Source organism: Carcharodon carcharias, chromosome 1, assembly GCF_017639515.1.
Source record: "Carcharodon carcharias isolate sCarCar2 chromosome 1, sCarCar2.pri, whole genome shotgun sequence".
NCBI lineage: Eukaryota > Metazoa > Chordata > Chondrichthyes > Lamniformes > Lamnidae > Carcharodon > Carcharodon carcharias.
Window position 1 is genome coordinate 218,165,669 of NC_054467.1, and position 288,358 is coordinate 218,454,026.

Sequence of the window (288,358 nt, forward strand, 5' to 3'; positions counted from 1 at the left end):
GGGCCTCAAATTTTTACAATTTATATAAATGAGTTGGATGAAGGGACCAAAGGAATGGTTGCTAAATTTGCTGACGACACGAAGATAGGTAGGCAAGTAAATTCTGAAGAGGACGTAAGGAGACCACAAAGTGACATAGAGTGTTCAAATGAGTGGGCAAAGACAAGCCCCATTACCTATGCTTGACTGAGAGCCCAGACATCCATTACTTTTATTGAAACAGCTGTGCCCCAGAGTAAACATTTTTTGATTGACAGCTCTTGTTCTCTGATCTCTGCAGTCAATTTCACAATGTTTATTTTCACAAGATTATGTGGTTTCAATGGTTTGTTGTTTCTGTTATTGATACTTTAAAGAGTCTGGATGATTGACACTTTTATTGCCTTGTAGTGAAATGATTTTTTTACATAGTGGAAAGTTACTAATGAATGAATGTTTTTTTTTACATATCCTACAGTCACTATATGGTGCATTGATTCCATGTAGTGTATATTGGATCGATGGGCATGACAGTGCCATAGCTTGCCATAGGGGGTATGAGGAGCCATGGGGGTGGTGGAGGGACATAGCTTAGCATTGTGGGCATGAGGGGCAATGGGCAGTGAGTGGGCAACTTATCTTGGCAGGGGGTCATGAGGGGGACCTTTGGAACTCATCTTTTAAATGGTCCCCTCATGCAGATTAGGGTTCACAAATCCTCTGAAGTCCTGTGAACCACCACTCTTTAAAATGGCTCGACTCCATGAAAATTGTAGAAGAGTTGGGCACACCTATCTCTGTAATGGAGCTGGCCATGTTGGGAATATCGGTTGTGGGCTTTTGACAGGAACCAGCTTGCACCCTTTAAAAGCACCCCCTAAGACAGTGCTGGAATGGGTCGGGAATCCTGGAACCAGGACCCGCCTGCAACTTTTAAAGGGCTCCCAAGTCATCCTGATGCAATGAAAATTCAGGCTAATAAATCTCAATGGGTGTCTGTCATTAATGATACAGAAATATTATATAGGACAGTAGCAATGCTGACCTGTTGGAGTGAACTTCTTCAATAAATTTCCTCCACTCATCCTAGCTAATGCAATTCAGTCTGACAGAATATAATCATTTTGGGAAAATGGGAGGGGGTGGGGGCGGGGCGTGAATGGATATTTTAAATAATGTTAATACACATGTCACACAAAACAAACATGAGATTTGAAGGCCATGTCTATAGTGTAAAATATATAAATTATTTCACTCATTATTTACATTCTTCTTAAACACAGAAACATTAATTGAAAACATTTCCTCTCAAACATTCCCTCTGCATCTTTAATTCGAATAGCTACACCATACCCCATTACATCCTCAGGCCTAACAGCTAGGTCTGCTTTAATATTTGTTGAAGAGGTTGGCAGCTGCTAGGAGGGGCAGGCAACAACTCATTGACAGAAACTGCAGTGCAGAAATCAAATTATGAACAAACTGATCTGTGATGTGAATCTACTCGGTCTGCATCAGTGGGATAATTCATGCGGAAATTTTATTTAACACTATTAATGTAGCGACACACTGCCAAAAGAAACTGAGCTAAAAATTCAGAAAGTGCAAATCTTTGGGTGCGGTGAGTCAAAATTCCTAAACTTGGTGCTCTCTTGTTATCATGATTGTAGAGTAGGGCCAGGCGGGTTCCTCACTGATGGTTTCTTCTTCATGCTGCCAGTTGCCCCTGCGCTCAGCAGGGGGCCAAGCAACATTGTGTTGAGAGTACGTGGTGCAGCTAGCCTGGTCTTCCTAAAGATTGTCTGTCCCTCTTAAAAGAAGTTGCACTGAATAATGTTACCGAAATTTAAAACATGGGAAATAGAACAGCAGGGCAGAGAGAGTGGGTTCCAGGCTGACAGATGTGACATTTGGAAGCAGTAGTGGTGGAGGTTGGTAGGAAGACATGTATCCATTATTCTGCAAGGGACGAGGTGGCCCTCAAGGATCATCCTGAGAAGGGATTGGGAGCAGGTGACCAGACAGGTCAACTTCCAGAGTCTGACGCTGAGAACCTTGCAGCAGTATCACAAGATAACTCTATTGGACAATTATGTGAAAAGATTTCTAGGACTTTGTGGAAAAGACAAGGAAGTGGCACTAGCTGAGTTGTTCTCATAGGGAGTCAGCATAGACATAATAGGCCAAACGGCTTTCTTCTGTATTGTAAGTCTAATGACCTTGTGCAGGTGGTTAAGGTCAGTATAAGTACATCCTCACATGAAATCTCCTATCCATCGCATCACCAACCTCCCGCACTGCTCCATGAACTATATCCCCAGTACTCCTCTTGGGTGCCGACACTTGGGATTCACTCCTACCACCTGGATACTCCACCTCACCCTCACACATCCACCAATGCCGCCAGCCTCACATCCACCTCTCACTTCTTCCACCTGCCTCCAGCTATACAGCTTTGGCCTGTGCCTTACCCTAACATAGTTCAACAAAACTATTAACATTCTGCCCTCTCTCTTGCAAAACAAAGTAGCACACAATAGATGGGAGCAAAGCAGAACAGGCAGGAGACAAAGACATCTAAGCATTATAGAGGAGATGGCTTGTAGCATAATAGGTATTTCAATGGAGTCCATCTCTGCGAACATCAAGGGTGGCAGTGTGCTCCTGCCTTGTGCACCTTTGTAACTCCCAGCACACACTCATTCTACCATCTGGCACGATGAGCAAGCTGTTGATAATGTAACCATGGACCTCTTGCTTCCCACCCCCACCCCTCTTCCCTCAGATCAACCCTTCCCATCTGAGTCCCTGCTTTCAGACACCCAAGTCTTGTCATATGCCCAGCCTCAAGAAGGGAGAGGGAGAGCAAGAAGCACAGTACTGATGAAGAGGACCCACCACTTGATCTGACACTCATAGCTACCAAATCAGATACTGTCACTCCACATACCTTGGAGATCAATATAGAGTTGGAATCTAAACATGGTGAGTTATCTTGGCACAAATGGGCTGCAGCCAAACCAGGAGTAAAGGGTAGTTTGTTTGCTAGCTCATTAGAGGGGCAGGGGGGAGTTTGCAGATGAATTCTGTTGCAGAAGACCAATGAGAACCTTAACGGGGCATCTTATAGAAGATGCTGATGACGATACATACCGAGATACTGGGCCTAGTGGGGGACCTGCCATGCAGCCTCCTGTCACTGCCGAGGAGCATGAAGAAGTTAGGCTCCACGCCGGCAGAGGGTATCATGCAGAAGTTGCAGTCTCTGCAGCTTTTGCTCCATCTTCCTGTTGCCCTGCAGACCCAGGGGCGCTGCAACTGCAGTCACCATACCTGTTGCAGCCTTTGTGTGGAGACATTATCTATCTCTCCCTGTGAAAATGCTGCAACACTTTCTGGCAAATTTAGGAACTCACAACAACACCTCCAAATACACTCCACAGTACTTCCAAACACGTTGCAATGTTTTGAAAGTTGGGTGCTTGGTCCTTTAAATGACCTTCATGCTGGACAGCTCTTGCAAGTCAGCACTTATTATTTTCAGTGTGATGCCTGAGTTAGTGGACTGGACCTACGTGGTCCAAATTAGATATCCTGGTGCAGTAACAGCCAGTTGGGCTGTGTGCTGCCAGGATAGCACTCCTTCAGAGGTGCTTGATGCACACTGGGAATGCCCATGGCTGCCCTTCTCAAGAGGGCACATCATACAGGCTATCCCAGAAGCATCTGACAGTGCAGTATGCCCCAGCAAAATGGTGCTTGGGTTTCATAGTGTGGCTGAGATGAAATTAGTGCCCAGTATGTTTACCTGTAATGCCCCTTTAATACACGGCACCCACATTATGTCACATGGCAAAACCAGTGTGTTGGGCAATGATAAATCTGTGGGTTAGTACTGTATGAGTACAGGAAAAATTTAGTAGGCATATAACGTAAGTAATATTTATGGCCTGTTTTCTGTGCTGTAGTGTTCTATGGTTCACTATTGACTGTGAAGCAATGTGCATGAGTGAGCTGAAGAAATCAATATGTCACAGGATGAGCCACATGCTTTGCTTAGACCCGCAACGGTGTAGATAAAAAGAAAAAACCTTAATTGCAGTTATGTTTCACTGGTGAGAAGATATCAGTAGTTTGTGCATATCACATAATACAAGATGATCACTGTACAGGTATCATTCCTCATTTGTGCAAAATATATTCAAATATGATTTCACATACATGGCACCTACTGAACTACTCTCTATACCATGGTGCGAGAGCACAAGGTTACAAACAGGGTAAATTCCAAATCTGAGGCATTACTACCAGTTACTAATGCTTATAAGCGGAGTTGGTGCTACAGAGTATTGAAACCCATCTCTGGCCCAAACTCTCTGTATGTCGATCCCCACTGGGAGTATTAAATTTAGTCTCAGATATCAATTGAAAAAGTTGCACTCAGCCATTCCATACACAGTGAAATCCTTTCAAAAGCATTTATCCTTTTTCTTAATAGGTTTGCACTGGACCCACCAAAAGATTCCAAACATTTTGATTCAAATCAACATGTTACAAATATCACCTAATTCAATATTATCAAGAGAACCACAACTGGTAACAGTTTGCTTGGTTATAGAGGCCAATTTGTCAGGGCTTTTAAAAAGGAACTCAAGCAGTGATAAAAAATGGTTACGGGAATTAAGATTAAATTCAGTTTAGTTCTATTCATCCTTCTGAATATTGGATTTAATAATGAATACAAAAAATATTATTAGAAAGAAAACTGAGTCGAAGGCGATATTAAGCCCTGCAGCATAAGAAACTTGAATATGTGCAAAGATGCAGCCTTTGGCACAGGATGCTTAAGATATGACACCATTCCAATGAGTGTATATACATTCATTCAGCCTTCTCACATTGTTGCTTTCAGCAACTCACAAGTTAGTTCCCCAAATGCATAAAGATCAAAAGGGAAGACAGAAACAAAAATGACATCAAAATTTAAAGCTAACTTGAGAGTTTCTGTTTCAAAAGACTAATGAGGAACAGAACTGACAAAATACTTGCTTTCCAGATCGTTCTCTTGTCATCTGCCCTACAGCCTATTTATGTGATTCATTTACCTGTCCTGGCTATTCATTCAACTGTACACAGAGATACATGGGACTCATAGGAGCTGTCAGAATTATGAAAGGAGTGCTGCTGTCAAAAAAAACTAACATATCCAGTTTTCTCTGCTTGACAGGGAAATGCCACCTTTCAGAAAAGCTCAGCAGCACCTGTGTTTTCAGGCTGCTACATCCACAGGAATGGAGGGGAACCCTGGGAAGGCTGCTCCCCCTATCCCCCACCACCATCTGGTTTCAGTCTTGCCAGGAGGTCCTATTGAGGGATCTGAGGGGCTGCAGTGAGGTGACCAAGGACAGAAGGAAGAGTACAACCTCTCCAGCCAAGCTGACGTGGACAGAAGTTGCTGAGGAAATCAGCAGTAATCCAGTCTCCAACCTTGAGATGGTGCACCAAGAGGATTCAGGACCTCATGAGGGAATGACAGGTGAGTGGCATAAACACTTTCAGTGCCGAGCCCTACACTCTGACCTGCCAGCATTCTCCTGCACAGCATGCCTCAGGTCAACATATCTTGTAGCTCCATTCATTCCTCTTCCTGCAGGTGCCTCCTCACATTGCTATCTGAACAGCTAACACTCATACTTGCATTCAGCTTATTCCCGTCTTGCGCCCATGCCTCACAGTGACCTTCCACAAATGGTGTTCTTCCCTCCTCTGTACACAATCCATTATGAACACTCACACTTCTCTGCTTTCTCTCTTTCCAGAAGAGAGAACACAACTCGGTGAGAGTCAGAATCACAGGGTGGGTGGGGGAGGGGGTCTCCAGTGACAGACACCTTATTGGCCAAATACAATGCATGCACACCTGGTCTACTGGGAGGGAGGTCTTGCCCCACAAAGATGCTAATTCAGCAGTGACCTGCCCTGAGAGGCTGAGTCACTGGTGCTCACACATGTCGAGAAAGCTGACCTGTAGACTTGTAGACCCTGTGTGGGGGAGGGTGTCTCACCTCCTTCCAGCTGGATCTATATGTCCATCCCATCTACCCTGTGGAGGAATGTACTGCAGAGGAGAAGTCACCTGGTGCTACTGCTAGTATTGGTCCCGCTGCTGCTGGTACTGTTGAGGTGGAAGGTGCAGCAGCAGCATAAGCTGCTCCCAGTCCATGATGAAAGCTGGAAGCAGGGAAGTGCAACTGAAGGTGAATGAAGTGCTAGATAGGTGACGTGCCTTCCAACAAGTTGGCAATCATCTGTCAAGCAGTTATAGTGCTTTCTGAGAGAGGAGTGCTTTGAACAGCTGTCTCCCACGTGGCCACATCTGTTGCTCCAGTGAACTGAGCAAGGCCTTCTCAATTTCTCAGGTTCACTGAGGAAGTCCTTCCCATCGTGCTCTCACCTTGTCCAAACTGTTAGATGGCGACACAGCATGGCACTGCTCAGCCACTGGGAAAGAGGGAATCCATGTGCCAAATTGTTCCTAATTGCCTTCTTAAGTACTTCAGTTGGCTTCCCTCCTCAGCCACTGGGATTCCCCACTGCACCTCCAATCCGCACTTGGGAATGCCAGAATGGGACTGGATCACATCAGTGCCCTGACCTGACACCACTTTCCACAATTTCACTCCCCCAAAACCACAATGCCATCCCCCATTCTCCCTCACCCCACCATCTTCACCAGCTTTAGAAAATTCCACCCATTATTTCTAATGAGTTCTACCCAATTTGGGTGCCAGTCCTACTCCTGCTCCTGTGTTTCTATGTTTCCACAGTACAGTTTACTTTCAGAAGATGAAAATTACGTTTTACTTTTAAAAACATGGCTGCTTTTGATTTTTAACGTGTTGTAAATACTCTACACAGACAAGCAGCCAGCACATGCGGTTGAGGGTTCAAAGCCTATCACAGTGTGAAACTCAATATTAACTATGCTTTGTGTACAATGGTTGTCACACAGCGCTCTTTGAACAGGATGTCTCACAGTTGCAGCAAATTAACACCACGTTGAATAGTAACACTTTGAAATCATTTTTTGTTGCATTATTAATACTTGCTCTCATTACATAGACAATATAAACCAGGCTGCAATCAATTTTACCACTTTCTCGACTCTGGGGGAACGGGTGGAAGCTGAAGCTTTTTGTCAGCAAAAGTTTGGGGGGGGGGGAAACAAAAAAAACTAAGATGATACTTCAAAAGAAAGTACTACATCAAAGAAAGGATAGATCTCTTCAGAGAGAGCCAAACATTCAATTAAGGCTGCCAATGTTCTTCTGTGGACACTTTCTCAAATGCTTCATTTAAGTAAATGTTGCTTTCATCTTTGTAATGGATGACCTACTTTTCTATGAGAGAAATCAAATTTCTTTTACTTTTCATGTAGCCATTCGGCAGCATCAGTATTTGGCTGGAAGCAGCTGAGTGCTGTTAATTTGGCTGCGGCAAATAGGCCACTGTACTGAGGTATACATCCACAAGTCAAATTTTCCAACTGGGATATATCATCTTGGAGACACTTTCTGCACTACCCAAGCAGTCCCTTCTACAACAATACCCTGCAGTTACTACTAAAGATGGCTGAGAGAAAATTCAAACAAAAAAAAAGTGAGATAGGAAAATAAACTTTTGGAGAAACCATTTACACATGCAAAAATTCTTCAGCTGTCGTGAAGGTATTTTCTAGCAGGCACACTTCTTCTCATTTGGGTTGGCAGCTTCAAGTTTTTGGGCAGATCCACCATTGATTGAATCAGGTATTTGACTCTTGTCGACACACTGCTCCATGCGTTTCATTATTAAGTCCAGCAATGCAATTATAGCTTCATCAATGCCCTCTCCGGTGGCGGCACTTGATTCAAAGTATGGAATCCTGGGGGGAGGGAAAGAACAGGAGGTATTGTTCCATTTTCTGTGAAAGTAAACTGAGTGCTTACAAGGGTTCAATGTAAACATTTATTTTTTCCCCAGTAGCATCTATCTTCTAAAGATTGAATGGGGAGCCGTGGTGCAGATCAGAATGATGATTGTATTAGTGCCCATTGTTAAAAATCACGTAGAAGCAATGTTCCCACTAAGCTGCACAGGTATGTGGTTGTGCAGTGACCTAAATGGTAGCGTGCAAACATTGCTCTGTGATAAATAATGCGTGTGTGCAGCTGCACAAAAATATATTCTGGATAAAAGAGACGGAGCAGACCAACTAAATTTTAAGGGGAACATTGTATGCAACACATTATGATTTTCTTTTTTTTTTAATTTAGTTTAGCCCCTTGTTCACTCTTCTAATATGCCCACTCACTACCCTATCCCCTCTCCCTCCCAACCAGCTGCACACCTTCTGATTTTGAAGCCAAGTGTTCTGCTTTTAAGCCTCTGAACAGATCACAAAATACTTCTCGTTTAGAAATTGTTGGAGAAACCTCCGGGTTAATAACAGGGGTTAAGAGGATCAGGGCCAACAAAGGACCAAACAGGTATGTTTTTAATGCCCTCCTTATAGGGCAAGGAGGAGCAGAAGTGCTCCACAATGAAAGTTTAGAACTTCTCTGTCGCTGATTCCATCCATGACCACCACTTTCCAGTCCATAAGCCCCTCAACAGAAAGCTCTGGGAGCCAATCTAGCCACCTAGTTCATCGTGTCGGCAATTACACAGCATGTGATTTTTTTTTACAGCTTCCCACCCTCCAGAACAAATGGGAAGTCTGCCAGCAAGATTTAAATGTGGCCCCGTAGTGAAACTAGCTCAAGCCTGTTTCTGCAACAACTGTTGAGTTTCTAACTCACGCTGCTATCCTAAAATCTGCCCAGAGTTAAAGTCATGGCCTATCTTAATTTGCCAATTTTCAAAAGCTACTCTGACTGGTCAGTTATAGAAGACAGATATTTATTTATTTGTGAGTAAGTAGACATAATTCTGAAACAAAAACAGAAAATGCTGGAAAAACTCAGCAGGTCTGACAGCATCTGTGGAGAGAAAGACAGAGTTAATGTTTTGAGTCCATATCACTCTTCTTCAGAGCTAAAGAGAAGTAAAAATCTGATGGAGTTTATACTATTTAAGGGGGGGTGGAGCAGGTGAAACTGGATAGAAGGCCAGCAATAGGTGGGGGCTGAGGAGAGATTGACAAAGATATCATGAACAAGAGGATAAAGGAGTGTTAATGGTAGTGGTACTGGCTAAAGGAGGTGTTGATGGTGGCATTATGGCACACATAATTCTATTTTATTGATGGAAGTGATATAAGTTACATAAGTAAGCATTTACCCATATTTGTCTGCCAATTCCTTGGCTTGATTCTCCTGTACCTCCCTCTGATCAACCAAATCCGCTTTGTTTCCAATTAAAACCACATCAGGATTTTCACAATATGCATTTGCTTGAAGCTGGCCTGAATGAAACAAATAGTAAACAAACATTTAGTACCTCAAACAGACTGGAGGTGGCAGCCAAGAGTCCAATATACTGCAAACCAAGGAATTCAAACTAACAAGGAAATCAAATCTACGGCCAGAATTTTACAGCCCTGTCGCAGCGGGAAGGGGACCGTAAAATGCGGCGAGCCATCCCAAACTCCATTGACTTCTGCAGGACCCATAAAATCCAGCTTGTCATAAAATTCCACCCTATGAAGCAAACCTGGACACAGAGAAGTCATGCGCCAGTGAGGGATGCTTTGTGTGTGGGGATTGAACTAAATTCAGACAATGAGGAATTACTGCACCAAAATGTAGGTCATCAAACTTTCATCTTCATCATTTATACCTCCACTAATAAATGAACCAAATGATACGGTGACCAATTGTCCTTCTGGGGACAGTCCCCAAATGAGGTACTGTGTCCCCAGGGAAACAATGCTCCAGAGGAGACCTCGTCCTGGTTCATGAAACTCATTCCTGAATACCCTAACTTTTAACTTCTCCTGTTGGAATTTGTTTCATGTATAAGTGAAGTACAGCACTATAAAGTGTAAAGCTGCCTTTAATAATGATGTCTGCTAAACATCTAAATAATGATTAATGCATTAGCGAGAAACAGCCAGAACATTTCTAATAATGTTATGATTACGATTAATGATAACATAGATAGTACAGCACTGTTGCTGTTGCCATAGCTACAACACTGATTGAATAGCACATGATGTAGAACATACACAAGATTTGAGATTTGATTAAAAGGGAGTTGTCAAAAAATGTAATTGCTGCCTTAATTTCTGACTTCTAAAGGATTTTCCATGTTTATGACCAACCAGAAAGGAAACTTCGGTGCGATGTTCAATATCAGCATCCTGGGGGTTACCATTGATGAGAAACTAAACTGGACCAGCCATATAAATACTGTGGCTACAAGAGTAGGTCAGAGGCTAGGAATTACAAATGTACAAACATATGAAAGAGGAGCAGAAGTAGGCCATTCGGCCCCTCGAGGCTACTCTGCCATTTAATAAGATCATGGCTGATCTGTTTGTGTTTTAAGTTCCACATTCCCATCTACCCCCGATAACCTTTGATTCCCTTGCCTAACAAGGATCTATCAACCTCTGCAGCAATTAACTCACCTCCTGACTCCCCAAAGCCTGTCCACTATCTACAAGGCATAAGTCAGGAGTGTGATGGAATACTCTACCCTTGCCTGGATGAGTGCTGCACCAACAACACTCAAGAAACTCAACACCATTCTGGACAAAGCAGCCCCCTTGATTGGAACCCCATCCATCAACTTAAACATTCACTCCCTCCACCACCAACGCACAGTAGCAGTACTGTGCACCATCTACAAGATGCGCTGCAGCAACTCACCAAGACTCCTTTGGCAGCATCTTCCAAACCTGTGACCTCTACAACCTAGAAGGACAAGACAGATGGGAACCATGTGCAAGTTTTCTTCCAAGCCACACATCCTGACTTGGAAATATATCACTGTTCCTTCACTGTCTCTAGATCAAAATCCTGGAACTCCCTTCCTAACAGCACTGTGGGTGTACCTGCACCACATGAACTGCAATGGTTCTAAGGCAGCTCACCGCCACCTTCTCAAGGGCAATTAGGGATGGGCAACAAATGCTGGCCCAGCCAGCGACCCTTTTCCCATGAACAAAAAAAAATCAGTCAACATTTTCTATCTCGAGTAGAAGCAGGGCATCTACGAGAAAGTACGAAATTAGCACTAAACATAAAGCTGCCCTTACAGCAGTTGAAGATCAGTTACAAATGTTTTTCTTGCAAAATTGAGTCAGCCCAGATTAGCAGGCCATATAGACAATGAGTACAAAAAAACTGACATTCCTGAATAGTTATAGAGTCATAAAGGTCTACAGCACAGAAAAAGGTCCTTCGGCCCATCCAGTCTGCGCCAGTCAAACAAGTACCTAACTATTCTAATCCCATTTTCCAGTACTAGGCCCATAGCCTTGTATGTCATGGCATCACAAGTGCACATCCAAATACTTCTGAAATGTTATGAGGGTTTCTGCCTCTACCACCCTTGTGGGCAGTGAGTTCCAGATTCCCACCACCCTCTGGGTGAAAAAATTCTTCCTCACATCCCCTCTAAACCTCCTGCCCCTTACCTTCAATCTATGCCCCCAGGTTATTGATCCCTCCACCAAGTGGAAAAGTTCCTTCCTGTCTACCCTATCTATGCCCCTCATAATTCTATACACCTCAATCATGTCCCCCCTCAATCTCCTATGCTCCAGTCTATCCGATCTCTCCTCAAAACTAAAACACCCCAGGCCAGGCAACATCCTGGTAGGAACTCAAGTTCTGTCGAAGGGTCATGAGGACTCGAAACTCTTTTCTTCTCCGCCAATGCTGCCAGACCTGCTGAGTTTTTCCAGGTAATTCTGTTTTTGTTTTGAACATCCTGGTAAATCTCCTCTGCACCCTCTCTAGTGCAATCACACCCTTCCTACAATGTGGATTCCAGAACTGCACGCAATACTCCAGCTGTGGCCTAACCTGGGTTTTATACAGTTCCAGTATAACCTCCCTGCTCTTATATTCTATGCCTCAGCTAATAAAGACAAGTATCCCATATGCCTTCTTAACCACCTTATCTACCTGTCCTGCTAACTTAAGGGACCGGTGGACATGTACACCAAGGTCCCTCTGATCCTTGGTACTTCCCAGGGTCCTACCATTCATCTTGTATTCCCATGCCTTGTTTGTCCTGCCCCAGTGCATCACCTTACACTTATCCGGATTAAATTCCATTTGCCACTGATCAGCCCATCTGACCAGCACATCTATATCCTCCTGTAATCTAAGGCTATCCTCCTCACTATTTACCACCCCAATTTTTGTGTAATCTGCGAACTTACTGATAATTCAATTCCTATATTCAAGTCTAAATTGTTTATATAAAAATATATATATACAAAGAGCAAGGGACCCAACACCAATCTCTGTGGAACCCCACTGGACACAGTCACAAAAACACCCATCGACCATCACCCTCTGCTTCCTGACAATTCAGCCAATTCTGGATCCAATTTGCCAAATTACCTTCCATCCCATGGGATCTTACCTTAGGAAATTTACAAATAGATATGGACAGGTTAGGTGAATGGGCCAAAATTTGGCAGATGGAGTTTAAGGTGGATAAATTTGAGGTTATCCATTTTGGTCGGAAGAATAAAAAGGCGACTTATTATTTAAACGGAGAGAAACTTCAGGATGCTTCAGTACAGAGGGATCTGGGTGTCCTCGTGCATGAATTGCTGAAAGCTAGTATACAGGTACAGCAGGAAATAAGGAAGGCCAATGGAGTTTTGACATTTGTTGCTAAAGGAATAGAGTATAAAAATAGGGAAGTGTTGTTGCAACTATACAAGGCATTGGTGAGACCACACCTGGAATATTATGCACAGTTTTGGTCCCCTTACTTGAGGATGGATGTAGTTGCATTGGAGGCGGTTTAGAGGAGGTTCACTAGGTTGATTCCAGAGATGCGGGGCTTGTCTAATGAGGAGAGATTGAATAGTTTAGGCCTATACTCGCCAGAGTTTAAAAGGATGAGAGGAGATCTAATTGAGGTATATGAGATGCTAAAGGGGATAGACAAATTAGACATGGAGCGGGTATTTCCCCTTGTGGGGCTTTCTAGAATGAGAGGCCATAGTTTTAGATTAAGGGGTGGTAGATTTAAATCAGAGATGAGGAGGAATTACTTTTCTCAAAAGGTCGTGAATCTGTGGAATTCACTACCTCAGAGTGCAGTGGATGCCGGGATGCTGAATAAATTTAAGGAGGAGATAGATTTTTAATTAGTAACGGATGAAAGGTTATGGGGAGAGGGCAGGAAATTGGAGTCGGGACCGAAATGAGATCAGTCATGATCGTAATGAATGGCCGGGCAGGCTCGAGGGGCTGAATTGCCTATTCCTGCTCCTAGTTCTTATATTCTTATGTTCTACGTTATCAGTACTATATTGTTCTAAATAAACAGTCTCTGAATTTGCTTCAATAGTGTGATGTTACACCTGCAGTCATTGTATGAATACTTGTTTGCATTTGTACTGTATATGTGAAATTGTTAAAATATAAACTGCTAAAAATTTTGCCTTACTACATAGCGCAACCTACATTTTCCAACCTGGCAACTTTTCTGTGTCTCCAGCTTCAGTTTAGAAAATATGGTCACTCAATCAAAGCAGCACAAAAAAGGCAATTTTCAACCCTTAAAAGTGTACAATTTTCATAAGAAAAGCAATTGATGAATAACCCCTCACATTTAGACAGTCACATAATTGCTGAAGTGCACCATTATATTCCCTACCGATTGAAGTTATTTTGGTGAAATGATACAATTGCTTCCTCCAAAAAAAACCCATTTCCAAAACACTTTTTACGAGCAGTAGTGCCAAATTGCTCATTATATGGAAATGGCACAATAATTCTGTGTGGAGGATTACAAATCACAGCTGGCTGCTCACTTGCTGCATCAAAAGTCCTCTTTCTTTATGGATCCATGTACGGCTTTGAACAGATGGAATCGACTGTCATTTTCCTAACAATTCTCTACCAGCCTGGAAGTAGAGGCCTTGAAATTAGTGGGGGAAAATTTCCCTTCAAATGGATTTGGAGATTGGGGGTGGGATGGACGTGGAAGGGAAATTTTAAAACAATATGTCAAGTTGGCTTTCTGATGTTTTCCCGCATAAAAACGCTTTTCCCAGAGGTGAGCTGATAGCTCAAATGGTAACCCACCCGGCAGCAGGAAGCAAATAAGGCCATTGTAGCATTGGCATTTTCCTAGGGTAATGGCAATTTACTGGAGGGGCATAGGGCACAGGAGACAAGAGCACATCAGGGGATCAGAGTGCCATGAGATGAATATGCTGAGTTAGCTTTAAGTGGGCATTTAGGATTCATTCAGCACATCTGCAGTCAAGTGCTTTCAAGTGGAAGCATTTCCCTGCAGACAGATCCACTTGATAGTTCTAGGTGTTAGGGTTTGTCTGTCCTTCCAGCATTAGCATTTGATAAGGCGCTACGTCAAAGTTTATTGCAGAAAATAAAAGCTCACAGTGTAGGGGTAACATGGATAGGCATGGATAGCATGGAAGGCATGGATAGAAGATTGGCTGGCTGGCAGAAAACAGAAAGTATGCATAGATGGGTCTTTTTTTCTGATTGGCAGGATATGATGAGTGGAGTCCCACAGGGATCTGTGCTGGGGTCTCAACTTTTTACAATTTATATCAATGACTTCGATGAGAGGAGTGAAGGCATGGTAGCTAAATTTGCAGATGGCACAAAGATAGTTAGGAACGTATGTTGCAAAGAGGATCTAAGGAGGTTGCAGGTGGACATATGATTGGGCAAAATCTGACAGATGGAGAATAATGTAGGAACACGTGAAGTTGTTCACCTTGGCAGGAAGAATAAAAAAGCAGAGTATTACTTTTTTTATTTGTGAGATGTGGGCATCACTAACTAGGCCATCATTTACAGCCTAATCCCTAATTGCCCTTGTTCAGATGCATTTTTTTTAAACAGTCAGCCACGTTATTGTGGGTCTGGAGTCACACAAATGCCAGACCAGGTAAGAATGGCAGATTCCTTCCCTAAAGGACATTAGTGAAACAGATGGGTTTTTATAGATAATCAGCAATGGTTTTGTGGTCATCATCAGACTTTTAATTCCAGATTTAACTGGATTCAAATTTCTGCTATGGTGGGATTCAAACTGGGATCAAGGATTATGCTGGGTCCCTGGTCCAGTGAAAATACCACTATGCCACCAGCTCCCCTTAAATGGTGAGCGACTGCAGGATTCTGAGGTGCAGAGGGATCTAGCTGTTCTTGTGCATGAATCACAAAAAACTTAGTAAACAAGTACAGCAAGTAATTAAGAAGGCTAATGGGATGCTATCCTTTATTATGAGAGGAATTGAACATAAAAGTAAGGATAAAAGCAGAATTACCTGGAAAAACTCAGCAGGTCTGGCAGCATCGGCGGAGAAGAAAAGAGTTGACGTTTCGAGTCCTCATGACCCTTCAACAGAACTAGGTGAATCCAAGGAAGGGGTGAAACTACATCATTATTTCACCCCTTCCTTGAATTCACCTAGTTCTGTTGAAGGGTCATGAGGACTCGAAACGTCAACTCTTTTCTTCTCCGCCGATGCTGCCAGATCATCTGAGTTTTTCCAGGTAGTTCTGTTTTTGTTTTGGATTTCCAGAATCCGCAGTTTTTTGTTTTTATAAAAGTAAGGATGTTATGCTTCAGTCATACAGGGCATTGGAGAGTCCGCACCTCGAATACTGTGTGCAGCTTTGGTCTTCTTATTCAAGGATGGATGTAAATACATTGGAAGCAGTTCAGAGGAGGTTTACTAGATGATACTTGGAATGAGCGGGTTGTCTTATGAGGAAAGGTTAGACAGACTAGGCTTGTTTCCACTGCAGTTTAGAAGAGTGAGGGGTGACTTGATTGAAGTATATAAGTTCCTGAATGACATTGACAAGGTGGACGTGGAAAGGATGTTTCCTCTTGTGGGTGAGTCCAGAACTAGGGGGCACTATTTTAAAATTAGGAGTTGCCCTTTTAGGGCAGAGATGAGAAGAAATTTTTTTCTCTCAGAGGGTTGAGCGACTTTGGAACTCTCTGCCTCAGCAGGTGATGGAGGTGGGATCATTGAATATTTTTAAGGCAGAGGTAGATAGATTCTTGTTCGGCAAGGGAATCACAGGATATCGGGGTAGATGGGAATGTGGAATTCAAAACACAAACAGGTCAGACAGGATCTTATTGAATAGCAGAGCAGGCTCGAGGGGCCAAAAGGCCTACTTCTGCTCCTATTTCATTTGCTTGTATGTAGTTGCATGCCTCGATCTTAAGGCACCTTCTCCTTCTCCATTCACTTCAATAGTGCATGCCATACTTAGCGGGGCTGCTGGTCCTCCCTTCCCTTTGCCTGCTCTGATTGGCCCTCCCACATGTACTGCCTATATGCTGTCCCTAATTGGACGGCAAATGCGGAGATTGCCTGCTAACTGGCTGTTTCTGTAAAATTACACCAGATGCCGCACCTCAGACATGACTCAGAAACGGTCCCAACACGCAGGACTTTTTTAAGTGGAGAAAACTCTGGCTAATGTTTCTATCAAATGCTTCAATTCACATAGCAGGCAAAGGAGTTTTATACATCCAAGGTAAACATTCATATGCCATAGGCATACTAATTTAAAGCCATGGGGAAATGCAGTCCCTAACCCAATAATCTACAAGACATTTCCTGACATGAGGTTCTCTTATTCCACATAAAAAAGCAGCATAAGGGAAACGCATTAGAACTGAGTTTCCAATATCCTTCTAATTCAGTGCCACCATAACTTCAGGAGATAAATTGAGTCCCAGAGATTCTGGGTTGGCATGTTGGGACTTGAGCCTTTGCTTGTTCCAATAAAGACCATTGGTAGAGAGAAAGAGGGCATGGATTTCATACAGCAAGAGTTCCTGAGTCTTCAGGAGTCAGTGGGACCCAGAGGAGATATGTCAAGGTGATCCTAGATGTGACAAATCACTAATAGATAGAAGCTGGTCCCAACTGCTCACCTCAGTAGTTTTTCTTAGGGCAGAATCTTCTGTTCGGTGTGCAGGGACCCACCCCCACATGTAAAGTGATGCGCAGTGATGTTGGGCGTGCATTCAGACATCATCACATGTCATTCTGATCTTTAGTTCGGTGGGCACACACCGGAGACGGCTGCGCGCCCGCTGAACTATCAAAGGCCTGCTAAGACCATTAATAAACTAATTAAAGTAAGTATCAGGGCTGCCTGTCCAACCTTAAGGTTGATGGGCAGGCAAAGAGTCCAGGCGGCCTTCGCATTTCTCATGAAACCCCGTGGATGAGGCTCCATGAAGGTTTTATTAATTCAGTAAAAATTTTCATGAAAATTCATAAACATGTCACATGTGGGGACATGTCTGAATAATTTTATTTTTTCTTTTGTTCAATGTTTTATTATGAAATTAATCTCCATGAGGTAGTTCCGTGCCTCAGGGAGATTTCTGCGCTCTTTAGCGTGCATGTGCGAAAATAGCACAGGCCCCGACTCTCCTTCCTCTCCCCTGCCTGCACAGGTAGCGCTGAGCGCTTCTGGGTGCGCCTCACGCTGGGTGGGCCTTAATTGGACCACCCACGTAAAATGGCAACGTGCAGCTGATCGCGGGCGGTGATCAGCTGCGCGCCCGCCCACGCCCTCTCCCATCCAGCCTGCCCAGTGGGGAGAAAATTCTCCCCTTAAAATATTTAAGTGAGGGGATACTCAACTAAGAGTTGATTCCGCATTTAAATACTGCCTTCCCATATCTTTCAGGACTGTCTTCACATATACTGATTCTCATTTACAGTCTGTCATTACTTGGGTAAATGTAACAGTATGTTAGGCCATGGAAAGACCCCACAAATGCTAGTGAGATGAGAATGACGAGTCAATGTGGGTCCCACGGTGTTGGTTGAGGGATAAATGTTAGTGAGGACATCAAGGGGACATTCTTCTCTTCTTTGACTAGTTCCATGGGATCTTTAAGACCCACCAGAACTGGTCAGGGTCTCAGTTAGACATGCCATTCAAAGCTTGGCAACTGTATAGGGAGAGAGCAGGAGTATGGCGTTGAGGTTGAGGACCAGCCAGGATCATACTGAATGGCGGAGCAGGTCCAAAGGGCCGTATGTACTGCTGCAGCATATTTTCTATGTTTCCACATTCCATCAGCAGTGAATGTCAACTTAAAGTCCTGTACTGAGTTTCTAAAATTAGGCTTGAATCTACAACTTTCTAAGTCAAAGGCAAAAATAGTTCAAATAGAGGGAGAGAGAGAGAGATGTGGGTCATTTTAATGTCACCAGTGTGGCTGGAAACTGATGGGATGGGGCTGACACTTGGACTACATTTCATCTGATTCACTTTCGACTAATTTCAATGGAAAGTAAAATGAGCTGTGTGTAAAATGGACAGCCAATCCAATCTCATCTATTTCCTACCAGTTGGGTTTGTTTAAAATAGCCCCCGTTCAGACTGTGACACACAAATATAAATACACATAGAGAGAAATACATTGCTGGCAGAACAAATGTGTCTTTACTCAGTACACAGCCAGGCACAAGCCCACGGATATGTCAACAGGTGAAGAACCAGTCAATTGAGGAACAATTCATACCTAACTACAGGAATGCAGCTATAAATGGGTGAAAAGCATGAGACCCTCCTAACTCAGCTATTTGAAGATAGGTTGAGCTGTAATTTTTACAAAGGTATAATTATACTGATCTCATTTCAGTGGGCGTTGGATCCATTCCCAATGACGGTACAGTACCTTGTTCATACTACATGGCTCTGATTCAAACAACCAATTAAGAAAAATCTCTGCACATAGGGCAGGAATTTCCACTTAGCATCAGGAATTCGACTTTGGCGTCATTTCCAGGTCCTTACCCTGCATCATGTTGGCAACAGTTAACCGACACAATCTTGTAAGGATTGGCTAATTAATAGCCAGAGCCAATTAAGGACAACGGTGGGCCCTTGAAGCTGGAGGACTAATAGGAAGCCCTAAAGCACTGAAGGAGCTGCAGCCTGAAGCTCAGATAAGCAAGAGAGGCACCCTCTCCGCAACTTTTACAAAACGGAAAAGACATGGACTGGGATTTTCTGGTCCCGTTGGCAGTGGGAATCGTCTCGGGTGGGATGGAAAATTTGACCAAAGGTCTGTTGACTTCGGGCGGGAATTTCTGGTTCGGTGGCGGGTGGGACCGGAAAATCCAAGCCATGGTCAACAGCTGCCAGACCACCATTGTGGAGGGGCTCCCCCACCACAGGTAGGAGCTGGATAGGCACGGCTACTGCAGTGACATCTTAAAGTGATCCTGAAGGGCCAGCCCCACTGGCCTGCTGCCAGGTGGTCACCTACAGGCATCGGTCCTGCTCCCAATGCCACAGAGGCCTGCAGGCTGATTGGAAAATTACAGTGGGCCCCGTTCAATGGCTTTCTCACAAAGGCAGCATTTGACCGTGTGGCACCAAAGGGTCCTACTGAAACTGAAGTCACTGGACATCGGGGAGAAAATTTCCACTGGCTCAAGTTGGACCTAGTCAAAACGAAGATTGTCATGATTGGTGGAGTCCAATCATTTCAGTCCAAAGGTATCACCGTAGAAGTTCCTTAGGAACTTTCATAACTTTGATAAGGTGCCGCATCAAAGATTATTATGGAAAATAAAAGCGCATGGTGTAGTGGCATATTAGCATGGATAGAAGATTGGCTGGCTGGCGGAAAGCAGAGAGTATGCATAAGTGGGTCTTTTTATGATTGGCAGGATGTGGCAAGTGGAGTCCCACAGGGGTCTGTACTGGACACTCAACTTTTTATGATTTACGTTAATGACTTAGATGAGGGGAGTGAAGACATGGTAGCTAAATTTGCATATGACACAAAGATAGGTAGGAAAGTATGTTGTGAAGAGGACACGAGGTGGTTGCAGATGGATATAGATAAGTTGAGTGACTGAGTAAAGCTCTGGCAAATGGAGTTTAATGTGGGAAAATGTGAAGTTGTTCACTTTGGCAGGAAGAACAAAAAAGCAGAGTATTACTTAAATGGAGAACGACTTCAGGATTTAAATAAATTCCAGACAGTAGTCATCTTCAACAAGATGGAGCCCCAGCCCTCCCCCTTGATGTTCAATGGTATTGCCATCACTGAATCCCCCGCCATCAACATCCTAAGGTCGCCTTTGATTTTAACCTCAACTGGTGGCAATAGTATGATGGAGTACTTGCTCCCTTGCTGGGTTGTGTGCAACCGCAATAATACTCAACAAGCTTGGTAATATCCAGGGCAAACAGTTAACTTGATCAGCACCCTGGCCATCAGTTTAAAGATTGATCTCCTTTCATCACCAGTGCATAGTGGCAGCAATTTTTACAAGATGCACTACAGCAACTCACCAAGGCTTCTTCAGCAGCACCCCAAAACCTGTGACCTCCATCATCTAGAAGGACAAGGGCAGTAGGTGCACAGGGTCACCATCGCCACCAAATCACAGACAATTCTGATGTAAACATATATTGGCATTCCTTTATCATTACTGGGTCAAAATCCTGGAACTCCCTATCCAACAGCATTGTTCTTCATGACATGGCTACAGTGTTTAAAGACCAACCATCACCTTCTCTCCTTCAGCTCTGAAGAAGTCAAATGGACTTGAAATGTTAACTCTGCTTGTCTCCACAGATGCTGCCACACCTGCTGAGCTTTTCCAGAACTTTCTGTCTTTATTCTTTTAAAGGTTGTATTGGTTTCTAATCTCCTTCAGGAAGTGAGCTGTCCCAATTATCTGGTCTGACTTAGACTCCTGTTCTATGCTGGTTGACTCAATACCCTCAGGGAAACTAGGGATTGCAATAACTACTGCCTTATTAGTGTTACATTCTAAAGAAAAAATAACAGCTATTTTAATTATTTCTGTGTCTTTCTCCGGAGAACAGAAAGAAAGAGAACTCTATAGGGTGGGTGTGTGCCCAAACTGAACGAGTGTAAAATGACGCACAGCGACGTCAGGCAAGCATCCCGACGTCATTGCACACTTGTGCAATATTTCAGTCAGTGGGCATGTGCGGGAATCCGCAGTGTGCCCACTGACAGTTAAGCAGCCTATTAAGGCTCTTAATAAAGGATTTGATTCAAATTTTTTGCTGCCCGTCCAGCCGTTCGGCGAAAAGACCAAGGGGCCTTTGCATTTTTGGCGAAACCTCATCCACGGGTGGGATGAGGTTTCGACCAGTGATTTAAAAAAGTAAAACCTTTTTGCACTCACCTCTAACATGTCCCTGCTCATCTGACAGAGTCACATGTTTTTTTAACATTTTTAATATCTTTATTTTGAATTTGGAAAACCTTCAGCTCCCTGAGGCAGCTCTGTGCCTCAGGGAGCTTTTACTGTGCGCACCCTGCAAACTTCAGCACTTGCACTCCTCATGCCCCCACCCCCCGGAAGCGCTGAGTGCTGCAGCGTGTGTTTCACGCTGGCTGGCCGTTAATTGGCTCATAATGTTAACATAAAACAAGGTTGGTGTTGACCAACTGACGGATGGAATAGGTACGTTGCCAGTGAATCTGAGACATGATGAAGTGAAGCTACTTATTATATCTCCTGTCTGTTATGGGCATTGACATATTTGATATCGCATTGCACTGGTGGCACAAAACCAAGAATCATTTTCAAATTTGGGTTCTATAACTTCATAACAGTCGATGAGAAAAATATCTTTGCCATTTCAAATTGCACAAATTTAATTTCATGATTCAATATGTTGATGTGCAGGAATAAGTGGCATTAGTATGCAGAGTTAAATTGGAAACAACTTTACTGCATCTCCATGCACCTGGATGGTAAAAAGATGTATTAGCCATTACTGTGTAGTTGCATTACTTGTTAGATGGCTAATTGCGGGCAGCGGTCGGCTTCCCGACTGCTCCCAGGCCCGGCCTCCAAGCCTGCCCCACCACTGGAAAATCCTGGCCTATGTATTTAAAATCACCACAGCATTCACAGTAGCAATGAAAGCCATTTTTGAAAGTAAGGAGTCAAGAAAATGCTGACAATGAGTGAGAAATAAGGTGTGAGTTTCAGTCTGAGGGCAGGGCATTTGGCAGGCCCCAGCCTTGAGACTAACCAATTTCTTGGTCAGTCATTTTGTTAACTGGAACATTGGCAGCTTTATTCAGATGACCGCTTAGTGTCAAGTCCACTTTCCTATAAAAATCATTGTTCAGGGGCCAAACATTAGGAATCAGTGAACCAAGGTGGGTAATAGTATTCTGATTATATTTAATTAAAGTTAGGTTAATATTTTGCAATACTAATGTCATTAATTTTCTAGGATTTGAAGAAGAGTCTATTACACAAATAGATCCATTAGTCACAGGTAGGAAGGGACTGTTAAAATAAGAATATAAGAAAATCTAGAGTCAGAAAGGTCATTGAGCTCATCAAATCCACTCCAGTCACATGCATGTATGATCATTCCATCCTTCATTGATCCTTACTTTAGGAACATTGGCCTCCCTACTGTAACCTCCCTTGTCAAAATCTCTTTAACATTCTATCATGCTATCCAACAGCTGTCAGTCCAGTTCCTTTTGAAACATGCAATTTGACCCTTTAATGACTACTTTCTCTGCAAATTTGTTTCACATATCTACTGTTCTGTGGACAGAAAATTTTTTTATTCCATCCTTAACCTTGCTTAAGGCTTCTGAATTTTGAACTTGTGTCCTCTAGTCCTATGTGTGTTATTCAAATTAACTAGCTTGGCAACTTGTCCTTCAATTTTGAAGACATGCACCCTGTCTCTCCTCAGTCTCTTTTCCAGTGAAAATTAGTTTATTTGAGATTTTCTTTATGACTTAGTTCTCTAAGGCCTAGAAGTATCCAAGTCAGTAAATCCTTTTTCACATACCTACCATATATTCTTTCGGAGGTTGGGTAAAGTATTTAAATTAGACCATTATTAATTTGTGTGATTTGAAATGGCAAATATATTTTTCTCATCTACTATTATGAAGTTATAGAACGCAAATTTGAAAACAATTCTCGGTTTTGTGCCACCAATGCAATATGAGATATCAAGTATGTGAATGCTCATAGCAGACAGAGATATAATAAGTAGCTTCACTTCATCATGTCTCAGATTCACTGGCAACGTACTTATCCCATCCGTATGTTGGTCATCACCAACCTTGTATCTCTGGTTTTATATTACCATTATGAGCCGGTAATATTTTAAGCATCATTTTGAAAGGTAGGTTGGGTGTGCATGAGGTTGTTAATGGTGAATTTACATCACACATCACAGTGCTCTCTATTTAGATTTCTATTTATAGCACACACATGTGTGATGCAATCATTAAATAATTTAATTTCAAGATTCAATATTTTGATGCGCAGGACCCCATTGAGTGGCATTAGTATACAGAGTTAAATTGGAAGCGACTTGACTGCATCGTCATGCACCTGGAAGTTAACAAGATGTATTAGTTATTGCTTTGTAGTTGCATTACTTGGTGGATGGCTTTATGGAAATAATTTAAAATGCAGTGCCTGTGGGTGACTTCTACATAATCTTTTACTTACATGTCTGCCAATCAAAAACTGTATTGTAAATTCCATCAGTAATTGCATGTATGTTTAATGTTTCTTTAACTAAAAGTCAAAAATCTCTCACTTCTGCTGTTGTAACTCTCATGCATTATCATATTCACAGCACACATATTTAACTTTCCAACAAGTTTGATAAATCAAATTTGCCTCTGACAAAATCATGTCTAGTTTCTAACGGCACATGGGACTGTGAACATGGATTAATTGATGCCAAGTTCAGACAAGCGAATTTATAAGCCTTCCAACAGATAAAATGTCACAAATTTCAGATGACCTAAAAGCCTTGTGTAAACAGAACACTGTTGAGTACACATACATTTTTTTATAGAAACTTTCCAATGTAGAAAAACAGTTTCATTCATGTTCATGGTAAGTTCTCAATTAAAGCTCCACCTCAAAAGAATGCTTTAAGTAGAACTGAATTACTATCATACTTACTTATCCAGTTTCTCACATTCAGAAAACTCTGTTGACTCGTTAGATCAAAGATCAATAAAAATCCCATAGCATCTCTGAAAAAGGCCGTGGTGAGGCTCCGAAACCTACAGAAATAAAATGAATGTAATGCTATGATCCATTTTAACAATGCATAAATCTAGTAGCCAGTCTCCTATCAATTTTCATTATGCCCTGCCACAGTGGAATGTCTCCCCAGGAAAATCTGTTTTGCAAGACAATAATTTAATTTCATACACTGTAATATAATATTTTGGGCATCATCTTGACATTCAGTACATGAAATTATTTTCTTTGACAATAAAGAGTTTTTGCTGTTTGTGAAGTAATTTATTTCCCCCATTTGAGGGTGACACTCAAAGCTTTTTCTTCCCTTTGCAATTTTTGAGGCTCCCTAATTCAAACACTTTCAGTGGGCCAAGAGGACTAGCAACACATTTCCAAGCTTATTCTACTCTAAGTACCCAGAAAGGCATGAGTGCAGATGGTTGGGTGACCCTTTCTTTCCTGTGGGCAAATGCCTGTGTACACAGGGTAAGAACATAGAAGGAAAGGACGGGAGATAGTACTAGATGAATAGTTCATTTAGAAAAACTAGCAAGAGTTGAATGTTCTTCTCTTGTACTAATAAATTCTATGAAACCTTTGTGGGGAATCACAGACATATATCTGGGCCCTCCTTTGCCATTATCCTGCCTCCATAACTATCAAAACATATGTATACCTACAATGCTAAGCTTTGCTTTTTTATAAAGGCAGAGTAAGCAGCTCAGTATAATGATCATGCATCATGCATGGTACTGAGCCTTACAGTCATAGTTTCAATTCCAGGAATGCACAACATTAGCTGATCTCAGCAGTGTGGTAGTAAGGACAAATCAAGTAACATTCTTGCCACACAAGTGCCAGGCAATGACCATCTCCAACAAGAGAGAATCTAACTAAAGCCCCTTGATGTTCAATGGCATTACCATAACTGAATCCCCCACTATCAACATCCAGGGGTTACCACTGACAAGAAACTGAACTGGTCTAGCCATATAAATACTGTGGACAGGTCAGAGGCTGGGAATCCTGTGGCAAGGAACTCACCTTCTGACACCCCAAAGCCTGTCCACCATCTACAATGCACAAGTCAGGAGTGTGATGGAATATTCTCCACTTGCCTGGGGGAGTGCAGCTCCAACAATACTCAAGAAGTTCAACACCATCCAGTGCAAAGCAGCCCACTTGATTGGCACCCCATCCACAAACATTCACTCCCTCCACCATCAACGCACAGTGGCAGCAGTGTACACCATCTACAAGATGTATTGCTGGAATTCAGCAAGGCTCCTTAGGCAGCACCTTCCAAACCCACTACCACTATCTTTTAGAAGGACAAGGGCAGCAGATACATGGGAACACCACCACCTGCAAGTACCCTACCAAGCCTCTCACTATCCTGACGTGGCAAATATTGCCGCTCCTTCACTGTCGCTGGATCAAAATCCTGGAACGTTTTGGGGGCGGGGGGGGGATATTGAGAATGTGGGGCGGGGGGACATGCTAGATTAGAAGTCATGCTCACCATCCCCAGAAAGAGTGCGAAGGCTGCTGGAAGCGATCTGGGTAGGAGGACTGCCTCTGTGGTGAAGTAATTTTAAAAATGAACAAATCAAAAGCCTGCCAACCCTCACCACCCAAACAGTACGCTAGCCCCATCCATACCAGCCCATTACACCTCATTCCCCCAACCACCCCCATGGCTCCCTATATCTCCATGCCACCCTATACCCCTCTACCCATTTCCCATGGACCATCATACATCCTATGCCAACCCATGCCCCTCATACATCCCCATGGCCCTTTATAGCCCCTGTGCCAACTCATGCCAACCCACTCACTATCGTTTGCTCTTACCTACTCCATGCCAACTGACCAAACATCCACCATGGACAAACCTCAGGAGCCATGCTGACATAAAATAACTTGACATGTCTATGGATGGGATCATTTAAAAATAAACTCCCATTGATAAAAAAACAATATATTGAAGTTCCTTCAAATAATCTCTTTTAAACAAACTTTTCTATTCTATAACCACTTGGAGCTGTAACTCAAACTGCTCACTTAACAGTCATCCCACTGCGATAATGTTTGGTTGTAAAATCAGTTATGCAGCACAATTCTTATAATATGACAGACCTCAGGCTTATGTCAACAGACAGAGTGAAATATCAAGCACTAATTTTTTTTAAATTCCATTGTTTTTAAATTTAAAACCCAGCAGAGTTAAATCCCTTGACAGCTTCAACAGTTACAATGAGTTTTGACAGTTTCTTGACAGCTTGGTCAGTTCTTTGACAGTGGACTGAATGGCCTCCTTCTGCATTGTAACAATTCTATGATTCTGTAATTCTGTGACAGCTTGGACAGTTCTAATGAATGTGTGCACTTTTTATGCACAATCATGTCTACTCTTAATAATCCCAAAGGGCACTTGACCTTTCTCAAAGGGTGCTTTACCGCGTCTCTGCCCCCAAAAGTGTCCAGGGACCATATCAAAAGGGATATCTTACCTTTCCAAAAGGGCACCCTGGCTATCCGAACAAATCCACAAGGTCCAGACCTGCTCTTACTTGGTCTAATCTGCACATTTCAGGTTTCAGACACCTACCTCACCAACACACCTACATCACACATGAGTGGGGGCAATTGCTGATCCATATGGACAGCTGCCTCCAGGAATCACGGGTGGGCAATTTAGAACCCATCCCCATTCTCCACTAAGCCCTCCCCCCACCACAATCAAAATAGTGAAGGTTGGGTTCAAGGGGGAACTCCAAGATTTGGGCCTCTGCCAGCATTTTTGCAACTAGTAAGAGCCTCTCCATCTGTGGGAAAATTCAGGCCAATGTTTTTGCACTTATAGCTATCTTCCTCTGGGTGATGAATGCCTTCCAGAAGTCAGGACTAGGGGTCCTCCAGGAGAATGTCAATATCTGGGCAGAGGACTTATCTCACACAAAAAGAAGACTTGAAGGAGGGAAACCAGAAGTTTGCAAATTAAAATGAATGATAAAGCATCGAAGCAAAATAAATATATGTTTAGATCTCACTTAAAATAAATGAATTATTTAAATCTGATGGATATTTTGAATATGTTTTTGTAATGAGAGCAACGACTTTACAGGATCTGATTGGCAGCACTGAAAGCATTGGCTCAAGCATTTATAATGCTTTGAAGCAGTCCTTGGCACATTTGCACATAGATGATTTAAAAGCACACAGAAGAAGAGCGGATGGGAACATCATGCTAAATGTTTATTAACAGTTACAAACCAATAAAACATATTTGAAATCTAGCCATATTCACTTAACGAACAGACTAAATATGTACAAAAGCAAAATATGAAAATCTGAAACGGAAAGAGAAAACACTAAAAGTACAGGCAATATGTGGAGCGAAAAATAATTAACGTTTCAGGTCAATGACCTTTCATCAGGCCTGCTGAGCACTTCCAGACTAACTACGTGTTTTTATAAATCATGTTACTGATCTAGACCTTGCAATCAAGGGAACCATTTAAAATCTTCTGACGACACTAAATGTAGGGGTTAAATTCGCTACGGCCACACACTGCCCTAGAGAGGCAGGAATCAAATTGAAATCAGAAATTCCATCAAGATCCCTCTGGCAGTTAAAATCTTTCTCTTAAAACAGAATCTGTTTCCCCTCCCTCCAAATAAAAACATCACTTGCTGAATAATTTATTTCAAAAAGCCAGTGTTTTTTTAAGTAGAATATAATGAGACCAACAGGGGAAAATTAAGTCAATCATTGTTTAATATACAAAAAAACCCTGCATTAACTATCATTGACTGTTAATTAACAGTATATATATATATTTATTACCTTTCCTGCCCAGCTGTATCCCATAGTTGGAGATGAATTTTAAAAGGATTTTTACCATTTGCGCCTCCAACATGATGCACCTAAAAAATAAATAAAATCAGGTTAGCAATCTTGCCTGTCAAAGATGGCTTGCTGCAGGAAAGTAGGCATTCATGCCTTTGGCTCAAATAATATTAGTAGGTTTATTAGATCCATTAATTACACATAGCAGAACTCAGGTTTTGCAGTAGGAGTCAGTAGCACCAGGGGGTGGATTTCCTATAGCTACTTGCTCCATTTACACTGGAAAACAGGGCTATTAACACCATAGGTGCAGAAAAATATTCTGGACCGCTGCGGGTTCCAATACGCACCACCAGCCCCCAGCCCATAGTCTTGAGATTGTCCCTCCCCGCACACCAGGTTGGCCAATTTGGCTCATTTCCTGCCCTTCCCCACCAGCAAACCGTTTCAGGGTGCCCCTTTAGCATAGGCAGCCTACGGGTGCATTCTAATAAGATATGACAAACTGGGATGGTTCAGGTTTCTAGCTACAGTGATGGGGTTCATGACAGGATCATAACAACGCCCAACAGATTACAGCAACAAAACAAAATCAGTACCCATTAGATTCTAATCCATGAGGCAACATTTTATTTAGAGATTTGTAAAACCTTCTGCCCCTCTTCCAGATATTTCTGCTCTAACAGGCTGAAAAACAGATCATAAAATTATATTCTTCTTTCATTTTTCAAATGGCTCAACGCCATCCAGGATAAAATAGTCTGTTTGATTGGCATCCCATCCACCAACTTAAACATTGACTCCCTCCATCCCCAATGCACAGTGGCAGCAGTGTGTACCAACTACAAGATGCACTGCAGGAATTCACCAAAGTTACTTCGCCAGCACCTTCCAAACCTGCAAACTCTACCACCTAGAAGAATAAGGGCAGCAGATAGATAGGAACACCGCCACCTGCAAGTTCCCCTCCAAGCCACTCACCATCCTGACTTGGAAATATATCACCATTCCTTCACTGTCATTGGGTCAAAATCCTGGAACTCCCTCCCTAACAGCACCGTGGGTGTACCTACGCCACAGGGACTGCGGCGGTTCAAGAAGGCAGCTCACCACCACCTTCCCAAGGGCAACTGGGGATGGGCAATAAATGTTGACCTAGCCAATGACACCACATCCCGTGAATAAATTAGAAAAAAAATTGCAAGAAAGCAGGTTTATCATTGGGAAAATCATGGCAACCTTTGACTGTATCTTCAGTACCAAGAGACAAGAGGGGAAAATACTTTCATAACAAAATATACTTCACTCTCCTCTTTATTTCATGTTAAATAGTACTTTATAAAATGTAATATTTTACCAGGGATATCCTCAGGTTTCTTTATGGTAACATGGAGACCTGTTATTATTGTCTATCCACTGGTGAGTTGATGGAGCAATGGCGAACTGTCACATGCAAAATATTAGACATGGGCACTCTGCACTGGCAGCAATGTTGATCAGGAATCACACAAGCCACAGAAAGTTGTGTTGATATGTGTATATTTTTATATTTGTGTTTATGTACATATTCTGTGTAGGTAAGGGTAAAGCTGTGTCTATGTGCGTCCAGGGTTAGTCAAAGGCAAGGTTGTTGGAGCCAGATTGTCTGTAGAAAGTAAGAGGTAAGAGATTAAAGGTGTTATCTTACATTTGTAATGTTGCCTTATGGTGGGTTTTAACTTACAAGTAAACATGGTAGATTTGAAATGAGCATTTGTGGATAAATGCGGCCAGCCCAAATGAGCATCAAATGATGCACGTGCTTTGGTCAGCAGGTGTGCCCGGGAGTTGGCAGCGCACCCGTTGACAATTAACAGGCCTAATAAGGCCAAAAATGTACCAACTGAATTAAATTTTTCGCTCATCCCACAGGCAGGATGAGGTTTCCAACATTAAAAATTAAATAAAGCTTTTAACATTTCATTAATAACATGTCTCTGCTCATGTGGCAGAGTCATATGAGGGGGCATTTTTTTTAACATTTTAAAATTCTTTATTTTTAATTTTTAAAATCTTCATCTTCCTGAGGCAGCTCTGTGCCTCAAGGAGCTTTTCCTGCGCACACTCGCATGCATGCGCCAAGTTCCCTGCTCGCCCTCCTCCACCCCCCACCACCCACACCAGCAACACCACCCCCCCCCCCCCCCAACCCCATGCACACGGGCAGCGCTGCAGCACGCATTTCATGCTGGGCAGGCCTCAATTGGCCTGATTGCAGGTGGCGACCACTCCCGCTTGCCCCTGCTGACCCTGTCCGATGAAGGCAAAGTTCTGTCCTTGCATTCTAAAGGAGATATGTGAGTAAACAGGAACGGGCATTTTAAACTTAATTGAACCAAAACAGAGAGGAAATAGGAACGTGAAAGGTTTAATATTTGGGAAACACAGTTTTCAAAGAGATATTTGAAGACAATAGAAGACTAAGATGAAAGGGATGGAAAGGGTATTTATGACAACAGGGTTTCAGCTGTAGTGAGTTGCTATGGGGAATGTCCCACTGAAAGCCAATTCCTGTGTGTCTGGAATGTGCTGGAAAAGCTGTGAAAGTCTTTTAATTGAAGAAATGCAGCTCAACTTTTGGGCCAGCAGAATATTTGTCCTGAGGAACAGTTTGTTTCAAATTTCCCTGTGGAAAAACCACATCAGTGTGGAGTTATTCTGGGAAGTCATGGATTGCACTTCTGTTTAAAAAATGAAAGCAATTCCTCGGTTTGGGTAATATTTCCTAGATTTTATGGTTAAGGATCTATAAGAGCTGTTGCCAAAAAGATAGTTTTATTGTGTACCTTTGATAATGCTTTTTGGGGTGTGTTTTGTAAGATTTTTCTAAGTTCTTATCTTTTATCTCGTGTGCTTAAGTTTTTTTCTCTTTTAATAAACATTTTAATTCTTCAAATTTTAAAAACGTTATCACTGGAGTCCTGTGCTTTTGAGTTCAGTAGCTTTCCCTCTTCGTTTCTACAATACAAAAAAAAATTACGATCGGATGAGACAGATTTGGACCTGATATCTGGTTTGTTCAGCACTACCATCAGCTACGGTCAAAACAAAGTCAATGGCAGCTGGATGTTTGCCAGTTTAGGAATTCCAACATCCACTAGACTTAGTTCAAGTTGCTGATACAGAGGATTCCCCAGGAAGTTGCTTCCTTGTAGATCCAGAACGGATCTCAGTTTAACAACTCTCTGGCAGAGAGGAAACTCAAGGCTGGAGGATCTTCACTGATCCAAAAATGTCAAAATGAAATCATCTCCCACCAGGTGACAGAGTTTTGTTTAAACTCTGAACATTATATTAATTGGGCAGAAAGAGAAGAGGCACTTTCTATTGGAAACACTGCCCTAGTTATCCTTCCTTAATTTCCTTCGCGAGAAGAAAAAGTTTTACTTAAATGCTTGATTAATGTTCATTGCTGGGTTAAACTAGGCATACTAAGGCACCATCTGCAGCACGGGGGGATTTGTCGTGGGCAGTATCAATATGTTACTCATCGCACATCAAGATTAGGATAGAATTAAATACATCATGGCCATGATTTTCCAGTCGGCGAGCGGGGGGGACAGAGCCCGCTCGCCGACGCGTTAAATGACGCGGGATGACGTCAGGCGAAACTCCCAACGTCACTCCACCTCATTTCAATTTTCAGATTGGCAGGGGCGCAGCCAAATCAGCTGTGCACCCGTCGACCTGTCAACTGCCTATTGAGGTCATTGACAAAGTAATTAAAGTAATTTATGGACCTGCCCATCCAACCTTAAGGTTGGCGGGCAGGCCGGGAGCCCTAGCGGGCATTGGAAAAAGCAAGAAACCTCATCCACGGGTGGCGTCAGGTTTCATGTAGGTTTTTTAAAATTTAATAAAAATGTAACTAAAAGTGATGGACATGTCCCAACTCATGTGACAATGTCACATGAGGGGACATGTCAGGGAATTTTTTTTGTTTTTAAGATTTTTTCATTGTGGAGCCAATGTCCCTGAGCAGCACTTAGTCTCAGGGAGATGAGTGCGTTCCTTTGTGCGCATGCGCGAAAGAGTGCACTCTCGGCTCAGGGAATCCCCCCCTCCCACAGGGAGCGCTTAGCGTTTCCTTGCGGACGTCACCCTGGGCGGGCATTAATTGGCCTGCTCATGTAAAATGGTGGCATGCCCCCGATTGGGGGCGCCGATCAGAGGTGCGCCCGCTCCTGAACTTCTCCCCGACAGAGGGAAAGTTCTGCCCCATGACACTGTCTTTTAGGGAGTTCTGGGACTGAAAAGCATCCCACTTTGCATCAGTTTTTTTTATTCTTTCATGGGATGTGGGTGTCGTAGGCAAATACAACATTTGTTACCCATCCCTAATTGCCCTTGTGAAAGGGATGATACCAGCCGGCGGAGAGTTTTCCCCCTGATTCCCATTAATTCCAGCTTTGCTAGGGCTCCTTGATGCCACACTCAGTCAAATGTGGCCTTGATGTCAAGGGCAGCCACTCCCACCTCCCCTCTTGAGTTCAGCTCTTTTGTCCATGTTTGGACCAAGGCCAATATTTTAAAATAACAGCAATGAAAATTTTAGGCTACCCTGTCAAAAGAGTCATTGAATGGTTCAGCACAGAAGGTGGCCAATCTGCCCATTGTGTCTATGCTGGTTCTCTGCAAGAGCAACCCAGATAGCCCCACTCCTCCAGGGGATAATCATCTTAGTCAATGCTTAGTCAACAAAATAGATCAGGACAAAGTGTGGTCACTGGTGGAGGGCCGGTAACCATAGTAAAATGATTTAAAATTACTGGCATAAGAACCAGAGGGGAAATGAGAATTATTTTTCTGCAATAAGACTTTGTGATCTTGAAGGGTGGGGAAGCAGATTCAATAGACACTTTCAAAGGGAATTGGATAAATACTTGAAAATAAAATAAAATTGTAGGACTATGGGAGAAGAGCAGGGGAAGAGACTTATTCAAAGAGCCAGCACAGGCACAATGGATTTTTTCAAAATCAAAATCAATCGATGCCAGGGGGCATCGTTGGCTGGACCAGCACTTATTGCCCATCCCTAATTACTCTTGAGAAGGTGGTGGTGAGCTGCCTTCTTGAATAACTGCAGTCCATGTGGTGCAGGTACACGCACAGTGCTGTTAGGGCTTCATGGCCTCCTTTTGTGCTGCATGAATCTATGATTTTCGGTACATATGTAGATTGAGATTTCCTCTCAGTTCAGTAGTTCGTGATCTCCTCTCAACAGAATCACAGAATTGTTACAGTGGAAAAAGAAGACATTCAACCCTTTGTATCTGCACCAGCTCTCTGACTGAGCAATTCACTTGGTGCCATTCTCCCATCTTCTCCCCATTACCCTGCAAATTCTTCCTTTTCCGACAACAGTCTAATTCACTCTTGACTGCCTCGATTGAACCTGCCTCCACTACACTATCAGACAGAGCATTCCAGACATTACCAGCTCACTGCGTGAATTTTTTTTTCTCATGTCGCTTTTGCTTCTTTTAAATCTGTTTCCTCTTGTTCTCAATCCTTTCATGAGTGGGAACAGTTTCTCCCTATCTAATCTGTCCAGGCCCCTCATGATTTTGAATACCTCTATCAAATCTCCTCTCAGCTTTCTTTTCTCAAAGGAAAACAGCCCCAACTTCCCCAGTCTAGCATCACTGAACTTCCTCATCTCTGGAACCATTCTCGTGAATCCTTTCTGCGCTCTCTCTAATGCCTTCACATCTTTCCTAAAGTGTAATGCCCAGAATTGGACACAATACTCCAGCTGAGGCCAAACTAGTGTCCTATACAAGTTCAACATAGCCTCCTTACTCTTTTGTTCTATGCTCTTATTAATAAGGCCTAGGAGACTGTATGCTTTATTAACCGCATTCTCAACCTGTCCTGCAACCTTCATGACTTATGCACATATACACCCATGTCCCTCTGCACCTGCAGCCCTTGTAGAATTGTATCCTTTATTTTATATTGTCTCTCCACGTTCTTCCTGCCAAAATGAATCATTTCACATTTCTCTGCATTGAACTTCACCTGTCTGCTCATTCCACCAACTTGTCTATGTCCTTTTGAAGTTCTACATTATCTTCCTCAGAGGTCACAATGCTTCCAAGTTTCATATCATCTGCAAATTTTGAATTTGTGCCCTGTACACCAAGGTCTAGGTCATTAATGTATATCAGGAAGAGCAAGGGTCCCAACACTGATCCCTGGGGAACTCCATTACAAACTTTCCTCCAGCTCGAAAAACATCCATTCACCACTACTGATATAAAAACAAAAAACTGCGGATGCTGGAAATCCAAAACAAAAACAGAATTACCTGGAAAAACTCAGCAGGTCTGGCAGCATCGGCGGAGAAGAAAAGAGTTGACGTTTCGAGTCCTCATGACCCTTCGACAGAACTCTAAGTTCTGTCGAAGGGTCATGAGGACTCGAAACGTCAACTCTTTTCTTCTCCGCCGATGCTGCCAGACCTGCTGAGTTTTTCCAGGTAATTCTGTTTTTGTTCATTCACCACTACTCTCTGTTTCCTGTCACTCGGCCAGTTTATTATTCATGTTGCTACTGCCCCTTTTATTCCATTAGCTATAACTTTGCTCACAAGTCTGTTGTGCAGCACTGTGTAGAAAGTCTTTTGGAATTCCATAGACACCACATCAAGAACATTTCCCTAAAAAACCCTCTCTGTTAACTTTTCAAAAAACCAAAAATAGTTTCCTCCCAGAAACATGCAGTGGGAAGAATGCAAGGCATTAAGCTACTTAATACACTCTATAATCTCACTCTTCAGAGCATCAATATGCTGCTTTGACTATTACAAACTCACTTTTCGGACTAAATTAGTTGAATTCATCAAGATTCAACTCACAAGAGATTCCCCTAACCCAGAATGGACATTGCAGGAAGAAGAAGTGAAGGACATCTTAAGATAAATAACTGCTGTTGAAAACCCAGACTTTTCCCGACAGCATATCCAAATAATTGACAAATGATGGTCTTTACAAGTAAAATTAAAATAAAATTTTAAAAACTAGTTTAATTCCTTTTGCAGTATTTTACCTCTTTAGTCCATGTTTGTAAATTATTAGACCGCAGCTCAAATGGTTAAAACAGCAGGCAAACACTCACCAGTCTCTTTTCTCGAAAGTCAATTCCCACTGTGGTGACAAACTTGGGGTTGAACTTATTCTCTGTGTATCTGTACAGAAACGTGGTCTTACCGACTCCCGAGTCTCCAAGAGCCAGGAGCTTGATCAGATAATCATAGTCCCCATCAGTCATAGTGCTATTCACGCTGGCGCTGTAAAAAGCAGGTCAGAAAGAGCAGGGCATGAGAACCAAAATCTCACAGTACAAAGTGTAACCATCACTCATGAGATCCTATCCTTATGGCTATTGATAAACAAACATGAAGATTTCAAATGGCCCCAAAGATACACAGCCACTGAATGCTCCTCACCCAGGCAGCTCAAGAGTTTTCATAAAAAAAATATTGATATACATGTGAATCTCAAAATAGATATCAACAGAAAGTGTCTTGTGACCCTTTAGTATTCTTAATCCTTTTGAAGTAGAAGTGCAATTTAATTTAAGCACAAAGCTGGCTTTTAGCTACTGTATAACCTATTACAGCTACCAATGCTGAAACACTTCCTCTCAACTTTTTCCATTATAAATTCTTGTGCTCACATAACTACCTGGTAAATCTCTAATCTCTCACGCTTGGAGGGGGGCTCGGGGGGCGGGGGGGGGGGTTGGTGTGGTGCTGGGGTGGGGGTGTTGGTTTACGGAGCCCACAAGAGTGGGAAATGTGGCATGCAGAATGACTTAATTAGATGGGAAGCAAAATGTTGATTTGCTGACAGAGGATTGAGATGCAGAGATAAAGTCCGTGACATGTTGAGCATTACACTGGCCTGTGGCAGATTTGTACTTGATATTTGCATATAATAAATATTCATTACTGTAAAACAGCTTTAATAATGTCCTATCCTTAGGTAAAGTCAACAACACACAAGAATCTCATGGCACCCGGTTTATGATTGTTTGAAAGTGGCATGCACCACTGTTTGAAGATGGCTTTGTGCAGTTGTGTGTAAGGTCAGCAGTTTTCCTTGTTTAACTCTACGGCACAAGGGAGGGGAGCAGGAGAATGGACTCTTGCATAGAGGCTCGGGACCAGAAAGAGTGAGTCAGTGTTGAGGGGGTTTGTGCAATGGAGCCAGGGACATGGTAGAGTGGAAGAAGTATCCAGGGGAGGACAAAGGATGGAGTTGGGGAATTTGGAGTGAAGTGGGAAGGGCCTAAAACCTTGGGTGTGGTGGGGGGAGGGGTGGTGGGGACAGTCAATCAAGGTAAGAAAATAAGGACCTTAAAGGGCAGTGTCACTACTGTCCAAATGTATGTCCATCTCAGGATGTTGGATGGCAGAGTCCTTACAGGGCTTTGAGTTCACCTGCGACCTTTCAATTACCCCCACTGAGAATGATTTCGGACAATGTCCTTTACAATGCATAGAAGGGAGGGCCAGCTAAGCCTGCAAGTTCAGTCATGTCCCACAGAATGGTAAGTATAACACTGGACACTAACATGAGCATTCAATAAAGATTGAACAAAAATCACAAAATTGTTTCTTTCGCTTTAAAGGAAAAACCCCTAACTCCCCCGTAATTATCAATGTATACCAACCGTGAGGCGTACCAGTACATTTAGCTCTCTGACTAATAAGCCTGTCTCAAAAAATAACAATGGTGCACACATGAATAAAGTAGAACCAATGTAATGTAAAATATTTTCTGTAGTATAAGGGGTTAATTCTAACTGTATGAAATGCTAAGAGACACAGTGTATATTATCACAGGAAGTGATACAATGTCAGATGGTCCTGCTCTCTCTTGTTGACCTCATGGTAAGATGAAGCCACAGTAAGATGTTGCTTACCTCAGCAGACTCCGTGAATGTTTTGTGTCACCACACCAAGGCCCAGAATGTTACATTTTCAAGTGAAATTTAATTTGATAAACATGCCAACATTGTGCTCTGAAGTGTTAGGTTAATAGCCATGTAGTTGACTAGGAGATACTTTTATAGCCCACCCGTATCTGCTGCATTGGCAGCTGATGGTGGATTTCACCAATCAAAAGCTTCCCACTGCTAAGTCACATGTGTTTTCCATACATGCCACTGGCACTTAGAATTTTAATTATAATCACTTGGGAAATGGCAAAAAAGGGAGAAAGTGCAAGTGGCATGCAGTTCCGGTTACAATGTCATGTTACGATCCTAGCTGATGCTAATACCGGACAAGTCAGGTCTCAAAGTGAAACCTGGTTCATAGATCCTAATCTTCCTTTTTTTGGAAGTTGTGGAGCCAAGTTACTAAACAGATTCACAGAAGTCTGCTGATCAACTTTTAACACAAAGAATAAAATATTTATTAAGCAAGAAAAATAAACTATATTACACCAGACAAAAAGGTTGGAAAGATCTCAATACAAGCACAAGAAAATGATTAAAATATTCACAATTCCTCCATCCCAGCTATATTTTTACAGGTGTATACAGATTTGGAAAGACAAAACAATTTACCATATCTGTCTTATATTCTAATATTCTGGGTAAATATGCAGTACATGTGAGCAAACTGGTGAACTGTGGTCAGACATACTACACTCCAAAGTAAATGACGGATGCAACCAAAGTAGATTCAATGGATTTCTCAACAACCCTGGTGGGCCAACCGGTCTCACTGAAACTCTATCTTTCTCATGAGGGTTTCCATCTCCATTCTTGAAGATGTCACCTTGGAGTTCTCTCCAAATTCACTCCCACTTGGATGGCTTCAACAAGAATCCACTTCCAGGGTTTCAACCTCGCCTTCCAAGATTCCTTTCCCCTGGATCTCTGAGTACATTGACACTTCAGCTTCCAAGCACACTTTCAGATCTTTGGTCATGCCAAGCAGAATATCACTGCTCCACAAGGGTACTTTTGCCCTTACGGCCTGCAGCACAGAGTCACCAACCTTTGGCTGTCCTCATGGATTTGCTGGGCTTCTCTCAAGTACACCTTTCTTCAAGTCTGCACCCTGCAGTTCTTTCTTTAACTTGGAGCCTTTTTCCCTGCTCCTGTCATTTATCTTGACTCAATGGATCTATCCCTGATCCCTGTTTTTGTCCCTGCCTGGAACTTTGTTCTGGGACCTCTTTCTTTCCCATTCCCTGGTTTGGGACCTTCTTTTTGATTTGGCACCTTCTCCATGACCTCCTCCCCTTGGGACACACACTCTGGAATGGCCCTCTGGTTCCAGGTCACCTGACCTGCTTTTCATGCCATTTACTCCTCGTTTCTCTTGCACAGACACGCAGGGCCGGTTCCCGGCATAAGCATGTAAAAAGACTAGATGCATGTGTGTGGCCCTTTCCCAACTGACACACCCACAGGAGGTCCGAAGCCCACTGGGAACTGGAGTTCCTGGCCTCCAAACCCCCAAACTCAACTTAAGGTAAGATTTTTCTTGAGTTTCATCACAGTTGGGAATGGCACACTGTTGACAAAATCCTCCCCATCATGATTAGATCCCCTCACCAGTGAAGGTGTAGTGCCTCAGTTTTGCAAAATGACTTTTAATTACAACTGCATGGTCTAGTTCAGTTATCACCAGCCCTCTGGCCCTGCTTGACTTGCAGAATACATTCCCTAGTTTTAACTTGACATTCCTATTGAGACTGGGGCACATTTAAGCCTGATTCAAGCCTTGCTTGATGTTATATTTCATTGCTGACGAAAACTGAGCTGGGTGTAAATGGAACATCTGACCCAAACATGTCCTGCTGTCTCCAGGCACAGTAGGTTAAAATCAGGGTTTTATACTTGACTCCCTGTGTGTACATCATTAGACATTGACTTATCTTCTAAGGAAAGTAAAAAAAAATAAGAAAAGAATGCAGATTGCCACACTTGATCTTTTGCACATATTTTTGTTTAAACAATAAATGTTGATGGAGGAATAGTTGAAACTTTTAGGGCGGAATTTAATAAGAGGCATGGGGGTCCTGGTGGAGGAATCAGAAGTAGGCACCACTTTCTCTTGTGTGTCAGGATCCGGCACACACGCAATTCAGATTAGAATTTAAAGGGCAGGCAGTGGGCACAGGAGACACGTGTGGTTACATGGTGGGGGGTGAGTATTCATTGGTCGATCCTGCCATCAGGTGACAATTCAGCAGGTACCAGCGGGCTATAACAGAGCTGCCTGCATAAACAGGGAGGTTCTGTATCATGGCCACAACTTTCCTGTCTACCTCCATTTTATTTGTACTTTGTTCCACTACTTGTTTCAAGCCTTCATCACTCTCACACACCCTCAAACTTCTCCTCCATTACCACCCCACCCCCACATTTATTTATTTTTCCTGCCCCCTGCACCCCATCCATTGCATTTCCACAACTCTTTCAATAAAGACGTGACAGATGAGCTGAGTAACCAGCAGCAGAAATTCATGTCCTATCTCTCTTCACTTAGAAGCATTGAGTATTTCATTGGCTGAAGTGCTGAACAAGGTGTCAGCAGAGGTCATGCAGCACCACTGGCAAGGGACAACTGCACGTGTGGCACTTGTGGCAGACTTTGTCTTTTCAGAATTAGTTTGTTCAGCCATCACCAAAGCTCTGAGGCTGCGTTCTCATCATCTCTCACAAGCAGAAGGATGCCAACTATTTGGCTTCGGAAAACAAAATATATGGGGCAGAGTTTTGCCCTCGCTGGGCAGGTTTGGCCAGGGCAGGCGGGAGCGGTTAGAAGCCAACTGCCGTCCTCAATCGGGGCTGGAATTCTGTGGTCTGCTGGGTCCAATGGTGACCCGGTGGCCAGTTCAAAAACAGCACAGGCAGCCCCAGGGAGGCTGCCCGCTTCGGACTTGCAGCAGCGACATGACTGCAAACGAGGATGCAGAGACCAAGCAGGAAGTGAGGTCGGCTGGGCACTCAGCACCCCCCGTTTTCAGATGAGTGCCTTGCCGGAGGCGGTGGCTACCAGAAGGGACACCCTTTTCCGCAGTGATGGGAGAAGGAGGCTACTGCACCTCACAAAGAGGGCATGGGAGGAGGTGGCAGCCCGGGTGAACAGCCACGACATGGTGCGGCGCACCTGGGTGCAGCACCAGAAGCACTTCAATGACCTGCTGTGTTCAGGAAGGGTGAGTACTGTGTTGGCAGTGGTCAATGCATTGAATTGTTTTGGGCTGGCTGTCCCCCTGTGGAGCTCAGGGGTATTAGAGTCTGAGTGCCAACTGTCAATCACACTGGAGCTGGCCAAGGGACTGAGCCCTGGCTGCTTTGACTGAGTGCCTTGCGGCTCGAGGGCCATGACTTGGATGTGCCCTGCAAGGTGTTCCTCAGCTGGGGTTGGTCAGGCTGCAATGTCGCTGCAGGTAGAGAGTGGACTAATCAATGTTCCTCTGTCTTTCCAGGAGAAAACATCCCTTGTAATATTGAGAGGCCGCAGACTGGCAGAGGACTTCCACACTTCCTCACCCTCTCCCAGTATGAGCAGGAGGCCTTGAAGCTTGAGAGGCGCCATGCAGCTCAATCAACCGGCTGCGGTGATGCTGGGGTGTCAGACCTCAGACTACAAAACTATACCCAAGGTGAGTATTAACCCGTCCCCATCCTGGCAAAGCATTATCAGGGCTGTGTGAGCTCCCAAAGCACTGCTGACAAATTTTAGCATTTATATAGGGACACTGGCTGCAGGTTAACAGGGAGTGAAAGAAGAGGCATGGCATCAGTTCCAATTATCGATAAAGCACTTGCCCCTCTATCGGATTCCCAGCCTACCCTCTCTGGCAGGTACCTGAAATCCACCCTTTGTGTCAAGGCTGCTGACCATTGGCAGTATAACAAGGTGAGCACCCCACATGTCAGCAACACTTCTGTCAGGGTCAAAGTCCAATAACTCTTCACAATGTCTCCTCAGGCTCATTATTCACTAAACTGTGAAACCTCCTGCTTCCCTCAGAATTTCCTTTCCCCTACAGTTTACAGTTGTTTAAAGCATAAGCTTGTTTTCACTATCCAGTATTTCTTGATTTATCTTATCAGCGCTCAAACTACTTTTCCAACCTTGGTTATGTCTGCTACACTGAACATTAACTCTTCGCCTGGAGCATGAACATTAATGACTCGAGCCATGCATTAGTTAGTAATTAACTTAACAACTACTGATCACGGTATTAGCAGACAAACACTTAACATATTCATTTTGAAATTCTGTAACTTAATGCAGGTATTAATCCATTAAGCATTTGTCCACTAATATCAGTGATGTTCTGGATTCTTATTTGTCCCCTGTGGAGACGGTAAATCAAAATAACCAAATTTACCTAATGACCTCCAAATGAAGAAATTACCAAAAAGACTGCAGCGCACTGAGGTGAGAGTTTTTCAAACATTCTTGTGCAGTCTCATCACTGATGGAAGCCTCCAGACTGGATTCCTCATTGATCATTGAAAGACGATGGAACCGTGATACAGATGTCCATGGTCTCACCAAGGTGCCTGGCATACACAGGGACAGTGTCATGACTTAAACTATGACATATCCTTCTTCTCCCTTAGATCTGCCACCAAGCAGCCAAGCGCAGGACCTGTAGGACCTTGACCCCGGAGGACAACTATGCTCCCCAAGTACTTGCATCATGCCCATTCTCTGAAGCAGGCACTAGCGCAGATACCAGCACCTTGGTGGGCATTAGTTCGGCGGCTAGTATCTTCGTGCACATTGGTGAGGGCACTTCACACTCGCTTGAGGTGCAGGCGGAGGCAGAGAGTGCCCAGGGTGCTGGCAGTCAGAGGACTGCTGGAGACCAGGACGATGCTCAGTCAAAGGCTGATGATGAGCCTCTGGAGTTCTCCAAGAGGCAGCCTTTGCTGGATGTTCAGTGGGGTGATCTGGTGGAGATATATGAGGGAATGCGTGCAATGGTGACCATTGTGGAGGAGTCCCTGCAGAGCACAACCACTGCATTGACCCTCATGGCTGAGCACAATGCCTCCTCCATGGAGAATGGCGACTCTCATGGAGAGGCTGCTCCAGGAACAGAATGAGGAGTTCCTGGGGTCACGCTCAGACCTGCCAGCCCTCAGACAGGCAATAACCTCAGCTGTTCAGTCTCCATGTATGAGATGGACGACGCACCCAGTGTCCCAGCTAGGTGTCCATCCATTAATGGTGAGCAGGGAGGTCCAATGCGACCTCACATTGGCACACAAGCTGCTTGTCGTCTCTGCAGGTTCCTCTCAGGGCGCTCTGGATGATGGTAGCAGCTCCTCTGCCCCTCTACCAGTGACCATGGCATCTGAAGAGGCTGTGGCAACTGGGGGGGGGGTGCCAGCCATGGAACTGGCTGCTCCCTCCCAGGCAGGGCCAGCACAGACTCCATTGGCCAGAGGATGACCGCCAAGGTCATCAAGGCCAACAGAGTCAGCAGGCTGTCTCCAATGCCGGTGCCAGCAAGGGGGGAGCACCAAGATGTAGCACCCGTAAACATAAGTTTAAAGCGATCTTTTGTTCCCCCAAATTGTTTTTCTCTTTTTAATAGTGTGACTACCAACACCGGATATTGTTCTGTTCAATGCTATGTGAGTTTCAATATTAAATTACATTTGCTTTTGTGTTATTGGTCTGAGTATGCTTCATTTGTTTTGTAGGTGCACGGTAGGCCAGTAATGCTGGATATGGGTGGCTCGAAATTTTATTGCACAGGCACTGAGCATATCTTGGGGGCCAAGGAAAGGGTCATTTCTATGATCCAGGATGGAGGCAGCAGCCCTGGCATGAGGTGGTAGCTCTTATTTGTCAGCCGGAAGGACCATTGGATCAAGGCATCCCTGGTATCCCTGCATCTCTGGAGGTTCCAGTGGTCTGGCTCCATGCCCTCAGCGTTCTCCTCACCATGCTCCTCTTCTGACTCACCACTGGACTCATCATCGGAGGCCTGTGCAGCTGCCTCAAGATCTTCTCCCTCCACAGGGTCTCCCTTTTGCCAGTGCCAGATTGTGGAAGATGCAACATGCAACCACTATCAGTGACACTATCAGTGACAGGCAATGTTAAATCGCCATCAATTGGGCTGTCAAGTGTTTTAACTGGCCTCTTAGTTAATGACGGGCGCAGCTCCCACTCCTGCGCATGCCTGCCGAGCGAAATATCATGTAAGTGCGTGATGATGTCGGGACGCTTGCCCAACATTATTTTATGCTCATTCAGGTCGAGCGCACGCCCGCCTGACGAGTGAAAAATACTGCTCATGCAAAGTATTAAATTTAAAATTTTTAAAAAACGCATACAGAGTCAGCATAGGATTATTGAGACTCAGCATTAACTTGGCTGTGCTAGCTTTAGTCCCTTTTTAGGGAAGAGTGTCGCAATGTCGGTCTTGGTGCTCCCGTTAGGTGTGCCTCTAGGAAAGTATTTGTTCTACCCATTTCCCCATCTAAGTGTATGTGCAAGTGACAAGTTCAAAGCTAATGGCAGGGCTTTCACTGTGCAGCACCTTACAGCTCCAATTACATAGGTATGTGAAACATGAGTGTACACTTACATGTGTGTTTACTTTAATTAAAGCAAGCTACAGCTTTACATCTGTTTAATTAACAATTCTCGGCTAAACATTTCACTAATACAATAGGTTGAGCGCACTAAGAGAAAACAAACCTCAGAAATTATCCTACTTTCAATTTTCACTGCTGTGGGTACGGGAGTTTATTTTCAGAAACACTCTTCAACAAATGTGCTATTTATTTTGAATTTGCCTGGCTCCCTAGATCTATCTGTGAGAAACAGGGACGCACTGATTTTACAAAAGTATCTGAAAATTTACGTGGAGGCCTGTCACTACTAATAGATCACCTCTACCTCAGAGCCTGGAAGCAGAAGTTCCTCTCAGAGTAAATATAAAATGATATTCCATAGTACAAAAAGATAAAAGTAAAAGCCGTGTTCCCTTGTCAACAGCTTCTGCACCACACAGTGAAAAGGTGTATTTCATTTCATAAATTCTAACTAAATGCACAGACCTTAATTTACTCTTACTACAATAAGGACCACACATGCAATAGTGAAGGTGATAAGTTGATACAGTACAAGGGATAGTGAGTTCCTTTGTAAGGACAGGTTTTACAATCCTACCCAACAGTAGGAGTAGGAAAGTACAATGATGGTGGCATCATTTGTAATTATATACAAGGTATGAATTAAAAAATACTTAAAGAGCAGCAGAAAAGATGGAACCACTGTAGAAACAGGATATTTGGTCAAACAGGTTCATGCCAGTGCTAATAATCCACATGAGCATCCTCTGACGCCACTTCTTTTAACCGTGGTAATGTATTTTACTATCCCTCTCTGCCTCGCTTTAACAAGTTTCACATTCTAACTGCTCCCTGCATAAAGAGGTTTCTCCTGAATGTTCTAATGGATTCATTAGTGATTATCTTATATTTATGGCTGTTAAAGAATTTTAAAAATGTCCAGTCCTTAACCCAACTGATGAAGAACTTTAATCTTTGCCAAGAGAAGGGAGGTACAATTAGACACGAATTGCAGAAAAAAAAATAATGTGGCTAAACTCGAGACTGCATGCTGCGTGCCAAAGTCTTGTCCTCAATATTTCAGATGGCAGAGTTTCCCCTCCCGCCACCCGAGGAGTCAGCGGTAACACACATCACTGTGACTGCAGTACATTCAATTCAGAGGATGTACTGCACTTGCCAAGGTTACTTCAAAACATCTTCCTTCCCTGTAACCTCTACCGCCTAGAAGGACAAGAACAGCAATGTGCTGGGAACACCAGCATCTCCAAGGGCAGGATTTTCGGGTTGGCGGGTGGCTGCAATCGGCAGGCCTGGGAGCGGCCAATTAACGGCCAGCCAGCATGAAAGATGTGCTGAGGGGTTCAGGGCTGCTGGGGTGGGGGCAAGAGGAGGGGAGCACGGAATGAAACTACCCTGAAGGCAGAGAGCTGCCTCAGGGAGCTGAAGAATTTAAATTCAATAAAAACAGATTTTAAAATCCGGACAAAATGCCCATGCACCAGAACGAATCACCTAAACAACTGGATGCTGAAATTTGTGAACAAACGTTTTTTATCTTTTCTTATATTAATGACAGAAACCTCATCTCGCCTTCACCTTGAAGCATTGCAGTCTTGACGTCAGCAGTCTGGCCAATATTTATCCCTCAATCAATACATTATCTGGTCATTAACAGATTTCTGTGCGCAAGTTGGTTGTCATGGTTACTACATTACAACACTGACTACATTTCAAAGATACTTCATTGGTTGTGAAGCACTTTGGGACATTTGGTGGTTGTGGAAGGTGCTATATAAATGCAAGTATTCCTTTTTTTAACCTCTTTGCTCAAGCTTTTGGTCACCTGCTCTTACATCCCTTTATGTTGATCGATGTCAGTTTTTGTTTGGTAATGCTTTTGTGAAGCATCTTGAGATGTTTTACCACAGTAAAGATACTATATAAATGCAAGTTGTTAGTGCAATTCAGTAGAGGTAATGCTGCAAAGGCAACAAGCAATGAAGCTAAAACAAATATTGGTCTGCAAGCAAAACCACATTTGAGCAAACCAGTCTACCTAAATTAAAACAAATGAAAATTGCCTCAGAGCTAAGATTTACTTAATGAATTAAAAATGGCAAAAGTTATTACCCATGCTTTCCCATGCATGTAATTTAGAGAAGATCATTACTATTGTGAGAGGGTAGCATAGTTTAAAAATGAGACACCAACAACCGGTGAACAATTCCTGTCACCATGAAAAGGAATGTGGTGGCACACACATGTTTATATTATTGTTGCTAATATGTGTAGAAAAGTAATTCTTCAAAAACTGGCATGCCGAATATGTAAGCAAGGAACCTATCATCAGAGGATGCATTTTAACCAAGGGAGACCTTAACAGCAACAGGTTATAAACCTAATCCTTGCAATACAAAGATGATCTTACTTCTCTGAGGTGTGTTCCATGTTGAAGGGTTGGAGGGGGTTAGATTGTAGGAATGGATTTCCTAAGTGACACCTTTAATTTTTGTTGGTAGATTTCCCATCAGGGTCTGGTTGCCTGTCATGCAGGAAAGCCTCCAGCGCAAGGCCACAGCTAAGCAGGTACTTCAAGAAGGGGTTGGAGGGGACTGGTAATCAAAGTGGGGGGGGGGGCAGGGTGGGCGGCGTTGGTGGTGATGAGCAGGGCAGGGGCGTCTGATTGCAGGTTATTTATTATATTGCAAAGGGGGAGGCAAATCATCACATGGGGAAAGAGTTTATAAACAAACTGTTGGGCCTCGAGCAAGTACTCCTGCTCCTACTGCACCAATGCAGCAGTACTGTAGCTGCAAACAGATTTTAGATTAAAATTAGCTTTTACAATTGGCAAGGATATTCTGAAATATTTCTCATACATACGTGTGTCAATACTGTTAGGAAATAGAGATAGTTTAAGTAAGTTATATTGATATTTGTGGGTGTTAGGAATGAGTTTTAGCTTTAATGGTTAAGTTTGATTTGTATTTCTGTATCTGTGTGTTAAGAAAAGGTTAAGTTGAGTTTTGGTTTCACTTTAAAAGTTACCTGCATTTCTAATGAGAGTTTACGACTGTAAGAGAAGTTAAGCAAACACAAGGGTAGAAAAACTGGGCTGTTGCCTAGCAACACTAGTCCAGCGGAGCAGGTCCCTTCCACAGAATGAACTAGAAACAGCAGTTTTTGAGTTTCAGCTTTGAAAACAGCAAAAGCAGCCTAGAAGGGGCAGATAGTCAGACCCAAGCTAAAGTTGGTTAAAAGTAGCTGCCAGAGAGAGACTGGAGCAAAAGGGACATATAGGCAGTCCCAAGCTAAAGAAGAAAGTCCCAAAGAATCTAGTGGAACAGGAGAAAGTCCCAGGCCTTCTAATCAAAGGAAGGACAGGAACCTGGAAAACGCCCTGTTAAGTGAAGTTAAGAGTGAGGGGCAGAGAGTGACTCCAAGTTTCAAGCTTAAAGCTCCAAGCTGCAGGAAGCAGAGTCAAAGTGATATAAAAGCTTGTGAGAAGTCAGAAGGTCCAAAGAGGCAACTGAAAGTCTGTAACTCTTTGCTATGGACATGTGAAGCAGTGGTGTACTGTTGACAGCTCAGTCAGTGAGTGAGAGAGAGTGCATGGAAGAAAGCTTAAATGCTTGCAGTGATCCAGGGGAGAAGAACTTTGGAAGGAGAGTTTGAAACGCTGGAGGTGAACCCTTGCAGAAGGTGTCTGAGAAAAAGCGTCATGCTTGGGAGAAGACTCCAAGGCAAGTTCTTGAAAAGAGGAGATTGGAAACTCTCGTATGAAAGACGGAGTTCAGTGAGGCTTGTTGGCTCACCGTGTAACAAGTGTCTGAGGGGAGTTGAGGAGAGATCTGTAGCATCTGTCTGGGGTAGCATCTGTCACTTTGTTTCAGAGTGTAGTGTGTCGGACGACAGATCGCCTATTGGTTCATATGGACTGTGTACTTACTGTTAACAGTAAAGTATAAGATAAAAGCAAAAAATTGCAGATGCTGGAAATCCGAAACAAAAATAAAAATAGCTGGAAAAACTCAGCAGGTCTGACAGCATCTGCAGAGAGAAATACAGTTAACGTTTCGAGCCCGTATGACTCTTCAACAGAACTAAGGAAAAATAGAAGAGAGGTGAAATATAAGCTGGTTTGGGGGGCGTGTTGGGGTGGGGGGGGGGAGGTGGTGAGAGAAGTAGAGCTGGATAGAGGGCCAGTGATAGGTGGAGATTGCCAAAAGGACAAAGAGGTGTTGACGGTGGTGATATTAGCTAAGAAATGTGCTAATAGGTGACATTAAGGGTAGAAAGCAGGATGAGCAAGGTACAGATAGCCCTAGTAGGGGTGCGGGGAAGGAATCAAAATAGGCTAAAATGTAGAGATAAAACAATGGATGGAAATACATTTAAAAATAATGGAAAAAGGTTGGAAAAGAAAAATCTATATAAATTATTGGAAAAAAGAGGGATCGGAAAGGGGGTGGGGATGGAGGAGAGAGTTCATGATCTAAAATTGTTGAACTCAATATTCAGTCCGGAAAGCTGTAAAGTGCCTAGTAGGAAGATGAGGTGCTGTTCCTCCGGTTTGCGATGAGCTTCACTGGATTATTGCAGCAGGCCAAGGATGGACATGTGGGCACGAGAGCAGAGTGGAGTGTTGATACGGCAAACAACAGGGGGGCCTGGGTCATGCTTGTGGACAGACAGGTATAAGATAGCTTTTTTAACTTGTGTTATCCTTACAAATCTGTATCTATCTGTAAAGGTATTGTTATGGGTGAAGGAGTATTGTAATATAGTTCATCTTTTCTTGTTAAATAAATGTTTTATTAAATGTTAGGATCTATCAAGCTGGGCTCCACCCTGGGATCAGGCTTGTCCAGTGGTAGCATCAGCTGGGATCACAACAATACACACATTAAAGATTACAAAGAGTTTTATAAAACAGAAAGAAGCCTTTCGGCCTAACCTGTCTGCGCTTGTGCTTATGCTCTGCACAAGCCTCCTCCCACTCTATTTAACTTTTTCACCGTATTGACATATCCATCTATACTTGTCTCCCTCATGCACTTATCCAGCTTCCCTTTAAATGAATTTATGCTATTCGCCTTAACTACTCCCTGTTCGACCCATTCTCTGAGTAAAGAAATTTCTCCTAAATTCCTAAATAGCATTTTCAGTGACTTTTTATTTTTTATGGCCCCGGGTTTTGGACCCTCCACAGTGGAAATATCTTCTCTAAATCTTGCCTATCAAAACCCTTCATAGCTTGAAAGACAAATTAGTGCAACTTTTTTGACTATTGTTCTATAATGGGATGTGGGCATCACTGGCTAGGCCAGCGTTTATTGCCCATCCCTAATTGTCCTTGAGAAGGTGGTGGTGAGCTACCAACTTGAACTGCTGCAGTCCATCTATTGTAGGTAGACCCACTGTGTGATTAAGAAGGGAGTTCCAGGATTTTGACCCAGCTACAGTGAAGAAACAGTGATATACTTTCAAGTCAGGATGCTGTGTGGCTTGGAGTGGAACTTGCAGATGGTGATGTTCCTATGCATCTGCTGCCCTTGTTCTCCTAGGTGTAGAGATCACAAGTTGGGAATGAGCCTCCCTCAGTTGTTGCAATGCATCTTGTATATTGTACACACTGCTGCCAATGTGCATCGGTGGTAGAGGGAGTCAATGTTTGTGGATGGGATGCCATACAAGCAAGCTGCTTTGTCCTGGATGGTGTCAAGCTTCTTGAATGTTGTTGGAGCTGTACTGTTCTAGGTAAGTGGAGAGTATTCCATCACATTCCTGACTTGTGCCTTGTAGATGGTGGACAGACTTCGGGGAGTCAGGAGGTGAGTTATTCAACACAGGATTCCCAGCCTCTGACCTGCTCTTGTAGCCATAGTATTTATATGGCTAATCCAGTTCAGTTTCTCAGGTCAATAATAACATCTAAAATCAGGGATTCAGCAATGGTAATGCCACTGAATGCCAAGGGGAGATGGTTGAATTCTCTCTTGTTTGAGATGGTCATTCCCTGGCACATGTTTGGCACGAATGTTTCTTGCCACTTATCAGCCCAACCCTGGATATTGGTCAGGTCTTGCTGCATTTGGGCATGGAATGCTTCATTATCTGAGGAGTCACGAATGGTGCTGAACATTGTGCAATCATCAGCGAACATCCCCACTTCTGACCTTATGATGGAAGGAAGGTCATTGATGAAGCATCTGTTTGGGCCTAGGACACTACCCTGAGGAACTCCTGCAGTGATGTCCTGGAGCTGAGATGACTGACTTCCAACAACCACAACTATCTTCCTTTGTGCTAGGTATGACTCCAACCAACAGAGAGTATTCTCCCTGATTCCCATTGATTCAAGTTTTGCTAGGGCTCCTTGATGCCACATTCGGTCAAATGTTGCCATGATATCAAGAGCAATCAATCTCACCTCACCTCTGGAGTTTAGCTCTTTAGTAGTGCATGTTTGGACCAAGGCTGTAATGAGGTCAGGAGCTGAATGGCCCTGGCTAGGTTATTGCTGAGTAAGTGCTGCTTAAAGCACTGTTGATGACACCTTCCCTCAATGTGCTGTTGACCAAGAGTAGACTGATGCTGCGGTAATTGGCTGGATTGGATTTTTCCTGCTTTTTGTGGACAGGACATTCCTGGGCAATTTTCCACATTGCTGGGTAGATGCCAGTGTTTTAGCTGTACTTAAACAGCTTGGCTAGTGATATAGCTAGTTCTGGAGTACAAGTCTTTAGTACTATTGACGGAATATTGTCAGGGCCCATAGCCTTTGAAGTATTCAGTACCTTTGGGAGTTTCTTAATATTATGTGGAGTGGAGTAATTGAATTGGCTGAAGACTGACATTTGTGGTGCTGGGAATCTCAGGAGGCGGTTGCAAATGCTTCAGCCTTATCTTTTGCACTGATGTGCAGGGCTCTCCCATCATTGAGGATGGGGATATTTGTAAAGCCTCCTCCTCCAATTAGTTGTCTAATTGTCCACCACCATTCACGACTGGATGTGGCAGTACTCCGCTGGTTGTGAGATCACTTAGCTCTGTCTATTGCATGCTACTTCCACTGCTGGCATCCAAGTAGTCCTGTGTTATAGCTTCACCAGGTTAGTACCTCATTTTTAGGTGTGCCTGGTGTTGCTCTTGGTATACCCTCTTGCACTCCTCATTGAAACAGGCTTGATCCCCCGGCCTGATTGTAATGGTAGAGTGAGGGATATGCCGGGCTATGAGCTTACAGATTGTGGTCAAATACACTTCTGCAACTACTACATTCTGTTACTACTACAATATTACATCTACTGTAGTACAATAAGCGTCTAGATTTATTTAGTTTCTCTTAACAATTCTAACCTACTCAAAAGCCCATCAAACATTTATATTAGAATATTAGTTTAGATCAATCTTCATCAGTCACTGGACCTATGATTATTAGGGTACGTTGCACTATTCTCAAAACTCAGAACATAATGCCTAACGTTAGATGTGATTCCGCAATTGGACAGCATTTTCTGAACAATCCCAATTGCGCTAAGAACTACATTAACAACTAATTTAACTTTCTCAGTAGGGCTTGCAACGTGGCTCACTTATACCTGCTAGAAGTTACATATATTCATATGCAGTGACCTGACCTTTGCAGCTAAAAGGAACATGACCACGCATTGTGCCTTTTTTGGATTAACCAAAAACATGGGGGACAATAGCACCCTGGTGCATTCTCCATGACAATGCTTTGACCAATCAGAGTCAACTTGTCAACTAGTCAGTCCCCCTTTTTTCATGCAGTATAAATTGTTGTTCCCTTTGAAATTTGGGATTCTTGCTTCTGTCCTGATGAGTGCAAGATAAAAAGCTTCGACAGCATGTCTCTTTTTTCAGCAATACTTAATTTCTGTATCACCAAGCAAATACTTCACATAATAATTATTGATTACTGCCAAACAAACCTGCTGACTCTGAAAATTAAAATTTATAAATGTAGGATCTTATTCATTCAGCTTTTAAATGTTGGTGGAGATTTTTTTAAACTTTTTCTTTCTGTCTTTTTTCTCTCTTTCTTTTAACCCCATCCCACTTTCCTTCTCTTAAATTTGCTTTCTGCACATGATTTGCCATTGAATAAACTATCTAACACTGCCTGTTTCAGACTCTGCACTGTTCAGTAATGATTCTTCACTGATTGGTTACACACGGGAGATACAAATTGGATGGAATTATCCCAGATTTGCATTAAATGCGGTAACAGGCTAGTAAAATGCGGCCGCAATGGTAGCTTTACAAACTGTATCGTCACAAACCTGCCGTGTTAATTATGCATTCCTGGGATACACGCCGTTTCGATGGTGGATGGGTTCCAATTCACCTGCCACACCATCGTTTTGCCACTTCATTACGCCAGGCACCACATTTAAAGTACAGCCGTGCTCAGTGCTTCCAGCCCAGTACTACAGCAAAGAAGAAATGGCGCCAAAAGGCAAGAAGACTCCAGCCCCCAAGCGCCAGTTGAACGCTGTGGAGGCCCACTATGATGTCCACTACCCCCGCTCTGGCCGGAGGAGGGACAGCTATATTACCACTGCGGCTTGTTAGGCGATGGCAGTGGCAATCAGTGCCAATGTTGCCAATGAGGTAGTTGGCCATCCAATGCAGATAGAGGATGAATGATCTCATCCGTGTAGCCAGCGTATGGCAACCATCTCATCATTCTAAACTCACACACTCAAGTCCATCACACATTCAGTGCCAGCTCAAGAGACATCACCACCCATTCTCTCACACTTACCCTCACATGTCCATCTGGCCTCATCTCCTCTGGAGACTGCCTCCTCAGCCCTCATTATCTTGAGGCCTCTTGCACAGATCAACATGTGCGCCCCCCCCCCCCAACACACATCCTGGGATACTCTCCTTCCCCAGCACAGCACCTGTCCTGCAGCCTCTTCCCTTGCCTGAAGCCACTTCTCCCCCTTTCCCAAGCAAAACCTTGCCCAGCAGCCATTGAACAGCCACCCACATATGGCTGATCTGGTAGGTAGAGACCTACCCATGAGACCCTTAAAAGTGAGTGTGGTGCTGTGTGTGAAGCCTGGTGCTGATGACTGGCAATTGCTGACCAAAGCAAGGTAGGCAAACAAACTTTGAGGTCCTGAGTGAAGTGCAGCCTGGCAGGTGCAAGCCTTATATATGTTGTTGTGAAACACGTTGGTGTGTTTTCCCATTGAAGTGGGTGGATGATCCAGCCTGGGGGTGTTGTCGGGGGTGGGGGGAGGTGGGAGGGATGAGTCTGGCGGGCTGGATTTATAATAATATGCTGATGTATTACAATGAGGTTCCTGATGTATGATGGCAGGAAACGCGGCCCACCATTGGTAGGCAGAATGGACAATCGTAAACTGGTTTCGCAATGTCATGAAACCGATTTTTGGCCTTCTCGCCATATTGTCTGCTCATGCCACCGAACACTCCCAACGCCAGCGAGCACGGAAAAGCCCAACCATTGCTAACCCTGCTCACATAGATCCCAAATCCCCTGCAGAGGGCACTGCACCAAATCTGCTCTCAAATCATAGGTAGTCCCAGTTGGAAAATTCATCAAAAGTCTATGTATTCATTCTCCCCTGACTGCAAAATCTGGCCCAGTACTACAATGCATTAAAAGTAGAAATGTATATACAATGACAAAGTTTGTATAGGGTCAATTATCCTTGGTAACATCACTTTCTGTTAAATGCGAATCAACACTGATTATGTTGTTTTCAAAAGCAAAATGCTGCATATGCTGGAAATCAGAAGTACAAACAGAAATACAGCGGTTCTGGAAGCTTCCGCGAAGAAAGAAACACAGTTAATACTTTAGATCAATGATCTTTCACATTGTCTTTCATGAATTGTTTTGGACCATCCTGTGGGCAATTCAGGTTCTACGTAAATGCAAGTTTTTTTTTCTTTATTTACCCATAAAAAAATCCTAAAGCTTTAAGAATTTCCTAGTCAATCATCTGCTTTCAAATGTAACACCATGCTGGTTCACATGCCCATTTTAAAAATTCATTTGATGTCAATACCAAATTTTCTGTTAATTCTTTGATGTGACACGTCGAATGAATAATAGGACTGTAGATATTTCACGTAACAAACTGGTGATTAACTAGATTGCCAAGAAATATTACCATGCCTACAACAAGTAAATCTTCACAAAAAGCCAAAACCAGTCCTAAATAGTCAAAGAAACTATGTTGTTAATTAGATCAAGCAAACAGGCTGCTTGTTGATCAAAAATACAATCTGATCTTTATGTAATTGAAACCAGGAACTGAAAACTCTGCTGCAATCATGCTGATCACTATCAACAAAATAGAACATATAAAACCTGACAACATCTCAGTCATGTTACTTTAATACCATCAAGTTATAGATCATACAGTTTACTGAGTAGTCTCCTAGATAAAATATATCACTAATTGTACCACATATTAGGTAAGCCTCTCAGTTCAGACAACTGAACGATATAAAGTTTAAGGCCAGTGATTGCCTGGGCTAGGTACTCACGATATCATTAAGACCACCTATTTCCACCTCTGATTTTTTCTCTGCCTCAGCTCATCTACAGCTGATGCTCTTATTTATGCCTTTGTCATCTCTAGACACGACCTATTCCAACTCCTGGCTAGTCTCCCATACTCTACTCTTTGTAAACTTGAGGTAATCCAAAACTCTGTTATCCTAACTCACACCAAGTTCCGTTCAGATGCAGAGACCAATGTAAGACTAAGTACATCCTGTTTATTAACACAAGTAACAGAGTGCGAACACACAGGTGCTTCTCCAACCAGACCCTATTATAAACTACTGATTAACATTGTAGCCCATGCTACACAACAATTGGGTAATGCAATCATGTGGTCAATCTGCTCACATTCTCTTAAAGGTGTATTGCACCTCAGATTACTAAAACCCTTCCTTTACCTCTCCATCTCACTATCTTGCTTTCCTCCTTTAAGACACTCCTTAAAATCTACTTCTTTGACCAAGCTTTTGGCTATCTGACCAAAATCTCCCTAAGTGGCTCGCTGTCATGTTTTGTTTTGCAATGCTCCTGTGAAGTGCCTTGGGATGTCTTATTAAGCTAAAGGAACATTATAAATATAAGCTCTTGTTGCTTCTGTTGCTTGATTTTTCTCTCGGTGCACGCTTAATTGGAGGTGAGGATCCCTTTAAATAGCATTTATGAATGCTGGTCCCTGATCTGTCCACCATGGTTTGCTGGACAGTATACGAAGTGATATCTTCAGCACTTCTGGACACCAGTTTCTCAAAAAGGTTCTGATTCAAGCATAAGATCCTTATTGACATATTGCAATAATGCATGTGTTTGACTCAGGTGACTGTCAGGGACACCCCAGCCAACACTGTGTTTCGCTGTTCTAAAACTGTGCTTGTAAAAGGAATGAAATGCAAACAGATTCTACTCCACTGAATCTTACAACATTTCTTAGTTTTGCAGCTTTCACACTGAGATGATATGGCCCTGATATTTACAGAGGTGGTGGGGGGAATGGATGAGGGGCAAGGGGAACATGAAAGCAGGCGAGGGGAGCATGAAAGCAGGCAAAGATCCCAGCAAAGCTCAGGGTGCAGAGGCGCTGCCAAATTTAACAACGGGACCTCATTAGCAGATGGAGAAATGGCCAACGCGATTGACTCTTAAGCAGGAAAAGCAGGGGTTAGAGACTGCAGGCCTTGGCAAAGGTCTCCAGCAATTGGGAGACGGGTGGACTACAGATTGGGGCTTGTTGAGGGAGAAAAGGCATCAGTTCTGATCATGGGAGGAGGTTAGGTTGCAGATCAGAGCTTGGTAAGGTTTGTGGGAAGGGGCTTGTCAGTGATTTTGACAGGGGCTAGAGGGAGGTATTCCTGCTCCTCTTGACCCAAAAGGAATTCTATACAAGGTCTTTTGGAGCTGGGAGCTTTTGGCTCACTTTTACTGCCTGGCTTCCTGAATGTGGGAAACAAGGGCAGCAACTGTTAAATTTAAAACAGACTTCTAATTACACCATGTAAGCCTGACTTAAACATGTTGTGTTCCATCTCACCAAGATAGCGCAGTCACAGACTATGCTACCTGCCACTGTAAAAATGTGGTTGTCACGTATACATCAAATTGAGTTTTGCATGTTTTAGTGCTTAACCTACACCACAACCTCCTCTCACCTGGTGGTTTAATATCGAGGCTTATGTTATAGATTATTCTTTTTAATAAACATATATTAAAAGCCGCTATTTGTGTGTACACAGATTCTAGATGAGCTGGAATGTCAACATTCAGCTTGCAGATTATTAAGCTTCTTTTTATTCACGCTTTGGATGTGAGGGGGCCACTGGCAAAGTCAACTTTTATTGCCCATAATGTAAACTGAAACACTTGTATATGGAGTTATGTATAGGGGAATTGACTTTTGCTGCTTAGATGCTATGATTATGTGCTTGTCAGTCATTGTAACCAGGGGACGTGGTGGTATTGCCAATAGACCAGCATTCCAGAAACCCAGGGTAATGCTCTAGGGACCAGGGCTCGGAATCCCACCCTGGCAGATGGTAAACCCAATAAAAAACTGGGCCAGAATATAATGCTCGTCAGGCGGGCGGGCGCCCTACCCAAGCGTAAAATGACGCACAATCACATCAGGCGATTGTCCCGACATCATCGCACACGCACGTGATATGTTGGTTGGCAGGCGCGTGCGGATGACAGTAGCGTGCCCACCGACAATCGGAAGGCTTACTAAGGCACTTAATGTTAGAATTGAAAGAAGTTTGTAGCTGCCCGTCTAGCCCTAGGGTTCAAAGAAGAGTTCAGGAGGGCATGCCAGGGTCAGCACCAGGCACACCTAAAATGAGGTGTCAACCTGATGACACAGGACTATTTGCCGCCAAACAGTATAGACAGAGCTAAGCGATCCCACAACCAACAGATCAGATCTAAGCTCTGCTGTCCTGTCATATTCCAGTCATGAATGGTGCTGGACAATTGAACAACTCACTGGAGGAGGCGGCTCCACAAATATCCCCATCCTCAATGATGGAGGAGCCCAGCACAGCAGTGCAAAAGAAAAGGCTGAAGCATTCGCAGCAATCTTCAGCCAGAAGTGCAAGTGGATGATCCATCTCAGCTTCCTTCAGAGGTCCCCAGCATCACAGATGCCAGCTTTCAGCTAATTCAATTCACTCCACATGATATCAAGAAATGGCTGAAGGCACTGGATACTGAGCAATGGGCCCTGACAACACTCCAGCAATAATACTGAAGACTTGTGCTCCAGAACTTGCCGTGCTCCTAGCCAAGCTGTTCCAGGACAGCTACAACACTGGCCCAGGTATGTCCTGTACACAAAAAGCAAGACAAATCCAAACCGGCCAGTTGCTGTCCCATCAATCCGCTCTCGATTATCAGTAATGTAATGTAAGGGGTCATCAACAGTGCTATCAAGCGGCACTTGCTTAGCAACAACCTGCTCATTGATGCCCAGTTTGGATTCCGCCAGGGCCACTCAGCTCCTGACCTCATTGCAGTCTTGATTCAAAAGAGCTGATCTCCCGAGCTGAGGTGAGAGTGACTGCCCTTGACATCAAGGCAGCATTTGACTGAATGTGGCCTCAAGGAGCCCCAGGAAAACTGGAGTCAATGGGAATCGGGGGAAAACTCTCCGCTGTTTGGAGTCATACCTAGCACATAGGAAGATGGTTGTGGTTGTTGGAGGTCATTCATCTCAGCTCCAGGACATCACTGCAGGAGTTCCTCAGGGTAGTGTCCCAGGCCCAACCATCTTCAGCTGCTTCATCACAGAATCACAGAATCACAGAGCAGAAGAGGCCCTTTGGCCCATTGAGTCTGCACCGACATGTGAGAAACACCTGACCTACCTATGTAATCCCATTTACTAGCACTTGGCCCATAGCCTTGAATGTTATGACGTGCCAAGTGCTCATCAATGAATTTCCTTCCATCATAAGGTCAGAAGTGGGGATGTTTGCTGATGATTGCACAATGTTTAGCACCATTCGTGACTCCTCAGATACTGAAGCATTCCATGTCCAAATGCAGCATGACCTGGACAATATCCAGGCTTGGGCTGACAAATAGTAAGTAGCATTCATGCCACACAAGTGTCAGGCAACGACCATCTCCAACAAGAGAGAATCCAAACATCGCCCCTTGATGTTCAATGGCATTGCCATCACTGAATCCCCCACTATCAACATCCTGAGGGTTACCATTGACCAGAAACTGAACTGGACTAGCCATATAAATACTGTGGCTACAAGAGCAGGTCAGAGGCTAGGAATCGTGCAATGAGTAACTCACCTTCTGAATCCCCAAAGGCTGTCCACTATCTACAAGGCACAAGTCAGGAGTGTGATGGAATACTCCCCACTTGCCTGGATGAGTGCAGCTCCAACTACATTGAAGAAGCTTGACACTGTCCAGGACAAAGCAGTTTGCTTGATTGGCACCACATCCACAAACATTCACTCCCTCCACCACCGACGCACAGTAGCAGCAGTGTGTACCATCTACAAGATGCATTGCAGGAATTCCCAAGGCTCCTTAGACAGCACCTTCCAAACCCACTACCACTACCACCTAGAAGGATAAGGGCAGCAGGCACATGGGAACACCACCACCTGCAAGTTCCCCTGCAAGTCACTCACCATCCTGACTTGGAAATATATTGCTCTTCTTCCACTATCGCTGGGTCAAAATCCTGGAACTTCCTCCCTAACAGCACTGTGGGTGTACCTACACCAGATGGACTGCAGCGGTTCAAGAAGGCAGCTCACCACTACCTTCTCAAGGGCAATTAGGGATGGACAATAAATGCTGGCCCAGCCAGTGAAGCCCATATCCCGTGAATGAATAAAAAAAAATGGTGAACAGGCTAAGCAGCCTTTGCATTTGATAGGAAACCTCATCCATGGGCTGGATGAGGTTTCCAGCAGCAAATAAAAATTAAGTAAAAATGTCAACATTTCAATAAGAACACACAGTCACATGATGGGACATGTTTTTGTTTATTAATTTAAAATCCTTGCTTTTTATTTCTTAAAATTTTCATCTCCGTGAGGCAGCTCTGTCCCTCAGGGAGCTTTTCCTGCACATAGCCGCGCGCATGCACAAAGTTGAATGCTCCCCCTCACCCCCACACACGCAACGCTGAGATGAGTGCTGCCGTGTGCGTTTCACGCTGGGTGAGCCTTAATCGGCCTGCTGGTGCGTAATTGAGGTCCGGTCCCGAGTCAATGTTGACTCTTAGGTACCCTCTGAACAAGGGTAATTAGGCAATAAGTTTGTCAGATACATTATATAAAGAAAAGTGGTTATGGATGCCTACATCCCATGAACAAATTAAAAAAAAACTTGCCATGAACACAATAAGACTGTTCCATTGCATTCATACCAGCTCCTGTTATCACTATTTCATTCAAGAATTTCCTACATACATTTCAACCTTCCAAGCTGAGACTCATTTCCTCTCTCCACTGAGAACTCATTCAATTGCTTAGTGAAATGGCAAAATGTTTTCTCTGACTACGCTCCTGTGAAATGCCTTGGAATATTTAACTATGTTAAATATGCTATATGCAAGTTGTTATAATCTTCAGCTATATAACCGATGTAATAGGCATCACAGTCTTGTCACTTAACACCTTTTGTAATTGCACACATTACTTCAGTATTGGCCACTTTATCTCCCCCAGCTAATTCTCCAAAATCGTCCTTTCACATATAATACAAAAGCTTATTTCACTAGCCCCTGCATCTACAACTAGGTCTAGCTCTCAAACAGTAAAGGACTAATGACTAGGCCCCATACGCATCCCTTTTCATATTTCAATATCTATTCAAAATGGCACAATCTATTGATAATTGTGATTAAGAGACGTGTTACTTTTGACTTTCTGCAAGTTCCCCTCCAAGCCACGCACTTTTCTGGCTTGGAACTATATCGCTATTCCTTCACTGCCACCTGATCAAAATCTTGGCATTCCTTCCCCAATAACACATGGGTGTACCTACACCACACAGACTGCAGCGATTCAAGAAAGTGATTCAGTACTACTGTCTCAAGGGCCATTAGAGATGGGCAATAAATGTTGGCCTTGCTAGTGATGCCTACAAACCAAGGACAATGTGAAAAAAGCAAATGTAAAAACTTGAATAAATTCAAAAATGCAGTGACTCTGTAAACAATTAGGCAGCAGTTGCTTTGTTGCAGTGGAGCCCAGGTCAGAAGGCTTTATGGTGCAAATGTGCACACAATGATCCATGACTTTTGATGAGCTAAAGTGTAAGAAATATGCTAAAGGCTTTGCTTGCAAGCAAGTTATATTTCATGCACCATTACCATAAGATAACAAATTTCATTAGACTTTTATTATTTAAAACAAAAGCAACTTCAAGGTGACCATAGCCACTTTTCTCGATATTATATAATTGACAAACGCATGGCTGTTCATCTTTACAATCGGGCTTGGATTATTATAATTACTTTGTGGATATTTAATAATGTAATACTGCAACATGACTAATGAGCAATTCCATTATCAGATCATCCCACGTAGAACTGTTGTGCCTTAAATATCTGAATTTTTAATTTCTTCTGTTTGAGAATCAAGCATCTCCAGGATGTCTCAAAGTATTCACACACACACACACACACACACACACACACACATGAAAGCACGCATGCACAGACACACACACTCCTGCTCAATTATGGAAGCTGGGCCTCCATTGGAGTACACTACCCAAGGAATGTTGGTGTGGTTTTACACTGACCGAATAAACTCTGTGCAACATTTTTCAAAAGCTGTATCCTCTCCCAGCGCATTATCAGTTTCTGCTCAGTTTGGCTTAGCACCAAATTATGTTGCTGTAAAGAATGAAGCAAATGGTTTTTTTTTGGATGTTGCAAGAAATGTGAACTTCAAAAACAATGTAACAGAAGCCTTATATAAAAACTAGGAGACATGCTGAACATTCAGTGGACCATCGGGCTTCACAAAAAATAAGCCATTTAGTTCAAATAGTTGTCAGTGGGCTTGTCATGACATAAACTGTAAGCTTACCCAACATTTTGTTGCGTTCGTTAAAGGGGAACAAAATCTACAGCACACTGAAGTGCCGTTGTAGTAGTGGGAGTGTTTCTGAAGATAAGATTGTAAGTGCATCGTTGGCATAGAGTAAAGGAAGTATTCAATTGTGTTAAATCTGGCTTGGTGCCAAGACACTCAAAAAATGTTTCACCCTTCTCAATGCAAACACTCCTCATATTGCAAGTTACCAAGGATAATCTCTGCATTTCACACCTCACTATCCCAAAAAAACTGCTTGAGCAATACACAGATTCTCCATATTTCAGATTCACCCATGATGACACTACATCAACACAGAAGCAGATTACAATATGGCATGTTCCCAGATCAACTGTTCAAATAATCTGCATGACCCTGCTATTTGGTACCAACCAGATTTATCAGTGACTAGGGGTAATACTTCCCTGGTAAATACTTGACAGCTTCTCTAAACCAGACCAAGAAACATCATTGTGCAAACCAATTAGTTCTGCAAGATCTAAAATATGAGATAGAGATTTAGGTTTAGGAGGAAATCTAATTTCAAATATGTTCGGGCACATAATCCAATATTTTAAAACACAGCCGCTACAAATTTTAAAAATTTTGGCTAACTCCATAAAAGTATGTATTTATAAAATATTATCACACTTTTATTTGATATGGGTTATGGTAGTGTTTTGGTTATGTTACTAGACTAGTAATCTGGAAACCTGCTAAATGCAGGAGAAAGTGAATTATAATTTTACTGTACAGTTTAAGAATTTGAATTCAGTTTAGGAAAAAAAGGCTGGTATTAGTAAAAGTGATCTTGAATCTGTCAAGGTTTGGCATTAGAAATCTAACTGGTTCACTAATATCCTTTAGGAAAGGAAACTTGCTGTCCTTAACTGATTTAGCTAATATGTAACTCCAGCCCCAGTCAATGTAGTTGACTACTAACGGCTGCTGAAATGACCGAGTAGGTCACTTAGCTGCATCAAGCAATGAAAATCACTGAATAGCAGCAGCTGAAGAAGGCCCACCACCACCTTCCCAGGACAACTGGAAATGGGCAATAAATAATGCCCATATTTTATGAATGAATTAAAATATGCAGCTAACGTGCCAATAACCTATAATGCAGATTGATCTGCTATGTATTTTATGATCTCCAGCTTTTATTTCAGATTTCTAACCCACACAGTTTTTCTGCTTTTCATTTTATATGCAAATATAAAATTTTAGATTAAATTAGGTCAATTTGCATGTCTTGTAAACATGTCAGAGTATCAGCACTCTTACTGGGATCTAAAGTTGACCTTCCTGTAGAGGGCGAGCTCCCTGAATTTCAACCAAGTAATCTTGGGCAGGAAGCACTTATACAGCCTCTACTGGAAAACCAGACAAGAAACAGACAAAAATAAACAGAAATGGGAGAGAAAAGAAACTACAACGCAGAAAGCTCTAATAGAAATGGGAACATTACAGGAAGATTCTTGACTTATTCCCACTGAGTTGAGTCGGTACATGTGTGACTGCTCCAGTACAGGACAGCCTGGTCCTGACTGAGTCCTGTTTTTTTCATCGAGTAAGCTAACTACAGGTTAGGACTTGTCAGAATTTAAAGTCCTTTGGCTGGCATTCAGATTCTGCCCAACATTTTCTCTCAATCCAGGAAGAGCATCATTTCAGGCTACTTTTAAGTATAAAATAGCTAATGGAGGCATCGAAATAACCACACAACAGTCAGTAAATTTTGTAAAGAGGAGTGCATGCATTTCTGAATTAACAGACTTGGCTGCTCACTAAATCATTGAAGTGTAAATGTTAGATTTATAGAAACATTGTTTTATGAGACAAGTTCACTTTAACGGTCCAACCGAGAACCAGTACAAAAACATACCAGGCATCCAAACAGAAGCATCAACACTTTTAAGGATATTTAAGACAAAGACTTACTGTGTCCAGGAACACACTGGCTTTTCTCCTGTAGCTCTGTAGGTAAGAGAAATGTCAGTGAAGGCTCCACCTCTGACTGTGCAATGAACAGTATCCGTCTTTGCACAGAGGGGAGGTGTGGCTTCCAGCAGCAATTTGAGGAACTCACCTCAGGCCAATTTTTTTTTAAATTAGTATTTGGACACACATGACGGGGTTACCTGCATAAGGAGAGTCAGGTCTCAAATTAACATTTCTAAGAGATATTTAGGTAACGTGGCCTTTCCTGTCCCTTCCGCACACCAAAAATAAATTGAGAAACCAGGTGCTTGGAATATATGTTTATAAGTTTTATCATTTGGAGGTTAAAGAAACAAAATTGGGACTTTTGATACAAAACAGGAAATTTCACAAAGCATTGCTAAGAAGAGGCAAGTACTTCTTGTTTATTTATTACCATCATCTTTTTTCGAAATTATTACAGGACTATAAGCGTTAGGTTAGAACTATAGGTAGACTTCATGTGTGTGGAAGAGAAGAGCTTGTGTCACCCAACTGAAGCCCCTAGTTCAAGGCCTGCACTATTTTGAGGCTCGTGCATCATTTGTGAACCTCAGGCGCTGTTCAGGTGAGAATTAATGGTAGGGGGTAAGAGGCCTGTATGACACTCTGGAATTGTCTAGCCTGTTGTAATAGGTGTTTAAGGGATAGAAGTATGACATCACTAGAAAGAAAGTTTTAGTTTCACTTTTTCTTTTAAGCAGAGCACACACAGACTGTGAATGATGATGCCTTCATAAGAACATAGAAATAGGAACAGGAGTAGACCATTTGGCCCCTCGAGCCTGCTCCACTATTTAATACAATCATGGTTGATCTTCCTGTGTTTCGATTTCCACATTCCCATCTAACCCCAATAGCCTTTGAATCCCTTGCCTAACAAGAATCTATCTGCCTCTGCCTTAAAAATATTCAATGACCCCGCCTCCACCACCTTCGGAGGCAAAGACTTCCAAAGTTGCACAAACCTCTGAGAGAAAAAAGTTCTCCACATCTCTGACTTAAAAAGGTGACCCCTAATTTTAAAACAGTGCCCCCTAGTTTTGGACTCATCCACAAGAGGAAACTTCCTTTTGACGTCCACCTTGTCAAGGCTGTTCAGGATCTTGTATATGTCAATCAAATCACCCCTCACTCTTCTAAGCTCCAGTGGAAACAAGCCCAGTCTGTCCAACCTTTTCTCATAAGACAACCCACTCATTCCAAGTGTCAATCTAGTAAACCTCCTTTGAACTGCCTCCAATGCATTTACATCCTTCCTTAAATAAGGAGACCAAAACTGCACACAGTACTCGAGGTGCGGTCTCACCAATTTCCTGTATAACTGAAGCATAACATCCTGACTCTTATGTTCACTCCCTCTCGTAATAAAGGATAGTATTCCATTAGCCTTCTTAATTAGTTGCTGTATCTGCATGTTAACTTTCTGTGACTCATGTACTAGAACATCTAGATCCATCTGCACTTCAGAATTATGCAGCCGTTGTCCATTTAAGTAATACTCTGCTTTTTTGTTCTTCCTGTCAGTGAACAACTTCAAATTTTGCCACATTAAACTCCATTTGCCAGATCTTTTCCACTCAGCTTATCTATATCCATCTCGTAACCACCTCATGTCCTCTTCACAACATACTTTCCTACCTATCTTTGTTTCATTTGCAAATTTAGCTACCATGTCTTTACTCCCCTTATCTAAGTCATTGATGTAGATCAAAAAAAGTTGAGGTCCCTGTACAGAACCCTGTGGGACTTCACCCGTCACATCCTTCTAATCAGAAAAAGATCCATTTAAGCATACTCTCTTGTTTCTGCCAACCAGCCAATCTTCTACCCATGCTAATATGTTACCCCCTACAGCAGGCGCTTTTCTTTTCTGCTTTTTAATCCAAAAAATATGTTCCCATGTGCCAGGATCCTCCTCCCATCAGGCCAGGATTTTCCCTCCGTCAGGGGGATGTTGAAGAGCGGGCACGCAGAGGCGCACCTCCAATCAGTGTCCCAGATTGGGGCCGCACCGCCATTTTACTTGGGCGGGCCAATTAAGGCCTGTCCAGCGTGATGTCCACACGGAAGCACTATACGCTCCCTGTGCAGGCAGGGGGGAATCCCTAAACTCAAGAGTGCACACTTTCGCACATGCGCACGAAAGAGCACTCTCATCTCCCTGAGGCTAAGTGCTGCCTCAGGGAGATCGGCTCTACTGTAAAAAATATTAAAAATAGAAAAAAAAAATTCCCTGACATGTCCCTTTATGTGACACTGTCACATGAGTTGGGACATGTCCATTTAAAAATACTTTAATTACATTTTTTGAAACCTACACGAAACCTTATCACGCCTGTGGATGAGGTATCATGCTTTTTCTAATGCCCGCCAGGGTTCCTGGGGGTCCATTAATTACTTAAATGACTATGTCAATGGCCTCAATTGGCCATTGACAGGTCGGCGAGTGCACAGCTGATTCTGCTGAGCGCTCGCCTACCTGAAAATTTAAATGGGGCGCGGTGACGTCGGGAGTCACCGCCCCCTGCTCGCCGATGGGAAAATCCTGGCCACAATGTGTTGATCCAATTGCTAATGAGTGATTGCTGCCTTTATAGCGTTATAAAAGCATGGCATGGTGTGAGGCAGTGGTTCCTTCTAAATGATATGGTGCTGAGTAAGGCAGGAAGATTAAGTACAGGTGCGCCATAGTCAACAGTCTTAGATCATGCTACATGGCATGAGACGACTTTGGTGTTTTAGTAAGGCAGCAACAAAGCTGCAGTGCCGGAGAGTGCTGAAACTGCAGCATGCTGGCTGCACAGAAAAGCTTTGAAGACACAGTGCCAGGATAGTGCTCAAGTAAAGAGCTGGTAAGCAGATGGATCCCTTCACAGTGAGATTGCAGCACTCAGCCCCTATCAGTTCAGTGAGTGGGACAACAAGTTGAGAGGACCAGCACTGGGTTAGCACAGTTGGGAAAGGTGAGTTTCCAGGGTGTGAGTTGGATCAATAGCGAGCAAGGGAGAGTCAAACAATAAAGTCCCAAAAAAAGTTAAAAATTGGGCTAGAGATGGATGCGATTATAACAGACAGAGTTTCGGAAAAGCGCACAAAAGTGGCTACAGCAACACTCATCCCAGTTACCAAAGGAGAAGGAAGATCAAAGAGATATGATCTGAATGTCCACAAAATTCCCCAGTTTGAATTGGGATGCAACTGACCTACTATCCAAATTCAACATGTTTAAACAGTGTACAGAGCTATGGTTTCTTGATTCAGGTGCGTCTGAACCGGACAAGCAAGCAATAAAAATTCACTTAACAATTGGGAATGAAGGTCTATATTGGCTAAACACATCAGGATTGACAGAAGAAGAGCTAAAGGATCCCCAAAAGATATGGACTACATTGGAGGACCGGTTCAGAATCAGGTTAAACTTCTGCATCCATCAACTAAAGTTCATGTCATTTCGACAACAGCCTACAGAATCCATAGATCACTTTGTCAGCAACTGCAGAGATACGTGACTTTTCAATGCAGAGCTTGCGGACAGAACTGCTGATCACATCCACTCCCATAGAAGAATTCCAGGATGATCTGCTAGACAAACCCAAAATGTTTAGCACTGAAGAGCTACTCAAGGATGGATGCAAGTACAAAGCGATCCTCGCATGTCCATGAAGTTTACAAGTCTTAAGAATAACCCCAATTGTTGATGCACTCACTAGAACACCCAAATCTAGCGAGACATGTGGAAGGTGTGGCCTGCTGCATGCGCCAAGGAAACATGCAGCTTTCCATCAATACTGCAAGGCATGTGGCAGAAAGGGCCATTGGCACCAGCAGTGCCAATCCCTTATGAGTGATTGCTCTTTTGTATTATTATAAAAACACAATAATGCCCTGAGATGTAACACTTTTGAAGTGAAATGCTTTTTAATTGTGAGACCATAGTTGTGCATTATAAAATAAAGATTTCATTTTTATAATTTTTTGAAATCCACTATAATTATCAGCTGCATTTTGTATTATTTCAATTGGTAACCAAAAAGCTTTTGTGTACAAGAAAGATCTGCATTTATATAGAATCTTTCATGACCACCAGATGTTTCAAACCACTTTACAGCCAATTAAGTATTTTTTTGAATATTGTTGAAATGTGGGAGCCAATTTGTGCACAGCAAACTCCCACAAACAACAATGTGATAATGACAATACTGTAATCTGTTTTATTGTGATGTAGATTGGCCAGGATACCCGGGATAGCATTGCTGCTCTTCTTCAACATAGTTCCACAGGAGCTTTTGCATCCATCCAAGCAGATAAGTGGGGCCCTTAGTTTATGTCTCACCCAGAAGACAGTAACTCCAACAGTATGGCACCAGAGTGTCAAGTTAGACTGTTGCATTTAAGCACTGGAGTGGGAATTGAACCTTGAACTTTGTAACTCAGAAATAAGAGTCCTACCATCTGAGTCATGCCTGCCATACAGCAGTATAGCTGTCATTGAATAAAATTATTGCATATTTTAACACTGCACCTATTTTTGGGCAAAATATTTAGGCAGGAAGAGAGAAAACAAACAAGCTCCAAATAAGGAGCTACAGATAAAAATAAAGTTATTCCTCAAACTAAAACAATAATGATCAGTAATGTACAGCCTTTGAAATAGACATTAGAAGCCTAAACAAACAAATATGCTCTTTGTTTTCTATTCAAATCCCAGTGTATTATTCCTCAGTGTTTTAGTGGCTCTATAAATTGTCTGTGAAGTGAAACTGACACAATGACAATTTCTGAAATGTAAAATAGTGAGAAGAATATATAATGAAATTATAGAAAGCAAAAACTAATTAATTTTTTTCCTAACTCTGCAGCTAAACTCAGACAATAAGTTCCAGAACAAAAGTATGGCCCTTAACTTTGTATCATCTTCCTTTTGTGGCTGTAGCCTAAAAATTATTTCTGTAAGTGGACAAATGCTTCACTAATTTTCCTGTCTGTTATTTAAAGTGAGCATTAAAATAAAAGCCAGAGGAATGCAAGAGAAGGTCTACTAATATTCTCAACAGAAATTTTTAGGATTATAGTTACCAACTAAAATAAATATCAAGATAAAATGATAAAACTAAAATTACTTCCAGGACTAGAGTTCTGCAATTCTATCACAAAATGATTTGAATTACTTTTGAACCCATTTACCTGCCAGATGCAGTTTATTCTTTAATTGCTAGATTTAATCAGCTAGACCATCCTGTTATCATAAAGTTACTCGCTGTACATTTTTAATATTTATTTTCAAGAATGGGCCATTTTCCTAATCTGCTCCTGTATCTTCTCCCAAGACCTCCACAGGCAGGAATGATTCATCAGATCATAATCGATGGCAGCTTTTCACGGACTGGAGCTTTAAGGGGATAAGCAAGTAAGATTGTACAATTTAAGAATCATGGTCTCCAGTGCCCTGGCATGGTACTGAATGCTTAATATCAGATCAGCAGCACTTAGAAGGTAAAACTTGTGCACAGCCCAGCGAATTATTGCAAAAACCATTGCAGTCAAGAAGCAAATATCTCATTTTCTTTTGAACAGACACCTGAGGTTCTGGTGGCAACTCCATTTGGCCAGCTTTTTTTGCTTTCTTTGTACTTGCATACCCCCATCCTTTCCCACTCCGTGGGCTGAATGTTACAGGGTGGGGGGTTACCACTCACCCTGTGGGAGGAAAGGCAGTTCCAAACGGACCGACTTTAAAAAAAGGCCGTCTCACAGCGATAACGTTCCCTGTGTGGGCTAAGCAAGCTGAGGGTCGGACTTCCACCCCTCAGTGGGAGGAAACCCGCCCTCAAGAGCTGCTGGCCAATCTGATTGGCTGGCAGCTCTAGCAGTCCCAGCAATGTCAGAACTCAGTGGTTGCTGCTTCTGGGATTGCACGGAAGCTCTCCTAAGAAGGTTGTGGTAACCAGACACAGGCAAATCCTGGGTTTTTAGAGCGGAGAGGGATCGGTCACCCCAGGGAGGAGGTCCAGAGGGTTGGGGTGCTGGTTTTGGAGATCAGGCGAGGAGGCACAGTGGGGATGGGAATAAATCTGGAGGAAATGCACCTGATATGCACAGGGCACACTCCAAATAATGTGCTCCACTTTCTTTCCCTTCTTTTCACCAAAGTTGTTTAGAAAAAATGGCCTTCTCTCACCCACCCGCCACTACCCAGTGAATCACAGCAGTTGAGGCGGTTTGAGGGCCTTAAATGTGCAATAATTGGCTACTTAAGGCCCTCAATAGGCATAAGAGTAGGTGGGCTAGTGGGTGCCTTACCCACCCCCTGTATTACAGGGACCGGGTCAGGGGTGGAAGGGAAGGCAGTGGGAAGGCATCCAAGGTATTTTACATGCCTCGCCCACTGAAAATGTACTGTAAAGTCCAGTCCTATATCTCATATATGCCTTTAATGCTTTGACTTTTCTTATCCTACCTCCTGTTGTCTCACACTTTTGCTATTAAAACACCAATTTTGACAAAGAGTTTACACACTTCAACCATTGACCCAGACTCTCCTGCAGACTTGCACCATTGTAATGTTATATCTTTGTTGGAAGGTCTGCTTTACAGGGCACTAAGTCCCAGGAAAGCACTGCGTAAATGAGTTACATCACGTCATTTCCTGAGACATTTGCACCTCTCCACTATTTTCCATGGTGAAAATGTAAAGAATTAATTAACGCATTAACAAGAGAGTCAAAGATTACCAGGGGTAGGGAATGCAGAGTTGAGCCACGAGTGATCAGCCATGATCTTATTGAATAGTGGAGCAGGCCCCAGGGGCCGACTCCTGCTCCTAACTCGAATGTTCGTGTGTTAGCTCCAACCCATCAACGCTGATCACAACCTCTTCACCTGTTTTATGTTTTTTTTAATACAGGTTTGTTATTTTTTTCTCATTTATTTCTTAAGTCAAGCCACACACCAAACTGACTTGGAACTCTATCGCCGTACCTTCATTGTCGCTGGGTCAAAATCCTGGAACTTCCTTCCTAGCAGCACCATGGATGTACCTACACCACATGGACTGTAGTAGTTCAAGAAGGTGGCTTCACTACCACCTTCTCAAGGGCAATTAGGGACGGGCAATAAACATGCTGGCCTAGCCTGCGATGCCCACGTGTCATGAAAGAGTTAAAAAAAAATCCTTTACTTTTCATTCGGACAGTTATTATCCCGCCGTTCAAACCTTCTCTAATTGCGACATTTGTTTCCTTACTTGCCCCTTTGGCCTTGCCCCATGAAATCTTTTGTCATTTAATCTCTCCTGCTCTCAACCCTATTAATTACCTTTCCCTTTGTTCTTCTTCCTACCCGAATCGACCCCCTTTCACTTCCTCTAAACCCATTCCATTTCTATTTTTTCTCAGTTCTGATGAAAAGTCACAGGCCTGGAACACTAACTCAGGCCGGGGTTTTCCGTCTCTGACTGCTTTCAGGATCTTCTGATCCTGCCGAAAGCAAATGGGCTTTAGGCTGGCTCATCCCATCCCCTGCGATGGGTCCCGCCATGACAGGGCCGGAAAATCCCACCCTCAGTTTCTCTCTTCACAGGTGCTGCCAGACTTTCTGAATATTTCCAGTATTTTTTGTTTATATTTCTGATCATGATTTTGTTGAACCAATCACTGGGTGGAATCGCCTGCTTCCTTTGGCATCGGACATCATGGCGGGCGTGAGCGAACAAAATGGCGAGAAGGCCAAAAATCGTTTTTACGCCATCATGAAACCAGTTTGCGATCATCTGCTCCACCCGTCAATGGCGGACTGCGTTTCCCGCAGCTCAACATCAGGAATCTAACTTCAGTACGTTAGCATCTAAATTTGAGCCCTGCTCACTGGAATCAATCCCTACATCAAATTTATTGCCCATATTGGCGTGACTTCACATAAGGAATAGGAACAGGAATAAACCATTCTGCCCCTTGAGCCTGCTTCAGGATTCAATAAGATCCTGGCTGATCTTCTTGTGTTTCGATTTCCACATTCCCATCTAACCCCGATAACCTTTGATTCCCTCACCTAACAAGAATCTATCTACCTCTGCCTTAAAAATATTCAATGACCCCACCTCCACCACCTTCTGAGGCAGAGTGTTCCAAAGTCGCACAACCCTCTGAGATAAAAAAATTCTCCTCAACTCTGTCCTAAAAGGGTGGCCCCTAATTTTAAAATAGTTCCTTCTAGTTCTGGAGTCACCCACAAGAGGAAACATCCTTTCGATGTCTACCTTGTCCAGGCCATTCAGGATCTTATATACTTCAATCAAATCACCCCTGACTCTTCCAAACTCCAGTGGAAACAACCTGTCCTCCAAAGACAATCCACTAATTCCAGGTATCGGTCTAATTAACCTCCTTTGAACCACCTCCAATGCATTTACATCCCTCCTTAAATAAGTAGATCAAAATTGTACACAGTATTCCAGGTGCAGTCTCACCAATTCCCTGTATAACTGAAGCATAACATCCTTACTTTTATATAAAAACAAAAAACTGCAGATGCTGGAAATCCAAAACAAAAACAGAATTACCTGGAAAAACTCAACAGGTCTGGCAGCATCGGTGGAGAAGAAAAGAGTTGACGTTTCGAGGCCTCATGACCCTTCAACAGAACTTGAAGGGTCATGAGGACTCGAAACGTCAACTCTTTGCTTCTCCGCCGGTGCTGCCAGACCTGCTGAGTTTTTCCAGGTAATCCTTACTTTTATGTTCAATCCCTCTCGTAAAAAGGATAATATTTCATTAGCCTTCTTAATTAGTTGCTGTACCTGCATGTTAACTTTCTGTGGCTCCTGTACTAGACACCTAGATCCTGCTGCAGCTCAGAATTATGCAGCCGTTCTCCATTTAAGTAGTACTCTGTTTTTTGTTCTTCCTGCCCAAGAGAACAACTTCTGGAGTGTCGAGCTGCTGGTCCTCCTCCCTGTGGGTGCACAATGGCCCTTGGCTGACTACTTGAGAAGGGATAGCTGAAGTGAGATTGAGCTGTCCCGCATCCCTCTCACAATGACAGTGTTGGAGGCCAACAATAGCATCAGTGATGGAGTTCAGCCTGTGCAGCAGTGCAGGACCAATGTCCTGGACCAAGGTCTCCATGGTGGCCACCATCCTGCCAGTGTTGACCTTGATGCATTGGCATGCCAGTGCTTTCACCCCAGACTGAAGGTGGACGGAGTCCTCCATCATCCCTTGCAACTGAGGAGTGCACCGACATCCTTTCATGATGTTCCCGTGATTGTCTTTGCAAATCCACTAATGATTGAGGACCAAGTCCAGAAGAGCATCATCAGACTCGGGCTCAGCAGACTCCTTGCCTCCAGGAGTCCTCCGAGTATGGCGACCAAGGATGTCCCTGCTTCTGCCTGCTGTGGAACAGATTTTGTGGTGAGCTTACTAGATTGTGATCCCAAGGCTACTCCACACCTAGATCTCACTGAGGCGTGTGTTGCTGCGCTGGTGGAAGGTGTGGGTGAGCGCCGTGATTGAACTTTAACAGTGCTGCTGTCAGGGTCATGTCTGAGGTCCTCTTAGCACTGGGCTTGGGGTCAAGGTCCCTGAGGGCGGTGTGGCAGATGTGCCTAGGAGACTTCACTGTTGCTGTAGGAATGGTCCACGTCCTCTCTGGCCAGCTCCAATGCTTGACTCTGAACAGACTGAGGACAAAGCTGTCCTGCACTCCACCCCCAGTCAGAGACTTCTCCTGTTGACTGTGCACAATCTTGTCCTGCAAAAAGACAGTTGAAGAGAGTGTGAGCAAGGCGCATATGAGGACAAATGAGAAGGATGCTAGATATGCGTGTGTGCTGAGTGGAGCCATGGAGGGGATGAGGAGGCAGTCTCCAGAGGAGATGAGGCCAGATGGAGATATGAGGGTGTGTGTGAGAGAGTGGGCGGTGATGTCTCTTGAGTTGGCAATGAGTGAGATGCCAGTGAATGTGTGATGGACTTGTGAGTGGGTGAGTTGAGATTCATGAAATGGTTGACTTACCCTGGCAGCATGATGAAATCATTCATCCTTTTCTGCACTGGATGGCCAACCTCTTATGTGCAGCATTGGCACTGACCACCTCTGCCATCACTTCCCAAGCCAGAGTGGTGAGAGTGACAGGCCTCCTGAGGCCAGAGTATGGGTAGAGGGCATTGCAACAGGCCACCATGACATCCAGAAGATGTCCCAGAGATGCGTCACTGAAAATGGGGGGGCTGCGCTCTTCTTGGCTTTCAGGGCCATGTCTTCACTGGAGCAGTTCTGGGCTGCAAGCATTGAGAATTGTGCACGTGGCTGCATTTTAAATATGGCACCCAGCATGAGAAAGCGGCAAACCAACGGTGTGGTGGGTCAATCAGAGGCCTACCGACAATGATTGTGTTTCGCATGACTGCATAACTTATGTGGCAGGAAGGGGACGATACGGTGCGAAAACCCACCATCGCGGCCGGCAGGTAAAACGTCTTTTTACACACCTGCTACCGCACTTAGTGAAAGTCGGGGATGATTTCACCCATTGTTGCCACTTGGATTGCTGAACAGCTGCCATGGTGGTTTTCTAACTATCTACAACAGATGCTGTAAATGCAGTAGCAATAGCCATGGCAAAACACTTCCACATTGATTAAATGAATTATTTTTGGATAACACAAATAAGAACTGGGGTTAAACAACGGGCAGAATTTTACACTGATCGGGAAGGCCTGCGCCCGACCCGATCAGACGTGAAACCGCGCCCCGATGTCATTCCACGCTCGCACGATATTTCGGTCGGTGGGTGAACGCAAAAGTCAGAAGCACGCCCACTGACAAATAAGAGGCCAATTAAGGTTATTAAAGGTGCAACTGTCTCCGACTTTTTGTTGTCCATCCAACCTTACACTCGGCGGACAGGAGAATCTGCTAGGCAGACTTTGCGTTTTTCATGAAATCTCATCCAAGGGCAGGATGAGGTTTTTGTTATTAAATAAAAAAAATAAAAATCCATGGACAGCATTTTTTATCATGTATGTGTTCAGGTGACTGATTATGATGCTTGGACATATTTTTCTTGATTTCAAAAACTTTATTTAATGCTTTTCAGGTCTTCAACTCCCTGAGACAACTCTCTGCCTTCAGGGAGCTTTCTGTCAGTGCTCACCTGCACCAGTGCTTATGTCAGCGCCTGCCCTCCTGCCATCCCAACCCCAGCATCACTGAGCTTCTCAGCACATGCTTCACACTGGCTGGTGTTAAATGGTCAGCCAGCGCAAAATCATGGTCGGGGGCCAATTGGGGTCGGCAGTACATTCTCCAGCCAATCCCACACCCGCCGATCATGCCCGCCAACCTAAAAATTCTGCCCATTGTCTTATAATGTCTTTATTAAAAGTAGCAGAAATTAAAACGGCAGCTTAGTTTGCATGCCTGTATAACATCAGATGATATCTTATTACTGAATTTTGCTGTTTTACTTAATTAATGCAAAATTAATTGGCTTTCGTCTTGCATTAGCTGGCTGAACGGTTTCCTATTAGATGGATTGGATTCTTAAACCCCATTTAATGTTTGTATCGATTCAATGATCTCTTTGCCCCTTAACCTTGTCAACCTTTAATTTTAATATAGATATTGATCCAAAGGTGTGTTTCTTTCAGCATTCATATTGATCAATAGACCTAACTGCACATTAATGGAATGCTCCATGCCTAAATTTTTCACTGAGAAAATAAATCTAAAATTGGTGTACTTAACAAGTTAGTTTCTGGTGAAAGGTCATCAGCCTGAAATGTTAACCCTGTTTCTCTCCCCACAGATGCTGCCAGGCCTCCTGGGTATTTTCTGTTTTGGTTTCAGATTTTCAGCAACTGCAGTATTTGGCTTTTGTTTTAAACTAAATAACCTGATTGACAGATGTGTGGTAAACTTTGTGGAAATGGAACTCGTAGGTCGAATACATGATTTTATAAATCAGGTTAAAATATTAACATTAGGCAGATAGATGGTGCAAAACTGTTCAAGAGACTGACATTGGAATTTGCAGAAAAGTTTTGTCAATTTGTCACTATGTACACTGTGGATTATTCTAATTAGAAAAGCAAGAAATTATGGAATAGGTCAATGGTGAGATCAACATGCTGACAAGTTAAAGGAATGGCAGATAGGTGGAGAAGTGTGAGGTCTTGCACTTTGAAAGAAGAACATGGAGAGACAATATAAAACAAGGGGTACAATTCTTAAGGGGTTGCAGGACCGGAGGGTCCCGGGTGTAAATATGCATGGATCATTGAAGGTGGCAGGACAGGTAGAGAGCAGTTAATAAAGTATATACTATCTTGGGCTTTATTAATAGGAGCATAGAGTACAAGAGCAGGGAAATTATGCTGAGCTTATATGAGACACTAGTTAGAACTCAGCTGAAATACTGTGTACAGTTCTGGGTGCCACTGTATAGGAAGGATGTGAACACATTGGCTAGAGTGCAGAAGAGATTTACAAGAATGGCTCCAGGGATGAGAAACTTCAGTTATCGAGATAGATTGAAGAGGCTGGGACTGTTCTCCTTGGAGAGGAGAAGGCTAAGAGGAGGAATCATGAGGGGGCTGGATAGAGTAGACAGGGAGAAACTGTTCCCACTCATAAAAGGATCAAGAATGAGAGACACAGATTAAAGTGATTTGAAAAGATGCAAATGTGACCTGAGAAAAAACTTTTTCACGCAGCACGTGTTTCGGGTTTGGAATGCACTGCCTGGAAGTGTGGTGGAGGCAGGTTCGACATTCAAGAGGGCATTAGATGATTACTTGAATAGAAACAATGTGCAGGGGTACGGGGAAAAGACAGGAGAATGGCAATAAATCATAATGCTCATTTGGAGAGTCGGTGCAGACACAATGCACCAAATGGCCTCCTTCTGCACATAATATTCTCTGATTCCATCTTGCATAAACTGCAACTTATTGAAAAAGTCAGGTGTCCTTATTGTGCAAGCTTCTGCTTCAGCTTTGGTTGTGTCAACATCACAGAACAACATCCATATTCTGCCAACATTTATGAATTTGGTTAGCGCCAGCAGAACTATACATGACCCAGTGATATGGTAGTCATGCGAATGAAAAACTTCTAAATGCAAATGATCTATCACCTCGCTCTTCCACAACCTCGATTAGATCCCCATCCCTCAACCCATAGAGTCAAAATCCTTGTTTTCATCTGAAAGTCTCTCCATATCTTTGCTCCTCTTACCTCTGCAATGTCCTCCAGCTCTACATGCCTGCATGTGTTATTTGCTATTCTGAATCTATCTTCCTCTTTTCCACCTTCAATTTTGGAGTCTTCAGCCATCTTGACCCTACACTCTGGAACTCCCACTTACTTTCTTTCTTCTCTCATTGCACAGCAATTCAAATGAACCTGCTTTGAGTGTCCATTTGGTCATCTCTCCTATACATTCTTTCATCACTCCATGGTGTCTCCTATTGCTTCTGTGAAATGTTTAACAAAGTTTAATTGCATTGGAAGTAATGTATAAATACCCATGGCAGTGGTAGTGGTGAGGTTCTTCATGAACTGACAAAGACCACTCATTAATTGCAAAAGTTGTTCAGCTATCTACAGCCGCCTTGTCTTGTTTGACAAGATTGACATGGAGTCAGTAACTAAGAGAAAGGTCAGTATGATTAGTCACTGTTCTTCTCAGAAAATGATAACCTGCCCAACAAAGCCAAAAAGCATTCCCAGCAAGAGAATTACATCTGACATACTTAATCTGAGTCATTGCTGGTATTTGGAGTTCAAGCTGCTCCCTCATGTTGCCTGTGTTTAAAATGATTCATAAAACTAGAGGCAGAAAAAGAATTTCAGTTTTCTGGCCAAATAAAGCTGCAGGGATTTGAATTCAATTAGCCTAATGAACAATTGTCAATTCGCAGTCATTACTTTGAGAGTGCAGAACCTAAAAGGTGTTTATAGGGCATGTAACTACTATCCAATTTTATGAAGCATCAAAGTGCAGTATAATTCAACTTTTGCCAGCTTAATTTATTGCTTCCATCAAATTCACATACAGCAATTTAAGATTGTTCCATTAACATGGAGCAACTTCCACAACCAGAATGTACAAGTGGGGACATGGGTTTGTTCAGAATTTTTCATAAAAACTACAAAGAAAATGAGATGTTCACTAAGACACAGATACTAATTTCAGTAAAATTTAAGTGAAAAGTTGACCCACTGATGATTGCACAAGGTTCATCATCAATCGCAATTCCTTAGACACAGAAGCAGTCCAGGTCCAGATGCAGCAACACCTGGTCAACATTCAGGCTTGGACTGATAAGCAGCATGTAACATTTGCACCACACAATTGACAGGCAATGACCACCTCCAACAAGAAAGAATCCAACCATCTCACTTTGACATTCAATGGCATTCCCATCACTGATGGGAATCTCTACCCATTTAGCATTGACCAGAAACTGAAGTGGACCAGCCATATAAATACTTTAGCTACAAGTGCAGGTTAGAGGCTGAGAATTCTGTGGTGAGTAACTCCTGACTCCCAAAGCCTATCCACTATTGACAAGTCAGGGGTGTGATGGAATGCTCTCCACTTGCCTGGATGAGTGCAGCTCCAACAACACTCAAGAAACTCAACACCATCCAGGACAAAGCAGAATTATGGCACGGTAATGGAGGCGGAGCGAAAAGTGGGTGGTTGGCTTTCACCCATCCCATTGTCTCAATTCGGTGAATTGAACATCGAATCACCAATTAATGGACATCTGACAGAAAGGCAGCCAATTAGCAGTGGGAAGGGCGAGGGCTTCTGAACTAAATGGGAGTCTGGGCAGGGGTATCATGCCCTGAGTTGGTCACGGCTATAAACTTAATTGGCCCCTGCTCTCTTAGTCTTTCTTTATTTGTTATGGCAGGCTCCAAAAAGTTAAAAACATGAATTAAAATTCATACCCATCTTGCCACATTAACTAGCAGAATCTGCTGCTACATGCAGTCGTCGTCCCCGTGACAGGCCTTTTCTGCTGCCCTTGTCATACCGCGAAGCATTCCCAAACTTTTTCCCGTTCAATGCTCGGAAAATGCAGCAGGCAACAAAAAATTGCATTCTGGTGACTTTTGAACAAGTTCAATAGCCTGTTAATCGGATATTTTAAAATAGCGAGCAGTTTTCTGAGTTATATGCACATTTGCATTCTGTAATATCTGACTCAACATCATCATACCGTACTGTGCCCTATGTGATATGATGTGCTATCATTCATGATTCTTTTATGAGTTTCTCCCTATCTATCTACTCTATCCAGCCCCCTCGTGATTTTGAACACCACTAGCAAATCTCCTCTTAGTCTTCTCCTCACCAACGATTACAATCCCAACCTCTCAAATCTAGTTTATAACTGAAGTTTCTCATCCCTGGAACCATTCTTGTCAACTTCTTCTGCACTCCCTCTAATGTGCTCACATCCTTCCTATAGTGTGGCACCTAGAACTGTACACAATACTCCAGCTGAGTTCTAACTAGTGTCTTATATAAGCTCAACATAATTTCCCTACTCTTGTACTAAATGCCCCTATTAATAAAGCCCAAGACACTGTATGCTTAATTAACTGCTCTCTCCACTTGTCCTGCCACCTTCAATGATCTATGCATATATATACCCAGGTCCCTTTGCTCCTACACACCCTTTAGAGTTGTATCTCTCATTTTATATTGTCTCTCCATGTTCTTCCGACCAAAATGCATCACCTCACATTTCTCCGCATTGAACTTCATCTGCCACCTATCTGCCCACTCCACTAACTTGTCAATGTCCTCTTGAAGTTCTATATTGTCCTCACAGTTTACAATACTTCCAAGTTTCGTATGATCTGCAAACTTTGAAATTGGCCCCTGCACACCAAGACCTAGATCATCAATATCCATCAGGAAAAGCAAAGGTCCCAATACCGACTCCTGGGGAACTCCACTATAAACCTTCCTCAAGCCTGAAACATATCTATTGACCATTACCCTCTGTTTCTTATTACTCAGTCAATTTTGTATCCACATTGCTACTGGCACATAATTTATTCCATGAGCTGTAACTTTTCTCACAAGTCTGTTGTTACTGTATTAAATGTCTTTTGAAAGTCTATGTACACTTCATCAAGCGCATTATCCTCATCAAACCTCTCTGTTACCTCTTCAAAAAAATTCAGCAAGTTAGACATGATTTCCTCTTTAGAAATCCATGGTGGCTCTTCCTAATCAACTCACATTTTATTCTATTCCGAATAATTGTTTCTAGAAGCTTCCCCACCACTGAAGTTAAACTGACTGGTCTGTAATTGCTGGGCTTATTCTTACAGCCTCTTTTGAACAAGGGCGTAATGTTTGCAATTCTCCAGTCCTCTGGCACCTCCCCTGAGTCTAGGAAAAACTGAAAGATTATGGCCAGTGACCCCACAATTTTCTCTTACTTCATTCAGTATCCTTGGATGCATCACATCCGGTCCCGGTGTCTTGTCAACTTTAAGTACCGACAGTTCATCCAACACTTCCTCCTTATTAATTTTGAACCCTTCTAGTGACAGAATTTCCTCCTCCATCACTGTGGCCTCAGTTGCATCCCCTTCCTTGGTAAAGACAGATGCAAAGTATTCATTTTACTTCTCAGCCATGCCCCCTGCCTTCATGTGTAAGTCCCCTTTTTGGTCCCTAATCAGCCCTACTCCTCCTTTTACCACCCTCTTGCTATTTATGTGCCAATAGAAGACTTTGGGATTCCCCTTTATGTTGGCTGCCAGTTTTTTCTCATAATCCCTCTTTACTTCTCTTTACTTTGCTTTCTCACTTCCCTTCTGAACCTTCTGTATTCCATTTGGTTCTCAATTTTATTTTCTACCTGACACCTGTCGTAAGCACACATTTTCTTCTTTACCTTAATTTCAATCCCTTTTTTCGTCCAGGGATTTCATTCTGGATTTGTTTGCCCTATTTTTCCCTTTTGATGGAATATACCTTGACTGTGCCCGTGCTACTTCTTTGAAGGTAGCAGCTCATTGTTCAGCTACAGTTTGTCCTGCCAACCTTTGTTTCCAGTCTATCCAGCCCAGCTCCATTCTTGCCCCATTGGAGTCAGCTCTCCCTAATTAATTATTCTTACTCTGGATTGCACATTGTCTTTTTATACCGTCATCCTAATCCTTACAACACAATGATCACTGTCACTTAAATGCTCTGCCACCGGCACTTGGTCTACTTGACCCACCTCATTCCCAAGAACCAGGTCCAACAGTGCATCTTTTCTTGTTGGACTGGACACATACTGCTGTAGAAAATTCTCCTGAACAGAATCTAGGAACTCTTGCCCCTTTCTACCCTTTACACTACCACTATCCCAGTCTATGTTAGGGTAATTAAAGTCCCCCATTATACCTAATCTATAATGTTTGCATCTCTCCGTAATTTCCCTGCAGGTTTGTTCTTCTATACAAAAACAGAATTACCTGGAAAAACTCAGCAGGTCTGGCAGCATCGGCGGAGAAGAAAAGAGTTGACATTTCGAGTCCTCATGACCCTTCGACAGAACTAGGCGAATCCCAGGAAGAGGTGAAATATAAGCTGGTTTAAGGTGGTGGGGGGGTGGGGTTGGGTGGGGGGAGAGAAGTGGAGGGGGGTGGTGTGGTTGTAGGCAAAAGCAGTGATAGAAGCAGATCATCAAAAGATGTCACAGACAGCAGAACAAAAGAACACATAGGTGTCGAAGTTGGTGATATTATCTAAACGAATGTGCTAATTAAGAATGGATGGTAAGGCACTCAAGGTATAGCTCTAGTGGGGGTGGGGGGAGCATAAAAGATTTTAAAATATTTTAAAATAATGGAAATAGGTGGGAAAAAGAAAAATCTATATAATTTATTGGAAAAAAAAACAAAAGGAAGGGGGAAGAAACAGAAAGGGGGTGGGGATGGAGGTGGGAGATCAAGACCTAAAGTTGTTGAATTCAATATTCAGTCCGGAAGGCTGTAGAGTGCCTAGTCGGAAGATGAGGTGTTGTTCCTCCAATTTGCGTTGGGCTTCACTGGAACAATGCAGCAAGCCAAAGACAGACATGTGGGCAAGAGAGCAGGGTGGAGTGTTGAAATGGCAAGCGACAGGGAGGTTTGGGTCATTCTTGCGGACAGACCGCAGGTGTTCTGCAAAGCGGTCGCCCAGTTTACGTTTGGTCTCTTCAATGTAGAGGAGACCGCATTGGGAGCAACGAATTCAGTAGACTAAGTTGGGGGAAATGCAAATGAAATGTTGCTCCACTTGAAAGGAGTGTTTGGGCCCTTGGACGGTGAGGAGAGTGGAAGTGAAGGGGCAGGTATTACATCTTTTGCGTGGGCATGGGGTGGTGCCATAGGTGGGGGTTGGGGAGTAGGGGGTGATGGAGGAGTGGACCAGGGTGTCCCAGAGGGAACGATCCCTACAGAATGCCGACAGTGCGGGGGGAAGTGCCCCACTGTCAGCATTCCGTAGGGATTGTTCCCTCTGGGACACCCTGGTCCACTCCTCCATCACCCCCTACTCCTCAACCCCCACCTATGACACCACCCCATGCCCACGCAAAAGATGTAATACCTGCCCCTTCACTTCCACTCTCCTCACCGTCCAAGGGCCCAAACACTCCTTTCAAGTGAAGCAGCATTTCACTTGCATTTCCCCCAACTTAGTCTACTGCATTCGTTGCTCCCAATGCGGTCTCCTCTACATTGGAGAGACCAAACTTAAACTGGGCGACCGCTTTGCAGAACACCTGCGGTCTGTCCGCAAGAATGACCCAAACCTCCCTGTTGCTTGCCATTTCAACACTCCACCCTGCTCTCTTGCCCACATGTCTGTCCTTGGCTTGCTGCATTGTTCCAGTGAAGCCCAACGCAAACTGGAGGGACAACACCTCATCTTCCGACTAGGCACTTTACAGCCTTCCGGACTGAATATTGAATTCAACAACTTTAGGTCTTGACCTCCCCCCTCCATCTCCACCCCCTTTCTGTTTCTTCCCCCTTCCTTTTGTTTTTTTTCCAATAAGTTATATAGATTTTTCTTTTCCCACCTATTTCCATTATTTTAAAATATTTTAAAATCTTTTATGCTCCCCCCAACCCCACTAGAGCTATACCTTGAGTGCCCTACCATCCATTCTTAATTAGCACATTCGTTTAGATAATATCACCAACTTCGACACCTATGTGTTCTTTTATTCTGCTGTCTGACATCTTTTGATGATCTGCTTCTATCACTGCTTTTGCCTACAACCACACCACCCCCCTCCACTTCTCTCCCCCCACCCAACCCCACCCACCCCCCCCACCACCTTAAACCAGCTTATATTTCACCCCTTCCTGGGATTCGCCTAGTTCTGTCGAAGGGTCATGAGGACTCGAAACGTCAACTCTTTTCTTCTCTGCCGATGCTGCCAGACCTGCTGAGTTTTTCCAGGTAATTCTGTTTTTGTTTTGGATTTCCAGCATCCGCAGTTTTTTGTTTTTTGTTCTTCTATACCCTTCTCACTATGTGGTGGTCCATAGGCTACACCAAGCAATGTAGTTGCATGTTTTTTTGTTCCTTTAGCTCTAGCCAAATTGATTCTGTCCTTGAATCTTCTGAGACATCCTCTTTCTCCAGCACTGCAATGCTCTCCTTAACCAATACTGTCACCCCATCTCCTTTCCTTCCTTTCCTATCTTTTCTGAACACCTAGCACCCAGGAATATTTAAAACCCAGACGTGCCCTTCATTGAGCCAGGTCTCTGTTATTGCCTCAGCATCATATTCCCACATGGCAATCTGTGCCTGTAACTCCCCAATCTTATTCACTATACTCCGTGTATTCACATACATACACAGTAATCCTGATTCAGACTTCATGATTTTCTCCCTGACTCCGATTCCAACTATTAACTTACTTTTCTCTATACTAGTGTTATCTGTCTCTCCCAGTATTGTGTGCTGCCTGGTATTCCTGTATAATACTCTCTCCAGGTTCCCAAACCCCCTTTGAGTTAGTTTGAAGCTGTCCAAACAGCACTAGCAAAACACCCACAAGCAACTCAGTCCCAGCTCTGTTCAGGTGCAACCCGTCCGGCTTGTACAGGTGCCATCTCCCCCAGAGTCAGTCCCACTGTCCTAGGAATGTGAAACTCTTCCTCCTGCACCATCTTTCCAGTCACACATTTATCTGCCTTATTCTCCTATTTCTGCACTCACTTGCACACGGTACTGGGAGTAATCCAGGGATTACTACATTTGAGGTCCTACTTGCTAATTTTCAACCTAGCCCCCTAAATTCTGATTGCAGGACCACATCCCCCTCCCTACCTAAGTCATTGGTACTAATGTGGAACATGACTTCTGGCTGTTCACTCTCCCCCAGAAGAATGTCCTACAGTCCTTGGTAACATTCTTGACCCCTCCATGAGGGAGGCAACATACCATCCTGGAGTCATGTCTACAGCTGCAGAAACACCTGTCTGTTCCCCTAACTAATGAACCCCATCACTATTGCTCCTCATTTCTTCTTCCTCCCCTCCTGTACAGTCAAGCTGCGCATGGTGCCACAGGTTTGGATCTGACTTGCTCTGCTCTGAAACCCGGAGCTCAAGTTACTTCAGCTGGTGACATTTCCTGCACATGTGATTGTCTAGGACACCAGTAGAGTCCATGACTTCCCACATATTACAGGACACACATTCCACGTGATCAAGCTGCTCTGCCATGTCATAACTTTATTTTACTTTGGTTTATTGATATTACTTTATTATACTGACCCTGACTTTGCCCTTATTTCTGGTGTTTCTCACTTAAATCCAAGTCTAGCTACTCCTTTAAAAATAATGCACTTTCCTAATTTACAACAATTTAAAGATAATCCGTAACAGCAGTTTCTTACCAACCAATGAACTTACAGTTTTCCTGTAATGTCACTATTTGTTTTTTCTCACTCTCCTTTCAAACTCAGTGCAGGCCGCTTCCAAGCAGCAAACTGGTCCTGCCACCTATCCGACTCCCTGGTAAGTGGTGTAGGCCTCAAGCTGCAGTTCCTATTTATACTCTCCCGCTCTGGGTTCCTTCCTCGCAGGTCTGCCACCTCTCCGGCTCCCAGGTAAGTAGAGTCATTATGGTGAGGAATGTTGGAGTAGCCATGTCTGAGGGTGACAAACATGTAGATGAAACTTTCTGCAGCAGTGAGGTAAGGTAGGGATGAAAGCAGGTGAGGTTACACAAATGGAAATAGGTAATCTAGATAGTAGATAAGTTGTGGATATCAAGCTCAACTCAGGGTCAAAAAGGGCATTGAATTTATGCAGCAGTAGCTTCTTCCCAAGAAGGCTTCTAGGCATGATGATGGAATCCATTGCTGGGGTGCAGAGCTTTTGATTGGAGGCAAACATGACAACATCAATCTTGCCAATATTAATCACTCGTCTGTGACTTGATGTCAGATAAGTACTAAGTTGAATAGAATAGTAATGTTCATGGAGTCTATAGTGAAGACTGTGAAATAGAACCAGGGTATTAACAATAAAACTGATCTCCTCCCCATGAATGTCACTGCTGAGCAGCAGTATGTAAAGGAGGAAAGGACAAGAAGAGACGTGACCATCACCTGCAACCCCTCTTGTCAAGGATGATCCTTTCTTATGGGTTGCTGGGCTTAAATGAGATGGCAGTGTTGGCTGTAGATTCACAGATGGCATATGTGCCCTATCTTAGCCTTGCAAACTCTGCCACAGTGAAGTTGGCATTGTTGGCCAGTAGATGTGGCAGAGGATTGTTGACTTGAGCATCTGCCCTCTCTTTCCGTCTTGCTTGCTGTTCTTTCTCAGTAACTGCTTTTGTTGGTTGGAAGGCCTTGATGTCATTTTTGATTATGGAGCACCATTTTGATCATGATTGGGCATCTGCTTCCCCTGTGCTGATGTTAATAGAACAGACCTTGGAGGCTTTGAAATTGTCTTTGGAATGTTTCCTTTGAACGCTGTGTGAACAGGCTCCCTGTGGCTCTGAATAAAGCACCTTTCTGGGCAGTCATGAGTCAGGCATTCGACAACATGTCCTGTTCACCTCAGCTGATGTGACATTATCATAGCCTTTATACTTGGCATTTCTGCATTTTGGAGCATGGTCATGTTTGTTCTTTTGTCCTACCACTTAATTCATAAGATCCTTCTAAGACAGTGTTATTGTTGTTCTAGGGCCTTGATTTAAGTTATCCAAGCTTCAACACCATAGAGAATCAAATGTAATACTGCTATTCAAGAAAGGAAGGAGCGAGAAAACAGGGAAATGCAGGCCAGTTAGCCTGGCATAAGTCATCGAGGAAGAGTTGGAATCTATTATTAAGGAAATCTTAACAAAGCATTTAGGAAAGCATTGTATGATTTGAGCCAACATAGTTTTATGAAAGGGAAGTCCTATTTGACAAATTTATTAGATTTTTTTGAGGCTGTAACTAGTAGGGTAGTTGCAGATGTAGTATACTTGGATTTTCAAAAGGCATTCAATAAGGTGTCACACAACATGTTAATACACAAGTTAAGGGCTCATGGAGTTGGGGGTGATGCATTAGCTTAGATTGAGCATTGATTAGCAGACAAGAAGCAGAAAGTAGAGATAAATGGGGTATTTTCAAGTTGACAGGCTGTGACTAGTGAAGTGCCTTAAGGATCAGTGCTGAGACCTCAGCTATTTAAAACCCATATTAATAACTTAGATACTGAAACTGAGAACAATGTATCTATATTTGCTGATGATACAAAGCTAGGTGGGAATGCAAGTTGTGAGGAGCACACAAAGAGGCTGCAAAGAGATATAGACAGGTCAAATGAGCGGTCAACAAGGTGACAGATGGAGTTTAATGTAGGGAAGTGTGAGGTTATTCACTCTGGTCATAAAGATAGAAAAGCATAGGTGTGAAAATGTTAAGGGTGTGAAACTTGTAAATGTTGACATTCAGAGAGACTTGGGTCTACTTCTACAAAGAACAGAAGAAGTTAGTGTACAGGTACAGCAAGCAATTAGGAAAGCAAATGGCATGTTGGCCTTTATTTCAGAGGGGATAAAGAAGTCTTGCTACAATTATACAGTGCATTGGTGAGACCACATCTGGAATACTGTGTGCAGTTTTGGTCTCCATGTGTAAGGAAGGAAATATTTGCATTGGAGGCAGTACAGTGAAGATTCGTCCCTGGGATGAGAGGGTTCTCCTATGATTAGAGGATGAATACATTGGGTCTCGGGAACAATATAGAAGAATGAAAGGTGATCTCATTGAAACATTCAAGATTATGAAGGGGTTGACAGGGTAGGTACCCAGGGGTTGTTTCCACTAGCCCCTAGCACCCCCCTAGAACAAGGGGGCACAGTTTCAGGATAAAGAGCCACTCATTTAGGACTGAGATGAGAAGTTTCCTCTCTCAAAGGGTTGTGAATCTTTGGAATTCTCTACCCCAGAGGGTTGTGGATATGCCATCACTGAATATACTTAAGGCTGTAATTGAAGATTTTTGATCTCCCAGGGAATCAAGGAATATGGGGAGCAGGCGGGGAAGTGGAGTTGAAACCCAAGGTTAGCCATGATCGTATTAATTGGCGGAGGAGTCATGATGGGCCACACGGTTCTCTCCTGCTCCTATTTCTTATGTTCTTAATCTTGGGAAAAACCACTGCCCAATAGACCTTGAGTTTAGTGCCAGGTCTTATATTGCAATTCTCGAAAAATCGAGTATGTAATTTCCATAGGTTGAGCTAGAGCATTGGATTTGGTGGTGTACCTCTTAAGCGATGTCAGCTTTTTAGGATAGATGGCTTCTAAGCTATGGATTATGAGGGACCTTGTCCAACACTTCATGAATCTCAATTGAAGGCATTGGATTTCACATTTGGTATGAGTTGATAGAGAACTTTGTGCTTCTTGGTGTTCAAGGCATGTAACATGGACTTGTAGGCTTTGCTGAATACATAATCTGTTGTAGTCCTTCTCACCTCGAGTACTGTGAGAAGTTTTGGTCTCCTTATTTAAAGAAGGATGTAAATATGTTGGAGGTGGTTCAGAGGAAGTTTACTACATTGATACCTGGAATGAGCAGGCTGTCTTATGAGGAAAGGTTGAACAGACTGGTTGTGTTTCCACAGGAGTATAGAAGAGTGAGGGGTGACTTGATTGAACTATATAAGATCCTGAAGGGTCTCAACAAGTTGGATGCTGAAAGGATGTTTCCTCTTGTGGGTGAGTCCAGAACTAGGGGGCACTGTTTTAAAATTAGGGGTTGCCCTTTTAGGACAGAGATGAGGAGAATTTTTTTTTACTCGGGAGGTTGTGCAACTTTGGAACTCTGTGACTCAGGAGGCAGTGGAGGCGGGGGCATTGAATATTTTTAAGGCAGAGGCAGTTTTTTGTTAGGCAAGGGATACAAAGGCTTTCGGGGTTAGATGGGAATGTGGAATTCGATATGCAAACAGGAGAAGCAGGCTCAAGGGACCAAATGGTTTACTTCTGCTTCTATTTCGTATGTTAGTATGTTCAGCACGAACACTAAGTTGCGCGTCATCGGCACACTGTAGTTCTATTACAAAAGTTGTTTTGGCCTTCAGCAGACTGCTGCAAGAATGATTAAAAATAGTGTCAAGTGCAATGACACACACTTTTTTTGACAGGGAAAGGGCCAGTGGTGGAGACATTGCATAGTACTGTTATTTGTATTTTGTCATGTAGGGTGATGTTTGTGATCTTAGCTGGGATCTGTATTGCTGTAGCACCTTCCAAAAGCCTGTTTGATCTGAGTCAAAGGCTTTGTGGGATTGAAGAGAGCCATGCACAAGGGGATATTCTACAGTGGTATGCAGGCCAGGAGAGACATTCAAGAAGACGTGTTGGCTGTACTGGGGGGACAAGTAGGAAGAAAATCCAGTAAATGCATTGCCATGTAAAGACGCTGGAACAAGATGTCATGATAGCTAATGTTAGCATCAAAATAAGTGGAAAAGGATAATCAGCAATAATGCAACATGATTGCTGTCATAAAGGATGTTTTTGATGACTTTGACAAAAGCAGTCTTGGTTCTATAAGCAGGGTTAGACTAGACTTTCAAAACACATGAACATATGAACATAAAAATTAAGAGCAGGAGTAGGCCACTTGGCCCCTTGAGCCTCCTCCACCATCCAATACGATCATGGTTGATCCGATTGTAACCTCAACCCCACATTCCTGCCTAGCCCCGATAACCTTTCACACCCTTGTTAATCAAGAATTTATCTAGCTCTGCCTTAAAGTTAATCAGACTCTGCTTCCACCGCCTTTTGAAGAAGAGCGTTCCAAAGACCCACAACCCTCTGAGAGAAAAAAAATTCTCCTAATCTCTGTTTTAAATGAGTGATCCCCGAGTTCTAGATTTCCCACAAGAGGAAACATCCTCTCCACATCCACTCGGTCAAGACCCCTCAGGATCTTAAAGTTTTCAATCAAGTCGCCTCTTAATCTTCTAAACTCCAGTGGATAGAAGACTAATCTGTCTAACCTTTCCTCATAAGACAACCCACCCATTCCAGGTATTAGTCTAGTAAACCTTCTCCGAACTGCTTCTAACACATTTACATCCTTCATTAAAAAAAGAGACCAATGTTGCACACAGTACTCCGGATGTGGTCTCACCAGTGTCCTGTATAATTGAAGCATAATCTCCCTACTTTTGTAATCGATTCCCCTCATAATAAACAATAACATTCTATTAGCTTTCCTAATTACTTGCCTTACCTGCATACTAGCCTTTTGTGATTCATGAACTAGGACACCCAAATCCCTCTAAATCTCAGAACTCTGTAACCTCTCACCATTTAGATAATATGTTTCTATTTTATTCTTCCTGCCTGTAATGACTTGACGTACCAGACAGGCTTCAACAAGAAACAGTTAACTTTATTACAGAGAGCTTTTCAGATGCTACATTGTTGAACCAGATCCTCAACAAAACGTCCCGCCCCCAGATGACCCATGCCTAGGGCTCATTGGTCAGAGCCTCCAACAACAATCACGTGATCCCTGATAGACAGTAAGGGAGGCTACAGCTTCAGTTACTAATTTCCTCACCTTTTTTTTACAGTTTCTATTTATGGAGAACATTTGAATCTCCAACAACATATACATATTAAAAAAATCAGGTGATTAAAGATTAAGTCTCTGAGGTGCTTACCTTATTCTGTTAGAGAGGCGAAGCTCTATTACTTGAGGTTCGTCCGCAGGGTCGACATGATCAGGAATTGCAGCACCAGATACATCATTAGAAAGTAGTAGTTCTGGGTTTGGCAACTCTACAGAGACTTCGGGCATAACTATTCAATGTAGATCTGTCACCTCAGGGATTGATGGTTTGATGTTAATCACAGGTGGAATTGATGGTTTTTGGAATGTCTCTCTATTCCAAAGATGGTCCACATGTTTTCAAACAATTCGGTCTTCCACTTCTGCCTGGAAAGGCAAGGGACCAGTTTCTGAGACAATTGTTCCAGGAACCCAACAAGGTCCACTTCCAAATTTCCAAATGAAAACTGTATCTCCTCAGTGAATCTGTGAGGTTTGCAATGAATATCGTAATTCAATTTTTGATTACTCTGATTCTTCTCCATCTTCCCCTCTAAGCTTGGAAACACTAGACTTAACCTTGTACATAGGCAGCATTTCATCAATAATTCAGAAGGCGTTAAACCTGTTGTTGAATGAGGCATCGTACAATAATTGAGATGAAAGTGGGAAAGTTGAGTTTCTAGAGTACCTTCTGATAACCTCTTTGTTCCAGATTTGAAAGTTTGCACAGCTTTTTCAGCTAAACCATTTGATGGGGGTGATATGGTGCTGTTTTAATATGTCTGATTCCATTTAAACTCATGAATCTCTGAAACTCTGTACTGGTAAAGAATGTACCATTATCCGAAATGAAGACTTTCTGGTGGGCCATGTATACTAAAACGACGTGGTTTTTCGATAGTTGCACTTGATGTCGGTGACCTGACTTCATACACATCCATCCATTTAGAATGTGCACCTAAGATCAATAAAAGCACGGTACCTAAGAATGGTCCTACAAGGCCACTCCCACAGATGTAGTAAAGCTGAAACAAGCACCTTCTGTTGTTGCTGACGATGGAGAAAATGCTTGATCATGCTTTTAATGTCACTGTCAATGCCTGGCCACAAGACATAGCTTCGTGCAAGCATTTTCAGCTTCGATATGCTAGATGCGCACTGTGAAGGCCTGTTAAGAGTGGTTCCCTTCCTTGCAAAGGGGCGATAACTCTTGATCCCCACAACAAAATTCCATCTTGACAGCTTAACTCTGTGTTTCTGGCATGAAATGGTCTCAAATCCATGCCACTTCCAGGTTGGCCAAGTGTTCAGAATCAGTTGACCCTGTGATCAGAACATCATCTAGGTATACTACTACTCGGGGAAGACCTTGCAAAAGACTCTCCATTGCCCTTTGGAAGATTGCACATGAAAATGATACTTCAAAGGGTAGGTGAGTATATTGATGCAGACCCTTGTGCGTGCTGAAGGTCACGTGCTATCCAGCTCTAATTGTTGGTAAGCTTGGCTCATATCCAGTTTTGTATAGGATTTGCCTCCAGCTAGCTTTGCATATAAGTTGGCTATCCTCGGGATAGGATATTTATCTAGTTTGGCTGCCTTGTTCATGGCCAATTTATTGGTGAATTTGATCATCCTTGCAAAACAAAGTCTCTGACTGATCTCTGTTCGTCCAATTTTTAATTGTTTTGCACAAGTAGGTGAAGAATCCAAGAAATTCAGCAGAAGCACAACTTCTTGTGGCACTGAAACATGTACAATGTTATCTGGTAACAGGAAATGACTGAGTGCATCAACATTTGCAATATGCAACCCAGGAGGGTGCATAAAGGTATACTCATACACAGTTAATATCAAAGCCCAATGTTGAATTCCTGCTGAGGTTAATGGTGGAATGGCCTTATCCTCACCGAATAAACCCATTAATGGTTTCTGGTCTGACACAATGGTGAAATGTCATCCATGTAGGTACTGGTGGAATTTCTTCACTCCAAATACCACTGATAACACTTCCTTTTCTAGTTGGGAATAACCTTTCTCGGCTGTGGAGAGGGTTCTGGAGAAAAAGCCAATTGGCCTTCCTGACCCATCTTCCATCCTATGTGATAACACAGCTCCTACATCATAAAGAGAGTATCACATGTTAATACCAACTCTTTCTATGGGTCGTGGTATACCAATAAACACAATGAATGTAATAGCTTCTTAGTTTTCACAAAGGCTTCTTCCTGTTGTGAATTGCACGACCAACAATTATTCTTCTTTAACAAGCATAATGGTGCTAACACTGTTGACAAGTTTGGCAAGAAGCGGCTATAATAATTGATCACAACCAGGAAAGACTTGAGTTTGGTTACACTGGACAGGGAGGGCACATCTTTGATTGCCCTAACTCTTTATCTTCTATCGGGTGCAAACCTTTGGCACCCACCCTGTGACCCAAATAAGTAACTTCCGGTGCTTGGAATGTACATCTTTCTTTCTATAATCATATGCTGGTTTCCCAGAATCTTCCTGGCATCTCTTCCAGGTTGGCCAAGTGTTCGGCTTCTGATGACCCTGTGATCAGGACATCAACTAGGTAAACTACCACTCGAGGAAGTCCTTGCAAAAGACTCTCCATTGTCCTTTGGAAGATTGCACAGGCAGAAGATACTCCAAAGGGTAGGTGAGTATATTGATGCAGACCCTTGTGTGTGTTGATGGTTACATATCCTCTAGCTGTGCTATTCGGCTCTAATTGTTGGTCAGTGTGACTCATGTCCAGTTTGTATAGGATTTGCCTCCAGCTCATTTTGCATATAAGTTATCTGTCCTCAGGATAGGATATTTATCTAGTTTGGCTGCATTGTTTACAGTCAATTTATAATCCCCACAAATGTGTATAGTTTGGTCAGGCTTCACCACTGGGATTATGGGCACTGCCCATTCTGAAAATTGGGCTGGCTGGATGTTGCCTAGCTTTCCTAACTGGCACAGTTCTGCATCTACCTCCTCCTTTAAAGCATAAAGCACAGGTCTGGCCTTAAAGAAACAGGGTGTAGCCTGAAAATCCACATATATATTTGCTTGCAAGCCTTTAACTTCCCTAATTCATCACAAAATATACTGCTGTATTTCCTTAGCGGTTCATTGAAACATAGAAAATAAGGGCAGGAGTAGGTCATTCGGCACTTTGACCCTGGTCTGCCAATCAATATCATCATGGCTCTGCCTCAATGGTACTCCTGTTCTCTCTCCCTCTTCATATCCCTTGACGCCTTTAGAGTCCAGAAATCTATTTCCTTCTTAAATACATTTGGCCTCCACAGTCTTCTCTAGTAGAGAATTCCACAAGTTCACCACCCACTGACTGAAGATGTTTCTCCTCATCTCAGTCCTAAATGGTCTACCCCATATCCTGAGACTGTGACCCCTTGTTCTAGAAACCCGCCTCCCTCTCCCAGCCAGAGGAAACATCATCCCTGCTTCCAGTCTGTCCATCCCTGTCAGAATTTTATATGTTTCAATGAGATCCCCCCTCATTCTTCTAAACTCCAGTGAATACAGGCCTAGTTGGACCAATCTCTCCTCATATGACAATCCTTCCATCCCAGGAATCAGTCTGGTGAACCTTCGCTGCACTCCCTCTATGGCAAGCATATCCTTTCTTTGGTAAGGAGCCCAAAACTGCACACAATACTCCAGGTGTGATCTCACCAATGCCCTGTACAGTTGCAGTAAGACATCCTTGCTCCTGTGCTCAAGTCATCTTGCAATGAAGGCCAACATACCATTTGCCTTCTTAAATGCTTGCTTCACCTGCATACTTGCTTTGAGTGATTGGTGTACACCCAGGTCCCTTTGTACATCAACATTTCACAATCTATCACCATTTAAATAATACTCTGCCATCCCGCTTTTCCTACCAAAGTAGATAACTTCACACTTATTGATGTTATAGTGCATTTGCCATGTATTTGTCAACTCACTCAACCTGTATAAATCGCCTTGAAGCCTCTTAACACCCTCTTCATCGCTCACATTCCCACCAAGTTTCATGTCATCAGCAAACTTGGAAATATTATACTTGGTTCCCTCATCCAAATCATTGATATGTATTCTGAATAGCAGGGGCCCAAGCACTGATCCCTGCAGCACCCCACTAGTCACCGCCTGCCACTCCGAAAAATACCCATTTATTCCTATTGTCTGTTTCCAGTCTGCCGACCAATTCTCAATCCAGGCCAATATATTACCACCAAACGCATGTGCTTTAATTTTACACACTAACCTCCTATGTGGGACTTTATCAAAAGCTTTCTGATAATCCAAATACACAACATCCACTGGTTCTCCCTTATCTATTCTGCTAGTTACGTCCTCAAAGAACTCCAGTAGGTTTGTCAAACATGATTTCCCTTTCATAAATCCCTGTTGACTTTGTCCAGTCCTGTTGATATTTTCTAAGTGCCCTGATATTACATCCTTTATAATAGACTGTATTTTTTTTCCTACTACTGATGTTAGGTTAACCAGTCTATAATTCGCTGTTTTCTTCCTCCCTCCTTTTTTAAAAGTGGGGTTACATTTGCTAACCTCCAATCTGCCGGGACTGTTCCAGAATCTACAGAATTTTGGAAGATGACAACCTACGCATCCACTATTTCCATGGCTACCTCCTTTAGTACCCTGGGATGCAGATTATCGGGCCCTGGGGATTTATCAGCTTTCAGTTCCATTAATTTCTCCAGCACTATTGATTTAGTAATACTAATTTCCTTCAATTCCTCCTTCTCACTAGACTCTTGGTTCCCTGGTATTTCTGAGAAATATTTGTGTCTTCCCCAGTGAAGACAGTACTAAAATAGTTGTTTAATTGCTCTGCCATTTCCTTGTTCTCTATAAATTCTCCCATTTCAGATTGTAAGGGGGCTCCACTTGTCTTCACTAATCTTTTTCTTTTTATATACTTACAGAAGCTTTTACAGTCTACTTTTATGTTCCTTGCAAGTTTACTCTCATACTCTATTTTTCCCCTCTTAATCAATCTTTTGGTCCTCCTTTGCTGAATTCTAAACTGCTCTCAATCCTCAGACTTGCTACATTTTCTAGCAACTTTATATGACTCCTTTTTGGATCCAATACCAACCTTAATTTCTTTGGTTAGCCAGGATTGGGCCAATGTTCCTGTTGTGTTTATGTACCAGAAAGGAATGCATACATACCTTAGCCAACTCATGCCTCATACCTTGGTAGTTTCCTTTGTTAAGATTTAGGAACCTAGTTTCAGATTGGACTACTTCATTTTCCAACCTAATGAAGAATTCTATTATGTTATGGTCACTGCTCCCTAAAGGACCCCGCACAAGAAGATTATTAATTAAACCCTTCTCATTGCACAATACCAAATCTAGGATAGCCTGTTCCCTAGTTGGGTCATCGACATACTGGTCTAAAAAAGCAATTCGTTAACACTCCAGGAATTCATTTGCTGCAGTATTATTGCTAATTTGCTTTTCCAATCTATATGTGGATTAAAATCACCCATGATTACTATCAACCTTGTTACATGCATCTCTAATTTCCCTTCTAATGCCATCCTGTACCTTATCACTGCTGTTTGGAGGCCTATGGACAATTCCCACTAATGTTTTCCACCCTTTGTTGCTTCTTAGCTCCACCCAGACTGATTCTAAATCTAGGTTTTCTGAGACAATATCCTCTCTCACAATTGTGCTGATTTCATCTTTTTCCTTTTTGTCTGTCCGTCCTAAATATCGAGTACACTTGAATATTCAGTTCCCAGCCTTGGTCACCCTGCAGACAGGTCTCCGTAATCGCAATGATATTGTACCTGTTTACATCTATTTGCATTGTTAGTTTGTCTATGTTATTACAAATGCTCCATGCATTCAAATACAGTGCCTTTAGGCTTGTCTTTTTAATATTTTTACACATGTGTTGTACTATGGGCCTGTTTGCTGCTAGCCCTTGTTTCCTCTGTCTCCCACCTTTGCTTTCTACTTTTCTGTCTTTCATTCCTATCCTTGTTTCCCTCTGTGTCTCCCTGCTTGGGTTCCCATCCCCCTGCCACTCTAGTTTAAACTCTCCCCCACAGTACTAATAAATACCACTGTGAGGATATTGATCCCGGTCCTGCTGGGGCGCAACCCATCCCTCTTCCACAGAATCAGTCCCAATGCCTCAGGAGTCTAAATCCCTCCCTCCTATACCATCTCTCCAGCCATGCATTCATTTGGTCTATTTTCCTATTCCTGATCTTGCTAACGTGTGGCACTGGGAGTAATCCTGAGATTGCTACCTTTGAGGTCCTGCTTTTCAATTTATTTCCTATTCCCTATATTCTGCTTTCAAGACCTCATCTCTCTTTTTACCTATGTCATTGGTTGCATATGGACCACAACCTCCGGCTGTTCACCCTCCCCCTTCAGATTGTCCTGTAGCCGCTCAGTGACATCTTTGACCCTGGCACTGGGAGGCAACGTACTATCCTGGTGTCACAGCTGCAGAAATGTCTATTTGTTCCCCTTACGATAGAATTCCCCCTATCACTATTGCTTTCCCACTCTTTCCCACCACCCCCCCCCCCACCAACCCCCTCGTGCAAGTGAGCCACTTGTGGTGCCATGGACTCGGCTCTTGATGCATTCCACTGAGAAATCATCACCCCCGGCAGTATCCAAAATGGAAAATCTGTTGGAGAGGGAGATGGGCCCAGGGGACTCCAGCACTACCTGCCTAGTGTTTTTATTCTGCCTGGCAATTACCCATCTGCCTGTGCACTCTTTACCTGTGGTATGACCACTTCACTGTACATGCTATCCATGAAGATCTTGTCCTTGAGGATGCTCCACAATGACTCCAGGTGCAACTCCAGCTCCAAAACACGGATTTGGAGTAACTGCAGCTGGAGACACTTCCTGCACACATGGTTGCAGGGAGTCAATGGTGTAGTGGTATTGCTGCTGGCTAGTAATCCAGAGACCCAAGGTAATGCACTGGGGACCTGGGTTTGAATCCTGTGATGGCAAATGGTGGAATTTAAATCCAATAAGAACCTGGAATTAAAAGTCTGGTGATCGTCAAGAAAACATTGTCAATTGTTGTAAAAACCCACCTGACTCACTAATGTCCTTTAGGGAAGTAAATCTGCTGCCTTTACCTGGTTTGGCCTACTTGTAACTCCAGACACACAGCAATGTGGTTGACTCTTAACTTCCCTGTGAAAAATGTCAATTGGGATTGGGCAATAAATGCTGGTCTAGCCAGCGACATCCACATCCCATGAATCAAAAAAAAACTGGAAGTGTCCCTGACTTCCCACATCACACAAGAGGAGCGTTCCACTTGGCCGAGCTGTCCTGCCATGACTTAGCCAAAGTCATACAACCCTCTGAGAGAAAAAAATTCTCCTTCAGCTCTGTCCTAAAAGGGCAACACCTAATTTTAAAACAGTGTCCCCTAGTTCTGGAACCACTCACAAGAGGAGACATCCTTTCGACATCCACCTTTTTTTTAAATTATTCACAGGATGTGGGCTTTGCTGGCTGGGCCAGCATTTATTGCCCATCCCTAGTTACCCTTAAGAAGGTAGTAGTGAGCTGCCTTCTTGAACCACTGCAGTCCACAGTGCTGTTGGAAAGGGAGTTCCAGGATTTTGACCCAGCAACAGTGAAGGAATGGCGATATATTTCCAAGTCAGGAAAGTGAGTGACTTGGAGGGGAACTTCCACATGGTGGTGTCCTTCTAGATGGTAGTGATCGTGGTTTGGAAGGTACTGCCTAAGGGCCCTTGGTGAATCCCTGCAGTGCATCTTGTAGACGGTACACACTGCTGCTACTGTGTGTCGATGGTGGAAGGAGTGAATGTTTGTGGATGTGGTGCCAATCAAGTGGGCTGCTTTGTCCTGGATGGTATCAAGCTTCTTGAGTGTTGTGGGAGCTGATCTTATCCATGCAAGGGGAAATATTCTATCACACTTGCGCCTTGTAGATGGTAGACAGGCTTTGGGGAATCAGAAGTTGAGTTACTCGCTGCAAGGTTCCTAACCTCTGACCTGCTCATGTAGCCACAGTATTTTTATGGCTTGTCTAGTTCAGATAATCTATATAATCTACATCCCAGAGTGCTTAAGGAAGTGGCCCTAGAAATAGTGGATGCATTGGTGGTCATCTTCCGAGATTCTACAGAATCTGGAACAGTTCCTACAGATTGGAGGGTAGTTAATGTAACCCCAGTATTTAAAAGGGGAGGCAGAGAGAAAACAGGGAATTATAGACCAGTCAGCCTGACGTCAGTAGTGGGGAAAATTCTTGAGTCCATTATAAAAGATTTAATAGCTGAGCATGTGGAAAACAGTGGCAGAATCGGACAGAGTCAGCATGGATTTATGAAAGAGAAATCATGCTTGACAAATCTACTGGAATTTTTCGAGGATGTAACTAGTAGAGTTGATAAGGGGTAGCCAGTGGATGTGGTTTATTTGGACTTTCAGAAGGCTTTCGACAAAGTCCCACATAAGAGATTGGTATGTAAAATTAAAGTGCATGGGATTGGGGGTAATGTATTGAGATGGATAGAAAACTGGTTGGCAGACAGGAAACAAAGAGTAGGAATAAACGGGTCTTTTTCCGAATGGCAGGCAGTGACTAGTGGGGTATCGCAGGGATCGGTGCTGGGAACCCAGTTATTCACAATATATATTAATGATTTAGATGAGGGAATTAAATGTAATATCTCCAAATTTGCAGATGACATAAAGCTGGGTGGGAGGGTGAGCTGTGAGGAGGATGCAGAGATGCTTCAGTGTGATTTGGACAAGCTGAGTGAGTGGGCAAATGCATGGCAGATTCGATATAATGTGGATAAAATGTGAGGTTATCCATTTTGGTAACAAAAACAGGAAGGCAGATTATTATCTGAATGGCTATAAATTGAGAGAGGGGAATGTGCAACGAGACCTGGGTGTCCTTGTACACCAGTCGTTAAAGGTAAGCATGTAGGTGCAGCAGACGGTAAAGAAGGCAAATGGTATGTTGGCCTTAATAGCCAAAGGATTCGAGTACAGGAACAAGGATGTCTTGCTGCAATTGTACAGGGCCTTGGTGAGACCACACCTGGAATGTCGTGTGCAGTTTTGGTCTCCTTATCTGAGGACAGACGTGCTTGCTATAGAGGGAGTGCAGCAAAGGTTTACCAGACTGATTCCTGGGATGGCGGGACTGACATATGATGAGAGATTGAGTCGGTTAGGATTATATTCGCTGGAGTTCAGAAAAATGAGGGGGGAATCTCACAGAAACCTATAAAATTCTAACAGAACTAGACACGGTAGATGCAGGAAGGATGTTCCCGATGGTGGGGGAGTCCAGAACCAGGGGTCACAGTCTGAGGATATGGGGTAGACCATTTAGGATTGAGATGAGGAGAAATTCCTTCACCCAGAGAGTGGTGAGCCTGTGGAATTCGTTACCACAGAAAGTAGTTGAGACCAAAACATTGTATGCTTTCAAGAAGGAGTTAGATTTGGTCTTGGGGCGAAAGGGATCAAAGGGTATGGGGAGAAAGCAGGAGCAGGCTATTGAGTTGGATGATCAGCCATTTCATAATGAATGGCGGAGCAGGCTCAAAGGGCCGAATGGCCTACTCCTGCTCCTAGTTTCTATGTTTCTGGTCAATGGTAATCCCCAGGATGTTGATAGTGGGGCATTCAGTGATCGAAATGCCATTGAACGTCAACCACACTTAGTGCAATTCCGGGACAATTCCGCCCTTTAGCTCTTCTCCTGTTAAGCCTGACGTGTTCACCAAGTATAGACCTTTATTCCCAGTTGCTAGGTGATTTTTTATGGCTTGTTTATCTAGTTCAGATATGCTGAATCAAAAAACCAAAGCTCTGTAACCTGTTTAAAGGTTTTGAATTCAGATAGTAGGTCAGCTGCGTCCCAATTCAAACTGGAGAATTTGGTGGACATCTTGACAATTTTTGACTTTCCTTCTACTATATTACCTGGGATGAGTATCACTGTAGCTACTTTTGCACACTTTGCCGAATCTTCGGCCATTATAATCACAACCTTCTCCAGTCCGATTTTTAAGACTTTTTTTTGGTTTGATTGACTCTCACTTGCTCGCTATCAATCCAGCCCACACCCTGGTCAGTCTTCTTTCTCCAACTGAGCTAGCCCAGTTCTGGTCTTCTCAGTGCACTGTCCCGCTCGCTGAACATGAGCTGCAGTCTTTCCACAAGGGATCCATCTGTTTACTAGCTCTTTTTGTGAAGACTGTATGTGCAGAGCTTTTCTGTACAGTCACCACACTGTGGTTTCGGCACACCCAGTCACTGTGGCTTCATTGCAGCCAGACCAGAATGTTAAGGGTTATTTCAAGCCATGTAGCATCATCTAAAACTGCTGACCATGTCGTACCTGTGCTGAATCTTGCTGCTAGGCTGAGCACCATGTCATTCAGAAGGAACTACTGCTGCACAACATGTCATGTTTTTAGAATGACATAAAAATCAGCAATTGCTCATAAGGGATTTTGTAAACACATTGAGGGTTCATTTATTTAGACTAGGCACATGGGAACATTTATACAGAGGCATAAATCCTAAAGACACCAGCAGCAGAACTGTGCACTATGTGCTCTGCTTAAAAGCAAAAGCAAAATGGAAATTGGATCACATGACATACTTCCTTCTAGTGATGTTATGCTGTAATCCCTTAAAGGTATATGACAATACCATCCAGTCTCAGATCAGCTACAATTTACAGCAGCTAATAATTGGGAAGAACAAAATCATCATCTTTGGTCTCTGTCACAAACTCAATACAGTCACTATTGACACCAACTCAATGTTGCAAGCTGAACCAGATAGCTTGCAGTCTCTATCCCCTTTCCATCATAATGAATCTCCAGAACATTGCTCATTTCGTGCCAAGTGCTGCTGAAGTCTCATCCTGCTTTAATCAGTTCCAAACCCAAGAATTCCACTGCTCTCCTAGCCAACCTCCCGTTTCCACCGTCTGTAAACTTTGGCTTATCCAAAACTCCACTATTTGTATTTTATCCCACAAGTCCGACTGTCCCATCAACTTGCCTTTTTTCATCTCTGACCTTGTTTTTACTTATGCGTTCACAGGATGTGGGTGTCACTAGCTAGGCCAGTATTTATTGCCCACCCCCAATTGTCTTTGACAAGCTGGCACAAAGCCAACCACATGAATTGTGGGCCAGGATATTGCAGTTGGTGAGGGGGGGTGGGGGGGGCGGTGGGGGGGGGGGTGCAGGGCCCACTTGCTGATGCGTAAAATGACGCAGGATGAAGCTGGGTGGAACTCCCGACGTCAACCCGCGTCATTTCAATTTCCAGGTCAGCTGGGGTGCAGCCGAATCAGCTGTGTGCTTGCCAGCCTGTCTATGGCCAATTGAGGCCATTTAAAATGTAACTGCGTTAGTTAAAGGACCTCCCCATCCAACCTTAAGGTTGGCGGGCAGGCCTGGAGTCCTGGCGGGCTTCAGAAAAAGCATGAAACCTCATCCATGGGCGGGATGAGGTTTCAAGTAGGTTTTTAAAAATTTAATAACGGGGGACATGTCAGGGAAATTTTATTTTTCTATATTTAACATTTTTGAATTTGGCCCCAATCTCCCTGAGGCAGCACTTAGCCTCAGGGAGATGAATGAGCTCTCTCACGTGCATGCGCGAAGGAGTGCACTCTCGGCTTAGGGAATCCAACCCCCCCCACTACCCCGACCCGCACAGGGAGCGTATAGCCCTTCCTGGCGGACGTCATGCTGGGCGCGCCTTAATTGGCCCGCCCACTTAAAATGGCGACGTGCCCCCAATTGGGGGCACCGATCGGAGGAGTGCCTGCACGCACCCACTTGCGCCCGCTCCTGAACTCCCCCCACGCCCCCCAATGGGGGGAAAGTTCTGCCCATGACTTCTGCTAGGATACTGGGCACTGACCTGCATGATCACTGTCAATGGTCACAACACCAGCTGTGTGTTGAGTGGGTGGAATTCTTTTAGGTTTTGGTACATGGCAGAGCTGGCATAAAATTCACCCAAGCATTGTATGTGCAGTTAATGGCACCCTGCACCATAGACTTTGCAACCTTTGCCAGTCCTCGTGTTCACTTTGAGGGAATATTCACTATACCCCCTGACCTTGCCCTCTCCGATACTGAACGTTCAGTGCTCAGCAAAGGACTTAGTTTCATACCCTTACGCCCTCACCTCAATGAATTTCGGGCTCGGCATGATGCCGAACTCTTCTTCCACCGTCTTCGTCTCCGGGCTCACTTCTTTGGGCAGGAGTCCTCTCCCAGTTCAACGGATCCTTTTACCCATCTCCAATATTCTCCCTCCACCTGGACCCCTCCCTCTGGATTCTTACCTTCTCTTGATCTTTTCATTGAGAACTGTCGGCGCGACATTAGTCGTCTCAATTTCTCTGCTCCTCTCACCCATTCTAACCCACCCCCTTTCTGTTTCCCCCTTCCTTTTTTTTTCCAATAAATTATATAGATTTTTCTTTTCCCACCTATTTCCATTATTTTTAAATATTTTAAAATCTTTTATGCTCTCCCCACCCCCACTAGAGCTATATCTTGAGTGCCCTACCATCCATTCTTAATTAGCACATTCGTTTAGATAATATCACCAACTTTAACACCTATGTGTTCTTTTGTTCTATTGTTGTTGACATCTTTTGATGATCTGCTTCTATCACTGCTTGTTTGTCCCTACAACCACACCCCCCTCCCTCCACTTCTCTCTCTCTCTCTCTCTCTCTGCCCCCCCCACACACCTTCAACCAGCTTATATTTCAACTCTTTCTTGGACTCGAACTCAAGTTCTGTCGAAGGGTCATGAGAACTCGAAACGTCAACTCTTTTCTTCTCCACCGATGCTGCCAGACTTGCTGAGTTTTTCCAGCTAATTCTGTTTTTGTTCTCGTGTTCACTTTGTCTGATTCTCACCAGCAAGAAGTATTTAAATGAAACTATCTCTCTTTGGCTTGCAATCAAGCTAGTCTGACTAACTAGGGAGTGACTGCATGTTTCGAATCACCCTGTAATGTTTTCAAGTTTAGGTATTTGACAATAAAGCTCATGGATCTGTAGTGAAATTGTTTCAGTTGTGATTCTCAATCTCTCAGATGTTACAAATAACCTGTTCTTTCACCTTTTGTGTAAACCATTGTAAATTTTACCACTGTATGCTTTGTAAGTTTCTTTAAAACTTCCAAAATACCCGCAATTCCACATTGTCAGGTTAACTGGTGGAATGTTGTTCTTGAAAAATTGTTCCCGTCAAGTGACGCTGAATTTGCATAAAATGTATAAGCTTCAGAGGTGAGAAAATGAAAACAATGCCTCAATAGAGCAACCCACAATGGCCAACCATGAGTGACTATCTTTCCATATTCCCTGCTCATGAACAAAATTTTTTTTCATTTGAGGATACTTTATCAGTACAGCACAATCAGCCTGCAAATGTAGCTTCTACCAGGAAGAGGAAGAGATATGAAGATAACAAAATGCATGTAGATGGCTAACAACAGTAAGTGGCTCTTTTTCCAATCTTGCATAATTTTATGTTTTTATATAGGAATCATGGAAGGTTACAGCACAGAAACAGGCTGCTTGGCCTAATGTGTTCTGTTTTTCCCTGCGTGAACCAATTATTCTCCATCCCACTCTTCTGCTTATTCCACTTACTCCTTATTATGCTCTTTTTAAACAACATTCTAATTCCTTTTTAAAAATATTTATGGAGTTTGTTTCAACAAAAGTCTGTGGCAGTGAATTTCACATTCTAACCATCTATGTAAAGTCATTTCACCTAACCTATTTACATCTGTGGCTATTTTAAATTTGTGGCTGTTCATTGCCATCTTGCCAAATAGCAGGAATCATCCATCTCTATTTGTATCATAAATAGGATCATATATCTTCAAAATCATGAAGTTGTCAATCAGGTTCTACCTTAACCTTTTCAGATTTAGGTGAAAAAGGCTGTTGGGGTGGCGCAATTTTCACTGAATACTTTGGGCACTAAAGAGATGAAGAGGTAGCCAAAATGGGGATAACCCCCCATTTAGCACAAGATGTCATCTTGGTAAAGGAGTTGAAGCCAGGGCTAGAAAGGGCCAACAGGAGGCTAGTTAATAGCTGATTTCCACTTAAGATGCCAATTATTAAAGAGGCAGCTTGGCATTTTGATGGCTTGCATTTTAACTAATATCCTCTCCTAACAGCAATTTGGGAGTGAATGTGGTGTTGGTGACAATCACCAATCTCTCAAGTCTTTTGTCAAAGCTAACTCTTCATTTCTGATGAACCTATGTTGTAGTTTTCATATCTTTCCTATAATGAAGTGAAGGAAAGTGTATGCATTGTGAAAGGTTTCAGACATCCTATGATAAAACAGGTATGGGGAGGAATTTTGTGCCAGCGACCGGGGTCTCGGCTCTTTCTTTGAAGGCCCACCAGTATCGCCTGCCGATCAGACACTGGACAGGCCATTAGCGGGCCTTTCCCCAGGGTCAGGAACCTGAGTGTGGAAGCCTCGCCCACCGAGAGCTGCTGGCCTCCAATTGGCCAGCTGCTCTTTTGAATGGCAGCAGCACCGGGGAGATTGTAGATGCTGCCAGAACGAGACCCACCCGAGGTCCAGGACTCAGGCTTATGTCTGTGATGGTGGGAGTGGGCTTGCGGGATGGGGGCCTTGGAGAGGCATGTGTAGGGAAGTCGGCAGCAAGGGCAAGGGGGTGACTCTCAGTGGGCCCCCCACCTCCGCTTCCTGATACCGGGTCTCTGGACAGAATTTTACATCATGCGCCCGACCCGATTGGGCATAACATAGTGCATGATGACGTCAGGTGATTGTCCTGATGTCATCGCGCACTCACGCGGGGCAGCAGGTGCCGGAACCATGCCCACCATTAATTAAGAAGCCACTTAAGGCCATTAAGAAACCCCAAATGACTCCAATTTCTCATTGCCAGTGCGATTTCGCACTCATCGCACAGGCAAAATGGGCAGGCAACCAGCAAACATTTTCAAAAACCTCATCCACGGGCGAGATAAAAGGGGTGTGCAGCATTGCCAGTGTCAGTGGTGGGGATTTTGGTACACAGTTTGCTGCTGATGACTTATTAGTACTTGGCAGCTTCATCTCTGTTCGGGGCTTCATTGTTAGCATTTCTAGGCTTCAGTTCAGGATTCCTTGGTGTCTCCAAGGCCCCCAGAGGATTTGGACCGTGTGGACCCTTCCAGGTATAAGACAGCCTTCTGTCATCCTGGTAATGGGGATTGTAGTCTCTGCTGGTGGCATCTCCTCTGAGGAGGGAGAAAGAGGCAGAAAGGAAAGGTGCCCAGTTGTCCCAATGCAGCTTCCAGGGAAGTGACCTATGGGAGGAGAGACACAGGCACAAGGGGCGCAAGGCCAGCAGGAAGTCTAGGGCAGAAGGGGCTGCAGAAGATGCTACTATCCTGCTGCCAGGGTTTACATAAGAACATCAGAAATAGGAAGAGGAGTAGACCATTCGGCCCCTCAAGCCTGCTCCACCATTCAATAAGATCATGGCTGATCTTGTGTTTTGAGTTCCACATTCCCATCTAACCCCGATAATCCTTGATTCCCTTGCCTAACAAGAATCTCTCTACCTCTGCCTTAAAAATATTCAATTACCCTGCCTTCACCACTTTCTGAGGCAAAGACTTCCAAAGTCGCACAAACCTCTGAGAGAAAAAAGTTCTCCTCATCTCTGTCTTATAAGGGTGACCCCTAATTTTAAAACAGTGCCCCCTAGTTCTGGACTCACCCACAAGAGGAAACATCCTTTCAACATCCACCTTGTCAAGGTTGTTCAGGATCTTGTATGCTTCAATCAAATCACCCATCCCTCTTCTAAACAAGCTCCAGTGGAAACAAACTCAGTCTGTCCAACCTTTCCTCATAAGACAATCCACTCATTCCAGGTATCAATCTAGTAAACCTTTGAACTGCCTCCAATGCATTTACATCTTTCCTTAAATAAGGAGACCAAAATTGTAGACAGTATTCGAGGTGTGGTCTCACCAATGCCCTGTATAACTGAAGCATAACATCCTTACTTTTATGTTCAATTCCTCTCGTAATAAAGGATAGCATTCCATTAGCCATCTTAATTACTTGCTATACCTGCATACTAACTTTCCGTAACTCATGCACTAGAACACCTAGATCCCTCTGCACCTCAGTTGTTCTCCAGGTGGCGATGCAGCTACCTCAATATGTGTGAGGTGCTATGCCGAAGGAAGCTCTGCCTCTCAAGGGAGACCATGACCTCTAAATGTCCATTGATTGGGCCTGAGATCAGCTCCAACTGTGTAGGTGGACACCCCATGCCAGTGGCTCTGAAGGTCACAGTGGCCCTCAACTTCTTTGCCTCTGACTCTTTCCAGGGGTCAGTGGGGAATCTGTGTGGAGTATCTCAATCAGCTTTCCACAGCTGCCTCAAGCTGGTGACAGAAGCTCCTGCTCAGGCGGGTACTGATCATTAAAAACAAAAACAGAATTACCTGGAAAAGCTCAGCAGGTCTGGCAGCATCGGCGGAGAAGAAAAGAGTTCACGTTTCGAGTCCTCATGGTACTGATCATTCTTTACTGTACGGACGAGGCTGGCCAGGCTGAGCGAGGTAGAGGATTTGCAGCGATTGCTGGCTTCCCCTGCATCCAGGGTACAATCAACTGAACACATGTGGCCATCAAGGCGCCAGCAGGTTAACTGGATGCATTCGTCAACAGGTAGTGTTTCCACTCTATGAACCTGCAGATAGTGTTTGATCACAAGATGCAAATTCGGCAAGTCTGTGCTAGGTACTCAGGCAGCTCCCATGACGCTTATATCCTCAGACACTCCCAGGTGCCGAGGCTCTTCAGTGCTCCAGCCTGACTGGATGGATGGCTGCTGGGTGACAAGGGCTATCTGTAGAAGAGGTGGCTCATGACGCCTCTCTGCCACCAAGAACAGAGGCAGAGAAGCGTTACAATATGAGTTATGCCTCCACAAGGATTGTGATAGAGAAGACCACTGATCTTCTCAAGATGCGCTTCTGATGCCTGGACCGTTCAGGGGGAGCACTACAATACCCCCCAGAGCGGGTATCACTGATAGTGGTCGCATGCTGCGCTCTCCATAATCTGACACTGGCAAGGAGGGACCCACTGGAGGAAGAGGATCTTGACGCAGCTGCACAGGCCACAGATGAATCCAGTAGTGAGTCAGAAGAGGAGCACAATGAGGAGAATGCTGAGCATGTGGTGGCAGACCTCGGTAACCTCCAGGGAGGCAGGGACATCAGGGACGCACTGATGCAACAGTCCTTCAGCTAGGCTGCCAAAGATCTGCTTCCACCTCATGCCAGGACTGCCACCTCCATCCCGATGTTAGAAATAACTCTTTCATTTGAACCCTAAGTCCACTCATTGCCTTTGCGATAAAGTTTAGAGCCACTCACGTTCAGCATTACATACTGGCGTCCCCTGCACCAGATGAAGCATTCTCAGGTCATTACCACAAAAACAAAATTTATCTTATTTTGACAATCCAAAAAAATTTACGTAACCTTCTCTGGTCTTCATTCCCAGACCAGGAAAGATAAACCAATCATAAATTAATAAAAAATAACCTGTGAACTGTCCCTCTTGTGCTCACGGTGACTTTAGCTTACATTTGCGAGTGCTGCGCCTTATTGTCCCCCACTTCACTGGCACCGGCATTGGAGACAGCCTGCTGACCCTGCTGACTTGTTGGCCTTGATGACCTTGGCGGCCATCCTCTAGCTAGTGGAACCGGTGCTGGCCCCGCCTGGGAGGGAGCAGCCAGTGCCATGGCTGGCATCTCCCTTTTAATTGCAGCCTCATCAGATGTGATGGTCACTGGGGGAGGGGTGAAGGAGCTGCTGCCATCATCCAGAGTGCCCTGAGAGAAGCCTGCAGACACGACAAGCAGCTCGTGCGCCAACGTGAGATCGCTCTGGAGCCCCCTGCTCTCAATTGATGGATGGGCACTGAGCTGGGATACTGGCTGCCCCAATTGGCCCACCAGGGTGAAATCATGGTTGGGGAGCGATCGTGGGTGGAGGACCGTTTCCTGGGCGTTCCCAGGCCCGCCCGATGAATCCGCAAAATCCTGCTCTGTGTGCCTTTGAATGCGTGACCCCTCCTGAAGCCAGCAAGAAAAAATGCCAGGGTTTCTTTTTCATACATGCCACATGGTGAGACCCATGCCCACCACTGGGCACTAATTGCCCACTTAAGGGCATCAATTGCTAGTAGGATGGGAAGGCTAGCCACAGATCACCCGGCCACGGTCTTAATCAGGGTAGGGGTGGGAAGGTACAGGGTCCCCACTCACCAGCCTCCCACCTGATTAAATGGTCCACACCACCATAAGCTTGCCACGGGGAAGGGTACAAGATTGTGCCCATGAAAGAAGCTCACACCTTAGGTTCAAATCTGATAGAGAAATGCAGTAGCTTTTAAACTGTACAATGGTGGCAATATTAGATTTAAATTTGAATCCCCAGATAAATATGACTATGCAACTTCTGATCTAACGATGAGTGCTAACAACTTGACAGTTCCCTTCAGCAGGGACAAGTGTCAAATAGCTTTTTTGCAAGTTTAGACCCATTGTACACATGCATAATAGTATTTTGCAATCTTCACCATTGGATGGTTCTGACACATAAGGAAAGTAACTTCTGAACAAAAGCACACCTCTGAAACAAAATATGCCGGATTTAAAATAAATTCTTTATCCAGTGTTTAAAGGTAATGAGGAAGCATTCCTTAATTCACCAGACAAAGCAAAAAATAGAAAAGACTGAAAACTGGAGCAGCAGTTTTCACAAACAGGTGGTTTCTAGAGGTGAACACCGGGACTGCTGTTTGCTCGCTTTTTTAATTCTTTCATGGAATGTGGGTGTCACTGGCAAGGTCTGCATTTATTGCCCATCCCTAAATGCCCTTGAACTGAATGGTTTGCTAGGCCATTTCAGAGGGCAGTTGAAGAGGCAACCACATTGTTGTTGGTCTGCATGTAGATCAGGCCAAGTAAGTACAGCAAAGGACATTGGTGAACCAGATGGGTTTTTATGACAATTGATGATAGCTGATGATTGCCAGACTAGCTTTATATTCCATATTTAATAATTGAATTTAATTCCACTGAACCCATGTCCCCAGGCTATTAGCCTGGGCCTCTGGATTACTAGTCCAGTGACATTCCCATTGTGCTACCAGCTCCCTTGTAAGTGAATATGTAATGCTATTTACTACAATCACATTTTAACTTAAATATTTATATACCTTTAAACAGGTCAGCTGAGAATTAAGCTCTAGTTACCAACAGGTTTGTTCTTAAAAGAAACTATTGTTTGGTTTCACGTTGTCAACTAACAAGTCAAGCAACATTGCTTAGCTAAGAGTCATTGTGAACTATCATAGCCTCTCCCTCCTCATTTTGGAATGTCCAACAGACAAGTATTCCAGAGAAATAAATTGGCCCTTTAATGTGGGTCAGGTTTCAATTGTCAGCCAATACATCAGTTGATGAGCTTGCTTCATATTATAAACCATAAGTATGCCCAGACTCAGGCACACCCCTCTTTCTCATTGTTTAAGCAATGAGAATTTATCACCCAAAAGACTTGATGAACTTGTTATGCAAGGGACACAATTCACCAGAGCAGTACTCTCTCAACTATTTGGAAGAATTTTCTGCTTCTCTATGTGAGGGGTCTTAGTGCTAACAAATAGAACACTATTCGATTTCAAATACTGAATATCACTTTCAAGCACAGGTAAAGCAGTGACATCTCCTTCTCCATGTCCCACTGTAAGCTCAGTAAGGGATGGTGGTGTTTTGTAGGCCCATGTGCACTAAGGGGTAGCTTTGAACATCCCAATTCCTCAAGAGATTCAGCTCAGCAAATAACTGAAGAATTTTAAGACCCTTCCTCGCCATTGTGCTACACATGATGATTCCATGCTAAAGACAATCTTCAGTTATTTGCAATGATGATTGTCCTCAAGGTTAACTTTCAACAAGAAGGAAGATAACATTTCATGGTTAACTATTGTAATCGAAACATTCCAAACAATAGTTAGAAACAGTGATATAGTCATATAGGCACAACTACACTCAGGTACCCACATCAAAGGCAAGAGATATTGCTTTCTTTCTCCTTTAGTTATCTCTCACACCAAAGTAGTGTGAAAGAAATTCTAGTGCGTTCTTAGGAGGTAACATAAAGACCAGCTTCCAGCGAGCCGTTCAAAACTCCATTGACTTCAGCGGGACCGGAAAATCCCACTGGCGAGAGGGGCTGTAAAATTCCACCCTACATCTCTTGAAGAGGAGCCCAAGCAATGGGTGTGAATTTTTTCAGGAGTCTAATTCACAGATATGGAGAATGGCCCACTCGGTGCCAAGTGAATAGAATGAGCTTTCAGTACATTTGTCCCTGTTGATTTATCAGATGGCACATATGGATTTAACTTCTGTGATCCATCTTAACACATTGGGTTGAACCTTGCTAGAAAAATAACAAGTTCGTTAAAAATCTGCAGCAATCTTAATTCGTCAACAGCCAGAAAATTCAGGGAATTAAGAGATAAACTGTGAGTTGCACACCCAGAATTTGCTGGTTGATTTACACTGCTCTCCTATTTACTGAACACAAATGGCATCTAATCCTTTTCCTTTGTATAATTTTAAGGACTTACTGGATTTGCACATTAATCATCCAATAAACTCACCACAGAAAGTTGGGCTGGTGATTAAGAGCATAAGTACCCTTTTAAAGGCTTGATAATTGTTAATACAATGTAAACCGTTCAATCTCATGCCTGCATGTAGTAAATTCTTCTTAGAGATTTAAAAAATATCATTTTTTTACTTTTCCTTTCTGTGCCTTTTCCTTTTGTTCTTAATCTAATCTTTCCTTCCCTCTTTATTTCCCTTTTCCATACTTGATTTGATTCTAATTCACCCCCTTTCTCCATCTTTCCTCTGTTTCTTTCCCAATCCTTAAATCTGATTGGTTAAATGTTGGCACAACTATTTACTTAGATGTCCCTTTGCCCTTGCTACACTTTTACCATCCCATGCTTCCAGCAAGTTACATTGAAAAAAAATCAAGCTGAAGTGTGCAGCAAAAGACCTAATTATAGGTCGAGACTAAGAGCCCCATTCCTGCAACACTGGCCCATCATTCTGTTAGCCAAAAGATTATTGTTAAATTGGCAACAATCTAGGCTTACAGGAGTTTTATTCACATCACATGTCAAGATTTTAAAGAAAATCTACGCAGAAATCCTCTCTTCCAAAACTATGGCAGAAGCAAAACTTTATTGAGAGAGCCAGAACTCTGACAATTGTCCATCAAAGTTTCCAAGAGCAAAGAAATTAGCTTGGTGCAGTCAACATGATAGATTTGCTGCAAGAGATTCACTTTATATGCAAACATTAAGATCAGGAATTGAATGATTTTAAGTGTGAAAAATTTAAGGCCACAACAAAACATTTTTTTTATCCATTTACAGGATGTGGGCTTCGCTGGCTGGGCCAGCATTTATTGCCCATCCCTAGTTGCCCTTGAGAAGGTGGTGGTGAGCTGTATTCTTGAATTGCTGCAGTCCATGTGGTGTAGGTACACCTGCAGTGCTATTAGGGAGGGAGTTCCAGGATTTTGACCTAGCAACAGTGAAGGCACAGCGATATATTTCCAAGTCAGGATGGTGAGAGTTGGAAGGGAACTTCCAGATGGCGGTGTTTCCATCTATCTTCTGCCCTTCTCCTTCTAGATGGTCATTGTCGTGGGTTTGTAAGGTGCTGCCTAAGAGCCTTGGTGAATTCCTGCAGTGCATCTTGTAGATGGCACACAATGCAGCTACTGTGCATCGATGGTGGAGCGAGCGAATGTTTGTGGATGTGGTACCAATCCAGTGGGTTGATTTGTCCTGGATGGTGTCCAGCTTCTTCAGTGCTGCTGGAGCTGCACTCATCCAGGCAAGTGGGGAGTATTCCATTACATTCCTGACTTGGGTGGTGGACAGGCTTTAGGGAGTCAGGAAATGAGTTACTCATCACTTAATTCCTAGCCTCTGACCTGCTCTTGTAGCCACAGTATTTATATGGCTAGTCCATTCAGCTTCTGGTCAATGGTAACCCCCAGGATGTTGATAGTGAGGGATTCAGTGATAGTAATGCCATTGAACGTCAAGGGGGCGATGGTTAAATTCTCTCTTGTTGGAGATGGTCATTACCTGGCATTTCTGTTGTACAAATGTTACTTGCCATTTGTCAGCCCAAACCTGGATATTGTCCGGGTCTTGCTGCATTTGGACGTGGACTGCTTCAGTATCTGAGGAATTGCAAATGGTGCTGAACATTGTGCAATCATCAGTGAACATCCCCACTTCTGACCTTATGATTGAAGGAAGATCATTGGTGAAGCAGCTGATGATGGTTGGGCCGAGGACACTACCCTGAGGAACTCCTGCAGTGATGCCCTAGAGCTGAGATGACCGACCCCTCACAACCACAACCATTTTCCTTTGCGCTAGATATAACTCCAACCATAAAATTTTTATATTAATTATATATATATATATATAAAGTTATATGTAATTATATATAATTATAAAAATAAAAAGTAGAAAATGCTGGAAAAACACAGGGAGTCTGGCAGCATCTGTGGAGAGACACATCTAGAGTTCTTTGCACAGCTTTGGTTTCTTTGTTTAAGGAGGGATATACTTGCATTGGAGGCAGTTCAGAGAAGTTTCACTAGGCTGATTCCTGAGATGAAGAGGCTGTCTTATGAGGAAAGGTTGAGCAGGTTGGGCCGATGCTCATTGGAGTTTAGAAGAATGAGAGGTGATTTCATTGAAACATATAGATTCTGAGGGAGCTTGAAAGGATAACTGCTGAGAGAATGTTTTCCCTCGTGGGGGAACTAGAACCGGGGGCACAGTTTCAAATGCCCCCATTCCTGTTAAATCTTAGATGCCGCTGTCCTCACATAGCCTTTCATTCTCTATTCTATATGTTTCTCTCTCTTTAATATGTAAATGTATTGTTTCATATGTCTTTGGAATGGTACCTTTCCCATAATATAAAAACTTTCATTTTGCCAATATTGTCAGTAACCTTTGGGAAAAATAAACACACTCCTTAGCTATGCTTATCTGGCTAGATGTAAACAGACTAACATCCCTTTTAATCCAAATAATCCCTTCACTTATCTAAAAATGCAAATTCCCTTCACACCTTACATGCTAAGCCAGCATCCATGTTTACTTATTAACATTTCAAACACATTTCTACACCTAGCGTCTTTTGATAATTCCAAGCTTGCAGTCTACCTGACTCCAAATATAATTAAATCACACAGACAGAACCAACTATACTCACACCCTCACGCCTTATATACAACAAACCAGAAAAACATTATGAAAATTATTTTACTTTTGTAACACCATACAGACTCAGAGTGGTGACACCATGGTTGCAGATACCAGTGTTCAAAGGGGTTTGCTGGGAGTCACAACAGCTCAGCAATCTGTCCTCCAGCAGATTGCTAGGATTGCTGAGTAGCCTTGCCATGGGGCTGACATTGGTTCCATAGAGCGTGAACCTGTTGTCTCTCTCACGGTCTCAGCATTCATACTCCCACCACGGCTACTCTGCCTTGCTGTTGCCTGTCAGCCAGGCAACTCAGAATGCTGCCATCAATGCCTAGATAGTGCAGTCCACAGCTAGGTCTTCTAGGGTTAGAACTGCTTGAGGTAGCACTATGTAGGAGCAGTAAGACAGGCAAAGGCACCCGTAAAACAGGGATTAAGGAATGCACAAGGATGATGAATTGAGTATGATACGAATTGTGTGGAGCCTTGAATGTGTAATTGAATAAAGTTAGCATGGTATGGTTGTTTTGTGACGCTTTTCATTTTAGGATTATAGCTAAGTGGAAACTGTGAGTATCCATCACAGAGGGATGGTAAGATAAGAACATGTTGAATGATATGAATTTGGGATTTCATTAATTCAGGTTAACTGGAGTTTGATGATGTGTGCAAGGAGAACCCATGTGAAAAGTGGATGTGTTATTGCCCCCTCTCTTCTTCCTCCTCCTGCCAAGGTGGTGGCCAAATACTTGATGGCAAATGTTGCGCTCTCATGGTGGCCAGGTTGCGGTGGACCACCACAAGTCGGGACACCCACTCTGATGGAATCTAGCTCCCAAAGCTCCCACTCAAGGCAGCAGAACCATCGCTTCAGAACCCTGATGGTGTGTTCTATACAAGTTGACCACGTGTAGTCAGGTGGAGGAGGGGAGTCATCAGTCAGGTGTAGAGATCTTGTCCTTGTCGCTGATCAGCCATCCTTTGGTTCGACACAGTGTCCAGCAGATTGCTAAACCAGCAGATTGGTACAGGGTGAACAAATCATGACTTCTGCCAGGATAGTGGTAATTCAGAGGAAACCTTTGAGCTTTCAGTACATTGCACTATTGCAATGTGGTGCCCGCAAAGACATATGCATGCAATCAATGACACCCTGTACTGGGGGAAACCCGCTATCCTGGCCACTCCTCCTGCTTCCCTCTGCTCAGGAAGAAGACAATGAAGTTTCTTCTCCCAGTGTACAGAGACTCCATGTCCTCCTGAATGCAGCGATGGACAGCAAGCTGCGGGCTGTTTGCTATATTGTCTGTTCCAGCCTGGAAAGATCCACTGGTGAAAAAAAAATCAAGGTCACAGTTACCTTGATAACATCCTGCTCTGAGGCTGCTGGTCTGATCATAGATATGGCAGAATTCTGTGACCACCTCCTTGATGAAACACATCTACTGAACACTGCTCCTCGCTTAGGTGCAGGTTGGAGAAGTGCTCCCTGAAGATAGGTGAGGCCTGCTGCTGAAGGCCGTCCTCCACCTTTCCCTGTATGCAGCTTGTCTCCTCTGCTGCCTCTGCTCCATCTCCCTCTGATGCTGCAGCCCATGGGGAACCTGCAACTATAGCCCCCATGACTGGGTGTACTCAGGGGCCTATCAGGAGCACTCAAAGCCTTCCCAATGCCCTGCATCACTTCCTAGACTTTACCAGCTTTTCTGAACAACTCCAAACAACAAATTCAGCAAGAGCAAGTGTATAGTAAAAAGCAGTTAATCTGCTAGTTGGGTGGTAATGCCTTTAAATAGCATTGGTGCGAGATCCTTTGTGTTGCTGAATGCATGTTCATCTGTGTGTGGTTAAGACAGGACATTAACTAGAGCAATGAGGTCAAAAAAAATGGCTGGGTGAGCATAATGGGCCTATCTGCACATTTCCAGTGCACATGGGTAATGCCTGTGCTAAAGTTCCCAACAAGATGGTGTTTGGCACGGCAGTGGTTGAGGGCAGCCCAAACGCTGATTTTCACTTAAAACTGTAGCTGTATCACTATAGTCTCCCCAAAGCCTGTCCACCATTTACAAGGCACAAGTCATAACATGATGGAATATGCTCCACTTGCCTGAATGAGTACAACTCCAACAACACTCAAGAAGCTCAACACCATCCAGGACAAAGCATTTTTCTTGATTGGCATCCCATCCACCACCTTAAACATTCACTCCCTCCACCACTGATGCACAGTAGCAGCAGTGTGTACCATTTATAAGATGCATTTCAGCAAATTGTCAAGCTTTCTTTGACAGGACCTTCCAAGCCTGCAAGCTCAACCACCTAGAAGTACAAGGGCAACAGATGAATGGGAACACCACCAAGTTCCTCTCCAAGCCACACACCATCCTGATTTGGGACTATACTGCTATTCCTTCAGTATTGCTGGGTCAAGATCCTGGAACTCCCTTCCTTATGGCACTGTGGGGGCAAAATCTTTCCTTTGTCAGGCGGACGTGTGCCCAACCCGAATGGGAGAAAAATAGTGCGCAATGTTTCGGGCGAGCGTCCCGACATGCACTCTTGCGCTATTTTGCTCGGTGGGCACACACGAGAGGCAGCAGCACGTCCACTGATAATTAAGGGGCCTATTACAGCCCTTAATCAATTAATTAAATGGAATTTTTCACTGCCTATCAAACTGTTCGCTTGGCGGGTGGGCGAATAGGCCAAGCTGCCTTTGCATTTTTTGCAAACCCTCATCCACGGACAAGATGAGGTTTCGACCAGTGATTTTAAAAAAAATAAAAGCTTTTAAAACTCAGAGTCACATGAGGGGACGTTTTCCTTATTTTTCAATTGTTTATTTTTAATGTTAAAAATCTTCAGTTCCCTGGGGCAGCTCTGTGCCTTCAGGGGGCTTTCTGTCGGCGCACCCGCGCACATTCACTCACCTCCACGCTTGCCCTCCTTTACCCCCACCCAGGCAGAGCTAAGCGTTGCAGCACGCAATTCACACTGGCCGTTAATTGGGCAGCCAGTGTGAAACTGCATTCGGGGATGATCTTGGGCGGCGGTCAGTTTCGCAGCCGCTGCCAGGCCCACCCGCCATGCCTGCCCGACTAGGTAAAACTCCTGCCCTGGGTGTACCTACACCACATGGACTGCAGCGGTTCAAGAAGGCAGCTCACCAGCACCTTCTCAAGGAATGGACAATAACGCTGGCATAGGCAGCGAAGCCCAAAGAATACATACAAAATAAATAATCACAGAGCCGCGTTTTACAGCCTAAGAGTTTTGCAATTGTATGCAGCTGAAAACCAGTTGCATAAATGTTTGACTGCAGACAACACAGAATGTGCTTTATCACTAGGTGTCTGCAAATGGCACCCATACAAAGAAAATTACCACTTCAAGCCTTAATGTTACTTACAGTCTGAGATACACAATGGACTGTCACCAAACAACTGTTCTTTACTGAGTCCAAACCAAAGTGAGATTTAGTATTTGACCGGAACGAGTAATACTGATCACTCTAGAAGAACAAAATGCCACGTCTTCTTTTCTCACACATTTGTTTTAGATTTCCATCTTGTTACATTGCAACCACTTCTTCAGATCAGCAGTCATGCAGGAAACTCCAGAATGTGGCAACAGATCTTATCACAAAATTTGTTTGGTTCTGTTTCTGGGCCTCAAGATCTTACAAAATTACAAACTACAACATTTTATCAAGAATACATCATTTGTTTGAGTTTAGTAGTGTTAAAGTAGACAAAATAAAACAAAATACCATTTTTATAGAACTGCCATTGATCTTTCTTTTCCTATTTTTACCATTTCTGATTTCTCTCTCTCTCTCTTACCCCAGTTCCTTGCATAAGCTCTGTTTGCCAATGCAGTAATTCCTCACCTAACCCTGTAGCTATATTCCCAAAAAGTTCAACTTAAATGAAACAACATTAAGCAGATCTGATTTTCCTATTGTAGCTAATGTAAAAGCTCTAGTTACGTTCTGTAAGACTTTTCTCAATGGAAAATAGCATTAAAACATTATACCCTGTAAGTCAAAACACTGTACATTCCTAAGTTCCTATTTTCATAAATGAAATAGCTTCTGAAATAACTTAAATCTAGAAATTTTTTAAAAATGCTAACTCTACTTACCTCCCTCTCTTCTTCAATCCAAATCCCTGGCCCCCCGGTACATCCACACTTTTTCATTCATTCATGGGATATGGGCATTGCTGCCTAGGCCAGCATTTATTGCCCATCCCTCATTGCCCTTGTTCAGAGGGTATTTAAGAGAGAGACATTGCTGTGGATCTGGAGTCACATGTAGGCCAGACCAAGGACATCAGTGAACCAGATGGGTTTTTATAACAATCAGCAATGGTTTCATTGTGGCCATCAGGCTTTTAATTCCAGATTTTTATTGAATTCAAATTTCGGGAGGGCTTCAAACCTGGGTCCCCCAAGCATTACCCTGGGTGTCTGGAATACTAATCAGTGACAAAACCACTATGCCACCGCCTCCCCACCCATTCCTGTTCCACCCGCTCCCTGACTCATAACCTTCCCGCTCCCCGAACCACCTACTCCCCAACCCACTTACCTCCAATCTACCCACACTCCAACCCTGCCACTCCCCCATCCACCCCCTCCCCAACCCACTCGCCCCTAATCGTCCCACTCGCTAACCCTCCCACTCCAGGACCCACCCTCCCTTCACTCTTCCCATTCTTTACTCCTCTCACTCAACAATCCTCCCACTCATCAACCCTCCCACACCCCAACGTTTCTGCTCACCACCTCTGCCATGCGCCACTTGCATCCTCGACCTGCCCACTCACTGCCTCTCCCGCTCATCACTTCCCTCCTCAGCCCTCCCACTCCCTTCCTGCTTCCCTCTCCTGAATGCTTGCTGTGAGCAATGGCTCAGGAGGGGCTGGCGAGAGGGAGGAAGTGAACAACGGAGCAAGAGGAGCAGCGAGTGGGAGGGTCGTGGAGGGATGTGGCAAGTGGAAGGGCCAGTGAGCAGGAGAGACGTGGTAAGTGGGAGGGTAGATGATTAGGACAGTGGGCGAGCGGGATAGAAGTGGGGAGCAGGAGGGCCAATGAGTGGGAGGTTCACTAAGTGGCAGGGTCACCAAGTGACAAGGCCGACGAGCGGGAGGGTTGTCAAGTGGCAGGGTGGATGAGTGGGAGGGTCCATGAGCGGGAGGGTCAAAGAGTGGGAGGGTCGATGAACGGCCGGGTCAACACGTGCGAAGATCACCAAGTGGCAGGGTCAATGGGTGGGAGGGTTAATGAGTGGGAGGGTCAATGAGGGGGAGGATCGACAAGTGGGAGGGTCAGCAAGCAGGAGGGTCGCGTGGCAGGGTGGATGAGCATAAGGGTTGATAAGTGGAACGATCACCAAGTGGCAGGGTGAACAAGTGAGAACTGGCAAATGAGCGATCCTTTATCCCTGGCCTGGATGCAGCCCACACATGCCAAGATGACTGAACACATGCTGATTCTAACTTCCTACTAGTCTACAAGGTGCGTGCAGTGCTAAAATCTGAGCTGTTAGCTGGGAGCTGTCCCCATTCATCTGCTGTCCTTGTTCTTGTAGATCATTGAGAAGTTATATGTAGACAGGCATAAAAAAGAAAATTATATCTAATTGCCACTAGGTTATACAGTTGGAAGTCATAGAGTTAGAGTCATTATGGCACAGGAGAAGGCCATTCTGCTCATCTAGTCCATGTCAGCTCTCGTAAAGCAAGCCAGTTAGTCCCATTCCACCACTCAATCCTGTAGCCCTGCAAGTTTGGTCTGAATTTTTAGCTCAGTGGGCGGGTGTGATTGGTGGGCCCGAGATCGAGTGGGAAATAGATCGCCAACCGCGATTGGCCCCCAACCACACTTTCATGCTGGCTGGCCAATTAACAGCCAGTCAATGTGAAACGCGCACTGAAAAGCTTAGCTGCTGGGGTGGGGGCTGGGAGAGAGCGGGCGCTGACATCACTGTGGGCACGGGTGAGTGCTGCGAGAGAGCTCCCTGAAGGCAGAGAGCTGCCTCAGGAGGCTGCAGACCTGAAAACTATTAAATTACATTTCAAAGAGCCGGGAAAAAATGTCCAAGCATCAGAATCAGGCACCTGAAATTATAGATGATAAAAATGCTGCCCACAGGTTTTTATTTCTATTTCATTTCATAACAGAAACCTCATCCTGGCCTTGGATGAGGTTTCATGAGAAATGTAAAGGCCACCTGGCTGATTCACCCGCCCGCCAACCGTAAGGTTTGACGGACCACGAAAGATCAGTCAATTGCTCCGTTAATAGGCTTAATCGCCCTCTTAATTGTCGGCAGGTGCGCTTCTGACTTTTGTGCACACTCGCTTACCGAAATATCGCACGAGCCTGGGATGACTTGGGGAAGCTCGCCCAACGTCATCTCATGCGATTTCATGTCCAATTGGGTTGGGCATGCATGTGCCCAATCAGCGTAACATTCTGCCCATTGTTTCCCTCATGTGCCCATCCAATTTTGTTTAGAAATCATTGATTGTCTCTGTTTTCAGCAGACTCACTGACAGCAATTTCTGGGTCATTACCTCTCATTCCATAAGAGTTCTTTCTCACTTCCACCACCGAAACCACCCATTGGCCCAAAACCTGAAATCTGTGGCCACTAGTCCTTATATATCAGCTAATGGAAGCAGCTTTTCTTTAGCTACCTTATCTATGATGTTGTACATCTCCAGCAATTCTTCCCTCAATCTCCTATGCTCAAGGACAACAACTCCAGTTTCTTCAACCTAACCTTGAGCTAAAATCCCTCATCTCTGGAACCATTCTGTTAAATCTTGCTCCCTTTCAAGGAACCTCACATAATTCCTAAAGTATGGTGACCATAACATTTTTTTAATTCATTCATGGGATATGGGCATTGCTGACAAGGTCAACATTTGTTGCTTATCCCTAATTGCCTTGAACTGATTGACCTGCTAGGCCATTTCAAAGGACAATTAAGTCAGCCATATTACTGTGGGTCTGGAGTTAAATGTAGGCCAGACCAGATAAGGATGGCAGATATCCTTTTGGGTTTTTATAGCAATTGATGATAGTTACATGGTCACTATTACTAAGACTAGCTTTAAATCCCAGATTTATTAATTGAATTCAAGTTCCACCAGATGCCATGGTGGGATTTGAGCGTATGTCCCCAGAGCATTGGGTTGGGACTCTTTGGGAAAATGTTAGAGTTTATTATAAAGGATGTAAAGCAGAGCATTTAGAAATACATAATATAATCAAACAGAGTCAGCATGGCTTCATGAAGGGAAAATCATGCCTGACAAATTTATTAGAATTCTTTGAGGAGGTAACAAGCGGGATGGATAAAGGGGAACCAGTAGATGTAATATATTTGGATTTCTAAAAGGTGTTCAATAAAGTACCGCACATAAGGCTACTTAATAATAGCCCATGGTGTTGGGGGTAGTATATTAGCATGGATAGAAGATTGGCTAACTAATAGAAGCAGAGAGTTGGTGTAAGGGGGCATTTTCAGGATGGCAACCTGTAACTAGTGGAATGCCACAGGGATCAGTGCTGGGGTCACAACTATTTACAATATATATTAATGACTTGGATGAGGGAAGTGAATGTACTTTCGTCAAGTTTGCAGATGATACAAAAATAGGAGGGAAGGCAAGTGGTGAGGATGACACAAAGAGTCTACAGGGGATATGGGCAGGTTAAGTGAGTGGACAAACACTTGGCAGATGGAATATAATGTGGGAAAATGTGAGGTTATGCATTTTGGCAGGAAGAATCGTGGAGCTGAATATTATTTAAATGGAGATAGACTGCAGAAAGCTGCCGCAAAGAGGGATTTAGGAATCCTCATGCATGAATCCCAAAAAGCTAATATACAGGTTCAGCAGGGAATAGGGAAGGCAAATGGAATGTTGGCTTTTATTTCAAAGGGAATGGAGTATAAAAATAGAGAAGTCTTGCTAAAACTATACTAGTTAGAGGCTCAGCGATGCCTAGCTAGACACACTACTGCAAGCCATGGAGGAGAAGTGGGACATCTTGTTTCCAAGGGATGGGAGGAGGAGGCCCACCCGTCTCACCATACCTGCATGGGAGGAGGTCACCAGGGTGGCCAATGCCAATTCAATTTATAGGAGGATCACCCTGCACTGCAGGAAAAGAATGAATGATCTATCAGTGCTGCCAGGGTAAGTGAACCCTCTATTCCACATTCTCACCTCACTGAATAGGAACTGATACATGGGCTTTAATGGTAAGGCCAACATCTGTGCTCCCCATGCATAAAAGCCCTTTGCAAGGTGCTGGGTGCTGCCTCATAGCCTCACTGCAGTCCATGTGGTCTGCTGGTAAGGAGGCAACTGTGGGTCACTAACTCAGCCACATGGAAGGCACACATCTTGGAGGGAGTGGGCATGGTTGGCACAGAGAGCAACTACAGATGCTGCTGCTGCTGCCAGGCCTCTGTTGTCCCTGTCCTTCCAGCTACTGGAGCTCGCAGGTCTGGAGGCAGCTGCCAAAGAACAACTGGGAACTAGCAGCAGTAGATCGTTCACATGGCACAAAGTTGCCAATAGGTCGGTGGTGGAGATTGGCAGTATGTGAACAGCGCCTGTGACAGAAGTGCTCACAAATCATCTTCTAGCTTCACACTAGACAAGGCAGCACACAACAGGCTCAAGAGGGAGAAGACGGGAGGGACATGCCGAATGTCCACCCCCTCGCACAGTATGAAGAGCAAGCTGCCAAGCTGGCAGAGGAGGACCGTGTCCATGCATGTGCCGATGGCGAGGTCAGCCTCCCTCAAGCTTCCGGTGAGGAAGCTTAACCTCTGCACATTGTAACCTCAGAGTGATGCTCAGCGCAATGTATGAGACAGCCCATGCAGTTACTCATTCTTTCCTCTTTCCATTACAGGTGTCAGCAGGAAGAGGATGATGCCAGGCCCCAATCCTGAGCTCAGACCCAGCCACAGCCCGCAGAGGACTGAGGACGATGACAATGGATTCTCACCTGTAGAGTCTTCCCAGCATTTGCCTGCACCCTCCACCAGCCCAGAACACTCACCTTAGTGGGTCATAGATCTAGTTTAGGCAGGGCCTGACACTCTGGTGGTAACCCCACGGACATGTGTCCGAGCAGGAGGAGGCAGAGACCGCCAAGGTCCCCGGCACATGGAGGACTGCTGGGGAAGAGACCTCTGATGAGCCTGATGATGATGAGCCTCTGGAAGAGGTCCTGGATAAGATGCTAGAGATGCAGCGGGAGGTGGGGAAAAGTCAGGCAGTGGTGTCGGAGGCCCTCAAACAAGTGGAATGAGGTGGAGGAGTCTGTCTACCTACTCTCTTATGCAGTGGTCCTACATATGTGCGCATGGAGGTCTCCATGGGGAGGATGGTGAACCTTGTCCAGCAGAACGCCCAGTTTCTGCCGGAGATGTGCTCGGACCTGCACTCGATCACTGTAGCCATGGGTAAACTTTTGCAATGGGTATGTGAGAGGGGGACAAGGCACTTCGACTCCCTTCAGGTGCTCCTTTCCCTCAAGGGGTCAGGGAAGGGCCCTCGGGCACCCAAAGGGAGGAGGACACCCCAGGGGCCTCCAATCGGGACTCTCCAAGGGTATCTAAGTGTTCTGAATCCCCTCGGTCTCTGACCTCATCAGCTCCAACCTCTGGAACCGCTGAGGGTGCCCCAGTCCCAGAGCAGGAGATCCAAAGAAGGCCGGGCCTACCAGGCTTCGGGCCTCCAGAGAATGGCCGCCAAGGTCATCGGAGCCAAGAGGACATAGTGCTCAGGAGGCTGCCTCCACCCCTGCAGACGCTGGGGAAGTACCTAGGTGCAGTGGTAGGGTAAGGAAAATTAAGAAATTCTAAGTTCACTCTGGTAGCACAGGTGTACAAGCATTATAAATAGCTGTTGCACAGTTGTAAATTGCACTTTACAGAGGTATGCTGGGTTTTTATTGCTTCAGTTTGTGTGATGCCTGTGCACCCCTCGCCCCCCACCCCCCGTTTCAACCGGCCGATCCAGGCTGGGCCAATATCCCCTGACTCATGCCTGCGCATGGTGGCATCGATCTTTGCAAGGGTCCTTGCGAGCCATGTGCAAGAAGCCTAGTCTGTAGAAACACCTTTCCCTTGTCAGGACAGTATATTAGGGTTCCCTTTCAGTTGTCCAGTTGAGCTGACTTTCAGCTCTGCCCACCCGATGACCCTCCTCCCAAACAGCATGAGCCGGACATCAAGGAAGCGGACAGTGCCTCAGCAGCAGGATGGCGCATGTTTCTTTTGAGAAAGTTTAAAACACATTCTATCCTCCACCTGTAACCCACACCTTCCTGCCACTCATCGCCAGTGACACTCCCAGTGTTCCCTTTAACTTCCCAACCATCATCCTTGAACCCCCGGCCATAACTCTGTAGCCCATCACTGTCAACATTCCACTCAACAACATACAACAACCCATCTGGTTCACTAATGTCCTTTAGGGAAGGAAATCTGCTGCCCTGATCTGATCTGGCCTACATGTGACTCCAGACCCACAGCAATGTGGTTGACTCCTAAATGTCCTCTGGACAATGAATGGCATGGCACTAGGAAGTTCTGAGGAACAAAGGGACCTTGGCGTGTGTGTCCATAGATCTTTGAAGGCAGAGGGGCATGTTAGTGGGGTGGTGAAAAAGGCATACGGGACACTTGCCTTTATCAATCAAGGCATAGCTTACAAAAGTAGGGAGGTCATGTTGGAGTTGTATAGAACCTTGGTGAGGCCACAGCTGGAGTACTGTGTGCAGTTCTGGTCGCCACATTTTCGGAAGGATGTGATTGCACTGGAAGGGGTGCAGAGGAGATTCACCAGGATGTTGCCTGGGATGAAACATTTAAGTTATGAAGAGAGGTTGGATAGACTTGGGTTGTTTTCGTTGGAGCAGAGAAGGCTGAGGAGCGACCTGATCGAGGTGTACAAGATTATGAGGGGCATTGACAGGGTGGATAGGGAGCAGCTGTTCCCCTTAGTTAAAGGGTCAGTCATGAAGGGACATAAGTTCAAGGTGAGGGGCAGGAGGTTTAGGGGGGATGTGAGAAAAAATTTTTTTACCCAGAGGGTGATGACAGCCTGGAATGCACTGCCTGGGAGGGTGGTAGAAGCAGGTTGCCTCACATCCTTTAAAAAGTACCTGGATGAGCACTTGGCACGTCATAACATTCAAGGCTATAGGCCAAGTGCTGGTAAATGGGATTAGGTAGATAGATCAGGTGTTTCTCACGTGTCGGTGCAGACTCGATGGGCCGAATGGCCTCTTCTGCACTGTGACTCTGTGATTCTGATTCTGTGAACAAGGGCAGTTAGGGATGGGCAATAAATGCTGGCCTAGCTTGCGACGCCCACATCCCATGGATGAATTTTTAAAAATTCACATGCCTTCCCTCCACGATGAGCCCACCCCAGTCACAGTACACACGCCCATCCTTATCCTGCCCATCCCTAGGTTCTGCGTACACCTCCGTGTCCCCTCCAACCACCTAAACCGGTCTTTCACCGACCACCGACAGACCCTCACCCTCACAGCTACTGCATCCCACTGTCCCCTTTAACTGTTACTGTTCCCTCCTACCACCAATACCCTCAGTTTGCCCCCCAGGATTCCCCCATTAACACCATTAACCCCTCCACCTGAACCCTGCCCCCTCATTGTTGCTTTCCCCCCTCAATGTCCCCCACTTACCCTCATCACTTTTCCCCACTTTTAAGGCCCCTGCACCACTCCCCAGACCCCTCCTCCCCACACCCACCCCCTGTCATCCCCAGGCCCCTGTGGCATATCCAGCCACCGCCCCCCATGTTGTCTGCCTCCTCCTTGCCTCCCTGTGCCCCAACAACTCCCATTTCCTCTACCCACCCACCATCACCCCAATCACCGTGCACCTTCCACTGAGTGGACCATCTTGCCTTCCTGCTAAGTCCCCGTCATCTGCACACCACATTGATCCAGTCATGTTTTGGACTGGTGTGAACTCCCTCTGGGGGGGAAGGGGGGAGAATTCTGGTCAGGTGCTCATTTTAATCCCTTTAATAGTATGCCAAACGGCTTCCTGACGGCCTTTGTTGGGAATGACAACTCGCCATTATACCGCCATAACAGTTGGGACCACAAGTTCCTGACGTCATTTCCCACCATTGGGAAACTGATTTTTTTCACTCAGGTCGTATTCTCTGCCTCCTTACACCATGAACCCCGCCACTGATAGTGGCAGAAAGTTACGGCCACTGTGTCCAACAAAACAGTCAATTTAAAAACTGCAAAGCATTACCGCCAGCTTCACTCACCTGGGAATACTTAACTGTCAATGTTCCTCCTGTACTGCCAAAAATTGCAGTGCAAACTCTTAATGGTGCAGCAACACAGTATTGTTAATGAAACAACATACTTTGCCTGCGAAATACTGGAAAATGGTACGAGAAAATATCACAATACTATAGCCACTACTAAACAACATTAAGATATTATAGGTCCATCAAAATATCCTAATTTAAAATATAATTAATGCACTTTACTAAAAATCTGGCACAATGATTAATTAGTACCAAACATTATTTGGGATCTGTCAATGTCACTTGAGAATTCCATCATGTTTGATGGGATTAATGCTGCTTTGGACTACTTAACAGATTGTCTCCCTCAGTTTGTAGCCTTCAAGTGATAATAAACAGAAAGCCATGGCTATAGGGTAGTGAACCTGCTATTATCATTTTAACTGTACTCAAAGGAAATCAGCCTGAAAAGACTGACAATGCTAACCGAGCCAGCACCATGGAAAATTCACTTCATTTTTCACCTGGCCGCAATGAATTCCAGATTTTGGCTGCATTGACATAACTTCCAGCAGTTGACCTTTACAAGGCATACTGTTTTGGAGCGATGCTTTTTAATCATCTCTGTTCATGTGGGGTGCCACTTTGCTGCTGACATACAAAACAGCTGCCTGCTATGACATCTCTGTGGTCTTCCTTTGACCTGCCATCTGGAAAGGATGCAAAACAAAATTCCCACTGTTTTGCAATTCGCTTTGCATCTTATCAGTCTCCTCAATTGATGTCTCTGACACAACATGTATACAGTATCACTGCTGAGCTTTTCTTTACCACTCCTTGTCTTTGTCCCTCTTTGCACATTTGCCTCCGTTTAACCACATCACCCAATCCATTCTCTCCCTTGAATAACTCTTCTCCTCCCAGCTTTGAGGGTTGGCAGCAGAGCAACTCTGAGTTACCTGGATTTAGACTGCTGGTGCACTTGGGTGAGCTTAAACATGGTTCAGTGAGGTGTAGCAGCTGTCATAATTAGGTTTTCAGGGTGGAGGTGAGCAATTCCTGAAACTGAAGAGACTGCAGATCAGATTTCTGCAGGTAGGAGATGATTTTTAAAGCAGTGGGTGGAATTTGTGTGTGTGTTTGGCATTGTGAGTGGACAATATGGCGAGACGGCCAAAAATTGGTTTCATGGCCTCGTGAAAGTTTGCAATCATCCGCTCTGCCCGTCAATGGCAGGCTACATTTCCCGCCGTCGGATGTCAGGAAATTCATTGTAATACATCCGCATATCATTTTAGGCCCAGTTTGCCTGAATCATTCCCCCACCTCTGGATCATCCAGGCAATCACAACGATGTATTTCATAACTGTACATAAGCAACATGCACCTGGCAAGCTGCACTTTGCTTGGGACTTAGAGGTTTGTTTGCCTACCTTGCTTTGGGCAGCACTCGCAGTCATCAGTGCCAGGCTTCGCAGACAGCACCTCATCACTTTTAGAGGGACTCACAGGTGGGTCTCTCCCTACCAGACCAGCCATAAGATGTGGGTGGCTTTTCAATGGCTGCAGGGCTAGAGCTTGCTTGGGAAGGGGGAGAAGTGGCTTCATGCAAGGGAAGAGGTTGCAGGGTGAGGGCTGAAGGAGGGTAGCCCAGGGTGTGTGTTGTGGCACAAATCAATCTGTGTGACTGGCCTCAAGATGGTGAGGGCTGAGGAGGCAGTCTCAAGAGGGCATGAGGCCAGATGGAGATGGGAGGGAATGTGTGTGAGAAATGATAATGTCCCTTGGGCTGACAGTGAGCAAGATGCCAGTGAATGTGTAATAGGCTTGTGAGTGTGAGTTTAAAGTGATGAGATGGTTGTCTTACCCTGTCGGCATGGATGAGTTAATTCATCCTCTATTTGCATTGTATGGCCAACCTTTTCTGTACAGCATTGGCAATGATCCCACTATCATCGCCCACCAAGCTGGAGTGGTAATGTTGCTGGCCCTTCTGCAGCCAGAGTGCGAGTACAGGACATCATGGCAGGCCTCCACTGCATCCAAAAGACGCTCAAGGGACACGTCACTAAACCTGGGAGCTGCAATCTTCTTGCATTTCAGGGCCAAGTCTTCTTTGCAGCAGTCCTGGGCTGGAAGCACTGAGAGGTGTAAACGCGGCTGTGCTTTAAATATGGTACCTGACGTAACGAAACAGCGAGTTGATGGGGTGGCGGGCGAATAAAAGCAGCCCCCCATCAAAACGGCATGTTTTCCAGGCTTGCATGATTCCAGGAATGCAGCAGGATTGGGATGATACAGCGTGAGGAGCCGCTCTTGCAGACAGTGGGTAAAACGTTCTTTTTCCGACCCGCTACCGCACTTAGTGCGAATCTGGGAAGGTTCCACCCAATATCTTTTTTTTAATTTGCTACTTTGCCCACAGGGCACCTGCATTTCTGATTGCCTCTCACAGGGCTGGATTACAGGCAAAATTTTAGATCCCCCCAGGAACAATCGGGGCTTTTCAGATGTAGGCATGGCACGCCCACCTATTCTTGTGTTTTGTTTCATTCATTCGTGGGGTGTGGGCTTCACATCTTCTTCTTTCTTCTAGCTGCCACCTGAGAACCAGGCTCATAGGAGGTGGTTGGTTCCTCACGTTCGACAAAATTCTATAGAGGCTGATGTCAGCTCGCTGCTTGAAATTTTAGTGTGACTTTCCACATTATACTGGTGCAATGGAGGCCTATCATGTTCTGCTGTGCTGAGAGATTGCAATATCAAGCAGCTGCAACTCTTTGGTGGATTGGTCCTTATCATCCTCTTCACTATCTCTGTGCTACTTATTGCTCTGGTGGAAGCTAAGAATGGGTGAACATGAATCCTTGGGCCCTCTTGCCTCTCTTCCCCCTCTTCACCATTTATCTCCCTCTTCTCCCTCTACTAAGGAGACAAAGAAGGAGGTGGAAGATTGTCTCTATTGTGCTTCACTAGGATGCCAGTGCAACAGTGTAGATGTTCAGTTAGTACTTTGTGAAGGTAAAACACCATCAACCTCAACTTATTCCATAGCAAGAGATAAGTGCCTTTTCATGAGACTAATGGTCTTCTCCTCAAAGCAAAATGAGGGACTTAAATGTGGGAGTGACCCTCCTGTTACCTGGCTGCAACAAGTTTTGTGCGCCAAAGTATCCTATGTGAAAATAGAGTGAATGAGAGTAAATCTGGCAGTTCAGGAGTGTGTGCCAAGTAGCATGAGAGAAGCACAAGATATGGGGTAAGGGACTGTGAAACTAGATGAAGAGGTATTATGGTTGCACATGTAATTTCTGTGTGGGGAGTTGGGAATCCATAGTGCAGGTGCCAAGTTAGTGCCCTGTAAATCAAGGAGCACTATGAAGGGTTAATTGAACACGTGTTACTTTAAGAGAATGTAGAGCGTGCAGATGCCAAGGGTGGGTGGGAAATGAAAGAGAAAGATATGCAGACTGATATATTGCTTGCCCTTTTCAGGATCTGTAATTTTTTGCAACGCTATTCTGGTGTCCTGGGGGTGAATAAGATGGCTATAAGGTGTCAGGACCACCTCCATCCAGATGGCACAAGAGATAATCCTTCAAGACGTAATGGTGCCCACACCCAGGAGCCTGCTCATCCTGCCCTCAGTTCTCTTCAGGAAGTTTTGGCGGTCTGAATGAGTGAAGTTGTGGGTTATTCTAGTCTGGCTTGGTGCCGTGCATGCTGTCCTCCAGGAATATATGGTGCTTGAGTAGTCATAATTCACTATAAGTCAAATAAAAATATTGCTAAGATATGCAGAGGTGATACTAGGACTGATGTAAAAGGGCCAAGTGCTGTTGCCCTCTTACCTGTTTGTCCTGCTGAGGAAGGATGCAGGCCAAACAGTTTCTTAACAAGCTGCACAGAGGTATGTTTGCAACTGTTTCACATCAATACTAGCATCAGTGGGTTTGCAAATCAGCAGATCCTGGAAGCTCATATGCAAGTCCTACGAGATGCCAATGGTGGATGTGGCAGTTTTTAAAAGGTGCAACTCATCTTAGTAAATTCTAGACCATTCTAGACTCATACAAGAACACTGCCCATTTGGGCAACAAACTAAAAGGCTGCCTGAGTCTACAAAACCGTATTCCAACTTAAAAATGGTCTCTTAAAGAAAGAAGAAAGCAGAGATTAAAAAACAAGAGAAAGTAGCCTACTAGATCATATGCTTTCCATGGCACAACATTTACCTAGCACGATGCTCAGGGATGAAGTGGAGAATCTTGTTGTGAGGAATCAATATATTAATTCAATATTTTGCATGAGCTTTTACAATTGATAGAAATTCGATGATAGAAATTAGAATGTAGCAGTATGAAATGAGGCTGTGTAGCAAACTTAGGAGAAACTTTAGAAAAATAATTTGTTCTTAAAAAAAAAAACCCCAAGATGGATTAGTCACTAGGCCCTGATGCTATCCACCCAAAACTGCTGAAGACATTAGGGAGGAAAGGCTCTGGTCAAAAAATGCTCCACAGATATTCAAGTTATACCAGGGATTGAACAGTAGCCAAAGACACTGTAGCTACATTGATACCACGTTTTTCAAGAAAGTAGAGACAGATAAATTGGGTAATTATAGACCAGTAGTCTCACATCAGCTGCAAGCAAACCATTTGAATGTGTAATTGACAATGAAGTTAACTAATACTTAGAAATTTATGGATTAATCAAAAGAAACCAGGATTTGTTAAAGCAAAGTCTTGGTTGATAAATTTAATAGAATTTAGTGAAGAAGTAGTCAATTGGATACACAAAGGGAATGCAGCAGACTGATGATTGGGGCTTTCAAAAGCTGTCTGATGAGGTGTTTCGCAGAAGACATTACAAAAATTCTGAGTGCGTAGTAAGTAAATGTAGGAGCGAGGAGGAAAGTCCTTTAGCAGACAGGAAAGTAAAGGGTTAGGTTAATGGGTGTTAGATTTTAAAAAGTTTGGAAGTGGTGCACCCCACAGATTAGTACTAAGTACACTTTGTTCATGGTATTTATGGATACACTGAACTTGATAGAAGTATAATACTGGAATTTTCCAACAATTGAAAAGGGGCTTGGCTAGCAGAGAGGAAGACGGCAAAAGGCCAGGGAGCACAAGTTAATGGAATAGGCAGAAAGCAAATATATCTTAATTATGGAAAAGTACTAAGTAATAAAAGAAGAATGGAATAGAAAACAGAGCAAAATACGTAGATGCTGGAAATCTGAAATAAAAACAGAAAGCGCTGGAATTGCTGAGTTGCTCAGGCATCTGTGGGTAGAGACACAGGGTTGATGAGAGGAATTTTCCGAGCCCACTGGCAGCGGGCATGATAGGTGGTATGTGTGGGAAATATGGCATGACCTGCTTCACGACGGTGTGAAGGCAGGTCGCGATCGTCCACTCAGCCCATCGATGGCAGGTCGCGTTTCCCGCCATCGGTCAGCGGGGAGCTAACTGTAATACATTTGCATATAATTAAAAGGCCATCCCACCAGGCTATTGGAACCTCACCATATCGACCATCCATGTCAGCAGGAAAGTACACTGACGTTTTTCACAATAGCCCGCCGGCAACGCGCACTTGGCGACCTTCACTTTGGGGGAACTGAGGTGAATGAGCAGCAGCGTTTTCCATAGCTCGCCCATTGTTTACAGGCCTCAGAGGCGCCAGGAGGGGCGGGGTCAACTGATGCCTGGCCCTGGAGGTGACTGCTGATGGAGTGGGGGGGAATGGTGTCCGGCCACAAGTGCTGGCCAGCCTCGGAGGTGACAGCTGAGGTGGCGGGGGGGGGGGGGTGGTCTGGTGCTGCATCCCACACACAGGCAATCCCCTGTAGTGGGCAGGGTAAGCGAGGGAAGTGGCCACACATTAGGACCACCTGTATAAACTGACCATGCCTCTGCAATTGAGACAGATCAGGCGCAGTCACAGTGATATGATTGGAGTCAGGCTCCTAGTCTGCCCACCCATGCAGGCAACGCAGAGACATCAAAGGGCCACCAAGTGCTCCATACCTTACGTCAAGTCCGCCACCACTTTATTGGACCGCAGGACAGTTGGACTGCACACATTGTACAATCTCCTCGCCAATACTAGCCATGTAGTAATCACTGCTGGAGGCACTCACAGCCCCTTGGAATCTCAGCAACCTGGTTAGGGGCTGTCTCCCCCATGAGGCAGGTTGACAGGGCAGCCATGCAGCGCACTCATTCCTGGCCACCCAAGGGCCGACCAGCACTCTCCAGGAAGCATTATGGGGTGGTCACACAGGAACAGGAAATGTGCTAAGTGCAGCCATGATAACCACGTCTCTCTCCCTCTTTCATGTTACAGGAGGACCATGTCAGGATCATGGATGCTGGTGACCTAGCTGTATGCCTGATGGCCTACATGGATCATAGAAGACTGAGAAGAGAGTGACTGAGGCTCCTGGCTGCACAAAGGCAGGAGCAGCAACCACATGAAGAAGGAGCAGCAGGGGCTCCCGCACATGCTGCCCAGAAGAGACAGTGAACTGTGGTTGGTTCGTGCCTAGCGACACCCAGGGTCTATAGACGCTGCCTGCCATTCCTGCAGATGACTGAGAACCAGTATCACTGATGACTGCAAATGACTGGGGACCTGGTGGCTCACATCTGCCACTTACTGCAGGACTTGGTGCCAAGGGGACATGGAGGGCATCCACTGCCAGTGGCTGTGAAAGTGACTGCAGCGCTCAATTTCTATGCCGGTGGCTCATTTCAGGGCTCCACAGGTCACCTCTGTGGGATATCACAATCTGCCACCCACAAATACATCCATGAGGTCATGGATGCCATCTTCTCCATGGCACACAGCTTTGTGCATTTCGTCTGGGACTGGGACAGCCAGGATGCAAGGGCCATTGGATTCGCCCTAATCTCGGAATTCCCCCAGGTGCAGGTTGCAATTGACTGCACCCATGTGGCGCTCAGGTCTCTGTCGCTACACCCAGTGGTCTTCATCAACCGCAAGGGCTTCCACTCACTGAATGTGCAGCTAGTATGCGACCACCAGAAACGCATCCTGCTGGTATGTGCACGGTTTCCAGAGAGCGTGCATGACGCCTACATCCTGAGTTGCTTGCAGATCCCTGAAGTCTTCCAGGGTCCAGAGAGGCTGCAGGGTTGGCTCATCGGGGATAAGAGCTACCCGCAGAGGCCATGGCTGATGACACCTGTGTGCTGGCCTCAGACTGCAGCAGAGCGATGGTGTAATGAGGCTCATGCAGCAGCTCGCAACTTGGTGGAGCAGACCATTGGGATGCTGAAGATGCAGTTCCAGTGCCTGGACCAATCTGGTGGACCGTGTAATACAGTCCACAGAGGGTGTCACGCATCATCGTCGTCTGCTGCTCCTTTACAACCTGGTGCTGCAACGGGGAGAGGAGCTGGCTGAGGAGGAGATGAGGAGCTGCACTTCTCCTCCGATGAGGAGGATGCCGACAAGGATCAAGGTGAGGGGTTCCTCATTGGTGGATAATGGGGATGAGGCCCTTGCACTGGCTAGTTGAGGCAGACACACTCGGGAGACCCTCATAGCTGCCAGATTTGTGAAGGATGATGATGACATGCAGTAAGGTGTCCCCGTAGATCCTCACATCGCAGTTGTAAACGTTTGACACCAGTCTGGCTTATCGCAGTGCCAATATCCTCTGTGAGAATGCTCCTGTCATGGAGATGTAGTGGAGGTCCTAATAGTCACTCGATTGCAGGAGGATGATGAAAACACACAGTGAGGACACTCCATAAATCTTCACACAGCCTCTGAGAATGTCTGACTCCTGTCTAGCTGAGGGCAGCTCGCTTGTGCTCCATGATCAGGGCCATCTCAGTGACTTTAAACACACCTGATGCTGCGTCCACCTTCAGCACCTCAGCCCTTCAGGAGCTGGAGCAGAGCATCACTGGCCACAGGTGCTGGTAGGATGGGAGTCAGCCCAGCCTTAAAGATGCTGAGAGCACATTGAGGGAATGAGAAAACTCTGTGGTGCCTGCCCACCACATTCTGGCAGCAATGACAAGCACCGCCAAGGTGCAGGCATCAGTAATGTTCCCAGGGAGTGTGTGAAGCCAGACCGTCACTTTGGTCTGAAGGCTGCACAGAGCACAGAGAAGAGGCCCTGGACTGAGATACCTGGCTTTTATCTTGTACAGAAAGGTTTCATATCTAAGTGGTAAGAACACTGCTCATCAGAACAAGGAGCCACAGGCAGGGAGACATTCTTAGGAGTTTATTGACAATAGTGAACAGTATGTAGAAGTGATCAACACCCCTGGCCAAGCTGTGCAACTACTTTTACGTAACTTTCCTAACCCCACCGCTACATCTTGGTGCTCCCCGGACATCCACAATGGAGGTGGAGACAGCCTGCTGGCTGTGATGCCCTGTCTGTGATGACTTTGGCGGGCGTCCTCTGGAGGAGGACATGCAGTGAGGTGTCTCTGTAGATCCTCAAATCACATTTGTAAACGTTTGATTCCAGTCTGCCTTATCTCAGTGCCAATACCCTCTGAGAGAATCCTCTTGTCATAGGCTGAGGTGGTGGTGGGGGAGCATTTTAGTGATAGTGACCACAACATGGTACAATTTAAGCTTGTTATGAACAAAGAAATAGACAAAACAAAAACAGAATTACCTGGAAAAACTCAGCAGGTCTGGCAGCATCGGCGGAGAAGAAAAGAGTTGACGTTTCGAGTCCTCATGACCCTTCGACAGAACTTGAGTTCGAGTCCAAGAAAGAGTTGAAATATAAGCTGGTTTAAGGTGTGTGGGGCGGGGGGGGAGCGGAGAGAGAGAGAGAGAGAGACAAGTGGAGGGGGGGGTGTGGTTGTAGGGACAAACAAGCAGTGATAGAAACAGATCATCAAAAGATGTCAACAACAATAGAACAAAAGAACACATAGGTGTTAAAGTTGGTGATATTATCTAAACGAATGTGCTAATTAAGAATGGATGGTAGGGCACTCAAGGTATAGCTCTAGTGGGGGTGGGGAGAGCATAAAAGATTTTAAGATATTTAAAAATAATGGAAATAGGTGGGAAAAGAAAAATCTATATAATTTATTTGAAAAGAAAGGAAGGGGGAAACAGAAAGGGGGTGGGGATGGGGGAGGGAGCTCACGACCTAAAGTTGTTGAATTCAATATTCAGTCCGGAAGGCTGTAAAGTGCCTAGTCGGAAGATGAGGTGTTGTTCCTCCAGTTTGCATTGGGCTTCACTGGAACAATGCAGCAAGCCAAGGACAGACATGTGGGCAAGAGAGCAGGGTGGAGTGTTAAAATGGCAAGCGACAGGGAGGTTTGGGTCATTCTTGCGGACAGACCGCAGGTGTTCTGCAAAGCGGTCGCCCAGTTTACGTTTGGTCTCTCCAATGTAGAGGAGACCATATTGGGAGCAACAAATGCAGTAGACTAAGTTGGGGGAAATGCAAGTGAAATGCTGCTTCACTTGAAAGGAGTGTTTGGGCCCTTGGACAGTGAGGAGAGAGGAAGTGAAGGGGCAGGTGTTGCATCTTTTGCGTGGGCATGGGGTGGTGCCATAGGAGGGGGTTGAGGAGTAGGGGGTGATGGAGGAGTGGACCAGGGTGTCCCAGAGGGAGCGATCCCTACGGAATGCCAATAGGGGGGGGTGAAGGGAAGATGTGTTTGGTAGTGGCATCATGCTGGAGTTGGCGAAAATGGCAGAGGATGATCCTTTGAATGCGGAGGCTGGTGGGGTGATAAGTGAGGACAAGGGGGACCCTATCATGTTTCTGGGAGGGAGGAGAAGGCGTGAGGGCGGATGCGCGGGAGATGGGCCGGACACGGTTGAGGGCCCTGTCAACGAAATAGACAAGTTGCATAAAAATGTTTTGGATTGGGGGAGAGCAGATTTTAGTAAAATAAGGCAGGATCTGGCCAAGGTGGACTGGGAACAGCTACTGGTGGGGAAATCTACAGAGGAGCAGTGAGAGGTGTTCAAAAAGGATATGGGGAGGGTACAGGCTCAACATGTTTCCTCTAGGATGATAGGAAGGAGTAACAAGCCCAGAGAACCATGGATGACCAGGGATATTCAAGATAAGATGAGAAGGAAAAGAGACGCTTTTAGCAGATACAAGGGGAGCAAATCAGCAGAGGCATTAGTGGAGTACAGAAAGTGCAGGGTGGAGCTTAAGAAAGCAATTAGGAGAGCAAAGAGGGGATATGAGAAAGCTCTGGCTGGTAAAAGTAGGGAAAATCTCAAGATATTCTATAAGTATATCAATGGGAAGAGGATAAACAGGGAAAAAGTAGGGCCCATTAGGGACCTAGGGGGCAATCTATGGGTGGAGCCAGAGGACATCGGTAGAGTGTTGAACGAATACTTCTCATCCATCTTCACCCAAGAGAATGAGGATGAAGGTATTGAAGTCGGGGAGAGAAACTGCGAGGTTCTTAAGCAAATTGATATAGGGAGTGATAAGGTAATGGAGGTGTTGGCAGGTTTAAAAGTGGACACATCTCCAGGTCCGGATGATTTGTGTCCCAGACTGCTGAGGGAGGCAAGGGAGGAGATCGCAGGGGCTCTGACCCAAATCTTTAATTCCTCTTTAGCCACAGGGGAGGTGCCAGAGGACTGGAGAACAGCTAATGTGGTCCGGCTATTTTAGAAGGGTTGTAGAGATAAGCCAGGAAACTAAAGACCAGTGAGTCTCACATCAGTGGTAGGGAAACTATTGGAGAAAATTCTGAAGGAGAGAATCTATCTCTACTTGGAGAAGCAAGGTTTGATCAGGGATAGTCAGCATGGCTTTGTCAGAGGGCCTCTTCTGCACTGTGTGATTCTGTGAGATGTAGTGGAGGCCCTAACAGTCGCTTGATCGCAGGAGGATGATGACAACATGCAGTGAGATCAATCCATGAAAATGTCTGACTCCTGTCTGGCCGAGGGCAGTTTGCTTCTGCTCCACAATCAAGCACATCTGGCATCCCAGACAAGCCCTGTAACCTTTCCATCCTCTAAGCCAGTTGGTCCTGCATGAATAGAGATGGGGAGAGTATATCAGGACTCCTGCTGGGCCAGATGATAAGTATGCCTGGCCTGTGTGGTTGGTGAGTCGTCCCATGGACGGGATGTGGTCAAAGTGTGAAAGAGTGAATGGTGATGTCCCTTGCACTGGCAGTGAGTGAGGGCCCTATGGGTGTGTGAGAGGTTTGTGACTGTGTGCTTTGGGAGTGATGAAAAGAGTGATTCACCCTGGCAGAATGGAGGAGATATTCATCCTTTTGCGGCACTGGGTGGCTGTCTTTCTCTGCAGGGCATTCGCACTGACCACCGCTGCCACCTCTTCCAAAGCCAAGTTGGTGACATTGCTACCCATCCTGCGGCCAGAGTGGGGGTAGAGCAAAATCCCATTGGGTCTCCAGCAGTCACTCGAGGGCCCTGTCATTGAAGCCGGGGGACTGCAATCTGTTGGCCTTTGCTGGCCATGTCTCCCAGACAGCAATGATGAGCTGGTGGCAATGAGCACTTTACTGGCCTTTAAAGATGGCAGATTAGGAATGTTTTAGGCTGGTGTAATGCAACAGCAGAGTGATGGCGAATGGGCAAATGAGAGCCGGCCCGCTATGGGAACGGCGTGTTTCCCGGGAATGTATTTATAATGAGGTGGGCTGAGGAAGATAAGGCGTCAAAACCCATCATTTTCGTCGGTGGATCGGTCTCCATTTTACCGGCCCGCTACTGCTCTTAGTGCAATTCTGGGAAAATTCCGCTGAATGTTTCAGGTTGATGATCTTTCATCAGAACTGATAAAAGTTCGAAATGTAATAGGTTTTAAGCAAGTGAAAGAGGGCAGAATGGAAAAAAGAACAAAAGGGGAAGATCTGTGATGAGGTGAAAGGTAAAAGAGGTTTGCAGGTAGTTGAACTCATTTTGGTTTTCCTGATGAGGCATAGAATATAACAACAAAGATGTAATGTTAAATTGAATAGGCAATATGTGTGTCATAGTTAGATGTCTGTGCAGTTCTGGGCACCCTATGTCTGCAGATGGCATTATGACTATAGACAACATGTAGCACAGATTCACCAGGAAGATCCCAGGTTGTGGAAAGTTTTAAATTTGATGACAGATATTTCATAATGCTCAGCAAAAATTTATCCCAGTCAAAAAGGACTGGATGAGTAGGATGAACCACCCTTGGTTAACAAAGGTGGTCAAGGAGAGTATCCAATGAAAAACTAAGGCATACAAAGCGGTGGGCCAGAGGATTGGGAATTTTTTAAGAAGCAGCAGGTAACTAAAAATCTAATAAAGATGGAGAAAATTGATTATGAAAGTAAATTGGCAAGAAATATAAAAACAAACAGCAAGAGCTTCTACGGGTATATAAGAAGAAAGAGAGTAGCTAAAGTGAGTGTGGGGCCCTTGGAGGATACAACTGGAGAATTGATAACAGGGAACAGGGAAGTGGCAGATAATTTAATCCAATATTTTGTATCAGTCTTCAAGGTGGAGGACACTATAAACATCCCAAAGATATCAGATAAGCAAGCAGCTAATGGGAGGAAGATCTTGTAACAGTCTCTATCACGAGGGACAAAGTATTTGACAAACTAATGGGACTGAAGGCAGACAAGTCACCAGGACCTGATGGCCTGCATCCAAGGGTTTTAAAGGAAGTGGCTACAGAAATAGTGGAGGCATTGGTCAAAATATTCCAGAACTCACTGGATTCCAGGAGGGCCCCCGTGAATTGGAAAACAGCTAATGTGATGCTCTTGTTCAAGAAGGGAGGAAGACAAATAGCAGGAAATTATAGGCCAGTCAGCCTAACATACTATCGTTGGAAAAATGCTAGAGTCCATTAATAAGGAAGAAATAGCAGGACATTTAGAAAAGCTTAACGCAATCAAACAGAGTCAACATGGTTTTATGAAAGGGAAATCATGTTTGACAAATTTGCTAGAGTTCTTTGAATATATAACAAGCAGAGTTGATGCAGAGGAACTGGTAGATGTCGTGTATTTGGATTTCCAGAATGCATTCGATGAGGTGCCACATAAAAGGTTATTGCACAACATTGGAGCTCACGGTATTGGGGATAAAGTATTAGCATGGATTGAGAATTGGTTAACACACAGAAGACAGAGAGTTGGGATTAATTGGTCTTTTTCAGGTTGGAAAGACGTAACTAGTGGAGTGCCACAAGGATCAGTCCTCGGCCCTCAATTATTTACTATCTATATTAATGACTTGGAGGAGGAGGCAGAGTGTAATATATCCAAACTTGCTGATACAAAAATAAATGGGAGGGTATGTTGTGATGAGGACATAAGGAATCGGCAAGGAGCTATATACAGGTTGAGTGAGTGGGCAAGAACTTGGCATATGGAGTTTAATGTAGCAAAGTGTGAGGTCATGCACGTTGGTAGGAAGAATCAAAAAGCAGACTATTATTTAGGTGGAGGGAGACTCCAAAAAAGTGCAGCACAGAGCGATCTAAATGTTCTTGTGCATGAAATACAAAAGGTTAGCATGCAGGCGCAACAAGTAATTAAGAAGGCAAATGGAATGTTGGCTTGTATTACTAAGGGTTGGAGCTTAAAAATAGGAAAGTCTTGTTACAACTGTACAGGGGGTTGGTGAGGCTAGTCCTGGAGTACTGTGTCCAGTTTTGGCCCTTGTATTTAAGAAAGGATACACTGGCATTGGAGGCAGTTCAAAAGAGATTCACTAGGCTGATCCCTGAGATGAAGGGGTTGACTTATCAAGAATGGCTAAACAGGTTAGGCCTTTATTCTTCAGAGTTTAGAAGAATGAGGGGTGATCTTATTGAAACCTACAGTATTCTGAGGGGGCTTGACAAGGTAGATATCGACAAGATGTTTCCACTAGTGGGGGAATCTCAAACTAGGGAACATAGTTACAGAATAAAGGGACACTTATTTAAAACTGAGACGCAAGGGAATTTCTTCTTTCAGAGGGTAGTGAATGTCTGGAATTCTCTACCCCAGAGAGTTGTGGAGGATAGATCACTGAAAGTATTTAAAGAGGAGGTAGCTAGATTTTTGAAATACCAGGCAGCTGAGGGCTATGAGAAACTGGCATGAAAGAAGAGTTGAGGCCTGGGGCAGATCAGCCATGATCTTATTGAATGGAGGGGCAGGCTTGATTGGCAGAATGGCCCACTCCTGCTCCTATTTCTTAAGTTCTTATGACAGGCTTGAGATGCAAGGACTATTTCCATTGCATTGGAGTAGGTAAGGGTAATAAAGCCTTTTAAAGTTGTGAAGGGATTTAATAGAATAAGCAATGTAAGATGATTTACTCTAATTGGAAAGTCAGTGATGAGAGTCATCAATTTAAAATTGTCACTAAGAAAGAGGGGAGTGGGCTGAAGACCCTGTTTCTGCGCTGTATAACTCAATGGTTCTATGGCGTTAGGAAAAATGTTATTATACAGAAGGTTGTTGCAGCATGAAATATTCCCTTGGGGAGTGGTTAAGACAGAAAGCAAAACCATTTTTTAGGGAACATTAGATAATTATTTGAAATGAAGTAAGCTGCAGGGCTATGTGAAGAGAGCAAAGCAGTGGTATTAGTGATGGATTGCTCTATCAAGAGCAAGCATTAACACAGAGGGCTGGATTTTCAACTGCCGGTGGGTGCAATTTGAAAATTGCATTCCTGGAGAAAGGGCACTAGATCCCACTATCTCCGTAATGTGTTGCAATTTTCAATGGAAAGGTGGGGGAAGGGGATTTGGAACTGCCATTCCACCAATTAAACGGTTGTCAAGCTACTTGTGAAGCAAATTAAAAGGCCTCACTGAGCTAGTTTAGTATTTTCAATCAGCAGGCATGGGTAACACACAGTGCCTGGTAGACATCAGGGTAAACCTGGTGTGCAGACAGTAAAGAGCCATCTGGGCTAATGGAGGCACTGGTCAATTCATATAAAAAATGGACAATCATATCAGCTAATCAGCCATTGGCACAAAGTTGTCATCACTGGTGCTGAGAGGGTTGTATTTATTAGTAGTGAGAGGTGGGAGCTCTAAGAGCGGCATCAGGCTACTTTGACATCAGGCAGGGCAGTAACAAGGAGCCTCAGCAAAGGCCTTCTCCTGGTTAGGAGGAGGCTGAAAGAGCACAGAGAGAGGCTGTGGAAGGCGTCTCTACCCATGATACTGGGTGCTCTGCCCAGGATGACAGAGCACCATTGCCAGAGGAGACTGGAAGATTTGCACTATGGTGACCTTCAGACTTGCAACCACTTTGTCATTCAAACATTCGAAGTAGGAACAGGAATAGACTATGTTTCCCTTGAACCTGCTCCGCCATTCAATAAGATCTTGGCTGATCTGATTTTGGGCTCAACTCCAGGCCTCCGACCGTGATTTCACACTGGCTGGCCAATTAACAGCCAACCAATATGAAAGGGGTGCCAAAAGGCTCAGCACCGCCAGGTGAGGGTGGGAGGAGGGTGAGCGCTGAAGTCATAGTGCAATGAAAACTCCCTGAAGGCAGACAGCTGCATCAGGGAGCTGAAGAATTTGAAAACATCAAATAATGTCTACACATCAGACTCACTCACCTAAACATATAGTTCTGCCCAAACGCTTTCATTTATTTTTTGATTAATGTTGGAAACCTCATCCCTTCCTTCGATGGGCTTTCCTCAAAAATGCAAAGGCCGCCAAGCCAATTCGCCAGCCTGCCAACCATATCATTGGGCAGGCAGCAAAAAATCCAGGTTAATAATACATTAATGGCCTTAATAGGCCTCTTAATTGTCGGCAGGGGCGCTGCTGACTCTCATGTGCGCCCACCGACTGAAATATCTCGCGAGTGTGTGGTGACGTCAGGATGCTCGCTGATGTCATCACGCGTTATTTTGCACTCAGGCGTGTCGGGCGTGCACCCACACGCCAAGCGAAAAATCCTGCCTGAGATTCTGCCTACCCCGATAACCTTTGACTCCCTTGTAAGTCAAAAATCTGAAGAGTCTCCTACCTTCAGCAATTAAGTTCTCTGCCTGATTGCCTTGAATTTTTCGAAGTCCTCTGCTATAACAGCTTTGATAACAGCATCTAACATTTTCCCTATGACAGACATTAGGCTAATTGACCTATAGTTTCCTGCTTTCTGTCTCCCTCCCTTTTTGAATAAAGGAGTTATATTTGCTATTTTCCAACCTAATGGAACGTTCCCCAAATCAATGCAATTTTGGAAAATTAAAACCAGTGCATCAACTACCTCAGTGCACCAACGCTCACATTGTTAACTCCTTTCTTATTTAAATATCTATAAAAACTCTTACTATCTGTCATTATTTTACTAGCTAGCTTTCTCTCAACTCTAATTTTTCCCTCCTTATCAATCTTTTTGTCATTCTTTGCCTTTTCTTTTCATTCATGGGGTGTGGGCTTCGCTGGCTGGGCCAGCATTTATTGCCCATCCCTGGTTGCCCTTGAGAAGGTGGTGGTGAGCTGCCTTCTTGAACCACTGCAGTCCATGTGGTATAGGTACATCCATAGTGCTGTTAGGAAGGGAGCTCCAGGATTTTGATCCAGGAACGGTGATATATTTCCAAGTCAGGATGGTGAGTGGCTTAGAGGGTAATTTCCAGGTGGTGGTGTTCCCATTTATCTGCTGCCCTTGTCCTTCTAGATGGTAGAGGTTGTGGGTTTGGAAGGTGTTGTCGAAGGAGCCTTGGTGAATTCCTGCAATGCATTTTGTAGATGGTACACACTGCTGCTACTGTGCATTGGCGATGGAGGGAGCGAATGTTTGTGGATGGGGTGCCAATCAAGCGGGCTGCTTTGTCCTGGATGGTATCATGCTTCTTGAGTGTTATTGGAGCTGCACTCATCCAGGCAACTGGGGAGTGTTGCATCACATTCATGACTTGTGCCTTGTAGATGGTGGACAGGCTTTGGGGAGTCAGGAGGTGAGCACAATTCCTAGCCTCTGACCTGCTCTTGTAGTCACAGTATTTATATGGCTAGTCCAGTTAAGTTTCTGGTCAATGGTAACCCCCTGGATGTTGATAATGGGGGATTCAGCAATGATAATGCCATTGAATGTCAAGGGGAGATGGTTGGATTCTATCTTGTTGGAGATGGTCATTGCTTGGCACTTGTGTGGTGCGAATGTTACATTGTCCAGCTCTTGCTGCATTTGGACATGGACTACTTCAGTAACTGAGGAGTCGCAAATGGTGCTGAACATTGTGCAATCATCAGCGAACATCCCCACTTCTGGCCTTATGGTGGAAGGAAGGTCATTGATGAAGCAGCTGAAGATGGTTGGGCTGAGGACATTACCCTGAGGAACTCCTGTAGTGAAGACCTGGAGCTGAGGTGACTGACCTCCAACAACCATAACCATCTTCCTTTCTGCTAGGTATGACTCCAACCAGTGGAGAGTTTTCCCCCTGATTCCCAGTTTTGTTAGGGCTCCTTGATGCCACATTCAGTCAAATGTTGCCTTGATGTCAAGAGCAGTCACTCTCACCTCACCTCGGGAGTTCAGCTCTTTTGTCCATGTTTGAACCAAGGCTGTAATGTGATCAGGTGCTGAGTGGTCCTGGCGGAACCCAAACTAGGTGTTAGTGAGCAAGTGCCACTTGATAGCACTGTTGATGACCCCTTCCATTACTCTACTGTTAATCGAGAGTAGACTGATAGGGTGGTAATTGGCCGGGTTGAATTTGTCCTGCTTTTTGTGTACAGGACATACCTGGGCAATTTTAGCCAGGTAGATGCCAGTGTTGTAGCTGTACTGGAACAGCTTGGCTAGGGACGCAGCAAGTTCTGGAGCATGAGTCGTCAGTACTATTGCCGGAATATTATCAGGGCCCATAGCCTTTGAAGTATCCAGTGCCTTTAGCCATTTATTGATATCATGTGGAGTGAATCGAATTGGCTGAAGACTGGCATCAGTGATGCTGGGGACTTTCAGCAGAGGCTGAGATGGATCATCCACTCGGCACTTCTGGCTGAAGATTGTAGCAAATGTTTCAGCCTTATCTTTTGCACTGATGTGCTGGGCTCCTCCATCATTGAGGATGGGGATATTTGTGGAGCCTCCTCCTCCAGTGAGATGTTTAATTGTCCACCACCATTCACAGCTGGATGCGGCAGGACTGCAGAGCTTAGATCTGATCCATTGGTTGTGGGATCATTTGGCTCTGTCTATCACTTGCTGATCTTTATATTCTTTCCAATCATCTGACCTGCCACCCGTCTTTGCGTAATTATATGTTTTTTCTTTAAGTTTGATACTGTCTTTAACTTTTTTAGTTCATCACGGATGGTGGCCCTCCCCTTGGAATTTTTCTTTCGCACTGGAATGTGTATACTCCGTATATTCTGAAATATCCCTTTAAAAGTCTGCCACTGAACTTCTATTGATATATCCCTTAACCTCATTTGTCAGTTCACTTTAGCTAACTCTGCTTTCATGCCCTCATAATTGGCCTTATTTAAGTTTAAAATATTAGGCTTGGACACACTAATTTCTCCCTCAAAATGAATATAAAATTCAGTCATATTATGATCGCTGCTACCTAGGGATGCCTTCACTAGAGGTTATCAATTAATCCTATCTCGTTGCTCAGTGCCAGGTCTAGCATAGCCTGCTCTCTGGTTGGCTCCAGAATATGCTGTTCTAAGAAACTGCCTGGAAACATTCTATGATCTCCTCATCTACGCCACCTTTTCCCATCTGATTTTTCCAGTCTGTATGTGGATTAAAATCCCCCATGATTATTGTTGTACCTTTCTAGCAAGCTTGCATTATCTTTTCTTTTATACTCTGTCCTACTGTGTAATTACAACTAGGAGGCCTGTACATCATTCAGGCAAGTGACTTCTTGCCTTTATCATTCCTTACCTCAACCCAAAATGCTTCTACATCCTGGTTTCCTGAACTTAGGTCATCCCTCTATAATGTGCTAATACTATCATTAATTATCAGAGCTTCCCCTCCACCTTTTCCTAACTTCCTGTTCTTCCTAAATGTCACATACCCTTCAATATTCAGGTCCCAATCTATGTCATCCTGAAGCCATGTCTATTTGTGCTATCAATTCATCTGTTTTGTTCCGAATACTACGTGCTGCATGGTTCAAGAATGAGGTCCCTGCAAGACCTCCTGATCTCTTCCTCAATAAATGCTGAGGTGGAAGCGCCAGCAGACCCAGTGAGCTCCGAACCAACCTACATTTCTGCGATGTCTGGCACTTAAAAGGTAAAATACTGAAGGCCCTTGGTACAAGAAAGCCCATATACATGGTTTTGTTAAAGCTACACACACTTGTGATTTGGGAAGAATGACTCAGTGACTCACACTCCAAATGCTGTGATTGTCTAGTTGATAACTCTATGTGTTCACCTGCAATATATGGAGTGCCTCAGCTACAGACACTGATTAAACAACAGCTTCTGATGGATGAGAAAGAGGTGAGAACCACATGCTGGCTTGCCAGCTAGAGATTCTAAACCCCTGAGATTACCAAGGTTTCCTCAGATAGAAACCTCCAAGCCAAGGGACTCAGAGATGCTGCACCTTCCGAGGCCACATCCTCAATCAACAGCAGGGATGTGCCTGAGCTCACCAAAGTGTGACCCTGAACCTGATCATAATCCTGTAAACACTGAGGTGAATGTCTCTGCTCTGGCGGAGGGTGCAGGGGAATAATGTGACAGTGCATCCTCTAACTGGTCCATTTCATCACCATCAGAAGTGAATGTTGGGCTTGCTGCAGTGCAGGCTGTTTTCATCACCTGTGGAGTATCTGCAGCAGAGAACACAAAAGTCCATATTTTCCAAGCTCCAGGGCAGCTTATCTGGGACTGGTACCCCAAAGATACACTGGGGAACACCCCCACCCCACTCCCCAGAAGTTCCCAGGTAAGGATTGCACGGCAACTGCCTGGTAAGTTCAAACGTCTGATAGGTAATTGCCCTGCACTAGGAACCATTCAAAAATGCGATTTGCATTGCAAATTTTGAATGGTTCCAACTGTCTTGCAGCAACAGTTACCCAGAAAAAGTCAGAAGAATTAAAACCACTTCTAGCTTCTGGCTAACTATTGTACTGATCGCCCCCGACCCCCATAGGACCCCTGAGTGCAGTGGAGGGGGGCTGCCCTCCTCCACTGCACTCCTCCTAACTTCACAACCCCACCAACCACAACCATCCTGACCGAACCCCCAATGACCACCCGACCCCCAATCCCTACTGACCACCAGAGCCCCGCAACCCCCTCTTCCCTGACTCTGGTTGCCAGTCCACGGAAGTTCAGGCCCTTTAGCTGACGGTTATGCACATTCCCTTTCCCCATCAATGTATCATGCCTGTATCCTGCAGACCCAGTTCTGAACACTGGACTGGAGATATCCTCACTTTTATGCCCTGAAACGCTAGCCACCCCGTTGGAACAGAATTGGCCACCGTCCTCCCTGCCAGTTTCGCAGCCTCCTCCCCTGTGGAGTCAAGATTCCAATTTCTGGGACAAATTCCCCCATCTTTGACCCCTCCCTGATGTTATGCTCCCTTTCCTTCAAAGGACTGAGTGTCATTTCAATGGGCTTCTAACCCCTGACTGAGCATGCAGGCCTATGACAGCCACTGTCTCCTCTCCAGTAAGTGTTCCACACACGCACTCTGCTGCAACTGGTGCAACTCTCACAGCATTAGTCCGCATGTTTCATCTGGTATTGATGCCTAGGATCCTGCCTGGTATCCTTCTCCACTTGCACAAATAAATTATTTGATGCCCTTATGATTGTCACTTTGCAGTGACGACACCATGCAACTTTTCCTTACAGGAAGTCATTGATCCTTTTTTTGTACTAGACTCAGATTCTCCTGTGGAACACATGGCTGCTAACTGCTGCTGCAATCTCCATCCAGGCTGCCTGGCAGGAGGGCTTCCTGCTGCCGTCAATGGGAAACAGGACCTTCCGCCATTCCTGTTTGGCCTAGAGGAGAACCTACAGGGAGGCATCACTAAACTGTGGGGCTTCTATTGTCAGCTCTGAGACATCATTCTAGAATAGCAGGTGATAGCAGCAGTTACAGTTACCTGGGGAAGGGGGGGGAGATGAACAGATGGTAGCAGCAGTTGAGGTTGTCCGTGGGGGGAAAGATCAGAACATTCAAGCAGCAGCTGTAGCCTCAAGGCGTCCACTCACACAGCCAGACTGATACTGCTGGATTGCAGGGAATGAACGCCTGCAATGGGTGCCCTTTAAATATGGCACCCCGACCTGTGACCCCGTGAGGTGGGAATGTCAACTTCCTGCCCGCCCCCGGCACATGATTAGCCGGGCAACTCATCCATGAGTATCTAACTGGCCTGCTGCTGCTTGATTGCACGTGTCCAGCCACCCCATCTGCAAGTGGAAGTCCCACACATTTCCAGTCGGGACACTCAATGCGACAAGATTGAAGCCTTGGTTCAAGTATTCTCCACAATGATAGCAAACTCGTGATATTCAATGGATGTCAATGGTGAGGCAGACTGCAACATGCCATTTCCATGAAGCTAATGGCAGAGTGGCACAACTTGGAATGCAACTTTGGAGATTTGCATTTAACCGCACCTCTTCCCTGGCCTGAAATGGGTATACGATTTATCCATAAATAACCCCATAATCATTAGCCTCGCTCTCATTTTGGCAGCAAAATCGGCTTCATTCTATTTCTAACTTCCTTTTCAAAAATAACAAAGACAACATCAACACGGTTTACAGACTTGGCTATGATTTCAACCAAACTTTTCAAGGAACTTGATGAAATGTTTCAGACACCATTTCAATTTGAAACTTACAATCCCCATGTGTACTTCTTTCTTCTGGGAAATGTGGAAACTTGATCAGTGCTTGTTCCATTTGTTTCCCAACATTTTACAGGCAATTGGTGCAATTAGTTTTAGAAGGCACTTTGCACACTTTCCTGTTAAATGACAACCATGTTTTCCAGTTATTATTTATTTTAATCTGTACTGTGCTCCTACAAGGACACAGCCACCATTATTTTTAAATTTAAGTAGCAGAGATGTAAAAACTGAAGTAAATCCAGGAAAACCATGATTGCTGTTGGCTTTAATGGGGACGGGACTATGATAACAACCTCCATTAGAACTGAAGGAGTCAAACATGGAACCAAAAGAGTCAAAGGAAACTCAGAGGACTTAACGTTCAACATGTCCTACCAGTGCAGATTAGCAACCAGCTAAATCAACACGACGATCAAATGCACAGCCATAAGAATAAAATGCAAGTCAAGGAGAGTTGTGGCCAAGCTGTAAAGCTCTCTGAACATTTTATGTTTTAGGTTATTAGGTTCGCTTTGTCCAGCAAACGCAAGCTGCGCCCTTGATATCAACACATTATTTGTGCTTGAAACTATATAGGCAGAGAGACGGATTAACTGATCAAACACTGGTGGTTTATGGGAACTAAGAACAGGACACTAACACAAAGTGTGCTTCTTCAATCACCTCCAGCTCTAGACTTACAGTTACTGAAGTAGCCTATGCTGTATAGCATTTGGTTGATACAGTCATGTGGTCAGTTAATTACAGTCCTTTAAAGGGACATAGCACTCCACTTTACCACATTCTTCCTCCTTTACTTGAAAGTACAATTGTCAAAATTCATAACATCCCAATTATTTGCATGAATAACTATTTGCAAGTCAAGTCTCTCAGGAGGCTTCATCAGATGTGTCGAGCATCATAGCTCAATGACCTCGGCTGGTTTTGCCGAGACCCTCACCACATCCCCCACCCCCCCACCACCCTCAGGGGTCAACTGTCCACCAGGCTCTTCAATGGAACTGGGCAAGTTTGTGATTTTGACCTTTTTGGGTCAAACAGGCCCCACCAATACTTCCAAATTGTGTGACATTTCTTCCACGAGTGGTCCAGAATCAAACGCAAGTGATGACTGCATTCCTTCTTGCGGGGCTGTCTCTGTTCTCCGGAGATGCTCCACATGTCCTCTAATTTTTCGGCCATTTATCAATAGAGAGAGGTCCTGTCACGGCACTCACTTTGCCTAATAGCCGATTGGGCCCAGCTCCAAAGTTCTTCGCGAGAACTGTGTCTCCCACCGCGAAATTTCTTTCATGATTATGGTCATCCTGTCTGGTCTTCTGGGCCTCTTGGCTTCTCTCGACTCTCCCCCCTAAATTCGGCCTGATAAGAGTTAGACTTCTCTCGATTAGTAATTCAGTGGGGGCAATACCGGTGGTCGTGTGTGATGTAGTCCTGTATATGAACAGGAACCGTGACAACCTGGTGCTGATGGAATCCCCGCCCAGCTTTTTCATTCCAGACTTAAAAGTTTGGACTGCCTGCTCTGCCAAACCATTAGAGGTGGGGTGATAAGGCGAGATTTTGATATGAGTTATTCCATTGAGGGTTGTAAACCTGTGGAACTCCCCGCTGGTAAATGCAGTCTCATTATCGGACACGAGCACCTTTGGTAACCTGTGCATTGCAAAACTCTGTCACAAACGGTCTATGATGGCAACAGACATGGGTGACCAGATTTTGTAGATATCCATCCACTTGGAGTGGGCATCTATTAGTAAAAGGAACATTGTGCCCAAAAGGGCCTCACATAGTTGATGTGGAGGCGCATCCATGGCCACCCCAGATTTCCCAGGGGTGCAATTGAGCTAAGGGGGTGTAACTTTTATACCAGCTGGCATTGAAGACAACTTTTGACTAGCGTTTCGATGCCCGTGTCCATCCCTGGCCAACACAATAGCTGCGTGCGAGCATCTTCATCCTAATAATGCGAGGGTGAGTGCTATGTTATTCAGCCAATAATGGCTTTTGCCCTCTCAGAGGCATGGTAACCCTCATATTTGTAATTTGAAATAAGGCTTCATGTCAACAGGCTTTGGCTCTCCTGACCATCCATTCAAGACTTGCTCCTGGACTTAAGATAAAAGTGGATTTGTTTGGCCTGGACAGGGGAGGAATCCAAAAGATTTAGTACTAAGACAAGTTCCTGGGCAATTGGAACCTTCATGTTGTTATCTGGCAGGGGGAGGTGGCTTAGTGAGTTAGCATGTGCGTTCTGGTTTCCTGATCGATGAATAAAAGCGTACTTGTAAGTAGCCAACATCAGTGCCCACCTCTGGATGCAAGTAGGTACGATGGGAGGTATCGCCTTATCTTCCCCAAATAATCCCAGCAGAGGCTTGTGGTCAGTTGTAATGTGAAAATGGTGACTGTGAAGATATTGATGGAATTTCCGAACACCAAACACAACAGACAAGCTGCCTTTCTCAATCTGAGAATATCGTCACTCTGCAGCACTGACCGTGCGAGATATAACCCAATGGGTCATTCGGAGCCATCCACCATCTGATGGGAAAGTACAACCCCTACTCCTTAAGAGGATGCTTCGCAAGCTAAAATCCATTCTTTCTTTGGGTCAAAGTGAGCCAGTACAGCCGATGATCTTAGCAACTGCCTTACGTTTAGAAACACCTCCTGGTGCAGAGCTTACCAAATCCATTTATTGATTTATTGTTTTTCTTAAGCAATGCGCATAACGGAGCCAGTGCAGCTGATGGATTTAGGAGAAATCACCCATAGTAGTTTATCATGTCTAAGAAGACCTTTTACTGTTCTTCGGTGTAGGTGCTTTGCAAATTGCCTTAACCTTTTCTTCCATAGGATGCTGGCCATGTGCGCCGACATTATGGCCCAATTAAACTAACTCTTTGGCTTGGAAAAGACATTTCTCTTGTTTCAAGCATACCTCTGCTTGTGAGAAGCATTTCAGCACCTCCTCCAAATTAGCTAAGTGTTCTTCATCAGTTAGTCCTTTGACTAAGACATCATCCACGTAAGCAAATAAACAACGACATGGAGCAGTCCATGAAGTAGATTTTCCATGGTACACTAGAAAATAGCACACACCAACGAGACCCCAAAGGGTAGTAAAGTATATTGATGCAATCCTCAATGTGTATTGATGGTCACAAATTCCCTAGAGCCTTCTTCCAACTCTACCGGATGGTGAGCGTGGCTCATACCAAGTTTTGAATACGTACTGCCTCCTGTCAATTTTGAATATAATTCATCAACCTTTGGTATTGGCTGTCTATCAAATTTGGCCACTCTGTCTACAGTTAATTTATAGTCACTACCTAAGTGAACACTTTGGTCTGGCTTCAGTATGGGCACTATGGGTGCCATCCACTCGGAAAATTGCACCAGTTGTAAGATACCCAACTTTTCCAGCCTGTTTAGCTCAGTCTCAACCTTGTCCCATAGAGCATAAGGGACTGGCCTGGCTGTGCTAAATCTGGGGTTGCGTTAGGGTCAATGTGGATTTTGGTTTGTAGCACACGAATCTTTCCTAGCTCGCCACTAAAAATGGAAGCATACTTTTGTAACAATTCCTGTAAGTTTCTCGTTATGATTTGAAAAATCTCGGCCCATTGCAATTTAATCTTTTTGAGCCAGCTGTGACCAATTAAACTGGGGCCCACCCTAGCTACTACTCTAAGGGGTAAATTTCCAGACTGATCCCCATACTGCACCAGGACTTGACAAATCCCTTTCACTCTTATTTCTTCACCCATATATGTTTTTAATTTAGTGCACGATTCTGCCAAACTTAAAGGATGGACTCCTTTAATTAAATATCTGAACATATGTTCTCTATGACAGACATTGATGCCCCAGTATCGACCTCCACCTTGATGGATTGTTCATTGATTCTAATGACTACCTGGATTGGCTCAGCTCTACCCACTTTCAGGTTGTATAATGAATAGATGTCAGATTCTGCTTCCTTTAGTTCTTCAATGAGACAGATTTCGCGATTTCTATCTTGGTTTTTAAAATGCTGTCCCAGCCTATCTTTACAGTGCCGAATTATGTGACCATTGCGGTGGCAGAAAAAGCATTCGTTATTTCTGAACTGTCAATCGCCTGCAGGCTGCATGGATGCATTTCTCTCATTAATGTCATAGGTTTTCACTGTCATATTGTTGTTTATCAATGGTCTGTACATAGTGGGCGTTTCCTGCCTTTCTGTGGCGTCCAATGTTTTTGCGCCTTTTATTACCGGTCCTTCCCGCCCTACAATGTGGGGCCATTTTGTGTTTCTTTTATTGCCTCCGAGTCTCTAACAGCGCTCTCCATGGCTGTTGCCAATTCTAATGCCTTACTGAAATCTAGATTAGTTTCAGATAGCAATCGCTTTTGAATACCATCATCCCCAATTCCACATATCAATCAGTTTCTCAGCATGCCATTAATTGAAGTTCCGAACTCTCGGTGTTCTGTTAACACCTTTAAAGCAGCTACATCGCCAGTGATTGTCTCTCCTGGAAGCCTATTCCTCAAATTGAATTTAAAATGCTGCATAGTGACTGAGGAATTTGGCTTCAGGTGGTTTACGACAATATTTACTAATTCGTTGAAAGTCTTTGTATTGGGGATGTCCAGTGATGTGAGGCTGCAGATCATACATTTTGCTCCCACATGTGGACAAAAGAATTACCCTCTTCTTGTCCTCCCCCACGATGTTGCTAGCGGGGTAAAGAAGAACACTTGGCATTCGACGTAATGAGACCAGTCATCGGAAATGGGGTTGAATGGTTCAAGATGCCCAAACTGCGGCATACTTGATGACTAAGGAGACTGCGCTTTCAAATAGCTTCAAGGTAGTGCCGAAGCAAAATAGCTAGCTTACCGCAGCTTTCTTGATTGGTTTATCCTTGTCACCAGTTTTATGTTTTTAGGTTATCAGGTTCACTTTGTCCAGCGAATGTGAGCTGCGCCCTTGATATTAACACATTAGTTGGTGCTTGAAACAATATAGGAAGAGAGACTAATTAACTGAACAAACACTGGTGGTTTATTGGAATGAAGAACACTAACACAACGTGTGCTTCTTCAATCACCTCCAGCTCTAGACTTACAATTACCCAAGTAACCTGTGCAGTATAGCAATTGGTTGATACAGTCACGTGGTCAGTTAATTACATTCTCTTAAAGGTACACAGCACTCCACATTACCATAGAACAGTGGATTGGAAAATCAGTTGTCCTCTGCTACCACTGAATTGGTGCCCCATGCTGAAACTGAATTTCATCCCATCCAGTTTTGTTTATATTTAGAAATGAAGTGCATTTAAAAATATTTGCATTTTTTAAGCCAAGTCTTCCAAAGGGAAAAAAAGAAGTAAAAACTGGGAAATAAGAGAACTAGCCTGAACTGCCATTCCATTTTAAGGTACACAGGACCAGTTTGGGTCAGTACTCTTATTTCCCAGTTTTTGCCATTTTTCACATTGCCATTTGTATGTAACAGGAAGCAGTGACACAGCTGTATTCTTTCAGAAGAGCTTCACGCAAATTAATAACTGAAGCTCTCCCAGGCATAATGGATTCTGAATCATGTCCAAGGCTGCTATTGAATTATTCAAGTTATGCTTCTGGGAAACAAAATCAATGGTGGTCTATTAAAATCTTAATTAACAGCACATAAAATAGGGGAAGTCAAGGGCACTGTGTAAACATTATTACAACATGGATTCCTCAACAGTTGGTTCCATTTGTACTGTGATAGGAAGCTGTTGAGTGGACTCAGTTACTTTCCCACAGACAGCAAGAAATGCTGGATCAAGCTGAAACATGCTTTTACATTTCTTTGTTGCCAACCATACAGCGCCATAATGGGCAAATGAACTAAACTTTCTGTATCAATAAATAGAATTGTGCAATAATTTATATTAGACATATTGTGGGCACAATTCAAATGGGCACTGGGAATTATTTTGTCGTATATTCACATGACGCTGGGCACTAGGTGGCATTCTCTGTTCCTCCAAACATTAACATCTATATATTTAGTATAGCTTCAAAGAGGATGATTGCCACAGTCACAGGACAACATCCAAGGTCAGCATTAAATCACCTAATCTGAAGACTCAATTGAAAATGAAAAGACAGCCCTGCAAATAACTGGAAAAGGAAATCTTTGTGGCTTTAAGCCAGCTCTATAAGATTGGCGTGCTCTATTACTTGATCTTCTTGCACATTCTTCAAAGTCACTCATTCACCGGGGCTTAGCAAATTTTGCAGAATGCAGCTAAATCCCTTCCAAGGGGATCACCCAAATAAATTGAGCTCAGTCCCTTTCCATCTCAATAAAATAAAATAACTTTGAGTCTGACGCCAACACCTACCCATTGTGGGGCTCAGTGGGTAGCTCACCTGCCTGTGAGCTGGAAGGCCCTGGGTACAAGTCCCACTCAAGGACTTGTTGGCTCGGAAGGCACAATCCCCATCCTTTTAGCTGGTGTGGCAGGGCCTGCAGAACCCCATAAAAACCAGCCCGCAGTGTTTCCTTTGTGGTTTTCCAATCTGTTGGGAACTTTCCAGAATACCGGGAATTGTGGAAGGTTACAGTTAATGCATTTATCATCTCTGCAGCCATTCCTTTATGACCCTCAGATGTGGGCCATCAGGTCCAGATTGGCTATGTGCCTGCCGGCGCCCGCTCCCATCCAATCCTCCCAACTTAGAGAAAATTCTCCCCCATGTAACATGGGAAAAGCTGAAAAAGGAACCAGCTAACCTATAACCTCAACTTCTCCTTTGCTTGTGAACAAGGGACACTGTTGCATGAGGGGACATGTCTTAAAAAAAATGTTTTCTCTTTATTAAAATTTTCCAAAATCAAACTAATCTCCCTGAAGCTCTGTGCCTCAGGGAAGTTTCTGTGCTCTTTTGCGCGTGTAGAGCAGGCCCCGACTCAGCCTACTCCCCCCCCGCCTGCACAGGGAGCGCACAGCACTTCCGGTTGCACGTCATGCTGGGCAGGCCTTAATCGGCCCACCTGCGTAAAATGGCGGCGCGCAGCTGATCGCGGGCGGCGATCCACTACGCTCCTGTCCGCACCAGCTCCCGTCCAAAACCCCGATGGGGAGAAAATTCTCCCTCATGTAACATGGGAAAAGCTGAAAGAGGAACCTGCTAACCTATAACCTCAACTTCTCCTTTACTTTAAGCCAATTAAATCATGGTCATTATTACCCAAGTATCCTTACGTCTTCACGTAATTGTCCTGCTTCATTATCTGGAAGTAAATCCAGCACAATATCATTCTTTGTTAAAAGTGTGACATGTCACCATCTGTGGCTAAGCAACTTAAGGATGGTATTAAATTGAAAGAAAAGATATACAATATTGAGAAGTTTTGTTGTAGAGCAGAAAATTGGGAATTTTTTAGAAACAAACACCACCAGCTCATGAATGCTCATTAAATTAGCTGCTCACCGGAATCATATGCCACCTTCCAATCTTGTGTCACGCCATATGGCGTGGGAAGCAAGCAAAGGATGACTAATAAAAGGGGGAGAAATTACAATATGCGATTAACCAATAAGGAATATAAAGACAGACATTAAGAGCTTCTACAACTTTATAAAAAGGAAGAGAGTAGCTAAAGTAAATTTTGGTCCCTAAGAGGATGAAACTGGGTAATTATTAATGGGAAATGAGGAAATGGCAGAGGCATTGAACAAGTATTTTGAATCTGTCTTCACAGTAGCATCCCAAGAATAGTAGAAAATAAAAGGGTAAAAGAGAGGGAGTAACTTCAAACAATCACTGTCACAAGAGAAAAAGTACTAGGAAAACTATTAGGATTAAAGGCCAACAAGTCTCCTGGACCTGATGGTCTGCATCTAAGGGTCATAAAGAAAGGGCTGCAAGATGGTGAATACATTGGCTGTAACCTTCCACAATTCCCGATGTTCTGGAAGGGTCCCAGCAGATTGGAAAACCACAAATGCAATGCCGCAGGCTGGATTTTATGGGGCGCCGTGGGCCCTGCCATGCCTGCTAAAAGGATGGGGATTGAGCCTGTTCACTATCCCAATGGATGCCCCTCAGCAATTTAATGTCAGGAGTAGGTTTAACTGCTTTAACTGCCCTTCGCTAAGAAGTCCTGCCTCAGAGTGCTGCCGACCAATCAGATGGCTGACAGCTCTGTAATCTCAACTGCGCCATCAAGAGCAGTGGCCACCGCTGGGACTACAGGCAACCCCCAAAGCTAAGGGGCCCAGGTAAATCTCCAGGGTTGTGGGTCTTGGCGAGGGGGTCTGGATTTAACAGATGAGGGTGGGGGGGGGGGTTTGGAGGGTTACATGGGACAAGACCTTTTGGTGCGTGCTTCTCATGGGTCCAGAGGACCCTAGAAGGAGGCCTCTCCCCAATGCCCAACACCACTCATTCCGCAAAACCTGCCAGACTTCCCGTATGGCATGAGACTCTACCCTGCCTGTGGCGTGGGTAAAAGACCAATGATGGCAGGATGAGGCCTTTAAGTGGCTAATAATTGGCCACTGAAGGGCCTCGATAGGCGTAAGTGTGGGCAAGCCACCTGATGCTTCCCCTGCCCCCATAAAATTTCAGATCAGGTCAGACGCAGACAGATAACCAGTGGGAAGGCAACCAATTAGATTTTATATGCACCTCCAACTTCAAACCTACCAACTGAGAAGAGTAAAATCCAGCCTCACTATTCAAGAAAGGAGGGAGACAGAAAGTTGGAAACTATAGGCCAGTTAGCATTGGGAAAGTGGTGAAATTCATTATCAAGAAACCAACAGAGGGACATTTAGAAAACCATAATACAATCAAGAAGAGTCAACATGGTTTTGTGAAAGGGAAATCACTTTTCACGGACTTATTTAAGCTTTTTGAGAATGTAACAAGCAAAATGGGTAAAAGGGGAACCAGTAGATATAGGGCATTTGGATTTCCAAATGGCTTTCGATAAGGTGCTCTATAAATGGTTACTACACAAGAGCTCACGGTGTTTGGGAAAATATATTGACTAATTGACAGGAAATAGAGAGTTGGGATAAATGAGTCAGTTTCAGGTTGGCAGACTTGTAACTAGTAGAATGCTGCAGGGATCAGTATGGGGGCCTCAACTGTTTATAATCTATATCAATAACTTGGATGAAGGAATAGACTGTCTTGTAGCCAAATTTGTTGACGTTACAAAGATAGGTAGGAAAGCAAGTTGTGACATGGACACCAAGGGTGGAATTTTCCCATCCTGCCCGCAGCAGGTTTCGTGGTGGGTGGGAGCAGAGAATCTAGCGGGAGTCAAAAAATCGGAATCCCGCCAGCATAAAAACAGTTTGCTATTCTCCGAATGGTGAGTTAATGGCAGGTCAGGTATCCCACTGACTAGTGGCGTGAACATCATTTGCATTCATTACCATGTCATGAATGCTCATTAAATTAGTTGCTCACTGGAATAACGTGCCACCTGCCTATCTTGCGTCACACCAGCAGGAGATCACATTGGTCTGAATCAAGTTTGAAAAAGAGTGGTGTGCAGCAGTTGGACCTCGCTTTTCTCATGACTTCAGTGAGTGCAACATTCATAGCCTAGCTGCCACAATGCTGCGCTGGTCTCATTGCGATGAAAGTGGAACACCACACTGCTGGGAGTGTAGGGTTGCTCTGTTCCCAGTGGGTGCCTGCGTAGTCCTGAAGGATACAACTGTGCAGTGGTACTGAGGCAGGGCTGAACATACAGACAGGGACCAGCATTTTGACTGGGGTGGGGGATGGTGGGTGGTGGGAAGGATAACAGACACATGGGGGAAAAGGAAGGCATTGCAAGGGGTTGGGGGGGGGGGGTTTGGAAACAAACAGGAGGAAAGGAGCAGGAAGGCATTGCAAAGTGGTGAAGGAGGAAGGGGAGCGATGGCAAGCAGAGGGGAGACTGAGGGGTGGGAAGCAGGAGCCCGACAGGGGAAACTGAAACACTGGCAAACAGGGGGGTGGATGGGATATTACATGTATGAATAGGAGGGGATGCACGCAGACTCTGGAATAGTGGGTGAGGGGGTGGGGGGTTGTTAGTGTGGCACAAAAAGGATGGGTCGCACTGAAACTCATAAAGGTGGTGGGGGAGGGGGTGAGGTTGGGAAGGGAGGCACTGTAGTGTACAGCCATGGGCTCTATGGACATCACTGAGCAGGGCAAGGGCTCTGTGCTCAATTGAGATAATGCACAGCTTGGTATGCAGGACATTTTCACAGTCACTGTCCAAGGGCTTGTCTGTCTCTGTACTGTTCTGCAGATGGGATGGTAATGGTTATGGGAGGCATCTGCAGCCTGTATTTGGGAAAAAAATAATAAAGGGGGGGGGAGAAAATGTGAAGCTTTCCTGGGGCTCAGTGGGGGGGGGGGTGGGGGCTTGGGGGTGTTGGTTTCCTCTGTAGGTGAACGTGCCCACAGCCTCTAGATGCGGAGGAGTGAGATCCACATGGCGACTTGGCATGTGAACAGTGATGGGCTCAGGGGGAAGGGAGTAATGTCACCCACAACAGCAACAGGATCCAGTATTACTGCAGGAGGCTGAAGAATGACAAGAGGGAGTTCTACCTTCGCATTGTGAGGTTCCAGGTAAATTTCTGGGACCCGGACAAGAGAGGGAGTGTCGAGGCTGGTCTCAAAGTAAGAGTGGAGAACCACCAACTTGCACTATTGAAGTAATGGCGCAGTTTTAAATACAAAGTAGAAGTGAATCTGTATGGAAGGGGTCTGAGGCACTCTGGGAGGAGCACACTAGTACTAAGCGGCCCTTTCTTTTGGCCTCCGTTGGGGCCACATGATTAAAATGGAGAACTGAGAGAAAGGAGGAAGACCTCCTTGAGAAACTAGCCATTGGAACCCTGAAGAGGGCAACTAAGCTCCTTGATGCATGAGAACTTTGCCACGCTGTAACAGGGAAATTTAGGAGTCACTGGCTTAACATTGCAGTCTCTGCATTTCAACATTAACACACAGGAATGTGAAATTTGGGAATGCAGGCAACCATTATGGAGGCACAGGTGCTGCATTTATGGCATCCCAGCAGTGGGAGGCTTCCATGTGATTTCCAGAATTGGCATTCGTAACAAGCCAATGGGCACCCAGTCATTAATCATCAGCAACTCATTGTTCATCAGGATGCCAGATCTGAGTTTGGAGCACTGAGCTAGGTCAGGTCACACATGTCATTTAAACCTTCTCCAACCTCTGTGTGATTCAGATGTTAAGTCTCAGGGAGGGCACCTTGGTTACCCCGATGTGATTGTCAGCGCCTCAGATACAAGGCTGCATCAGCGACAAGGCTAGTGGGGCAGAAGACATTATAGACCATTGCAATTGCTATTGGTTCAAGATTGTGAGATACGCTATGTTCACCCGTTTTTCATTAACCTAGTCAATCATTTCAGAAAGAAGGATAAAGCAATTATGGATCCAGGGCTCAAGAGGAGGAGAAGAAGGGACAGGCAATGCTAAGTGCAACTTCTGGAGGAGGCCCTGCCTGAGATCCAGAGTGCAGGGCAGCTACAGCAAGAACATGAGGATCGGGAGGATAGACCCAGAGCATGGAGACGACTTTCTAGACCTAGGCTGAACTGAAGAAGACGGTCCTATTTACAGATGAGTGAGAGACAGTGTCACGCACATCTGCACTTGTCCCGAGCATTAGTAGATCACATCTGCCATATTCTCCATGAAGAACTAACGCCCAGTGGAGTGGGATGCTATTCCCTGCCATTGCCATTGAAGGTGACTGCCGCACTCAATTTCTTTGGCTGCGGATCCACAGATTCTGTGCAGCATCTCGTAGTCTGCCACACATTGATGCATCAAGGAAGTTAGAAGGCCTCTACAGCAAGGCTCATCACTATGTGAGGTTTACACTCGATCAAAATAGCCAGGCTGCAAGTCTCAATGGGTAATGATCTCAGGATTACTATCTGAACTATGAGCAAACTGGCACATGGTAAATAAAGTCAGGGAGTTAAATGCATGGCTCAAAGATTGGTGTGGGAGGAATGGGTTTCAGTTCATGGGGCACTGGCACCAGTACTGGGATAGAAGGGAGCTGTTCTGGTGGGACGGGCTTCACTTGAACCATGCTGGAACCAGTGTCCTAGTGAACCGGATAACTAGGGCTGTAGAAAGGGCTTTAAACTAAATAGAGGGGTAGGGTTCTGGTGTGGGGACATATAAGCTTACAAAGCAAAATGATATGGCAGCATTGCAGGGCAGCTATTTAGGTAACAAAACCCAGAGTGTGACAGGAAGGGACAAAGCGTACAAACATAAAAAACAGCAGCAAATAGGGTCAAAGGGGGAAAAAATGCTAAAAAAAAGCAAAATTAATGGCTCTTTACTTAAATGCACGTAGTGTTCAGAACAAAATAAATGAATTAACAGCACAAATAGAGTCTAGTGGGTATAATCTTACAGACATTATGGAGATATGGTCATAAGGAGATCAAAGCTGTGAACTAAATATTCAGGGGTAAGTGACTTTGCATAAAAACAGGCAGGAAGGAAAGGGTGGAGGGGTAGCTTTGTTACTATGAGATGGAATAAGTACGATAGCAAGAAAGGATCTTGGATCAGAAGATGTAGAATCCATTTGGGTGGAGGTAAGAAATAACAAGGGGAAGAAGACACTGGTGGAAGTAGTCTATAGGCCCCCTAACAGCAGCTGTAGGACAGAGCATAAATCAGGAGATAATGAGGGCATGTTAAAAAAAATGCAGTGCGTTAATCATGGGTAACTTTAATTTTCATGTAGATTGGGAAAATCAAATTGGCAGAGGTAGCCACGAGCAAGAATTTGTAGAGTGTATTTGCGATAGTTTCCTAGAACAATATGATGTGGATCCAACCAGGGGTCAGGCTATTTTAGGTCAGTCAATGTGTAATGAGACAGGTTTAATTAATGATCTCAGGGTAAACTGCCTTATTCAAAAAGGGAGGGAGAGAAAAAACAGGTAACTATAGGCCAGTTAGCTTAATATTAGTCATTCGGAAAATGTTAGAGTCATAGGCAGAATTTTCACCCCCTCGGGGTGGGATGTTGAAGAACAGGCTTGTGGAGATGCGCCTCTGATCGGCCATTATACGTGGGTGGGCCAACTAAGTCCCGCCCAGTGTGACGTCCACACGGAAGCGCTATGCGTCCCTGTCGGAGGGGGGGGGAGGGGATTCCCTGAGCCGAGAGTGCACTCTTTCACGCATGTACACTAAAGATCACACTCATCTCCCTGAGGCTAAGTGCTGCCTCAGGGAGATCAGCTGTACATTAAAAAACATTAAAAATAGAAAATAAATTCCCTAACATGTCCCCTCATGTGACACTCATGAGTTGGGATACATCAATAACTTTTAAATACACTTTAATCTCTAGGAAACAGTGACCATAACATGGGAGAATTTAGCATTCAGTTTGAGAGTGAGAAACTTGGGTCAGAAACAACTGTACTAAACTTTAATAAGGATAATTACAAAAGAATGAGGGCAGAGTTGGCTGGAGTGGACTGGGGAAGGAGCTTAGCAGAAAAGACGGTTGATGAACAAGAAAATAGTTCATGACTGACAACAAAGATATATCCCAGTGAGAAAGAGGGATTCTAGGAAGGGGAATAACTAACTATGGTTAACCAAGCAAGTTAAGCATGGTATCAAATTGAAAGAATAAACGTACAATGTGGCAAAGATTAGTGGTAAGCCAAAGGGTTCCAAAAGTTTTAAAAACCAACAAAAGATGACAAAAAAATAAAGAGGGAGAAAATAAACTTTGGGGTAAACTAGCAAGTAATATAAAAATGGACAGTAAGAGCTTCTTTAAATATCTAAAAAGGAAGAGAAAGGCCAAAGTAAAGATAGGCCCCTTAGAGATTGAGGCTGGGGAAATAATAATGGGGAACCAAGAAATGGCAGAGGAGTTGAATAAATAGTCTTCACAGTAGAAGACACTAATAGCATTCCAAAAATATTAAATAATCAAGGGGCAAAAGAGGGAGAGGAAATAAATACAGTAACTACTACTAGAGAAAATGTACTAGGGAAACTAGTGGGGCTATAGGCCGATAAGTCCCCTGGACCTGATGGGTTGCATCATAGGATATTAAAGGAAGTAGCTACACAGATAATGGATGCACTATAGTAATCTTCCAAAAATGCTTAGGTTCTGGAAAAGTCCCAGAGTAACTGCCTTATTCAAAAAGGTAGGGAGAGAAAAAACAGGTAACCATAGGCCAGTTAGCTTAATATCAGTCATTTGGAAAATGTTAGCGTCATAGGCAGAATTTTCACCCCCTCGGGGTGGGGTGTTGAAGAGCAGGCTCGTGGAGACGCGCCTCTGATCGGCTATTATACGTGGGTGGGCCAACTAAGGCCCGCCCAGCGTGACGTCCACACGGAAGCGCTATGCGTCCTTGTCAGGGGGTGGTGGGGGGGGCGGGGGGGGGGGGGTGGATTCCCTGAGCCGAGAGTGCACTCTTTCACGCATATACACTAAAGATCACACTCATCTCCCTGAGGCTATGTGCTGCCTCAGGGAGTTCAGGTGTACATTGAAAAACATTAAAAATAGAAAAAAAATTCCCTAACATATCCCCTCATGTGACACTGTCACATGAGTTGGGACACATCAATAACTTTTAAATACACTTTAATTAATTTTTAAAAAATCTGCATGAAACCTCATCCCGCCGCTGGATGAGGTTTCATGTATTTTCTAATTCCCGCCGGGGCTCCTGGCCTGCCTGCCAGCCTTAAGGTTGGACAGGCAAGTCCATTAATTAGTTTAATGAGTCTGACAATGGCCTCCATTGGCCATTAACAGGTCAGCGGGTACACAGCTGATTTTGCTGAACCCCCACCTACCTGAAAATTTAAATGGGGTGCGATGACATCAGGAGTTCCACCCGACGTCATCCAGCATCATCTTACAAGTCGGCGAGCGAGCCCCGCCCCCCCACTCGCTGACCGGAAAATCCTGACGATAGAGTCATAGAGATCTACAGCACAGAAAAAGGCCCTTCGGCCCATTAAGTCTGCACCAGTCAAACAAGTACCTAACTATTCTCATCCCACTTTCCAGCACTAGGCCCATAGCCTTGTATGCCATGGCATCGCAAGTGCACATCCAAATACTTCTGCAATGTTATGAGGGTTTCTGCCTCTACCACCCTTTCAGACAGTGAGTTCCAGATTCCCACCACCCTCTGGGTGAAAAAATTCTTCCTCATATCCCCTCTAAACCTCCTGCCCCTTACCTTAAATCTGTGACCCCTCGTTAGTGATTCCTCCACCAGGGGGAAAAGTTCCTTCCTGTCTACCCTATCTATGCCCCTCGTAATTTTATACAGCTCAATCATGTCCCTCCTCAATCTCCTCTGCTTAACTGCCCTCTTAATTGTTGGCCTGTGCGCTTCCAACTTTTGTGCATGCCTGCCAAGGGAACTATCGCGCAAGTGCGCAACGATGTCAGGACACTCACCCGACGTCATCTCACGCAATTTTATGCCCAATCAGATTGGGCACGGGCCCACCCACAGGACATAAAATTCTGTTGTTAATGGAGTACCACAGGGATCAGCGCAGGGTCGTCACCTAATTACAATCTATATCAATGACTTGGATGAAGGGGCTCAATGCATGGTAACTAAATTTTCCACTGACACCAAGATAGATAGGAATGTCAGCCGTCAAGTGGAGGTAGAGAGTCTGCAAAAGGATATAGATAGTTTACATGAGTGGGCAAAAATCTGGCAGATGGAGAATAATGTGGGAAAATGTGAACTTGTCCACTTTGGCAAGAAGAATAGAAAAGCAGTATGTTATTTAAATGTTGAGAGATTGCAGAACTCGGTGGTACAGAGGGATCTAGGTGTCCTGGCACATGAATCGCAAAACGTTAGTGTGCAGGTACAGCAAGTGATTAGGAAGGCAAATGGAATGTTGGCATTCATTGCAAGGGGAATGGAATATAAAAGTAGGGAAGTTTTTCTGTTACTGTACAGGGCATTGGTGAGACCCCACATCTGGAGTACTGTAGAGAGTTTTGGTCTCCTTATTTTAAACAAGGATATAATTGCTTTAGAAGAAGTTCAGAAAAGGTTCACTCAACCCTTGAAAAAACTCAGCAGGTCTGGCAGCATCGGCGGAGAAGAAAAGAGTTGACGTTTCGAGTCCTCATGACCCTTCAACCCTTCAATGAGAGGTGATCTTATTGAAAAATATGGGGCAGAATTTTTCGCTTGGCGTGCGGGTACGCGCCCGACATGCTCAAGCGTGAAATAGCGTAAGATCACCTCTCATTCTTCTAAACTCCATTGGCTGCAGGCCCAACCTTTTTTCATAATATAAACCTTCATTCCAGAAAAGGGTTAAGTGAACCTTTTCTGAACTTCTTCTAAAGCAATTGTATCCTTGTTCAAAATAAGGAGACCAAAACTCTCTACAGTACTCCAGATGTGGGGTCTCACCAATGCCCTGTACAGTAACAGAAAAACTTCCCTACTTTTATTTCCATTCCCCTTGCAATGAATGCCAACATTCCATTTGCTTTCCTAATCACTTGCTGTACCTGCACACTAACGTTTTGCGATTCATGTGCCAGGACACCTAGATCCCTCTGTACCACCGAGTTCTGCAATCTCTCACCATTTAAAAAACATACTGCTTTTCTATTCTTCTTGCCAAAGTGGACAAGTTCACATTTTCCCACATTATTCTCCATCTGCCAGATTTTTGCCCACTCACGTAAACTACCTATATCCTTTTGCAGATTCTCTACCTCCTCTTGACAGCTGACATTCCTATCTATCTTGGTGTCAGTGGAAAATTTAGTTACCATGCATTGAGCCCCTTCATCCAAGTCATTGATATAGATTGTAATTTGGTGAGGACCCAGCGCTGATCCCTGTGGTACTCCATTAACAGCAGAATTTTATGTCCTGTGAGTGGGCCCATGCCCGACCTGATTGGGCATAAAATTGCGTGAGATGACATCGGGTGAGTGTCCTGACATCGTTGCGCACTTGCGCGATAGTTCCCTTGGCAGGCATGCACAAAAGTTGGAAGCGCACCAGCGAGAGTCCCAACGTCATCGTGCACTTCCACGACATTTCGGTTGATGGGCACCCACCGACAATTAAGAGGCCGGTTAAGGTCATTAACGTATTAATCAACTGTGACTCGAAATGTCAACTCTTTTCTTCTCCGCCGATGCTGCCAGACCTGCTGAGTTTTTCCAGGTGATTCTGTTTTTGTTTTAGATTTCCAGCATCCGCAGTTTTTTGTTTTTATCTCTGTGATTTTTCGCTGCCTGTCCAACTTTACGGTTGGCAGGTGGGCGAGTCGGCCAGGCGGCCTTTGCCTTTTTGAGCAGACCTCATCCAAGGGCAGAATGAGGTTTCCGATATTAATTTAAAAAAAATTAAAAGGTTGGCACAGAATTTTCATCCGCTATATGTTCCGATGATTGATTCTGATGTGTGGGCATGTTTTCCCAGTTTTTCCAATCCTTATTTTTGGCATTTATATTCTTCAGTTCCCTGAGGCCTTCAGGGTTTGATAAGGTGGATACCAGGAGGATGTTTGCTCTTGTGGGGAGACTAGAACTAGGGGAAACAGTTTAAGAATAAGATATCAACCTTTTAAGACACAGATGAGGAGAATTTTTTTTCTCTCGGAGGTTCATTAGTAATGGAATTCTCTTCCCAAAAAGCGGTGGAGGCTGGGTCATTCAGTTTATTCAAGGCTAAGTTAGATTTTTAATAGACAAGTCAGTCTAGGGTTATGAGGGGCAGATGGAAAAGTGGAGTTGAGGCCACAACTAGATCAGCCATGATCTTATTGAATGGCGGAGCAGCCTCGAAGGGCCAAACTGCCTATTCCTGCTTCTAAATTCCATGTTCTAATGAGAGGCATGACAGTCAAGTGCAAACTCCCTCACTGCATCTTTGGAGGAGGAAGGGGAAGAGGAAGAGGCAGAGCAACAAGAGGAACAGGAGGAGGAGCCTGATGTGGCAAGGGTATCTGCAGCTGCCAAGGATGCCCAGCACAGACTCATTCAGGAAGGCTTCAGCTAATCTGAGGCACTGCAGCCATGTGGCATAGCAGTGCTGAAACCATCACCACTTTCCCAACCCCCACCCTGAAGATGACTTCTCCAGTTGGTCAAGCACTCCTCAGACCAACACACCTCCCAGGTGCACCAATTCCTTTCTTTCAAGGTACCTCCTCGCATCCCCCTGGCCAGCTACCATTCACACTCAACCTCATTTGATTGTCATGTCACAGTCATCCCTGGCAGTGACCCTCCATTCATTTTGTCCTTCCATTCTCTCAATGTATTCCATTTCTCATAACTCTCGTCTTTCCCATTACTCAAGGTGCTCCCCACTCTTCACCGCTTGCCCACATACTAACTCCTTTCCCAATGGTCGTGTCTGCCCCTCCATGGGTGCAGGGGTGATTGTCTTTGGCAGGGCCTCACGGGCTTCAAAGCCCTGAGGAGGCCGGCCACAAGCATCTGGTGTCAGAACAGGGGAACGAGCAGTTCTGCTGAAGCTGCAGGGGTAGCATCATTTAGCATTCATAGGGAAAGGAAGAGAAGGAATTTCTAGATGTATACATGGGTAATCATTAGGGTGTTTAACATTGTTATGTCACTTTTATGTTCAATGTCTACACATCATTGACTTTATTTCAAAGCTCCACTGTCACATTTTCCTGTTACTTGTCTTCTGCTCTGGGAAAAATGGTATGATCAGAGCAAAGGATGAGCAGCATCACTGAGAAGGATGGCTTGCTGAGTGTGGCAATGCTTTGTGCTGGGAGCTGGGGGATGGGTGGGGGCAGCGGGTGGGGGCGGGGATGGCTCTATCATCAGGAAAGTGCAGGTCAAAGGCACAAACTCCAAGGTGGCAGTAATCACCTCTGAGGCAATGAAAGCACACTGTCAGAGGAAGTCCTGCGAGCAAAAGTCTTGTACTTAGACAAAGAAGCAACTGTCATCTCTCAGTAAGATTTTTTTTATTCATTCATGGGATGTGGGCTTCGCTGGCTGGGCCAGCATTTATTGCCCATCCCAAGTTGCCCTTGAGAAGGTGGTGGTGAGTTGCCTTCTTGAACCACTGCAGTCCATTTCCAGACTGTCAATTGCTCAGCTCTGTCAATCCTCACTGTGCTCCTGCCTTGTCCAGTCTGGCGAGTTCCAGGGAGCCTTGGAAACGCATGCACTGGTAGTTAAAGGCAAAATCCAGGGTCAAAAATGCACTCAACTGCCTTTTAGCCTCCATTATTAGCAGACCCACCTGTCCCATGGTAGTTCCCTGGACATTTGGTGTGAGACTTGATGGGTCATGCCAACTTGCCGACACATTGGTAGCTTTTGCTCTTTTAGCTTACCACATGCACCAACACCCACCCACCGGGCAGGGCAAAATTCCTCCCCGAGTTTCAGCAAATAATTGAGTGGGTGGCAAAGCTTTTGGAAAAGAAGGCAGGCCAGTCAAAAGGTGTGATTCGTGTAAAAAAGATATGGATGGACAGCATAGGTTCTAGCTTAAAGAGCAGGACCTCAAGGTTTTTAAGGACAGCACTGCATTTTGCTGAGAAACATTTTATACAACTCATAGCTCAAAGAATGCAGCAAACAGAAATACAAACACATGCATCTTCCAGAGGCATTTGCTGATAAAATCAGAACAAAAAAATGGTACTTCAATCTAATGGTAGAAAGAAAGAGGCCTCTTAGGAGAATATGTGACATGCAAGGGAAAACTACATCAGACTTTGTATTAACTGCTTTATAAACAAATTCCTAAAGTACCTCTTCTCACATCTGCCTTCTAGTTGCTTTCCAAATCATTGCAACACATCATGTGCCAGGCAATGACCATCTCCAACAGGAAAGAATCTAACCATCACCCCTTGATATTCACTCATATTACCATCGCTAAATCTTCCACCATCTATGTCCTGGAGTTACCAATGACCAGAAGCTTAACTGCATCAGCCACATACTGTAGCTGCAAGAAAAGGTAAGAAGCAAGTCACTCACTTTCTGACTCCCCAAAGCCTCACCACAGTCCAGAAGACACAAGTCAGGAGTGTGATGGAATACTCACCATTTGTCTGGATGAGTGCAGGTCCCACAATGCTTAAGAGTGGCATCATTAAGACAAAACAGCCCACTTCATTGGCACTCCCATCTACCAGCTTAAGTATTCACTCCTTCACTCACCAGTGCAAAGTGGCAGCAGTGTATACCATTTGTAAGATGCACTGCAGAATCTCGCAAAGACACCTTGTCTGTATAATGTTCTTCCTCAAAGGAAAGGTTTACAGGGTTGTGGAGAATGGAACTAATTGGATAGCTCTTTTAAGGAGTCAGCAGAGGTACAATGGGCCAAATAGCCTCCTCTGCGCCAAAAAACTCACGAATAAGAGCAATATAATTAATTTTCCTTATTAGAATTTTCAGAGTTCCCCTTGATTTCCCTTTGATCATTCACGCAGTTCTCATAAAGCTAAGCACATTAGAAATGCAACCTTTTTGAATGTATCTGACTCTTAAGGTTCAAATGTAACTTCAAATCATTTGGAACTGGCACACTTTGTGGTACAGGGGTGAGCTTAGTTAGTCACATAACCTGAGTCTTGGATATTTAAATTCCTGGGTCCCAGGTATCTTTTGCCATGCCACTCAGCTGTTTAAAACAGGCAGCAGAAGAGGAATAGTTTTGGCACATTTCCAGCAGTTTTGTTTTCTACCCTTGTTCATTATTCATTGGATATGAGTGTTGCTTGCAAGGCCATCATTTATTGCCCATCCTTAATTTCTATTTAGAAAGTGGTGGCTCACACCATGAACCATTGGAGTCTGCGTGGTGCAGGTACACCCAAAGTGCTATTAGGGAGGACATTCCAGGATTTTGACAGTAATGTTGAAGAAATGGCAATGTATTTCCAAGTCAGGATGGTGTGTGACTTGGCTGGGAACTTGGAAATGGTGGTGTTCCCATCAGTCTGCTGTCCTTGTTCTTCTGGGTGGGTTTGGAAGGTGCTACTCAAGGTGTCTTTGCGAGATTCTGCATCTTACAAATGGTATACACTGCTGCCACTTTGCACTGGTGAGTGAAGGAGTGAATACTTAAGCTGGTAGATGGGAGTGCCAATGAAGTGGGCTGTTTTGTCTTAATGATGCCACTCTTAAGCATTGTGGAACCTGCACTCATCCAGACAAATGGTGAGTATTCCATCACACTCCTGACTTGTGTCTTCTGGACTGTGTTGAGGCTTTGGGGAGTCAGAAAGTGAGTGAATTGCTTCTTACCTTTTCTTGCAGCTACAATATTTATGTGGCTGATGCAGTTAAGCTTCTGGTCATTGGTAACTCCAGGACATAGATGGTGGAAGATTTAGCGATGGTAATATGAGTGAATATCAAGGGGTGATGGTTAGATTCTTTCCTGTTGGAGATGGTCATTGCCTGGCACTTGTGTGGCAGGAGTGTTACTTGCCACTTTTCAGCCTAAGCTGAGTGTTGCCCATGGCATGGACTATCTGTGAAGTTGTGAGTGGAGCTGTGCAATTACCAGTGAAAATCCCCACCTCTGACCTTATGATGAAGGGAAGGTCATTGATGAAACAGTTAAAGATGGTTGGGGCTAAGATACTACGCTGAGGAGTGTATGCAGCAATAGCCTGGGATTGAAATGCTTGGTCTCCAATTTACAACCATCTTCCTTTATGCTAGGTATGACTCCAATCACTGGAGAGTTTTCCCCTGGTTGCCACTGGCCTCAGTTTTGCTAGGGCTTCTTGATGCCACACTCGGTCAAATGCTGCCTTGATGTCAAGGGCAATCACTCGCACCTCACCTCTGGAATTCAGCTCTTTTGTGCTTGTTTAGACCCAAACCATAAAGAGATCAGGAGCCAAGTGACCCTGGCGGAATCCAAACTGATTATCAATGACACCTTCTATCACTTTGCAGGTGTTTGAGGGTCAGTAATTGGGTCACATTGGATTTGTTCTCCTAGTTGTGGAAAGAACATACCTGCGCAATTTTCCACATTGTCAGGCAGATGCCAGTGTTGTAGCTATACTGGAACAGCTTGGCTAGTTCTGGAGCACAAGCCTTCAGTACTACAGTCTGGATGTTATCTGGGCCTATTGCCTTTATTGCATCCAGTGCGCTCAGTCATTTCTTCATATCATGTGGAGTGAATCGAATTGGTGGAAAACAAGAGCCTGTGTCTCTCCACAAGGACTTTCATGGATAATGCATTTGAGACAGGCAGGTTGGTAAAGATGAAGCCAAATAGGTTTTTACCTCATTTTGGCTCTCTCAGCATCTGCTGCATGCCCTGTCTGGCATATATGTCCTTCGGGACTTGGCCAACTTAGTAGTGGTGCTACCAAGTCATTCTTGGTGATAGACACAGAAGTCCCCCACCCAAAGTACGTCCTGTGCCTTTTCTACCCTCAGGTGCTTCTCCCAAGTAGTGTTTAACATGGAAGAGTACTGATTCATCAGCAGAGGAGGGAAGATAATAATCAACCGGAAGTTTCCTTGCCCATGTTTGATCAGGTGCCATGAGACTTGAGGATTCCCAGGCAAACTCCCTCCTAACCACAAACTGCTGTGCCACAACCTCTGGTCTGTCCTGCCTTTGGCAGGATAGTGATGGAGGAGTCTGTGACATTGACTGAACTATATGATTCAGTGAGAATGACCATGTCAGGCTCTTGATTGACTAATCTGTATCACAATACTTTCAATTTTGTTACAAGCCCACAGATGTTAATGAGGAGAACTTGGCAGTGTCAACTGGGCTGGGTGTGCTTCTGTTGTTTCCAGCGCTTTGAGTTGCTGTGGGTGGTTTAATTTTAATTCAATTTTATTCTTATTAGACTTTTTCATAGCAGCATGATACAACTAACTGGCTTGTTAGGCTACTGCGGACAACAGTTAAGAGTTAACCACATTGCTGTAGGTCAGACCAGGTGATTTTCTTTCCTGAAGGGCACTAGTTAACCAGATGAGCTTTTACAATAGCTTAGTAGTTTCATGGTCATGGTGTTTTTTTTTTATATATTCCATAATTATTGAATTAATTAAATTCCCCAGCTGCTGTAACTCTTTCGAGTACAAACATGTTTCCATCTGTTTATACAGATGAGGTTATATTGTTTCATAGTTTGCCATTGTGAGATTTGAACTCTTGATCTTGGGGTTACAAACCCAGTACCATAACCACTTGACTATTCAGGCCAAGCCCCCCAGCTGCTGTAGTGGGACTTGAATCTATCTCTCTGGATCATTTGTCTAGGCCTCTAAGTGACTAGTCCAGAAACATAATCACTATGCTAGGTTCCTAAGTATTCAAATGGCTTTGTGACCTAATTATTTTTTATCATAAATCTCCCTAACATTTCTGCAAAGTTCTCAGCTGCACATGAATTAATATGATCCCAGTTTGTGAAGGTGTTGCAGTGCAATACCTAGGGCAGAATTTTTCCTTCTGGATACTAAGTGCAGTGGCAGACAGGTTTCGTGGCACATTCCCCGCTGGGCAATGTGACGGGATTTCACGCTCAAAAGCTTATTAATTATGCACTGGCGAGTAGCTCTCCAAATCACATGGCAGGGCAGGCAGTGATTTGTCCACCCTGCCATTACCTACTGGCGCCAAAGATCTGCAATCCATATTGAAATAACGCCCAAATACACACTTTACTCTCAGCTGGCCAGCTGGTTGTCAGGAGATATCCCAGCATGTCTGCACCAAGGACAACAGCTGCACCGAGGTCCAGCAATAACTCCCTTAAGGCCCTCATTTGTGGAGTCCGCCAGTACCAGGATGTCTTCTACCGAGGGATGGCTCCAGAAGGCCCACCAGCCTCACCTTGCCGGCCTGGGAGGCAGTTGCAGGGGAGGTCAGTTCGTCGGGCAGCGACCTGAGAAATGCCATCCAGTGCAGGAAGAGGATGAATGATCTCATCCGCTCTGCCAAGGTAAGTCGACCTTCAGCCCACTTCAATCTCATGCACTCAAAGGGTGACACCGCTCACCGCACAATATTAGCGGGGGATACATCAGCAATGATTGTCTCATGAGCACTCTAATATCACCAGCTTCTCATCTGTCATGCTGCACAAACTCCATCCTCAGCCCTTACAGGGGAGGGTTCAGCACACACAACAGGCATACATGCTTCCCCACCTCTCCTCCATCTCTTCTCATCATGTTCCATTCCATTTATCCTCACACTGACCAAGCTCGCCCACAACCGGAAGGTAATATTCTAGGCAGTAGGAAGGATGGCAGATGTCCAGGAGCTGTCCCAGTTCGAGGAGGATGCTGCCAAGCTGTCAGGCAAAGGCAAAGATCGCTCCTGTGGGGAAGGTGAGATCAACCTCATCCAGCATACCAGAACGGATGAGCCCTCCAGGAGTTGATCACATCCTGATAAGCACAGTGAGTGACATGAAATGTTGTATTCTGCCTGCTTATGAACTAAACCTACTTTCTCTCTCTTACATGCACCAGTAGGCCCAGACAGGCCAACAGAGCGAACATAAGCCCCAGGTCCCAGGCCGCATCAGAGAAGGATGCAGAGGATGCATCAGAGGAAAAACTGTCACTGCAATCACCTGCACCCTCCACCAGCGCAGGGACACACAAGATAGGCCTTGGGTCTAGATTAGACTCGGGGTCACATTCTGGGGAACACCTCACCGTTGTGTCTCCGCAGCATTCAGAGGCAGTAACAGCCCAGGGCCTGGCACCCAGAGGACTGCTGGAGATCTGTTGAGACTGAGTCAGATGATGTGCCTCTGCAAGCAGCCGTCCTTAAAATACTGGAGATGCAGTGACAGGCGGTGGAAAATCTGGTTGTGTTGGGAGAGGCAGTCAACAGACTAGATTGAAGAATGGAGGAGTCTGTCCATGTTCTGTCTGATGTTGTGACTCTGAGATGCGAGTGCCTCAAGGTCTCCATGGGAAGTGTGGTGACTGCCTCGGAGACCTTGGTCCAGCAGCTCCTGCCAGGTTTGCGCTCAGACCAGCACTGCATCACTATAGGCATTGGTGGGATTCATCAGTGGCAAGGCAAGAGGGGACCGGGATATCTTGACCTCCATCCAGGAGCCCCTTCTCCTCAGGGAATCAGGCAGCGGCCCTCGGGCACCCACAGGGAGGAGGGTCAGAGCTGGAGACCCTGGGGCCATCCACCCAGGCGACTCCAAGAGTGTCCAGCTAATCCCAGTCCCCTCTGCCTGTGACCCCATCACCTCTAGCTGTACAGACCGAGAAGGATGCACCAGCCCCACAGCAGGACACCCAAAGCAGGTCTCAATCCTCTAGAGGAGGCCCATCGAAACCATCAAAGACAACAGAATGTAGCATTCAGCAGGCTGCCTCCACCTCTGCTGTGGGTGTCAGGTTACACCAAGGCATAGCGGTGGGGTTAGAAAAAGTAAGAAATTTTGACATCACTTCTGGGTTACGGATCTTTGATCACTGTATATATCATGCACCTTTGTAAATACAATTGCTGTTCATGAGAATGATCGTGTCATTTAAAAGTGTCAGGCATGTGCATCTATGTGCCCTCTTATTGCAAGGGTGAGTCATGATAGTTACTTGATATGTTTGTGAGATGTGTCAAACTCTTTACTGTAGTGTCTGCAGAATATGTTAGTAACCTCTACCCCTTACAAAACATGGAGTTAGGCGTGCTCAGTAATCTTGGAGAATTAGCTGTAGTTGTTTCTCAAAGTGAGGTGGCTGTGTTTATTGGTAGTGCCAAAGCACACGACGGCAGCCATGATGGTCTCGCCAACCATGTGTGCATCTCAGTGTCTGTAAAAGTTTCTTATAAAAGTGGCAACTACTGCATCAAGTCCTTTGACGCAGCATTTGTGCTGTGGTGCCAACTTTCACTTCCCAGTGCGCACGGATACAGGGTTCATCACTGTCCTGTTCAAGGATTAGGGCCTGGTGAATCATGAGGGTTGAAGATGCAAGTCCAAATGCTGAACTTGCTCTCTGTTACTGATTATAAAGACCCTTCAGCCCACTGGCATGGCACTAAGGGACAGAAGGAATGTGGCCATTTCCCGTTGCCTGTGCCTGATTCCTCATGGAGTCTTGTGGTTAGCAGTGTGGCACAGGATTGTCTTCCATGTTGTGCTTCCTCAATGGTATCTTCACATGGAAGCTGACCCTCATCTTCCTCTTCGGGCTCCTGCCCTTCCTGTTCTTCATCATCCAAGAAGCTCTCAGCCTCCTCCATGTCTCCCTCTGGCAAGCAGCCTCCCTTTGAAGTGCCAGGGTGCTAAGGGCACAACAGACCATGATGATACAGGACACCCTGTATGCAGAGTACTGCAGAACCCCACCTGAGCAGTCCAAACATTGGAAGCGCTTCTTCATGATGCCAATGGTCAGCTCGACGATGGACCTTGTGGAGCTTTGCTCCACGTTGTACTCTCCTCCAAGACACTCTGAGAAGGACACACAGGTTTCATGAGCCATTGTTTGAGCAGGTACCCCTTATCCCTAAGCAGCCAACCCTGTAATTGCTGAGGCCATTTGAATATGTGAGGCACTGGGAGTGACTCAGGATGTATGATTCGTTTGAGGACTCTGGGTACAAACTCGATGGAGTTTAGAAGGATGAGGGGGGAATCTAATTTAAACTTACAGAATACTGAAAGGCCTGGATAAAGTGGACATGGGGAAGATGTTTCCATTAGTTGGAGAGACTAGTACCCAAGGGCACAGTCTCAGAGTAAAGGGAAGACCTTTTAGAACAGAGATGAGGAGAAACGTCTTTAGCCAGAGAATGGTGAATCTATGGAGTTCATTGCCACAGAAGGCTGCGGAGGCCAGGTCATTGAATGTATTTAAGACCGAGATAGATAGGTTCTTGATTGGTAAGGGGAGAAGGCGGGAGAATGGGGTGGAGAAACTTATCAGCCATGATTGAATGGCAGAACAGACTCGATAGGCCGAATGGCCTAATTTCTGCTCCTATGTCTTATGCTCTTATGGATTCATGGGAACTCCCAGGGTACCCCGCACAAATGTGCATGATGTGCTTCTGATCATCACGCACCAGTTGAACGTACAAGGACTGGAACCATTTCCTGTTGTTGAGCATCAGGGGCTGCTGCTATGGAGTTCACGAAGCCACATGTGTGCAATCAATTGCACCCTGTACCCTAGGGAAGTCTGAGATAGCTGCAAACCCCAAAAACCTAGCAGCCTGGTTAGCTTCACTGAGCGTGAACTTCACATAATGGTGAGCCTTATTGCAAAGGACATCTGTCACATCCTTGATACATTTATGTGTTGAGGACTGTGAGATGCTGCATAAGTCTCCTGTGGAACCCTGGAACGATTCACAGGCAAAAACATTGAGTATGGCAGTGACCTTAAGCGGCACTGGCAGGGAATGTCCTCCCAGTCCATGCCTGTAGTAATTATGGTTTTATTTAGTGTTTAGTGTGTAATGTACCTTTAAGAATAATACGTGTTAGGATATGTCACATGATCTGTCATAACCAATAGGAGAGTAGCATGGGCTACCTCAGCAGACAGCGTAGAGATAGAGTTGGAATTGAAAGCACATGTATAGTTGTTGCTGAGTACATTGTAAATAAACTTAAATGTTTCCACTTAGAAAGCTGTCTCTTGATCAACTTGATTATTAATGGTACAACTCAGCCATCCTACAACAATGGGACCTTAGATCATCCCTCAAAATGTGGCAGGTATGATCCACCAGCTCTTTGACAAGCACAGACGTGCATGGCATTGTTTTTCACGCATCTCCAGATAGGAAAGTCATGCAAGTCGTCTCTGTTGGATAGGTTAAACCTCTTCATCCTCTGGATCTTTCTGGGGATTCCCTGAACCAAGGACCTGAGGCCAAGCTTCCTCTCGAAGCTGGGCTAGGCAGCATTGGACCCTTCTCTTCTTCCTCAATCGGATCACTGCCATCAGGAAAGCAGCATTGAACACAGGCTCCATTATTCAACCCTCCTCCCTGTGAAATGATGGATGCAGCAGACTTATGAAAACTGGCCAAATATAGTACATCTCCCACTCACATACAGAAAGCCAATGTCATGTCCCAGAGCTGCATCTGTGCTACTAGCTTTTCACTGATACAGCCTTGTGGCTGAAGTGCACACTCACAGATCTAGGTGACCAACCCTGATTCCTGACATCTCAATCTCACAGAGTTTGGGAGAGATTTAGACACATTCATGAAATGTGCCACTTTACCAAAGGCACTCCTGCAATCTGTGATCTGGTGCGCTGATCAAACTCAACTTGCACTCCAGCAATGACTGGATGCCCCTTGGCCCCGTTCTCCATGCCAATTGGAGAAAGTACATTAGAGGCTTTCATTGATGATCTGGCAGATAGGCAGAAGCTGAGTTTCCTTAACAGTTGCCTGTATTTTGCATTCTCACATATCTCTCTGTTAATGCTCAAATAGAGCAACTGCATTGCGAAGCTAATGACTCCAGTAGTCTCTCGTTGAAGTGCACCAAAAGGCAATGGCTCCAATTGCACCTTCTCAAGGACGTCTTCCGCTTCTCTCTCAGCAATGACTAAGAAGTTTGAGGGTGCCCCCTGAAAGGGCTCCTTAGTCCAGCTGTGGGCTCCTCCCACACTGCCTCTGACCCTTCCCATGCAGATTTGTTTCCAGTTTCAATTTCATACTACACAACTTTATGATTCAAGATGGTGATGCTGCATTTTTAATTTGAGACCAGCTTCGATCCTCACTGTCAGTGTTCGGGTCCCTCCATCTTCCTGCAACCTCACAATGTGCAATAAGACCTCCCTCTGGTTATTCTCCAGGCTCCTCCAGTAACCCTGGATCCCATTGTCATTGTGGTGGACATTCCAGCACTCCCCACTGAACCCATCACTGTCGACGTCCCCATGCCCCATTTTCAGGGTGTGTGTATGGTCACATAGAGAGGTGGCCAACTCCCCAGAAGGATTTTGAATACCTCCCCCCACCCCAAACGTTTTCCCCAATTACAGGCTACAGATGCCTCCCCTAACCATGACCATCCCATCTGTAGCCCAGTACTGAGCCAGCTAACCTCAGCGCCACCGACTTCAAGACCATGAGCATGCAGTGCACACCAAGCTGTGCCTCATCCCAATTGAGCACATACATCTTGCCCCTCCCTGGAGCTGCATTTTGACAAGTGCACCTGTAGCTTGGGCCACAAAGCCCCAGGACTGCCTTTAATCTCTCACCCTGAACTCTTGACGCCAGAGCTGGGACTATGGTTGTCTTTCAGTGAGCTCTCTCATTCCTTCATGGGTCAGAATCATCCCAGATTTGCACTAACTGCTATAGTGAGCAAGTAAAATGACATTTTACCCTCTGGCCGCAACGGCGGCTTTTCACACCATATCATTGCAAACCTGCCACATTAATTATGCATTCCCAGGAAACATGCCATTTTCATGGTGGGTGGGCTCTTATTCACCCACCACAGTGTCGCTTCACCGCTTCAGCACACCGGGCACCATATTTAAAGTCCAGCTGCCCACATCCATCTGTTTTCCAACCCATTACTGCTGCAAAGAAGACATGGCCCTGAAGGGCAAAAAGACTGCAGCCCTGAGATTCAATGACACGTCCCTCAAGTGCCTTTTGGACACAGTGGAAGCTTACCATGATGTCCTCCATCCCCGCCCTGGCTACAGGATGGACAGCAGTCTCACTAATCTGGTGTGGAAGGCGGTGGCAGTGGTGGTCAGCGCCAACACCCTTCAAAAGAGGACAACCACCCAGTGCCACAGGAGAATGAATGATCTCCTCCGTTCCTCCAGGGTAAGACATTCTTTTCCTCCTTCTCTACTCGCACACTCACAAACCCAACACACATCCACAGGGTCCTCACTCACTGCCAGTTCAAGGGACATCACCATTCACTCTCTCACAGACATTCATTGTCCTCATCCAGTACATGGGACTACTCACCACCCACACATGCCCAGCATATTTATCATCTGGCCTGGCAGGCATCCTGCTTATACTCTTTCCATCTCTATTCATGCAGGACAAGCTGGCACACAACAAGAGGGAGAGGTCACAGACTGGTGGAGGAATGCCTGAAATCAAAGTCATCACGGACTTTGAAAACAGAGCCATCCAGCTGGCCGGCGACGATCCGGACCGTTCCTGTGTTGACGGTGAGGTCGGCGCTGCTCTACCAAGTGAGGATCCAGCAGTGCAACATCCATCAGATAACCATTCTGTGAGTGATGTGTCCTGTTTCACAGGTACTGCCATGCACTAATTATCTCCCCTTGCTTTCGCAGGCACATCTGGAAAACAGCCAATGGAGTCCACAACCTAGGGCCTCCAATCAAGTCCTGAAGAAACCACTGAAGAAGAATCTGGAGGCACCGTCCTTGAAGCCCTGTCACAGCACAAACCCAACCCTTCACCAGCGCAGAGGCACACACTTTGGTGGGACCTAGCTTTACTGTAGCCTCAGAATCACAATCTGGTGAGCACATCGCACTGTCTGATCCACAGCAGGCAGTGGCAGGAACTTACCAGGTGTCCAACACTCGGAGGTTTGCTTGAGGTCAGAAATTTGCTGAGTTCAAGTGAGATCACTCGTGACTCAGTCATGTCACAGTTGCTGTAGCTGCAAAGGCAAGCTCGGGAACACCAGGAAGGGATGTCCGCTGCACTCCTCAGATTGCAAGGCACAATGGAGGAGTCTGTCCATCTTCAGGCTAAGGTGATAGCGCTGGCATGCCAACACACTGACGTCAACATTGGTAGGGTGGCAGCTGCCATGGAGACCTTGGTCCAAGACTTTGATCCTGCACTGCTGCACAGCTCAACTCCATCACTGTCGCCATAGTTGGCCTCCAACAGTGTGTATGTGAGAGGGGAGTGGGGCAACTCAATCTCACTCCAGCTACCCCTTCTCCTGAAGGAGGCAGCCAGGGATCCTTGGGCGCCCATAGCAAGGAGGAGGATCTGCAGGTGCACACTCCAGGGCCATCCACCCATGTGACTCCAACAGTGTCCGACCCATTAGCAGCTCCAGCTCCACAGGCCAAAGAAGGTGCCACAGCCACACGGCTGGGCCCCGAAAGCAGGCCAAGGCCCTCCAAGTCTCAGCCTGCCAGAGGGCGCCTGTAAAAATCATCACAAACAGGGTGCAGCAATCAGCAGGCTGCCTCTACCTCTACTGTGGATGCTGGGGGAGCACCAAGACATAGCAGCAAGGTTAGGAAAATTAAGAAGTTGTAACTCGTTCGAGTACAAACACGTTTTCCATCTGTTCCTATTCAGATGAAGTTACATTGCTTCATAATTTGCCATTGTGAGATCTGAACTCTTGATCTTGGGTTTACAAGCCCAGTACCATAACCACTTGGCTATTTAGGCCAAGTTACATTGCTTCATAGTTTGCCATTGTGAGATTTGAACTCTTGATAATCTTTTAAATGAAAACCAAATCAACAAAATTGGGATAAATCAGGCACAGCCCCTAATTCAGGTCAGCTGTAAAACCAAGAACAAAGTTTAAAGGAAACTTACAAACTTTAAATCAAAATGTGATTAAAGGGGTCAACAAAACACCCCAGTCCCCGTGGTGCCCACCGAGCACGGAAGGCCTCGAGAGTGCCAGCAGAAACCGCGTGCTCCCTCTCCAGGGACATCCGGCAGCGAACGTAGCCGCGGAAGAGGGACAAACAATTGGGCGGGACTCCCCCGTCGATCGCCCGCTGCCTGGACCTGTTAATGGCCAACTTGGCCAGGCCCAGGAGCAGGTTCACAAGGAGGTCCTCCTCCTTCCCGACCCCCTTCCGCACTGGGTGCCCATAGATCAGGAGCATGGGGCTGAAGTGCAAACAAAACATCAATAAAAGGTTTTTCAAGTAACTAAAAAGGGAGTGCAGCCTACAACACCCTACGTATACATGGTCCACGGACTCCACAAGACCGCAAAAAGGGCACGTGTCCTGAGAGTCCGTGAACCTATGCATCCTCTTATTATAGGGGACTGCTGCATGCAACACCCTCCAACCCAGGTCCACGATAGAAAGGGGGAGGACACCTCCGTAGAGGGCCTCCCATCAGGGGCCTCCGCCACCGGACGGCAACAAGGCACGCCAGGGCGTGTCCGGTCGACGGACAAGGGCGAGAAAATGGAAGGTGTGCAGCAGCAGTCCGTACAAAAAGCCCCTCTTTGCCGTGCCAAAAGGCACGGAGGGCATGTCCCCGAGGCGGCTCATATTGCGGGGCACCAGCACCCGAGGGAGGGTTCCGGGCTTGGGGCCAATGTGGAATTCTGTCCGAACAGGGGAACGTTCAGACGGAAGACCACCGCGCACCTGGGCCACCTCAAGACCCAAAATAACTTCGGGTTCGAGCAAGACCGTTCTCAGGTCTTGGATGGCATCGGCTGCGACCTGGACACTCACAGACACGCGTCGCGCCAACTCCTGCGGGAGCATCCAGCCCAGTCCTCCGCCACCCAGCACGTCCCTGATCCTGGTCACCCCTGCGGCCACAGCCCTCCTCTCCGCCAACCACTGAAAAGGACAGAGGGGCGGATTCCTGAGCAGCGGCTCTCTGACGATAGCCGCTACTCCTGACGGGGGAGAGCTGCGTCGCGAGGCGACCACTTTCCAGACTTTGATCAGGTCCTGGTAAAAGACGGGCAACGCCTGCAAGGAGCCACCGAGGCCCAGCTGTTCTATAAACAGGAGCTGCATAGAAAGTAACTCTTTCGAGTACAAACCCGTTTCCATCTGTTTCAGATGAACTTACATTGTTTCATAGTTTGCCATTGTGAGATTTGAACTCTTGATTTATTGTAACTCCTTCGAGTACAAACCCGTTTTCCATCTGTTTCAGATGAAGTTACATTGTTTCATAGTTTGCCATTGTGAGATTTGAACTCTTGATAATCTTTTAAATGAAAACCAAATCAACAAAATTGGGATAAATCAGGCACAGCCCCTAATTCAGGTCAGCTGTAAAACCAAGAACAAAGTTTAAAGGAAACTTACAAACTTTAAATCAAAATGTGATTAAAGGGGTCAACAAAACACCCCAGTCCCCGCGGTGCCCACCGAGCACGGAAGGCCTCGAGAGTGCCAGCAGACACCGCGTGCTCCTTCTCCAGGGACATCCGGCAGCGAACGTAGCCGCGGAAGAGGGACAAACAATCGGGCGGGACTCCCCCGTCGATCGCCCGCTTCCTGGACCTGTTAATGGCCAACTTGGCCAGGCCCAGGAGCAGGTTCACGAGGAGGTCCTCCTCCTTCCCGACCCCCTTCCGCACCGGGTGCCCATAGATCAGGAGCGTGGGGCTGAAGTGCAAACAAAACATCAATAAAAGGTTTTTCAAATAACTAAAAAGGGAGTGCAGCCTACAACACCCTATGTATACATGGTCCACGGACTCCACAAGACCGCAAAAAGGGCATGTGTCCTGAGAGTCCGTGAACCTATGCATCCTCTTATTATAAGGGACTGCTGCATGCAACACCCTCCAACCCAGGTCCCCGATAGAAAGGGGGAGGACACCTCCGTAGAGGGCCATAATTAAATTCCCCAGCTGCTGTAACTCTTTCGAGTACAAACATGTTTCCATCTGTTTATACAGATGAAGTTACATTGTTTCATAGTTTGCCATTGTGAGATTTGAACTCTTGATCTTGGGGTTACAAACCCAGTACCATAACCACTTGGCTATTTAGGCCAAGCGCAATTAAAAAGTTGTAACTCTTTTGAGTACAAACTTATTTCCATCTGTTTATTCAGATGAAGTTACATTGTTTGCCATTGTGAGATTTGAACTCTTGATCTTGGGGTTACAAGCCCAGTACCATAACCACTTGGCTATTTAGGCCAAGCTACAAACATGTTTCCATCTGTTCCTATTCAGATGAAGTTACATTGTTTCATAGTTTTGCCATTGTGAGATTTGAACTCTTAATCTTGGGGTTACAAACCCAGTACCATAACCACTTGGCTATTTAGGCCAAGCACAATTAAAAAGTTGTAACTCTTTCGAGTACAAACACGTTTCCATCTGTTCCTATTCAGATGAAGTTACATTGTTCCATAGTTTGCCATTGTGAGATTTGAACTCTTGAGCTTGGGGTTACAAACCCAGTACCATAACCACTTGGCTATTTAGGCCAAGCATAGTTTGCCATTGTGAGATTTGAACTCTTGATTTATTGTAACTCCTTCGAGTACAAACCCGTTTTCCATCTGTTTCAGATGAAGTTACATTGTTTCATAGTTTGCCATTGTGAGATTTGAACTCTTGATCTTGGGGTTACAAACCCAGTACCATAACCACTTGGCTATTTAGGCCAAGCGCAATTAAAAAGTTGTAGTTGTGCAGCCCGGGCACGGATGTTAATCACTTGTACATACTGTTCACTATTGTCAATAAACTCCCAAGAGTGTCCCCCTGCCTATGGCTCCTTGTTCTGATGAGCAGTGTTCCTGTCACTCAGATGTAAAGCCTTTATGCACAAGATAAAGGCAGGTGTCTCAGTCCAGGGCCTGTGCTCTGTGCAGCCTTCAGATCAAAATGATGGTCCGGCCTCACATTCCCTGGACACATTACTGATGCCTGCACCTCAACGGTGCTTGTCTTTGCTGCCAAAATGTTGTGGGCAAGCATCACAGAGTTTTGTCATTCTCTCTGTGTGCTCTCAGCACTTTTAAGCAGGCATCCTCAGAGGCTAAGTGAAGATTTATGTAGTTTCCTCACTGCACGTCGTCATCTTCCTCCTGCAATCGAGCAACTATTAGGGTCTCCGCTGCATCTCTATGCAGGAGCATTATCACATTATGCTGCCATAAGCCAGACTGGAGTCAAACATTCACAGGTGCAATGTGATGAACTATGGTGTCTCCTCACTGCATGTCATCATCACCCTCCACAAATCTAGCAGCTACGAGCGCCTCCCGAACGTGCTTGCCTTGTCTGGCCAATGCGAGGGCCTCAACCCTGTCATCATCACCTTCAAGGATCTCCTCACCATCATCTCCATTAGCGTACTCCTCATCGGAGGAGACCTCCAGCTCCTCCATCTCCTCCTCAGTCAGCTCCTCTCACCACTGCAGTGCGAGGTTGTAAAATGAGCAGCAGACGACGATGATGCGTGACACCCTCTGTGGACTGTATTGCAGGGCTCCACCAGACCTGTCCAGGCATCAGAACCTCATTTTCAGCATCCCGATGGTCTGCTCCACCAAGGTGCGAGTTGCAGCATGAGCCTCGTTATATCTTCTCTCTACTGCAGCCTGAGGCTGCCACATGGGTGTCATCAGCCATGGCTTCTGCTGCCAGTCCTTGTCCTCCAGGAGCCATCCCTGCAACTTCTGTGGACCCTGGAAGATTTCAGTGATCCGTGACGGACTGAAAATGTAGGAGTTGCGCACATTCCCTGGAAAACATGTGTAGGCCCGCAGGATGCATTTGTGGTGGTCGCACACCAGCTGCACAGTGACTAGAATCCCTTGTGGTTCACATAGTTGACTGTGTGTTGCGATGAGATCTGAGTGCCATGTAAGTGCAGTCAATGACACCCTGCACCTGTGGGAAATCTATGATCTGGGCAAATCCATTCACTCTTGCATCCTGGCTGTCATGGTCCCAGGTGAAATGCACAAGGTTGTGTGCCCTCGTGAAGATGGTATCCCTGACCTCATGGATGCATTTGTGGGTGGAGGCTTGTGATATCCCACAGATGTCACGTGTGCAGCCCTGAAAGGGGCCACTGGCATAGAAAATGAGCACCGCTGTCACTTTGCTGGCCACTTGCAGTGGATACTCTCCATGCCCCCATGGTGCCAAATCCTGCAGCAGTTGGCAGATATGACCCACCAGTTCCCTAGGCATGCGCAGCCCGGCGACACTGGTTCTCGGTCATCTGCAGGAACGAAAGGCAGCATCTACAGACCCTGCGTCTAGCTCAGCGCCAACCAGTGACAACTCACTGTGGCTTTTCGCCGTGTGTGCGGGAGCCCCAGCCGCCCCTTCTTCCCAAGGGTGATGCTCCTCCCTCTGCTCAGCCAGGACCCTTAGCTGCTCTCTTCTCAGTCGTCTTCACTCTCTGTAAGCCACAAGGCATACAGCTAGTTCACTTGGGCCCATGATCCTGATGTACTCCTCCTGCGGTATGAAAGAGAGAGATGTGTGGGTTAGCATAGGTGTATTAAGAACCTGTCTTGTTTAAGTCTAAAGGCCCCCTAATGCATCCCAGCGAGTGCTGGCCACTACTTTGATGGCCAGAAATTAGTGCACTGTATGGCTGCCCAAAACCCCACTCACCTCCTCCCCACTCCACCCAAGTGATTGATGGCAGCTTTGCCTAGTGGACTGCATGTTGTGCTCTCAGACCAGGCGCAGGCACTTTCCTAACCCACACTGCAAAGCTGCACTGTTAGCTTGAACCATGGGGGTGACTGGTCCAAACTGGAATGATGACATTGCAAGGGGCACCTCCACCAGTGACTGCTCCATGGCCAACTTTAGCAAAGAGATTGTACAATGTGCCCAGTCGTCCAACTGTTCTGCAGTTCACTAAAATGCTCATTGATTTGCAGTGTGTACCCGAGGGGTGAAAAGCTCTGGAGCACCTAGTGGCACTTCGATGCCATTGCACTGCTTGAGTGGGCAGATAAGCTAGAGGCCCGACTCCAATCGTATCAACGTGGCTGCATCTAAAATATCCTAGCTGCAAAGGAATGGTCACTTTATGCAAGGTTTTCCTAATGCGTGGCGGCTTCCCTTGTCCACCCCCTGCCACTCCACATGTTCTTGTACACTACCTTCAATCGCAGGCCAGTCCTTGCCCCTGACCCCCCAAGTCGCCTCAGCCACAGGGCAACCCTTACCCTCCCCCCACAAAGCGCCTCAACCTTGACATCCAGCAGGCAACCTGGACGAGCGCTCCACAATGTTACAGCATACTCACCTTCGAGTTCCCCTCAAAATGTAGCCCGCCAAGTGCATGCCTTTTATATGTGGATGATCCAGCGGGAGGACAATTCCAATGGGCAGGGCTTATAATGATATGCAGATGTTTACAATGAGGTTCTCGACATCTGATGGCAGGAAATGAGGCCCACCATGGAGCAGACAATTGCAAACTGGTTTCACGATGTTGTGAAACCAATTTTTGGCCTTCTCACCACAGTCTGCTCATGTCACTGAACACGCCCGACATCAGTGGGCACAGATGATTCCGCCCCACAACTGATCACAACACAGCCTGCCTTCTTCCACCAGCCCCCGCAACACCTCGCCCCCTCCCCCCCAGCCCCCCTTAACCCCCTTCCACTATTCTAGTCTTCCAAGTGAGGTCCAGCTTCCCTATGACTCCTCTCTGTCCGCCATCACCCCGCCACTCCCAAAACCCGACTATTTCCCACTGTCCCCCCATGTCTCCGTTATCCTTCCCCATTCTCCTATCCAACCCCACCTGAGCCCATGGTTCCTCATGCCTCCATCTTCCTTCCCACCACCCCTCGACCCCGGTTGTAATACTGGTCTCTGCTTCGTATTGCAGCCCTGCCTGAGAGACTCGGGACACATCCTCCTGGAGTACAGAGGAAACCAGTGAGCAGGCCAACCAGTGTGGCGTCTCACTGGCATTGGTGAGAGATCAGAGCAGCGCTGTTGCAGGTAGGCTTTGAATGTTGCACTCACCTCAGTCCCGAGCAGAGTTAGGGCGGACAGCTGCACAGCACTTATATCAGATTGTGATTCAGACCAGTCTAATTTCCTGCTGGCCTGGCACGTAATTGGGAGGGGGAACGTGATTCCGGCAAGCGGCGTTTTTAATGAGTATTCATGACATGGTAATGCATGCAAATAGTGTTCCCAACATGGATCAGCGGGAAACCTGACCCGCCATCTGCCCGTTGTGAAAGTTGTGAGGGCAAAATTCTGATTTGCTTTCCTGACGGCAGAAATCTGACTTTTGGCCTCTCCAAATTTTCCGCTCCTGCCCGCCATGAAACACACTGCTGGCAGGACCAAAAAATTCCGCCCTTAACCTTCATCCTAATTAGCAATTGTTATACAAAATATATTAAAATACTTTATTGTAGTACTGCTTGTTAAACAACAACATATTAATTAACATGATGCCAGAATAGAAGGCTAAGTGAAATCTGCTGGCACTGTAGGAGGTTGATCTATGGCTTGTGTTAAAAGCACAAAGCTATCAGGAATTGCTGCTCAAAGGCACTACAACCGATGTTCTGACACAATAAGGGGCTTTGACACTAATGTAGACCCAGCAACAGTGGTGGCGGAGGTGAATAGATGGAGTTAGCTCCAACATTACAATGAGGCAGCCAACATTCCTTCTTTCTGGTGCTCTTATTATTGATTTGTTCAAAAAAAACGATTACAAGCAATGCACGATCTTTACCATTACTCACATTCAGCTTTATCAGCATCACTTACTAAAGCATGTTTTCTTATCTCTTCCTTCCCTTCTGCCTCTAATCACACACCCTTTAACTGAAAGTACTGGGTATTCTTTGCTGTGTATACCACGTCAATGCATAAGCGGTCATCTGTTCTTGGAAAAAGATGGTATCAGTTCTCTCCTCCCCACCCTGTCAACTTCAACGGGTGATGTGTTTATTGTCGGAGGATGTTCTATCTTCAACTGTCCAGGACAAAGCAAACCACTTGATTGGCACCACATCCACAAAATTTGACTCTGTCCACCCACAACACACAGTATCAGCAGTGTGTAGCATCTACAAGATGCATTGCAGGAATTCACCAAGGCTCCTTCGACAGCACCTTCCAAACCCACGAACACTACCATCTGGAAGGACAAGGGCAGCAGACAGATGGGAACACCACCACCTGGAAGGTCCCCTCCAAGCCACTCACCATCCTGACTTGGAAATATATCGCCAGTCCTTCACTGTCGCTGGGTCAAAATCCTGGAACTCCCTTCCTAAAAACACTGTGGGTGTACCTACACCACATGGACTGCAGCGGTTCAAGAAGGCAGCTCACCACCACCTTCTCAAGGGCAACAAGGGATGGGCAACAAATACTGACCCAGGCAGCGAAGCCCATATCCCGTGGATGAATAAAAAAACAAACAACCTCGGAAACTCCATCCCTTGGTAACAGTCTACATTAAGCAGAACTGAGTAATAAGTACTGATCACTGGGAGTTCAACAATCCTCTGGTTGCCAGCATAACAACCAGGAGCTAATGATGGGTGCCAGTCTGAAAAAACTCAGGTTGCTGAATGTATATGGGCATGTTCATGATAAATGCTTCACAACTTTACCGTCCTCTCCCCCAAAAAAGTTGAAACTCAAATGACATCTCCTGTGACTTCCAGGTATCAGTCAGAACCCTTAGGAGGAAGTGACCATAATATGATAGAATTTACCCTGCAATTTGAGAGGAAAAAGCTGGAATCAGATGTAACGGTATTACAGTTGAATAAAGGCAACTACAAAGGCATGAGGGAGGAGCTGGCCAGAATTGACTGGGAGATGAGCCTAGCAGGAAAAACAGTGGAACAGCAATGGCAGGAGTTTCTGGGAGTAATTTGGGAGACATAGCAAAAATTCATCCCTAGGAAGAAGAAGCATGCTAAAGGGAGGATGAGGCAACCATGGCTGACAAGCGAAATCAAGGACAGCATAAAAGTTAGAGAGAAAGCATACAATGCAGCGAAGAGCGGTGGGAAACCAAAGGATGGGGAAGCCTACAAAGACCAACAGAGGACAACTAAAAAAGAAATAAGGAGGAAAAGATTAAATATGAGGGTAAACTAGCCAGTAATATAAAAAAAGATTGCAAGAGTTTTTTTAGATATATAAAGGGTAAGAGAGAGGCAAAAGTGAACATTGGGCCGCTGGAAAATGACGCTAGAGAAGTAGTAGAGAAGTAGGGAACAAAGAAATGGCGGAGGAACTGAATAGGTACTTTGCGTCAGTCTTCATGGTGGAAGACATAAGTAACATCCCCAAAGTTCAAGAGAGCCGGGGGGCAGAGGTGAGTATAGTGGCCATTACCAAGGAAAAGGTGCTAGGAAAACTGAAAGGTCTGGACCAGATAGATTACACCCCAGAGTTCTGAAGGAGATAGCTGAACAGATAGTGGAGGCATATGTGGTGATCTTTCAGGAATCACTGGAGTCAGGGAGGGTCCCAGAGGACATGAAAATCGCTAATGTATCCCCCCTGTTTAAGAAGGGAGTGAGGCAGAAGATGGGAAATTACAGGCCAATTAGCCTGACCTTGGTCGTTGGTAAGGTTTTAGAGTCCATTATTAAGGATGAGATTTCAGAATACTTGGAAATGCATGATAAAATCGGGCAAAGTCGGCATGGTTTCATCAAGGGGAGGTCATGCCTGACAAATCTGATAGAATTCTTTGAGGAGGTAACGAGTAGGTTAAACAAAGGTGCTGCACAGGAGGCTGCTCAGTAAGATAACAGCCCATGGTGTTAGAGGCAAGGTACTAGCATGGATAGAGGATTGGCTGTCTGGCAGGAGGCAGAGAGTGGGGATAAGGGGGTCCTTCTCAGGATGGTGGCCAGTGACTAGTGGAGTTCCGCAAGGGTCAGTGTTGGGACCACAACTTTTCACTTTATACATTAATGATCTAGATGAAGGAACTGAGGGCATCCTGGCTAAGTTTGCAGATAATACAAAGTTAGGTGGAGGGACAGGTAGTATTGAGGAGGCAGGGAGGCTGCAGAAGGATTTGGATAGGTTAGGAGAATGGGCAAAGAAGTGGCAGATGGAATACAACGTGGGGAAGTGTGAGGTCATGCACTTTGGTAGGAAGAATAGAGGCATAGACTATTTTCTAAATGGGGAGAGAATTCAGAAATCTGGAGTGCAAAGGGACTTGGGAGTCCTAGTCCAGGATTCTCTTAAGGTTAACTTGCAGGTTGAGTTGGTAGTTAGGAAGGTAAATGCAATGTTGGCATTTATTTCGAGAGGACTGGAATATAAAAGCAGGGTTGTGCTGCTGAGGCTTTATAAGGCTCTGGTCAGACCAAATTTAGAATATTGTGAGCAATTTTGGGCCCAGTCTCTCAGGAAGGATGTGCTGGCCCTGGAAAGGGTCCAAAGGAGGTTCACGAGAATGATCCCAGGAATGAAAAGCTTAACATATGAGGAACGTTTGAGGACTCTGGGTCTATACTCAATGGAGTTTAGAAAGATGAGGGGGGATCTGATTGAAACTTACAGAATACTGAAAGGCCTGGATAGAGTGGACATGGGGAAGATGTTTCCATTAGTAGGAGAGACTAGAAACTGAGGGCACAGCCTCAGAGTAAAGGGAAGACCTTTTAGAACAGAGATGAGGAGAAACTTCTTTAGCCAGAGAGTGGTGAATCTATGGAATTCATTGCCACAGAAGGCTGTGGAGGCCAGGTCATTGAGTGTATTTAAGACTGAAATCGATAGGTTCTTGATTGGTAAGGGGATCAAAGGTTACGGCGAGAAGGTGGGAGAATGAGGTTGCGAAAATTATCAGCCATGATTGAATGGCAGGGCAGACTCGATGGGCCAAATGGCCTATTTTCAGCTCCTATGTCTTATGGTCTTATAGATAGTCACACTCAATCATATGAATAAATAAAGGAAAATCCAAAGTTATTTTACAAGTACATTAAGAGTAAGAGGATAACTAGGGAAAGAGTAGAGCCCATTAAGGACCATAGTGGTAATTTGTGTGTGGAGCCAGGAGTCATAGGTAGGCTTCTAAATGAATATTTTATGTAGGTGTTCACAATGAGAGGGACGATGTCAGTATAGAGATCAGGCAGAAGGACTGTGATATAATTAAATAAATTAGCATTGAAAGAGAGAAGGTTCTAAGTGGTCTGGCAGGTTTAAAAGTAGATGACATAAGCTGGGTGGGAGGGTGAGCTGTGAGGAGGATGCAGAGATGCTTCAGTGTGATTTGGACAAGCTGAGTGAGTGGGCAAGTGCGTGGCAGGTGCAGTATAATGTGGATATATGTGAGGTTCTCCATTTTGGTAGCAAAAACAGGAAGGCAGATTCTGAATGGCTATAAATTGAGAGAGAAAAATTTGCAACGAAACCTGGGTGTCCTTGTACACCAGTCGCTGAAGGTAAGCATGCAGGTGCAGCAGGCGGTAAAGAAGGCAAATGGTATGTTCTGAGGGACAGAATTAATCTACACTCGGAGAGGCAGGGATTAATCAAGGACAGTCAGCATGGTTTTGTTAAGGGGAGGTCATGTCTGACCAATTTGATTGAATTTTTTGAAAAGGTGACCAGGTGTGTAGATGAGGGCAGTGCATTTGACATAGTCTACTTGGGCTTCAGCAAGGCTTTTGATAAGATCACACATGGGAGACTGATAACAAAGGTAAGAGCCCATGGGATCCAAGGCCATTTGGCAAATTGGATCCAGAATTGGCTGAGTGGCAGGAAGCAGAGGGTGATGGTCGAAGGGTGTTTTTGACTGGATGCCTGTGTCTAGTGGGGTTCCACAGGGATTGATGTTGGGTCCCTTGTGTTTGTGGTGTATATAACCGATTTAGGCTTGAATGTAGGAGGGTTGATCAGTAAGTTCGCGGATGACATGAAAATTAGTGGGGTGGTAAATAGTGAGGAGGATAGCCTTAGATTACAGGAGGATATAGACGCGCTGGTCAGATGGGCTGATCAGTGGCAAATGGAATTTAATCCGGATAAGTGTGAGGTGATGCATTTGGGCAGGGCAAACAAGGCACGGGAATACATGATGAATGGTGGGAACCCTGGGAAGTACCGAGGATCAGAGGGACCTTGGTGTACATGTCCACCGGTCCCTTAAGGTAGTGGGGCAGGTAGATACGGTGGTCAAGAAGGCATATGGGATACTTTCCTTTATTAGCGGAGACATATTATTACAAGAGCAGGGAGGTTATGCTGGAACTGTATAAAACCCTGGTTAGGCCGCAGCTAGAGTGCTGCATGCAATTCTGGAATCCGATTTATAGAAAGGATGTGATTGCACTAGAGAGAGTGCAGAGGAGATTTACCAAGATGTTGCCTGGGCTGGAGAGTTTTAGTTTTGAGGAGAGATTGGATAGACTGGGGTTATTTGCCCTGGAGCAGAGGAGATTGAGGGGGGACATGATTGAGGTGTATAAAATTATGAGGGGCATAGATAGGGTAGACAGGAAGGAACTTTTCCCTTTGATGGAGGGGTCAATAACCAGGGGGCATAGATTTAAGGTAAGGGGCAGGAGTTTTAGATGGAATGTGAGGAAGAATTTTTTCACCCAGAGGGTGGTGGGAATCTGGAACTCACTGCCTGAAAGGGTGGTAGAGGCAGAAGCCCTTTTGGAATTTAGTAAGTATTTGGGTGTGCACTTGTGATGCATGGCATACAAGGCTATGGGCCTCGTGCTGGAAAATGGGATTAGAATAGTTAGGTACTTGTTTGACCGGCGCAGACTCAATGGGCCGAAGGACCTTTTTCTGTGCTGTAGACCTCTATGGCTCTATATGACTTTCTAAAACTTTTGGCAGGGTATATACAAATTGTTCAATTGTCATGTGGCTTGCTTAAGCTCTACTTTATAAAAATTGTAAATTTCCCCGCTATGAACATTCCCGGATGACGTCAGGAAGCGCTTCTTCACACAAAGCTGGGTAGCAATCTGGAAATTTTATCTCCCATTAACATCTTTTATAGTCAGATCAATGGAAAATTTCAAAACTGAGACTGGTTGTTTTATTTTTGCTCATCAAGCGTATTAAGGGTTATGGATTGAAGGTGAGTAGCTGGAGTTGAGATACAGGTCAGATGTGAAAATGAATGGTGAAAGTTCACTAATGGCTGGATGGCCTATTCCTGTTCCTTTGTTCAGTTTTGGTAATTTTGTGTGATCTGTGCAACAGTAAAACATCTGCCAAAGATAGTTAGAAAATCTAACAGAAGCATGAGGAGTCAGGACAAAAGATTTGCCCTAGTGGTAACTTCAGTATTTTAAATTGAGGAGGTGATGGCGAAATGGTATTATCACTGGGCAAGTAACCCAGGGTAATGCTCTGGGGACCTGGGTTTGAATCCCAGCATGGCAGAGCGTAAAATTTAAAAATATGGAACTTTAAGTCTAATGAAGACCATTAAACCATTGCCAATTGTTGTTAAAAAAGCACATCTGGTTTACTCATGAACTTTACAGAAGGAAATCTACTGTCCTTACGTGATCTGGCCTACATATGACTCCAGACCCACAAGCAATGTGGTTGCCTCTGAACAAGGGCAATTAGGGATGGGCAATAATTGCTGGCTTAGCCAATGATGCCCACATCCCATGAACAAAGGAAAAAAAATCAGTTCACTCGAAAGTGATTTATTGTAGCCCTCTGTTCCCGTCTAAAGAGAAAACTCATGCCATGAAATTCAGAGCCGTAGCATCTGTTTTTTTTGTGGCATAATGGGTGCCATTTTGCTTCCAAAATGGTGCTTGCATTGCGCATGGACACTTCTGATTCAAGCTCCACTGGATGCCACTTTGGTGAGGTTGCTAGCGCATACACAGGGAGAATCTGCCAGAAGTACACCGAGTAGGCAGACTGTGACATCAATCAGTGTGTAACAGGGATTTGATACCAGCGCTGCCATTTTGGAGCTCTGCATAGTACCTGTTTCTCTCTTAAACACATGCAGCTGAAGATGTGCTTAGCAGCAGGAAAGTGTACCCACCAGTGCTAGTTAAAGGAATCATTAACTGCTTATAGGTTAGTTGCTGATTGATTTCTAATGGCTGTTGCTGTGATTGTACAAGTGTTTGGTGATTTCCAGAGTTGTTTCAAATCGCTGAAGTCTACAGGGAGTGGTATGGCAGCAGCTGAAGGACTTTATTCTGACCTAAAGAGTTCTGTGCATACTTGCTCCCAAACAATGGATGCAGTAGTTGACATTCTCCTTGCAGTGCAGCATGACAAGGTGAATGAGCAAAGGTGAAATGAATTGGAATATCGAGGGACAGGGAGAAAGGCTCTCAGCCTGAGCCCATGTCTGCACAGCCTATTCAGACCGCAATTCTTGTACCTGAACCGAGAAACAATGGGCTGGATTTAATCCAGTCAGTCTCTCAGCGTAGGCAAAACCTTCCCCTATAAAGGCAGAGGGCAGAAGGGACAGACACAGGATGCCTGGCCACCCTGAGCAGGATGCCAATTAGGCACATTAATGAGCCAACTGACACCCATTATCCCTGATCCCAATGCATCTGATTGGCTGGCATCTCTCAGCGGGCAGGCGTCCCAAGCCAATTAACAATGCATTTAGCTCTGGCTTCACACAACTATTATGCAAATCAGTAAGCAATATGACATCTGCCGACTGCCTGAATTGGAAGCCACGATCATGGGTTAATTATGCAGAGGCATATGTGAGGCTCAAATTCAGTGAGCACAACTCAGTCAAATTTAGTCACTCTTGCAATCTCATGTCTTCTCTTCATGTGTACCCAGTATGGGTGAGTGGCCTCAAAGAGGAGGAATAGAGACTGAGAATTAACACACAGAGCCAGGGAAATCCTGTAACCAAGAAGACAGATGCTGTTCCCCGGCACTGGGATTGGGTGGGGGGGGGGGGGGGGGTGGTGTGGTGAGACGGTGAGGGGTGGGCAGATGGGCAAGGAGATACTAAGATGGAGACCTCTGCTCATAGGCCCCACTTTATGGGGAGAAGGAAACTACTAAGCCTTCCAAGAGAGAACTTCCTTAAAGCCATACTGATCCTTCCAAAAAAAATTCACTTTGGTGGAAGCAGGCCAGATATAAGTGCATCCCCGTTAACCCGGTGGGTCCTGAATCAGGCGTTAGTCTATACAAGAGACCAAATGCCCTTCTTAGGCAGTCTGAAAATTGGCCAGGCTTGAATCATACATTCTCAGGGCACAAGACACCTGTCCCTGAAATTAGGCCTTGTTCCACAAAAATGGGACATAATAACATTTTTTGCAAAGATCTCTGAACATTTGAGATTAAATGAGCCACTAATGAAACCAACTGTCAATCTATACAGGTTTAGCCTTTTAAAAGAAAAGCAACTCATGATTTTTGTACCAAATCACTTGATTTTCAAAGTTTGTCTCCTGATTTATGAGACAGTGGGGTTGGCATTACTGATTACTCACGGCAATACGTGCACTCGCTATCAGTTCCTGTCCAATTTCACAGCCTCTGGCGGAATCATCTCCTCCCGCCAGTGGCAGTGTTCATGGCGAGCAGAGGCAAAGGGTATGCTGGGGTGGAAAAAAATCAGTTTCCCTATGGCAATAAAAGATGGCGGGAATTTGCAGTACTGTCATGGCAGGTTAATGGCGGACCGCCATTCCCGCTGAAGCTCGTCAGAACTGAATTTGTATCTCATGCATGCTAATTAAAACACCAACAGACCGCAATCCTCCCTGCCAGTGGGAATTCATGCCAGTCCAATTCATGACCAGACAAACCTGGCATGCACGTGGCGAGAGAGTTAAGAGCACTCACTGCAGAAGCCGTGGTCTGGAGCACCAGCAGACCATACCACCCCAGGTATGGCACCCACCCCAAGGAAAAGACCAGGGAGGGGTTGCTGGAAGATGGAAGATAAGGTGCGGGGGGAGGGGGAGGTGGCGGGTGGTCGGAACACATGGGGGCGGGGTGTGCAGGAAGAGGCGGAGTAGGGGGTGTGTGACCAGAAAGGCTGGGAGGGTTGGGGTAGCTGTTCAGAGGGAAGGGTCCGTGCTGTCAATGCTGGAAATTTGGGGGGAAACTGAGGGTACTAGTGGTCGGAGGGTTCTGTGACTGTGAGAGGGGGAAATGGGATGTGATTGGGTGGGAGGTTGAGGTTCCGCGTGTGGCGGGAGTAGCTCTCGTTACGGGGGGTATTATTCATAGGCTAAGAATTTTCACGTGGATCTGGAGAGTGGCAGGGTTACGGTGTCCATGGGGACTATGACAAGGCTGGGCTCAGCAGGGAGGTAAGGCATTTGAAGGTTCACAGTAATGTGGTCTAGGTGATGGGGGTGGGGGTTCAAGGGTAACTGATGGGAGGGTGAAGGTAACACTGGCGGGTTCGATGGTCATTGGTGAGGTAGGGGGTGGGTTACAGGGGGAGGGTAAAAGGTGTTGGACACTACCTGGAAGGTGACATGCACCATCCTGAGGCACATGCAGATCAGGATGTGGACGCCCTTGATGTCCAACAGAAAAACTTCTAGATGAGAGGAGGGTCATCGGGTGGATGGAACCAAAGGTCAGCTCAACTGGGCAACTGAAGAGAACCCTGATAGAATATGGTAGAATTTGAATTAAAAAAAAATCTAGAATTGAAAGTCCAGTGATGACCATGAAACAATTGTTGATTGTCATAAAAACCCACCTGGTTCACTAATGCCCTTCAGGGAAGGAAATCTGCCGTCCTTACCTGGTCTGGCCTAATGTGACTCCAGGCCCAATGCAATGTGGTTGACTCTTAAATGGCCTCTGAAGTGGCCCAGCAAGCCACTCAGTTGTATCAAATTGCAAAAAAGTAAATAAAAAGGAATGAAACCGAACGGACCACCCAGCAGTGAGCTAGGCATTGGAAAGAAAAACGGCAAACGCAGCCCTGTCAACCCTGCAAAGTCCTCCTTCCTAACATCTGGGGGCTACTGACAAACTGGGAGAGCTGTCTCACAGATAGTCAAGGAACAGCCTGACATAGTTATACCCATGGAATCATACCTCCAACTGGCAGGTCTGACACAGCAGAGGTGGTGACACAGTGGTATACAGTTGGGAGGGAGTTGCTATGGGAGTCATCAACATCGAAGTCTCATGGCATCAATTCAAACATAGGCAAGGAAACCTCCTGCTGATTACCATGTACCGCCTTCCCTCAGCTGATGAATCAGTGCTCCTCCATGTTAAATGCCACTTTGAGGAAGCACTGAGGGTGGCAAGGGTGCAGAATGTGCTCTGGGTGGGTAACTTCAATATCCATTACCAAGGATGGCTCGGTAGCACCACCACCGACCGAGCTGGCCGAGTCCAAAAGGGTATAGCTGCTAGGCTGGACCTGTGGCAGACGGTGAGGGAACAGACAAGAGAGAAAAACATACTTGACCTCATCCTCACTAACCTACCTGCCGCATAGCATCTGTCCATGACAGTACTGGTAGGAGTGACCAGTGCACAGTCCTTGTGGAGGCCTCCAATATGTTGTGTGGCACTACCACCGTACTAATTGGGATAGATATTGAACAGATCTAGCAATTCAAGGCTGGGCATCTATGAGCCATTGTGGGCTATCAGCAGCAGCAGAATTGTACTCAACCACAATCTGTAACCTCATCGCCTGGCATATACCCCACTATACCATTACCACCAAGTCAGTGAATCAACTCTGGTTCAATGAAGAATGAGGAGGGCATACTAGGAGCAGCACTAGGCATACCTAAAAATGGTGTCAACCTGGTTACAACACAGGACTACTTGTGTGCCAAACAGCATAAGCAGCAATTGATAGACAGGGCTAAGCGATCCCACAACCAACGGATCAGATTCAAGCTCTGCAGCCCTGCCACATCCAGTCATGAATGGTGGCGGACAATTAAACAACTCACTGGAGGAGGAGGGTCCACAAACATCAACATCCTCAATGATGGAGGAGCCCAGAACGTCAGCGCAAAAGATAAGGGTATAGCGTTTGCAACAATCTTCAGCCAGAAGTGACGAGTGGATGATCCATCTCGGCCTCCTCTGGGGTCCCCAGCATCACAGATGCCAGTCTTCAGCCAATTCAAGTCACTCTGCATGATAACAAGAAATGGCTGAAGGCACTGGATACTGCAAAGACTATGGGTTGTGACAATATTCGGACAATAGTATTGAAGACTTGTGCTCCAGAGTTTGCTGGGTCCCTAGTCAAGCTGTTCCAATACAGCTACAACACTGGCATCTACCCCGCAATGTGGACAATTGTGCAAGTATGTCCTGTACACAAAAAGCAGGACAAACCCAACCCAGCCATTTACCGCCCCATCAGTCTACACTCGATCATCACTAAAGTGATGGAAGGGGTCATCAACAGTGCTATCATGCAGTGCTTGCTTAACAATAGGCTGCTCACTGACGTTCAGTTTGGGTCCACCAAGGTCACTCAGCTTCTGACCTCATTACAGCCTTGTTCAAACATGGACCGAGCAAAACTGGAGTCAATAGGAATCAAAGGGAGAATGTCCGCTGATTGGTGTCATACCTAGCACAAAGGAAGATGGTCGTGGTTGTTGGACGTCAAATATCTCAGCTCCAAGACATCACTGCAGGGATTCCTCAGGGTTGTGTCCTAGACCCAACTATCTTCAGCTGCTTCATCAATGACCTTCCATCATAAGGTCAGAATTGGGGATGTTGCTGATGATTGCACAATGTTCAGCACCATTTGTAACTCCTCTGATACTGAAATAGTCCATGTCCAAATGCAGCAAGATCTAGACAATATCCAGGCTTGGGCTAACAAATGGCAAGTAGCATTCGTGCCACACAAGTGCCAGGCAATGACCATCTCCAACAAGAGAGAATTTAAACATAGCCCCTTGACATTCAATGGCATTACCATTGCTGAATCCCCCACTATCAACATCCTGGGGGGTTGCCTTTGACCAGAAACTGAACTGGACTAGCCATATAAATAATGTGGCTACAAGAGCAGATCAGAGGTTAGGAATCCTGTGCCAAGTAACTCACCTCCTTACTCCCCAAAGCCTGTCCACCATCTACAAGGCACGAGTCAGGAGTGTGATGGAATACTTGCACTTGCCTGGATTAGTGCAGCTCCAACAACACTCAAGAAGCTTGACACCACCCAGAAGAAAGCAGCCCACTTGATTTGCACCACATCCATAAATATTCACTCCCTCCACCACCGATGCACAGTAGCAGCAGTGTGTACCATCTACAAGATGCACTGCAGGAATTCACAAAGGTTTCTTAGACAGCATCTTCCAAACCCACAACCACGACCATTTAGAAAGACAAGGGCAGATAGATGGGAACATATCCACCTGGAAGTTCCCCTCCAATTCACACAGCATCCTGACCTGGAAATATCGCTGTTCCTTTCATGTCCTAGAAGCCTTCAGCTCCCTCCCTAACAACACTGTGGGTGTACCTACACCACATGGACTGCAGCAGTTCAGGATGGCAGCTGAAGGTCATTTAGGGGTAAGCAATAAATTCTGGCCTAGCCAGCAATGCCCAGATCTTGCAAATTAATATAAATATCCCTGACAAGGCAAAGGTCTCTCCCTGGGGTCTGGAGGGCGGTGGAGGGGAGGGCAATAGTGTGATTAGGAGGCTTCTAGTACATGGCTCGCATGAGCCTTGGCAAAGAGCAATGCCTCGATGCTCAGGCATCATTCAGGGAGACAGAGACCCAGCCTTGGTACCCCCTGGAAGGTGGGGGAGTGTGGGGTGTGCGCAGCCAACAACACAAGCAGCAACAAACAAAACCCAGAAGACTTCCATGAAGTGAAATTATTTATATATTTACAAAGATGTAATATGCCGGCAGTGTTAATTTAATACTTCTTAATTTTTCTTACTCTATCTCTACGTCTAGGTACTTCCCCGACATCCGCAGCAGAAGTGGAGGCAGCCTACTGGCTGCTATGCCCTCTTGTCAGTGATGACTTTGGTGGGTGTTTCCTGCAGGACTGAGGCTTGGAGGACCCCGGCCTTCTTTGGATCTCCTGCTCTGGGGCAGGTGCACCCTCAGTGGTTTCAAAGGCTGGAACTGATGGGGTCACAGCCATTCATGACTCGGAATGCATGGGCCCCCTTGGAGTGTCCTGGGAGAAAGCCTCAGGGGTGTCCACCTGACACTCCTTCTCCCTTTGGATGCCCAAGGGCCCCTCCCTAATTCCTTGAGAATAAGGGGAACCTGGCAGGAGGTCATGCGATGGAGTGCAGGTCTGAGCACATATCTAGCAGAAATTCCATGTTCTGCTGCACCAGGTTCCCCATAGCATCTGCATCCTCCCCATGGAAACTTCAACGTGCTCACATGCTAAAGCCACTAAATCAGAGAACAGGCGGGCACACTCCTCCGTCTCATGTGCCACTCTGTTCAGGGCCTCTGACACCTCTACCTGATGTTCCCCTGCATCTCTTTGATACTCCAGCATCTTTTCCATGATGGCTTCCAGTGGCTCATTATCTGACTGTGATGTAGCAGGGGCCTCTTCTCCAGCTGTCCTCTGAGTGCCAGATACCTGGGCTCTCATTGCTGTGGACATGTATCTGTGAGGTAACCACCATTGTGTGATCCCAAGCCTAAGCTAGATAAACAACCCACGACGGTGTGTGTCTCTGGGCTGGTGGAGGGTACAGGTGAATGCTGTGACAGCCATACAGGTGTGAAGAAGTGCTCGACATTCTCTCAGCTCTTCTGAGGATTGGGCCGTACTTCTGGGCTGGGGGCTGGCTTCCCCCTCTTCCTACCGATACCTGGAATGGAGAGAACAGAAAATGAGTGACAGCCTAGGCTATCTCCTACATTGCACACAGCATTGCCCTCAGGTTCCGATTTTCAGAGATTAAACATACTTCCACACTGGATGCTGGGGGAGGCCAACCTTGCCCTCAGCACAGGCATGGTCATGATCCTCCGCTGCCAGATTGGCAGCTTGCTGCTCATATTGTATGAAGGGCCGGATATTGGACATGCCCTCTGCCATCTTCTCCCTCTCTCGCCTGTTGTGCACTGCCTTCTCCTATATAAAGAAAGATTAGATGGATTGTGAGCACTTCAGATGCAGGAGCAGGTTGCATGCTGTTAATTCTGTGACCTCCTGACTCCCCAAAGCCTGTACGCCATGTACAAGATTCAAGTGACGAGGTTAAGGGAAAACTGTCCACTTGCCTGGATAAGTGTAGCTCCAACAGCACTCAGGAAGCTGGACATCATCCAGGACAAAACAGACCACTTGACTGACACTCCATCCAGCACCTTCAACATTCAGCCTCCATCACTGGCCCACAGCATGGCAGCTGTGTGTGCATTGTGAAGGATGGAGTGCTGCTTGTCCCCAAGGCTACTAAGGCAGCCCCGTACGCAAGCTCCAAGAGCTGGAAGGACAAGGGCAGCAGAGGCATGGCATCAGCAGCATCTGGAAGTTGCCCTCTACTCCAAACCACCATCCCCCAACCCCCACCGCCCCTGCACCACCACAACGGCTATGCTTTCAGTATGGCTGGGTCAGGAACCGGCAGTTGCCTTGCTACCAGCAGACCACATGAACAGCAGTGGGACAATGAGGCAGCATGAGATGGGCAACACAAATATTGGCCTTGCCACTGACACCCACGTCCCATACTGGATTCAGGAAATGGTGAGGTGAGTAAAGGGAGTAGAAGGCTCACTTGCCCTGGTGGCACGGATAAATCGTTCATCCATTTCCTGCATTACAGAGTGGTCCTCTTCTGCACCCCCATGACTATTGACCACCCTGGAGACCTCTTCCAGGGCTGCTGTGGTAAGTTGGGTGCACCTCCTCCTCTCATCCCTGTGAAAAAGAAGACATCCCTCCTGTCCTCCACAGCCTGGGAGAGAGTCTCCAGGGAGGAATTGCTAAAACATGGGTCCAGTGTTTGATGCCTCCTCGAGGCCATCTGAGGCTCTGAGGTTCTGGCACGCTGGATCGCTGGCTGCCCGGGTGCCTTACAAATACGGCAATCAGTCATAACAGCGGGGTGCATGACTTCCTGCCTGTCCCGCTACAAGATGCGTCACGAACCGCACGCATAATTAATGAGACGGGGAGCGCACGATTGTGCCTAACGGCCCACCCCACTCATCGGCAGGAACGCTTCAGGTTCCCATTCACAGGGGAAATGCTGGCCTCTACCTTTTGCTCCTGGTCTTTGAAACCATGCAGACCGAGAAACTTAATGAGAATGATCCACTTCATCCTCTCTACCATCAGTCTACAAGCTTAAGATTGCTACTGAAACTTTGTCATGAATGCAAAGGCTGCATTGCAACTTCCTGTATCAATTTACAAAGAGCTCTAATCTCCACATTGCATTCCAGCTCATGGAATTCTGCTTTGAATGGTGTATGTGGAATTATAAATGCTGAGCAAATTACCATTTTTGCTGAACCATTGTTGCTGGAGTACACGTTAGGCTATGGAAATGTAATGCATTGTTGGTAATCCAATTCAACAGTTTCTTGATTCCTGTGGTCTCAAATTCACCAGAGTCAAAGGTGCACAACATCCAGCCTTGCCACAGTTATTTCAACAGCATCTATATTGATACGTCATGTATTAAAAAATTACTTTGCCATGCATTCTTTAGCAATACATCTTTCACAGTCTCAACGGTGAGAGAAAAGTGGCCCACTTTAGTTACTATGGGGGTGAAGTTCATCTTGGGCAGATGCATAAAATGGGCAATAGTGCATCAATCGTCCATTCCACACCCCTCTTGATTTTCACTCCCATTAAATCTAGGGATATAGCTTTGGGATTGATGTTGCATGAAACGCCTGAAAGGAAACAGAACAGGGACGGGAGGGTACATATTCAAAACTCCCATCCTCCCCTCCCCAGTCCCCTTCTCTCAATCACCTGCTCCCTCTTTCGATTGAAAAGGTTGATCAAAAGGTGGACTCCCTCTTCCATTACTGTCAATATACCATTAATTCAAACAAGCCACCAAAGACAGTTATATTTCAGAGACGGACATATTTCAGGTTAGCGCACGATAACGGTGTTAATTTAACTTCAAATGGATTACCAAATATTCTAAAATTAAATTCAAAATGCTGAGAATTTGAATTCTCAAAAATAGGTTTCACTGGGAAATCATTGAAAAAGTTGCTTTATTTCCCACCTGAAAAGTCCTGTATGTTTCCTCAACAATCCATGCTATGATAAGGATATAAATATGAAATGGGAAGGAATCAAGTCCATTCCTTCCATGGTTATGTATCACTAAAGTGCCTTGGAAGAGAAACCAGCTTCACAGTGGGTCTGTCTCTTTGCCAAAGTCCTACGCATGAGAATCAGAATTAAACAGATGGTGACAAATAAGCTTGGCATACAGCACTGGGCATATGAATGTACAAGAAAGGACAGGTGATCCATTGAGATTGCCCCACTTTGGCATGGTTTTACTTGTACATACCATTACCTCCACCTTCTCTCACCTTCTCCTCCTTTCACACAGCTGCACAAGCCAGTGAAACAGGCAAAACAAAGAAAAATCGACAGCAAAATTAGGCAAAAAGTTTCAGTTAATTTCTCTATGATCACTGAAGAATATTAGATTGGATACCATGATGACAGGATGAAAGACAGACAAAACAGCCCTTACCCACATTTCTCTTCCATCTGGATTGGATTCTTCCAATCTAGCTGTATACTAAGAGGAAAATAAGACAGGTGGCTCAGATAATGGGAGAGGACAAGGTCAGGGTACGCATGGGGATGGTAACGGGTGTCAGCTCTGAGGGAGGAAAGGCATATGGAGGTGGATTATGATAGGGTCCAGGGTGATGGAGGTCGGTAGGGGGGGGAATTCAAGGATGACAGGGGGGAGAGAAATGGTAATTTTGGGTGGTCCCATGGTGATGGGTGAATGTTAGTGGGTGACAGGGCAGGTGGGTGGTTGGTGGATGACAACAGTCAGGTTTGGGCTAACAAATGGCAAGTAACATTCATGCCACACAATTGCCAGGCAATGCCCATCTCCAACAAATCAGAATTAATCATAGCCCCTTGACATTCAATGGCCTTATCAATGGCCCCCACTATCAATATCCTGGGGGTTGCCATTGACCAGAAACTGAACTGGACTAGCCATATAAATACTGTGGCTGCAAGAGCAGGTCAGAAGCTAGGAATCGTGCAGCAAGTAGCTCACTCCCTGACTCCCCAAAGCCTGTCCACCATCTACAAAGCACAAGTCAAGTGTATGATGTGATACTCCCCACTTGCCTGGATGAGTGCAGCTCCAACAATACTCAAAAAGCAGGACAAAGCAGCCTGCTTGATGGGCACCACATCTACAAACATTCACTCCCTCCACCACTGACACACAGTAGCAGCAGTGTGTACCATCTACAAGATGTGCTGCAGAAAAACACCAAGGCTTCTTAGACAGCACCTTCCAAACCCATGACTGCTACCATCTAGAAGGACAAGGGCAGCAGATACATGGGAACACCACCACCTGGAAGTTCCCCTCCAAGTCACTCACCATCCTGACTTGGAAATATATCGTCATTCCTTCACTGTCGCTGGGTCAAAATCCTGGAATTTCCTTCCTAACAGCATTGTGGGTGTACCTACACCACAGTTCAAGAAGGCAGAACACCAACATCTCTTAAAAATAAATGCTGGCCTAGCCAGCGAAACCCACACCACTTGAATGAATTTTTTTTAAATGGCTCTCATCACCCTGGTCAAAGAACACATTGCAAACGGGAGGAACACTCATCTCTGGTCCTCCACAGTGTTCTTTACCTGGGAGAGCACTGGCCTGCTGGTTTTGAGATGGAGGGAAACCTGTAAAGGACGTGCTCACTTAATGTATCACTTCAATTTGTTCACATATCCACTGAGGCATCGATGATGCAGGCTTCAGATGTAACGGCTCTCATCCAGAGGAAGAGTTGGAGGGTCTGTCACCAGTTGGCACAGGGCCATGAGGAGCATCCTTGTAATTGTGTTATTTTATTATTTGTTGGGATGTGGGCATCATTGGTAAGGTGGTGTTGTTGCCCATCCTTTATTGCTCTGGAATTGAGTGGCTTGCTAGACCATTTCAGAGGCAGCTAAGAGTCAACCATGTTACTCTGAAACCACATATAAGCCAGACCAGGTAAGGATGGCAGATTCCCCTCCTTAAAGGACATTAGTGAATCAGATAAGTTTTTACAACCATCAAGGATAGTTTCTTGGTCACCATTACATCATCATTCTATTCCATATTTTGTTAATTGAATTTAAACTCCACCAGCTACACATGGTGGGATTTGAACCTGTGCCCCCAGAGTATTAGCCTGGATCTCTGGAATATTAGTCAAATGAGATGACCACTACAGTACCATTGCCCCTAATCCATTCTTTAGCCTCAACACAATTTATCTAAACAATTGCCACCAGCCCTATTTCTTCCTGCACTATTAGTTTCTCTGACTCTGGCCTTTGTGTATCCCCTTTACTTTGTCTCAGCATTGTTTCTGAAGCCTTCATCTGTCTTAGTGCTCGCATTTAGTACCCCCTATTGAAATCCAGCTTCCTCTCATCTTCTCTCTCCACTTTGCCATAAAGCTTTTGATCACAACTCCGAATGCTGCCATTCTAACTTGACACATATATCCCTGTCTCCATCATGAAGCAATTTGGGATTATGTTCACACAGGCACTATATAGAAATGTGTTCAGGGACATGAGACCCTGCATTTCTTCGCATGAAAATACTCTTTCTAAATGTACTTTTCATTAGTTCATAATTATGACCTGCATAGCAGGGCAGCTCATTAAATTCACTTTGGTGGCATTTTTAGCATACAGCTCCCGTTATTCATGGGATGTGGGCATCACTGGTTAGGCCAGCATTTATTGACCATCCCTAATTGCCTTTAAGAAGGTGGTGGTGGGGAACATACCAGTGCTTGAACATTACTGCCATTTATTTTGCCATACAGCCACTGTGGGCTTAGTTTCCCTCAGAATCACAGAATAAAAGCACAGCCCAAAATCGAGTCTGCACTGACTCTTTCAAAGGGTAATCCAATTAGGCCTACTCCCCTGTTCATTCCCCTTATCCCTGTATTTTCTTCTCCTTCCCGTATTTATCCAATTCCCTTTTGAATGTTATTATTGAATCTGCATCCTCCACCTTATCAGGCAGTGCATTGTACATTCTGACCACTCACTGAATCAAAAGCTTTTCTTTATTTCACTTCTGTTTTTTTTGTCAATCACCTTAAAGTGATGCCTCTGGTTATTGACCCTTCAGGCATTGGAAACAATTTCTCTTTAGTTATCCCATTTAAACTCTTCATGATTATAAATGGGTCTATCAAATTTCCTCTTGGCCTTCATAGTCAAAGGGGAAAAAAATCCTGGCTTCTCCAGTCTGTCCATGTAACTGTAATCCCTCATTCCTGGAACAATTCTAATAAATCTCTTCTGAACCCTCTCCAAAGCCTTTACATCCTTCCTAAAATGTAGTGCCTAGAATTAAGCACAAATACTCCAGCTGGGGATGAACTAGTGTTTCAAAAAGATTTAGCATGGCTTCCTTTGCATCTATTTATGAAGTTCAGGATCCCTTGATGAATATGACCAATGAAGCCAGAAAAGCTAAGAGAGGGTGGCCCAGATTCAAAATGTGCTCTGAACCTCTCCTGATGCACCCAAAACCAAACAGTTGTGCCACTTGTAACATGGAGGGGGTGGATGGCATAAATTTTAAATATTTTCTGATATTGTAATGAACAACATTCACGTCTTGTGTATAGGTTCTCAGCACTCTAGACAGGGGCTGGCTGTAATGGGACATCGCGATGCAGATCATCTAAAATTCCCTAGACTCTGTAAAGGTCTCAGCGAATGGTGGGGGGGGGGGGGTGGTTGGTAGTTGGGGGCAGAGGGAAGTTGTAGCAGGACATTTGGAAAAGCACAATACTATCAAGCAGACCCAACATGGCTTTTTGAAAGGGGAAGATGTCACATAAAAGGTTGCGATGCAGGTTGATGGTGTTGGTGGTAATAAATTAGCATGGATAGCAGATTGGTTAATTCACAGGAAATAGAGAGTCAGGGTAAATGAGTCATTTTCAGGTTGACAAGCAGTAACTAGTGGAGTGCCACATGGATCAGCACTGTGGCCTCAAATATTTACAGGTGAGGGGAGAGTGACTGCCCTTCACATCAAGGTCGCATTTGACTGAGTGTGGCATCAAGGAGCCCTAGAAAAGCTGGAATCAATGGGAATCGGGGGAAACTCTCCACTGGTTGGAGTCATACTTAGCAGAAAGGAAGATGGTTGTGGTTGTTGGAGGCCAGTCATTTCAGCTCCAGGACATCAATTCAGGGGTTCCTCAGGGTAGAGTTTGAGCCCCAACCATCTTCAGCTGCTTCTTCAATGACCTTCCTTCTATCATAAGGTCAGGTGTGGGGATGTTTGCTGATGATTGCATTCGCAACTCCTGAGATACTGAAACAGTCCACGTCCAAATGTAGCAAGACCTGGACAACATCCAGGCTTGGACTGACAAGTGACAAGTAACATTCGCGCCACACAAGTGCCAGGCAATGGCTACCTCCAACAAGAAGAATCTAACCATAGCCTCTTGACATTCAATGGCATTACCATCCCCCATTATCAATATCCAGGAGGTTACCATTGATCAGAAACTGAACTGGACTAGCCATATAAATACTGTGGCTAGTACAGGGGCAGATCAGAGGCTAGGAATCCTGCGGCAAGTAGCTCACCTCCTAACTCCCCAAAGCCTGTTCACCTTCCACAAGGCACAAGTCAGGAGTGTGATGAAATACTCCCCACTTGCCTGGATGAGTGCAACTCCAACAACACTCAAGAAGCTGGACACCATCCAGGACAAAGCAGCCCGTTTGATTGGCACCACATCCCAAACATTCACTACTTCACCACTAGCGCACAGAGGCAGCAGTGTGTACCATCTACAAAATCTGCTGCAGAAACTCACCAAGACCCCTTAGGCAGCACCTTGCAAACTCAAGACCACTACCATCTAGAAGGACAAGGGTAGCAGATAGTTGGGAACACCACCACCTGGAAGTTTCCCTCCAAGTCACTCACCATCCTGACCTGGAAATATATCACTGTTCCTTCACTGTCACTGGGTCAAAATCCTGGATCTCCCTCCCTAACAGCACTAGGTGTACCTACACCACATGGACTGCAGTGTCTCAAGAAGGCAGCTCGCCACCACCTTCTCAAGAGCAACTAGGGATGGGCAATAAATGCTGACCCAGCCAGCAAAGCCCACGTTGAATGAATAAAAAAAAAATGACCTGGATGAATTTGGCTATTTACTGTAGTCAAATTTGCTGATGATACAAAGAGAGGGGAGAATGCAATTTGTGGTTGGGATATGGAAGAAAAAGCACAGGTAAATTTAACAGAAAAGCAATATCATGAATGCTGCCACAACATGGAAAATATAAGCAGCTAGACAGGGTACCCAAAGCTAGGGCCCTTTGAAATTCTGTGGGGAATTCTCCTGATCCCTTGCTGTAACTTTAGTGGCATTTTTAGCTACAAGAGCAAGTCAGAGGCTGGGAATCCTGTGGCAAGTAACTCACCTCCTGACTCCCCAAAGCCTGTCCACCATCCACAAGGCACAAGTCAAGAGTGTGATGGACCCTCTCCACTTGCCTAGATGAGTAAGGCTCCCACACAACACTCCAGGACAAAGCAGCCCATTTGGTTGGCAGCCCATCCACCGCCTTCAACATTCACTCCTTCCACCACTGACACATAGTGGCAGCAGTGTGTATCATATACAAAATGCACTGCAGCAACTCACCAAGGCTCCTTAGACAGCACCTTCCAAACCCATGACCTCTACTGTCTAGAAGGACAAAAACAGCAAATGCAAGTAAACACCACCCCCTGCAAATTCCCCTCCAAGCTACATACCACCCTGACTTGGAAATATATTGCCGTTCCTCACTGTCACTGGGTCAAAATCCTGGAACTCTCTCCCTAACAGCACTGTGGGTGTACCTACCCCACATGGACTGCAGCAGTTCAAGAAGGCAGCTCACCACCACCTTCTCAAGGGCAACTAGGGAATAAATGCTGGCCCAGCCAGTGAAACCCACATCCTGTGAATGAATTTTTTAAAATACAGAAGCCTGAGACAAATTGTATAAAGGTTCCCTTTCAGCCATTTGTGTTATTTCTATGGAAGCTCTGCTGATTTCTCACCGACATTATGGGAAATGCCTGTGGATATTCAGAGCCTATACCATATTGTCACATGATGCAGAGAGGAATTACCATGCAAGGAAAAAGCAACAAGGGGGATAAAATCACAATGGACATTAATGACTTAAGATCTCACCATCCTTTCCCAGCACATTAACAAAACAATATGAGTGCAGCACACCAGCAGTGCACTGTACGCTGAGCACATCCACAGGGCTCAAACATCTCGTCGTGTATAACATAAATATTAGGACCACACAACAAGAGATTTTTAATCCACTTAGATGGAAAATTATGTATGGATATGACCTCTGTTTCTGAATTTCTGATTTGTGATTCTGCCTTGCATGCATTATGCTGGGAGCATCAGTTTGGAAAATCTACTCCATAGTTATATAAGTGTGATTTTTATTTTTAGTTCATACGTAGCACTATAAGACATCCAATATTATTCAGTAAAAAATGTAATATGTCACATTGCTAGACCTTGGGAGTGGCTGTTTGTGTTTCAGATTTGGATCTATTTCTGTTCCTTATCTTGTTTTCACACAAGTGAAGGAAGAAACTTCACTTAACGAAAATATGATAAGGAATAAAAGAGCTGCAACATACACATCACTTTCAAGGACTAACAAGGTGATCAGCGGCAACACTGGTCTGTTGAGTTGAAAGATCAAACTAAATCCAGTGTAGAAGCATTATAAGTGGAGTGGGCTCTGCAACATGTCCTCTTCCTTTAGCACCAATGAGATGGAACAAGCCAGTTTCAATTCTGAGACTTGCTGAGTTTTTCAATAGCCTCTCGAATGTGGAGATGCAACTGACTTTAGCATCACTAACCAGGGAAGGGAAAAGGAAAATTGTCTCCTCGGGGTTGCTCTCCATAAAGTAGTGTGGTGATTATGGAAGCTGATGTTCATGGGAAGAATTCCACCCCCCCACCGCCCCCCCGCCACCTCCCCCCCCCCACCCCCAAGCCCCCCACCCCCCGCCACTGTGGGGGGAAGTGCAGGAGCGGGCATGTGCATCCAATTAAGGCCTGCCCAGCGTGACGTCCGCCAGGAAGGGCTGTGTGCTCCCTGCGCGGGTGGGGGTGAATTCCCTCAGCCAGGCTAAGCGTTGCCTCAGAGCGATCGGCGTCAAATTTAAAAACGGTAGATGTACGAAAATAAAATTTCCCTGACATGTACCCCTGACACTATACATCACTTTTAATCAAATTTCTATTAAATTTTTAAAAACCCTCATGAAACCTCATCCCGCCCGTGGATGAGGTTTCATGCTTTTTCTGAAGCCCGTCAGGGCTCCCGGCCTGCTGGCCAACCTTAATGTTGGACGGGTAGGTCCATTAATTACTTGAATTAGTTTTTAAATGGCCTCACTAGGCCGTTGACAGGTTGGCAGACGCACAGCTGATTCAGCTGCGTGCCTGCTGACCAGAAAATTTAAATGGGGCGGGGTGACGTCGGGAGTTCCGCCTGATGTCACCCCGTGTCATTTTACACATCGCTGAGCCGGCTCTGCTCCTCCACTCGCCGACCTCAATACCCTGGCCCATGAGTTCAAATTCCTTGCAAGTTAAATTTTAAAATTGTATTCAAAAAACATGGGAGTGGATTTTCACACCACTCCCCATTCCATCGGCGTATTTGAAGGCAGAGGGGCACATAAAATAAAACGGATGGCTAGCCCACCGCCTTCCTGCTCACGCCCGAGCTGTCCCCAGTATTAAGATTGGCGGGTAAGTCGTCAGACAGCCCACCTGCCCTTAGGCAGGAAACCTTTTGCTGATTACTGTGCCCCCTCCGCTAATGAATTGGTGCAGAATGTGCTCTCGGTGGAGGACTTCAATGTCCACCACCAAGAGTGACTCGGTAGCACCACTACCGACCGAGCCAGCCAAATCATACAGGACATAGCTGCTATCCTGAGTCTGCGATAGTTGATGAGAGAACCAACAAGATGGAAAAACATACTTGACCTCATCTTCACCAACCTGTCTGCCGAAGATGCATCTGTCCATGACAGTATCGATAGTAGTGACCACCACACAGTCCTTGTGGAGATGAGGTCCCGCCTTCATATTGAGGATACCCTCTTCCATCGTGTTGTGTGGCACTACCACCGTGCTAAACAGGATAGATTTCAAGCAGATCTAGCAACTCAAGACTGGCTATCCATGAGGCTCTGTGGGCCATCAGCAGAATTGTAATCAACCACAATCTGTAATCTCAGGCCACGCATATCCCCCCTCTACCGTTACCACCAAGCCAGGGGATCAACTCTGGTTCAATGAAGAGCGAAGGAGGGCATCCCAGAAGCAGCACCAGGCATACCTAAAAATGAACTACACAGGACTACTCGCATGTCAAACAGCATAAGCAGCAAGTGATAGACAGAGCTAAGTGATTCTACAACCAACAGATCAGATCTAAACTCTGCAGTTCTGCCACATTCGGTCTTGAATGTTGGTGGACAATTAAACAACTCACTGGAGGAGGAGACGCCACAAATATCCTCATCCTCAACAATGGAGGAGCCCAGCACAGCAGTGTAAAAGATAAAAGCAAAATACTGCGGATGCTGGAAATCTAGAACAAAAACAAAAATACCTGGAAAAACTCAGCAGGTCTGACAGCATCTGCAGAGAGGGATACAGTTGATGTTTCAATTCCGTATGACCCTTCATCAGAACTACGACATATAGAAATGAGGTGAAATATAAGCTGGTAGAGGGGGGTGGGACAGGTAGAGCTTGATAGGGTGCCAGTGATAGGTGGAGGCCAAGAAGAGGCTGCCAAAGATGTCATAGACAAAAGGACAAAGGGGTGTTGACGGTGGTGATATTATCTAAAGGATATGCTAATGGGGACATTAAGGATAGCAATCAGGACAAGCTAGTGGCAGTTGGCCCTAGTGGGGTGGGGGGAAGAGCTCAAAATGGGCTAAAAGGTGGATATGAAACAATAAATTGAAATAAATTTAAAAATAGGTAGGAAAAGAAAAATATATTTGTTTAAAAATTATAAATTATTGGAAAAAGGGGGATCGGAAAGTGGGTGGAGATGGAGGAGAAAGTGCATGATCTGAAATTGTTGAACTCAATATTAAGTCTGGAAGACTGTAAAATGCCTAGTCGGAAGATGAGGTGCTGTTCCTCCAGTTTGCGTTGAGCTTCACTGGAACATTGCAGCAGGCCAAAGGTGGACATGTGGGCATGAGAGCAGGGTGGTGTGTTGAAATGGCAAGCAACAGTGCAAAAGATAAGGCTGAAGCATTCGCAACAATTTTCAGCCAGAAGTGCCAAGTGGATGATCCATCTCGGCCTCCTCCGGAGGTCCCCAGCATCACAGATGCCAGTCTTTAGCCAATTCAAATCACTCCACGTGACATCGTGAAACAGCTGAAGGCACTGGATATTGCAAAGGATAAGGGCCCTGACAATATTCCAGCAACAGTACTAAAGATTTGTGCTCCAGAACTTGCTGCGCCCCTAGCCAAGCTGTTCAAGAAGTTAACTCAACACCAGCTTCTCATGGGCAATTAAGGATGGGCAATAAATGTTGGCCCAGCCAACAAAGCCCACATTCCGTAAAGGAATTTTTAAAAAAGGCCTGTTGAGGACTTTAAGTTGCCAATTAAAGGCCTCTTAAGGGCCTCTTTCCATCTCTGCTGCTATAATACGGTGGGCAGGGGAAGGCGGAAGGAATGTGGCCATCCCGCTACTTTCCCACCTCGGGGTAAAGGTGGGGCTTCGTTTTGGGGGGAGGGGGGGCCCTCTGCCAATAGGGGGTACCCCCCAAGATGGTACCCTCCAACCCCGCACTTTGTGCCACCCCGCTTTGCCTCTAAAGCTCAAACCCTAGCCCACCGCCACCCCATCCCTTACTAGGGTCTCCGATCTCCCTCTGACCAAAAACCCCAGACTTAGCTTTCAGTCTGGTATCCATAGATCTTCTTCCCAGGACTTCCTTGTAGTCCCAGCAACGGCCACTTCTGCATTCTTCCGCTGCTGGAACTACTCAGCAGACAGTCAATTGGATCGGTCGGCAGCTCTCAAGTCAGGGACTCTCACCATGTTAAGCCTGCCCCAGCATGTTACAGCTGTGGAGCAGCCCTTTTGAAAGTTGGCAAGCTGCTGGTCAGCTTTTCTACTTGGGGTGAGGGAGGTCATGTGGGGTGTGGGCAGCAATATTCCCTCTCCATAAAATTCACCTCATGGCGATTTGAGGGCAAGTACCAGAAAATTATCAAATATTTTGCCCAACTTGCCATAAAAACCCAGCTAGTTTGTTATTGTCTTACAAGGAAGGAAGTCTAGCCTACATATGACTTCAATCCCACACCCGGTGGTTAACTCTTACTACCCTCATGGTGACTCCAAATGGTCTATAAATACAGCCTTTCCACTGTCACTCACATCATAAGAATTTTAAATAGGAACCTCGAGACCTTTTTTTTTCCTGAAGTCTGAATTCGGCCTGTAATTCCCAAATCACTCAACAAAGGAATTATTTTTAATGAATCCAGGACTATTAGTCCAATATAGGTACAATTAAACCTGATATCTAAACATACCCATCAGAAATTGAGGCCTGATAATTCTACTCCTTCATTGTTACTGATTCAATATTCTAAGATTGTTTCTCACACCAGTGTGTGGGCACTATCACCCCATGGACTGCAGTGGTTCCAGAAATGGCCTACCACCGACTTCCCTGAGATTAACAAGTCCTTCAGTTGATCATAGTTAACAATATGCTTCATCTTGGAGATCCAGGAATATTCTGAACTCCACGGACAAGGCACTGTACGGGTAGAGTTAGGCTTCTATATATATATATATATATATATATATATATATATAAATATATAAAATTGATTGAGATTCAGGGCATGATATTGTTGGGCCTGGATTTGACAGTATCTGAAGCTTTGTTGCTTATATTCTTTGTAGACATTTTGAATTGATACAGATTGTTGAAGTCCAATTTCTATTAGTACATACAAAAAGGGGTGTGCCATTTGGTCCAAAAAGCCTGCTCAGCCAAACTGTTAAAAAATACGTATTAGCAACCCTTCAGTGGCTACTACAGTCATATTCTTTCAGAAGATTTTTTAACCTTCCAATGAAGTGGTTCACTCCACGCTGGGGTATGTTTCCATGGGTGTTAGGCACCCTCCAATATCTTGCTCAAGTTGCTATTATCCATGCATAAACCCTTATGTTGAGTTCAAATAGGCTCTCTAGATCCAAATCCAATCCTATTCTCACCTCACATCCACACAGCTGTCATTTTGAGTTACTTATGTTGGATAGAAACCAGGAATAGAATAAACCCCAATTAATATTTTGCTCCTTAAACGAGATGCAGTAGGATTGACCGTAGTGGCACTGGAGTAATTTCATACGATAGTGAACTCAGGGGAGAAGCAAGGTCTATCTCCGCTGAAAATAAATTAACGTATAGTGTGTGGATGTCAACTTTGATGAACGGTGAAATTTCTGAAAATAGCTAGAAGAACTTAAGCTTGAGAATTGCAACTCCACTGATTTTTGCCAGGCCCTTTACCATGGGTGTGCTGAAACATCAGATGAGGCAAAGACAAAGGTATTTTCTAGGACAAAAATCTAGTCAAGAATCTAGAACTTTTGGAACAGAGTTGGAAATTATAATTTGCCACTTTTCAAACTAGTTTATCATTGATTAATATTTATTCAAGTCTGATAAAGTTTCTTGACAGGAATAGAATGAAAACATGAAAGATATGACTAAACAGCTTAAAACCAGCTAAAAATAGCTTAAAACAGAACAATATGCCTGCAATCAAATAAGACTAAAACTCAAAATCAACAAGCAGGACTCAAGCTGAAATTTAAATTGTTTCTAGGATTAATTATGTTCGTGGATTGGCAACACACAGTCCATCTTCCCCAAAGAGTAACTGACTTGTAAGTAGTTGGCACGGACAGAACAAACCAAATGGCCTCCTTCTGTGCTATAAATTTGATTGGTTCTTCTGGAGTCGATGAGAGCATGCCTTCTGTTCTTTCTGAAATTCAGTCTATATGTACAATAATTCAATCACAACGTGCCTTTCAACAAGCCAAAACATTCCATGACTGGTAACAGCAATATGTGTGACATATCAAAATGCAATCACACAAGGACTGATTTTTTTTATTTGTTCAAGCATTTTGGGCATAACTAACAAGGCCAACATTTATTGACCATCCCTAATTGACCTTGAGAAGGTGGTGGTGAACCGCCTTTTGGAACTGCTACAGTGAAGGTACTCCCGTAGTGCTGTAAGGGAGGAGTTCTAGGATTCTGACCCAGTAACGACAATGGAATGTTAGGATGGTCTGGGACTTGAGGGGAACTTGTAGGTGGTGGTGTCTTTGTTTTTCTTGGCATTCGAGGCCCAGGTTTGGAAGGTGCTTGGCAAATTGCTGCAGTGCATCTTGTAGAGGGCACACTGCAGCCACAGTGGAGGGAGTGAATGTTTGATTGGCGGATGGGGTGTCAATCAAGTGGAAGTCTTGTTCCTGGATGGTGTAGAGCTTCTTGAGTGTTTTTGGAACTGCACTCATCCAGGCAAGTGGAGGCTATTCCATCATATTACTGACTTGTGCCCTGTAGATGGTGGGCAGGCTTTGGGGAGGCAGGAGGTGAACTACTCGTTGCAGAATTCCCAGCCTCTGACCTGCTCTTGTAGCCACAGTACTTTTATGGCTGGTCCAGTTCAGTTTCTGGTCAACTGTAACCTCCAGGGTGTTGATGGTGGGGGATTTGGCAATAGTAATGCTATTGAATGACAAAGGAAGGTGAACCGACTCTCTCTCCCTTGTTCAAGATGGCCCTTGCCTAGCACTTGTGTGGTGTGAATGGTCCTTAAAAGATTTAATGCAAACAGCCAACATTTTGTGTCACAATGATCATGATTTCCAGATCTTCATAAACTTTCACAGAAATGTGCAGCACTGTACTTTATCCCAGTGCTTGCTGTTTTATTTCTTTGGAAAATCTAGATTTGAAAGATTTTCATGATGCAAAAATATTTTAATATTGATTCCCACCCCAACCCATCATTCCTTATGATGCACAGACACTCTGACAATCCCAAGTTATGTACCTAAAGACAGGAAACAATTCGCATTTATATACCTTTCAGTATCTCAGGATGTTTCAAAGAGCTTTACAAACAAATAAGCAATTTTGAACAACAGTTAATGTTTTAATGAAAGATATGCAGCTGCCAGTTTACACACAGCAAGGTCCCATAAGAGCAATGAGATAATTCCCAATAATCTGTACTAGTGTTATTGATTGAGGGATAATTAAGGTCAGGGCACCAGAAGGACTTCCCTGCTCTTCTTCATTTATCAGTGTCGAGGGATGTTTTACAACCACCCGTGAGGGCAGACAGGGACTCAGATTAAAGTCTCATCTGAAAGACGACACCACCAACAGTGCAATACTCCCTCAGTACTACACTGAAGTGCTCAAGTTTCTGAAGTGTGATTTACCTTCCTGCATAAAGGTGAAGGTACAACTATTAAAGCACGACTCCTGCTGTTAAATCCACTCAAACTCACATCGTTATTTAATTACAAGAAATTGTCTTTGATTACTATCTGTCATCATATTCAGCAGTGGGGGAAACATTACTAATTTAATAAATTGAACTAAGATCATTTTTGTTAATTAATTTTTGTTTCCTTTTTTCATTCTCAGCATTGCTGGCAAAACTCATCTCGAGTTGCCCTGAGCAAACAGTGCTGGCCATGAAATGCAGTAGTCTCTGTGGTGACAGTGCTCTCAGAGGGTGGAATCTTACTGCCTTGTATTTAAACAAGAGACGGATCATTTCTGTGTCATAGCCCCAAAGATTTATAAGCTCCAGCCGCCTGGGCAATTTTACAGGGAGGCGGCCAACTAACAGTCCACTCTTGGAGCCCTGTCCAATTAAGATTGGCTGGTGGGCTGCGCAGGTAGGTGGACCCATCGGCGCCCACAAGGATCAAGGCGATTGGCAGCCCCATCGGGAGACTGTGAAGGATCTTTAAGATGAAGGTACCTACTGAAGGCTTCAAAAGAAGCCTAAAACAAACTGTGATCACGGCTGCCGGGCCAGATTGACCTGGATGACCTGCGACCATGTCTGTGGCCCTCTGGCATCTGGGGCTCCGAAGGAGAGGGAGGAATTTAAAGGAAGCTTTGCTGTTTACCCCATCCCCTTCCTGCTGCCAAGAGGCCGCCCCCAGGCACCTTCCAGGCTTTGCCCTCACCAGGGAGGGCTGTCTGCCCTTGGGAACGTCATGATGGCGTCACCGATTTGTCCCCATGTGGGCACATAATTGCTCATAATTACTGGGTAGCTGATGCCTGTCTCACTCACCTCTGAAAAGATGCCTCGGAGGCAGCAACACGTCAGGGAGCTGCCCAACACGAGATGTTCTAAAGAAAAACTGTAACTCCTAACACTGCTCGAAAGTCGTATTTGTGCATGGGCAAACTGTGCGCATGCACAAAGGATGCAGTGACGTCAGCAAAATGATCTCAGGAGTTAGAAACTTTTATCAAATCCATTGATAATTTTGCCAGAAATAGTGACGAGGGAGAATTCGTCTAGACGTATTTCGTATCTCAGTTACACAGAGAGCGCAGAGCGATGCACCCCTACAGTGAGAGCAGAGTCTCAATCCAGACTCACTTCAGTTCAGCCAGCGCAATAACCATACGAACTCTTCCAACTGGAGTGGGCACATTGCAGATTACATTGAACTGTGGGATTTTTGTAAAAGATTAGTTAATGATCTGTCAGACATTAATGTGCACTCTGCTTTCTTGCCTTAATTATGAAGATGCAAAGTTTGAGAATCTGTTTGCTGCTCTCCTGATTTTGAATTGTCCTGCAATGAATTCTGATGATTTTTAAGATCAGAGTCTATCACTGTGCTTCCTTCTAATGAATACAAGCTGAAGTGAAATCTTGAGCCTGCTCCCTGCTCTTATTGCATTTTTCTCACCTTCCTACATTTTTGCTATTTTGTCTTCTCTGATATCTTGTGTTTCTGCTTTTATTTTTTTTATAAGACTTTCAAGCAGTTTCAGGAGTGTATTTCTCCCAATGGTGCCACTTTTACTTTTCATTTTAACTCTTTTGAGTACAAACCCATTTCCATCTATTTCAGATGAAGTTACATTGTTTCATAGTTTTGCCATTGTGAGATTTGAACTCTTGATCTTGGGGTTACAAACCCAGCACCATAACCACTTGGCTATTTAGGCCAAGCCTACTTTTCATTTTATCTTTAAAGAATTAGGGAACCAATTACCTAATCCAGCCAGGCTGGATGTCACTATGATGAGCAGAAAGTGCTTCCCTTAGTGTTGTGGTGTTCTTAATGTAACATATCTAAATTTCCCTCCCTATCTCCAAAGCTGCCTCCATAAGGCTGAAAACATTCCATCCACAATGTTGTTATGTAGGGACTTTCAGGATTTTGATGCAGCATTTAAGTAATTTGATACCACTGAGTCGCAAAACGGAGTGCGGCTGAGGAAACTGAGTGCAGACTTGGAGTTTGGTGAGTGTTAATTCTGTTCTTAAGTTTGCTCTTAAAATCTATTCCAATCTGTGATTAGGAGTAACTGAAAAGCACTGTGAAAGCAGGCTAAGTTCTTTCTTTCTTGCAACTTAGACACATTAAGGATCGCAGGACAGGTGATGTATCAAGGCTACAGCATGTGGTAATGCCTGGACGCCAGTGTGATCCAGGGCAAACACGTCTGCAGAGAAACTTCAGCTCAGAGCTGGAGACTGAGCTGCAGACTCTGTGACACATCAGGAGGTGGAAAGTTACCTGGATGCTGTGTACCAGGAGGCAGTCACAACACTTAGGATGGGGTCTTCTGATTTGGTCAGTGGTCAAGGACAGGAGGGTGTGGAAGGTAAGAGGACCCAGATGGCAGGAGCACAGGAATGTGAGTCTCTATAATTGTCCAATAGGTTTGAGGGCCTCTCAGCTTGTTTCAATGAGGGCTGTAGGGTGGATAAGCAAACTGACCATGGCACCGTGGTACAGGAAGCCATTCAAGTTAGGGGAACAAAAAGGAATGTGGTGGTAATATGGGACAGTGGTAATATGGGACAGTTTTTAGGGAGGTCGTGGCGTAGCGGTGTTGTAGTGGATCAGTATTTCAGATATCCAGGACAATGCTCTGGGGACCTAGGTTGGAATCCCACCATGGCAGATGGTGAAATCTGAACTAAGTAAAAAGTCTGGAATTAAAAGTGTCCGATGATGACCATGAAACCGTTGTCGATTGTCGTAAAAACCCATCTCGTTCACTAATGTCATTTCGGAAGGGAAGTCTGCTGTCCTTACCTGGTCTGGCCTATATGTGACTCCAGACCCACAGCAATGTGGTTGACTCTTAACTGCCCTTTGAACAAGGGCAATTAGGGATGGGCAATAAATGCTGCCCTAGCCAGCGATGCCCGCATCCCATGAATGAATTAAAAAAAAGTATAGTGAGGGGGATTAACACTGTTCACTGCAGCAAAGATCGAGAGTCCAGACAGCTGTATTGCCTGCCCAGTGCCAGGGTTCAGGACATCCACTTAGGGCTGGAGAGGAACTTGCAATGGGAGGGGGAGAGTTTGATTGTCATGGTCCATGTAGGTACCAATGACATAGGTAGAACTAGGAAAGAGGTTTTGCATAGAGAGTATGAGGAGCTAGGTACTAAATTGAAAAGCAGAACCTCAAAGGTTATAATCTCTGGATTATTACCGGAGCCATGTGCAAATTGGCATAGGGTACATAAAATTAGAGAGATCAACACATGGCTCAAAGACTAGTGTGGGAGACGCGGGTTCCAGTTTGTAGGGCACTGGCACCAGTATTAGGGAAAAGAAGGGCTGTATCATTGAGACGGTCTACACCTGAACTGTGCTCGGACCATTGTTCTTTCGAACTGCATAATGAGGGAAACAGAGAGGGTTTTAAGCTAAATAGTGGGGACAACAGATGAAAAATGTATATTAAACAGTAGAGAGGTAAGAGAGGAAAATAGTAATATGGGAAATAAAGGTCAGAGGATGGCAGGAAGAGACAGGGAGAGGAAAAAACCTAAGAATGCACCAAAAATCAAGACCAGATGCTACAAACATAACAAAAAGACAAAACTAAAGGCCTGTATCTGAATGTACATTCATAACAAAGTAAACAAATTGATAGTGCACATTGAAGTAAATAAGTATGATCTGATAGCCATTATGGAGATGTGGCTGCAGGATGACAAGGATTTCATTCTGAATATAGAGGGTATGTGACATTCGAGAAGAATAGAAAAGCATGTAAAGGTGGAGGGGTGGCACTGTTAATTAAGGATGGCATTGGTGCAATAGTTAGAAATTACCTTGGTTCAGGAAATCGAGATGTAGAATTAGTTTAGGTGGAGATGAGGAATAGTGGAGGAAAGAACTCACTAGTGGGAGTGATCTACAGGCCCCTAGACAGTAACCACAATGCAGGACAAAGTATATAAGAAGAAATATCGGATGCTGGGATAACAGGACAACAATAATCATGTGATTTTAATCTACACATAAATTGGAAAAATCTGATTGGCAGTAGTAGCCTGAATGAGAAGCTCATAGAATGCTTTCGAGATAGCAACAATGTGGGCATGAAAGCTGAGCTAGTTGGAGCTAACTGGGATACTAGGCTATGGGATAGATAATAGAGAAGCAGTGACAGACGTTTAAGGAGATATTTTAGAATACTCAGAATGCCATCAGTGGTTAAGAAGTTAGAGAAGGCATCAAGCTTAAGGAAAAAGCATATAACTGGGCAAAGATAAGTGGCAAGTCAGATGATTGGTCAGAATATGAAGAACAGCAGAGAATGACTAAAAGGTTAATCAGGAGAAAGAAATTAGAGTATGAGAGGAAGCTAGCTAGAAATGTAAAAACAGATAGCAAGAGTTCCTACAGGTATTTAAACAGGAACGGAGTGGTTAAAGTTAGTGTTGGTCCTCTGGAGATTGACAGTGGGGAGTTAATAGTAGATAATAAGGAAATGGTGGACAAAATAAATAAATATTTTGCTTCTGTCTTCCCTGTGGAACATGCAAAAAACATTCCAGTAATAGCTGTAAATCAGGAAATGGAAGGGAGAGAGGAACTTTGTGAAATTACAATCTTTAGGGAGCCATACTGATCAAACTGATGGAGCTTCAGGCTGACAAATCTTTGGTCTTGATGGATTTCATCCTAGGGTCTTAAAAGAGGTGGCTAATGAGGTAATAGATGTGTTGGTGTTAATTTTCCAAAATTCGCTAGATCCTGGAAAGGTTTCACCAGACTGGAAAGTAGCAAACACAACCCTACTATTCAAGAAGGGAGGGAGGCAGAAAATAGGAAATTATAGGCCAGTTAGCATGACGTTTGTCATGGGAAAGGTGTTAGAGTCGATCATCAAAGAGGTTATAGCTGTGCACAGGTAATCAGGAAGAGTCAGCATGGTTTTATGAAAGGGAAATCATGTTTATTAGAGTTTTTTTGAAGGAGTAACATATGCTGTGGATAAAGGGGAGCCGTGAGTGTGCTGTACTTGGATTTCCAGAGGCATTTGATAAGGTGCCACATCAAAGGTTACTTTGGAAAATAAAAGCTCATGGTGTAGGGGGTAACAAGGCGGAGCCTGGATAGAAGATTAGCTGGCTGTCAGAAAACAGGGGATATGCATAAATGGATCTTTGATTGGCAGTGTGTGACTAGTGTTGTCCTGCAGGGGTCTGTAATGGGGCCTCAACATTTTACAATTTATATCAGCAGCTTAGATGAAGTGGGCAAAGGCATGGTAGCTAAATTTGCAGAAAATGCAAAGATAGGTAGGAAAGTATGTTGTGAAAAAGACATAACAAGTTTTCAGATGGATAAAAATAAGTTGTGTGAGTGGGCAAAAATCTGGCAGATGGAGTATAAAGTGGGAAAATGTGAAGTTGTTCACTTTGGCAGGGAGATTAAAAAAGCAAAGTATTACTTAAACAGCCAAGAACTGTAGAATTCTGAGATGCAGAAGGATCTAGGTGTTCTTGTGCATGAGTCACAAAAAGTTAGTCTGCAGGTACGGCAAGTAATCAAGAAGGCTAATGGAATGCTATCCTTTATTATGGGAGAAATTGAACATAAAAGTAAGGATGTTATGCTTCAGTTATACAGGGCATTGGTGAGGCTGTATTTTGAATACTGTGTGCAGTTTTGGTCTCCTTATTTAAGGCAGGATATAAATGTATTGGAGGCGGTTCAAAGGAGGTTCACTAGACTGATGCCTGGATTGAGCAAGTTGTCTTATGAGGATAGGTTGGACAGGCTGGGCTTATTTCTACTAGAGTTTAGAAGAGTGAGGGGTGACTTGATTGACGTATATAAGATCCTGAATGGTATTGACAAGGTGGATGTGGAAAGTATATTTCCTCTCGTGAATGAGTCCAGAACCAGGGGGCACGTTTTAAAATTAGGGGTCGCCCTTATAGGACAGAGATGAGGAGAATTCTTTTCTCTCAGGGGGTTGTGCGACTTTGGTTTCTCCGCCTCAGAACACAGTAGAAGTGGGGTAATTAAATATTTTTAAGGCAGAGGTAAATAGATTCTTGTTAGGCAAGGGAATCAAAAATTATGGGGCTAGATGGGAATGTGGAACTCGAAACGCAAACAGATCAGCTATGATCTTATTGAATGGCAGAGCAGGTTCAATGTCCTACTTCTGCTCATATTTTGTATGCTAGATCATTACAGAACACAGTTAAGAATGCATTATATTGGAATAGGACAGGAATAAGGTAAGGCCAACAAATTTCCTTCACTTAAGAAACTTAGTGAAACAATTGAGTTTTATGATAATCCAGCAGTTTATGGTCATTTTTACTGTAACCATTACAGATTTTTGTTATTAAACTGATTAAAATTTTGAAATTTGAGCTCTGGCTTTGAGGAATATCAGTCCAGCAACATAAGCACTACATCACCATATCCTGTGCCATATCGTGTCACAAATATCCCACAATTTGCATATAAGGACTGACTTTGAAGTGCAGCTATCCCTGTATGGTGAACACAGGTGTCATTCTGAACACAGAAACGTCTTACAAACAATGGTGAGATGAGTGACTATTTGATTTTTTTCCATGGTGTTGTTTGACGGCTGGCCAGAACACGGAGTGAACTCCCCACCAATAGTTTCTTAATGTCTATGTAAATCACCGGAGCAGTCAAGGTCTCGGTTTAGAATTACATTTAAAGGGAAACACCTCTGCTAAAGCAGCATTCCCTCAATGCTGTATCACACCTGTCTAGATTATGTGCACTAGTCCTGGAGCAATGGTACGTGTAATTACGCACACACTTAATCCCTTGGAGCAAGTTCATTTTGCAACAACTGATTTTCAGCAGCCTGAAAGGATCTGGACAAGAGCTTGTGCTACGTATCAATACCTGTTACTGCCCTCATAATGACCTCATCCTTTTGCCTACATATGTTTCTTCCTCTCAGCTCACACACTACATTAAGCTGCCACACACATTACCAAATCCTTTCAAAAGGCCACACATTAATCCACTTCTACTCATCTTGCAGGAACACCTGGCAAACAATGAAGGAAGACTTTAAGATAGAACAATCACTATTGCAGAGAGAGAGCAAGCGTACAGCATTATGGATAGCAAGGCTAAAAGCCTTGGAGACTGGACTGCAGTGGTTCCAGAAGGCAGTTCGCCACCACCCTCTCAAGGCAATTCGGGATGAGCAATAAATGCTGGCCTAGCCAGCGATGCCCACATCCCATGAGTGAATAAAAAAAAGAAAGCTGGAGGCAGTTTTGGAGATAGGGAGGAACATTTAGAAATGCTACATTAATAACACCACAACATTAGGGGGAATGCTTGAGAATTGTCCTTTTCTCTTTCCACTTAACTCTCATAAAGACACAAGGTAATTAGTGTGGCATGGCACTGCCACTCATCTATAGAGGTTTACCAGTGTCAGTGCAGGGAATGTTTTGTAGAATCATTCTTCAATGAGCTGCTGCTAAAGAACTTTGACTATAGGCAGATATTGGAACCTCCTTCTTTGTCACCCTCTATGTCACCCTCATCTACCTCATCATGATGAAGATCTTCATTCAATTGCTGTTCTATACAAAGTCCCTGCAGCTACCAGGCACAGACCCACAAATGCTCTGTTGATCACACACCAGTGAAAGGCCTTATAATTCAAAAGCACTGGGCTCATCTGAAGGGGCCTACAAGGGTACAAACAATAACATCTTGGATTTGGAGGAAGGTTGCAATCTGTTCCAACTTCACAACCCTAGACTGTTGTTTAAGCAACATTGCATCTTACCAGCCCTGCAGAGGCAGCTTTCGAGGTTAGGGGAGCGTGGAGATTTGGATTATCGGAGATCTAAGAAAAAACAGTAAAACTTGGAAACAAAGGTAACCGGTAAAGCTTGTCCAAACTGGTCTTGCGTCTTAAAATGGAACTCCAGTATTACTGGCCCAAGTATTACTGGCCCAAGTATTACTGATTTTTACTTGGATTTGACAATTTTGAACTGGTTTTATCTTCCCGGAGGTGGGCTGCATGTGGTAGCGACTGCCTGCCTGGCTTCTAATCAAGGCACTTAAAAGAGTAATTCGTCCCTATGTTTGGATACAGTAGGAATCTTGAAGGCAGCCAAAACCACCAACCAACCCGCCAGCCCCCCACCCCCCGCCAACAAACCTAGTATCAGCCCTTTGGTGGGTGGGAGGAGGCAGCTTCTGGGTGGAAGGTTGCAGCATTGTTATTTTAAGGCTGTTGAAGTTGCTTACTGGCAGTAAATGGCAAGGTTGCTTTCTGTCCATATTGCAGCCTGATCAAATTGTGAAGATGAATGTCTCCAATGGCTATATGCATTTAACTTTTCAGCTGCTCCACGGATTCAAATGGTGGCGCGGTGCCTCCCTGCCGTTCCATCAGCCCGGCCCTCAGCAGCGCTCCCACTCGTCCCTCAGTGGGGACTGTCATCCTCCATTGGAGTGGGCTGTGATATTCCACATTCCCATCTTGAGAAACCCACCTGCCATCCTTAACTGGACAGCGAAGGCAGAGACAGATTCTTAACTAGCCACCTCATGATGCCTGTGTCGGCACCCCTCTGACCGGAGCAGGGGCTGTACCCAGAAATGGACCCAAAATCTAAAAAGAGTGGATCGCACCCATTATATCAGTTAGCTGCTGAATACAAGCTTGAACTGCAAACTGATTGGTGAGGGCGTACAAGTACACAGGTCCCTGAGGGCAGCTATTCAAGTAGACAAGGTTGTAAAGAAGGCAAATGGAATGCTCTCCTTCATTGGCAGTGGTATAGAATATAAAGGTAAGGATATAATGTTGGTATTGTATAAAACACTGGTGAGGCCACAACTGGAGTATTGTATACAGTTCTGGTCACCACATTACAGGAAGGGCATAATAGCTCTGGAGAGTGTGCAGAGGAGATTTACAAGAATGTTGCCAAGGTTAGAAAAGTGTAGCTACGAGGAGACATTGGATAGGTTGGGGTTATTTTCCTTAGAAAAAAGAAGGCTGAGAGATGACTTGATTGAGGTGTACAAAATTATGAGGGGAATAGATAGAGTGGACAGGATAAAATTGTTTCCCCTGGTGGAGAATTCTTGAACCAAGGGATATAGATTCAAGATAAGTGGCAGAAGGTGTAGGCGGGACATGAGGAAGAACTTTTTTACGCAGAGGGTAGTGGGTGTCTGGAATTCGCTGCCCACGTTGGTGGTAGAGGCAAAAATTCTCAACTTTTCTAAAGGACCTGGATCTGCCCCTTAAGTGCTGTAAGCTGCAGGGCTATGGGCCGGGTGCAGGAAGGTGGGATTAGAAAGGGCACCTGGGTGTCCTTGGGCTGGCATGGACAAGACGGGCTGAATGGCCTTTTCTGTGCTGTGCTTTTCTATGGTTCTATGACTCTAGCACTTCTGGGCCCCCAAAAAATAAATGAAATCTTATCTTCTGGGCTTGTTGATGGCTTGGTCACCAGCATGTACCATCTAGAAAAGTCCTAAAATGGCAATTGGGCACCTATATGTCACAGAATACCTTTTTGCATATTACAGGGCCAACCACCTTACTTAGGTGGGCTCTCTGGTTTCCCAGTGTTAAGTGCTTGAGAATATAGTGTTGACCATACCCTTGGCGGGAGAAGGACAGTAAGTCATGCTCCAACGTAGAGGATAGTAGCAGACCACAGGTGGACATGGACAGACTGGCATATAAGTATAAAGTGATACATTCTGAAAGGATAAAATGGTGAGAGAAAATGTCAAATAAATTCTACATGAGAAACCTTGGGAAGGGATTGATGGTGGTTACATAGACAAATCTTTGAAGGTGACAAAACAAGTTGAGGAGGTTGTTAAAAAGGACAAATGATCCCTAGCTTCATAAATAGAGACAAAGAATACAAAAGCAAAGAAATTAAGCTAAACATCTATAAATCACTGCTTAGGCCTCAGCTAGATTAATGTGTTCAATTCTGGCATCATACTTTAGGAAGGATTTCAAGGCCTTGCGAAGGGTGCAGAGGCGATTTAGCAGAATAATGCCAGGGATGAGGGACTTTAGTTACGTGGAGAGATTAGAAAAGGTAGGAGTGTTTAAAATTATATGGAGGTTTGGTAGAATAGATATGGAGTTTTGGATATTTGAGTTCTAGAGGTGAGATAAGAGTAACTGCCCTTGCACCAAGGCAGAGTTTGACCAACTGTGATGAGTGTCAGCAGTGGCTCAGTTGGTAGCACTCCCACCTTTGACTTGCATGGTTCTGGATTCAAGTCCCACTACAAGGGTTGAGTACAAAAATAAAAACTGATGCTCCATTGCACTACTGAGCGAGTGCTGCATTGTTGGAGTTATGGTCTTCCAAGTGAAATGTTAAACCAAGGCCCCATCGACCCCTTGGGTGGATGTAAAAATTCCCAATGGCGCTATTTTGAAGAAGAACAGGGGAGTTATCCTTGGTGTCCTGGTTGATGTCTACCAATCAATCAACATCAGAAAACAGATTATCTGTTCATTACCATGCTGCTATTTGTAGAAATTTGCTGTGTGCATGTTGGCTGCCATGTTCCCTACATAACAACAGTCACTACACTTCAAATAGTACTTCATTGACTGTAAAGTGCTATGAGATGTACGGTGATCATGGAAAGCATTATACAAATGCAAATCTTTCTTTTATGAAGCAGCCCTGGAAAATTGAAGTCAATGTAAATGATGGTAAAGCTCTCCACTGGCTGGAGTCATACCTAGCACAAAGGAAGATGGTTGTGGCTGTTGGAGGTCAGTCATCTCAATTCCAGGTCATCACTGCAGGAGTCCTTCAGGGTACTGTCCACGGCCCAACCATCTTCAGCTGCTTCATCAATTACCTTCCTTCCATCATAAGATCAGCAGTCAGGATATTCACAGATGATTGCTCAATGTTCAGCACCATTCGTGACTCCTCAGATACTGAAGCAGTCCATGTCCACATGCAGCAAGATGTGGACAATATCCAGGCTTGGGTTGATAAGTGACAAGTAACATTCATTCCACGCAAGTGTCAGGCAATGATCATCTCCGATAAGAGAGAATCCAAACAACTTCTCTTGTCATTAAATGGGATTACCATCACTGAGTCCCACACCAACATCCTGGGGGTTACCAACTGAACAGAAACAGCCACATATATCCTGTGGCTACAAGAGCAAGTCAGAGGCTGAGTATTCTGTTTTGAGTAACTTATCTCCCAACTACCCAAAATCTGCCCAACATCTACAAGACATAAGTCAGGAGTGTGGTGGAATACTCTCCACTTGCCTGGTTGAGTGCAGCTCCAACAACATTCAAGGACACCATCCAGGACAAAGCAGCCTGTTTCACCAGCACCCCAACCTCCATTTTAAACATTCACTCACTCCACCATCAGTGTGTATCACCTACAACACTCACTGCAACTCACCAAATCACCAAAATTTCTTTGACAGCACCTTGCAAACCCATGACTTCTAATGCCTAGAAGGGCAAGGGCAGCAGATAGATGGGAACATCACTACCTGCAAATTCCCCTCCAAGTCACACACTGACTTGGAAATATATTGCCATTCCTTTATTGCCACTGGGTCAAAATCCTCGAACTCCCTTCCTAACAGCAGTGGGTATTCCCACAACACATGGACTACAGCGGTTCAAGGAAGTCAAGGGCAATTAGGGGTGGGCAGCAAATGCTAGTCTAGGCAGTGGCCTAGCCCACATCCTGTGAATTTAAAAAAACCTTTCGCAACCCTTCTACATACACTCGAAATTCCTAGTGCTTAGCTGTTGCCAAAATTATTTCCTGCATTACAACAGTTACTGCACTTCAAAAGTGCTTCAATGTAAATCTGTAAAGTACCTTAGAGAAGTCCAGAGATCGTGAAAGGCACTATAAAAATGCAAGCCTTTATTTTTGTCTTGTTCACCTCTTCGGACTTGGGTAAGTGATACTTACATACACATACATACATGGATTTTTTTTTCTCATTAGCTTAATTTGGAATCTCTAGAATGATGTTGGCTCTCTCTGCGACAGATCCGTGGCTGACCAAAGGAAACCTCATTACAAAGTGACACCGTGGTCTTGAACTGGGAAGACCAAGGCAAGGGAGCACTAACTTTAGAAAGGGTGCGTCCAGGATTGGACTGGAGCCCAGCAGTTAAACACACAATTACAGCGAGCGAGAATGTGCAAAAAAAACGCGAGTTAGGATATAAGACGTGAAAAAGGAGAATTTCAATACATCTTAGAGGCAAACGCATCATAACTTGTTCAACAATCTAATAACACTAAAATGCAAAAAAGTCACATTAAAAAAACTTAAACATGAATCTTTATTTTAAAAAGCCCCAAAACAAACTCTATAATTGAAAATAATTCTAATGTATTATCTATCGAAATACAGTGCACGGGTATCTACTTACTTCACACGGCTATAAAGCTGATGGGTTAGCCTTCCTTAAAAAAAACAGATAACTAGTCCATTCCTTGGCTGGTCTTCAGCACTGATCTGATCACACGCAATTGAAAGATTTTCATCCAGCTTTTGCACGGTTTGCTTCGACAAAGAGACAGGGGGAGGCTGACAGTCTCCTCGCCCGGGTCGAATCAGCTCAGAAACGGAGAATCTCAGCACGGAACGGGAGTAGCAGAGGGCGAGTTGACTGCTGTGCAGTTGCCTGAATCCTCCTTCTCCGCCTCCCACTGTCCTAGGGACTGGACGCAGCAGCTCGCCGCTGCTGATAAGCTTCCTCCATCCTGGGGATGGAGCAGACTGCAGACCCACAGGTCCTAATGCTGATGTCGTTACAGCAGCAACAAAACAAACCCCATCTTCACCCCCAAATACTTCTCTCGGGGAAATGGAAGACTAAAAAACAATAAACGCAGTGATTTTAGTTTGTGCAATCCGAAGAGAAAATAACACTTTCGATGGAGAATCTATTTTTGTACCAAACTTGTAAACAATTGGAAGGAGGCTCCATATTGATTGATGGTTTTATTGAAATGGAACAAATATGGTAATTATAATCGCTTAACCAAAGTGCAGAAGAATTAGGGAAAAGGTATTGCCCACTTCCCTGGATAGAGCCATAACTCGGCCTCTTCCCCGTGTTGTTCCTCTTATTCTCGACCATAGATTCTATCTTTCTCCCTCTTTACATGCAGGTTTCAGCAATTTCATCATCACCTCTTTCTTGTATTGTCTTTGCTTTGCTGGCAATTCCATTTAGTTAATGTGCAAACTTGACTGTGGATTGTATAAACATTGTAATCTCCTCCATCTGCCCTTACTTCCCTTCAACAATAGCCCTCAGAGGTCAAGAGCCCCAAAAATATGGTGAAAACATCCTCACAAGATAATCAAACAGGTTTCAGTTTTACTGTTGCACCGCCTGAAACTCACTCCAGCACGCAGCTGTGTAGCTCCAGCCCAGTGCCACACTACCCTCCAACCTCCCAACCCCATATTCACTCCAAGCTGCTTTCTAAAATAGGAACATAAGAACAAAAGTGGATCGTTCAACACTATGTACCTGTTCTGCCATGTAAGGTCATGGCTGATTTGTGACCTAACTTGAGACTTGGACCAATGTCCTTTAATACCTTTGGCTAACTAAAATCTATCAATCTCAGTTTTAAAATTAACAGCTAATCTGGCATCAATTGCCTTTTATGGAAGAGAGTTCCAAACATCTACCACCTTTTGTATGCCGAGGTGTTTCCTAACTTCACTCCTGAAAAGCCTGGCTCTATTTTTTAGACTTTGGTCCCAGTCCTAGGACTCTCTGACCAGTGGAAATAGTTTCTCCCTCTCTACCCTATTTGGTCACCTTAATATCTTGAAAAGTTCAATCAAACCACCTGTAATCATTTTCAATTCCAAGGAATACAATCCTAGTTTGCGTAAGCTCTCCTAATTTAACCCTTGGAGTCCAGGTTTCATTCTGGTAAATCTATGCTTCATTTCCTCCAAGATCAGTGTATCCTTCCTAAGGTGTGGTGTCCAGAACTGCTCACAGCACTTCAATTGTAGCCTAATTAGGGTTTTGTATAACTGATGCATGATTGGTGCCCCCATGAATTCCATTTCTTTAGATACAAAGCCCAGCATTAGAATAGCCTTTTTAGATTATTTTCTTTACATGTTCTTGAGATTTCCAATGATCTATGCACCTGAACCACGAAGTCTCTTTGTGCTTCCATTGTTTCTAGTTTTTCACCATTTAGGGAATAACCTGTTCTGTCTATTTTCATCCAAATGGGTGACTTCACATTTGCCTACATTGAAATCCATTTGTCACAGTTCTGCCCATTCAATTAATCTATCAATTCCTCTTTAAATTATATGCTTCCATCTATGCTGCCTACAGTGCTCTCTATCTTTGTTTTATTGGTATAATGTAGTTCTCATTTACCCTGCTTCCATCTTCAAGAAGTACAATGATTAATTTTTCTCTAGTGAACAAGGCAGGATCAGGTTGAACAAAGTTTTCATACCACTTCCCTAATCTGTTATTGCATCCAAAGGAGAGATTTAAACCCACTTCTTATTTAATGTAGTTGGGCCTCCACCAGCAGGTGGGATGTTGGGGGAGAGCACCAAACAGGGGAACTGGTCGGCCCCTGTGGGTCCCTACATGCAGGGAGTAGTGTCTTTGGCATACTGAGGGTCGGAGCCAGATGCTATGAAGTGATGGAAAGAGCAGGAACAAGGAGCAGAAGTCCAGGACCTGTGAGTTTCAACATGGTAAAAGCCAAGGCCACAAATAAGGCAGCTTGAAGCCTCCAATGGTGGCTAGACAACCAGAAAATGGAGCGAGCATACAACTGCTGGAGACCCCATTGAACTGATTGGGCAGCACCCCTGAGTCCGAGAAGCCCCATGGAGAAGAAGATTCCCCTCATGTCTAGGAGACAAGGTAATCTGATTCATGTGGTGTGGGAAATTAACAAAAGGAACCCCATCAACTGAACTCTGCTACCTTGCTGATTAGAAATCAGAGGTTAAGCTCTCGATGATGCTCTGGTGGATCTGGAGTGTAGGGCATCAGTTTCCATTGTAAATAGTTTGTTCCTCGAAATTAAGCTTTTCCATTAATAGAAACATAGAAAATAGAAGTAGAAGTAGGTCATTTGCCCTTCGAACCTGTTCTGCCATTCATTGTGATCGCAGCTGATCCTCTATCTCAATGCAGTACTCCTGCTCTCTCCCCAAACCCCTTGAAGCCTTTAGAGTCCAGAAATCTATCCATTTCCTTGTTAAATATATTCAGTGACTTGGTTTCCACACCCTTCTGTGATAGAAAATTCCATGGGCAGAATCTTCAGCTCGGCAAGCGGGAGCGGACCGCACTTGTTGAGGCGTAAAATGATGTGCAGTGACATTGGGTGTGCTTCCTGACGTCACCGCGCGTCATTCAGACTTTCAGTTCAGTGGGCGCATATCTGAGTTGGCTGCACACCCACCGAACTGTCAAAGGACTATTAAGGCCAGTTAACTATCAATTGAAACAACTAACTGAGGTGCCCGTCCAACCTCAAGGCAGGCGAAGAGCCCAGGCGGCCTTCACATTTATCATGAAACCTCATCCACGTGCAGGATGAGGTTTCATGAAGGTTTTTAAAGTCTTGTAACAATTTTTAATAAAACTAATAGAAATTTCCCAGTTCATGTGACAGTTTCACATGAGGGGACATGTCTTAAAATTTCTTTTTTCCTTTATTAAGTATTTTTGAACTTTAACTAATCTCTGCACTCTTTCCGGCTGTTCACCCTCCCACTTCAGAATGTCCTGCAGCCACTCAGTGACATCTTTCACCCTGGCACCAGGGAGGCAACATACCATCCTGTTGTCATGTCTGCGACCGCAGAAACATCTATCTGTTCCCCTTATGATAGAATCCCCTACCGCTAATGCTCTCCCACTCTTATCCCCCACTCTGTGCAGCTGAGCCACTCGTGGCGCCATGGACTTGATTCTAGCTGCATTCCTGTGAGAAACCATTTCCCCCAGTAGTATCCAGAATGGAAAATCTGTTAGTGAGGGAGATGGACCCAGGGTGCCTTTACTCTGTCTGGTGGTCATCCATTTCCTTTCTGCCTGTGCATTTGTTACCTGTGGTGTGACCACTTCACTGTACATGCTATCCACGAAGATCTCATCCTTGCAGATGATCCACAGTGACTCCAAGCGCAGCTCCAGCTCCAAAGCACAGATTTCGAGTAGCTACAGCTGGAGACACTTCCTGCACCCATGGTCGCCCTGGACATTAGGAGTGTCCTTCTCTTCCCACTTTGCACGATGATAAGCTTTGTGCAGTCCATGTGCTTGAATCTCATGTTACATTAAAGCAAACGGGTGGTTTCAAAGAGACATTGGCTATGAAAACAAAATTTGCAAATCCTGAAAATACTGAAGACTATAAGACACACCATCACATTTTATTTATCTTGATCAAAATAGCTCACAGCAACTCTTGTGTCTTTTCAAAAAACCTTTGTTTTAATTAAAAAAAGCAATTCTCCTTTCACAACTCTCTCACTAGATGTTTCACTAATAATGAGAGGGTTTGGGACAAATCGCCAAGGATGATTAGCATGGTGCACAAAACAAAACAGTGAAGAGATTTCAGTGAAAGTTCTTCACTGCCTCACTTGATATGCTAAATTTTTTGAAATTGCTTTTTGTTTTTACTCTTGTTTGACTGCCCTGGGTTGATCAGTCGAACCATAATTGGATGCATTTCAGACCCATGACTATCCCATTTATTGAACTGAGGTGACTGGCATGTTAAAATGATCTCAATTGAATGGCTGCTTCCAATAGTGAAGACTATAGGACAAATGCATTCCATTATTCCATTTATTGGGTGAAAATCATAGATATCTAGTAGGATTTTCTTTTTCCGTGTTCAATAAGTTCTGAACTCCTGATTCTTTGGTTTAAGAAAGACTTGGCAGAATGTCAAGGCCATTTATTTGTGCCTTATTTACGACGTCTCACATGGGAATAATCTTAATCATCAAGATATGGTATTTTTTTAGATTCATTGTAGTTTCTTTCCAAGATATGTCTAGTTCTGTGTTCACATTCATCCTTTACACACTCTCTGAGTCACACAGCTTCAGAAAGGTCAGGCCAAGAACGCAGGCATCACTCATAGTATGCTAGGAAAGAAATTGGACCACATACAGGGAATGCAGAATTCCATTATCAAGCTTTTGAACCTCTTTTTTCAGTGTGAACATTTTCCCTGATTAATCCATTCACTGTATCAGATTTATCAGCTTTCAACCAGAGACTGCACTCATCCAAAGCATGTGATTCTGATGATTTTGTTATTATTTCAATCACACCCTTATTGTTCAGTGTTACTTTAGTAATAATCTCATTAATAAAAGTCAGGCAGGTCTTTCCTGCATTGGCAAAATATATAATTCACAAAGGATGTTCATCAAATGTGTTATACAACAAAATGCTTCCAGCAAACAGCAATATCAACTACATGGTGAAGAGGCATGACTCATGCTGCAGGGCGCTGAAGTTAAAAAGAGCTAAGTAATTCAGAAAACTGTAGCGGCTGGTGTTCTTTTTGGTAAGTGAGGCGCACGCTATATTGCCAAGCTGGCTTGTCACCATGGCGACATGCACTTCAAGTGTGTGTAATGTTTGGGTGCACACATTGCAAAGCAGGAACGGAGACCTAGTGACCCGAGGAGAAGCTTAAAAGGGTAAGGGAGGTGGGGGGAACCCTGAAAGCAATGCAGTTTTTGCAAATGGTTTTCCGATTGCAAATGACAAGATTGCACATGGAATATTCTAAAACAGTATTTCTTTTTCATGTTTGTGTCATTCTGCAGTCAGTGCACATCTGACAATTCTAGCGGAGTCAGTGCTTGACTTGCCTTACCTAGTGAGCCATCTCTATCCGAACGGCATAGCTTGGTGACTCCCTAAGTATGAAGGTTGCAGGACTAGGGGTCGGCTGTGAAAAGGGGGTAAAGTGCTCCATAATTTTTTTAAATTTTCATTTAGAGAATGAATTAGAGCAGCAAACAATGTGATGTGTTTTGATTTCACCAAAGTGAGGGCGTGAGAAGAGGGAACAGTATGTAAGAAGCCACTAACTGCACTTTAAAAAAAGGTGAGAGGAATTTGGGGGATCAACAAAAGTAGCAGTATCGGTTAGAAAGAGGAAAGATTTCAATGGACAGCGATATGTTGGAGGCTTGGTGTGAAAGTGGAATCAGATAATTTTTTTATTGTATTCTGCATGGAAATCTAGTGGGGTGTACAGTGATCCCCATCCCCCCACCCCCTTCCCAGACATGGCAGGCGTATAGGAGGCCTTGGATGGATTTGGCCTTCACACAGAATTAAGCATTGCTGAAAAAAATAAATACCTGAGATGAAACCAAGCTCGTAACAGATGTGGGAGTTCCATTTGAAATATAAATTCTGCACATATCCATAGTGGAAATGTGCTCGTACCATATTGTGAGATTAATCATCCTGTTATCACAATGCTGGGAGAGCAGCAAGTGTAACATTAAAGTGAATTTGTCAGGCAGGGATGTCACAGTTAATGATGGGAATCTCTGGAACACAACAGGAAGGTTTTTGACATAAAGATGTTTAAAGTATTTACATATTGAATGAGGACTTGTATTTCCCTAATTTCAGAATCTCGACTGGAAATAGGACAGGAATGAAAGTTCCCGTGTGAACATTGCCTGATTCAGATGCCCTAAGAATAGTGTGGAACCTTTCCATGCATGGTTCAGTTCCAATTAGGGATTGTACATATCTTGCCAGCAACATAGACAGAAAAAGGTCACTCTAATCTTTCCCATTTCACCTCCATATTAGCTAGCTACAGGGAAATGTAAAATTTATCTGGGAAATGTCATTGTAATGTGATTTTTATATTTTACTGCAGCAAGATCTATTTTTTCCCCTGATAAAAGGTTAAGAGAAAAGATTAAGGAGACTGGGTGCTTTGTTTTCAGACTTTAGGGTTTCAAATGAGATTGACGAAGCTGATCAAGGCAAATTATTATATTAATGAGGAATTTTAATACTAGGTAAAATTTGAGGACCTTAAAGAACAAGAAGCAAAATAATGTGATACTTTAGGTTTTTCCACAAACGGTAAAAGACATGCAGAATACTCTGTAATTCTATATAATACCTTGTTCAGGAAGGTCATTCCAGGCAATGTAGATGCGCTCAAAAAATAATTAGATATGTTCCTGGAGCAAAGAGGTTTAGATACAGTGAGAAATCAGGATTGGGCTCAATTAAAAAGGGATGGTTTATTGGGTAACATGGTCCTTTTTCTAAATTTTAGGATCCTGAAATTCCTGGTGCTTGATGCATGGGTGTAAGTGTGCTGAATTGGGATTCCTGCCTTGGTCAGTAGTCCTGGGGGTAGCTACTTTGGATAATGCTGAGCAGGACAAGGATTTAAATCACACAAAGGTATAGATTTAATGGCATAGAATCTTCTAGAGACTTGCACCACTATAAAGTGCAGCAGCTTATGACTTCAGAGCGAATGCAGTGGGGAACATTTGTCTCCATTGTCATACAGACACAAGTCACTGGCAGCTTTGCTTTTGATTCACTGTTATGCTTTCACTGCTGCATTTTCTGATTAGTTTTACAAGTAAATTTGGTATAAATTAGTCACCAGAGGAATGATGTGCAAAACAGACTAACTTTTTGCATTTGTTAAGGCAACATTGCTATTGCAAAAAACGATCTGGCCAATAACAGATACTTGACCTCAAATATGACAGGAATAGATCCCAAGCCACTCCACTGTGGGGAGGAGGAAAAGTACCATGTGAACAAAAGATTGCAAAGGCGTATTTACTTAATTTTCCCGATACTCCCTCAGTAGTGTGCCCCTTAGTGGAATGGTAATCACTCAACCTTGGTTTGATTTTTGTTTGACTACAGTAGTCAGACCAGCAAATGGCCCTGTAAGACAAACACACTCTCAATCCACATAACTGTCAAGAAAACGGGACACAACTTCAGTGAAATTAGCACTCTATAGTCCTGACTTTGAAAGAAAAATTTTGTTCTTAGACAACTGAGGTACAGTACAATAGATTACCTTTGGTATTTTTTCCAGGCTTACTTTCTCCACAACCTTCACCAAGGACCCAGTGTTTACTAGGGCCCCAAAATTTTGAATCTGTAGGAAATTCCAATCTGAGGGGCAGGTGTACCTTCTATCTTTCCTCTTCTATATTCTGACAACAGCTTGGGTGATGTCTGGGGCTGTTCCTCATCTATCCCTGAGATTCCTCCCTGCTTAGTCACCTCTCCCAGGCCAAGGGGACCCCAGTCAAACTGAAAACAGGCATGGGTTCGGTTGTGGGCCTCCTAAAGACTCAGATGTAAGACAACAGCAGTAATTGATGTCAAAGGGATTGATTGCCTTTGACGTGACTCTCTGATTCCCTTTCTTTTATTCTCTTCCTGCCAAATTTCTTCTATTTTACTTCGCTACACTTTCTCTGTAGTATAGAATCACAGAATACAATGCAGAAGAGGCACTTTGGCCCATCGAGTCTGCACCAACACGTGAGAAACACCTGACCTACCCACCTAATCCCATTTACCAGCACTTGGCCCATAGCTTTGAATGTTATGACGTGCCAAGTGCTCATCCAGGTACTTTTTAAAGAATGTGAGACAACCCGCATCCACCACCCTCCCAGGCAGTGCATTCCAGACCGTCACAACCCTCTGGGTAAAAGTTTTTCCTCACATCCCCCCTAAATCTCCTGCCCCTCACCTTGAACTTATGCCCCCTTGTGACTGACCCTTCAACTAAGGGGAACAGCTGCTCCCTATCCACCCTGTCCATGCCCCTCAAAATCTTGTACACCTCGATCAGGTCGCCCCTTAGTCTTCTCTGCTCCAACAAAAACAACCCAAGTCTATCCAACCTCTCTTCATAACTTAAATGTTTAATCCCAGGCAACATCCTGGTGAATCTCCTCTGCACCCCCTCCAGTGCAATCACATCCTTCCTATAATGTGGCGACCAGAACTGCACACAGTACTCCAGCTGTGGCCTCACCAAGGTTCTATACAACTCCAACATGACCTCCCTACTTTTGTAACCTATGCCTTGATTGATAAAGGCAAGTGTCCCATATGCCTTTATCATCACCGCACTAACATGCCCCTCCACCTTCAGAGATCTCTGGACACACACGCCAAGGTCCCTTTGTTCCTAGTGTCATGCCGTTCATTGAATACTTCCTTGTCAAATTACTCCTTCCAAAGTGTACCACCTCACACTTTTCAGGGTTAAGTTCCATCTGCCACTTATCTGCCCATTTGACCATCCCGTCTATATCTTCCTGTAGCCCAAGACACTCAACCTCACTGTTAACCACCCGGCCAATCTTTGTGCCATCTGCAAACTTACTAATCCTACCCCCCACATAGTCATCTATGTCTTTTATATAAATGACAAATAATAGGGGACCAAAGACAGATCCCTGTGGTATGCCACTGGACACTGGCTTCCAGTCACTAAAGCATCCTTTTGTCATCACCCTTTGGCTCCTACAACTAAGCCAATTTTGAATCCACCTTATCAAATTACCCTGTATCCCATGTGCCTTTGCCTTCTTTATAAGTCTCCCATGCGGGACCTTGTCAAAGGCTTTGCTGAAATCCATATAAACTACATCAGCTGCACTACCCTCATCTACACACCTGGTCACCTCCTCAAAAAATTCAATCAAATTTGTTAGGCATGACCTCCCTCTGTCAAAGCCATGCTGACTATCCCTGATCAAACCTTGCCTCTCCAAGTGGAGATAAATACTCTCCTTCAGAAATTTCTCCAATAGTTTCCCTACCACTGACGTGGATATATATCCCTATAACAGAGGGAAAAACAAACAGCCCAGGATTTCCACATGAGCTGTTACAGAGCCTGGAGATAAAGTAATCAATCAAACTTAGTTAATATGACAGGATCAGTGCATGTGTTTCGTCAATCTCCTGGTCTCCAATGCACAGTAGCATTTTTTACCTGATCATTAATGCTGAAGGCACTGTTAACGTTTCTTCATCATAAGTGCTTTTAATAAAATGACAGGTTCTGACAGGAACAAACAAAATATCAACAATACCTACCTGAAAGCTTGTATGTTGTCATACCAGTATCAATCACTCCAGTCTGAATATAGATAGATTCAAGGCTTACAATTAATTAAATCATCCAGATCAAAACTATAAAACTAGTTGATTCATCTCACTGATTGTAGAACGATCCCATCTAGAATGTCAATGTGGCTTGAGGCACTATGAAAGACTGGCCATTAGGACAAACCAGGAAGAATTTGTTGAATGCTGAGCTGTTTCTGGAACATTGCCAGTGACTAGACCCACACATCATCAGCCTCTCATACGTTTCCCACCGAGTGACTGCAGTGTGGGTCACTCCATCAAAACAGGGCAACAACTTTGGTGACACAGTTATATGCAAACATACATACAAAATAGGAGCAAAAGGAGGCCATTTGGCCTCTTGAACCTGTTGCAACATTCAATAAGATCATGGCTGATTTGTGTGTGTTTCAAATTTCACATTCCCAGCTACCCCCGGTAACCTTTGATTCTCTTGCCTAACAAGAAACTACCTAGATTCACCTTCAGATAAGGCTGGAGCATTTGCTACAATCTTTAGCCAGAAGTGCCAAGTGAATGATCCATCTTGGCCTCCTCTGGAGGTCCCCAGGATCATAGATGCCAGTCTTCAGCCAATTCAATTCACGCCACAAGATATCAAGAAATAGCTGAAGGCACTGGATGCTGCAAAGGCTATGGGCCCTGACAATATTCCGGCAATAACGCTGAAGAGCTGTGCTTCAGAACTTGCCGTGCCCATAGCGAAGCTGTTCCAGTACAGCTACAACACTGGCATCTACCCAGCTATGTGTAAAATTGCCCAGATATGTCCCGTACACAAAAAGCAGGACAAATCCAACCCGGCCAATTACCACTCCATCAGTCTACTCTCGAACATCAGTAAAGCAATGGAAGGGGTCATCAACAGTGCTATCAAATGGCACTTGCATAGCAATCATCTGCTCACTGATGCCCAGTTTGGGTTCCGCCAGGGCCACTCAGCTCCTGACGTAATGACAGCCTTGGTTCAAACAAGGACAAAAGAGCTGAACTCCCGAGGTGAGGTGAAAGTGACTGCCCTTGACATCAAGGCCGCATTTGAACCAGTGTGGCATCAAGGAGCCCTTGCAAAACTTGAGTCAATGGGAATTGAGGGAAAGCTCTCCGATGGTTGCAGTGATACTTAGCACAAAGGAAGATGGTTGTGGTTGTTAGAGGTCAGTAATCACAGCTCCAGGACATCACTGCAGGAGTTCTTCAGGGTAGTGTCCTAGGCCCAGCCATCTTCAGCTGCTTCATCAATGACCTTTCTTCCATCATAAGGTCAGAAGTGGGGATGTTCACTGATGATTGCACAATGTTCAGCACTATTCACGATTCCTCAGATACTGAAGCAGTCCATGTCCAAATGCAGCAAGACCTGGACAATACCCAGGCTTGGGCTGACAAGCGGTAAGTAACATTTGCACCACACAAGTGAGCCAGAATTCCTCAAGCTGCTTACATTTTCCGCAGACATGTTTGTCATGGATCGCCTTGGCATCCAAAAGCACTCACGTTCCACAGCTGCAACCTAACACCTGTCCTGCCATTATTACTTAGTTAACTTAATTTCATTACTCACTTAACAGGATAACACTACACTTTTTTCTCCCGTGTGCTGAATTCTCTCTGAGCTACTCACTGTCTCCATCTTGCCCCGGCGTGACCACCTGTCCCCTCGTGTGCCCCTTAATCAAACCCGCCAGTCATTGACAAAGCAAGTGAGCACAAGGATGCATTTTAACATCACTGAACCTAGATAGAATTGGTTCTCCAGACATTTAATAATACTAATTCACTACTTTAATCTACCATGCACATCATATTTGATGCACTAAATGCCATATTATGTCAATACATTTTAACCAAAGGAATGTTACAATAACTTCTTCAAAAATAGAAAACTGAGCCAATGTAATGAATAAAACATATGAAATGAATGGCAATGATAATGTCATCTGACATTTATATAGACCTTGGGGTTTTGATGATAAACATAATAACTCTATTTTCTTGAGGTAATTTTTCATCACTTATAATACAGTCGATCCTGGGTCACTCACTACTCGAAGTGCATGTGTCTGGGTGGGGCTAGAGATCATGATGGTCTCTGTAGGTAAATAGCCTGCTGGGACTCATTGCTCAAACTCATACATAATGAATTGAGGAACAGAGGTCATCACCATATGTAAATTGCATCTTAGCAGGAATTGCCACCTCAAGCCGAATGAAGAGACCTATGGTCATCATTTGGGCCTTTCTGAGGAAGAAATTAAATTCTTGGACTCTTTTAGGGGAAAAAGAAAAACTTGCATTTATGTAGCACCATTCATGATCACCAGACTCCCCAAAGTGTTTTACAGCTAATGAAGCACTTATGAAGTGTAGTCACTGTTGTAATTGGCGGCAGCTAATATATACATGCAACTCCCACAAATAGCAATTTGGTCATCTGTTTCTTCAGCAATGTTGGGTGAGGTTAAGTATTAGCCAGGACACCAGGGTTAACTGCTCTTCATCAAAATAATGTTATGGGATCTAAGAGGGCAGACTGGGCCTTCGATTGATGTTTCATCCAAAAGACAGCACCTCTGATAGTGTAGCAGTTTCTTAGTACTACACTGGAGTGTCAGCCTTGATCTTTATGCTTCCTGAAGTGGGACTTGAAACCTCCAATTTTAAGGGGTAAGTGCTGCCAACTACACCACAGCTAATGCTGAATATGCAGCTTTAAGAATGGCTCGTTTCACAAAGATGGGGACACATATCAACATACATTCTCTCACTGAGACTTTCACATCGCACCATCCCATCTATTATGTTGCTCACACTCCATCCTCTGGCCCTTCTGGGGAGGGGTCATCACACAGGGAACATCCATCTCACCCAACCTCTGCTCCATCCCATTTCATCACATGCCTTTCTTTCTTCTTCATACGGGCCAACCTGGCACACAACAGACACGAGAGATTGCAGACCGGGGGAGGGACGGCTGGCATCATTGCCCTCATTGAGTTTGAGGAGGCTGCAGCCAAGCTGGCTGGGGAGGACAGGGATCGCTCCTGTGGGGAAGGGGTGATCGGCCTCTCCCAGCAACCCAGTATGGATCACAGATCTATCACTTCATCAAATCCTGACATTCACAGCGAATCACATGCTGTCTTATCTTGCTCATGATAACTTGCAACTGAAACTCTTTTTTTTCTAGTTATCATCAAATCAAGGTCCACAAGGCAGTCCAACACCAATGCGAGCCCACAGACTTCACCCGAGATGGAAGCTCTGGAAGAACTGTCATGGCGCTCACACACACCCTCCACCAGCTCAGAGACAAACGCGTCAGTGAGGCATAGCTGTAGATTAGGCTCAGGCCCACTTTCTGGGGAACACCTCACTGACACGTCTCTGCAGCAGCCGAAGGCAGGGACATCCTAGGTCTCCAGAACTCGGAGGGCTGCTGGAGACCAGCCACCCACTCAGACTGAGTCAGATGATGAGCCTCTGGAAGCGGCCACCAAATCAATGTTGGAGATGCAACGACAGGCGGCAGAACATCAGGCAGGGATTCAATAGTCGCTCAGCAGACTAGATTAAACGATGGAGGAGTCCATCCACGTTTTGTCTGATGTTTAGGTTTCGACATGAGAGCGTTTTGAGGTCACCATGGGAAGGCTGGTGACCACAATGGAGACCTTGGTCCAGCAGGTCTTGCTGGATTTGCACTCGGTCCTGCACTCCATGGCCACACACCCTGATGGGCACCATCAGGATGTAGGAAACATGGGGACAAGGCACCTTGACTTCCCTCCAGTTGCACCATTTCCTGTAGGAGTCAGGGCAGGGCCCTCAGCTACCCACAGGGAGGATAAGCATCATCCGGACTCCCTAGGGGCCTCCTTTCAGGGCACTCTAAGAGTGGGTAGCCACTCACAACCTCCTCTGCCTGTGACCCCATCCACTCCAGCTTCTTAGGCCGCCGAGGGTGCTTCTGCTCCTGAGCAGGTGACTCTTATCAGGCCAGGGCCCTCCAGGCCTTGGGCCATTAAAGGACATCTGCCAAGGTCATCACAGGCATCAGGATGTAGCAGTCAGCAGGCTGCCTCCACTTCTGCTGTGGATGTCGGGGCTGTACCCTTGTGTAGTGGTAGAGTTAGGAATGTTAAGAAAAATTGATGTCACTTTTGGATCACAGGTGTGCTCCAACTGTAAAGAAATTGCACTTTTGTGAATACATTTGATGGTTATGTGAATGTTTTGGGCGACTGATGGCATTGTGAATTTGTACATTAGAATCCTCTTATTTTGAGATTGAGCCATCGTCCTACTCAGTGATAGTGTCCCACTGTAAGATTCACATTCTTGTGATGTTAACCTCAGTTGAACTAGTCTCCACACCCTTGTGTGATGTCAGGGAGCTGTGTTTAAATCTTTATTTGAAGCGTGTGATGTAAGCGTTTCTCACCCTTCTTCCTCAAGGAGTAAGGGCAGCTCATAAGCATTGATATTCTAGCTGCATTTGTATCCCCTCAGTGGTAGTGGCAGAAGAAAAGACTTGCACAGGAGGAGATGATCCCTGGGCATGTCCACATCTGTCGCAGTGTTTGCATCATTAGATGGCGGCGAAGACTTCAAATCTTCTTTCACATTGCTCTTGTTCCTAAGTGGGCTCTCAGTTCCCAGAGTGAGCGCATTCACAAGGCCTCAGAGACCAAAGCAGAGATCATGGCCTGTTGATTCGTGAGGCCAGAACGTGCAAGTGTGAATGTGGGACTCGTTCTCGCTGCAAGTGAGATGAAAGTAAATGGCATTGAGGGCTAGGAGAGATGTGGCAACCTGCCTGGAACCTGTCAACAATTAAAGGAGCACAGGCACATCTCCCATGTTTTCCTTCCTCCATGGTGTGATCACACTCATACTGACCGTCAGCAGTCTCCTGTAGTACCTGGGCCTCTGGATCTTCATCCCCTGATGAGTTCTCATCCTCCTCCAGTTCATCCACTGGCAGAGGTTCTTCTCTTTGCATTGCCAGATTGTGAAGGGAGAAACACACTGTGATGATGCAGAAACCCTATCAGGAGTGTATTGTACTGTGTCACTTGAGTGGACCAAGCACCTGAAGCGCATCTTCAGAAGCCCTATGGTCTGCTCTATAAGGGAGTGTGAGCAGCGTTGTATCTCTCCTTGATACGACTCTGAGGGCGATTCACTGGTGTCATCAGCCAGCGTTTCAGTGGGTACCCCTTATACCCAAACAGCCATCCCTGCAGAAGTAATAGCCCCTTGAAAATCTCAGGCATCTGGGCGTGACTCAGGATGTAGGAACCATGGCAATTCCCAGGGTACCGTGCACAAACGTGCAGTATGTGCTTTCGGTGATCACGCAGCAGTTGTACATTAATGGATTGATATCCTTTGTGGATTATAAACATTAGGGGCTGCTGCCATGGACCCCATATAGTCACATGGGTGCAGTCTATTGCACCCTGCACTCTTGGGAAGCCTGAGGTGGCAGCGAAGCTGGTGAATCTTACAGCTAGAGAATCTTCGTCCAGAACAAACCTGACCTAATGTTGGACCTTCCTGTAAAGGGCATCTGTGACCTCCATTATGCATTGATGTGTTGCAGTGTGAGACATGCTGCACAGGCACCCTGTTGATCCCTGGATCCATATATGTTTTTGCCTTGTCTCCAAAAGGAAACATTGAAAATATTAATGATTCAAAGGGCAAGTAAGTGAAGCTCAAAGGATGACACGTTTGGAGACCGTAAAGGTCCATAGCTTTTCCTGCCCTACTTGCATGGTGGCTGATGCCGCCTTGTCCCTGAGGCACTAGCACACACATCGAGGTGACCAAATTGGCATCACAGATATGTAACATCTTGAGCCCTGCGTGGGATGCTGAAGTATCAGTGAGATGAGTGACCCAACCTAGCTCTGTGCCCCAATCTCTGATGTGGTATATTAATGACCAATCAGTTGCTCATGGTCAATGAGTGGATGCCCTTTGGCCCATTAGGAGTGTCAAATCTGGTGAGCATGTGACAGGCCTTTATTGATGGAATGCCATAGATGATACAGCTGTGCCCCCTTCACTATTGCCTGCATTCCCAAATTCTAAATTCCTATGTGTTACTCTTGAGAGGTAGCAACTGTGATGTGATGCCCATTGAGTTCTGAGTAGCCCTTTAACAGTGCCGATGAAGCCATTTTCTTCTTTCTAAGTGGACTCCTGTTCATTCTTGCGGCAACAAAAGTTAGAGGGTGACACAGGACCACTCGTGTTCGCCCTTCCCCCTCACTGCCATTCCTCAGCCTTCCCTCCCCTTTGCCCCTTTGTGTTCACCCTTCCCTCACACAGCCCGTCCACAGCCTTCCTTCCCCATTGCTCGCCTTGTGGTCACCATCCCCACCCTCACTTCACAGCCCACTCCTGGTGGAAGTGCTAGTTTCTGAAAGTGAAGTTCTGCCTGACTACCACTGCACAGTGGTTTCTTTGTGGATAATGGTCTCAGCCACTGGGAGTAGAAACCCCTGCACTCCTCAATGCTGGCTGCATACTGGTCACTATCTGAAAGTGGAGGCCTGCATGAGTACCACAGCACAGTGGTATTCTTTGGAACAACATAGGCAAAGAGCAGGAGTAGACCAACCCGACAGCCCCAGCAGTGTGGTGTTCATCTCAACAAGACCTCAACAGTGCTATGTCAGGTAGGCTATGCAGGTTGCACTCACCTCAGAGTTACCAGCGAACTGAGATAAAACTTGTGCACACCACCCCTTTTCAAAGGGGTTTGAGGCCAACGTAATTTCCCGCTGACAAGATTGGAATGCCTGACAAGATTCCGGTGAGCAGCTGTTTTAATGAGCATTCATGACATGTTCATAAATGCAAATGAGGTTCACGTTCCTAGTCGGTGGGATAGCTGACCCGCCATGAGCCCGCCGTCAGGAGAATTGCAAAGTGCTCCTATACTGGCGGATTTCCAACTTTTTGCCTGCCACTGTATTCTCCACTCCAGCCCCCTTGAAACCCGCCCTATAATGCAAACTGCCACTTCATCATCAAAAGCAGCGATCCATGGCTTCCTCCATACCAGCTGTGAATAGTTCAACATTATCCAGGAGGTGGGAGCAACACTCAACATGCCGAGCACCTGTGGAAAATTGACCACTCTCCTTTTTTTGTGTCCTTAGTCCAGAATATTTACAGAATTCTTCCCATTCTTCCATCATGTTCACAGGTAATCAGGAGTCCTTGAAAAAAATCATATTCACAAGGCAATACCTTTTAGCTGACATCTCAGACTCCTCCATAACCATCCTCAGAGTGTGTTCTGTCCCACCCAAAGGAGAGAACCAACCAAAGATGCCACCACAGTGTTATACAGTTGGGAGGAAGTGGCCCTGGGAGTCTTCAGCATTGACTCCAGACTCCATGAAGTTTCATGGCATCAGGTGAAACATGGACAAGAAAACCTCTTCCTGACTACCACCTACCACCTCCACCCACTCCCCCACTACACCTCAGCTGATGAGTGAGTACTCTCCACTTAGAAAAAAGCACTGAGGAGTGCAAGAGCATATAATGTATAATCACCAAGATTAGCTCCATAGCACCACTATTGACTGAGCTGGCTGAGTCTTGAGGACACAGATGCCAGACTGGACCCATGACTGGCGGTCAGAGAACCAAATGAGGTGCCAACCTGGTGAAGTTACCACACAGGACTGCATGCATGCTACACAGCAGAAGCAACTTGCTATAGACAGAGGTAAGCAATCCCACAACTAGCTGATCAATGTTCTGCAGTCCTGTCACATTCATCCATGAATGGTGGCGGCTAATTAAACAACTAAAGGAAGGAGGAAGGTCCATGAGCATCTCCATTCTCAATGATATTGAAGCCCAGCACGAGTACAAAAGACAAGGCTGAAGCTTGTGCAATCATATTCATCCAGAAGTACCATGTGGATGATCTGGCATGGCCTCCCACAAGAACAAAAGAAATAGGAACAGGTGTAGACCATGCAGCCCATCGAGTCTGCTCCGTCATTCAATATAGTCATGACTGATGTCAGGTTTCAGCCCCATTTTCCCACCTGTTCCCCATATTCCTTGATTCTCTGAGAGATCAAAAATCTGTCTATCCCAGCCTAAAATGTTTTCAACAATGAAGCATTCGCAACCTTCTGGGGTAGAGAATTCCAAAGATTCACAACCTTTTGAGTGAAGTAATTTCTCCTCATCTCAGTCCTAATAATCAGCCCCTCATCCTGAGACTGTGCCCCCAACTTTTAGACTCCCCAACCAGTGGAAACAACCTCTCAGCATCCACCCTATCAAGCACCTTCAGAATTTTGTATATTTCAATGAGATTGTGTCTCATTCTCCTAAACTCCAGGGAACATAGGCCTAAATTCCTTAGCCTCTTATCATAGGTCAGGCCCCTCATCCCAGGAACCAATTTAGTGAACCTTCACTGTATCGCCTCTGTAAGAGGTGGTGGTGTGTGTCAGCTTCACCTCTGACTTCTGAGTGGTCCGAATTGCTCCCACTCCTTGGGCTCTAGACCTTCGACTTATTTGGGGGTTGTGACAAAGTGCAGCAGATAACTGGTTTTGGTGCAAGAAAAAAACTGGGTTTATTGAAGTCACAAATGAACTTATAACATTAGGATTACACTGAGATTATACAGACCTACAAAGTACACTTAGTTAAGAAAATGGGGGACACACGGCATAACAAGGGAAAATCACACTATTAATCCTCTTACCCTTGTCCCACCCCCCAAAACCTAACTAAATTGAACTAAGAGAGGTCAGGGATCATGCTCACCAACCGGGGTTCCTTGATGGTTCGAAATTCAGCCAGGTAAGCCGGTTGCAGTTTTGGGGTATGCTCTTTGTGTCCTCTGGCGCCTGTTGTCCCCACGTGGTCCTGGTTTGTGGAATCTGCGAAGGTTCTTCAGTTGGGTGGAGGGCGCGGTTGTGGGTGGTCAATCTTTGTGGAGGGCTCCAGTTGCAGCCTTGTTGTCTTCAGTTGACCCTGCCACCCTGTGCCCCTCGCCATGATGTTGCCTGCAGGCCTGCAAACCTCCAGATCTCCTTCCTCCGCTTGGCTCAGCTCCCTGCTTAAACTCTGCTTCAATCGCTCCCAAAACTGCTCATTGTCTGAATTTGGTGGGCTTCTTCAGGTGATTGTTGTCTCGTTGTTTTTAATGGGCTCGCATGATGTTTATCGTTGCCTTCCTGTCCCTGTAAGTAGTTTTGAACTAAAAGCCATTGTATATGTGGAGTATTGATAGGTTCACATAATTGCATTGATTGCGGCCTTCCTGCCTTAGTAGTTAGTAGCGATTATTTACGCAAGATTTTGATGGGATTTAGTTTCGTGTAAGATGAAGTCTTTCTCTGGGTTGATTGTTTTAAAGGGAAGACTGTGTATTCTGTCTCCTCTCATTGTCTGGTTACAGGCAACAATCCACATTGCACTCAACAAGCCCAGGCATGTCCAGTCCCAGGCCTTCATGGGCTGCAGGGTTCTACACTTAACTCAGCAGTTGGGTCCTCTGCCATTAAAGTCCAAAGTCATATCCTTGTTGATGATATGAAAAATGTGGGAATTTTGAGAACCCTTCACCCCCAATTCAAGTATAACCTTTCTTAAATGTGAAGACCAAAACTGCACACAGTATTCCAGATGTAGTCTCACCAAAACCCTATAAAACAGTAGTAAGACTTCTTTATTCTTGCACTCCAATCCCCTTGTAATAAAGGCCAACATGACATTTGCCTTCCCAATTGCTTACTGTACCTGCATGCAAATTTTCTGAGTTCCTTGTTCCAGCACATCTAAGTCTCTTTGAACATCAACACTTACAAGTTTCTCGCCTTTTAAAAAGTATTCTGCTTTTCTATTCTTATGACTGAAGTGAATAACTTCACGCTTCCCTACATTATACTCCATTTGCCATCTTGTTGCCCTCTCACTTAACCTGTCTATATTTCTTTGCAGCCTCTCTGTGTCCTCCCCACAGCTTACCTTTCCACCTAACTTTGCATTGTCAGTAAACCTAGATACATTACTCCGTTCATCAAAGTCATTAACGTATATTGTAAATAATTGAGGCCCTAACGCTGATCCTTGCCGCAGTCCACAATTCACTGCCTGCCAACTTGAAGATGCTTCACTTATGCCCCATCTCTGCTTCCTGTCCATTAATCAATCCTCTATCCATGCCATTTATATTATCTCCAACATCATGAGCCCTTATTTTGCCTATTAACCCTTTGTGTAGCACCTTATCAAATACCTTTTGGAAATCCAGATATACAACAATTACTGGTTCCTCTTCATTTACCCTACTAGTTACATCCTCAAAAAACTCTAATAAATTTATCAAACAGGATTTCCCTTTAGTAAAACCATGTTGACTAATTCTCATCATACAATGCTTTTCTAAGTGCATTGTTAAGACTTCTTTAGTAATAGATCCCAGTATTTTCCCAAAGATTGATGTTAGGCTAACTGGTCTGTAGTTCACTGCTCTCTCTCTCTCTCCTTCTTTTCTTAAAAAGCCATGTGGCCAACTTCCAATTTGATGACTCTAAGGAATTTTGGAAAATCATATCTAGTGTATACAGGTCACAGGCTTCGACTTGACATATAATTAGCCTGATCATCCAGCATCACTGTTATGTCTCTCTCTTTCTCCACAAACTAATCTCTGACTACATTAAGATCATCCACAAAGAAACTACAAACTCATCCTCCAAAAAATGCTTCCTCCCATCTTCCTTCCCTCTTGTCAGATCAAGTGTGGAACTGATTTAATCACTGAGGTTGCTGGTTGTCTTAAGGGAGAAATCTGCTGATTGTACCAAAGTCTTCCACATCACCAGAGGGAAGGGAGATGTTGAGGGCCTGCCACATGGCATGGGGTGCTCGCTTCATCGCTGACGACCTGGATCTAATTCTGGAGGCCATGAGGGAGAAGAGAGAGATCCTCTTCCTGGACGGTGGCAGGAGCATGCCACCTTATCATGCTTCTCTCTGTTCAGTGTCATCTCCCTCCACCTCCTCTTTTTCTCTTTTACCTCCTGCTCCTCCCCCTATGAGCTGTCTCCTTCCAGGCCTCACCATCCTCAAGGTCCACACCTCTCTGGTGGGCCATGTTATAGAGGGCCCAGCAGGCCACCATAATGACTGAGACCCTTGCAGGAGGGTATTGAAGGGCACCAGGCAAAGGAATCACGTCTTCAGCAGCCCAATGGTTTGCTTAATGTTTGTCCTATGAAGCAGGTGGCATTTGTTGTCTGCCTCTGTGCCTCTGCCTAGGGCTCTCAAAGAGAGATGAATAGCCAGCTCCTCAAGGGATTTCCTTTGTCCTCTAGGATCCACCCATGCACCTTGCGGGTTTCAGTGAAGTTCTGAGGTAGCCTGAACTGCCGGAGGATGGAGGAATCACAGCAGCTGCAAGGAAAGCCAGCGCACGTATGGAGGAAGCTCTTGTTGTGGTTGAAGATCAGTTAGAGGTTGAGGGAGTGGAAGTTGTTCCTGTTAATGCATCTAAGTTGGCTGTCGCCGAATGCCTTGATGGCCACATGGATGTAACGGATGATGTCTTTCTCCTGAGGGAAATCAGCAATGGCAGATAAAACCCACTGCCTCTGTCCCTGCAAGGCCATGTCTGCCGTGAAGTGAATGCATTGCCCAGCTTTGGCAAAGAGGCACCAGTGAACAGCAAAAGGCAGTTGTGTGCTGCCATTTGCGAGATGCCACTAAGGTCCATAATTGGCCTTTGGAAGGAGCCAGACCATTGCATTTCATGGTCACAGTGATTTTCACAGCTACAGTTGGGTGTAGCAAGCAGTGCTGCAAGGTCTTTAGCAATGAGAGCACAGATGTCTGTGAGGGGCGGGAGTGGTGTAGTGGTATTGTCACTGGACCAGTAATCCAGAATAATGCTCTGGGGACCCAGGTTCAAATCCTACCACAGCAGATGGAATTTGAATTCAATGAAAATCTGGAATTAAAAGTCTAATGTTAACCATGAAACTATTGCAGATTGTTGTAAAAACCCATTTGGTTCACAAATGTCCTTTAGTGAAGGAAATCTGCTGTCTTTACCTGGCCTGGCCTATATGTGACTCCAGACCCACAAGGGCAATTAGGGATGGGAAATAAATGCTGGTCTAGCCAATGATGTCTACATCCTGTGAATGAATAATTTTTAAAAATCTGTCCGGAGAGTTGTAGTCTCCTGCAGTACCTGTTCTCAGTCATCTCCAGGTAGCTTCATCGTCGTCGGTAGATTCTGTACTGAGGATATGGCCTCCATGTTCTTTCCACTCCCATGCCCTCCTGATGCCCTGGGGCTCTGCCCTTCCTCGGGAGGATGTTTCTCCTCAGTGCCTACTTTTCTGCACCTGTGATGCCAGGGAGGTGCCAAGCCCATTCAATGCCCAGGCACTGAGTGCCCACTCTCCCTGCCACCTGTGCAGTACCAAGGACACGCTCTTACCCAGAGCTAAGTCTGCCTTTGCCACACTGATCCTCCTGTGAGGCTGGGCGATGTCCTGGGGCAGCCATGACCAATTCCCCACTCTTTACTCGTCTCCCTCCAGCTGATCCCTTTCAGAAGGCATGTAATACCCCTGCACCCCTTTAAAAATTAAAAACTTCAAACTCTGACAATCTCTTAATGAGCTAATAACAGTGTCAATTGGCCTCAATTGGCAGGAGAGTGGTATCCCTAACCCGCCCTGGACATTATTGCCGATGCTAGGAACAGCAGCTTGGAATTGACACGCTACCCAATTTCGGTATTTTCAGGCCCCCATCACTTCTGTCCCGACTTCCGGGGGGCCCTGAAAATTCAGCCTTTGCTCTCACCTTGACTCTCTGCCAAACCCCATGGACTGGGTCATTCAGATATATGGACTAGATGCCCTGCATTGAACTAAAAACTCATAAGCAGCTCCTCTGGGGAAAGGAGGAAGCTAAAGCCCTTATCTGGACAAAGAGTAAAGGAATGAAAGAATCTCCATTCACCGTATTGAATGGAGTTGGCTGCGTTCTACAGCTGTGATGGTACCTCTGGAGTTGATCATCTTTGGTCCTATCCCTTATTTAGGGCTTTAGGAATTCCCAGCACAAAGCAATTCTCAGCAGGCAAGGGAGCTGCCGAGCCAAGCAGAGGTGAGGAGAATGGAAATCCTGGAATGGCTTGGGAATTGCCCAGATGTATCCACAACCTGCTCTGGGGGTTCAGAGGACAGAGAGAAGAAGCACTCAGTCCCCTACTTTTCAGTTCCTTGCTCTGCCATAATTGTAACCACCTTTCCTGCTGCAGCTACAGCTGTGTTGGAATTCCCCTCCAGGCCTCTCAGAGGGTAGAATATCCACTCTCATTTTATTTTTGTTTCAGAATGGGTTCAAATGGAAAGATTTACATTACAACAAAGGAGAATATGGCTTGATTTGATAGAGGTGTTTTCAAATTTTGAAGTGATGGGACAGAGTTTATAAGAATAGATTTACTTCAAGTGGTTGCAGAGCCTAGGTTGAAGGGACATCGGTTTGAGATCAAATGTAGGAGATTTAGGATAGAGCAGGAGAAACACCTTATACAAATAGGGCTGTGAGGCTGTGGACTGCATGACCAGAATGAGTGACTGTAGCAGAGGCCATAGCTGAAAATATTCTTGGAGCTGCCTCCCACTGTTCCTAGCAATGTTGCAAACTCATTCTTTATCAACGAGTAATCCATGGTGTTGCACACCAGTATTCAAGTACAGCCAGCAGACCCAAGGTAAGAGAGAGCAAAAAGAGCAAGGTGGTGAAAAGGAGGAGAGAAAGAGAGAGAGAGAGAGAGGGAGAGATGGGAAGGAAGAGGAGAAGAGAAAGGGAAAGATGAGAGAGAGAGAGAGGGAAAGGAAGAGCAGGAAGGTGGAGGAGATGAGAATGAACAGCTAGGAAGGAAATGAGTGGAAGGTGGATAAAAGGGGGAGCAAAATACGCATGGACCCATTCTCTGAAAACAAAAGGAATATATTCAAGCCTTGCACCTTTTTTGAATTAGCTGAAAGCTTGGGAAACCCAGGGCAGGATTTTTAGGTCGGTGTGTGGGTGCGATTGGCGGGCCCAGGAGTGGCTGGGGAACGGACTGCCGCCCGCGATCAGCCCCAGACCATGATTTCACACTGGCTGGCCAATTGGTCAGCACTACCGGGGTGAGAGCGATGGAGGGCAGGCGCTAACATAAGGGCACGAGGAATGAAAGCTCCCTGAAGGCAGAGAGCTGTCTCAGGGAGCTGAAAAATTTAAAAGCTATGAAGAAAGATTTTAAACTCCGGAAAAAAAGTTTTCACACATCAGAACCAGTCACCTGAACATATACATGATGAAAATTCTGTCCATTTTTTTTTTAAATAAGAGAAACCTCATCCTGCACTTGGATGAAGTTTCATCAAAAATGCAAAGTCCACCTGGCAGATTCACCCATCTGCTAACTGTAAGGTTGGATGGACCACAAAAAATCAGGGACAATTGAAACTTTAATGGGCTTAATTGCCCTCTTAATTGTTGGCAGGCTGCTTCCGACTTTTGCGCGTGCCAGCTGGCCGAAATATCGCGCGAGCACGGGATGACATAGGGATGCTCGCCCGATGTCATCACGCGCTGTTTTACATTCAAACGGGTCAGGTGCGCACTCGCACACTGAGCTAAAAATTCTGCCCCTATTGTTCCTTGTTACTTTCTCCATGGCCTCAGCCAATCAGAGTCGACTTGCCAGCCAATCAGCATCAATTTTCTCCTGTAGTATAAATTGTTGTGATCATTTGAAATTTGGCATTCTTGTGTTTGTCCTGATGAGTGCAAGATGAAAAGCAACATCTCCCTATTTAGCAACATTCAAGAATATTGAAGAGTTGGTGAAAAGTTGGGAAATGTGGCTCAAAGTGAGAAATGCTCCAACTGAAGTTTCTTTCATTTCATGGCGAAGCATAAGAAAATCATTAGAATGTGTATATATCGATTTTAACAGAGACTCTTGACTTGGGTAGGTGGTGGTGGTGTGGCTGGAGCTGAGAGGGAAGGGGTGGACAGAGGTATATGACTCGAGAGGGGTGGTGGGGGGTGGGTGGTTGGGGTGTTTATAAGAAGATGGGGAATAAGTGTGAGTGAGTCCAGAGGCAATGCGCAGCACAGTGTCGTACCAAGAATTTAAAGGCAGCCCTGGGGCAATGTGGACCATGCTACAGGGCTATGCATGGCACACATGTCTTGGTCACAGCCCAGGGAGGTGGTGGGCCTGACTGTGCTATGTCAGTCATGCACCAGCATGGTGTGCAAGATGTGGTCTGTTCCTCACACATTTGGGTCCTGGGGGTTGGTGGTTTGGTACTGGCAGCTGATGACAGTGTCATGGTACCTGTGATCCTTTAGGTTATGCTTCAGTTGCATGGGATGGAATGTCTGGAATGAGGGCAGCCCAACACAATGACTCTGTAGCTTGGCCATGGAAGGTCAGTCATGTCTCTCAACTACTTTTCCACAGAGACAAGGAGAAGTGCAGAATTCAGGCAGCACTGCCTTTTTCATGGCTCTGATGCAGCTGAGGAGGAGAAGAAGGGCCCACTGTTGTCAGGCAGGGTTAAGGGAAGAGCCCCCATCTAAGGAACATGGGCCATGGGCCCATGAAGATTCAGAAGCTGAGGAGGAGAGATGAGGATGCTACCCGCAAAAGACGTGGCGAATGACACCATTCGGCAGCCACGGAGGAGAGGTACAATGTGGCACATTCTGCAACAAGCTCCTTGATTGAGCAAACCATTGGTATGTTGAAGATGTGTTCCAGATGTCTGAACCTGTCAGGTGGCACTCTTCAGTACTCTCCCCGGAGGTCTTCCTGTATCATCATGTCTTGCTGCACTATACACAACCAAACGTGCTCCAAACAAGGGATGACTTGCCACATGGAGAGATGGAGGAGATATACATTTCCTCTGATGAGGAGGACACCAAAAGGGATGACATTGAAGAAGGCAAGGATAATGGTGCCCCACAGGAAGAGGCCATTGCATTGGTTAGACATGGCAGATGTGCTCATGAGACCCTTACAGCAACAAGGTTCCAGGACAATGAAGACTAGCTCATATGAACCCATTTCAACGGTCTCTTCAATGCAGGGTAGACATTAACACCTCCTTTGTAATTCTCAACATCTCAATGAAGGACATCAATCTCAGAATGAGTAGTCACAATCTTGCATAATGATGGTCTCATCCTTGAAAGGCTAGGAAGCCTTTGTAGTAAATGGCAGTTCTGTCATTGAATAAGAACTCCCCTAGCGCTCAATCTGAAGCAAGTAAACATGTTGTGGTCCTTTCAAGCATCACACCAGCATTTCACTACCTATGGCTGCCTTCAAGAGGCAGGAACAACACTGCAAACATCAATGCATTCATGGCAGTATGCCTGCGGCATTGCAAGGTGCCTCAAGGAGGACAATCAATCATTGGATATCACTTGAACGTCTGAGGACAGAACTTAATCTAGACTCTCCAAAGACCATCTTTCACACATGAATAATGTTCTGGCCTCATCCTCATCTTCATTCTGAGTCCCCAGGATGAGATCACTCTTAGGGACACTGTGATCTATCACCCTTTATTATGGATGCAAGTCAGGTTACCCTTGTGAGAGCTTCAGCAACACTATCGTCTGACCATTGACAGACGCTGGTGACCCTGTCTTTGTTGGGGGCTTCCCAAGGTCATGTCCAGCATTGCCATGGTATCTCATCCTTTTACAGGCCTCCACGTTTTCAATCCAGCAGATTGAGATGTGTGTGAGGAAGCCTAGGACACTGATGGCACTGTGACAATTAAAGAACCATGTTGATTGCCTTTATGAGAGCTAGCACAGGTATTATGTCCAGCCTCACTAGCCAAACCTTCAGGTGCAAACTAGCATCCCACATTTAATAGGCCAACATCATAAGGCTAGGCACACATCTGTAAAGTCACATGGTTGTGTCATCTGGCAGACATTCCAAGAGTTACCAAGTAATAACTAGTGATGCATTGATCTGCATCATACAGGTGGAGAGTGGGAACTATTACAGGGGTAATGTTTAGCTCTAAATGCTGTCACGACTTAACACTGCAGGCCGTAATGAAATGCTCAGGTCCCTGACTATTACTTAAACTGTAAGCCACACACAAACCTGATAGTAATTACATGAAGGTCACTTGGTTGGAATGACTCCAAGGTCGCATTTAAAACCTATAACATCAACAGAAAACAGTGCATTAGAATAATAAAAATCTTTCCAAAATCTATACTCATTATATGAGCCTTTGACATAAATCTTACATATGCATTGTCCGACCATCATGTTCATAGAGCAACTGGCTTTGTTCATGTCACTTCTGTGGACATAAAAGGCAAATGAACGAACTGAAACTGAGCAACATAGAGCTGAGGGACATGATAGGAGATAAGTATGGAGAAGGGGTATCTGTTACACTTGGATGACTTCAGAACATTGCATCAGAGAGAAGAGCCATTCACTAGCTGAGACTTTGAGGCAGAAAAACAAAATATATTTACATATATGCAAAGTGGCACCTTTGTACTCTCAGCACTTCTTAGTTTGTCTTCCTCTATCACTACGTCTAGGTACATCCCCAACATCTGCAACAGAAGTGGAGGCAGCCTGCTGACTGCTAGGCCCTGTTGTCTGAGATAACCCTGATGTGCACAATTTCAAAGTTTGTAGATGATAGAAAACTTGGAAGCATTGCAAACTGGGGAGGACAATGTAGAACTTCAAAAGGACATAGACAAATTGGTGGAGTGGGCAGATAGGTGGCAGATGAAGCTCAATGCAGAGAAGTGTGAGGTGATGCATTTTGGTCAGAAGGACATGGAGAGACAATACAAAATAAGGGTACAACTCTAAAGAGTGTGCAGGAGCAGAGGGTGCTGGGTGTACATGTGCTTAAGTTATTAAAGGTGGTAGGCAGGTGGAGAGAGTAGTTAACAAAGCATGCAGTACCCTAGGCTTTATTAAAAGGGGCATAAAGTACATACTCTGCCACCCGATCCTTGAAGGGGGTGAGAGGCCTCAAATCCTGCTCGGGATCTCTCCCTCTTGCCCTCTTGTTGTGAGCGATTTTGTCCTGCACTAAGACAGATGGATAGACTGTGAGCAGCATGGGTGCAAGGAAAGATCATAAGCATGCCTGTCCACAGTGCGCTGAGTGGTCCCCAGTAAGGGCTGAGACAACTTGTGCAGTATGTCACAGGAGATGATGATGTTGAAGTGTCTGTGAGGGAATCATTGGTGATGTCCCTTTTGCTGGTCCTGTCTGAGATCCCTTTGGACTGTAACCCTGCGAATGCCTGATGGCCTTAGGAGAGTTGGGAGTGAGGAGAAGGTTGACTCACCCTGGTGAAGCGGCTGAGGTTATTCATCCTTTCCTGGCACTGCAAGCTGGTCCTCTTTTGGGGTCCACATGCACTGAACTCCCTGGCGACCTCCTCCCAGGCAGCATGGTGAGATTGGTGGACCTCCTGCTGCTATCTCTGGGAGTGAGGACCTTCTGCTGGCCCTGGACTGCCAGGAGGAGTCTCTCCAGGCAGTTGTTGCTGAACTTAGGGGCCTGCCTGCAGGGAGTGAGTGTGTGTGTGGACGCTGTTTAAATATTGCGGCCGGACCCTCGACCCCATGAGGTAACGGCGGGAGGGACGCCCCACCACAAGATTTGACAATCAGCTCATTTAGGTGTAAATGTTGAGTTGAAAAGCAAACAACCTGGCATGACAATCTGCCCCGCTGCCCAGCGGGAATCGCGCCAGCTTTCCAGCCCACCACCGCACTTAGTGTCCAGAATGTAAAATTCCACCCGACCTTGTTTTGATTAATGGCTGTTGCAAGTGAATAAATGTTGACTATATGCCCGCAAGTGCCAAAATTACTGAGGTTTTAAAAAGTTAGTTTGCAACTTATGGGTTGCCAGAGGTGTTAAGGTCAGATGTCAACATTTACACAGGGTGAAATTTTACAGCTCCTCCTGCCGGCAGGATTTTCCCGTCCCACTGAAGTCAATGGACGCCTGAACGGTTTGCTGTGTTTTCCGGCCCCGCCCACGCCCCCGCCCCACCACAACAGGGCCATAAAATTCCGCCCATAGTTGAATCTCAGTAGTGAGCAAATTATTGGAAACAATTCTGAGAGACAGGATAAACTGTCACTTAGAAAGGTGCAGATTGATCAGGGATAGTCAGCACAGAATTGTTAAGGGAAGGTCATTGATTTTTTTTTGAGGAAGTAACAAGGAGGATTAATGAGGGTTGTGCAGTGGCCTACATGGATTTTAAGACATTTGACAAGGTCCCACGTGGCAGTCCAGAGGACCCAGGGGAATGTGGCAAGCTGGATACATAATTGGCTCAGTGACAGAGAACAGAGGGTAATTGTTGATGGATGTTTTTGTGGCTGGAAGGCTGTTTCCAGTGGTGTTCTGCAGGGCTCAGTACTAGGTTTCCTGCTTTTTCTGGTATATATTAATGATTTGGATGTAAATGTAGGGAGAATGATCAAGGAGTATGCTGCCGACACAAAAATTGGCCACACGGTTGATAGCAAGGAGGATAGCTGTAGACTGCAGGAAGATATCAATGGACTGGACAGGTGGGCAGAAAATTGGCAAGGTGAATTCAACTCAGAGAAGTGTGAGGTGATGGGAAGGTCAAACAAGGAAAGAGATTACACAATAAATGGGAGGATACTTAGAGGTGTAGAGGAAATGAGGGACATTGGAGTGAATGTCCACAGATCCCTGAAGGTAGCAGGACAGGTTGACAAGGTGGAATCCTTTCAATTATTAGCTGAGGAATAGAACATAGGAGCATAATATGCTGGAACTTACAAAATGTTAATTAGGCCACAACTTGAGTACTGTGGGCAGTTGTGGTCACCTCATTACAGAAAGGATGTAATTGCACTAGAGAGGGTACAGGGGAGATTTATGAGGATGTAGCCAGGATTGGAAAATTGCAGCTGTGAGGAAAGATTGAATAGGCTGGAGCTGTTCTTGGAACAGAGGAGGGGAGATTTGAATGATATGTACAAAATTGTGAAAGGCCTGGATAGAGTGGATGGGAAGGGCCTATTTACTTTAGCAGAGAGCCCAATGACTCAGGGGCATAGATTTAAAGTGGTTGATAGAAGGATTAGAGGGGAAGTGAGGAAAATGTTCTTATCCAGGGGGTGCTAGGGATCTGGAACTCACTGCCTGAAAGGGTAACAGAGGCAGAAAACCTCATCACATTTAAAAGGTGCCTGGATGTGTACCTGAAGTGCTGTAACCTGCAGGGCTACAGGCCAAATATTGGAAAGTGGGACTGGGCTGGGTGACTCAGCGCAGACATGATGGGCCAGATAGCCTCCTTCTGTGCCGTAAACTTTCTATAATTCTATGATTCATTTTACGTCAGAAGATTTTGAAATATTTCTTTGTAGAATAGAGTCAAACACTTTAGTAGCACCATATCATCCAGGATCGAATGGTGCTGCAGAACGAAGTGTGCAGATTGTGAAGGGGTCCTTGCAGAAGTACTCGCTAGGTGACATGTTAAGCAGTAATTTCCATGTTTCTCTTCGATACAGACTTGACAATTTTCTGTTCTGTTACAGAATAACCCCACAGTTTGCAGCAGGTTGTTCACCTTACGAATTAGTGTTTAAACACACTCCTAAGACAAGGGGCAGAAAGAACCCTTTACCCGCTGGCTGCAATGGCAGCTTTTCACGCCATATCATCCCAATCTCGCCTCATTAATAATGCATTCCCAGGAAACACGCCATTTCGATGGCGGGCGGGCTCTCATTTGCCCTCGACACCTTCACCTCACCACTTGCTCATGCCAGGCGCCATATTTAAAGTGCAGCCACATGCACACCTCTCAGCTTCCAGGCCAGGACTGCTGAAGACATTGCCCCGAAAGGTAAGAAGACTGCAGTCCCCCGAATCAGTGACACATCCCTGGGATGACTTCTGGATACAGTTGGAGCCTGCCGCGATATCCTCTACCCCCGCTGTGGCCACAGGAGGTCCTCAGTGTCACCACTTCAACTTGGGAGCTGGTGGCAGTGGTGGTCAGTGCCAATGCTGCACAGAAGAGGTTCGCCATCCAGTGCAGAAAGGATGAATGATCTCATCTGAGCCGGCAGGGTAAGACAACCATCTCATCACTCTAAACTCACAAGACCACCACATGTTCATCTCACTCACTGCCAGCTCAAAGGACGTCACCACTCTCTCTCTCACACACACCCTCACATCTCCATCTGGCCTCATCTCCTCTGGAGACTGCCTCCACAGCCCTCACCATCTTGAGGCCACTTGTGCACGTCAACATGTGTCCCACACACACCCTGGATACTCCCTTCCCTAAGCAAGCCATGGCCCTGCAGCCATAGAAAAGCCACCCCGCCTTACGGCTGGTCACCTGCCCGTGAGCCAACCTAAAAGTGATGTGGTGCTGCCCGCAAAGCCTGGCACTGATGACCAAGAGTGCTGTCCAGAGCAAGGTAGGCAAACAAGCCTCAAAGTTCCAAGTGATGTGCAGTTTGCCAAGTTCTTACGTTCAGTTGTGAAACACATCGGCATGCAATTTTGCCGACATGCTCGCATGATCCAGCGCAGGGGGATGATTCCAGGGCTTATCATGATATGCAGATGTATTACAATGAGATAAAAGCAAAATACTGCAAATGCTGGAAATCTGAAACAAAAACAGAAAATGCTGGAAAAACTCAGCAGGTCTAACAGCATCTGTGGAGAAAAAAAACAGAGATTAACGTTTCGAGGTCATAAGGACTTGAAATGTTAACTTTTTTTTTCTGTCCACAGATGCTGTTAGACCTGCTGAGTTTTTCCTGCATTTTCTGTTTTTATTACAATAAGGTTCCTGACGTGTGGTGGCGGAAAACGTGGCCCGCCATTGACAGGCGGAGTCGATGATTGCAAAGTGGTTTCACACATTGTGAAACTGAATTTTGGCCTTCCCACCATATTGTCACTCACGCCCGCCAGGATGCCCGACGCCAAAAGAAGCGGAAAATGGCGCTCAAGGTTTGATTTGCTTAACAAAAACAGAATTACCTGGAAAAACTCAGCAGGTCTGGAAGCATCGGCGGAGAAGAAAAGAGTTGACGTTTCGAGTCCTCATGACCCTTCGACAGAACTTGAGTTCGAGTCCAAGAAAGAGTTGAAATATAAGCTGGTTTAAGGTTTGTGTTTGGGGGGCGGAGAGAGAGAGAGAAGTGGAGGGGGGTGTGGTTGTAGGGACAAACAAGCAGTGATAGAAGCAGATCATCAAAAGATGTCAACAACAATAGAACAAAAGAACACATAGGTGTTAAAGTTGGTGATATTATCTAAACGAATGTGCTAATTAAGAATGGATGGTAGGGCACTCAAGGTATAGCTCTAGTGGGGGTGGGGAGAGCATAAAATATTTTAAGATATTTAAAAATAATGGAAATAGGTGGGAAAAGAAAAATCTATATAATTTATTGGGAAAAAAGAGGAAGGGGGAAACAGAAAGGGGGTGGGGATGGGGAGGGAGCTCACGACCTAAAGTTGTTGAATTCAATATTCAGTCCGGAAGGCTGTAGAGTGCCTAGTCGGAAGATGAGGTGTTGTTCCTCCAGTTTGCGTTGGGCTTCACTAGAACAATGCAGCAAGCCAAGGACAGACATGTGGGCAAGAGAGCAGGGTGGAGTGTTAAAATGGCAAGCGACAGGGAGGTTTGGGTCATTCTTGCGGACAGACCGCAGGTGTTCTGCAAAGCGGTCGCCCAGTTTACGTTTGGTCTCTCCAATGTAGAGGAGACCACATGGGGAGCAATGAATGCAGTAGACTAAGTTGGGGGAAATGCAAGTGAAATGCTGCTTCACTTGAAAGGAGTGTTTGGGTCCTTGGACGGTGAGGAGAGAGGAAGTGAAGGGGCAGGTGTTGCATCTTTTGCGTGGGCATGGGGTGGTGCCATAGATGGGGGTTGGGGAGTAGGGGGTGATGGAGGAGTGGACCAGGGTGTCCCGGAGGGAGCGATCCCTACGGAATGCCGATGGGGGGGGTGAAGGGAAGATATGTTTGGTAGTGGCATCATGCTGGAGTTGGCGGAAATGGCGGAGGATGATCCTTTGAATGCGGAGGCTGGTGGGGTGATAAGTGAGGACAAGGGGGACCCTATCATGTTTCTGGGAGAGAGGAGAAGGCGCGACATTAGTCGTCTCAATTTCTCTGCTCCTCTCAACCATTCTAACCTGTTTCTCTCTGAACTTACTGCACTCCATTCTCTCAGGTCCAACCCTGACATTGTCATCAAACCCGCTGACAAGGGTGGTGCTGTTGTTGTCTGGCGCACTGACCTCTACCTCGCAGAGGCTGAGCGTCAACTCGCAGACACTTCCTCCTACCTCTCCCTGGACCATGACCCCACCACTGAACATCAAGCCATTGTTTCCAGGACTGTCACTGACCTCATCTCCTCTGGGGATCTTCCTCCCACAGCTTCCAACCTGATGGTCGCCCAACCTCGGACGGCCCGCTTCTATCTCCTACCCAAAATCCACAAACAGAACTGCCCCGGTAGACCGATCGTCTCAGCTTGCTCCTGCCCCACAGAACACATTTCTAGTTATCTTGACTCCCTTCTCTCTCCCCTTGTCCAGTCCCTTCCCACCTACATCCATGATTCCTCTGACACCTTACGTCACATCAACAATTTCCAGTTCCCTGGCCCCAACCGCTTCCTCTTCACCATGGACGTCCAATCCCTCTACACCTCCATCCCCCACCAGGATGGTCTGAGGGCCCTTAGCTTCTTCCTCCAACAGAGGCCCGAACAATCCCCATCCACCACTACTCTCCTCCGTCTGGCTGAACTTGTTCTCACACTGAACAATTTCTCCTTCAACTCCTCCAAATAAAAGGTGTGGCTATGGGTACCCGCATGGGCCCCAGCTATGCCTGTCTTTTTATGGGGTATGTGGAACATTCCTTGTTCCACTCCTACTCCGGCCCCCTTCCACAACTCTTTCTCCGGTACATCGATGATTACTTTGGTGCCGCTTCATGCTCTCATCGGGACTTGGAAAAATTTATTAATTTTGCTTCCAATCTCCACCCCTCCATCATTTTCACGTGGTCCATCTCTGACACTTCCCTTCCCTTCCTTGACCTCTCTGTCTCAATCTCTGGTGATAGACTGTCCACCAATATCCATTACAAACCCACCGACTCCCACAGCTACCTCAACTACAGCTCCTCACACCCCGCTTCCTGTAAGGACTCCATCCCATTCTCTCAGTTCCTTCGCCTCCGTCGCATCTGTTCCGATGATGCCGCCTTCAAAAACAGTTCCTCTGACATGTGCTCCTTCTTCCTTAACTGAGGTTTTCCACCCACGGTGGTTGACAGGGCCCTCAACTGTGTCCGGCCCATCTCCCGCGCATCCGCCCTCACGCCTTCTCCTCCCTCCCAGAAACATGATAGGGTCCCCCTTGTCCTCACTTATCACCCCACCAGCCTCCGCATTCAAAGGATCATCCTCCGCCATTTCCGCCAACTCCAGCATGATGCCACCACCAAACACATCTTCCCTTCACCCCCCCCCCCATCGGCATTCCGTAGGGATTGCTCCCTCCGGGACACCCTGTTCCACTCCTCCATCACCCCCTACTCCTCAACCCCCTCCTATGGCACCACCCCATGCCCACGCAAAAGATGCAACACCTGCCCCTTCACTTCCTCTCTCCTCACCATCCGAGGGCCCAAACACTCCTTTCAAGTGAAGCAGCATTTCACTTGCATTTCCCCCAACTTAGTCTACTGCATTCGTTGCTCCCAATGTGGTCTCTTCTACATTGGAGAGACCAAACGTAAACTGGGCGACCGCTTTGCAGAACACCTGCGGTCTGTCCGCAAGAATGACCCAAACCTCCCTGTCGCTTGCCATTTTAACACTCCACCCTGCTCTCTTGCCCACATGTCTGTCCTTGGCTTGCTGCATTGCTCCAGTGAATCCCAACGCAAACTGGAGGAACAACACCTCATCTTCCGACTAGGCACTTTACAGCCTTCCGGACTGAATATTGAATTCAACAACTTTAGGTTGTGAGCTCCCTCCCCATCCCCACCCCCTTTCTGTTTCCCCCTTCCTCTTTTTTCCAATAAATTATATAGATTTTCCTTTTCCCACCTATTTCCATTATTTTTAAATATTTTAAATATTTTATGCTCTCCCCACCCCCACTAGAGCTATACCTTGAGTGCCCTACCATCCATTCTTAATTAGCACATTCGTTTAGATAATATCACCAACTTTAACACCTATGTGTTCTATTGTTGTTGACATCTTTTGATGATCTGCTTCTATCACTGCTTGTTTGTCCCTACAACCACACGCCCCCTCCACTTCTCTCTCTCTCTCCGCCCCCCACACACACACCTTAAACCAGCTTATATTTCAACTCTTTCTTGGAGTTGAACTCAAGTTCTGTCGAAGGGTCATGAGGACTCGAAACGTCAACTCTTTTCTTCTCCGCTGATGCTTCCAGACCTGCTGAGTTTTTCCAGGTAATTCTGTTTTTGTTTTGGATTTCCAGCATCCGCAGTTTTTTTGTTTTTATCTTTGATTTGCTTAAGCCTGACATCAACAACAAAGTAAGAGAAAAGCAAGACAAAGTGAAGATGAGTCATGATACACCCGGCATGAAACCTCGAGTTCTGTGCCGATCAGAAGACCATGGTGGAAAACCACCAAGGTGACAAAGAGAAGTATATGATTGGAGCTGTTGTAAAATTGTTGAGTGCTTGGTCTGCACTGAGAACTGCTGAGTCTGGTGAGTGAGGGAGTTTAAGGGTTAACTTTTGTCTAAAGTCTAGTGTTTTTTCTCCTTCATTTAGCAATCAACTAAAAATTATCCTGAAACTAAGTTTATTCTAGCCTTAAACAGGGGTATTCAAGCTTTCTGAAAGCAGCCGCAGCTAATTAATTAGGCAGCTAACTTAAACTGGTATTCAGTAGCTTGAATCAGTTGTTTTCCAGAAAGCATAAAAAAGGGCTTTCTCAGTGCTACTTGGTAATTTAGTGGGTGAGTTGTTGCTTTCTTTTTCAGCCTTCAGTGACTGGCTCTTATTTTGATATAGGAAAGAAGCTGATTGGTGAGTAACTGGTAAGTTATTCTAATTGTAATAAATAGTTTTTAAAAGTTGCAGCATGGCAGGCCAGCTTGACCAAGTGGAATGTACATTCTGTGGTATGTGGGCAGTCATGTGTTCATCTAGGACGCATGGTGCATCTATCTGCAGGAAGTGTCACTGGCTGCAGAAGCCTGAGCTCTGGGTTTCAGAACTCAAGTGGTGGCTGGAGTCACTGTGGATCATCTGTGAGGTAGAAAACTACGTGGATAGCACATTTAGGAAGGTGGTCACACTGCAGTTTAGGAGTGTGCACGCAGAGGGTATGGCTGACTGTCAGGAAGTCTAAAAGAACCAGGCAGGTAGAACAGGAATCCCCTGAGTCCATCTTGCTTGCGAATTAGTTTTCCACTTTGGACACTAGTGAGGGTGATGGTTCCTCAGGGGAATGTAGACAGGGCCATGTCTGTGGCACCACTAGTAGCTCAGTTGCACAGAAGAGGAGGGAGAGTGAATGGGAAATAGTGATAGGGGATTCAATAGTCAAGGGAACAAGCAGGTACTTATGTGGCTGTAAATGTGACTCCAGGATGGTGTTGCCTCCCTGGTACCAGGGTCAAGAATGTCATGGAATGGTTGCAGGACATCCTTCTAGGAGAGAGTGAACAGCCAGAGGTTGTGATCCACGTTGATGCCAATGGCACTGGTAGGAAGAGGGATGAGCTCCTGAAAGCAGATTTCAGGGACTTACAAGTTTAATTAAAAAGCATGATCTCAAAAGCAGTATTTCAGGATTCCGCCCAGTGCCACATCCTAATAATCATAGGAATAGGAGGATAGAGCAATCGAACACCATGCTGGAGAATTGGTGTAGGAGGGAGGGCATCCAATTCCTGAAGCATTGAGACTGGTGCTGGGGTAGGTGTAACCTGTACAAGATGGATGGGTTACCCTTAACAGGACAGGGACTATTATTCTTACAGGAAGATTTGCTGGTGCTGTTGGGGAGGGCTTTAAACTAGCTTGTTAGGGGGATGGGAACCTGTGGTGTAGCTCAAATTGGAAGGAAGTAAAGTTGGTAAAAGGAAGTAGAAAAGTAGCAAGAGAAATTAGCAGGTGGGTGAAACAAGGCAAGAATCAATTAGGCTTAGAATGTGGAATAATCTTAAAGACAAAGTTAAGGCACCCTTGCCTTGTTGTGGATGCTGCATACATTCAGGTAATGATTTACAGGCACAAATGGGGTTAAATGGGTATGATATAATTGCCATTATGAAAACGTAGCTGTGGGGTGACCAAGACTGGGTATTCAAATATTCAAGGATATTTGACATTTGGGGAAAACAGGCAAAAAGGAAAAGGTCGTGGTGTTGTGCTAATGAGGGAGGGGGTACAGCAGTACATTATTCTTCTGATCAGAGATCCTCCCTGAATGTGTAATCTGTTTGGCTGGAGCTAAAAAATAGCAAAGGGCACCAAACATGGCAGGAGTTGTTTATAGGCCACCAAACAGTATTGTAGTGTGGGGCATGGCATTAATCAAGAGACTAGAGACCTGGTAGCATAGGTAATCACAGATGACTTCAATCTGTATATAAACTGGGTAAATCTAATGAGCACTAATGCTGTGGAGGATGAGTTTCTGGTGTTAGGGATGGTTTTCTAGAACAGTATGTTGAGGAACTGACTATTGCATCTCGTACTATGTAATGGGAAAGGGCCAATTAATATAAAAGCAAAATACTGTGGATGCTGCAAATCTGAAATAAAAACAGAATGCTGGAAAAACTCAGCGGGTCTGGCAGCATCAGTGGAGAGAAGTTAACATTTAAGAGTCCATATGACTCTTCAGAGCTAAGGGCTAATTAATAACCTTGTGAAAGAATCTTTAGTGATGAGTGACCATAATATGCTAGAATTTTACATTCTGTCTGAAAGTGAGGTAGTTCAATCTGAAGCCAGGTGTTAACTTCATAATTTCCCCTTGCTCAAATTTGAAGGGCAAATTGGCTGAGGTGGATTGGGGGAAAATTCATTAAAGTTTGATGGTATGCATGCAACGGATAATCTTTAAGGAATTATTACTTGGTTTACAGCAATTATAAATTTCCTTCAAGGCACAAACCCAAAAAAGGTCAGTAACTGTGGCTAACAAGGGAAGTGAAGGATTGTCTAAGATTAAAAGAAAAGGCCTATAAAGTTGCCGGAAATAGTAGTAAACCTGAGGATCAGGAGGATTTTGGAATATAGGAAGAGGACCAAGAATGTAATAAAACAAAGGAGAATAGAATATGAATGTAAACTAACAAAAAAATAAAAATGAACTGTATGAGCTTTGATTGGTATGTGGAAGTGAAACATTTAGCTAAGACAAATGTGGGTCCATGAATGTCAAAATGTCAGAAGAATTTATAATGGTAAATAGAGAAAAGTGATTGAAGAGAGACACAAAGCAATGAGGAAGATATAAGAAATATCTAAATTAGTAATCCAAGAGACTAGGGAAAATGAGGAATTGAAGGAAATTAGTATTAGTTTGAATGTTGTATTGGAGAAATTCATTGGACTGAAGATTGATAGGTCCCTGGGACCTGATCCTACATCCCTGAGTATTGAAGAGCTAGCTTTGGAGATGGTGGATGCATTGGTGATCATCTTCCCAAATTCTATAGATCCTGGAATGGTGCCAGCAGATTAGAATGTAACAAATGTCATCCACTATTTAAGAAGGGAGGGAGAGGGAAAATGGAACTACAGATCATTAGTCTTGCATCAGTAGGAAAATGCTGGAATCTGTTTTAAAGGATGTAATAAATTGACATTTAGATAATCTGGGCATAGTCAGCATGGATTTATGAATGGGAAATCATATGACATATGAGGAGAGATTGAGTCGATTAGGATTATACTCGCTGGAGTTCAGAAGAATGAGGGGGGATCTCATAGAAACCAATAAAATTCTAACAGGACTAGACAGGGTAGATGCAGGAAGGATGTTCCCGATGGTGGGGCAGTACAGAACCAGGGGTCACAGTCTGAGGATATGGGGTAGACCATTTAGGGCTGAGATGAGGAGTAATTTCTTCACCCAGAGAGTGGTGAGCCTGTGGAATTCATTACCACAGAAAGTAGTTGAGACAAAACATTGTATGCTTTCAAGAAGGAGTTAGATATAGCTCTTGGGGTGAAAAGGATCAAAGGGTATGGGGAGAAAGCGGGAGCGGGCTATTGAGTTGGATGATCAGCCATGATCATAATGAATGGCGGAGCAGGCTCAAAGGGCTGAATGGCCTATTCCTGCTCCGAGTTTCTACGTTTCTACCATGTTTGACGAATCTGTTGGAGTTTTTTGGGAATGTTACTAATAGAATTGAGAAAGGAGTCAGTGGACATAGCGTGCTTGGATTTTCAGAAGGCTTTTGGTAAAATCCCCCACATAAAGTTGGTTAGCAAAATTAAACACATGGGATAGGAGGTAATATACTGGCATGGATTAAGGATTGGTTAATAGGCAGAAACTAAAGGAATAAATGGGTCATCTGTTGGCAGGCTGAGACTAGTGGGGTGCCACAAGGATCAGTATATGTGGTCCAGCTGTTCATGATTTGGATGTGGGGGTCAAATGCAATATTTCCAAGATTGTAGATGAGACAAAGCTAGGTGGGAATCTGAGGAAGATGTAAAGTGGCTTCAAGAGAGTATTTGGACACTTAGTGAGTGGGCAAGAAAATGGTAGGTGGAATATAATTTGGAAAAATGTGAGGTTGGGTATTTCTTAAATGCGTGAGAGGTTAAAAAGTATAGTTGTACAAAGGGACCTGGGCATCCTCATCAATAAGTCAATAAAAGCTAACATGCATATGCATCAAGCAATTTGGAAGGCCAATGGTATATTGGCCTTTATTGCAAGAGGATTTAAATATACAGGAGTAGTAAAGTGTTGCTTCAGCTCAATAGAACCTTGGTTAGTCTGCACCCTGGAGTAGTGTATGTAGTTTTGGTCCCCTTACCTTAGGAAGGACATTACTGCCATAGAGGAAGTGAAGCGAAAGTTCACCAGGCTTGTTCCCAAGATGGTGGGACTGTCCTATTAAGAAATTGGTGAAACTGAGCTTGTACTCGCTATCGAGTTTCAAAGAATGAAGTGATCTCATTGATCCCTTCAAGTATTTTGTGCGTTTCAATAGGGTTTGAAGCCCCACACTGCTGCAATTTAACTCTCCTGCAGTGTTATGGCTGTGGGGTGGGCTAGCATGGAGCATGTTGAGTCCACACTCTTTTGGGGGGTATTGGGGGGTGTGGTAGGGCTGAGCCATCCATGCCCCCAAGATATCCTGCCCAATGTTATTTCATTTTGCTGTCACCTTTAGTGGGGTTGGGGTGGGAGAAAGATGTTGTGGTGTGATGTGCATGCACCTTTTAAAGGTGTGTATCTTAAATTATAAATCATTACACCTACAACAGGATGTGATGTATTGGTCCCATGACTTGTAGGCAATCTTAGAAGGACTAGGATTAAGATGTGTATACAACCCTCTCCCAGTTAACTCATCTTCAAAGAACCCACATTATTGTTTCACTAATCCTTGTGTATGATTGGTATGTTTACACTGAACAGCAGAAGAACACAAGTCCTGGAGGGAGGTTGTAGAATCTAAAGCTTCCAAGAGGGTTATTGTTGGGCCAGGAATGATTTTGAACCATCTGAGGCCTGGGTGTGGCATTGCCATCAGATACAAAACTGCTCTGGAGACCAGTCAGGTCTGAATTGCAAGGTAACTTATCAGTTCCACAGTATAGAAAAGATCTTGGTGTTGACATGTGGGATGACCAAGGTCAGATATTGAAGTGTGGAGAGGTGCCTTTGGACTATATGCTGAGAATAGGTTCCAAAATTGATTCTGTTAACAGTTTTTAGACCAATGCATTTCAGTTTCAAATTCGTACCTACATTCTTTCCCATTACATTTTAAATCATTCTTGTTTTCTAATTGTACATTCAGATATTCATTGTGAACACTAACATTGCAGCAGAGCCACCTAGTAGCCAAAGAATAGAACTACATTAATATTTTATAACAACCATGACAGCATCTCAGCTGCTACTTTATTTGGGAACAACACTCTGGACTTAATATTAATACCATACTTCAGTGATCCCTGCAGGCATAACGGGTATTACATGGAATAATGTGACTCATATTCTGTTCTTAACATATAGAAGTCTGTCAATATAGGAATATATCAGGTACTTCCCATGCATCAGAAGTTAGGCTGCGACAAGTGTTCTGCCGGGAAAAGAAGGGGGATTCCCACCATTGGGAGTTCCCACTTACCCAGTTCTATGAACCAGGCTTAGGATCAGGAACGGTATGATGGTGAAAGTGGTGAATCAGACTACCAAATGGCAGAAGTGGACCCCACCTGGGTTGGGGGTGGGGGGTGGGATGGGGATGGAGGCTGGGGCCCAGGTTCAAATTATGGCCTTGTCTCCCAAAAAAATATTTTTTTCAATCAGCCGCCTGGGTGTCCTTTCCAGCTTGTCCTGGGGGTCGTGGAGCCTAGTCACTTTGTGACCCCTTTCATTGACAGGTACCCCAGATGCACTCCTGGTAGTGCAAATGCTGATCAATCCAGTTCAGATTTGTTTTTATTCATTCGAGGGATGCAAGCTTTGCTGTCTAGACCAGTTTACTACAAATTCAAGGTTGTTTAGTGCTGCCTTGGCAAACTGAGTGCAGCTGAATGAGTGAAGTCTTGGAGTTTGGTGAAGGAGTTGTTTGTTTCCTCTTTCTATCTTTCTCTCTCAATAGAAACTGGTTCTTGCTCTTGTACAAGGAAATGAGCTAGCTGTTTGAGTGTCTGGTAAGTTCTGTTCTATCCCTAAGGTTTAAAATAGTACATAATTTGGTGGTAAAGATAAAATAAGAAAGCAACATTAAATAAGTGATTAATATAACTAAGTAATTATATAAAACACATTAAGGATGGCAGGGCAGGTGATGTGTCAAGGCTGCAGCATGTGGGGGCTCCTGAATAACACGTCTGCAGTAAATGTTTGTGGCTTGAGGAACTTCGGCTCAGAGCCATTGAGCTAGAGGCTGAGCTGCAGACTCTGCGACACATCAGGGAGGGGGAAAGTTACCTGGATGCTTTATACCAGGAGGCAGTCACACCACTTAGGGTAGGATAGGGTATTCTGATTTGGTCAGGGGACAGGAGGGTGTAACTGCAAGTGAGGCAGATAAAGGGACCCAGTGGGCAGGAGTGTGAACCTCTGCAATTGTCCAATAGTTTTGAGGTTCTCTTGGCTTGTTTGGAAGAGTGGGGGCTGCAGGGTGGATGAGCAAACTGACCATGGCACCGTGGTACAGGAACCCATCCAACTGGGGGGAGCAAAAAGGAATGTAGTGGTGGTAGGGGAAAGTATAGTAAGATATTGACACTTTTTCTCTGCAGCAAAGAGCAAGAGTCCAGATGGATTTGTTGCCAGTGTCAGGGTTTGAGACATCTGCTCAGGGCTAGAGCGGAACCTGCAGTGGGAAGGGGAATGTCCAGTGGTCATGTACTAATGACTATTATTTAAATGGAGAGAGACTCCAAAAAGTGCAGCACAGATGGATCTAGGTGCTCTTGTGTATGAAACACTTACCATGCAAGTGCAGCAAGTAATTAAGAAGGCAAGTGGAATTTTGGCTTGTATTAGGGGGTTGGAGTTCAAAAATAGGGAAGTCTTGTTACAACTGGTACAGCGTGTGGGTGAGGCTGCACCTGGAGTACAATGTACAGTTTTGATCCCTGTATTTAAGAGGATATACTGCCATTGGAGGCAGTTCAAAAGAGATTCACGAGGCTGATTCCTGGGATGAAGGGGTTGACTTATCAAGAACAGCTAAACAGGTTAGGCTTTTCATTAGTTAAGAATGAGGGGTGATCCTGTTGAAACGTACAAGATTCTTAGGGGGCTTGACAGGGTAGATGTTGAGAAGATATTTCCAATAGTGGGGGAATCTCAAACTAGGTGACATAATTACAGAAAAAGGGGGCACTCATTTAAAACTGAATCACAGAATCACAGTGGATAAAAGGCCCTTCAGCCCATCGAGTCTGCACTGACATATGAGAAACACCTGACCTACCTACCTAATTCCATTTACCAGCACTTGGCCCATAGCCTTGAATGTTATGACTTGCCAAGTGCTCATCCAGGTACTTTTTAAAGGATGTGAGGCAACCTGCCTCCACCACCCTCTCAGGCAGCGCATTCCAGACTGTCACCACCCTCTGGGTAAAAAAGATTTTCCTCACATCCCCCCTAAACCTCCTGACCCTCACCTTGAACTTATGTCCCCTCGTGACTGATCCTTCAACTAAGTGGAACAGCTGCTCTCTATCCACCCTGTCCATGCCCCTCATAATCTTGTACACCTCAATCAGGTTGCTCCTCATCTTCTCTGCTCCAATGAAAACAACCCAAGTCTATCCAACCTCTCTTCATAACTTAAATGTTTCATCCCAGGCAACATCCTGGTGAATCTCCTCTGCACCCCCTCCAGTGCAATTACATCCTTCTTATAATGTGGCGAAGGGATTTCTTCTGAGGGTAGTGAATGTCTGGAATTCTCTAACACCAGAGTTGTGGAGGCTGTGTCACTGAAAGTGTTTAAAGAGAAGGTAGGTAGATTTTTGATATATTAGAGAGTTGAGCGTTATGAGGAGCTGGCACAAAAGAGTTGAGACCTGGGGCAGATCAGCAATGATCTGCCCCACTACCTCCGGTACCTCCCCTGTAACTAGTGAAGATTGGAAAATCATCCTCAGAGCTTCTGCTACCTCCTCCCTGACTTCCTTCAGCAGCCTCGGAAACAATCCATCTGGGCATGGTGACTTATCAACTTTCAAGGATTTCAACCTTTCGAGTACTTCCTCTCTCTTTATGACTATCCCATCCAATATCTCACAGTATTCCTCCTGGACTACTATATCTACATCCTCCCTTTCCTTTGTAAACACAGAGACAAAATATTCATTCAAAACCCTTCCCACAGCCTCTGCAACTACAAACAAGTTTCCATCTTCATCTCTGATAGGTCCTACCTTTTCCTTAACTAACCTTTAGCATTAATGTATTGGTAAAACATCTTTGGGTTATCTTTAACTTTACTTGCTAATCTTTTTTCATGCCCTCTTTGATTTCCATATTTCCTTTTTTACTTCGTCCCTGCACTTCCTGTATTCGTCTAGGCTATCTGCAGTGCTTAGTTCTTTGTACCTATTGTACGCTTTCTTTTTCTGTTTGATCTTCCCCTGTATTCCTCTAGACAACCAGGGAGGTCTAGATTTGGCAGTACCACTCTTATTTTTGTAGGGGACATGTCTACTTTGTACAATTAGGATTTTGCTTTTTAGTGCTTCCCACTGGTTTTCCATTGTTTTATCCTCCAGCAATGCTGTCCAGTCCATCTTAACCAAGTCCCTTCTCATTTCTGCAAAATTTGCCTTCCCCCAGTTCAAGACTTTTACTCCTGCCTTATTTCTGTCCTTTTCCATGGTAATGCTAAATCTAACTGAATTGTGATCACTGTCCCCAATATGGTCACCAACTGTCACTTCCCCCACTTGCCCTTCTTCGTTCCCCAAGACTAGGTCTAGAATTGCATCTCCTGTCGTTGAGTTTGTCACTAATTGGTTGAAAAAATTTTCCTGGACACAGTGCATGAATTTTTCTCCCTCAGTGCCCCTTATATTGTTTGAATCCCAGTTGATATTAGGGTAGTTGAAGTCTCCTACTATTATTGCCCTCTTATTCTTACAAGCAGAAATTTGCCTGCGTATTTGTTTATCTATCTCCCTTTCACAATTTGGGGGTCTGTAGTCTACTCCCAGTGGTGTGACTGCCCCTCTTTTATTTCTAAGCTCAATCCATAAAGCCTCATTTGTTGACCCATTTAGTATATCATCCCTTCTCACAACTGGAATCGATTCTCTAACCATTAGTGCTACCCTCCTTCCTTTTTTATCTCCTACTCTATCATGTCTGAAGACTCTATAGCCAGGGATATTCAGCTGCCAGTTTTGACCCTCCTTTAGCCAGGTCTCCATTATAGCAATGACATCCTGCTGCCATGTGTCTACCTGTGCCCTTAACTCATCTACCTTGTTTGTAATACTTCTTGCATTGAAGTATAAACAGTTTAACCCCATCAAGTTCCCTTGCTGGACACTTTTTAAATTTTGCTTCTCCTGTATCTCCATGTCTATCACAACGTCCCTAGCTAATGTTCTACCTCCATTTTTCTGATCTGAATCTGACCGATCTGATCCTACTCCTGGGATCCCATCCCCCTGCCACACTAGTTTAAATACTCCCCAGCAGAACTAGCCAAAGCCCCCAGAAGAACACTGGTCCCAGCTCTGCCTTATGTTCGTATTTAGGAAGGACAGGAAGTTAGGAAAAGGTGGAGGGGTGACTGTTAAATTAGTGATGGTATTAGCACATGAGGGGTGACCTAAGTTCAGGGAGTCAGGATGTAGAAGTGTTTTGGGTTTGAGATGAGGAATGATAAAGGCAAGGAATTGCTTGTGGACGTGGTGTACAGACTCCCTAACTGTACTTGCACAGGACAGCATTGCTGTACCTTTTTGGCAAACTCCTATTATCTTTTATAATCATGGGGATTTTAATCTATATAAGCGGGAAAAATTAGATGGGCAAAGGTAGCGTAGATGAGGAGTTCATAGAATGTTTGCAGGATAGTTTCTCAGAACAGCATGTTCTGGAGCCAACTAGAGCAGGCTATACTCGCCTTGGTATTGAGCAATAAGATGGGATTAATTGATAACCCTGAGTGAAGACACCCTTGAGTAGCAGCGATCATATAATTCTTTTTTATATTCATCTTGAGGGAGAAACATGTGTCCAAGAATAGTATTTTAAACTTGAGGGCGTGAAAGCAGAGCTAGCTAAAATGAACTGGCAAATGAAGTTAAGGGATAGGTCAATAGAAGTTCAGTGGTAGACATTTAAAGGGATATTTCAGAATACATAGAATATATACATTCCAAAGGGAGGACCCACCATCCGTGGTTAACTAAAGTTAAAGACAAAGAAAAAGCATATAATTACACAAGGCAAGTGACAGGTCAGAAGATTGGAAAGAATATAAAGAATAGCAAAGAATGATAAAGATTGGGGAGTGAAATAAAGTATGAGAGAAAGCTAGCTAGTAATATAAAGACTGAGTTTCTATAGATATTTAAATAAGAATTAACAAAGTGAGCATTGGTCCTATAATAAAAACAGAATTACCTGGAAAAACCCAGCAGGTCTGGCAGCATCGGCGGAGAAGAAAAGAGTTGACGTTTCGAGTCCTCATGACCCAACATATTTGTTCATGAGGACTCGAAATGTCAACTCTTTTCTTCTCCGCCGATGCTGCCAGACCTGCTGAGTTTTTCCAGGTAATTCTGTTTTTGTTTTAGATTTCCAGCATCCGCAGTTTTTTTGTTTTTATTGGTCCTATAATGTCTGGGGAACTGATAGTGGAAAATGGGGAGTTGGTGGTGAATTAAATAGCTGCAATTTTCCCCATTTCTTGATTCCAGAGAGGTGGTATTGTCTGGGCTGTGGGCTGACAAATCCCCAAGGTCTTGAAAGAAGTGGCTAGTGAGATAGCTGATACTGGCTTAAATTTTCCATAATCCCCTAGATTCAGAAGGTGCTATTAAGTTGGAAAATAGCAAAATAACTCCTTTATTCAAAAAGGAGGGAGACAACAGGAAACTATAGGCCAGTTAGCCTAACATCTATCATAGGGAAATTGTTAAGCTATTCTTAAAGATGTAGCAGGGCATTTGGGGAAAAATTCAAGGAAATCAGGCAGAGTCATCATGGTTTTGTAAAAGGGGTATCATGTTTAACCAATTTATTGGAGTTCTTTGAAGGAGTCACATGTGCTGTGGATAAAGGGGAACTGGTGGATATACTGTACTGAGATTTCCAGAAGGCATTTATTAAAGTACCATATCAAATGTTATTGCAGAAAATAAAAGCTCATGGTGTAGGGGGTAACATTGGCATGGATAGAAGATTAGTTAGCTAACAGGAAGCAGAGTTGGCATAAATGGGTCTTATCTAGTTGGCAGGGTGTGACAAGTGGTGTGCCACAGGGATCAGTGCAGAGGCCTCAACTTCTCTCAATTTATGTAAATGACTTGGATGAAGGGACCAAAGGAATGGTGGCTAAACTTGCTGATGACAAAGATAGGTATTGTGATGAGGGTGTAAGGAGGCTACAAACTGACATAGGTTAAGTGAATAGGCAAAGATCTAGCAAATGTGGGCAAATGTGAAATCGTTCATTTTAGCAAGAAGAATAAAAATGAAGCTTATCTAAATGGTGAGAGATTGCAGAGTTGAGATTTGGGGATCTGGGTGTCCTAGTGCATGAATCACAAGGTTAGTATGCAGGTACAGCAGATAATTAGGAAAGCTAATGGAATGTTACCACTTATTGAGGGGAATTGATTACAAAAGTAGGAAGTTATGCTTCAGTTGTAGAGTGCACTGGTGTGACCATATCTGGAGTATTGTGTGCAGTACTGGTCTCCTTACTTAAAGAAAGATGTAGATGTTCAGAGAAGGTTTAATGGACTAATAGCTGGAATGGGTGGGTTGTCTTATGAGGAAAAGCCAGACAGGTTAGGTTTGTAAACACTGGAATTTGGAGTGAGAAGCAACTTGATTGAAACCTTTAAGATCCTGAGGGGTCTTGACAGTGGATGTGGAGAGGCTGTTTCCTCTTGTGGGAGAATCTAGAACTAGGGGTTGCTCATTAAAGACAAGAGAAATTTTTTCTGAGGGTAGTGAGTTTTTGGAATTTTCTTCCTCAAAAGGCAAAATGGAAGTAGAGTCTTTGAATATTTTTAAGGCAGCACTAGATAGATCCTTGATTATCAGGGGTTAACTATTATCCGTGATGGGCAGGAATATGGGGTTGAGATTAGCCAGACCAGCCATGACCTTATTGAATGATGGAGCAGCCTCAAGGGGCTGAGTGGCCTGCTCCTAATTCATATGTTTGTATGTGTTGCCCATCCCTAATTGCCCTTGAGGAGGTGGTGATGAGCGGCCTTCATAAGCCACTGCAGTCCATGTGGTGTACATACACCCACAGTGCTGTTAGGAAGGGAGTCCCAGGATTTTGACACAGGACACTGAAAGAATGGTGATATATTTTCAAGTCAGGATGGTGAGTGGCTTGGAGTGGAACTTCCAGGTCATGGTGTTCCCATGTGTCTGTTGTTCTTGTCCTTCTAGATGGTAGCAGTCACGTGTTTGAAGGTGCTATCTAAGGAGCATTGGTGTGTTTCTGCAGTGCATCTTGTAGATGGTACACGCTGCCTTGGTGGTGGAGAGAGTGAATGTTTGTGGGTGGAGTGCCAATCAAGGGGACCGCTTTGACCTGGATGGTGTCGAGCTTCACTCATCCAGGAGAATATTCCATCACACTGTATGTATATTTTTTAAAATCACCAATATTCATTCTATTACTATTAATGCTAAAATGAGTCAAATCATTCTTGTTGATATTTAACCATGGAAGGCATCAGACATGGTTCAAAACTTGTTGTCACTCAGCTTCCACGTGTATGCACTACCTAGCAGGATTCAGACTTGAAGGTCAGGGGTCCAATCCTCCCCTGGGCTCAGGAAAACCCACCTGCGCACTTTCGTGGCTCAAGCTTGCACACCTGACCCATGTGACTTCACACAACATTTTTTTTTTTCACACCAGGGTTGGATTCACAGTGCAGTTTGAGAGCTGCACTGGAATGCATTAGGAGTGTGGGTGTGGAGGCAGGCTGGTTAGAAGGCCTGTCTGGGTTCTCCAATACAGCGGCCCAGAGCCAGTAGAAAAGATGACAGCATGGGCTGACAGGGGATTTTGTAACATTTTTTCACTGTTATGATGCTTTCTCCATTGGGGAGAAAAAGCACTGAGTGCAAACAAATACCCAAAAGTCAATTTACATTTAAATGACGGATCCCTATGATGAATCACTATCAACACAGCTACATTTCAGTGCAGCAACTCAGTGATATTTGAAGTGTGAAAACAATTTACACTGCCTTTCAGAACGTTCCAGACACCTCAGCAGGCTTTCCATATTCTTCAAGTCACAAACCTGGTATGTTTTTACTGGGCTTCCAAAATCTGTCATCAGTTACCTCTGTATCAGACTCCACTTGATCATCAACAAAATGAAGGAAGGTGTCATTGACAGTGCTATCAAGCAGTACAACAATAACATACCAATGCGGTCTCCTCTACATTGGAGAGACCAAACGCAAACTGGGTGACCGCTTTGCGGAACACCTTCAGTCTGTCCACAAGCATGACCCAGACCTCCCTGTCGCTTGCCATTTCAACACACCACCCTGCTCTCATGTCCACATGTCCGTCCTTGGACTGCTGCAATGTTGCAGTGAAGCTCAACACAAACTGGAGGAACAGCACCTCATCTTCCGATTAGGCACTTTACAGCTTTCCGGATTGAATATTGAGTTCAACAACTTTAGATCATGAACTCTCTGCTCCATCCCCACCCCCTTTCCGATCCCCCCCTTTTCCAATAATTTATATATATTTCTCTTTTCCCACCTATTTCCATTATTTTTAAATGTATTTCCATCCATTGTTTTATCTCTACCTTTTAGCCTATTTTGATCCCTCTCCCCCACCCCACCCCCACTAGGGCTATCTGCACCTTGCTCGTCCTGCTTTCAACCCTTAATGTCACCATTAGCACATTTCTTAGCTAATGTCGCCACCGTCAACACCTCTTTTTCCTTTTGTCTATGACATCTTTTGGCTATCTCCACCTATCACTGACCCTCCATCCAGCTCTACCTGTCCTACCCCCACTTAAACCAGTTTATATTTCACCTCTTTTCTATTTTTCCTTAAGGCTGATGAAGAGTCATTTGGACTCGAAACGTTAACTGTATTCCTCTGCGCAGATGCTATCAGACATGCTAAGTTTTTCCAGGTATTTTTGTTTTTGTTTTGGATTTCCAGCATCTGCAGTTTTTTGCTTTTAAAACATGCTCAGTTTGGCTTCCACCAAAGCCACTTGGCTCCTGACCTTGTTACAACCTTTGTCCAAACATGGACAAAAGAGCTGAGCTCAAGAGGGGAGGTGAGTGACTCCCTTGACATCGAGGCAGCATTTGACTAAGTGGCATCAAGGAGCCCTAGCAAAATGAGTCAATGGAAATCGGGGTTGGGAGGGTAGAGGGAACTCTGTACTGGTCGGAGTCATACCTAGTACAAAGGAAGATTGTTGTGGTTGTTGGAGGTCAATTGTCTCTGTTTCAGGACATCACTGCAGGAGTTCCTCAGGGTACTTGGCCCAACCATTTTCAGCTGTTTCATCATTGACCTTCCTTCCATCATTAGGTGAGAAGTGGGGATGTCCACTGAGCAATGTTCACCACCATTCACAGTTGTACATAATATTGTACCATTCTCAGATACTGACGCAGTCCAGGTCCATATGCACCAAGATCTGGACAACATTAAGGTTTGGGGCTGATATGTGGCAAATAACATTCACACCACAAGTATTGGGCAATGACCATCAAGAGAGAATCTAACCGCTTCCTCTTGACATTCAATGGCATTACCATTGCTGAATCCCCTACCATCAACATTCTGGGGGTTACCATTGTCCAGAAACTGAACTGAACCAATCATATAAATATTGTTTACAAGAGCAGGTCAGAGGCTGGGAATTCTGCAGCAAGTAACTCACCACCTGACTCTTAAGCATGTGTACCATTTACAAGGCACAGGTCAGGAGTGTGATGGAACACTTGCCATTTGCCTGGATGAGTGCAGCTCCAACAACAAAGCTCAAAGCCATCCAGAACAAAACAGGCCTGCTTGATTGGCACCCCATCCACCAACTTAACCATTCAATCCCTGCACCACTGATGGACAGTGACAATAGCGTGTACCATTTGCAAGATGTACTAGAGCAACTCATCAAGTATGGAGCTGACTCCATCCTGGATCTTTACACATCTGTCCATCTCTAGACTGACCCTGACTCTGGGTCATGTGCCTTCTTACATCACTGTGGGTGGTACTGTACTCAGTCCCACATTACCCTGTGTGTACCAGGCCCTACTACTATGCTTCACCCCCCCACCCCAAAGGCTTTATCCCATGGATAGAGCTACTTTAGTTTACTTCAAGTCTTACATCATTATAAGTCTTGTGTATTTACCTTATTGTTACAACCTTAATGCTATTCCAACACTATTGCTATTATAGTATTAATATTAACAACATTCCCCAACTTCCTCCTGCCTCCCACCCCCCCTTTAGATCCTTGAAATTCGAGGTTCAGGTAGTCTGGAGACCTGAAAATATACCCTTCTACATCTCGTTCGCCTTTTTGTCAGGAGAGTGGTGGCTTCTCCCAGTTCTGGTTCTTGTTGTTGGCTTGGAGGTTGGACTGATATTTGTGTATGGTTTCATCTGTTTCTTCCATTGATGTTAAACCGCACCTGGTTGGTCTGGCTGGTATGGCAGGGCTGTTGTTGTTACTCTTGATCGTTTCTTGTGGGTTTGATGAAAATGGCATTCATCTGCTTGGCAGTGCCTTTTTTCTTTTTCCATTTGGGCCATTGGGAAGCTGCCTGAGGCTGAGGAAGGGCATTCCTGTGGCAAGATTGAGTAGCATGCTCACCTTTTTTTGGTGCGATAGTGCTACGAGGTTCTAGCATCTCTTGTAGTTCTGGCACATTGGCTGGAAGTTGCAAGTGGTGATAGATGGTGTCTATCAACTACCGTCATAGTTGGTGGAAGAGGCTCTTCAGGCTTTTGGATTATGCCAATGACCAGGAGTTGGACTACCCATGCTCTAGAAAATGGAGTCCATCGTTCAAATCCAAAGGCCTTGGAGCCATGGTTCCTCATCTGACAGGACTGTCATGCTGGCACCTGAATCTAATTTAAAATTTGTTAGACAATCATTTACCAGGAGGCCAGCGTTCCAAAATGAAGAGTCACACTCTCTCACATTCTCTGTCACCCAAGAAGCATGGCTATATGTCTTCAGGGTTTTCAGTCATGACCATGTGGATTACCTATGGGCTATATGCGTGGAACTAGAGTTTTGCCTTGCAGAGTTTACCAAAATGTCCCTGTTGATTACAATGGAAGCATTGGCCAGTGCTCACAGGGCACCGATCTTCCTGTGAGGGTGCTTCACACTGCAGTGCTGGCAAGGTCACTCTGCTGGGCAGTTCAAGAATTGCTTCCCTTGGCTTGGATGGTCCCTGCATTTCTGTGACCTGATGGTGGACTAAGGGTTCTGACCCAAATTGTGTTTTCTCCCCTTAGGATGGTCCTGTGTTGTTCATGTAGCTCAGACAGTCTAACTAGCTGGATTGCCTTGTTTAGGGTATGATCATCTTTAGCTTGTAGGAAGTCAGTGGAGCTGTAAGTGTGGAATTGTGAAACATTTTGAAGATTTTTTAAAAGTGTAGCTACAGCTTTAAGAGATTACAGGCTTCCAAGGTGGTGTTGCCATTCACAGCTGAACAATAGATCTTCACTTACCAGCTTTGGCAGGCTTTCCAAAATGGTGGCGGTGTGCTTCTCCCAAAAGAAGGGCCTAACATGGCAGCTGCTGACTTAATCAGCAGTATAGTGTTGCAAGTCGGGATATGTAGAAAAGAACCACAGGCTTGATGTTTAGGAAATCTGATTGTCATGAGATACTCAAAGTAGACACTATTAATTAATTTCTTATTTTTTTCTTTGCCTAACGCAGGAGCCACGTTTTGAGACTGAGTCAGGGATCAGAATTAGTGATGAGGTTCTTTCAAATAGTGCTTCTGACTGAATGCAAAGCGGTTTCTCAGGACTGGCTAGCCTAGAATTTAAAACATGTTATCTCATCCCTGCAGGCAGTGACCTCTGTTTGCTGAAGCTGGACTTGCTGGAGTGAAAAATCTACCTTTTTTGCTTCCAGGCTCTTCTCTCTCTGGAGCTTTTACTTTCAGGTGATTTTCCTCTGTCTGTAGCTTCAGCTGGGAGCTTATTTTAGTTCAGAAGCTATTGAAGGTGTCTTTCTTAGTTTTTCTACATTCTTTTGAGGATAAGGGTTTTTGATCCAGATGCTGCCACCATGAAAAATCCTGCTTTGGAAGCTAGGAAGTAGGCTTCATAGTTGAGTTGTTAATAAAGATTTGCTGTTAATATACTCATGACTATGTACATATATACAGTAGAGGGTAAAGGAATGGAGCTGACTCCATCCTGGATCTTTACTCTCTGTCCGTCTCTAGACTGGCTTCGGGTCATGTGCCTTTTTACATCACTAGTGTGGGCAGTACTGTACTCAGTCCCACATTAACCCTGAATGTAGCAGATCCTCCTACTCCTATCAATATTTAAACTATTTCCTTTTTAAGATTTTATTATTGTTGTCAATACACTGCTTCACAAATTTACATTGATGCACTGCAGCAATTCACCAAGGCTCTTTCCACAGCACCTTCCAAACCCATGACATCTACCACCCAGGAGGACAAGGAGCAGCAGATACATAGGACCACTACCACCTGCAAGATCCCCCTCTAATTCACACATCATCCTGACTTGGAATGATATAACTGTTCCTGGGTCAAATTCCTGGAACTCCAGTGGCCTATGATTGCGCTACTCCTGATTCATTGCTCTGCTTGCTGCAGTGTATTCTAATTCGGAATGCAGGAAAAGTTTGATACAGGGAGACTGGTGTACTAGATGGTGAAATTTGGTTGTACACCATCCAATCTTGCCATCACAGGAAAACCTGTCTTTTAATGTATTGTAGTACAGTTATTTAATCTGGTCTTGAACCAGTTCTGTGAAAACATTCTCATGATCACAATTCACTATTTACAAACACTCAATTTGGTGGCTTCCATCTTTTCAGTTAAGACTTCTTTCAAAAGCATGCCTCCACTGGCAGTCAGTCCAATGTAATGAAGAAGGACAACAATTTGCATTTATATAGCATCTTTCACAATTTCAGGACATCTGAAAGCTCTGGACACTCAAGTACTTTTGTAATCTGTTATTCTTATAATGTAGGAAAATGTGGCAGCCAATTTACACATCACAAAAGAAATTACTGGTAATTATTCCTCTGTTACAATAACAACTTGCATCAGTATAGTACCTTCAACATTGCAAAGCATCTTAAAATAGAGTGATATAATCAAAAAGCTGGATGCTGGGCTGAGGAAGGATATAGTAAGAGGAGTGACTACAAGCTTAGTCAAATTATTGGGTTTTTAAGGAGGACCTTAAAGGCAAAGAGGTTGGTAGAGCAGTTCAGGGCATTATGGAGGGAACTCCAGGGTGCAACCTGTACAGCTGCCAATGATGGGGTGTTGGGGAGAAAGATTTGAAGAAGAATTTGGGAGCAGGGGTTTGTAAGGGAGGTTACAGAAATATGGAGGCATGAGGCCATGAAGGATCAGAGGGCCAGTAGCTTGGTGGTAATGTAACTAGACTAGTAATCAGGATGCCTGGACCCAGAAGACATAAATTCAAATCCCAACACAGCAACTGGGGAAATTTAGATTAGTTAATAAATCTGATTCAAATGCTAGTTTCAGGAACGATCATGAAGCTACTGGATTACCCATCTGGTTTACCAAAAAATCCTTTAAGGAAAGAAGTCTTATCATTCTGACCCAGTCTGCTCTACACATGATTCCAAACCAATGTGGTTGATTCTTAAATGGCCTAGCAAGCTACTCTACTATGACATGGCAGATGAAGTGTGCCAGGTGGACCAAATCCACGAGGGGAACTTGGCCATGCTATCACAACAATTTTGTAATTTGTATTTATTGAGACATGCACATTGAATTCAGAAGTAATAAGTCCACCAAGACCTTTAGAGATTTCAAAAATTACAATATTTATTAATAATATAAAAGATTTCAAGCACATAAGACTACAATTACTACTATAATAACTCAAAATTCCTAATTAACCTGACCCCCCCCCCCCCCCAGTTACACTCCCTTTAAGGCAACTGTCCAAAATAGATTTTAGATTTTTTTTAAATCTCAGCCTTGGACAGTGGAATTCCAAATGGCTTTTCTCCAGCTTCAGCTTCGTTAGATAGCAGACTTAAACACAAATGCTGGAGGCTTCATTAAGGCTTTTCACACACTCCTGTTAGGTCTTAACATGAGCTTCTCATACATAACCTTTCATTCTTCCTTTATATATGCCCGACATCATCTCACGCGATTTCACATCCGAACGGGTCGGGCGCTTGCCCACACACCGACCTAGAAATTCTGCCCTGTGGGTTTACCTACACCACAAGCAATGGTTTAAGAAGATAGCCCACTACCTTTGCTAGGGCAAGTAGGGGTGGGCAACAAATGCTGGCCTTGCCCACGACACTCGTTTCCCATGAGTAAATTTTTAAAAATTAAAGACGTGCGAATGTTAAGTTTGACACTGTACATGCTTGTAACTCAATCTGGAGTCCTTACTTTCCTTTAATTCTGAACATTGCAAGAGATCTCTCATTGTCTAATCTACATGTGGCCAGCTGTTTTCAGAAAGTGTAAAAGTAAAATGTAGTCCTCTGATTCCCCAATTCAAATGATGTGGATTGCATGCCAATTAAAGAGAATGAATTTCCTCCTTGTATGAGAACACATGGCATCTATATAAGAATAAGGAGCTGGAGTGTACAATTTAGTCCTTTGAGCCTGCTCTGCCATTCAATTCCATCTCATCCAGTTTAGAAACCTGGACAGACTCTTTTTAATTCATTCATGGGGTGTGGGTGTCCCTGGCTAGGCCAGCATTTATTGCCCATTCCTAATTGCTCAGGGGGCAGTTAAGAGTCAACCATGTTGCTGTGAGTCTGGAGATACATGTAGGACAGCAGATGGGTTTTTACAACAATCAACAATGGTTTCATGGTCATCATTAGCCTTTTAATTACAGAATTTTTATTAAATTCAAGTTCCACCATCTGCCGTGGCATGATTCAAACCCAGATCCCCAAAGCATTACCCTGGGTCTCTGGATTACTAGTCTAGTGACAATACCACTCTGCCATTGCCACCCCCTGAGGCATGTTTCCACCAAGGAGTGACTTGATTGAAGTTTTTAAGATCCTGAACGGTATTGACATGATGGACATGGAAAGGATATTTCCTCTTGTGCGTGACTCCAGAACTAGGGGGCACTGTTTTAACATTAGGGATCACCCTTATCAGACAGAGGTGAGGAGAATTTTTTTATCCCAGAGGGTTGTGCAACCTTGGATTTCACAGTGTGGCACCTTAATGAATGCTTTTTGAAAATTCAACTGCACTACCTTCACTAGGGTCTGCCTCTTACTTTGTCCCTTGTCCTCTTTAATTTAGTTTAATTGCTTGTACTCAAAAGAGTTATATTCACTGGTTCCTTTTATCCATATTTCTTGTTGCATCCCCAAATTGAATGGATTTGTTAAAAGTTATTTTCCTTTCATAAATCTGTGCTGACTGTTTAATCACATTATGATTTTCTAAGTACCTTGTTACCACATCCCTAGTAATAGATTCTAGCATTTTGCCTACTACTGATGTCAGGCTAACTAGTCTACAGTTCCCCAGTTTCTCTATTCCTCCTGAAGTAGGGAGTTAAGCTTGATATCCCTGTTCTAGAATCAAAGGAATTCAGGAAGTTCAAAACTAATGCATCCACTGTCTCTATAGTCCTGATGAAAGATCATCAACCTGAAACATTAATTCTATTTCTCTCTTCACAAATGATGCCAGATGCCGAATATTTTCAGCATTTTCTGACTTTAATTGAATCACTTGGAAAGTACATCAGACAGCTCTCTCTAATCTGATTCCCCATGGTTCTGAGGCAGCAGGCTGAGCATCAATGGTGGATGGGCATTGGCAATTTTAATTGCTCCACCGTTTGTGACTATGCTTTCAGTTGCTGAGGCCCCAAGCTCAGGAATTCCCTCTCTACTCCTCTCCACCTCACTTTCCTCCTTTAAGACATACCTTAAGACCTACCTCTTTAACCAAGCTTTTGGTCTCCTGGCCTAATATCTCCTTATGTGGATAAAAGCAATATATTGCAGATGCTGGAAATCTGAAATAAAAACAAAAACTGCTGAAAAAACTCAGGTAGATAGCACCTGTGGAGAGAGAAACTCAGTTAATGTTTCAAGTCCGTAATACACTTCTTCAGAGCTAAAGAGTAGAACTGTGATGGAGTTTATACTGTTTAAGTGGTGAAGCTGGATAGAAGGTCAGCGATGGGTGGGGGCAAAGGAGAGTTTGTCATGGACACAAGACAAAGGGAGTGTTAATGGTAGAGGTAAAGAGTAAAGAAGGTGGCATAAAGATAAGAGTGGTATTTGTGAATAGTAAGCACTGAACGTAGAACAAGCAACAGATGGCTCTTTTGGGGGTGGGGGAGGGGCAATGGTTGGGGAAAAAGGATAGAAAATGTGAATAAAAAAGGGAATGAAACAATGAATAAAAATAAGTAAATAAAAAATAATAGTAATTTTTTAAAAAGGGATAAAAAGGGGGTGAGGATGGAGGAGCGAGTTCATGGTCTGAAGCTGTTGAACTCAGTGTTAAGTCTGGAAGGCTGTAAAGTGCCTAATCGAAAGATGAAGCGCTGTTATTCCAGTTTGCATTGGGCTTTACTGGAACAAAGCAACAGGCCAAGGACGGACATGTGAGCATGAGAACAGGATGGTGTATTGACATGGCAAGCAACAGGAAGGCCTGGGTCATGATTGTGGACAAAACAGACTGATAGTGTTCTGCAAAGTGGTCACCCAGTCTGCGCTGGGTCTCCCCAATGTAGAAGAGACCACATTGGGAGGGGATCGAATGCAATAGACAAAATTCAAGGGAGTGAAAGTGAAGCACTGCTTCACCTGGAAGGAGTGTTTGGGCCCTTGGACGGTTAAGAAGGGAGGAGGTAAAGGGGCAGGTATTGCACCTTCTGCAATTGCATGGGAAAGTGGGAAGGGGATGAGGTATTGGGGGTGATGGAGGAATGCACCAGGGTGTCCTGGAGGGAACAGTCCCTACGGAATGCTGACGGGGGAATGGGGGATGAGCGGAAGATGTGTTTGGTGGTGGCATCATACTGGAGTTGGCAAAATTGGCGGAGGATGATGCTTTGAATGCAGAGGCTGGTGGGGTGAAAAGTGCGGACAAGAGGGACCCTATCATGGTTCTGGGATGGGGGAAGATGTGAGGGCAGGGGCGATGGGTCAGACACGGTTGAGGGCCCTGTCAACCACAGTACGTGGGAAACCTCGGTTAAGGAAGACATGTCTGAAGCGTCGTTTTGGAAAGTGGCATCATCGGAACAGAAGTGACAGAGGCAAAGCAACTGCGAGAATGGGATGGAATCCTTACATGAAGCAGGGTGTAAGGAGCTGTAGACAAGGTAGCTATGGGAGTAGGTGGACTTGTAATAAGTATTGGTAGACAGTCTATCACCAGAAATGGAGACAGTGGTCAACGAAACAGCTTCACCTGCTCTAACCCCCTTAAACAGTGTAAATTTCATCACATTTCTACTTCTCTTTAGCTCTGAAGATGAGTCGTAAGGACTCGAAGTGTTAACTCTGTTTTTCTCTCCACCGATGCAGTCAGACCTGTTGAGATTTTCGAGCGTTTTCTGTTTTTATCTCCTTATGTGGCCTGGTGTCATACTTTGTTTTCTAATGCTCCTGTGAAACACCTTGGGACTTTTCATGACATTAAAGGCGCTATATAAATATAATTTGTTGTTATTGTTTAGAATAAAGGGAAGTTTAGACCAGAAATTATCTGGTCCCAAAAGCTATTATGCTTCAGTTGCCCACACCTGCAAATATCTGTGCTATTCTTCCTTAAATTTTCAAACTGTCTCCACCACCTCCCTGAGCAGTCTGCTAAACTATCCCCTTTAAATTAATTTCTGTCTACCGCTAATCCCTAACAGCCACAGACACACGTTCTATATGCTTACTCGTGGAGTGGTGTACGTTTGAATGTCAGAGAATACTGGCAGGATGAAAATTGCACCATTTTTCCATCATTTTAAAATTTTAAAGAAACTATTTCCGATGGGAGCTTGCTGCCTCCATTTTAAATGTTAATGGAAATTTGCTTTGTCCGTAAATGGGCCAGAGACCTGCTCTAAAGGAGGTCTTTGTTCTTTTAGTGATCCGCAATGCCCAAGGCCCATTTACAGCAGGGAAATGAAGGCTGTGCAAGTGTAAACATTAGTTTCATGGCAGAAATTTGATAGATGATTGCTAGATCACGAACACTGCATAGCAGAACTCTGAGTATCAAACAGAGACAAGAATAAAACTCCATTCTTGTCTCCAGGGTGACTAAATTGGTGGTAAAATTGATTGCATTGTAGGATTTGTTTCATTAACCCCCTTCTTATTGTTTTATGAATGCTCCCATGAAATATATGTGGCATCTGGTATCCTATTGGCATTGTGATCATGGGGCTCTGCCATGTTTCCTGGTTGTATTCAAGATATTCAAAAATTAATTAATGACAGTTAGGCCCAACCTAAGGTACTCTCAACAGACACACAGTCTGTGCCAAAGGAGTGTTCTTCATTATAGTTTGAGCCCAGCAAAAACTGGGTAGAAATTTGCAAATGACTGAAACGAGCTAATCGTTCAAACAATGCTGAAACTGATTGAATATTTATGACAGATTTTGTCTGTACTGGGAATTGAAGATAGGAGACTAGATTAGTGTTCATTCAGCGCTTTTGACTTTCAAATAGGCAATCGTACATCAATATTAACCTTTCATACGGGTATCTATAATTATCAAATAGAACGAAGAGTTGATTTTAATGGATATCAATCATGGGATTTTCTGACCCAGGGAATGGAAAATCAATATGCAGGATCTGAAATATGGCAGTAAAAAAGAGCCTGCAGGGATCAGGACTGCTAATATAACAGCTAAATCAGACTGATTGACTAACCAGTATTCCTGATAGGATCACTTACACATGAGGAATGACACCAGGAGAGGGGTGAATTTATTCATTGGTTTAATTTGGCTGCTGAAATTACTTTCTAGCCTTATATACTAAACAGAAGTTTCTGGAACTCACACATTGCAATTTGAGACTATAAAGCTCTGACTCAAGGGGTGTCAATGTTCTAAAGCATGTTCTTCATATAATCTGAAAAGCAGCACTGAGGAGAAGACGCCCAGAGGCTAATATCTAACTTGTCACAACATCCTGAATCATTTGCCCCAACACAGATATACCTGAAAATCTCAGTTACTGAGTTACAGGAGAGCACACACTGAATCAGAGTTAACTGATGGAGTAAAAAGGGATGGCAGTAGCAGAGCAGAAGTCTACTAGCCAGAAAGTGAGTTTGAGTCCTACTGCAGATGCTGAGCCCAGGCCTGGGAACCTAATGGGGCCTTCAACAGAAGTTTAACATCTAAACACCAATGTTTTATGCAGTCATTTTATAGAGTTCCAAGTAAAGAAGAAACTTGCATTTATATAGCACCTGTCATGTCCTCAAGCCCTCCCAAAGAGTTTGACTTGTAGGCATTGTTGTCAAGTAGAGAAACAGGCACAGCAAGATCCCACAAACAGCAATGAAAGATGACGGATTAAGTTGTTTTAGTGGTGTTAGTTAAGGGATAAATATTGGTCATGGCACTGGCAGCACTTCCCTGCTCTTCTTCGAATAGCTCCCTATGATCTTTAACATCCACCTGGGTGAAGAACAGATGGGTCTTCAGTTTAACAGTTCATCCAACAGATAGTGCAGCTCTGAAGCTTTAGACTCCATTATATGTTCAAATCTCTGGAGTGGAGCTTGAACCCACAACCTTCTGACTCAGAGACATGTGTGCTAAAGGCTTAAGTATATAATAACACTGACAATGCCTAATAAACATAAGGAATGTTAATTAAAGGGCACCAAATTAATCCTTAATTTTATGTGTCACCTGGAAACTTACACCTCTCATCTCCTTTCCACCCCCTCTTCCCCCAGGGAAGGATTCAATTATTGATTTTGAATTGTCTGAACCAGCTAATGACCCAGTTCAGACTTAATAATAATTACTTAATCAATCTCTCATTACAGCACTTATAAACCACTGAATGAATATTAACCTCCTTATCAGTCAGTTAGACCATTAATGCATAAAGAACATTTTTATTAACACTTAGGGTAATACAATTAGTAGCATCTTAATGCTGAACAGCAAGAGTTCTCAAGATAGTTTTTGTTGAAGCTATGGTGGATATAAAGAGGCGCTGCTCACCTCATGGCCTCAAACCCTTGTTCCCCGTGAAACCCTGGAGCTGAGCCCGGAGGAGCACCAGGCCCAAGAGGAGAGACTCGCCATCTGTGCCCACCTCAAGCTGCAATGTCTGAGCTAGCTCAACAACCCAAGGCGGACCAAGCTGACT

At 44.7% G+C, this 288,358-nt stretch overlaps 1 protein-coding gene across 3 annotated transcripts; it reads right to left on the reverse strand.

Moving 5' to 3' along the window:
- Positions 1-4,086: 4,086 nt before the first annotated feature.
- On the reverse strand, positions 4,087-227,141 carry rab27b (RAB27B, member RAS oncogene family). 3 transcript variants are annotated; one of them, XM_041188035.1, is made up of 6 exons: positions 226,800-227,141; positions 35,226-35,397; positions 28,065-28,144; positions 24,149-24,252; positions 9,301-9,424; positions 4,087-7,903 (listed from the first exon to the last, which is right to left on the reverse strand). In XM_041188035.1, the coding sequence occupies exons 2-6, from the start codon at positions 35,376-35,378 to the stop codon at positions 7,714-7,716; spliced, it is 651 nt and encodes a 216-aa protein (XP_041043969.1). In that variant the 5' UTR covers positions 35,379-35,397; positions 226,800-227,141; the 3' UTR covers positions 4,087-7,713. The 3 variants fall into 3 exon arrangements, with proteins under 3 accessions (XP_041043969.1, XP_041043953.1, XP_041043960.1); XM_041188019.1 differs by lacking the exon at positions 226,800-227,141 and adding an exon at positions 115,836-115,918; XM_041188026.1 differs by lacking the exon at positions 226,800-227,141 and adding an exon at positions 62,778-62,875.
- Positions 227,142-288,358: the final 61,217 nt, after the last annotated feature.

What these genes read in the sequence shown, in the direction of transcription:
- rab27b (XM_041188035.1), bottom strand. Translation starts at nt 35,378, where the DNA reads ATGACTGATGGGGACTATGATTATCTGATCAAGCTCCTGGCTCTTGGA. An exon ending in ACTTTCGAGAAAAGAGACTG is followed by an intron (nt 28,145 to 35,225) that starts GTGAGTGTTTGC and finishes TTTATTTTTTAG; the next exon opens with GTGCATCATGTTGGAGGCGC. An exon ending in GAATTGGCAGACAAATATGG is followed by an intron (nt 7,904 to 9,300) that starts GTAAATGCTTAC and finishes CCCTCCCCCCAG; the next exon opens with GATTCCATACTTTGAATCAA.